The sequence below is a fragment of the Platichthys flesus genome, chromosome 24 (genome assembly GCF_949316205.1).
Source record: "Platichthys flesus chromosome 24, fPlaFle2.1, whole genome shotgun sequence".
In the NCBI taxonomy this organism is placed as follows: domain Eukaryota; kingdom Metazoa; phylum Chordata; class Actinopteri; order Pleuronectiformes; family Pleuronectidae; genus Platichthys; species Platichthys flesus.
Genome location: NC_084968.1, coordinates 2,074,838 through 2,304,013, shown reverse-complemented (window position 1 = coordinate 2,304,013; position 229,176 = coordinate 2,074,838). Strand labels below are relative to the sequence as shown.

Below are 229,176 nucleotides of genomic sequence, written 5' to 3'. Positions count from 1 at the left end.
TACCTACTTATTCTCGTTTCCCCATTTTTATTTAAGTTAATGACAGAGTAACTGGTCTCATCAGTTACCAAAGTGCCTATTCATTGTGGGAACTGTTGGGTCTGGACTTTTTATATTTACAGTTCCTTTAGGAATATAATAGTCCAGTAAGTAAAATATGTCATAGAAAAGTCAGGTATTAAATGTTATAGAATATTAAGGCATTAAAATGTTAGTTTTATAAGGCATTTAATGTCATAGTATCTATTGGCAGAAATTGAATATAAAATATTCCTAGTGATGTTTTCACTAGTGTGTTTCATCTAAATTGTTGAATTGTTTTCTTTACCCTAGAATGAGTACTTTATTATAATTATAATCTATATCAGGAGAGAGTCCTCTCTACGGAGGCCGCCATGTTTTTACAGTAGCCCAGACTGGACAGACTTAACACCTTTTGAGTTTTATGACCAATGAAGGTTTACTCAGGTTCTCTTTCATATTTGGAGGGGACGGTGAGGTGAGGGGTATTCAGCTGCAAAATGCAACTGCACCACTAGAGGTCACAAAATTATACCCACTGAAACTTTAAATGTCACAATAAAGTTAAGCATTGAATGTCACCATGGTAAGGTGTTAACTTTAATAATACACTAATGCAGGGGTCTTCAATGTTTTTCAGGCAAAGGAAACCCAGACTGATGGAGAGATGGAGCAGGGACCCCCTATTATATATATTGTATAAAATTGTGTTTTAAATTAAACTGAGCCTAGTGCCATGTATAAACATAGCCACCCTGTTATTCTGCATTCAATCCAAGCTATTCAAATAATACACAGGTTCATATATTCATGGTGTTATTTTAGACATGTGAAAGAAATAGGAGCTAATGTGTGTGCATTGCTGACTGAAAGATCTGTTATATTCAAGGTCCAGATCTTGAATGTAACAGAAACCCAACAATTTCCAAAATGAACAAGCACTATCGCGTCAGTAAAACTAAGTAAATCTACTTAAATTAAAGGTAAAATGCAGCCCATTCTCTGCTCTGTCTTCTGTATATTGTTTAACACAATGCTAGTCCACACTGTCATATATCTCTTTTAAATGCAGTCATGGACGGGGTTTATTTCACGACTGAGTCTTGGTGGTGGCCTCTTCCAAATCCATTTTACATGAATCTTCCCCCACAAGTGCTACTGCTGCAGGAGGCGTGGTCTAATCTTACCAGCCTGGTTAGATTTCTGGTTTTAAATGCGAGTCTTATTCTTTAGACATTACTCCAAAATCATTTAAAAACCTGTGGTTATTTGTTGCCCCTTTGCAAACCTGTGATTGAGAAAACAAAGAATTTGTTTGTAAAGTGTAAATAACAGTTTTTATTATGAGGGTCAGACTCTTCTACAGGAGGCATTGTTGGAGATAAAAAAAGTCTAATACTGGACCAGATGCTGAGTCTACACTTCTTTTCCAACACGTATACTTTTCTATTACTGGAGTCTCAATAGTTGGTCAAAAGAATTCACTGGAGATGGTCAGAGTTCAATGCAGTAGAGTTTATTTTTCTTTATGAGATGTAAACCTGAGCTGGTTCCAGAACCCAACTGAAGACTGAGGATCAAAACTTCTGCTTGTATGCTCATCTTTGGCTCTGCTGTCAACCGTTTACCTGAACAGGAGGTGAATCTCTCCATCTCCTGACTTTGTCTCCTCCTACAGTTAAGTCAGGGGTAGACTCTATTGGTTTATTAAAGTTGTGATTGTTGGTCCAACTTTGACACCATTATAAATCTTGGAGTTTTGGAAGCCTCTGTTTCAGGCCTTACTCGATTTAGAAGGTACTGTCTCCAGACTCCTTTAGATTTGGGCGATGTTTATCTGCATTTTTTTTATGATTACATTTCCACACACTTAATATAGGTTGAAAAAACAATCATTACAGTAAGGGCACATACATTATTACATTTCTTTATGCTGGATATATGGTGCTGTCTGGTGAAAGCGTACAGTTGCAACCTAGTTTTTCTACAACATCATTCATTGGTATGGTTTAACTGCGTACAGTGATAGTGGTGTGTATACGTGCAGACATGAAACATTAGCACATGTAATGAAAGTTGAATTCAAATATTAAAGCTTTATTTTCTTGTCAGAACCTTTTTCCTCCTTGTGGAAAACTTTCCCATCAGCCTGTTCTTTCCACTTCAAGGTGACGCCACTCAGTCCGTTCTCCTTCAATCTGTCCTGGAGCTGAAAAACAGAAATGGAGACTATTTGAAATACTTTTAACAGATTCCTTTGCTCTCTAAGACAAAGAGTTATGTGTTATTATTCAATTCAATTATATTTATTTTGATTATATATCATAATATACATCATCTCATGGAACTTTTCATAGAAGGTCATGACTTTTAAAATGTATAGTGAAATCCAACAGTTTCCACAATGAGCAGCACTTTGGAGACTATGGAGAAAAAACTCCCTCATTAACTGGAAGAATCCTCTAGAACCAGACTCAATGTGGGCAAGAAGGAGAGAGGGGTGTAAAAGAGGGAAGAGAAGAGATAGAGATATGGTGAGGAGAGAGTGGTGGAAGGACGGGATAGAAAAGAGAGATAGCAGGAGAGGGGGAGAGAGACCAGGAACAGTTGTGCACCATCAGGTTTCAGCTCTGAGTTAGTTTGTATCTCCATCTTGTTGAGATGACACTCATCTCAATTTGAAGTTGATCTGATGTAAGCCCGTGGTACAAGTACCTCAAAGTAAAAATGTGGAATATGGCCTAAATGGCCACTAAATGCAAAATGGCGGGCTTCCTGTTGCGTTTTTCCCATTGCACCACAGACTGTTTTGTTTGTCTGGTCATGATACACATGTGTATCGCTTTTTGTGAGGCAAGGTGAACCCAATTCAGCGGCCTCGGGGGGCACCATTGAACCATTTAAAATTACTCCAGAATACATAAATTTTCACCGCTTTCAAATTTTCTGCAAAATTTGGTATGAATTTGAGCATGTTAAACGGAAAAGATTTAGAATTAAAATTGTTGTTTGTCTGACTCCTGCAGCTCTGGACACATAAACAGCATCGGGTCCCAAAGTAAGATTTTCTTTTGAGGTATTTTTGGTCTTTATTGGAAAGATGATATTTACATGGACACTGCTCTTTCGTGGCAGGAGCTGTAACTGCTCAGCTACCAAGATATTTGTCTGCTGGAAGTTTGTATTTTGTGATCGTCACAAAGCAATCATGCCAAAATCAGGATTGATGTTTCCTGTTCGCAAAATAAAAAACTGCAGATCTACATTAGCAATACCTTGAAGAATATCTCATCTCATCATCTCTCATCTCATCGTCATCCGCTTATCCGGATCAAGCAGGGGGCCCCAGACTTCCCTTTCCCGGGCCACATTGACCAGCTCTGACGGGGGATCCCGAGGCGTTCCCAGGCCAGTGTTGAGATATAATCTCTCCACTTAGTCCTGGGTCTTCCCCGAGGTCTCCTCCCCACTGGACGTGCCTGAAAAACCTCCCAAGGGAGGCGCCCAGTGGACATCCTTACCAGATGCCCGAACCACCTCAGCTGACTCCTTTCTAAGTAAAGGAGCAGCGGCTCTAATCCGAGTTCCTCACGGATGACTGAGCTTCTCACCCTATCCCTAAGGGAGACGCCAGCCACCCTTCTGAGAAAACTCATCTCGGCCGCTTGAAGAATAATCTGTCATAAATCATTAAAGGAGTCAATATGATTATAACTCTTCTTTCCATTGTTGTGGCAGTTTTGCATTGTAGAACATCTGAGACTGGAGATTTTTTACATTCACTCGTCTCCTTCATGGTTATTTGATGATGTCAAACTCTGTAATACATCTGTCCAGGGTCTATGAATGACTTAATGTTTCAGGGTGGATTTTGGAGACTTGCCTGTTTCAGAATTTGTACTTTCACAGCAGGGTCATGCAGGTCCAAAGAGGAGTCCTCTAGCTTCACCCTCATCTTCACCACAGTCTTCACTGCTGCTTAGACAAAGAACGAGGAGAGAAACAAAACAAAATTTTAATGTGGTGTAGTTTTGTGAAACCTACAGTTATTGCTATAGAGATAGAACTACTCAGATCTTTAGTTTAAAGACTGCATGTTGCCCACAAGCCATTTTGATCAGGCCTGTCAGAAAACTCACAAATAAATAATAAGCAACAGTACAATAAAAAAAAGATTCTCACTTGTGATGCTGTAGCAGACAAACGGTTTTCTTTCTTCACAGGAAAATATCCTCCATTTTCCTCCCTGCTCCAGATCTGCAACACCACATACGACTTTCATCGAGCCAAGTGGGTTTCCACCCTGATACCAGGAGCTGAATGAGTAGTTACTCCCGTCAGACCAGTAAATCTCAGGATCTCTGTACAAACCGAACCATACCCATGTGGAAGCTATTATCATGAGCCGTAACTTGTTGTTGTCAGCGGCATTCGTCACAGTGGCCAGATCTGTGTAGTGTTCTCTGCAGTGCCTCTGAGCCTCGGACCAAATCTTTCCTGTATCCACTCGCACAAATTCAGAATCCTCTAATGTTCCTGCATTTAAGTTTGAGAACAAAAGAGGGATTGTTGAGATCACACAATAGTCGTATACATTATGTTTTATAGTAAAGATCAGTATAAAGCACAACATTACCATTGTAGCAAATAAATGGCTTCTTCGCATTGACAGTATCAGCCCATCCTCCATTTGGATTCGTGGTCACATAGGCCACATCGGCTGCTAAAATGTTTGGTTCACCAGTCAACCATTTCCTATATTCAGCTCCACTCTGGTTGAAACCATCTGACCACTTCCAGTCAATATGACTGTACAGGCCAATCCAAACCTCAGAGCTGTGACCAGCGGCAGATACTGTGTCGTTAAGTTTCTTAATTTCTTCAGTGTTTCCAATAGTGGCCAGGTCTGTGTACTTCTCTCTGCAGTAGCTCTGAGCTTCAGTCCAAGTCTTTGCTTCAGACAAAAAGTGGTACTGATGGAGGAGGCATTCGGAGAAGGTTAGGCACCCTGAGGATGAAACCAGTTATTTTTGTTATGTATGAGGACTCAAATTAATCTCTATATTCAGATTTCCTGTTAGACATCATTCAAACAGTTAAATTCACTGACCTGAGAGACACAAGACACCAATGAAGATCCCTTCCATCCTGATGCTGCTCTGTGGACTGTCTGTGCCAGTGTTCACCACTAACACCTAACTTAACTAGTTCTAATGCAGCTTTAGGGAAATGTAACAGCAGCTCCTCCTCTTCTACTGACAATACTCAGTGTTCTGTTGAACTCTATATGCAAAAAGGCAAAGATGCAAACAACAACATTGTTCTCATTTACCTCTGGTGGCATCTCACTATGCAGATAGTTCTGATTGTATGTGACCCAGACTGGTCTCTGCCTCCACCCCTGTGCAGCTGGTGAGTGAATGAATGTCTGTTTGTCTTGCTCACACCGTGGATCCAATGATACCTCTGTGACAGGGATGTTTGAAATGTTTATCTATTAATGTTGAGATCACCTCTAATTCCATCCAATATGTAGATAAGATGGAAATAAGGATGAAAAGAGAAGAAAAATAAATGATGATGATGAGAATTATTATTAATATACTGCTATCATCTACTTTATGATTTTTTTCAATTATAACAACCAGTCGGACAATAGTTCCTTCTCTCTCTCTCTCTCTCTCTCTCTCTCTCTCTCTCTCTCTCTCTCTCTCTCTCTCTCTCTCTCTCTCTCTCTCAAGGTCTCAACTTTATGTAAAGTGCCTTGAGATAATCAATTTTAAGATTTGGTGCTAAACGAATTAAATTGAATTAACTAATTAACCAATTTCATATCCTCAGTCTGTAACCCGACTTGATATTGAAGCCTGTCTTCAGGTATCCAGTGTTCATCTTTACAACATGGATGTGTTCATGGAGACACAATTTACACCACATGTCTCAGATCCAGTCCTTCTAGGCCTGAGCACCAACTCAGCCCCAGCATGTTGTGTGTTTCCTGATCTCAACCAAAAACAGCAGCTCTACAGCAGCAATGCCTGGAAGAATTATTAAAATAATTCAAAGGTGTCAACATGATAACTCTTCTTTCCAGTGTTCTGGCTGCTTTGCATTGTAAATCCTCTCTGGCAGCAGTTCTTTGTATTCACTCATCTCCCTCAGGGTTATTTGATGTCATCAAACTCTGTATTATATCTGTCCTGGGTCTATGAATGTTTTTCAGGCTGGAATTTGGAAACTTGCTGATTTCAGAATGTCTGCTTTCACAGCAGGGTCATTCAGGTCCAGAGGAGTCCTGCAGCTCCACTTCAAGAACGAGGAGAGAAAGGAAACACACGTTTACAGTGGTACTAGCTTTGTGAAGAAGTACTTGGATCTTTTATTCACAGCACAGTGAGGAACCTCTGGTCTCCAGGCTGCATGTTGCCCACAACACAGTTTGATCAGGCCTGTCAGACAATTCACAAAACCAAGTACTTGGAGTACTTGGAGTTACGCATTTACAACAAATTCTTTAAAACCCTGAGCTCCATTGAGATCGACCACCTCGTCGATATCTCTGCAGACTCATTACGATTAACATTAGACTCAACAGCGCCTCTAAAAAAGAAAAATGTCAAACATAGTAAATTAGCTCCGGGTTTAATTCCCAGACAAATGAGTTAAAACAATTATCAAGAAAACTAGAAAGGAAGTGGCGCTCCAGCAACAATGTTGAAAATCGAATAGACTGGAAGAATAGTGTTAAAGAATATAAAAAGGCTCTCCACAAAGCAAGAGCCGCCTACTATTCAAAACTAATAGAAGAGAATAAAAACAATCCCAGGTTTCTCTTCAGCACTGTAGCCAGGCTGACAGAGAGTCACACCTCCACCGAACCCAGTATTCCTCGATCCCTAAATAGCAATATCTGTATGACCTTTTTTAATGATAAAATTCAAACTATTAGAAATAAAATCAACCATCTCCTGCCCTCAATTGGCACTAATACCCTCCCAACAACAGAGATCTCAGAAACGGCTGAGAATCCTACCAATTACTTAGACAGCTTCTCTCTGATCACCCGTGATCAGTTTACCAAATTAATCTCAGGTTCTAAACCAACAACCTGTATCTTAGATCCCATTCCTACCAAATTACTTAAAGAAATTCTGCCCCTAATTGATAGTTCGTTACTTAACATTATCAATCTGTCATTATCATCAGCTTATGTACCACAGTCTTTTAAAATAGCTGTCATCAAACCCCTACTCAAAAAACCCACCCTAGACCCAGAGGTTTTAGCCAATTACAGGCCAATATCTAATCTCCCCTTCATTTCTAAAATCTTAGAAAAAGTTGTTGCCTATCAGCTGTGTGAGTTTCTCCGGGAAAATAATATATATGAAGACTTTCAATCGGGGTTTAGAGCCAATCACATGAGTCATCTGTGCGCACCAAAGTTAACCATGGTGTTCCACAGGGCTCTGTGCTCGGCCCAATTTTATTCTCATTATATATGCTTCCACTAGGTAACATTATCAGGACACACTCGGTAAATCTCCACTGCTATGCGGATGACACCCAGTTATATTTGTCAATAAAACCTGAACAAAGTAATCAATTAACTAAACTTCGAACATGTCTCAAGGACATAAAAACCTGGATGAATACTTGGCCCCAAACACCTTAGAGATGCATTATCTAATGATATAGCTGCGCTAGACGACATTGCCCTTGCTTCCAATGAAACAGTCAGGAACTTGGGAGTGATCTTCGATCCTGATTTATCCTTTAATAGTCACTTAAAACAAATTTCTAGGACCGCTTTTTTCCACTTGCGTAATATTTCAAAAATTAGACATGTCCTTTCACAAAAAGATTCAGAAAAACTAGTCCACGCCTTTGTTACATCGAGACTGGACTAATGTAATTCATTATTATCTGGCTCCAGCAATAAGTCGTTAAAGACTCTACAGCAGGGGTACTCAAGTAGAAATGATGAGGGGCCACAAAAAAAAATTTCAGTGACTCAAGGGGCCATTTATTGGGACCGTGTACGTCCGATAACGTATCATAACATAACGTATGTATAACATTTACAACATTTTATAACATAACATTTCCTTTTTATTAAAAAAAAAAAAATTTCCTAAAATAAAAATATAATTTTAATTTGGGCATATATTAAAAAAAATAACTAGATAAAACCAAACATAACCCTGTTCAAGATAAAAAAAACAAAAAAAACAAGCCTTCAGACAGCCCATTTTTGTGCTTTGTTTAACAAACTATTTCACATTTCTCACATGTCCCCTTTAATGGGAGAATTGGCCTCTGCTTTCTTTGGCCAATGCTTCAAACCTGGGCTGATATGGTGTGATTGCCAGGGAGACACACTGATGCACGTGCTCGTTGGTTAGGCGACTCCGGTACTGATTTTTGATGAAGTTCATTTTTGAGAATGCAGATTCACATCTGTATGTGGATCCAAACATTGTAAGGATGTGCACTGCCATCCTATTCAGCAGGGGGAAATTGGCCGCAGTTACCATTTTTGTCCAAAGGGTGATGACGTCACACTGAGTCTCCCTCAGTGTGATATTCTCCTGCAGGTCAATCAGCTCAGTTTGGAGTGCTGCAGCTTGGATCCAGGGGAATACCTGATTCGCCTCTGAAGTGAACTCACTCACATTTCTGACAAGGAATGGGTTTCCAATGCACAGGAGGATTTGGTTTCCAAGAATGAAGTCATCAAATCTTGTTCTGAAGTTCTCAATCATCTTCTCCACAAAAGTTTTGCTTTTGCACTTTTTTGTTGTGACAGAAATAGTTGTAGTTCATTCCTAATGGCCCAAAACCGCTCCAGGACCTTGCCCTTGCTCAGCCATCTGACGTTGTTGTGCAAAAGCAAGTCATCAAATTCAGCACTGACCTCAGTCAGGAATGACCGCAGCAAGCGATGCTGTAGTGCAGATGATGCTCTCAAGAAATTGACCAGCTTCATCATTGTGTTCATGACTTCGGCGTAGATTTCTCCAAGACTTGCGCAAAGGATGGACTGGTGAATTATACAGTGGTATGAAATGAGTTGAGGGTGAAGAAGCTTCAGGCGCTGAACTAGTCCCTTCTCTCTGCCCATCATAGATGGCGCCCCATCAGTAGCCACTGACACAATTTTCTTCACATCAATTCCTTTTTCATTCAGCACTGCCATTATTGCATTGTAAATGTCTTCACCCCTCGTCTGCCCAGAAAGGCTTGCCATGCCCAGCACATCTTCAATAAACTCTCTTTTTGACTCATCAAAGTATCTCACAAATATCATCAACTGAGCTTTATCATTAGTGTCAGTGGATTCATCCACAGCAAGGGAAATGCACTCTGCATTTTTTATTCCATCACACAGCTGCTTTGCAACATCATCAGCCAGCATTTCAGTACGTCTGCATGCTGTGGAGTCAGACAGTGGGATTTGTTGAATTTTTGTTTTCATTTCATCTTTTTCTTTGCCTTCAAGCAACGTGTCCATCACGTCAATCATGCATTCTTTTACTACCTCTGAATCCGTGAATGGCTTCATGTGCTTAGCCAAAACCCACGCTACTCTAAAGGAGCACTGTGATGCCTTTTGCTGCTTTGTCACAGAAGTGTGGAGGATTCGGTTGGATGATTGATATGATGCTTTAAGAGCATTTAATTTTGTTGTTCTGATCTCTGAGTTTTGCGGAAATGTCACTTCAAAATGCTTGTGTTTTGATTCGTAGTGTTGCTTCACATTGCTAAGTTGAATTGCCGCGACAGACTCTTGACATATTAAGCACAGAGGGCGAGTGCTGGACGGTGGTAGAAAGAACGCAAACCTTTCTGTCCAATCTGGTTGGAACTGGCGGTTTTCGCTGTCCAGTTTTCTTTTTGGGGCAAATTTGGAGCATGCCATTACGGCTCCGGTCGGTATACGTGTGACTGACTGCTGCTGAGATGGACTGTCTGCCTCGAGTTTGGGAGGGCTGGAGCAGTCTGTGGGCTGGAGTGCTATCTGTTTATCGTTGCAACCCCCAGCCTCGTATTGAGATTGCGGCGCACGGTTTCAAAATAAGAGCGCCCAGCACGATTATTTTTTTTTTTTAATAATTAGCTCGAGGGCCATTAATAGACACCCGCTACTTGAGTATGACTGCTCTACACCTTGTCCAAAATGCCGCAGCACGTGTCCTGACGAGAACAAAGAGAAGAGAGCACATTTCTCCTGTGTTAGCATCGCTACACTGGCTTCCAGTTAAATCTAGAATAGAATTTAAAATTCTCCTCCTCACCTTCAAGGCCCTTAATAATATAGCGCCTTTTTACCTTAAAGAGCTGTTAGTACCTTATAAACACGCTAGAGTAGCCTGACGTTGTCAGACTCACAATTCTAGTCAGAATGTGACAAGGCAGCAGTACACAAGAGGTGTAGAACAGAGTCAAAGTCACATAGATGGAAAGGAGAAGTTACGTGGACAGAATTTCAATATATTTACATCCTTCTCCCAGTTCATTTGTTGGCTGTGTTTCCCGCTCATGCAAACAACTTGATTTTCAGATGCTGAGCTTGTGCCAATTCAAATTCAATTCTGATTAAACTCAAAGGTGTACTTGAGGTTGTCTGGAAAGCTCCGATCAAGGGCATTAATGATCCCAAACAGCATGATGAACCTCATTATCACCCTTCCTAAGTTGTCCAAGACTTTGATGCCTTCAATCACGATTCCCACGTCCTCTGGCTCCACATCTCCATCTCTTCGGACAGTGTATGTCCCCATGATTGCGAGTGCATTGTCCCTCTCTGCATTCTCAGTGGAGGAGGCCTAAACAACCCAAATACAAACCACTTTTAAGTACAATGAGTACTTAATGGACTCATTGTACTTAATTGTACTTTTTAAGTACAATGAGTACTTAAAAAGTATGCATTACCCTTTACCATTACTGACAATAATCCATCATTTCATTTACTTTCCATTATGCAACAAAGAGTTTATTCTAATCAATTCTGCAAACACCTTATCTTTCTGATATTCTCCGTTAAACGTTGCATATAGTGCACTTTTGTCCATCCTGGTCCTTCACATGTGGCTCTCTCTGAGGTTTTCCCTTACTGTTGTTTAGGGTTAAGGCCAGAAGATGTCACATTTTGTTAAAGCCCTATGAGAAAATATGGGCCTAACAAAGCGGAGCAAGTTGAGCGGCCCTCACTGTTTTATTTTAGTCAAGATGGACATTGGGCCATCGGCTGTCTACAGAGAAAGATATGGGGAAACAGGCTGAGGTCACTGAGTGCACTGAAGAGGGGCAGCCAGTGACAGCTGATGAACCCCCAGCACAAGCCAGCCACTCTGAAACAGCCGGCCGTGGGGGAGTGCCAACACCGTCCCAACCACCACCAAGAAAGCATCTAGCACATCTCATATGAAAGCAATGTACGGTCTCATGTGCTATCAATGGAGTCCCTCTTGAAATGCTGCTTGACTCAGGGGCCCAAGTGACTATGGTAGAGAGAGCATGGAGAGACAAAGCACTCCCCAATGTCCGAATCCAGCCACTTGAATCCCTCCTTTCCGAGCAGCCTTTGGAGATCTCTGCAGCTAAAGGCACAGATGTTCCTTCTGATGGCTTGGTAGACATTGAACTTCAGGTCGGTAGTGAGAATTATGGAAATGTCAACATACAAGTGCCACTGTTAATCAGCAGGAACAGCCTGAGCTGTCCTCTGTTGTGCCAGGATTTCTTTAAGTAATTTTGTAGGAATGGGATCTAAGGGTTAGGGTTGTGGGTTCAGAATGTGAGATTATTTTGCTCAGCTGATCAAGGGTGATCATAGAACTGAGGGCAGGATATGGTGGATTCTTTTTTTATAGTAGTTAGAATTATTTAAATTCATGTGTGTTGAAATTACACCAGGGAGCTAATTTACTATGTTTTACACGTTTCTTTTTTAGAGGCACTATGGAGTCTAATGTAAATCGTATTGACTTAACTGAGGTAGACATCTGGAAAAGGAGTCTGTTATTAGTTGAATGTATTGTGATAATGAGAGATTGAAGGTTAGTAAATTATGGTCTGATAGAATCGGATTTTGTGGAAGTGCTATTAGATGTTTAACTTTGACACTGTAAGGTCAAGTGTGTGGTTACAACACTGACTGAAATAAGTATTGTACCTAAATAAATGATAATCTAAGGCTATCATTAACATTGTCAACATGAATATCAAAGTTAGTTAATTTACTAAATAGCCTTCGATGATAGTGATCTTATGTTTAACAATCCCCATTTAAAAGTATTTGTCTAGTGAGTTGTTGCAGAGGTTCTGCAAATTTTTATATTAGCTTTTTGTGTAGTGTAAATAATTTAATGTGACAGCCTCTATGGGATTGTGGTTGTGTGACTGATCCAGAGGGAGTGCAGAGTAGTGTTTATTACTGCAGCTCTGCGTCCTGGTCCAAACTCTGGGTTATCATTTGGGGTTTTACAAACTGAGTAATATTCCTAGATAAGAGAGCTGCTCCATCCCAGGTGGGATGAACGCCGTCTCTCCTAACAAGACCAGGTTTCCTCCAAAACGTTTACCAACTGTCTACAAAGCTCACACAGGACACCTGCTCGACAGCCAGCGGTTAAGAGACAACATGCGGCTAAACATGTCATCTGTCGTGTTAGGAAGAGGTTCAAAGACAACTACAGTGTCCGACATCGTTTTGCAAAAGCACACACCGACTCAACATTAAATATAGTGACCTCCGACATACGAAGCCGGGAGTGAATGTGATTGGTCAAACTAGAAACACAAACCAGAAGGCTTCAGTTCCCAAGATCTTCACCTAAATACAGGATTTATTATTTCACCTCCAGAATCAGGCAGTTTCTATCAGGCAGTAGAACTAAGGGCTGTCTCAAGGTTATGAGACAGCCCTTAGTTCTACATGTTGGAAATGAAAAAAGAAAACAAGGAATAGGATGAGCCATATTGGGGTTGTGGAGGCCCCAGGGTCCTAGGGGACTGACCCAACCATTTCCACTTAAGTCCTTTAACTAATGCTGTATATTTTAAGATACTTTAGTTAGCATTGTTCTTAATCATTATTATTATTCACAATCCAATTTGGTCTACAGTGCCAACTCATGGTAATGAAAACAACCACACTAGAAGTAGAAATGATAATGTTATCTGTGAGTTTAAGCTCTTTCATGACTTCTGTTTGTGTTGACACAGTTGGAGCTGAGTTCATTCCACTTTATTACTGATCTCTTCAGTTTAATAGAGTCCAGTACTTTATTCAATTCTATCCTATTTGATTTGTAAAGCGCCAAATCACAACATACATTATGTCAAGGCACTCTACGTATTAAGGTCCAGATCTGGAAAATAACAGAGAAACCCAACAATTTCCCAAAATCAACAAGCACTATGGCTTCAGTCAAACTAAGTAAATCTACCTAAAGTATTAAATATAAAGTGCAGCTCATTTATTTAACACAATGCTAGTCCACACTGTCATATATCTCTTTTAAATGAAGTCAATCAATCAATCAATCAAATTTGATTTGTATAGCCCATATTCACAAATCACAATTCGTCTCATATAGGGCTTTAACATGGTGTGACATCCTCTGTCCTTAACCCTCAGCAAGAGTAAGGAAAAACGACTAAAAACCTAGCCTGACGTTGTCATTCTCACAATTCTAGTCAGAATGTGAGTCTGATACCGCTCCATTGGGCTGTGATTATGGGGCGTGTTTCAACCGAACCAGAAAAAAAAAAGCCTCTTGTCTCAATTGGATAGACCTACAACCAACCAGGCAGCAGAACACAAGAGGTTTAGAGCAGAGTCAAAGTCACATAGATGGAAAGGGGAAGTTATGTGGACAGGATTTCCATATGCTAACGTCCTTCTCCCAGCTCATGGAAATCCAATGATTAAAAATATCAGACCGTGGGAAACAGCACTGAGGTCACAGAACTTTGTCGGCTGTGTTTCCTGCTCATGCAAACAACTTGATTTTCACCTTCTGCATCTTTGCATTGAGCTTGTGCCAATTCAAATTAATTTCTGAATAAATTAGAAAGTGTACTTGAGGTTGTCTGGAAAGCTCCGATCAAGGGCATTAATGAGCCCAGCATGATGAACCCCATTATAACCCTTCCTAAGTTGTCCTTGACTTTGATGCCTTCAATGACGATTCCAACTTCCTCTTGCTCCACATCTCCATCTCTTCGGTCCGTGTATGTCCCCATGATTGTGAGTGCAATGTCCATCTCTGCACCCTCAGTGGCGGAGGCCTAAACATCCTAAATACAAGACACTTTTTAATTACAATGCTGAACAACACAATGGAAAATTACAAGCAAAAATATAAAGTAGTATTCTTACGTGCACTGCAGTTTCATAGAAGGAAGTTCATCAGTTCAAGTCAAATCTATGGAAGCACACTCACATACACATACATACAAACACACTAACATGAGTCCCAAGGGGTAAATATGTTGTTGTTTTTTTGGTGCTGCCTTCAGGTGCTGTCAGAAAACCAAAACACTAACCGAGTCAAAGTCACTGTGTGAAAAGGTGCCCACCCCAAATTTCTTATCACGGACAAATCTGAGCTGTCTAGATCCGGGACTTTCCTCTACTCCAGTCTTTTTCAAAGTGGGAGGTGCGCACCCCTGGGGAGCCCGAACTATCTCTGGTGGGGGGGGGGGGCTATGTCACAAAAAGACGCTTCTGAGTATAAAAGTAACTACAGGCATGGTCAGCGCTCACCCTCACTGAGACGATACCCTGCAGAGTTTGTGTGATTGCTCTTGTGTCCTCTATCATTCAGATGTCCCTGTCTACATTGTATACTGATCCTTTTGTTAGGAACCATTGCCTAGCACAGCCTTATTCATTATTCGTGTGCAAGTCGCTCACAGCCACACATACAATCACACTCACAAGACCACAACGTTGAAATTACAACTTTGTTAACTTCACACACACTGCATCAGCAAACAAACACAACTATGGACAGGTTTCTGATTCGTAAAAGTCAGGCAACCGATGTGCCAGTTGCGAAGACGCCAAAGCTTCGCAAATATGATGAGATCTATTTGCAGTTTGGTTTCACCATCGCGACTGAGAAACGTCCTCATTGTGTTTTGTTTGCCGATGTGCTGGCAAATGACAGCATTTTTCTTTGCACCTGATAACTTCCACCTCCTTTTAAACTCTACTCCCTCAGTTTATATTTCAGGGTTTCAGTTATAAATGTGTGGTTTTCTAACTCAAGCCAAAGTAACCGGTTTACAGATCTTCTCACATCAACAGAATGAAAAGAGTCTTGCCTGCCTCCTGGTGGCTGACTGAAGTACAGGCCATGCACATTGCCCACTACATATATATTTAGTGACTTGGAAAAAACTAAAATGACTTGATTGACATAAAGGAACTTCAAGAGGAGATGTGTGGTCCATGTTTATTGTTCTGCCCCTCAAATATATGCTATGCTTAGTTTTGCAACAGCGCCCCCTGGGGGAATTTCAGGCAGACAATATTGCCATGGGTCAAGTTGTAAATCACCCGGATGTAATCCAATGTTAATTTATCTGCGTCACATGTTGTTTATAGACGGCAGCTCCACTCATAATTTGTGTCATCCTTCTACGGGTTAACGCATCGTCTTTTTACAAATTTCATTAAAGTTCACGAAAATACCTACCGTGGAGTTTTTTTACTGTTTAAGCTGGTTGGATAGTTAGCGCCCACGCTAGCGAGACCGACACATTTATATATATATCATGGATTTTTACAGACAGCGTAAAACTTGTTATGGTGGGTAAACTGTGTTAACTAACACTAACTATGTTAAATGTTGGAATGTCCCTTTTAAAAATCTAAAATGTTGTTAAAATAATTGAATTGCAACGCTTGCTTTCAACTTAAAGATTTCAGCCACAAATTATATCTATCTATCCAATGTGGCTTTGCTGCATTTGCACTGTCAGCCTGTCCAACACTGTTTTCTGTGGTAAAGGTAAATGTCTTCAACCTCTTCCAGGTCCATCCTGATGTCAGCTGTCACTGCTGCTAAACTGGTTTCTTTGCTGTGGAGTAGATAAATATAATTCATGTGCCACTTGGCGATCAGCTTCTTCAGTGGGTCCAATGAAAGAGCAAGGTAACTGGCTGCATTTCTGATGCCAGCTAAAGCATGTCTTGTTGTTCGACCCAAAGACCAGCAAAAATTAATTAATTGGGGTTTGAATTTGAATCTGTAGTTTGGACCTTTCGCTTTCTGTGTCAAGTCAAACTTCATAATTCAGTCGTTGGCGTGAGGCTAATAAGCGTTTACTTTGGAGAGAAGAGGATCTGTGTTTTTAACTTGGTGTATATAAATAATAACAAAATGATTTACAGTGTCAGTAGTTTTAGGAAAAGAAACTGTTTCACTTTGGGAACTACATGCAGCAGTTTGGTAAAACAGACCACGTTCTGACTCTGATGTGAAATGTTATTTCCATGCTTTGTGTCACACCTGCTGACACATGATAGCATCTTACCACAAACTTTGGACTGTTAGTATCTTCTTCTTCACTCTGTCTCTATATCAATTGACTGTTTGTTATCTCATCTCAAATCCTTCCTCTGTAACGTAACTTGTTCTATTTTCTTGAATAGGAAGCGTTTAGTCTAAAAAGGCATAGAGGTATTGATGTCTGATCTACTGAGTGGGCCACATGGTTTTCATCGTACTACCATAGAAACCAGTAGCCAGTCAGATTTACCTTGAGCCTCAGTGTTGCCTCAAGTTCGGCCTGTATCATTGTTTCATTGATTACAAGGCAAAAAAAACTGATGATGCTAAGACGCAAAGGGAATTTATGACACATGACACACAGAACTTATCTTTCCAGCTTCTCCTTCCTCTTCTCCATCCCTATCCCCCTTCCCCGGAATCCCTTTGGTTTATCGCCCGCAGATCCATGGCCTCTATGGCCGCACCATGGATTACGATTTGTGGATCGCGCATCAGAGGTCGCAATGGTGGATCCAGTATGGCGGATTCTGTATCAAGTGGGCTGATCGTAGTGGTAATGGCGGATCATCGTGGCGGATCATTATGGGACCACGACCAGCGCCGTGGAAGGCTGCTGTGTCTCGCGCTCTCCCACAGCTCTGCTATTTTTTCTCTTTTTTTCTATCTTGTAATTATTTATTCTACTGTATTTTGTATCATGCACTCGCTTTACTGTATTTTGTATCAAAGCGGTAAAGTGAGCCCTATCATCATATATGATAGAGAAGCAGTTATGTCCATCGGTTTGACGGTATAAAACACTTTTTCACCGCCACCGACAACAAACAAAGAAGACTACCCATGAATTTGACCAGAGGACGTCACCACGTGACCTTGTCATTACGCCATAGACACTCCCCTTTCTCTTTCTTACACACACACAGACAGGCAGACACACGACCACACACACACACACATAGATACCCTGTATCACATGTGTGACAATTGTGCTGCTGCTGTTGTTACCATCTGTGAAATATTGGAGTTTGTTAAATGAAGAATCATAGAAATAACATTAACTTTATTTCCCCTTTTTAATAAATACTTGTGTAATTAAAGTATTTTGTATTTCTGTGATTATTTGTGCATATGTGTTTGAATACAGCTGGATTACTATAGCCTGTGTTCGAACTTAAAACCCTTCATTGTTTATTATATAATCATTAATACTAAAATATTGAGATTATTAATATAACTTACATCATTGAGACTGATATTTAAAGATTGTATTGTTGGTCCCTGTGACCAGGGTGGTGCCCCGCGACAATAAGCAATGATTACAGATTTGTATTATTCTTAATTGATCATTTTATTGTTTTCATTAATTATTTTAACTATTATTAATGGATAACCGTTTCATTTCTAATTAAATGTGTTACTGTTCTTAATTAATAGCTTTATCATTTTTGATTATTTTTAAGAAATAATTGTTATTTTAATAATCATATTTCATGATTATTAATAATTAGCCAACGTCAATTCTACGTTTCCAGCTTGTTGTCAAGAGACGAAGTTCGTCTCTTGACAACAAGCTGGACGAACTTCGTAGCAGGATGGCGTTTCAACATGACATCAAGTTTTTACAACATGATGGTTTTCACGGAGACTTGGCTCGATCCCGGACTCCGCCATTGTTCCCGAGGGGGTCTCCATTCACCGCCAGGACTGGACAACAAACTCAGGTAAGGGCAAGGGAGGGGGTGTCTGCTTCATGGTGAATAATCTGTGGTGCTCTGATGTGAGGATTATTTCTTCAGGCTGTACTCCAAACCTGGAGCACCTCATGATCAGATGCCGACCTTATTACATCCCGAGGGAGTTTACATCGGTCGTTATAACAGCGGTGTACATTCCGCCCAGCAGCGACACTAACCAGGCACTGGACGAGCTGCATGCGGTGATCGACAGGAGGGAGACATCACGGCCCGAGGCCGGGGATTTTAACAACGCCAAGATGAGGAAAGTCCTGCCGAGATACGACTAGCACATCAGCTATCCGACGCGCGGAGCCAACACGATGGATCATGTTTACACTCCCTTTCCGGGGTGCGTATAAGGCCCTCCCCCGCCCCCCCTTCGGCAAATCAGATCACGTTTCCGTTCTGCTGCTGCCTTCATATAGGCAGAAACTCAAGAGTGACAAACCGGTGCCTCGGACCATTCAGCGGTGGACCGATCAATCAGACTCGGCTCTTCAGGACTGCTTCAGCACAACGGAGTGGTGCGTGTTCCAGGATGATGACATCAACACGTACACGGACGTGGTCATCTGGTACATCAGCAAATGCATCGATGACGTTGTACCCAGGATTACAGTAAAAAACATTTTTACTGTAATCCTGGACCCCTTTCAGTTCGCATATCGGGCTAAACGTTCCACAGAGGACGCAATCTGCTCTGTTCTCCACCCAGCCCTCACCCACCTGGAAAATGCAGACTCACATGTGAGAATGCTTTTCATAGACTTTAGTTCAGCGTTTAACACCATAATCCCACAACAACTCATCTGTAAACTGGACCAGCTGGGACTCAACACCTCCCTTCGCAATTGGATTCTGGACTTCCTCAGTGAGAGGCCGCAAGCAGTACGGGTCGGCAACAACACCTCGAGCAGCATCACACTAAGCACAGGGGCCCCACAAGGATGTGTGCTCAGTCCCCTGCTCTTCACCCTGCTGACTCACGACTGCACATCAACCTACAGCACAAACCACATGGTGAAGTTTGCGGACGACACAACTCTGGTGGGTCTCATCACCAAGAACGATGAGACCCACTACAGGAAGGAGGTCAACCTCTTGACCACCTGGTGCAGAGACCACAACCTCCTGCTGAATGTCAGCAAGACAAAGGAGATGGTGGTCGACTTCAGGAAAAGCCTCACTGAGCACCCCCCACTGACCATCGATGGTGCTGCTGTGGAGCGAGTGAGCAGCACCAAATTCCTGGGGGTGCACATCAGCGAGGACCTCTCCTGGGCCACCAACTCTGCATCACTGGTGAAGAAAGCCCAGCGACGCCTCTACTTCCTCCGCAAACTCAAGAAAGCGAGAGCTCCCACACCCATTCTGAAAACATTCTACCGGGGCACCATTGAAAGCATCCTGTCCAGCTGCATCACTGTGTGGGGCAGTAGCTGCACTGCACACAGCAGGAAGAGACTGCAACGCATAGTCAACACAGCTGGTAAGATCATTGGTGCCCCACTCCCTTCCGTGCAAGACACTTACACCACCCGCCTCACCCGGAAAGCCACCTCGATCGTGAGTGACACCAGCCACCCCGCACACGGTCTGTTCTCTTTCTTAGCATTCGTTTCGATGTCTCACTATGGGATACGCCCCTCGCGCGTATTCACAGAAGCACTTATTCCAATTCGCCAGCCCTGATAGGCTGGCAGTCGTGACGTCCGCGTCAAGGTGCCGCACCTTAAATAAGGTGGACGCGGCGTCACACGTCATTCAAACACCTCTTCTCGCTTCACGAACAAGCAATTTTCTAATCGGTGTTGATGCTAACTAGCTGCTGTCCACAGACCGGAGCTAACACCTCCATCGCCGGACGCTAGTGGAATAAACGTCGATGCGACTGCCTTCACCATAGGTAGTTGTTTCTATTTGATTAGCTAAACGGCACCGGGAGCCTGCGGTCACCACACTGCCTGCATCCGGAGCTAGCTAAAAGCGACTATCACTCCAGATAATTCGCTCCCCTTTAGCACACCAAGCTAAATGGATCAAGCTGCAAAGCTTCCTTTCACCTCGCAACCAGGCGATGCCCATCGCCTGTGCACCTGTGGAAATAAAATATCGAGCATGGACACTCACCAGGTCTGCTCCGCGTGTCTCGGGCTGGAACATGCCCGCGCCGCTGTCAGCAACGCGAGCTCGTGCGCCGACTGCGCCCGCTTCACAGCGAAGAGTCTCCGCCGACGACTGGCACGCCAAGCTAGCGTCTCTGAGAGGGACCCTATCCTTTCCAGTGCCACTACCGAGGAACCCCAACCCGGTGTGGACGAGGAGGACGTTCCCGAATCAGAGATTCGGCGCTGGGGCTCCACGCTGGATTTGCTTGACCCGCTAACGGAGCCACCCCTCATGTTGGATTATGAGGAGGAGGATGAGTCCGATGGTGGGGATTGTCTGGTGTCGGACGGTGACGACGAGGATTATGAATCCTGCTTTGTCCCACCTTCACAGGCTCTCAGCTCTCCAAGCCCTGCAAAGGGCTCGGTTGGGACGATTACGCCCCAGCCCAGTGGCGATATGCACGATGTGTGTAAACGCGCCGCAGAGAGACTGAAGATTCCATGGCCCGCGGTCGTGGCGGAGGCCCCAAGGTCCCGCTACGAGGGGAAGAAATTACCCCAAGCAAAGAGGGCTGCGAGACAACTTCTCCCGGTGTTCCCGGAACTCCTGGAGGAAGTTACCGCCTCATGGAAACATAACCCTTACTCCAGCAAAACCACCATTCAAGGTGCGTCTTCCTTGGATATTGAGGGAATGGATAAGCATGCCATGGCCCGCATGCCTCCCATGGAGCCCCTGGTGGCAGCACACCTTCATCCACGGCTGTCAGCTGCCTCATCCAGGGCCCCCACACTTCCCACGAAAGCCGATCGCTTCCAATCTGCCATGACTGAGCGAGCTTATAAAGCAGCGGCTTTGACGGTGAGGGCTCTCAACGTCACCTCCATGTTGTCAGCTTACCAAGCGGAGCTTTTTGACGACATAGCCGACATGCCCGAAAGTTCCGCGTGGGACGAGATCACCACAATCGCGGATATCTGCCTACGCGTACAGCGATGCGCTGTACAGGCGGCAGGGAAGTGCATGTCGGTGTTGGTGTTACAAGAGAGGACGAGATGGCTGAATCTGACCAATCTGTCTGATAGAGAAAAGGAGGACATCCTGGACATGCCTATTGTCCCCGAGGGTGTCTTCGGCTCCGCCCTCGCCTCAATGCAAAAGCGCTGTGAGGCGAAGAAAAAGGAGGATGAGGCGCTACAGCTCTGCCTTCCGAGGAAAGCACCTACCGCGGCGCCTCCGCCCCCCCGGCAGACTTTCGCTCAGGTTGCCTCTAGGAGCGCCGCTCCTGCTTTCCACATCCCGAAGCGCCCCAGGGCTCAACCGGGTGCGAATACCAACGGCCCCCCGGAAACGAAGCCCGCTTGGCCGAGAAAGCCCTTCTATTCCCCGTCAACCCAGGCTGCTCAACCGGGTCCGTCGACCAGTCAGCAGGCCAGGCGGAAGAAGAAGGCGACTTAGCGGTCAACCCCACCGCGAGCGTAGCTGCCACCCGTTCCCTGTTCACTGGCAGCTCAGCTATCACGTGTGTTAGGGGAGAAATTACCCAGTGCCACCCATCCCTCTCGGCGACGTGTGGGCCCAGAGCTCAGTTTGTGCGTCCCAGTAAAGAGGCGAAGAGACATATTTCAGATGCGGGATTGTTCAACGCCACATCAATGTCTCACAAGCACCACACAGGGTTTGTGTTAATAAAAAGTTTTCCACTGACGTATCCAGGCTCACAGCCGAGGGCGCAGGGTTGCAAAATCATAAAAACACAAAAACAAAACCAACGAAACACAGAGGTGCAGAGCACACTGTTGTTCCCCATAAAACCACAAGGGGGAAGCAGCGTCCCACCTGTGGTGAAACATCCCGTTCCGCTCGCTCCGAGCCTATCAGACCGCGCATGGGCAGTGATACTCGGAAGTGCGCAGCTGGTACGGGCCCCCAAAGATCGTCTGTGTCAGACAGAGCTTCACTCCCCCCTAACTTTGAGGCTAGAGAGTTGGAAAGCATGCACAGCGTCAGAATGGGTATTGAGAACACTGGCCAAAGGCTACAGGCTTCAATTCGCCACAATGCCCCCCCGTTTTCCCGGCCTCATCGCTTCCCGTGCGCAGGGAGAGTCGGCCCGGGTGTTACGGGAAGAAATATCAGCTCTATTAAACAAAAGAGCCATACAAATAGTGCCACACAGGCAGGGACTGGAGGGTTTCTATTTGAGGTATTTCCTGGTCCCAAAGAAAGGGGGGACCTCATTACGTCCCATCCTGGACCTTCGCATTTTGAACTCGTATCTCAGGAGATACAAGTTTCGCATGCTGACACACTCAACGCTGATACGTTTGATCCAACCGGGGGACTGGTTCACATCAATCGATCTGAAAGACGCGTATTTTCACATTCCCATTTATCCTGCGCACAGGAAATATCTGAGGTTCGCTTTTCAGGGCACAGTGTACGAGTATCTGGTACTCCCATTTGGCCTGTCACTGAGCCCGAGGGTGTTGAAATGTGTCGACGCCGCTATAGCTCCCCTCAGGGAGCGGGGTATACGCGTGGCCACTTATCTGGAGGACTGGCTGCTGCTGGCGCGCTCAGAGCAAGAGGCTGCGGCGCACACGAGTATTGTACTGACTCACCTGGCCGATCTCGGTTTTGTGGTTAACAGGGAAAAGAGTGTGTTAACGCCGAGACAGGAAATTGCCTTTCTGGGTCTCACGTTAAATTCACTGACCTACACGGCTCGCCTGTCAGCCGAGAGAGTGCGCACTTTCAGGTCCACTCTCTTTCATTTTGCCATAACACGTCGGGTCACGTACGGACTGTGCCTCAGGTTATTGGGACTGATGGCCTCAACAATATTGGTGGTGAGGCTGGGCAGGCTGTACATGAGAGATTTTCAGCGCTGGGTGGCTTCTCTCAGACTGGATCCTGTGCGCCACAGACGCCGCAGTGTAACGGCTTGCTCGTCCTGCGTCCTCGCGCTGCTACCATGGCAACGCCCGTCTATGTTGACAGCGGGGGTGAGCATGGGCGCAATATCTGCCAGAAAAGTGATCACAACGGACGCCAGTCTGTCAGGCTGGGGCGGTGTGTTCGAGGGCAGATCCGCGAATGGGATGTGGAGCACAGATCTCAAACATGCCCATATAAATTATCTGGAGTTGATGGCAGTGTTTCTGACGCTGAAACATTTTCTGCCGTTCCTCCAGGGACATCATGTGTTAGTGAGGACGGACAATACGACCACGGTGGCGTATATCAATCGTCAGGGGGGTCTACGTTCTCTACAGTTTCACACTCTTGCACGCAGACTGATATTTTGGAGTGTTGGGCAAGAGTCCCTACAGAACTAACCATGTGGTAGGATCCACACACAATGGGTCGTAAAAGCGTGGCCTTTGAGCCAAGATGAAGCCAGCTAAAGTCTCCCTCTAAGATCCAGCACGGAGATTGTATCTTCTGGTGTTAACTTAATCCCTGGGGTCTCCCCAGAAACCCCTGCTCTGCTCCTGGCCGCTCCCACTCTCCTTTGACCTCTGACACTCAATTGGCTAAAAGCCAGCATCATCCCATGACCAGCACCTCAAGGAGGCAGGACCACTCAGGTAGAGCAAAACCACTGAGACATCAATAATCGCTGCCATTTTTACCCTGCTCTGAAGACATCACGAGGCCCCTTCGGGGCCTCCCAGCTGTTTTAGTTGCTAAAGGGGGTAACCTTAACTTTTAGTTTATCAGCCATTTTTCCCTGCTCTGAAGACGTCAACAGACCCCTCCGGGTCTTTCCAGATGAATATGTTGCTAAAGGGGGCAACCAGAGTTATTTTCGTTCATTTCTTTCATTTTCTTTTATCTTAAGTTTGATCTTACTTTGATAGAGACTATTTTTGTTTTAACTTGAAAAGACCAAACAGGAAATTGCACGCGGAACAATCACAGACTGTTTCACTTTCCCCACGGACTTTACTTTCTTTTCCCAACGATCTACAAACGGCTTCCACAGCCGTCCCCTGAAGAAGAAGCACGACGTTCATCCCGTTGAGGAGCAAGCAGAATCCGTTCCTATTCGGCCCAGCCGACGCCGCTGCGACAGAGGAACCAGCGCAACAGAGCTTGAGCGGCCACGATTATTCACTGGACTTCGGAAATATCCGCGCGACACGCGCATGCAACACCGTGAAGGTCACAGTAAGAGGCTTTATTGTCTGGGCAGATGTTAATCTGATACGTAGCGTATTGTTTAATACTTGAATGTATTTGTTTTGTATGAGACCGCCGAGTCTCCAGTGTTTTAGCGGCGATTCGCCACTTCCGGTTTCCGGTTACGGCCTTGTGCCATAGTTTTTAAGCGCCGTGAGCAGCGTCTCCAGCTCATTGTGACCGTTTGAACAACTTTAAAGAGACTTTACCGGTCAAACCTCAGCACACAACGCCACTTGGGTGCTGAGTGGTAAAGTAAATGTAACTTGTCTCTGACGGTGCTTTTAGAGAGCTTTGCTCTCTCCTTGTATTCTCTCTCTCTCTCTCTCTCTCTCCCTATACACACATCCGATCTGTATTTAGAATACAGTTCATGTAACATAGTTAAATCTATATTCAGAGAGGCTAGACACATCTGGAAGCCATGCGGCCGAACGCCAAAGTAGAGACAAAGAATTCCCTTTGTCTGAAAATCCCTTTGTATAATTCATGTGACGACCACCAGTGTGAGCTCTGGCCACATGGTGTCATTAACATAGACTCCATTTTGAAGAACGCAAGTTAAACCACCATTTTGAGTCTATTATTGCCACGCCTCCTCTCTCACTCTCCTCCCATTCTGGCTCTAAATTCATAACGGCTCCGCCATCTTGTTTTGTAGTCAATTCGCCAGTTTGAGAGTTTTTAGGCCTTGATTCCACGAATCATGATCGGCCGCCATCTTAGATGTGACGTCACCACGTGACTGCGTCATCGCCACGCCACTCTTCTTTTTCTCTCTCGCTCTCTCACACACACACACACACACAGACACAGAGACACATTGATAGACACAGACAGATACACACACACAGATACACATAGATGAATACATGTGTTTTATAAATTGTGATAAGCGGCTGCTGTTGTTATCTTTGAAATATGGGAGTTTGTTAAAATGATGAATCATTAAATAACACTAACTGTATTTCACATGCACACACATAGACACACACACACAGAGAGACACTTTGACACAGACACACACACATACCGAGACAGACATACATAGGTAGACCGCCGGTTTTACATGTATTTTCTGAATTGTGATAAGTGCTGCTGCTGTGTTTATCTTTGAAATATCGGAGCTTGTTAAAATGATGAATCATTGAATAACATAACTTTATTTCTCCTTTTCAATAAATGCTTTTGTAATTAAAGTATCTGTAGTCTGTGATCATTTGTGCATATGTATGTGATTGCAGCTGGATTATGATTGCCTGTGCTCGAACTTAAAACCCTTCCTTGTTTATTATATAATCATTAATACTAAATGTTGAGATTATTAATATAATTTATATCATTGAGACTGATATTTTATAGATTGACTCGTTGGTCCCTGTAACCAGGGTGGTGCCCCGCGACAATAAGCAATGATTAAAGATTTGTATTATTCTTAATTGACAATTTTATTGTTTTCATTAATTATTTTAACTATTATTAATGGATAACCGTATCATTTCTAATTAAATGTGTTACTGTTCTTAATTAATAGCTTTATCATTTTTGATTATTTTTAATAAATAATTGTTATTTTAATAATCATATTTCATGATTATTAATAATTAGCCAACGTCAATTCTACTCCTACTATTGCACAACAGGAGCGAGGAGCATCTTCTCTCAGTGAGAGCGACTCACGTTCCCGGAATTCAGAGAGAGAGGGGAAATCCTCTCTACGCGGAGTGGAAACTTCACCCGGCTGTAGTAGCTCAGATTTGGTCACATTTCGGCCGCGCAACAGTGGATCTGTTTGCGTCGAGGGGGAACACACAGTGCCCACTGTTCTTCTCCCTGCACGACCAGAGCGCACCGCTGGGGCTGGATGCGTTCACTCAAGAGTGGCCGCGCGTCCCGCTTTACGCTTTTCCACCTCTGGCTCTGATTCCCCCGACACTGCTCAGGGTGCGGGAGAATCGTCTGTCAGTAATTGTGATCGCTCCATACTGGCCGTCCATCTCTAAGACTATGTCACCATCATGGGATCTAGCAGTGGTGCTTGGAGCCCTCTCTAGTCATCCTTTTGAACCATTGGATAACTTGGACATGAAAATGTTATCCTTGAAGGTGGCTCTGTTATTGGCTTTGGCTACAGCTAAACGTGTAAGTGATATTCACGCTTTGTCTGTACATCCAGCATGTATGCGGTTCACCCCGGGGAACCTTGGGGTGATGCTGAGACCGAATCCTGCATTTGTTCCAAAGGTTGTTAAACCATGCTCCCCAGTGGAACTGTCAGCTTTTCAGCCACCTCCCTATGGTTCTGCAGAACAGCAGCGGTTACACATGCTGTGCCCTGTCCGTGCCTTACACACATATGTGGAAAGGACAAGGAGCTTTAGAAAAGGGGATCAGTTGTTTGTGTCCTGGGCTAAGCCCCACTGGGGCAAACCTGTCACCAAACAAAGACTTTCTCACTGGATAGTGGAGAATATTATGTATCTTCTATTCTGCTAGAGCAGCAACCTAATTCTATTAATAGCCATTTTACTCTGTAAAGTGTGAAGCTCACACTAAAGGTGATTGTGTTTTCAACAGGTAATGCTCAAGCAGATACAGCAGCAGAGGATAGAGGTCAGACAATGTGACCTCTTGATATCATTTTGCTCTTAGACAGAGAGGCTGACCCAATGCCAAGCTATCTATTTTGATCTGGTGGTCCCAGTGTAGGCGTCGAAGTCAGTCTGTTGTAGTTGGGTAAATGCTGTGTCAGCGTCTGTCTTCCACGTCAGGTCGTCGGTTGGTGTTAGTCCTTGACCAGGCATAACATACAGGAGTGGAGCCTCCAGGGATGCATAATCACAGATCCACTGTTTACAGTAGTCCGTCATCCCTAAAAAAATGTCATTAATTGTTTTTTAGAAAGCGGTGTTGGAATCTTTAGGATGGCTTCCACTCGTTTGAGCTCAATGTTTTTACCGCTGCTAAAAATTTTGTGTCCTAGGAAAGTTACACTTTTCTGGCCAAATTGCAGCTTAGCCAGGCTGCCCTTGTGGCCCTGGTCTGCAAGATATTTTAGCATACTACTGTGTCGACTTTAAAGGCCTGCGTTGTTGGTGAACAAATCATCGAATCATCAACATTTATATCAGCGCGCTCACCGCTGGCAATGCCAAGTCCTCCAGACTCGCTTGCATAACCCGTGACATGACTGCGCGGGGTTCCCCAAAACTTTTGGACATACGTCTGAACGTATATGATTTGCCCGGAATTGTGAAAGCAAACCAATACTGAGAGTGTGGATGAACTGGGACACTGAAAAATGCATTAGCAAAATCAACAATTCAAAATCAACAAAAACTACATGCTTTCTGGTGGAACCAGAGAATCTTTTATATTATCCTCTCTTTTTTGTTTTATTTTAATTTATTTAATAGGCATTCTTACTGGTGAGTGTGCACATGGAATGATGACTCCGGTTTTCTGCCAGTTTTAAAATGCTGGTGTTATCCCTGCTGCTACTTCTGGATTGAGTGGATTTTGTGCTCGAACATTAACGTTGTGTGCTCTGTGGTGTCACATTGAGAGGTTCAGTTTAAAATAATCCCAGATCATACTTATCATTAGTCCATACATTTTGTTGCACTTTTTGTAACTCTGATGAGTCAATTGTTAAACTGCAAACCTTTTGTTTAAATTTAGCGGTTTGTTCTAAATACACATTTTCGTTTTCCCCCATAAAAGTGCTCTGAAAATGGGCATCTGTGTGTTTGCATTTAGGAAGAATATTGAATTCCTTCTCCCCTATCCTCCCATTTACAATCTTGTGAACACTCAGTGACCGTGTGTGCCAAATGTTCCCACTGCACATCATTTGCTTTAGCTAGAAATACATCTGGTGATGGGTTAAGTATATTAAAGATTTGCCTATTGTGGGGTAAACACCACAGTCAATGCTTACAATCTATTATCATAATACACCCAATCACTAGTAATACAAGTGCTTTCTTTAATCTTCCTGGAACCAGTTTTTTTTTATGTCTGGTCCTTCACTAACTGTTGCTGTGCAATGTAAATCCGATACTTGCATGACGCTGTGTGTGTGTGTGCTATTTCAAGCAGATCTGAGGTTATATACTTTGGCCCAGAGGGTAACAGGTCCCATTGGTGTAGATACAGTGGCTAACCATGATCTGGTTGTACATATTCACTATGGCAGTGGTTCTCAACCTTTTTTCAGTGAAGTACCCCCCTCGAAGAAAAAATTCTGCCGAGTACCCCCTTATCAGCGCAAAGCATTTTTGGTTGAAAGAAAGATGTAATGTGATTTATTAAGCCTTGTAACTAGACACATTCAAATTTAAAACTCCATCAATGTCCATAACATTGCTCATTTGTAGTGGTCTCTCTTGAACTATTATGAAATAAAAAGATATAAAATAACTAAAGTCTTTTATTATTATCTCAATATAAATAAAGATTTGTGCACCTCAAAATAATTATCAACTTAAAGTGACCTCTTTTGGGATCATAATAAAGATATGTTCTCAAACTGAACTCATGAACTTAATTATAGCTAAACACTTCTTCCCAAAAAATAAATCATTAACTTAGTTTTAAATAAAAGATTAGCTCAAAACATATTTTTTTAATATTCATCATCTTAAAATATCTTCTTTAAATATCATAAAGAATACTGACAGGTAGCTTGTTTCCATTTGCTTTGGGGAGGCTTTTCGCATCGTGTCTTGAGATGACCTGAATTCAGAAAGTTTCCTCTTAAAAAACTCAGGTGGCTTAGCAACATGACTTTCATGTTTTGTCTGGAGATACCGCTGAAGATGTGGTGGCTTAATGCCACTGTTGGCTAATCTCTCCCCACAGAAAAAACATAAAGTGTAAATAACCCAATCTATGTTATTGTTAATATTATTGAAGTGTCTTTCTGTTATTTTATTGTGACATATTTGCTCGCTTTAAGGTCATACAATTTAATTTCCGCTTTTGTATTACATGCTTTTATTTTGAAAGGGTACCGGTAGAGACGCGGACTTATTGTTATGAATCATTAACTTCACAATGGAAAACTTTTCCATTTTAGCGCCCCTCCAAAGAGGCACTAGCTCTCACGGTGTTGTTTAGGGAAGGCTCTCTGCTCTGGTTTCGCCATCTTTGGTACTTGTCCCTCCGTGTTTCAGCAGCATTGCTGCTGCACTTCAACTCGACTCCATTGTTGAAGTTTTCAAGGCAGGTGATGACAGGTGATGACAGGTGGCGTGTGCCAGGTTGGGTCAAACCATCGGTATGGGGGAGACTCTGTTTTTTTAGGATAATTAAATTGAAAAGCCTACTGAATATAAAATTTAGCTCATGAACTTACACTTATATTTTATTGAATATTTGTTAAATAACAATTTTTCAAGGATTTTTGAATGGATGCTAATTTTTAATATATTTAAAAAAAATCTCAAGTACCCCCTGGAGTACCTTCAAGTACCCCCAGGGGTACACGTACCCCCATTTGAGAATCACTGCACTATGGATATCTCATGTTCTGGTGACTTAACCCACTTCCTGTTTACAATGCAAAAATCAAGCCTAAGACCACATTTGGTGTCCTGCTAAAAAATTTACAAGTCAACATGTAATTCATATCCCCATCTGTTTTGGGAACAGACCGTGGTGTGTATATGATTATTTAATTTTGGTGCCTGATGCCCCAACAGTGAAAATATATATATACCACCCATTTTTGGAAGATAATGTTGTTTTGCGGCCCCAGAATCAACCAGAAATGAGATATTTTGCCTGCTACCTGTAGAGATAGTTCAGGTAAAACTTCAGATCCACTTGCTTTTTGCCATGTTAAACAATTCTTTGTAATGTTTGTACGTGTATGTGGTGTTGGGGGTGCGTTCACCTGAATCTTGAGTCTCCCCCGCCTCTGCCTCAAGCCATGCCTCATCCTCTGTGCAGTCTCTTGGATACATGAAAAAGCCTTGTCGTGTTACAGTCTCTGTACAGTCTCTCAGTGGTCGGGGTCTTCTGGTGGCAACATTCAGCGGTTTTCTTTGAAGACTTTAATCAATCTGACCACCTTTTCAGCAGGTTGTTCTCATAGAGTCTCTTCACATGTCCGCAAAATAGCATCTGTTCTCCAGTCATAGCGCATGTCTGTCTCTGGCCAGTCCCTTTGTACTTGGCCCCTTGCCATTTCAGTTTCATGCTGTGGAGCAAGAGACTTCTGGTTTCTCTCAAAGTCTGCCTTTACTGTTATACAATTTGGGACAGTACTTCAAAAATTGCAGGCCCTCCTTGGGTCGCTATGTCTGACAGTTCACTGGAAATTCAACGCATCTCCTCTGGTGTCCAGGCTTTGTAGATATTCATCACTGCATCGGCGTCTGCTCTTGTTCTTGTGGAGATGGGACTGAGTCTTTCTGGCGACATGGGGTTGGAGCGAATGCTGCGCCTGATGTGGTGCGTCCTGTAGAGACAGACCGTCCTTGGATGTCTCGGTATGAGATAGCAGGCTGTTGGTTCAGGTGGCTCTGATGAGTGGCTGAGGCAGGGAGGAGATCCAGTACTGTGTGAATGTGGGAGCTGAAAGACAGTGATTAGTTTCCCATCCCCCCCGTTGCGCCCCTGCTCACTACTTGTTATCTGTTACATTTAACAATTCTGAATCACACATTATCAATGTTATCTAATTTATTTTGTTTTACCCTTCATTTGGTCATATTTTCCCAATTTATCTTGTATTGCTGTATTTGATTTACACTAAAACTACAATTCTCAGAAAATGCAAACTTTTCTATCCACAACAGAAGCTGTTTACAGGAGTCATCACCATGTTTCGCACACATAATTTTTGCACATCCCATTAGATCACACACTTCAGTAAAAGGTTTGCTATAAAGTTTCCCCATTCAAATTTGCAGTCACTCACTTACCAGCGCACAGAGATCAGATGACATTAATTGATATTATACTTATTAATTCCTTTATCAATGGGTCATCACCCCTAAGTAATGTCACTCTACCTCACAAGTCACCCCGTGGTCTTCAATACTGTATCCTCCTTCAAAGTAAAATTTCAGATGCCGTATCGAACAATCTTCATTCCATAATCTCACAAGCAGCCTCTTCTCATCCTGGGAGTCGATTACGACTTGCCCTTCAGGAGAGGTGGACTTCTGGTTCTTGGGCAATTAAAAATCCCCTCACCGACTGCGCGCGGATTTAAACTTGGTCTTGAGAATGGTTTGAAGCGTGAATGAGTTAGGCATCCCGGACGAGCCGCCAAATTGTCGTGGCAATTAATAATAATCCCACTTTAGCAAGGAGGAAACGAGACACAATTCTCTTACAGTATTGTCACACTTTAATGCTCGAGCATGATGCATACAACAGAGTTGAGTTTGTCATATGCACCCAGACAGAAGACAGTGGTTGGTATTTATACATTTGGCTAACCCAACCCATTCGGGAAAAGCAGCACTTCAAACATCTTCAAGCTCCTCCTAAAGAGGAACAAACGTATCGATCAGCCTCTTTGATATAAAGGAAATAGGTGACCGATATCCTGTCCCCTGCTCTCAGACCCCTGGAGTGTAACATCTGTTTCCAAGATCCCTTCTTAGTGTTTACAATCACCACAAATCCCCCGTGCTGTAAGGTCTTTGTCAGGTGAATTTGTGGGTGAGAAAGTCGTTATAACATCAGTTGGTCGAGCAACACCCTGACTTCTCAGGGATACATTGGCTCACAGTTCTAGACAACAAAGTAGTTCCTTACATCAATCATAATGCCTGATTAGTTAATTACTATCACACTGTGTCCGGACTATTTCGATTACTGTGACTGGAGTAATCAGGCAAACACTCACTCAGTTCAACAGGAAACAGCAACATCAAAGTTACATTTGTTATTCAGTTGAGATTCAATGATGATCAATCAAAGTATACATAAACTTGATTATATTATTGTCACATGTTACATTTCCCTTACAGGTCCAATCAACCCCGAGACTAGAACTAAGCACAGTTTGGCCTCTTCTGCTCAAGTCTCGAACATTCTCTTTGTTACTATTGTCATATTTAGCAATTAAGCCCACTTTCTGGTTTCTGGAAAATGCAATAGTAAAACACCAGCACACCTCTCATGTCACAATCTGGTACCTCCACCAATGAGGTTCAGATTTCATCGGAATTCGTTCGTCATTAATAAACAGGATTATGCAAAGACTGCTGTGCAGGTTAATATTAAACTGGGTGATAAGATGTGGAATGTGGGTCAAAAGGAACGCATTACATTTTGGTGAGGATTTGGATCAGGGGGCAGATCAAGGAACATTTCTTTCAAACATTGACATTTGACCTAATCGGAATGGGGCATTCATTTAAAGGTTCAGTGTTTAAAATTTGGTTGAAAGGGCTCAATTGGCAGAAATGTTTATGAAATAATCCTAGTGATGTTTTCATTAGTTTGTCGCATCTAAATTGTACAAATCCCTTTACTTTAGAATGGGCCTTTATATTTAAATCAGAATCAGAATCAGAAATCTTTTTATTGCCATGTATATTTGCACATACAGGAAATTGCCTTGGTGTGGTTAGTGCACTGTACAAACAAAAATATAAAAAAGCGGTACTTTATAATTACTTCAGGAGCGGGTCCTTTCTACGGAGGCCGCCATGTTTTTTTTCACAGTCGTCCAAACTAAACTCCTTTTGAGGTTTTATGGCAACTGAGGACGGCCACAGGTTCTTTATCATGTCACTAAAAGCTACATACTGTACCTTTGAGTTATGGTGTCTACATGACAGGAGATGCTAATATAATATTCCATTCATATTCCTGTTAACCTGTTACAGAGAATGAGATTATGATGATTATAACATTAAATCCACTCTGACAAAACTTATTTTTAAAACCCCAACCTGAACTCAACTAGAATTTCAGGCTAGGTGATTTTCAACACGGTTGTTGGATCGCCACTTCCTTTCTAGGTTTGAATTAAACTTAAAATTCATGAAAAATGCATCTATGTAAAACTTGCATACAATATCCTGTGAATGGTGTTTCTCATTTGTCTTCATTTGTTCCTCTTCAGACAGAACGTCATCATTCAGATCCCAGGTCTGGAGATTCTGGATGACACAGAGGTCCTGGAAAAGGAGAGAGCCCAGGCTCGGAAAACCTACAGGCTGCAGCAGAGCAGCCGCGGCAGCAGGAAGAGGAAGGAGGACTCCTCCAGGAAACACACACACACATGCAGAAAAAGTCTCATACGATCATAAGACAATAGCATAGACTTGTAGGTTTATAATCCCTTCACTAAGAGTCACAGCTTGAGTGTAACACTGACAATCCTATCATACACTGTGAGCTCTGTAGCTGCCTGTAGTCACAGCCACACAATGTTTACACTCTATATTCAGATGTGAAAGCCATGTTTAATAAAGTTATCAAAAAAAAATTAATTATTCCACTGTCACGTGAATATTTTTATTTATATTTTTTTTTTACCATAACTCCTCCTTATATTAATTATCTAATGATATAGCTGCGCTAGACGACATTGCCCTTGCTTCCAATGAAACAGTCAGGAACTTGGGAGTGATCTTCGATCCTGATTTATCCTTTAATAGTCACTTAAAACAAATTTCTACGACCGCTTTTTTCCACTTGCGTAATATTTCAAAAATTAGACATGTCCTTTCACAAAAAGATGCAGAAAAACTAGTCCACGCCTTTGTTACATCGAGACTGGACTATTGTAATTCATTATTATCAGGCTCCAGCAGGAAGTCGTTAAAGACTCTACAGCTTGTCCAAAATGCTGCAGCACGTGTCCTGACGAGAACAAAGAGAAGAGAGCACATTTCTCCAATATTAGCATCGCTACACTGGCTTCCAGTTAAATCTAGAATAGAATTTAAAATTCTCCTCCTCACCTTCAAGGCCCTTAATAATATAGCGCCTTTATACCTTAAAGAGCTGTTAATACCTTATAAACCCACTAGAGCACTCCGCTCCCAGAATTCAAGCCTACTTGTCGTCCCTAAATTCTCTAAAAGTAGAGTAGGAGCCAGAGCTTTTAGCCATCAAGCCCCTCGGCTGTGAAATAATCTACCACTTTCAGTTCGGGAGGCAGACACCATCTGTTCGTTTAAAAGTAGGCTCAAAACCTTCCTTTTTGATAAAGCTTATAGTTAGAGCTAATTAGTGCGCCAGAACGTTACTTGTTCTATTTTATGACACATGACACACGGAGCTTCTCTTTCCAGCTTCTCCTTCCTCTTCTCCATCCCTATCCCCCTTCCCCGGAATCCCTTTGCTTTATCACCCGCAGATCCAGGGCCTCTGTGGCCGCACCATGGATTACGGTTTGTGGATCGCGCACCGGGGGTCGCGGTGTTGGATCCAGTGTGGCGGATTCTGAGTCATGTGGGCTGATCGTGGTGCTGGTGGCGGACCCTGTGTCGCGTTGGCATTGGGCACGGGCGGTGGACCAGGACCGCAATGGTGGCTTGTGATGGGTCCTCCTGGTGGGCGGCGGTGGACGGTGACTGAGGACTGAAGTGGCGTCTGGTCTGGATGGTGGATCGTGGTCTACATGGTTGCTGAGCATGGACTGTGCTTCATCAATGCTGCTAGAGACTTTGATTATTGATGATGTTCTCCTGCACGTGGCATCTATTGCACTTCTGTCCGTCCTGGGAGAGGGATCCCTCACATGTGGCTCTCTCTGAGGTTTCTACATATTTTTACCCTGTTAAAAAGGGTTTTTTGTAGTTTTTCCTTACTCTTGCTGAGGGTTAAGGACAGAGGATGTCACACCCTGTTAAAGCCCTATGAGATGAATTGTAATTTGTGAATATGGGCTATACAAATAAAATTTGATTGATTGATTGATTATATATTTAATATATGTATGCTTATTAACATTTGTGTGTGTGTGTGTGTTTGTGTGTGTGTGTGTTGTACTTGCAGTGTGCGTGTACATTCCTGTTGTTGGAATGCTGGTGTAAATGGGGCTGAAACTGCATACATTGCTACTGCAGTCTATGGTCTTACCCCTAGGGGTCAGCAGAGCCAAATAGGAAGCTGCAAGATGCTGTCTCCTAAACTGAACCTAATCAGTGTCAATTTATGGAATTTATGGGACTAATGTGATTCTAATTCTTAAGACATTATTCAGAAAAAATTTAAAAAACCTGTGGTTATTTGTTGCCCCTTTGCAGACCTGTGAGTGAGAAAACAAAGGATTTGTTTATAAAGTGTAAATAACAGTTTTATGATGAGGGTCAGACTCTTCAACAGAATGCATTGTTGGAGATACAAAAGTCTAATACTGGACCAGATTCTAAGTCTTGACTTCTTTTCCAACACGTATACTTTGCTTTTACTGGAGTCTCAATAGTTGGTCAAAATAATTCACTGGAGATGGTCAGAGTTCAATGCAGTAGAGTTTATTTTATTTTACAAGATGTAAACCTGAAATGGCTCTGGAACCCAAGTGAAGACTGAGCTTCAAACCTTCTGCTTATATGCTCATCATTGTCTCAGATTTTACCCGTTGAACAAATCAAGAGGTGAATCTCTCCATCTCCAAATTGGTTCAAAACTTCTGATTAGTCCCGAACCTAATGGTGTCATACTTTCCCAAGTTGACTTTGTCTCCCCCTACAGCTAGGTCAGGGATCGATTCTAATGGTGAATTCAAGTTGTGGTTGTTGGACTTTGACACCAATATAAATCGAGTTGTGGAGGCCTCTGTTTCAGGCCTTACTCGATTTAGAAGGTCCTGTCTCCAGACTCCATTAGATTCGGGCGATGTTTATCTGCATTTTTTGTAATGATTACATTTCCACACACTTAACATAGGTTAAAAAAACAATCATTCCAGTAAGGGGGCATACGTTATTACATTTCCTTATGCCTGATATATGGCGCTGTCTGGTGAAAGTGTACAGTTGCAACCAGAAATCTGTTTTACATGGGCTGGACCTGTGCTGTGGGTCCTTGTCATTCCCTTAGTATAAGACATAATCAGCTGTAACATTAGTAACCTGCCTGGCAACTAATTCGATTTTCCTTCCGATGGAGACTCTCCCTGTATCTGGTGTTATTGAGACATTCTTCCCAGGCTGCATACAGTTCCTAATGCTCTTTATACACAGACGCACAGTTTAAGTATATAAGCACACAAAGGCTAGTTTTTCTAGAACATCATTCATTGTTATGGTCTAACTGCGTACAGTGACAGTGGTGTGTGTACGTGCAGACATGAAACATTAGCGCATGCAATTAAGGTTGAATTCAAATATTAAAGTTCCATTTTTTTTTTCTTATCGGAACCTTTTTCCTCCTTGTGGAAAACGTTCCCATCAGCCTGTTCTTTCCACTTCAAGGTGACGCCACTCAGTCCGTTCTCCTTCAATCTGTCCTGGAGCTGAAAAACAGAAATGGAGACTGTTTGAAATACTTTTAACAGATTATTTTGCTCTCTAAGAAAAATAGTTCTTTGTTTTTAGTCAATTCATTTCTATTGATATGGCTTATATATCACAATATATCATCTCAAGGAACGTTACATAGAAAGCCAAGACTTTAAAATGTATAGAGAAACCCAACCGTTCCCACAATGAGCAGCACTTTGGAGACTGTGGAGAGAAAACTCCCTCATTAATTGGAAGAAACCTCCAGAACCAGACTCAATGTGCGGGGTGTAAAAGAGGGAAGAGAAGAGAGAGACAAACAAGACTGATAATTATGAATTTTCGTGGCAGGAGCTGTAACTGCTCAGCTACCAAGATATTTGTCTGCTGGAAGTTTGTATTTTGTGATCGTCAAATAGCATCATGCCAAAATCCAGATTTATGTATCCTGGTCTCAAATAAAAAATGCAGATCTACATTAGCAAAACCTGGAAGAATAATCTGTCAAAATCATTAAAGGATTATGAATATAACTCTTCCTTCCATTATTGTTGCTGCTTTGCATTGTAGAACATCTCTGACTGGAGTTTTTTTACATTCACTCGTCTCCTTCGTGTTTATTTGATGATGTCAAACTCTGTAATACATCTGTCCAGGGTCTATGAATGACTTAATGTTTCAGGATGGATTTTGGAGACTTGCCTCTTTCAGAATCTGTTCTTTCACAGCAGAGTCATTCAGGTCCAAAGAGGAGTCCTCTAGCTTCACCTTCACCTTCACCAACGTCTTCACTGCTGCTTAGACAAAGAACGAGGAGAGAAACAAAACAGACGTTTAATGTGGTGTATAGTTTTCTGAAACCTAAAGTTATTCCTGTGGAAATAGAACTACTCAGATCTTGAGATTAAACGAGTGAGGAACCTCTGGTCTCTGGGCTGCATGTTTGGACAGGCGTGTCAGAAAACTCACAAATAAAAAATAAGCATCACAAAAATACAAAAAAGATTCTCACTTGGGACGCTGTAGCAGACAAATGGTTTTCTTTCTTCACAGGAAAATAATCTCCAGTTTCCTCCCTGCTCCAGATCTGCAAAACCACATACGACTTTCATCGAGCCAAGTGGGTTGAAACCCTGATACCAGGAGCTGAATGAGTAGTCACTCCTGTCGGACCAGTAAATCAGTGGATCTCTGTACAAACCAATCAATGCTCTTTCGGGAGGTGTTATCAAGTCCTTTATCTTGCCGTTGTCAGTGTCGTTCCTCACAGTGGCCAGATCTGTGTAGTGTTCTCTGCAGTGCCTCTGAGCCTCAGACCAAGTCTTTGTTGTATTCACCAGCACAAAGTCAGAATCCTGTAATGTTCCTGCAGTTAAGTTTGAGAACAAAAGAGGGATTGTTGAGATCACACAATGGTTTTCAAAATCATATCTTATACATGATGTTGTATAGTAAAGATCAATATAAAGCACATCATTACCATTGTAGCAGACAAATGGATATTGTCTAGAGCATTGATTATCATACCACCTTCCAGAATTATCCTCGGTCACACAGAGCTGATTGGCTGCATAATGGTTTGGTTGATTTTTTTTCCAACTCCAATATTCAGCTCCACTCTGGTTGAACCCATCTGACCACTTCCAGTCAATATGACTGTACAGGCCAATCCAAACCTCAGAGCTGTGACCAGCGGCAGAAACTGTGTCGTTAAGTTTCTTCATTTCTTCAGTGTTTTCAATAGTGGCCAGGTCTGTGTACTTCTCTCTGCAGTAGCTCTGAGCTTCAGTCCAAGTCTTTGCATCAGACACAAAGTGGTACTGATGGAGGAGGCACGTGGAGAAGGTGAGGCCCCCTGAGGATGAAACCAGTTATTTTTGTTATGTATGAGGACTCAAATTAATCTCTATATTCAGATTTCCTGTTAGACATCATACAAACAGTTAAATTCACTGACCTGAGAGACACAAGACACCAATGAAGATCCCTTCCATCCTGATGCTGCTCTGTGGACTGTCTGTGCCAGTGTTCACCACTAACACCTAACTTAACTAGTTCTAGTGCAGCTTTAGGGAAATGTAACAGCAGCTCCTCCTCGTACTGACAATAGACAGTGTTCTGTGGAACTCTTTATGCAAAAAGGCAAAGATGCAAACAACAACATTGTTCTCATTTACCTCTGGAGGCATCTCACTATGCAGATAGTTCTGATCGTATATGACCCAGACAGGTCTCTGCCTCCACCCCTGTGCAGGTGGTGAGTGAATGAATGTCTGTTTGTCTTGCTCACACCGTGGATCCAATGATACCTCTGTGACAGGGATGTTTGAAATGTTTATCTATTAATGTTGTGATCACCTCTAATTCCATCCAATATGTAGATCAGATGAAAATAGGTATGAAAAGAGAAGAAAAATAAATGATGAGTTCCCACAACGAGTGCTGCTCGTTGTGGGAACTGTTGGGTTTCTCTATAATTTTACAAGGTCTCAACTTAACTATGTAAAGTGCCTTGAGATAATCTATACTTAGATGCTGTGCTAAACAAATTAAATTGATTTAACTCTATACCCAATTTCATATTCTCAGGCTGTAACCCCACTGGATATTGAAGCCTGCCTTCAGATATCCAGTTTTCATCTTTACAACATGGATGTGTTCATGGAGACACAATTTGCACCACATGTCTCAGATCCAGTCCTTCTAGGCCTCAGCACCAACTCAGCCCCAGCATGTTGTGTGTTTCCTGATCTCAACCAAAACTAGCAGCTCTAGAGCAGCAATGCCTGGAAGAAATATTTAAATATTCAAAGGAGTCAACATGATAACTCTTCTTCCCAGTGTTCTGGCTGCTTTGCATTGTAAATCCTCTCTGGCAGGAGTTCTTTGTATTCACTCATCTCCCTCAGGGTTATATTGAATAATCACTTTGGACTTTTCAATTCAGTTAGGATCTTTTGTTTGGACTTCGTTTTTGTATATTCATGTTTTGGGATTTGTACTCTGTACATTAATCTTCCCCTTCCTTGTGAGTCCCTCGCCTCAGTTTAGTTACGTCCATGTTGTGCCATTTCCTTTTTTTTTTGTGACTTCACTTCCTGTTCCCCCCATGTGTCATTGCTGGTCACTTCAATCTTGTGATTGTGTGCACCTGACCTCATGTGTTTCACCTGGGTTCAGTTATTCTGTCTGTGTCAGGTCGTCTCTTCACTTTGGTTCTGTTCAGTCCAGCTCCTGTGTCTCTGATTTGAGTTTCAGCTCTTGGATCACCTGAGTTCTCTTACCAGCCTTCTGAGTGTGAGCTATTTCAATTGTTGATTAAGTATTTTTCCCTGCAATTCCTGTTTTGTTTCTTTGCCATTATTTACGGTGGCCCTGAGAGCTCAACGAACAGCAACTTAAGAAAACACATGCCAGTTGACAAAACACAGGCAAAGTAAGAAAACATCTTCATCAATTTCACAACACAACACAACACATTACAGAATCGCGCAGCAAATAGTCACCCGCACTGCAAATAGACGAACGCGCAGCAAATAGACGAACGCGCAGCAAATAGAGGCGACAACACAACGGAAGTGTTTCCAGAGGACAGCTAAAAGGGATGGACACAGGAGACACTAAAACGTCCAATACACTATACAATTTCGGTTCGCACAGGGGGCGGCAACCCGCGGCTCTTCAGTCCCTCTGCAGCGGCTGTACAGTACAGTGTTGTGCATATGTTTCGCGATCGCTGAACTTAACGAATCAGTTTTTTACCTGTCCTCTGGAAACACTTCCGTTGTGTTGTCGCCTCTATTTGCTGCGCGTTCGTCTATTTGCTGCGCGTGTGTCTATTTGCAGCACGTATGACTATTTGCTGGGCGTTTCTGTAATGTGTTGTGTTGTGTTGTGAAATTGATGAAGATGTTTTCTTACTTTGCTTGTGTTTTGTCAACTTGCATGTGTTTTGTCAACTTGCATGTGTTTTCTTAAGTTGCTGTTCGTTGAGCTCTCAGGGCCACCGTAATTATTTGTGTCCAGCTACACAACAAACATGATATTATAATAACATTATATCATGTGAGAAAATAATTCAGAGGAGTCAACATGATAACTCTTTTTTCCAGTGTTCTGGCTGCTTTGCATTGTAAATCCTCTCTGGCAGCAGTTCTATGTATTCACTCATCTCCCTCAGGGTTATTTGATGTCATCAAACTCTGTATTATATCTGTCCTGGGTCTATGAATGTGTTTCCGGGTGGACCTCAGGTAATCATATCATCCTTGAAGTGAATATTTGTGTTGAATGTAACAAAATTCCCTGAAGGTGTTCGTGATGTATCACATTCACAAGAACATGAGGTCACCATGACCTTGACATTTTCCCTTCAATCACCAACATCGGTTCAGTTCCTGTCTGAGACCAAATGAGGCTTCTGTTCTCAGAAGAGAAATTTGATGAGTTAAATATTAAGGACAATCTAGCTTGGGGGGTTGTTCTCAAGAGGCTGAACTATTTTCATAAATCAGGGGCCACAATTTACACAGAGGGGCCAATGATATATCAAACACCCAGGTCCAATTCCTGATTCCATAAGATGCAGGTTTAAAGATTACAACAAGATTTGTTGTATTTGGCGACATCTCGTGGTAAAGTTGCATATTGCAGCTGAGTTCCCCTGACAGCTCGCTCCCCTTTCAAATCCGTTCCCTAGGTTCATATAAAGTATTTAAATATAAGGGGCTCATTCTATGTTAAATACCACAATTTTTTTAATGCCAGGCATAATCTCCTCTGGTCATGAGCCTCCTTTTAGGCACTTCCAGTCGGAGCTGAGTGGCTGATCTCAGCTCTCTGACTGAAGTGTGAATAGAGAGATGTTCAGCTAATTAAGGGGGTGCCCGTCCATTTTAAGATTCAATAGTTAACAATAAAAAATTTTAAATTGATCCTGTGGCGAACAGGAAGCCAGTGGAGGTGTAATATGGTCTCTCTTCATCATCGAACATCGGAGGAAATAAGCTTGTCAAATTTAAAAACCCTTTCAAAATGAACCCAATGACTCTTCACAGAGGAGAGGATATGGATATATTCATGATATAGCTCAGCAGTTCAGTATGCCCACACACATTAACCTCAGTCTTATTTTCGATTAATTTTAGGAAGTTTAGGTTCATCCATGATTTGATGTCATTCAGGCTGTCAAACAGTTACCTCTTTGTTTTAAGGTCCATGGGCAAGTCTTTTTAAATATCGTCCAATATCTCGCTGGCTGATCATGATAACAATGGTGGATTCTGTCTCTTGCTCCTACTGGCCTCTGTGTGTGGTGGTGGACCATGATCGAGGTGGCAGCTGAGGATGGATCCTGATGGCGGAGGTGTATTATGATTGTGGATAATGATGGCATCAGATCTTGCCACCATAGCAAACTCTTACATGTAGTCCCTCTAAAAAAAAGAAAAAGAAAAAAGAGAGCAGCTCTGACTCTTTTATTGCTGGAGGACATATTAAAAGACAGTATTTTGTCCTCTGCTAAACATGACCAGTCAAGTGATTGACTTGCTGCATATTTACTGTGGCTCTGACAAGTCTGTGTCCTGTTTACAGATGAAAACTAAAGCTCCTGCGCCTCAGAGAAAGAGCTTCTCACAGACATGCTAGAGAATCAGAGTTTACAATGGAGCCAGAGGTCAAAAAGGTCAACAGGAACCCAAGGGTGCTCGGATAGGTTGTTCCCTAAAGAAATTCTTGAATGAATCTTTGTGTTTTCAGGGGGTAACTTGGAAAATTATTTTTAGGATGTCCCAGTGGAAATGGAAGTCGTTCTGTGGGTCTGCAATGTAAATCTACTTACATGAACGTCCATTATATCATGTATGCATGTATACATGTGTTATGTCCATTAAATCATTACTGTCAATCATTCATTAATAAACATTTTGTGAGTCTCTCTCTCTCTGTCATTTCAAAGGTGCATTGAGGCAGTCGTTGATATTCTAAGAGATTTGTTGTGCTCTCCATACTTGGATGACGTTTGTGGTTTTCTAAGACCTTCATGACCACGATGACGACCTGAGGCAGGTGCTGTGTCGCCTGCGCGATTATGGTGATAAACTACGCCCCAAAAATTGTGAGCTGTTTAAAGGTCAGGGGTCTCCTTTATAAAACAGTGCGTAGGATTCATACTAAAAGTGTACGTACGCACAAAAGCCGGAAATGGCGTACGCAAAAGAAAATGCCGATTTATGTTAATGTTCGCTTTATAAATCACAGTCCACCTGGAAACGTTTGTACATGGATCTGCCTCATACTCCGCCCTCCACACGCCCACTTCCAACCGTAAATGGTCAATTCAAAGCACGGCATGAATATTAAATGATGCTGCTGACCAGTGGGTTTCCACTGTTTTACCATACGGAGTCACGGCATCAAGCGATGAGATGAGGAAGCGAAACTTTCTGACATCAAGGTTTTTGTTATGAGGTGGAGGTGACGAGCGATTGTATGGAACAACAGTGATGTCACTTCTAAAGAAAATACACTGATACTCTGCCGCTATAGATCGATAGAATCCATATCAGCTGATCAGACATCACTGAATCCTCGTTTCCTCCTCATCCTTCCATTCGTATGCGTACATCACGCAGAATCACAAAACACTGTCACGGCAGTATTTATTTATTTAGAGCATCGGACCGATTCCCTCATCAGTGGATCCTCACCTCCACTCTGGGATGTTATTTGGAAAGTTTCTTCATTTATTGTAAGTGATCTCCTGTGCGCTCTGTGCACCTGATGACATAGTCACGTTCACTGTATGGATTTGATGATACACGCACAGTGTTAGAATATATTATTAAAACCTATTAATGACTCCGTTCCTTAACTCTGCTGTTAAATGGAATCTAAATGTAAATTGCTGAAAGTTGCTTTATATATTTTGTAATTAAAATGTTCTTGTGGAACAGAAATGACGCGCGAGCAAAACTTAAGCTGTTGGTTTTAATGTGAATTATGAATTGGATCAATAATCTGCTTCAGTTCACCACCTCAAGTCTGCGTCGCCACTTTCCCGACTCCAAAACTTTCGTACACATGGGTCAGAGTGGCGAAAATTTTCCTGCCAAGTTTGTTTTTATAAATCGTAACGTTTGCGTGAGAAGCAGCATACGCATGTTTCAGGCCCCGTTTTGTGCGTATGCAACGGTTATAAATGAGACCCCAGGTCAGGTGTGTAGGGCGCCTGATGACCAGTGAAGCTATCGAGACAGATCCTAAAGCAGCCGTCTTCAATGTTTTTCAGGCCAAGGACCCTCAAACTCATGGAGAGATGGAGCAGGGACCCCCTACTATATATATTGTATAAAATTATGTTTTATATTAAACTGGGCCTAGAGCCATGTATAAGCATAGCGACCCTATTGTGCATTCAATACAAATAATGCACAGGTTCATATATTCATGTTTTGTGCAAGGTACAGGGTGGCTGTGCCACTGCCATTCATAAACTTACATCTTGCATACAGCACTGAGCTATTAAAATAGTTCACAGATTCATGTTAATGTATATTTACATTTTTTTTTGTCTATTCAACCAAAGATTTCGCGACCTCCCTGCAGTACAACCGTTGACCCCCTAGGGATCACGGACCCCCTACTGAAGACCTCTGTACTAATGACTTAAATGTTGTAGAATAGTGCTGCATATAAGTATCATAATAACAGTCACAGTAAAGTCAGTCTGAATAATTTGACAGTATCACGATATCCTAACCAGTATATTGATGCTTGCTGCAGACTGGTGTGATGTGGCCGAATGGGGACAGTGCAGTGAATCTCATTGGCTTCCTTGTAAATGAGCCGGTGACCTTGTGTCAGCACCATTTGGAACAAATTCCTTTCACCTCCTGAAAGAATGACATCACATCTCAGTTAACATGTACAGTTTTATTGTTCTGCCACGTACACACTGCAGCTGCTAGGCCTTGTTTAGCGTTTCAGGTTTATTTTTTTGTAATAATGTGTCACACATGCCGGAGTAGATATTTGCACTGTTAATACGTATATATTGTCATCACAATGGAAACAAGATGCTCATTTATCGAATCAATGGTCTCTTTTTGGACACCGTTCTTTTATTCTTCCAATGGATCACACTCAAATTACATGGCAACATGAGGATCGTATCTTTACACGGTTCATTTCCCGACTGTAGATCAACACCAAACATGATTTGTCAGTCTCAAAGCAACTTTCAATTCAACAAATCTGTTAATCAATGATGGGGGGTGGGCAAAGGAATCTTCATTTGTCTTTACCGTTAGCTTTAGAATACATTCAAACACAGACACACACACACACACACACACACCCCTCTCAGCTTCAACTGCTGGAGTTCTCTGTACAGTTCATAAATGGAGGGTAATAAATAAATAAAGAAGTACAGAAATGATAACGGACGGCAAAAGGAAGTCTGTGTTTCCTCGGGTTTTGGGAAGATCGGTCGATTCCTTCCAGAGCAGTGATAACAACAAAAGTCCAATCCACATCAGCAGTTAATGCAAAGCATTTATACATAAAGTGTGTTGACTAAATTCTAAAAGGACATGTATGTTGTCCGTCTATGGTTTATTAGTGTCAACAAATCTGTTCACAAAACCAAAAGCAACAATGGTACAGTCCGTTTGATCCCCCCGCTCTGACTGGGACTCTCAGCTCCCAGTTTAAAACCAACCAACCCCACACACACATATCCTTTCTGTTTGCAGCCGTTTCCTAAAAACATCTGCTAACTCAGGATTTTAATGAACGTTACACAAAAAGGAGAAATAGTGCATTTGTTGGGGTCTCAATAAATCTAAAGTTCTCAGCTCAACACAGTGAACAGACTTGACAGAATAGAAATTATACGTATATACAATGTAAATGTTACAATTGCTTAAAAAACAGATAAATAAATATATAAATAAAAAAACAAAAATGTTTTGTGTGTGTGTGTGTTGGTGTTACTGTTTTTGACTCGATGGTGACGGTTCATCAAAGAGACACTAAGATATCTTGACCTTTAGTATGGGTCATGAAAATGCTCTTGTTCCTCCAACTCTTCCCATATTGCAATCTGATTCCATCTTTCGTTAGACCCTCTTAGACTGGTTAATGCCCCCTGCAGGTCGTAACACAGACTGCTATGAATTCATAGTTTCTGAATTTGACATGTGAAATGAGGTGAAACGCAGCTGTTGAATAAAATGATTGAGAGCAAAATCAAATCTAAAGATTAGGACTAATATTACATTAAATGTTCTGTTAATTGTTGATGATAATGTGTAACACGTGCCTTTAATAGATTGATTCAACAAGGAAATAAGATTGATCAGGTTTTGATACACACACACACACACACACACACAACACTCGTTATCATTGTTATTTCGGGCTCCTTCGTGGGATTTGCTGACAGTAAGAAAAAAAACGAACCAGACTGCTCCTGGACAAGGCTTCCTAGAGGACAGCAACATGAGCACTGCTGCAGTTTGAGGTGTGGAGACGCGCTGATGGAGGGGCAAGCACAGACGACAGGAGGACATCCACTCCTCATCACTGCTCTCTCTCTCTCTCTCGATAGACACACTGTATATATACACACACAGAGGTGGCAGCTCTGCGGAAGATAGAATGTGAAATGCACGACACACGTTGGGACGGACACGTGAACAAAACAAAAAGGGGGTGCAGATGCATCATGGGAAAACAAAAGGTGTGTTCACACAGCCATTGTAAACACATCAGCCGGTGGATGTTTTGCTGTATAAAGAGTCCATGATGATACACTTTCACTCGTCCCGGTTCATTAACATTAATCTCATCTGTACAGGGGCCATTCTCCAGCTGAATCGGTGCATGTACAGCAGGTTTCGGGCGGGCTAACGATTTAAATGCTTAGGTTTGTTTTCTTTCCGGTCCAAGCACGATCTTTTCGTCTCCTCTATATACAAATGTTTTTACAAGAGTTCCTCAAGAAGAGGCCCGTGCGTGAGGCGAAACGTCCGAGGGGCCCCCGCGTTCGATATTGATCCACCTTTGGTGCATCGCACTTTGGCCACACCGCAGCAGCCGAGACGTGTAACAGAAAATAATGAGTCCAACAAAAAAACGGGAACTATCTTTGGTTACAAAAAGAGCGAAACACAATGTGAGGGGGGGGGGGGGGAGACGTTCAAGCACAAAATACTGTTCCATTGACAAAAAGAAGAGAAACAGGAAGGGGATGTGTTCCATCTTGATCAGCACCAATGGCTTCAGTGGGAGACACAGGGAGAGGATCAGTGGAAGCAGCTGCTCAGTCTAAGCTCTCCTTCTCTTCCTCCTCCTCCTCCTCCTCCCTGTTGTCCTCACAGTAGTGCTGGAGCAGTCGGTGCAGGTGCTGCTGCAGGGAGTCGGCCTGCTGGGCGTCGGGGGTGTCATCCAGCCGCTCCAGGTGCACGTGCTTCCCCCGGGCGTCCCTCACCACCGTCCTCTTCTGGGTTCTCGACTTACGCATGTGGCTTCTAGTAGAAGGAAAAAGAAAAAGCTGAAGGCTCATCCAAGCTCACAGAGACTGTTCAGAGCAGCAGACTGACCTCTAGGATCATTACTTACTACTTAGAATTACCCGGGACACAAATATATATACAGATATGAAAATCTTTTTTGGCTTTGTGCTTCATTAGATTCTCCAAATCAAGATGAAAACAGAAAAACACATAATATTATTTTTTTGGTGTTCACAAATACGGAGTTCCAAAATAAATACACGAAAACAAATGTTACAAATAATTAGTGAATAAATCCATTCAAAATATTTTAAACTTTTATGAAGCACTATTTTTATTGCTGATTAATTTCATTGTTTTAAATTAGAAACAAAATAAATTTCTGTTCATTTTGTTCCTGTGTTCCTTTTGGATAGTTGTTCATTATTTTAAATATTTTACTGTTTTGTAATTTGTGACTAATGATTATATTTATACTTTACTCAACTTCAAACAACTCATGTTATAAGATTTTAACCCTATCGTTTAAGTGTAGATTTTCCTGAATTTCATTGTTAAAGGGCAATTTTAATTTATCACCATACACAGGTTTCAGTCTTTCCATTGATTTCACAGTTTGTTTCATAGTCAATCCACACAATTTACCTGATATTAACATGAAACTATAAATCCAATGAGCAGAGTGAGCAGCCTCTGAACACACACCATGCATCACATAACCAGGAAGTGGAGCTACATTATCTGATACAACTAATTCACGTGTGAGTGAGTGAGGCTGTTAGTAATCTGAGATTTTGAAAGCCACTTTCTGAAAACTCAACCAGTGTAACACCAACAAAACACCCTGCAAAGTCAAATGTTAAACGTTAGTTGAAGGAAATCCCACCATGCTTCCATGTTAAACTGGGATAAATTCCCCTCTTAATCAACTTCAGTGTCATTTCTACACATTCCCATGCTGCAGTCCGACCTTCTAACCACAGAACCGTCATCCTGCACAGACTCCCTCTCTACAACATGAGGCAGGAGCTGTTTCCCAAAGCCTCCAGCATAACTCAAAGCCTGGGGGCGGGGGAGAATGAAGGAGGAGAGAGGGATCAGAAGGAGGACGGAGGAAAGACAAACGCTGGGAACTCAACAAGGACCTGCTAAACATTTAAAATCTTCAAACTACCTGCTCAGTGGAATCTCTCTCCTATCGGGCACACTGACCTTCTCAAAGTCCTCTCTGGCTGAGGGGAGGTCTGCAGCCAGCGAGGGGTCCCCCGTCTGCTTCTCCATCCTCTTGCCTTTCACCACCGTTGTCTTGACAACCTTGCTGACCTTTCGACCCTGCACTGGCTCCATCTCAAACTCGGATGCGGCAGCCCGGGGCTCGGAGAATGTCAGCTGGAGGCAGATGAGAAAAAAGCGGTTATTTCCTGCGAGTTTTGTACTCTGAGGTTTTTAGTTGTCGACTCTCTGCCTCTCTACGAAATGTCCGAACACCAGCAGGTGGACAAGCTTCTGTAGGTGCTGACATTTGAAATTCTCCTTGGGAGGAATCTGAACCTTCAAACTCATTCGGGCCAACACACTGAATCATGACCAAACACGAATTTCTTAGTTCAGTTAAATACATGCAAACCTATTATTATTGCATCTGATCATGATGGTGGATCATGATCGTGGTGGCTGCTGACCATGGACTATGATTACAACAAGACTGCTTGATATAAAATAAGACTAATCGGATAATCTACCATTACTGACATAATTCATTTACCTCCCATTATGCTACAAAGAGTTTCTTCTAATCAATGCTCTAAATACTCAAAAATATATGTTTCTATGGACACCGGTGGATTTTGGGGTAGTTGGATGGATGAATTCTGAAATATGTAATCTAGAAACGGCACAATAACAATAAAACAAATACTGATACAGTCATAAGTAAAGTGCTTCTGATGTGCTCTGTAGATGACACTGACCTCTTTCTGATCCCCCTCACTGTGAATGACAGTTCTCTTCACCACTCTGGACACGGTGTCTCCCTCCTCGATCTGCACCGTTTCCTGGTGAGAGCCCTCGATGGTCACTTCCTGTGACTCCATGCCGTCCGCAGACACGTACTTACGAATCACCTTCCGTGTGATCTGGTGGGGACAGAGAGAATCACATCCCTGTAAAAAAAAATGCAATCTGAAAAAGAAGATTTGAATGTGCAGCGTGTCGGACATGCTCACCTTCCTAGTCACCATGTTCCCTTGCTCGTCTGTGTACTTCTCCTCTGTGACAGTCTGTGGTGGGATGTCTGGCAAGTTGTCAGCCTGTAGAAACACAGACCACATGCTGTGAGTTCACACGTATCACAGTCTGGTACATTAGGGTGATGTCGAAGCACATGTTGTCCACATCAAAGAAAGTGTATCAAGCCACATACGCCTCCCAACATTAGTAAATAACGACCAACAATCAAATCTAAAGTCGATTCTAAAGCCCCTATGTGAAGATATGATTACAGCACATTCAAATCATCCTGGAAACTGTTGGCCTGCATCAATGTCTCCTACACTGTCCTCTTTAGACAGGGGAGACCAAAGGTGCAAGTCAAATAATTCTTTCAGTGGTGATTTACATCTTAAAAATGTCTATAATAACACAAAGAAGCATGAAAAAAGCCAAAAGAGAGAAGGAAAGACACAAACAACAAAGCAGTGTTTCACACACAAATCGTTTCCCTTCTGCAATGCGAGGAAACTGTAAAATAACGTAAGTATGTTCTGTAGTATGTGATTACCCTGATAGGCCGAGTCCATAAAACAAATGCACACTGCAGCTTCTTTACGCACTAACCCAGCATCACTCCAGTGCACTGGAGCTGCACAGCCTCGTCATGCTTGTTTACCTGAATGATAACTCTGCGTCGGACCACCCTGGTGGTCAGCACCTCCTCCTCTGAGCTATCAGAGGACAGCATCCCTAGTTCCTCGGCTATCTCCTGGGAGACAGCACACAGCCAGCACAGGTCAATATAACAGGTTCTACACCGAGTCACCATAGCACACTCGTCTGGCTTGTTCTCCTTTTCTCTTAACCTCACTCTCATGTTTGCTCGCCCCAAAAGGTTCTCGTACGAATAAGATGAAATGAGGGAAAGACAAATCGAATTGTTTGACTGTACACAAAATGAAATGTGAGATGAAGAGAAGGACCAGTAATGCTACCACTGAAATCAACATGCAAAAATGGGAATCACCAGTGCACGAAATATGAGGGATCTTGCACAGAAGATTTAAAATGCAAATTCAAATCAAAAACTTAAGGTTTATCACAATACAATCTGTTATGTGTGTTTCCTGTATATTACACTGATGTATTCAGTTGTTGTGTAGTAATAAAAAAATACATCCGTAAAGAGGATAATCATTCAGGTTTTTGTCTTGAATTATTAGTTTTTGAGGCGGCTGTGCATGAGAACTCTGCAAGTGCAAAATTAGATTTTTTCTATGATGTGTGTTTTAAGTAGACCTGATCTGCACAGAACCCAAGACTGCGTGAGAGTATTTCACACACTGATGGGAAAGAACAAGCACAACTCAAAGGATGCAGACAGGGTGAGATGGGAAATAATAATTCCATGTTATTGAATCTGTTCTTTGAAACAGCGCATACATGCCTTCAATAGTCCACCAGTGGCAGCAACAGCTTTTTCAGTCACAAATAACGCAAAACTCATCACAGTTAGGGTTTTGATCTTCTCTAAGGTTGAGGTGCCCATGCACACAAAAGCACTCATAAGCATAATATAGTTCATAAAGTGCAGATTTGTGTGTTAATTCTCCTGAGTCTTGAATGCAGCACCACAGCAACCAGGCCGAACCAGGCAGGAACCCAGCCAGTGCAGTGTCACGCTCATGCTCAACCTCTTACCCTTCCCAGGAAGTCATCATCATCGCAATACCCTGCCTGATCTCTTGAAGGAAGTTCCACACATCCCGGGAGGTCACCCTCAGTTTGAGAACCCTCAGAGTCGTAGGCAAATTCCCCAAGGCTTTCGCTGCCTGAAGAGAACCGCTTGTAATCTTCCACTCGGAGCAAAGGTTGAGAAGTGTACTGAGGGCTCCCCTTGAGGAAAGCAATATCAGGGCTACTCCCAGGCATTGGGGAAGGTGGCTCTAGGATATGATAGCCTATCTCGTGGTCCAGTTTCAAATCTTCTGATTCAGAGTCGTCAGTGAGGGCTTGTTTGCAGTCAAAGAATTCCACATCAGAGTCAGAGAGCTGTGGAGAATTAGAGCCCATTCGAGGTCTGAGGTCTGTTTGGGGTCCCTTCGGTTCTTCTGATTCCAGTTCTGATACCGTTTTCTCAAATTCTGAGAGGACTCTGTTAAAGCCCGGGGAGAACTCCAAGTCTACATCAGTGTCTGAACCTCTCTTGTTGGCAACTTCAGTCCCAACCTGAGCTGAGTCGCTGAACACTGGAGACGCTGGACTCACATCGTTCAAGGAGGCTCGGGTGCATTCAGAAACTCTCAAGGTTTGATATCCTGAGAATACTGCTTCATAATCTGGTGGCACCAGAAACTTGCTTGACATGGGTGATAAAAGCTCACTGGACTGTGCCTCGTCTGTAGACAGCTCCCAGTCTGGGTACTCATGCACTCTGTCAGACTTCACACAGAACGTCTTCTCTGATGAAGGTAGAACTGGAGTGACAGTCCTGTGGGTTGTGTTTGAGGTCTGTGCAGGGAGCTGTTGTTGGATCGATTTCTTTGGCGTCTCCTCAGTGAGCAGCACACCTATGTCCCTGGTGTCTTGTGCTGCTGATTTGCTTTGCACCTCATCGTCCGTTAGAAACTTTATGTCTTCTGCCTGTAAGTGAACGTCAATGATTGTCCGCTTTAATCAGTGTAAAGGTTGGTTTGCACCAATGAGATGACATCAACATTTCACCCAGTTACTGTCACTTCAAACAGAGGTTATTTTCTAAAAAGCCAAAACATGCAACCTTAAAAGAATTTCATCACCAGACAGACATGAGTCAGAATTGGAGGAGGAATGATTATTGGTATTAAAATTCTATATTTCACATTCCGCTCACTTACACACATTGTGGACAAAGTCTCAACATTAACACCCTCTATTTTGTTATCACTTCTTTAAGAAATGTCCTTGAGTTTCACACAGTGTTATCGCTTCATCCAACTTGCATGTTAATGAGTTTTGTCCAACTTGCTGGATGGTCATGCTCTCACTCTTACCCTCTGATTGGCCGTCTCGCTCTTTACTTCACCAGAATGAAGGTCAAGCACCTCATCTTCCTTTCTTTGAACATCTTCAGCTGGTGAGGACTTCACAGCAAAGTCCCTTCTCACATCTTCCGCACACACATTATTTTGTAAAGTTGAGATACTATCAGCCTCTGATCCGAGCTGTTTCCATTCATCGTGTGACAACGTTCTTGTGTCTGATTCTTTCCACATTTGCCCGTCAGAATTGGCAGGTTCTTCCTTCGACATAGGCTCACTAACTGGAATTACTAATGGTGACACAGCCATCTGATTTCTGTTGGCTAAGGATGAATAATGCTCGGGTAATAATGGGGATGTCACACAACTAAAAAGTTTTGGTTCAGTATCCTCACAACAGAAACCTAATTCCTCCTCTGATCCGGCAGCATGTGGACTCAGTGGCCTCGGGCAATCATCAATCCAACACTCAGTTGGTAGATCAACAAACTCTAAGTCGGATGAAAAAGACACTGGCGAGTATGATCTATTAAAATGGGTCGCATCCATAAAATATGAGGACAATATCCTCATAAACTCAGGTACTGGAGAGTCAGGCAATAGCCGTCTGAACTCATTGATAGAAGAAACAGAGTCAGGTGAGGACGGTCTCTCAGTCTCAGCCGCTGTTGAGGATGTGACCATAAGCTCACAGTATGACTCTGAACACACCGATTCAGGGGACGATGATCTGTGTGTAGCTGTGCACTCCTCCAATGCCGCAGTAAACTGAGGGATGGGGGAGTCCGGAGAGAGACACCTGTTCTCGCTGAACTCGGGCATGGATTCCGGAGATAATGCTCTTTGCTCAGCTGTTTCTGTGGCTGATTCAAGAGACATCGATGTGGATTCTGCAAACTGAGCGTCTGAATACAGAGGCATATCGTCTATATCTGATTCTATACATTCAGGTGAGGAGGATGCTGATCTCAGGAATGTTGCACTTTCTGGTAATGCTACTGTAAATTCGGGTAAGGGGGAATCTGGTGAGAGAGGTCGATTCTCATCAACTGATGTAACGGATTCGGGGGAAGATGCTCTTGGTTCTAACAACATGGTGGATTTAGCGGACATGGGTCTGAAGTCTTTCAAGGATTCTGGTAAATCACGTCGATCATTACCCTCTGTGTCAGACACTGATACAAACACCCGCTCATCATCAGAATCTGTGGTTGCCTCGAGGGGAGGTACTTCAAATGTATATTTGGACTCTCTGTATGGAGCTGCTGGTGAAGACATCATATGTTCAATCATTAGTGGAGGTGATTCTGAAACAGGTATGTCAGACTTGACTTGTGCACTTAAGGTACAAAGAAAGCCCTCATCTGCTCTGGTGGCATCTGTTGTGGTAAATGCATCTGTCTCTTCTGAATGTGGTCCTTTGGCAGTTGGATCATTTTCATCTATTATTTTATCCTGGTCATCCCCTGAAACACTACTTCCATGTTCTATTGTGCTGCCAATAAAATGCATAAACCCTGTTTTACTGCTGAAAGTTTCTCCAGCATACTGAGGATCACGTACTTGAGAAATCAGCTTCCATAACTCGGCATCACGAATAAGATTATACTCAGCTACCACAACGGCTGATTTCTTAATTGAGGTAGGCACTTTGGTTAAAACATCGCTATCAATGGATTTTTCAGTGGCAGTTGGCTCTCTTAATTCAGCTATTGATGATACGGATGCCAATCGTAAATCCTCTTTATCCCATTCTGCAGCTTCTGGTGATGCAGTCCTGTCTTCTTCATTAAACAGGTCTAAAGTTTCTGACAAATCATCCGAATCTAGAAATTCAGTGGGTGATGCGTCTCTTACAGTCATGACATCTTTTACAGCAGTCTTTGTAAAATCTGGTATTGGTGAGTCAGGTGACAGGTCTCTACATTCTACATCTGATCTCTCAGACTGAGGTGATAGTGTTCTCATATCAGTGACTTTTATGTCAAATGAAGCTGAATATGACAAATTAAATTCAGCTTCTGAAAATATTGATTCTGTGGACAAACGCTCATAGTATTTTTCTGCTGACGTGGTCTCAAGAACATATTGTGCAAATGAAGGAAAAGGTGAGTCAGTAGACATGGGATAATGGTCTGTAATAGATTCGAGTGACGGAGGCCTCACTTCTAAGCTTCCAGATTGAGGAGAATCATGTCTAGTCCCAACACAATAATCCGTGGACATCAAAAAGTCATTCAAAGCATACTCTATGTCTGATTCAATGGATTCAGGGGAGGTAGATCTATACCCGACATTCACAATAACTCGTTCAGGCATTGCTGGTCTGTAGTCAGGTATTGGCGAGTCTGGTGACAGAGCATGGTATTCATCTACAGATGCTCCTGAGCCAGGTGAAGAGGCTCTATTGTCATAAACTAGTGATCCCAGGCTATAAACAATGTATTCTACATCTGAACATGCTGACTCTGGGGATGTTGACCTGCGTCCAAAAATACTATCAGATAATTCAAACACCGGTGGCATGAAGTCAGGTACGGGTGAATCAGGAGAAAGCCTGAGTGATGCTTGAGATTCAGGAGATAGAGGTCTGCTCTCTGAGAATATTGTAAGAGGCAACTCCATTTCCAAATCTGACAACACTGATTCAGGCGAAGTGGACCTTGAGTCCATGTGACAAACAGTGGATTCATGCAGGGCCTGTGTAAACTGGGGTATAGGCGAGTCTGGAGAAAGAGGTTTAAACTCATCTAGAGATGTAGTTGAATCAGGAGATACTGCTCTATCCTCAAAAAGCCAGGGGAGACATGAATCTAATTCTAAATCCCAATCTGAATCTACCGATTCAGGGGATGTGGATCTGTATCGTACCCTTGTTAAAGTAGGTGCACTCACAGTGAACTGAGGTATCGGTGAGTCAAGAGACAAATATCTAACGTCAGATTCAAACACCTCTGACTGACAGGATTCTGCTCTGTAGTCAAAATCAAACAACTGTGTATTCACAGAATCATACTCTTTTTCTGAAGCCTCTGATTCAGGTGATGATGACCTTCTACCTTTATAACGAGGATAAGTCTCTATTGAAACCTGTCCAAAGTGAGGGACAGGTGAATCAGGGGAAAGTCGTCTGTATTTACTGAGAGACGCTAAAGACTCAGGAGATGAAGGTCGGTCTTCTATAACCATTGGGAATGATAACTCCATTTCCAAATCTGACAACACTGATTCAGGCGAAGAGGACCTTGAGTCCTTGTGGATTGTGAAAGACTCTTGCAAAGACTGTGTAAACTGGGGTATAGGCGAGTCTGGAGAAAGCGGTTTAAATTCATCTATGGATGTAGTTGAATCAGGAGATACTGCTCTATCCTCAAAATGCCAGGGGAGACACAAATCTAATTCTAAATCCCAATCTGAATCTACCGATTCAGGGGATGTGGATCTGTATCGTACCCTTGCTAAAGTAGATGCACTCACAGTGAACTGAGGTATCGGTGAGTCAAGAGACAAATATCTAACGTCAGATTCAAACACCTCTGACTGACAGGATTCTGCTCTGTAGTCAAAATCAAACAACTGTGTATTCACAGAATCAAACTCTTTTTCTGAAGCCTCTGATTCAGGTGATGATGACCTTCTACCTTTATAACGAGGATAAGTCTCTATTGAAACCTGTCCAAAGTGAGGGACAGGTGAATCAGGGGAAAGTCGTCTGTATTTACTGAGAGACACTAAAGACTCAGGAGATGAAGGTCGGTCTTCTATAACCATTGGGAATGATAACTCCAATTCCAAATCTGACAACACTGATTCAGGCGAAGAGGACCTTGAGTCATTGTGGATTGTGAAAGACTCTTGCAAAGACTGTGTAAACTGGGGTATAGGCGAGTCTGGAGAAAGCGGTTTAAATTCATCTATGGATGTAGTTGAATCAGGAGATACTCCTCTATCCTCGAAAAGCCAGGGGATACATAAATCCCTCTCTGAATCCCAATCTGAAGCTACTGATTCAGGGGATGTGGATCTGTATCGTACTCTCGCTAAAGAAGGTGCACTTACTGTGAACTGAGGTATCGGTGAGTCAAGAGACAAACATCTAACATCAGATTCAAACACCTCTGACTGACAGGATTCTGCTCTGTAGTCAAAATCAAACAACTGTGAATTTACAGAATCATACTCTTTTTCTGAAGCCTCTGATTCAGGTGATGACGACCTACCTTTAAACCAAGGATAAGTCTCTAGTGAAACCTGTCCAAAGTCAGGTACAGTTGAATCAGGGGAAAGTCTTCTGTATTTACTGAGAGAAGCTAAAGACTCAGGAGATGAAGGTCGGTCTTCTATAACCATTGGGATTGATAATTGCATTTCCAAATCTGACAACACTGATTCAGGCGAAGAGGACCTTGAGTCTGTGTGTGTTGTGAAGGACTCTTGCAAAGACTGTGTAAACTGGGGTATGGGTGAGTCTGGAGAAAGAGGTTTAAATTCATCTATTGATGTAGTTGAATCAGGAGATACTGCTCTATCCTCGACAAGCCAGGGGATACATGAATCTAATTCTAAATCCCAATCTGAATCTACCGATTCAGGGGATGTGGATCTGTATCGTACTCTTGCTAAAGAAGGTGCACTTACTGTGAACTGAGGTATTGGAGAGTCAAGAGACAAACGTCTATCGTCAGATTCAAACACCTCTGACTGACAGGATTCTGCTCTGTCATCAAAATCAAACAACTGTGAATTCACAGAATCATACTCTTTTTCTGAAGCCTCTGATTCAGGTGATGATGACCCACCTTTAAACCAAGGATAAGTCTCTAGTGAAACCTGTCCAAAGTCAGGTACAGGTGAATCAGGGGAAAGTCGCCTGTATTTACTGAGAGACACTAAAGACTCAGGAGATGAAGGTCGGTCTTCTATAACCATTGGGAATGATAACTCCATTTCCAAATCTGACAACACTGATTCAGGCGAAGAGGACCTTGAGTCTGTGTGTGTTGTGAAGGACTCTTGCAAAGACTGTGTAAACTGGGGTATGGGTGAGTCTGGAGAAAGAGGTTTAAATTCATCTATTGATGTAGTTGAATCAGGAGATACTGCTCTATCCTCGACAAGCCAGGGGATACATGAATCTAATTCTAAATCCCAATCTGAATCTACCGATTCAGGGGATGTGGATCTGTATCGTACTCTTGCTAAAGAAGGTGCACTTACTGTGAACTGAGGTATTGGAGAGTCAAGAGACAAACGTCTATCGTCAGATTCAAACACCTCTGACTGACAGGATTCTGCTCTGTCATCAAAATCAAACAACTGTGAATTCACAGAATCATACTCTTTTTCTGAAGCCTCTGATTCAGGTGATGATGACCTTCTACCTTTATAACGAGGATAAGTCTCTATTGAAACCTGTCCAAAGTGAGGGACAGGTGAATCAGGGGAAAGTCGTCTGTATTTACTGAGAGACGCTAAAGACTCAGGAGATGAAGGTCGGTCTTCTATAACCATTGGGAATGATAACTCCATTTCCAAATCTGACAACACTGATTCAGGCGAAGAGGACCTTGAGTCCTTGTGGATTGTGAAAGACTCTTGCAAAGACTGTGTAAACTGGGGTATAGGCGAGTCTGGAGAAAGCGGTTTAAATTCATCTATGGATGTAGTTGAATCAGGAGATACTGCTCTATCCTCAAAATGCCAGGGGAGACACAAATCTAATTCTAAATCCCAATCTGAATCTACCGATTCAGGGGATGTGGATCTGTATCGTACCCTTGCTAAAGTAGATGCACTCACAGTGAACTGAGGTATCGGTGAGTCAAGAGACAAACGTCTATCGTCAGATTCAAACACCTCTGACTGACAGGATTCTGCTCTGTAGTCAAAATCAAACAACTGTGTATTCACAGAATCATACTCTTTTTCTGAAGCCTCTGATTCAGGTGATGATGACCTTCTACCTTTATAACGAGGATAAGTCTCTATTGAAACCTGTCCAAAGTGAGGGACAGGTGAATCAGGGGAAAGTCGTCTGTATTTACTGAGAGACACTAAAGACTCAGGAGATGAAGGTCGGTCTTCTATAACCATTGGGAATGATAACTCCAATTCCAAATCTGACAACACTGATTCAGGCGAAGAGGACCTTGAGTCATTGTGGATTGTGAAAGACTCTTGCAAAGACTGTGTAAACTGGGGTATAGGCGAGTCTGGAGAAAGCGGTTTAAATTCATCTATGGATGTAGTTGAATCAGGAGATACTCCTCTATCCTCGAAAAGCCAGGGGATACATAAATCCCTCTCTGAATCCCAATCTGAAGCTACTGATTCAGGGGATGTGGATCTGTATCGTACTCTCGCTAAAGAAGGTGCACTTACTGTGAACTGAGGTATCGGTGAGTCAAGAGACAAACATCTAACATCAGATTCAAACACCTCTGACTGACAGGATTCTGCTCTGTAGTCAAAATCAAACAACTGTGAATTTACAGAATCATACTCTTTTTCTGAAGCCTCTGATTCAGGTGATGACGACCTACCTTTAAACCAAGGATAAGTCTCTAGTGAAACCTGTCCAAAGTCAGGTACAGGTGAATCAGGGGAAAGTCTCCTGTATTTACTGAGAGACACTAAAGACTCAGGAGATGAAGGTCGGTCTTCTATAACCATTGGGAATGATAACTCCATTTCCAAATCTGACAACACTGATTCAGGCGAAGAGGACCTTGAGTCTGTGTGTGTTGTGAAGGACTCTTGCAAAGACTGTGTAAATACAAGAATCGGTGAGTCTGGAGAAAGAGGTTTAAACTCATCTATGGATGTAGTTGAATCAGGAGATACTGCTCTTTCCTCGAAAAGCCAGGGAATACATAAATCTCGCTCTAAATTCCAATCTGAAGCCTCTGATTCAGGTGATGATGACCTTCTACCTTTAAACCCAGGATAAGTCTTGAGTGAAACCTGTCCAAAGTCAGGTACAGGAGAATCAGGAGAAAGTCTGAGTGATGCTTGAGATTCAGGAGATAGAAGTCGGTTCTCTGAGAATATTGGAAGAGGTAACTCTATTTCTGAATCTGACAACACTGAGTCCGGTGAAGTGGACCTTGAGTCCACGTGACAAACAGTGGATTCATGCAGGTCCTGTGCAAACTGAGGTATGGGTGAGTCTGGAGAGAGAGGATTAAACTCATCTTTGGATGTAGTTGAATCAGGAGATACTGCTCTATCATCGAAAAGCCAGGGATTATACATATCAGTCTCCAAATCCTCATTTGAACTAAGTGACTCAGGTGACGTAGATCGATAACTTGCTCTTAATGTGAAAGTGTGGATAAAATTAGGAATCGGAGAGTCTGGTGACAAACGCTGGTATTCAGAAAAAGACAAGACTGAATGTGGAGATTCTGGTCTCTCTTCAGCTTCAAACCGCTGCGACATCAGGGGAGCAAATTCTACGTCTGATGCAACTGTTTCAGGAGATGCTGACCTGTAACTACCGACATATGGAACTTCAAAAGCGTGTGTGAAATCAAGTATCGGAGAATCGGATGAAAGTCGTTTGTATTTACATACTGACACATAAGACTCAGGAGATGAAGGTCTGTCCGCATATAACACTGAGTAAGGCAATTCCAGTTCCATTTCAAAATCTGACAACACTGACTCAGGTGAGGAGGACCTATAGTCCGTATATGTGATTAAGGACTCCTGTCTTAAGTCTGGAATGGGGGAGTCTGGCGAAAGAGCTCTGAATTGATTTAGAGAGCCAATTGATTCAGGAGAGGATGCTCTGAAATTAGAAGTCAACGTCAGTGATGCAGGTGATAACAGTCTATATTCTGAATCAGAATCAGGTGACAGAGGTCTCTTTTCAAATGCTAATGACTCTGAAGAATCTGGTCTATGTTCTCTGTCAACGGGGGAATAAAAGAAAGGTGCACGCTCAACATCTGATTTAGCTGATTTAGTGGTTTTGGACCTAAACCCGACAAATGATGGAAAGCGCTCAACTACTCTTGTTGTGAATTGAGGTAAAGATGAATCTGGTGACAGGTCATGGCTTTCATCTCTGGATGCCACTGAATCAGGTGACTGAGGTCGATGCTCATCAGATACTGGTGGAAATGATCCATCTTCACACACTATATCTGAATAACAAACTGACCCAGGAGAAGTGGATCTGCTTTCAGCGGTTAAAACAATTGGGTTTGCTAAAGGCTGTCTGAAGTCAGGTATGGGTGAATCAGGTGAAAGTGCCCTTAGCTCATTTTCAGAATCGAATGTGGAAGATCTCCGTCGGGTCTCTATTGATGTCATGTCCTGAACATCAATTTCTGTCTCTGACATTATCGATAAAGGTGTTGATGACCTGTGGCCTGCGACCAACAGAACTGATTCCATATGTTTGTTAGAATGATGTAAAACAGAATCTGACAATAAAGTCTGGAACTTGTTACCCAATGTTGAATCAGGTGACAATGTCTCCTCTGCATCTGAATCCAGGAGAACATGTTCTTTACTGGTATAAACACATTCAAGCAATTCAGTTGTGCTGACATAAGCTTCCTCTACATACTGAGGGTCGTACAGTTGGCGTATAAGCTGGTTTGGTCTGAATGTTGCACCGGCAGTTGATCGCTTTTCATCTGAAGTTGAAAACTGACATTCGATGTCTGAATGTGCTGATTCTGGTGAACAGGACCTGTAACCAACAGAGGCTGTAACAAAGTCATGCACCGCAGGTGTGAAGTCCGGTAAAGGTGATTCAATTGGAAATGCTGAATTTTCATCTAAAGATATTGGAGAACTAGAGGACAAGGGTTGAGTTTCATTGAAAAAACAGGGGTTGCTAAGATCTGATTCATCATTGGATGCTGGTGATTCTGTTGAATATGGCAGAGACTGTGAAATGGTAGCAAATTCAACAGCAAACCGGCGAACTTGGGAGTCTGGAGAATCAGACCTGAGTGTACTTGTTAATGTCGATTCCCTATCTGATAAATGCTTGTTATCTGACTCAGAATTAGGTAACACTGACATCTCCTCCCCGTCAATCTTTGCTTGCACTGCACTCAGAACATCTGCATCAGCTGGATCTGCAATATCAAATTTCACATCGTTCTCTGACTCTCCCTTTTTGACACCAGAATCCTCTGGAACATACTCACTTCTTGTTCCAGCATACTCAAAAATCCCTGTTTTCCTGCATAATGTCTCTCCAGCATAGTGGGGATCACATATTTGAGAAATGAGCTTCCGAAGTCCAGCATCATGAACAAGTTTATAGACTGGCACCTGGATTGCCTTTAGCGTTTGACCACTACCTACCAGTACTCTCTCTGTGGTCTCTGAACGTTGGGATTCTGGTGATTCAGGTCTCTGTTGGGAGGAAACTATGTCTTCACTTGATCGTGAAAATTCAAACTTTACACGTTTAAACTGAGGAATAGGTGGGTCTGGTGATAGTGCCCTGTTTATGTTCATAGATGATACTGAATCAGGGGATGCTGGTCTGTCCTCAAAAACAGAGGCAACGTTTGAATTGGTCTCCAGTTCCAGGTCTGACGATGATGACTCTGTTGACACTGATCTGTGATAAATTTGAGAGGGTCCAGAGAAAGAGTTGAAGTACTGAGGAACAGGGGAATCTGGTATTAAAGCTCGCCAACTATCTACAGATCTCTCAGAGCGGGAGGAATCTGGTCTAAATGATTCCAGCTCCCTGAGAGATTCTGGGGACATGGGTCTATATTCGGCCTCAGAATCAGGTGAAAGTGCTCTTTGGTAATTTTCTGATCGCAAAGCAGCAGTTTCATGTTCAACTATGTCATCTGAAAGTGTCTGACTGGAGGTTTGTCCTACATATTGTGGGTCACGGATCGGAGAGATAAGCTTCCAAAGTCCTGCATTATACGATAAACTACAGACTGGAGCTGAACATTCGGTTAAAGATAAAGGCTCATGATGCTGGGCTACAGACACCGAAGACTCTCTGAGGTTTTTCTGATCTCGAGGTACAACTGTAGTAAATGCGGATGGCACTGGTAGATCATCATATGCAGTCTCCTGTGGCATAGCTTGATTGTATTCCACTGTGTCTTTCTGAGTTGTTAGGAACTCAGATGATTCATTTTGATTTTTTGTAATATCCTGCACGGCTTCATAATCAGATTTGATTGATTTCTTAGATTTTTTCTTTCTAGAAGATTTCTTCTTCACAGTCACTTCCTCCTTTGGTTTTTCTTTATCAAACAACAAAAGAGATAATTTGTCTGTAATAACATCAGTTGAAATGTCCTGAGCTGCTTTTATATCAGATTGACAAACATCAGCCACTACTGATTGTATCTTGTGAGCTTCAGTTTTACTCTGTTCCTGGGGATTTTCTTCTAAAGATGTGGACAGACATATAATAACCCAGTCGTCATCATTGTCTGATACGAATTCCACTGGTGTTGGTGGTTTGTTCGTAACATCCAACACTAATGGTTCTTGTGATTTTGGTCTATGATCAACAGATATGGAATTGTACATAATTTGGGAGGATTCAACTGTTTCAGGGGAGGGAACTTTAGGTCCAGCAACGAGTAAAACACATTCAGATTCATCTCTGGATTCTACTGAGGCAGGTGATGAAGCTCTATTGTCATGGTTAAGTGATGCTGGAGACATGGAGCAATATTCCAAATCCGAGCATACTGATTCAGGTAAACTGAATTTCTCCCCTATCCTTACAGTAGCTTTGTCAGGACAATTGGGATTGAATTGAGGTAAAGGTGAATCAGGTGACAATGCTTTGCTTTCATTTAAAGACGCTACAGATTCTGGGGATGAGGGTCTGTCTTCAAAAGCTGTTGTTAAGAAAAGTCTGCTTTCAAAGACCATATCTGATGACTCTGACTCTGACTCGGCTGATCTAGATTCAAAGGTTTTGATAGACTCAGGGACAGCATGTCTAAAGTCCGGTATTACATTCTCACAAGATGTAAAAAGCCACTGCTCAGTTTCTAAAATGACGGACTCTGGAGATGGTGTTCTGTCTTCCATGCCAAAAGTTAAAGACTGAGGTGAAATGGGTCTCTCACTGCTATAATCACTCCTCAGCGATACTGGCCTTCCAAATGGTCTTTTGTTTGAAACCATTGGTGTCAGCGGCCTCTCCTCTGCTTCTGAAAACCGGAGCATAGAAGTGCCTTCAGGTCGACTCAGTAATGAATGTTCCTGAGCAGATGCACTATCACTGGTTTCCCATAGAAAAACAGGGGGTGGAAGGGGAGACAAGGGTCTAAATTGAGGTACTGAAGGATCAGGTGCAAGGAAATTCAGCTCATTTAGCAAGAATGCTGAATCGGGTGTTGATGCCCTACTCTCTGTCAGTATTGTATCAATCACATACTCAGGGGAGCATGATCTGTAATCTGCAGAACTATGAGGTTCACCAAGGGTTTCAGGGAAGGATTCTGGGGAAGAGGATCTATATATGGATGCTTCAGTGTTCGCTGAAAACACAAGCTCGTCTCCAGGTAGATTTGATCTGAACGTTTTCTCAAAACTCGAGTCATGTGACAACTGAAAGAAGCCGACTGAGCTTATGACTTCCGCTTTTTGACATGTTAAACCAGGAAAAGCGTGATTGACATTGGAAGACCCTGCTAATTCTTGAGTGGTAGTATCCAGGTTTTGATTTATGCTGTTGCTGGATTTGACATCAAGGCCACCGGAACGTGTGGCCTCGTAAACATAAATCTCATGCTCAGAGTTTGAAACCTCTTCAATTATCTTTGTGTGTCTAGCAGCTGCCTCGCGTTCATCCTCGTTGACTGCAGGTGGAATTGCCTCTTCAACCTCAGTATCTGGATCTATCAACCCAAAATCGTATCCATACAGGACTTGATATAGCCGACGGGAAACTTCATCCATGTGTCTTGAGGCCATATGCTTGGACTGCACAGGTTGTGTCGATGCAGTGAGAGAAACAGGAAGCCCAGCAGGAGGCAGGGCAGATGGGAGCAGTTCTTGACCTTTTGGTCCTTGTGTAAAGCGTTCCTTTTCACCGACCTCACCGGGTTCCGTGAGCTCCGCAGACAGCGTCCGGAAGTCTTGCTCAGCCTGTTCACACTCAATCAAGCTATCTCCAAAATCAGTCAAAGACAATGGTCGACTCTCGCAGACACCTGTTCGAGAGCTGATGGACGACTCTCGCCAACGGGACAGTGACAAATAATCAACATGGTCTTCAGGGGAAGTTTGTAGACACTCCAAGCTCCATTCCTCTCCCCCTTCAGCCCCCTCACAGCCAGCTGCCCCCTCATCATCGCATGGATCAACGGAGGGGTAGGGAGGGAGGGCAATGTGGGGACCTAACTTGGGTGCCCCTTTGTACACAGGGTCAATCACATGGGATCGAAGGTTGTAGGGAGAGGTGCGGTACAATGTGAAGAAAGGACTTACTTGTTTAAAACCGCCTGTGTGTACAGAGTCCTTCATTTCCTCATATATTCTTTGTGACGAGCTGCAAATAAAAAACATTTTCAGTATGTAAATGTGACTAACTAAAAACTCACTCATATTTTCAGTTGTTTTGTCATAATGTATAAAACAATATATTACACATCAAAGTAGTTTAAGCTACACAAAGCTAAGCAGTAAGGAAAGTAAAGACGTTCCCTCTTTTGGTCAGAAATCAGTGTCACACTAATTGTCGATTGTATGCTTATCAAAAATCTGAAATGCTCAATTTATTTAGCTATTCAGCTACAAACAGTAGCAAACTTAAGTTAGTAGTTAACTGGATATATTTTAGCACAATGAGCAATTTTAGATGCAGAGCAACACATGAATATGATTTTTGATGATGTGGAAACAGCAAGAGAGAAAATATGTGAGTGGAGTCATTCAACTTTCAGGATAACTTACTATTTCATTTCCATTTCTTTTTGTAGTTTCTCCTTCCGGTCATTTCTAAGAAGGCCTGTTGCTGCGGAGTCTGTCTCTGAGCATCCTGTCGTCTCAGGAAGTAATGATATACTGAAGGGCAGGTCCTCTGCTGTCACCATGGGTACCTCCTGTCCTGAGCCTGGACTCCTACTGGCTGTCCCTGTGCGCCTGCCTGGCCGAGGGCTGTCAATGTCTTCATGAAGGGCAGAGAAACCTGACAAAGAGTACAGTGCAAGTATTTAGTATAGGAAGAGTAAATATACATGACTGCATTTAGCCAGTCAATAATCAATTAGAGCATTATAGATACACATAACAACAACTAAATCATCAGCTCGTTAGTATTGTTCACCTTCACTATGATCCAGTGCTATTGTCCGCTCAATTTCTGCATAGGTGTGTGAGGACATCTCCTCCTGAGTGGACTTGATAAACTTGGTTTCAATGAGGTGAACAATGTCCATTCGGTTGATCTTTGTCAGTCTTTCGATCAGTGTTGATTCTGTTGAGACAAATATCAATCCTAAAAGTTCCACCTTAAATTCTAAGAAGACCTTTTTAAGATGACACATCATTAAATCACGAACCTGTGGCATGCTTTCCCTCCCTCTCTGCCCAGAGTTTCAAGAGGGCATGGCTTTGGTCTTGTAGGGAGTTGGGGTTTTCAATCCTTATCAGATTTATCCTCTCCTCACTGAACTCCACTTCTCGTGCCAACTCTAAATGGAGAGAATAAGATATAATAATGGTTATAGTCAAAATGAACTCAAAATCTTTTGAAATTATTTTTCTTGGGAGCCAGACAAAATTAAAGTAACAATATATATTTTTAGCACAAGGGTTAGGGTTGGTTTGATGACTGTTACCAAAGTGTGACTCACCCGTCCAGCTGAAGCCCAAGTGGTCAGCTATAATGGCCAACCGTTGCTCTTTTCTCTCTGCTTCATCCTGTGGGTCTACTGCAAATACCCCCCGAGAGCCATGAGCGGACAGAGATGATATACCAGATCAAACACAATCTAACCCCCCCGAAAAATACAAGCAATATCTGAGAACACTGGCTTTCTTGTTTCTCTGCTATTGTCTCATTGGTTAATTCCTAGAAATTTGTTCCGTAGCTGTAAAAAATTTCAAAAAATACATTTCAATCCATCGGAAATTATTGACGATACATGTGATTGTTCAAGTAATTATTTACACTTTCATCTTTCAATGTTTTAGTTGCTAAATTCCATGAAGCCTTTAAGTCAATCTTGAGAGTTTCTGCACACATAGAAGGAAAGAGAGACGCTGTTACAAACACAGACACAGCTCAAAGCGAGACAGCAACATGGATTCTTCGACTATAACGGGACTTAACTACAAGAGACAGAGAGGCAGCATCTTTACAGCTAATGTGTGCTAATGAGGCAGAAGAAATAGAGAATAGCCCCTTATACTGGGGGGATACCTTGACTTTGGACTTTATCATCTGGAATTCGCTGCATCTGTGTCTCCACAGGGTCGTCCCACAGTGGTCTAATAGGAAAGACGTCGACTGAAGGAGGGAACTGCATCTCAGAGAAAGTTTCCCGTTCTATGATTGATGGATCAATGAGACTGCTCTCGTCATCCGAGATGGCAGCTGCGGCCTCTTGTTCTCTCTCTTTCTCTGCCTGTGCCAACCTTGCAACGAGTTTTGCCGCCTCATCGCTTATCTCCTCAAAGAACTCAATGGACTTTTTGCGGGGCATACTTTTCTCTTTAGTGGGTGCTGGGGAATGAGATGACTGACCAGTTTTGCCCCGGACTGGCAATTTGGACTGGAATCCTTTTGATTTTTTTGTACTGGGCCCCTTAGACTCCCCCTCACAGAAGCTCTTTGCTTTGGCAGTTGTTTTCTTGGTTTTCAAATCCACAGAGGGACCTGCGTCTGTCTCAGATTTTCTCCTGGAATCCTTTTTAACTGGGACTTTAAGCTTTTTGTCTTGGGTCGATTCTACACGTTTGACAGCAGAATCAGGCTTGATGGTGCTCGACTTAATAGGAATTTTAGATTTAGATTCAGATGTGAAGGAGGCCTCTTTTTTTAAAGAGGTTGAAGAGGAAGTTGTATTAGATTGGTTTGCGGATTTACCCCTACCTTGAGGAGCAGAGTTAGCTTGTGTTTTGCCTGTAGTCTTTTTAACACTACTGGAGGCATTTTGTTTAGGTTTGCCTGTTGCTTTAGGGGCTTCTATCACTGACTGTGGTTCCTCTGGGGAGGAGTCAGAGGACTCTTGGCCTTGCTCAGAGTAAACAGATCTTGTAACTGTAGTTTCTGCTGTTTGTATCATTTGCTCAGAGAAACTTGTGTCTACATCTAAGGATGCTTCATTTAGATGTTTGTCTGATTTAATATCTACACCTTCAGGGGATGACTGATCTTTCTTTGTAGGTTTGGCTGAAGCTGAAATGCCCATTTTAGGAATTTTAGATTTGGAGGCATCAGCCTTTGAGGCTGTCTGATCACCTTGTGGTGGGGATTGAAGCTGAGAATCAGATGTTTCTTTATATTTGTTAGCTTCCTCAGTCTTAACCTCTAGTACAAGATTGAGGCCAACTTCAGGTTCTGCTGCTGATCTACTACCTTCTTGCCTTGCCTCTTCTAAGAGAGGCTCCTCTAGAGGCGGTTCACCTATCTGGAAAAAGGCAAAGCCACCCCCCTCTTCCTCATAGCTTCTCTTAGTCATGTCAATAGCACCACTTCGGGTCATCTCAAAGAGCTTCCCTTCTTGGAACAGAAAAGGGTTGGGTTCACTGGTCGGAGTGCTCTCTTCTGTTGGTGTTCTACCAGGTGTTGTGTCTGGAGTTGCTTGACCAGACTGACGGTCCACCACTAAATTCAGTATCTTCTGTTCCTCCTCTTGGACTCGAGCTGCAAAAGTGTCATCATCCTCCCGCATGGCAGACCATGAGTCAGTGTCTGCCTTTGCAGTTACACCTTTGGACTCAGTTCTGGGAAGTTCCAATGCCTCATCCTCTTCCTCTGTGTCATCGTAGATGCAGACCTCAGGTTTGAACATTTCCTTTGTTTGATCTGGGGCAACAGTTGGACCCAGTGTAGCTTCTGGAACTGCTGTATGCTCCCCTGGATCTCCTTTGACTTCATCTGTTACATTGCTACCTGGTGTTACTGTACCAGTCTCTAGCCTGCAGGCCCCTAACTCTTGACCATTTGTGTTGTCTCCTTTGCAATCTGTTGACTTCCTTAAGCATTCTTCCTTTTGTTCATCAGTCCTGTTTTCACTGTTCAATGTTTCAGAAGACTTTTTGTCTGTGTCACATTTTACAGATGGTGAGAGACTTTGTCCCTGTGAGGTGTTCAGTTCAGTGTTTGAATGATGCTGGTCTGAGACAGGGTTAGGCCCCTCTGAAGTGACACTGGTTGTTGTTGGTGTGTCCTTGGGCTCTTTGCTGTGGGATCCATCATGCAAACCTGCTGAAAGAGGAGAGGGAGGGTTCACTTTAATATGGGGATCAACAAAAAGAGCTAACTTTGAATCTTCTGTGGGTTTATCGAGCCCACATTCACTTTGCGAAAGCTTCTCACTTTTGGGCTCTAACGTTTCATAGCTGTCATCCCCTATTTTGGCATCTGCTGAGGGAAACAAATCTTTTCTAGACTTCTTTTTGCTCTTCGCGTCTTGGTCCATTTCATCAAATGTTTTTATTTTGGCTGCCATCTTAAACATTTCCTCCTCTGGAGTGATTTTTCTTTTAGTTTCATAACTGTCTGATGTATCCTCTTCTTCTGGGTCTTCAGGGATGACAGCCGGTGTGGATGGAACAGAGAGGAACGTATGGTCAGGGGGTTTGGGGTTTACCTCATAACTTACCTCTTCAGAACTAGGAGTATCGGGGGAGAGGGGACTCTTACCGGAACTAGTCATCTGAGATGTCGGCTCACAATTGTCATCATCAGCACTAGCCTCATGGTCTCGAAGCAGCCTACCACACAAAGCATCCTGCGGGAATTCTGTGGTTTTGATGGGCTCAGGTTGGCTAGAGGATTTACTGGGTGAACCTAGTGTTGATGGGAAGGGAAGGTGGATTTTTGGCTCTACCGGGCTGCTCTCCAAGGAGTCATGAGGAGGTGATTCCTTGGTTGGGCTAGGTTCAATGGAGTCTGGGGACTTAAGCGAGGAATTTTCTTCCATAAGAGGACTACCATCAAGAGAGTCTCTGTGGCTAATTGTCAAAGAGTCATCAGCTAATGGACTGAGCGCATCTGAATCTTGTTTTAAAGGCAGCTCTAAGCTTTGTTGACGCTGAGACAAGAATCTAGAGGCTGGAGAACCGATTAAAGCCAACTCTAACGGACGATCAGGGCTCTCATCATCGCTAAGCAAGGTTTCTACTGTCTCTGAATTTCTCTTTGTAAGCTTTTGAGGTTTAGATGGCTTAGACTCACTCCTCCTAACAGATGTGGACTCACTTGTAATGTGGTCATCAGGAGCCTCGCTGGAAGAAACAGGGAGGGACAATTCAGTTGATAGTTGTTCACCAGTGGCCCCTAAACCAGAGTCTCCAGACTTGTCGCTGTCTTTACTTTGTTTTTTGACTGTTGTGGTAGCTGGTGATGAAGTTGCGTGCTGTCCAGATTTGGGAGAAAGAGACAGACTTTCAGGGCTTGTGCCTGGTGTGGCTAAACCCTCATGTTTATAGCTGTCCTCAGAGCTTGGATGAGTTCCATCTCCAGAGCTAGCACTTAGTGAATCTGCCACCCCCTCATGTTTTGAGCTGTCCGAGCTGTCATCAAGGCCACAATTTCCAAAGTCTACAGTTTCAGTCAGCTCTGAATGGGCAGGAGCAACTGACTTGTTTTCATTCTCTCTGTCTTGCTGAGTCGTGACTTTCTTGCAGGGTTTTGAATCCAAAGATAGTTCTCGCTCTTCAGAAACACGTGATGTCATTGCTTTGGTCATGGATTTTGATTGGATGGTTTCTGATTTTGAGATTTTCTCTGATCTTGATGTTGTGGATGTTTTGAGCTCAAACAGCCCAGACTTTCTCTTTGAGGGGTCTTGCCCCGTCTGGAATGCTTGCATCAGTTCTTTAACTGACATGGTCTCCTCAAGTTTCTCAGATTCAGTTTTAGGGGATTTAGGGGAACCCAATTTAGGGCTTTCTTTGGCTTTGGGAGAGGATTTGCCCTTAACAGGCAAATGTGAAGGCATGCTTCCAGTGACCTTTTTGATCTTTTGCTCTGCCTCAACTTTCTGTTGTAAAGCTTTGACTTTGTCCTTTATTGACCCTATGGGAGTTTCTTCAACCACTGGGGATACAGGCGATACTGGAGCGGGAGCTGTTGACACACTTAAGAGACCACCTGCCTCTATTGATTCCTCTGACTGGCTCTGGTCTTTCCCCTTTCTTCTTACTGTTTTTTTAACATCACCAGGAGTTGTTTTTACTTGCACTTTGGTCGTAGGAGTTGTTTTCGCACCTTTACGCAGAACAACATCAGTGAATTTTTCTGGGGTGGTTGGCTCTTTCTTTACTTTGGAGATTGGTGCATCCAGGAGGTATTCTTTAAGGTCACCACTGTCCTTTATGGCTTTAGGTCTGGGAGCCCCTCTGTTAGATCTACTTTCCCGTAAAACAGGCTCCTGAATTTCCAAAGCCGCCATATTTTTGGCCTCTTCTATCTCACTGTCCGAAAGGAGAACCCACTCGTCTGACATTCTAGCCGCTTTTGTTGCCTCCTCTGCCAACTCGCCCTCATATGTTCCACTCCTGAGTATCTCACTGACTTTTTCTAGGTCCTCTTTGACTTTTTCTAAGTCCATCTCCATTATTTCTAACGGTTCTCCAGAAATGTCCTCCGTTCCTTTCTCTAGACCACACCCCCCTAAGGAAGGGGATTTCTCTGTTGAATCTGCAGTCAAGATGGCAGTCATTTTGATCAAATCTTGTTTCATCTCTGACACGTCGGATAGGAGGTCAGGCTCTCGAATCAGCTCTGATTTCAGGACTGATGTCACCCGCTCTTCATCTTCCATTTGGAAGAATAACAAGTAAGGAGTAAAGAAAATCAAAAATTCAAATGAAAGGAGACAGACATTGGAAATGTGGTCAGGACAAGATCGGAGCACACTGCAAGGGTCATAGGACAACAGAATCACAACGGGTTCTACATCAGGGTATCAGAGGAACTGGGCTTATACTTTCATAAGTCTCTGGGGAATTGTGGTAAAGCAAAGGCTACATAAAACCGATGGGAAAGGACTTGGGCAGGAAATAACTTGCTTATACACTCAGCCGACCCACATTCACAAGACAAAACCATAAAACGGAACTGATATACATGAAAAAATACCATAAACCAACAATTAATGAAACCAGGTGACCAAGAAACCAACATGTATGATGGAAAAAGGGACAACACAGAAAACAAACAAAGAAACATCTCAAGATTGCTCGGATGTATGACAAATGTCAATGGGATGAGAGGAAAAATGGCTAAAACAATTGAAAATGTTAATTGTCTATCAAAGAAAGCCAGTGATAACGTAAACAAAGTAATATGATTTGCAATGGTTTTCATTATAGCAAAAAGCAGATCATTGATTCTCACAAACTCTTAAGAAGAAAGAGGAGCTCAGGAATACCAGAGAGCAACATCTTACAAGGAGGGAGCGAATTTTAATTCCCTTGGCCTTCCAGTTTGCTTTTTGCCTAATTCACCTTTGATATATAAATGCAATGAAAACTGAAATAACAGAAACAAAAACAGTACACAAAACCACAAAATCAAAACAAACCCACAGGGGAAGATATGAACTGTCATTAACAAGCCAATACAAATAGTCATACAGACACACAAGCACACGCATACACATGTATGTAAGGCAAGTTATTTCCATGCAAAGCAAAGGGAAGGGCTGATGGAGGGGTTGTGGTGAGGAGAGAATGGTGTCAATAAATGGTTTTATCCAATCAGTGAACACTCAGTTGGAGGATATGAGATGCTCCTGATCGAGAGCTGCCTGTTAATACAGTATGGCCAATTCAATAATGTCCAATATCTGTATCATCTAGGAATACATAAATACTGTAATGTATAAGTCTTCTCGAAACACATACATCCACTTTTAATAAATATTATCTCATTAATCCATGTACAGTGTCTCATGTTAGTGTGTATTATAAGATTAAATAAAAAGGTTTAGGCTTTGCCTTTTTTATGTAGTCATTTTAGCAATGCTACATGAAGAAGGCATAGGGTTAGGAGACTGAGAGCAGGTAGGGAAGTCGACTCATTTTGCTTTACCATTACACTAGAGGACAAGATGGGGAGGAAAACTAGTGTCGTGGCCTCTAATTTCCTTGAACTGGGTGCTAGCGCGATCATTATCATTTAGTTTCAGCAACTTAATGCAAGAGTATGTAGGAGCGAGCAACACATTTTTCTGAATTTGGTGCAGCAAGGCACAAACTGAGGAAGAGAAAGGTATCAGCAGGTGGAGTCCATGTGTGCTACCATGTACTTGTACTTTATGTTATGGCTACTGTTGTTTAACTCACTGCATGGGATTGGAACTTATACATCGCACAGGAAGTTGTGAAACACTTTCTTAGTAATTATTTCTGATTAGTATATCATCAAAAGTTTTAATTAAACCTACAAAAATGTTGGCATATTGTTCTAACTATAGTGGAGTGAGGTGATACAAATGCTTGCACTTTTATGCCTAAATAAATAGCTTAAGTAAAGCTGCATCGCCACCGCAGTGTTAATATAACTTACTTGCTTCACTTGATCAATAGCAACACAACCTAGGTCGTTTGGGGCGAGCACAAAAAAGAGATGATGAAAATGGCACGACTGTTGCCTGTCAGGCCGCCAGCATCAAATTAGAGGCTACTGTGACAATATAATCATCACCAATGAGTATAAAGCTGGTGTACATGCGTAGATGGGAGCGTTTAACTCTTTCTCCGTAAGTACGGTCTCAAATTGTGAAGGGGAAATGGTAAAATTGGAGAAATGGATGTGGATGTGAAATCAGAAAAAAAAAGAACGTAAAAAGTAAAAAATGAAGTCAAGCCTCAGAAGGAACATGACATTGACATGGGGAGGTGTGGGTTTGGCTTTTTTGTTTGTGTGACAAGACAAAAATACACAAAGCTTAAAGGACTTTGGTGATATAGACTGTCTGCAATAAAGCTATGGTGGAGCTAGGTGTGCCAGTGTATCCTATGCACTCTACTGTATGTTGAACTACATTGCTCTGCAACATTCGTGCTTCTGCTATATTAGTTAGATTAATACAAACATGCTTTATTACTACAGAGAGGTAACAATTTTAGTAATGTTATATAAAAAATTTGAAAGGAATAAAATCAATCTTACATTTCTCTTGCGTTTTGCTGGTCTGGAAACATGTGGAAATGACGATAACAGTTAGTTTTGTGTTCTTTGTTGCATGGTCCAAACATTTAAAACCTACCATAACTGTACAACTTCTACAACATTGAAAAGAAGACACAGGACATATCTAACAACACCAAATCATGGGCTACACCACTGACAAATCACAATCTAATCTACTAGAGCAAACACAACTCTGAAATTTAGTTTAAAGCTTTGGAACATGTGCTTTATTTAGTTCTGGTGGTAAGACAGTGGACAGGAAAGATAGGGAGAGCTAATTAGTGGGTGATGCAGTGGGAAGCGGTTCCTTTTACCTCTTCCTCTTGCTCTTGGTCTGAATCGGACTCCTTTTGGGAGCAAGAAGCAGCGAGAAGCAGAGAGATGTACAGATAGAGGTGGGGACATTAAAGTGGGGAAAAAGACAAGGGACAACGTGTTGGTTACGACAGCAACACAGACAACAGGTTAGCAGGGGATTGTGTGGGGAAGCCCAAGTGGTCTCAGAAGCTGTATAAGGCAAAAAGCTTGAATTCAAAAAATGTACATCCATCTTAAATCATGTTAGCCTGAATCCTACGTAGATCTTTTTGTTTCTTGCAGAGGTGGGAAAAGTACACACATTCATTCAGTCAAAGTACAGATACTTAAAGTAAAAGCATAAGTACTTATTCAAACTCTTTACTCAAGTAAAAGATTAAAAGTACAGGTTCTGAAATGCATTCAAAGGGTAAAAGTTAAACATTTTCTTCCTCCTGTATCCGTGCAGAGCAAACCAACAGTAAAGCCTGAAACATGGCGCAAGACTCGTTTTCATTCATGCTCCCCCAACCGTTGCGCGTCTAACAAAGCAATTCCGCGCCAGAACACTAGGCGGAGTAATGCTTTTTGTCGAGACGACCTTAGAGACGCCTTCTTTCTTCTTCGTCGATTGTTTATTTACATAGCCACTGCGGCTCCTCGTAGCCTTTTTCTGGCGGACAAATCCGCCAGTCAGTGACAGGTTATACAAGTGATCATACTATCGGATATCTTCTGCCAAGTGCTCTTCTATTTGGTCCATATTCGTTCTTCTAAATCTTCCGTGATTTCTGCCGGTATTATGGGGCATGAAACCGGAAATGCAGCTCCAGGAGGGATGTAGAGCAGACCAATCACAGCCTTGCGGGCTGAGTGAGCTTGCGGAGCTTTGCCGTAAATTTTAGAAAAGGGGGTCGACACCCGTCAGCACGTAAGGAGGGATACATAAGCACGTAAGGGACCCGGAAGGGCTCTTGCGCTTACGGGCCCGTGAAAACGCAGAAGCATGTTTCAGGCTTAAGAATCTCGTTTTTAAAATGTAAGGAGCAGAAAGCCAAGGTATTTGTGCAAAAATGTAGGGAGTAAAAGTACAAATCTGAAGTACTGACCCTTTGGCATAAAGCATTTGAAATCCATTATAATAATTTTTTATCTGAGCTGGTTATACACTGTGAGATGCGTACATACCCTGATGATAAATATAAAGCAATAATGTTGGCAGCTCATTTGTCTCAAATCTTTAATATGAGGTGATAGGCAGATGACAAGTATTATTACCGAGGTTGCAGTATGGTCCAGCTCACAAGCACCCAGAGCACTTCATTTCGGTGCAAAGGCCAGTTTCACTTAAAGAACTAAGATACAGAAAGGCTCCTCCTCTGTTGTAGGGTCCTCACCTTACAGTATGATGGGAGGTTGATGTTGAGGTTGCATATAGCATTCTGGGTGATTGACCTATAGTTCCTCGGTTCTTTCATAAAGGACAAACGGCCACACGGCTCCTGAGTGTTGTCTCTTATCTGTAACAGCCAAACAGTGCAGCAGGGGTCAGTCATTTGAGGCATCAGCTTGTTTCCGTGTAAAATCATCTAATAAGGAATGGCGCTCACTTTGATGAAGAGCGCTAGACGATTCTCCTTGAAGGCGAAGAAGCTGAAGAGGTGATGTTGGCCACTTTTGGTGAGGGGAACAAGGTTTCCAAAACAGTCTGCATAGATTGGTTTTCCTTCCAGGACCTTTGAAAAATCACAGGGAGTTCAGCAACAATTTATAACCAACATCAGCTGTTCCTCTTTACTTTTTGTAAGAACCCCAACATTTCCTCTTTCCAACTCCCTGCAGCACTGCAGCTATTTCTCAAGACACCCTGGCCCACCGCCTTTAAATTTGCTCGATCTCGGTTGAGGATTCTCACCTCTACGTCTCGGCTCCGGGCCACCTCAGTGAAGTTCTCCTGCTGCTCCAGGGTTTTATCGATCTTGTCGTCTGTCATGCAGAAGCAGCGCAGGCGGGCCTCAATGGGGTCGTGGGTCTTGGCAAAGATGACGAACTTGGCCATGTAAGGGACGCAGATGATCTCTCGGTACACCAGAGTGGAGAAGTTGACAGATTCCAGTACTTGCCGACAGTCTATGAGCCAGAACCTAGAAATCAAAAGTGGGTTTGAAAGGACCAGTGGGGTTAGGCGCTTGCTACATGTGAGTCACTTTACAACAGCTCTGCAGTAAATAAACAGTAAAATTGCTTTTGGGTTACCTTGCAGACACATTGGTGGTAAAGGAGACACAGTCATTGATAAATGTTAACGGTGTGGTTCCTGTTATATCCTCCCATTGGGCTGGCGTTGTTCCACCTGCACATGGACACAAATGCAAGATTGAATATTAGCATGTGAGCACGTGTCTGCGGTTAATCTATTCACATGTGATTCATGCGGTTCCTCTAACCAGTGATACTGCAGAGCAGGCGTAAGGTGGGCATGTCCCCTCCGAACCCGTTAAGGACTGGGTCGGAGTTGCTCTTGGGAACAGGGATGGTCATGGTGATGGGTTTATGGAACTTCCTCCTGCGGGGCTCCAGGGTGACAATAGGGCTGAAGGTCGCCTTGTTCCCCAGGTTCTTCCTCACTACATCTATATTCACTGGCTGGGCCTGGGAGGGCAGAAAGCATAAGCAATGACTTAACCTTGTGCTACAAATATAGAGGGTTAAATATTGGCTGCATTGAACTTTGCACCAGAGCTGTGCCAGATTGCATAGAGTCTATAAAACACAACAACCACCTACAACCAAATACATCTTGTCCACATAGATCACATTGATACACAAGGTAACAAAATGAGTAACTGTACACAGTGATTCTTTTGCTGATTACCTGCAGTCCGACCCTGATCCTCTTGGTGAGGGCCCCCTCAGGAAAAACTGCCTGTACTTGGGGCACAACTGTGCTGCTCAGGATGCCTCCCTCAGGACCAATCATATTACTGTCCTGCTTGATGCGTGACACCACAGCAAAGTATTGTGGGAAATCTCTGCTGATGATGCGGCAAAGGCGCTTCCTCTCCAGCTCCTCCGGTGTGTCCAACTCTGGAGGAGGGAAATAAAGGACGGCTGTTAGGGACATCCGAAACTGGAATGATTTTTGTCCAGATCATGGTGCAGTCTACGAATATCCCATCAGAGACTGACCCTCATCCATGCCATTGAGTATCTGGTTGAGCTCCTCCTGGGTGTGTTCACAGTGATGCTCCTTCCAGCTTTCTCCTGTCTCACTTCTCAGTATCACCAGCTCCCTCTCCTTCCCCCGCAGGGCAGCAAAGTGGGGGATCTCCACAATCACAGGACTGGAGAAGTAGAGTACATGTGAGCTTGCATTGTTTTGTTGACAATCTTTGTTTCAATTCCTCTAAATAAACAAGGTGGGGATCCAGCTTTGTAATTTTGCATGATAATACTTCAAACGCGTGCAACACAACACAACCTGTGACTAGAAGACAAGTAATGAAGAAACCTGACATTGAGGAGATGCCTGCTTCTCGTCTTCTCTAACACGTTATGTATCTAGATAGCAATAGCTTTTCACTGCCTTTGAAAGTAGGCTAAAGGGTTGCTGTTCATCTCTTTCGTGCAATGTATCTTTAAATCTGTGATGCATGATTAATCATCTTTGTATCCTTAGCTAATTTGTTGGCTAAAGTTGCTCTGCAAGATAACAGCTCCCAGTACCTGTGATCTTCAATAAAACTTGGTTGGAAAGACAATAACAGTGAAGCAAAATTACAAGCTTCTTTGTTAATTATTGCATGAGCTGAAAATACAAAGTACCACATCAACTAGCAGCACATTGAAGAAGTGATTCATATGAAGAAGTGCTCAGTTAATAATGGATTGATTAAACTAATAAGCTCTAAGCTAATTCCAATGTCTTCCATGTCAATATTGAGGCAACTTCGAGATTTGTACACTGAGCCCTTTACTTTTGATCACTCACCACATGTAAAGGTGTTGTGAGTGACAATTTTCTTTTATCAGCTCCCATGAGTTGTCCCAAAAATGTTCAGTGGATTATTTATATTAAATTATATTACTCACCTGACATGCATAATCACAACAAGCTAGGTACAACACATATCTATCAGAAACATGCTTAATTTCAGAACAATCCAACATAAGACACTTCTGAACTTTTCGTGTGATATTTAGATGGTTCTTTGGCCTAAGTACATGTTCATAATATAGTTTTTTAAAGCAAGCACTTGGCAGCTTTGTACTTGCCCCAAATGCTGTCAGGAGAAATTCCAAATTCCAATACATATAGAATTTATAGAATGTACTTTTGTAAAGCTTTGTAATGGGCTTTGATATTGTACTTATGCAGCTAAGAGCTGACATAATTTTGAGAAAACTGATTAGAATTATGAGGGGGCAAGACCATCCTGCATTCAAAAGTTGTGATTAACATCTTTAACATTTGAATTTCAGGAAATTTGTATCCGGTTAACATTTACCAGACTGTAGGGGGAAAAAAAGCGGCTAACCATCAAACCACAACATGCAATGCATTTCACCAAGTTACTCATAGGCCACTCAACCACTTAAATTTCACACAAAACCAAAAAAAGACACATCTACCAAGAAAATAGGCAGAAAAAAATAAACTCAGAATTGGAAATGGCTAAGCAGGAAAAAACAGCTGCAAAGTAAAGTTACAGCAATGTGATGTCTAGGGGGGATTAAGGATGGCATGAAGACGGGTGCAATACAATAGAACAAGCAGGTCAGCACAATAGAGTATGGACAAAATAACATTGGATGGGAGGGTTTTAACGGAAAACATTGAGACGAGCATCCATGAATTGTTTCATATGCAAACTGGTGTTTTTTTTTCTCCCTACCCGAGGAATTTTGTCCCCGGTGGACCGAGTTGGAGGATTCTGCTAACCAAACTCTCCCCCTCGTTTAGAGGTGGAGGGGCAGTGGGGAGGTGAAGTTTACTGTGTGAGCAACCAAGCGTCCATATGCAGCAGTGAGGAAGAAAGAGCACACACAATGTTTCGGCTGGGTGCAGAACAGAAACCTTGGGGTCTGATGTGCAATACTTGAGTGATATTATCACACTTAGTAGTTGTGTTTGTAAAGAGGCCCAAAGCGTTCAAAATCAAATAAAGAAATCCAATGATTGGCTTGTTTCTATTTCATTCCATTATTAAGAAACAGGAATAAATACAATTTCACAATAATGGGTACAAGTTTATTAAATGTTTCCTAATGTAATTTACGTAATTTAATCAATTTTGAACACACTGGATCTCTAGATAAGCTCAAATATTCTAAGTTGAGAAACGACATTTCTATACAGTAGGTACGGTCAATGTGTTATCACGCTCTTGCCAAAAAAGACCATTTAGATTCTTAAGAGGACCAATCATCATAAGGTAAAGTGAGCATGTTTTTATCTAACTTTTTAGTTTATGGACTGCACTGAGCAAATCCTCTGACATAACACATAAATATATATTATGTACACAATCATATCTCTAATATTATCAGCAGAGGGCAGAATTTGAGGCAACATATCAAATCAATCATGGTGCAATATAGTGGAGGTGGAGTTAATTAGAAAGGCTTTTGCATTATGGGATAAGGTTGAAACGAATTAGACTGCAGCTGTCATGAAAGAAAATAGGACATGCGGAAGAGCAAAGATTAACCGATTCCTGGCGCTGGGAGAAAGCAAGAGCAGATACAGAGACAGTTTTAGTAAGGCAGACGCAGGGGGAGGAAATTAATCTGAAAGAAAAAGGGCAGCAAATTGAAAGCTTCTTGTTTAACAGGACACAGCTCAATCAACGGCCTGAAGGTAGTAGGTAGTAGAGACTTGAACTAGTACCTTAACATCTCTCTTACACTGGACATGCATGTCCTACTGATATAAGTACTATTTGAATATTTTCATCGTTGTCAAGACATAAAAAAAGATGCATTGATATTTCCAAAAATATCAAAAAATGTATCCTGACATGATTCTACATATTTTTTATAGTTGCTTTTCTATATATAAATTGTAGATGGCCCAAATATATAAATAACACATTCTTCTAGGGCTTAAACGTATTTTTTATCCGATTTTCTGTATTATACATTTGTAAAAAAAACACATTGCAAACTGAATTAAAACATACTACAGATTCACTTCTTGTCCTGCAGAATATACAATACTAAATGTATTAAAATATGAAAAGGCTATTGATATTATCAAAGTTGTACCTGATCTGACCTAAAATATAAAACAAAAATCCAATTAAGGTAAATGCTGGTCATATCAGTGTAATATACTTAATCCTTTCCTTGTTAAAGATATATTAAATTATATCCATCCAATCATCAGCTGTAGGTATTTCTGCTTTTACCCACTTCCTAGTAATGGCTTTTCTTCCAGCTGCACTCGAAATAAATGTATGCATCAACTGTAGCCTTACCCGAGGAATTGGGCTCCGGAGGGCCCCACCTCGATGAGCCTGCTGGCCAGGCCTTCACCCTCAACCATCGGGGGCATGGTGGCCAAACGGTGCCTCTTCACCAGCCGACACGTCACCCGTGTGGGCGCGCTGCACTTCCTGGGCGGGATAACGATGCGCAGGCCGTTATGTCGGCAACCGCGCATGGCTCCACCCCTGGCATCCACCATGAAGCTGACCAGGAAGCTGCGGTGGAACAGGACGTTTTTCCACAAATTGAAAACAAATATTATAATGCCCATGAAGTGATGAGAAAGTAGACACTGAAGCTTTGTTGGTCGATTGCACTGGCAGCATCTCAAAAGGAAAAAGTCTAAGCCATAGATGTGCCTGAGGTGGTTGAGTAAAAAGTGAATGTTTAATCATCTGCTGGTACATTACAAATTTGATCTGCTATTGAGGTGCCACACAGTTGAACGCCCAGTAAAAAGCAAATGGATGGACTTTAAAACTCTCCTGACAACAACAGGTTTATAGGTTTTTAAAAAAACATTTTGGTGTCTGTTTTCTCAACACTGAACATAAAGACAATCGATCTGCATCCCATTTGTTCAAATCATAGCTCGAGACTCCACTCTCCATGCAAAGAGGCAAATACTGTATGCACATGGATCTGAGTGGAGGGAGTGTGGGTGTGATGAGGATTGCATTCCAGTGTGATACCAAACTGTGTCTTCAATTCAATGGCCAATTGGCTTCAATCAAGCAAACATAACAATGATTAAAAATACAAAAGTGACATGAAACACACAAATAAGTGACAAACGTGTTATTGAATTTAGCAACTCAACCAGTAAAAGTGTTAGGAGACAAAGACAGTTGTCCTCCTCTGCTGTGCTTTCATTGATTATCTTGGTCATGGTGAGGAAATAAGACAATAAAACGAACTTGTCAAGCCAGGCTCCGTTTAATGAGGTGATGTCCGGTTTTTGGCACACTATGCTGAATATCACTCAACGCCTGGTTGTGCAGTAAACAAGTTTGTCTCTACATTTAAAGATTTATATTTAACAAGTGTAAAATAAAATTAAAAAATTTACTGTGGGATTTTCCACTGGCTTATGTTGCTGTTGCACGACAATCCTGCCACAATTATGTCATTATTGTTCACAGAGTAGTGTACGAAAGTGTTTTTTATTTTCCTGATATATATAGTTTTTTATTTTCCTGATATATATAGTCCTCTATATAGTTCTCTCTATTTAATGAAGTAGTGAATGAGTGGGTGATTCCGGACACAGCATGGCTCTAGAAAGTGGGCACTCAGGGTATTAAGTACTTTGAAAGTTCACCAATAGATGTCGCTAATTCCTACAGTTGGACTTTTAACTTGCCATATGCCATAAAATTATATATGTTTGGCTGGCTGAACCCAATTGAGAGACATACAAGGCAGGATCGGTTAAGGACAGTAACACACATAAACACCTCTCCACCAGGAGAGCACGCTGTGAGGGAAGGAAGAGAATGATGAAGATGAGGAGGAGGACAATGATAGAACCAAGGTGCAGAAGGTCACCTGCTGTGGTCTCCATGATGGCACGGAGAGGAGCGGCTAAAAACAACAACCAGATCAGACAGAGAGGAATAAAAAGTTAGCCAGAAAGAAGAAGAAGAGAGAGAGAGGACCTCTGAGAGGAAAAACAGAGCAGACATAACCCAGTCAGAATAAAAAAAAGAGGAAATTTGACTTCTACAAGGTTTGTTTAGCAAGAAACACAAAAACATTATGTAAAATTGTGTCTTGATGTGTTATTTTTGTAAACATTGACACTGTATCATGTTTCACTTGGTTACATAATCAATAGATTGATATCCAATAGTTTGGATGTGATTAGCCAAGCTTATCATAATGACGATACACGGGAAACCTTAAGCCTGGCTCTGTCAAAAGGTAAAAAAATACACTCGAAGCTCATTGATTAATATAAAGTACTATTTAGAACGTTTTCGTTGACTCAACATGATCAGTAATACAAAATCAACTTGTGTTTTCAGGGGGAGCAACATCCTGAAAAATAGTTTGTCCACCCTGTACTTTGGTTAAGCAGTTTTCAATCTATAGCGCAGGCTGCTTTATGCCATGTGCTACACTATGTGCAGACTCCAGATTGCGCCTGACTCATTCATCTCTTGTGTATACTTTTGGGTTAAATAATAGGAATTTTAGAAGAGATAAACATTTTTCAAATTCAGTTCAAATATGGAAAAAGTCTTTCTTGTCATCTCCTCACTGATCTTTACAGAATTATAAAAACCAGAACATAATCAAAAGATTTTAGGCGGATTAAAGATAAATTTATCTTTAATCGAAGTGATTTCCCTAATTGAGAAAATTACTGTAATCAACTGCGGTAAAATACTTGAAACATACCAGCAGCTCTTCTATCAGGACTCATGGATTTATTGCTTATTCCTATTCATGAATGTTTCAGGATCCTAATTGGCCTCACTTGACACTTTTCATCCCCTGACCACATACTTCAATATGTTAGAAGATCAGATTTGTATTATTTGGTTTCTCCAGTCTGACTCTACCTACCCAGAGTGGATGGGGCTGGAGGATAACGCCACATTATCCAGGTTCTCTGTTCCCCAGCTCAGTCTGTATGAATCCCTGTCATTCTCCCTGGCAAGTGATGTAACCTGGAATCCAACAAATAAATATTAGAAATATTGTTGAAATATTAACCGAGAACAACAACCTTATATAGTTTGGCCTTATAAGGGGGGGTATTCCACAGCTTAATTCTAATCAAGTAAAGTATAACAAATCAGGTAATATAATCAAGTAAGTGTTTTAATATCGCGATATAAAAATACTCAATGATAAGAAATCTTAGGTGCAGAATTGTTAACAAAATATAAAAAAGTATCAAAGTAGCAGTATATTCTTATACATGTAAGCAGTAGGTAGTTTTATCTAAAACAGAATATTGTATTTTATAAACCAGTCATATGTTTTGTAATAAAAAGTATAATATTTCCCTCTGAACTGTAATAAAGTAATGCAAGACACAAGTGTAAAGTGGTAAGATTTAAGCATTGTACTTGATTAAATATACATTCCATCACTGATTCCAACAGTATTATATCAAAGACCTGATATGTCACGATGGTCACACTGTACCTGGTGGCTGGTGAGCATATCCTCCATCATGCCTTCATGTTTAGGGGAGTAGTAGCTTTGGTGGGTGGGGGTGAAGGACCTGTCTGAACTGCAGCAGAGAAGAAGAAGAAGAAGAAGAAAGCAGTGAAGCCACTGACGCTCGGTGGTTGTGACATTAACAGAGATCACAGCAGGGCAGGAAAGTAATCTGGCATCTATTGCACTTTGAGGTTTCTATGTTTCTTTCCTCTGTTCTATGTGTTTATTTCGGTCGCTTTTCCTGACTCTCATGAGGGTTAAGGGCAGAGGATGCCACTCTATGAGATAAATTGTTATTTGTGAATAAGGACTACACAAATAAAATTTGATTGATTGATTGATGAGCTTCATACTACACTCTGAAACTCATTTACAGTTTCAGAAATAATAATACATGTCCATAGGGGGAACAACCCGACCAACAAACAAGTTACTTTCCTCCCATGGGTCTCATTACATGAATGAGTGTCACTTTAGGAAAAACAAAGTGAAATAATTGAGAGGATTCATTACAAACTAATTGGTTCAGGGCTGGGTATTGTTCAAGAAATGGAAAATTTAAATGCTAAAACAACAGCTAGGTTGAGCAATTGTGTTCTCCTAACACAAGCAGCCTCGCAGGAACGATACAGAAATGAAGGAGGCTAGGGGAGACATTTAAATATTAAGATTAATGAGGAAATATGACTTAAAGAGAATAAACAAGAAACTAGAAAATCCCTCTGAGGTCAATACCCAGCCCTGGAAAGATGGTTAAACTGGTTACTACCCTAGTGCTGAGGATTTCTAAAGGCCACATGTGAGGCCAGTGTCAGCACATACCTTTGAATTCGACTATGGAGGCATGACAGGGGACACCAACGATGAAGTATGAGCAGGAGAGGTTGCATATCACACACACAGACACACACATACACATACAGACAGTTAGTTGTTAGGTTCAGTACACTATGATACACACACACTGATTCCTGATCAAGTTAGAAACAGCATCCACAGTAATTAGACAGGAACAGATATGTTATTCATATGTTGGGAAAAAGTGAACAACCAACAACAGCCGGTATGGAAAAACACGACACAATTAATTGTTACACGGAGCAGAGGAAAATCAAACTGGATTATTACGCTGGATTGAATCAGCCTAGTTAAAGGTGCTGGTGTCATATGGTACCTGTCAGTGCGTCCTCCCTCCAGGCTGAAGCGGAGGTAGTTCATTCCATCCAGGTACTGACCGGGAAGGGAGTCGTCTCCCAGCTCCCTGAGGTCCTCGGCCCTCAGGTACTCCCCTCCATCGCCTGTCATCGTGTCGTCGCCTTTGGACAGAGGGGGACAAGCTCATTAGGGGAACATATGAATACAATTTAGCTTAGAAAGAGTTGAGAACAAATAGGAAACTAGCGATAACTAAAATATTGGGAGCTTGTCAGAACTGCAGCTAAATGTCATCTCTTAAATGAGAGAGTACTTTTTATTTATATACACATTTCAACCCTTACTTAAAACAGTTGCGTGTTAAAGTTCATTCTTAAACTTACAATCTGAAAAACTAACTTAAATCAACATCAGATTACGAGCTTTATTTTCACGCATTGCAACACATGGGGTTTGCTAAATTGAGCAAACTAAGTTTCTCCGTTTCCTCACACTAATCATACTCCAATGAGTAATCAAGACTGAAAAACAATTGAAAACCACTCCCCAAAAAGCAAGTAAACCTCGAGTTAAGATTATTCCGGAGTAAGAACTCAGAACACTATCAATCATTTGTATCATCCTTTGTTTTATGTCAGTTTAACATCACTGCTGAGTGAACCTTTGAGGCTATCATTTTAGATAATCCTGCAGCCAGGATTACTATGATTTACTATTGTCAGAAGTTTTCAATCTTGTCTGTGACTAGTAACTGCATAATTTTCTTTGTTTTCCTTCTGTCGTCTCAAACCAAACAGATGCATGTTAGGGAAACATCCTCTATAGCCTTGTATCCTAGTGATACTGTGAAAGCTCTACTGCTCTACTGCTGTTCCACTACTGTACAGCAGGAGGCAGCATCACTATAGGCTGCAGGTTTGCCTGGGCCAAAACACTGAAGTTGCATCACCATGTGGGCATATATGGCAAGTGAAGACTTCCACTATCAGATCACGTGCTACAAAAATGTTTTGGTATTCAAACATTTATAGTGTGTTTTAAAATTTAAAGTGATATACTACTATATTTAAATTAAAGTAATATACAATATGTATTTCAATGTTCAGTATTTACTTTTCACCAATTTTACAGTTTCAATAAAATCCAAAACACAATGAGGTTAATAATCAAACACACTTTTAGTTCTTGATTCATTCATGTCTAAAAAGTCCATGAATTTCATATAATAATTTGTAACTACCTGTAGTAAATGATCAAAAATTATAGGATAATGACTTGATGAATCTTGATTTCATTAATGTTGATGGTGGCGTGGCGTTAAAGGCCTGAGAGGGTCGTGTTCAAAATGGAAGCCATGTGATACTAAAGAAAATGCAGGGGTTGTTGCTGACTTCGGTCTTTTGTTCTGATGCCCCCCCCCCCCCCCCCCCAAAAGTAGATCACTGTTGTATTCTAAATTCAAGAAAAGCATAGTCTGCCATTAAAACACCCCAATTACAATTTCACCAGATTTGTTGACATACACATCTGCGGGCATTAAATGAATCGTGCAACGCTAATGCAAACACCCACTTGATTCAGCTTTCAAGGGCAGAACCTTAGCTGAGTCAAGGTGGTAATTTTCTAGAGAATCAGCATTTGAACACTTGCACTACACTGTTACTTTTTTTTACAACTGTATTATCCTGCCTATAGTATATTCATATTTATATATTTATCTTGCTTAAAGTTATTCTATCATACAATACCTGTTAATACTGTACTACTTCAGATACATTACTTACTGCTCATAGTTCTATATCATACAAAAGCTATTAATACTGTACCATTTCCGTTATTACTGCTCATAGTTCTTATATCATACAATACCTGTTAATACTGTATTATTCCATATAAATTTGCTACTGTACATATCTTATTTATTTACATTTCAAATACGCACAATACTCTGCACTTTAACTCCTTTTTTTTCACTTCTGGTTAGACGCTTAACTGCATTTCGTTGTATAAGTACTTGTACTGTGCAATGACAATAAAGTTGAATCTAATCTAATCTAATCTAATGTAATTTCCTCCCAGATGTATTCTTGCGGGGTGAGAAATACATTTTGAAGTGACACTGCCGGTAAAGCCTATCAGGGATTAGTTACATTACATTACATTACATTTCATTTAGCTGACGCTTTTATCCAAAGCATCTTACAATAAGTGCATTCAAACCCGAGGGTACATACCAAGGACGACAAGAATCAAGATTGTTAGTTACTATGGTTTTTGCTGGTTTTGCTCCGGTTAACCATGTTTTCTCTTTTGATTTCTCCTAAAGATCGAAGCTAGTAAGTATAGCAAAACCTTTACAAGGGTAGTTTTCAAGTCTAGTAGAGAAGAGTAGCTTTTGTTTAGGTCTCACTAGCCCGGGCTGTCTCCACATGACCTCTCCAAAAACAATCAATCTTCTCTTGTCGCTCCCGTTAGAAACAGCAAATACGTGTGATTCTCCTAAATGTTGAATGTTTTAAATAAATATCAGGAAACTATAGACACTCAAAGTCAAAACTCAATACCATGGTATATGAGCAGTTAGTATTGTTGCATCCAGACAAACAGCAGTAACTACGGGCTCATTCTTCATGCAAAACACACTACACCCACTCCTCAGTGAAATCGCCACAGCAAGTCCTCACACAAAGCACCGTGCTGAATACCTTCAGAATCCATGGGGTCGTCTGACATATCATCATCAATGGTTTTCAAAGCTGAAGGTGGACAGCACAGTCACTCACTACCTTCGGAAATCTTAACCTTACACATCTGTATTTTCAAACGTGTTGCATAAAGACATCACCCAATGAGAATTTTCACTCTCTCCTTGCTCTTTCCTGATATATACCTGCTGCAAATTCTCCTTGTTACCTTAACTTCATGTGTGTGTATGTTTCCCACGGGGCAAAGTAATGTCGAGTGTTAGTAACGTGTGCTACAGGACTCACCCTCTTCATCGGAGACGTCCAGCACTTCAGTCATGGTCTCTGGCACGTTCAGCTTGTGTTTCTCTGTCACTGTCTGGCATCCGGAAAACAGGTCCCATTAGCCACAGCTCATACCATCTCCCTCAATTTATCGTTATTCACAGATTTACAGTTTCAAAGTATACACAGTGAGTGATCTGTCCATCGTTGAAAGAGGACGGAGAGATCAAATCTAACTAATTTATGGTCAGTTTATTATTGTGGAAGTTTGCAACGTACCGTGGTGGTGGTGATGATCTCCTCTGTGACGACCCTCAGCGTGTCCACTACAGAGATGTAGCCCAGCCTCCGAGCAATACCCAGAGCGGTGTTACCATTCTAGAACAAAACAAAAACAAATGAGATGTGGTGACCTGTAGTAACTGTGTGTGTGTGCCCGTGTGTTTGCATGGACGAGTGTTTACCACAGTTATAGCGTTGGGCTTGGCGCCGTGCTGCAGCAAAACGTTTATTATGTGTGTGTTGCCTTGCTGGGCCGCCTGGTGAAGGGGAGTGTATCCATTCTGGGAGGGAATGAAAAAGAAAGAAGACATTAAAAATTACAATATTTCCATTATTTAAGCACAACTGAAGTTATGTCCCTAACATCCGCTGGTGGCACTGACAACTGCTAACATCTACTGGTACCATCTTGTTAAATAAAAGGCTGTAGTAAAAAGTGGTGATACACGTTCCTGACGCATATAAAACAGAAATTGAGTGAGGAAATGTAATCTTTTTTTCAATATGAGTGAACCAACCCTTTAATGAAATAAGTGAGTATACCTAATTCCACCAAAAGTTATTGTATTAGACCAATACGCGGATCCTGTTTCCCGTAAATCCCAGTAAATCCACTGACATCTTCCCTTCTGTGGCTTCAATTAGATTTAGTTATGAATGGTAAACTGCCACATATAAAGCTGCCCCGTTTACAACCATGTTATTCAGGTTCTCAGTACCTTGGTCTTGGCGTTGACGCCGGCTCCATTCTGCAGCAGGAAGTTGACCATCTTGACGTTACCATAGTGACACGCTACAATCAGCGGAGTGTATCCCAACTGCAAAACAACAGCAAATCTGATTAAAGCACATCAGCCAGCGATGACTCAAAATACAACACTGTTAGTGAAGGGGATGATCACGTGCAGAAAAATGAATAACAGTGTGACTGTTCATACTTTGGTCTGCTGGTCGAGGTTGGCGCTGTTTTTGGCGAGGATCTCGGCAACAGCCACTTTGTCTTCCTGGGCTGCCAGATGGAGGGCAGTCAGGCCACTCTGCATGAGGAACACACAGACACACACACACACACACACACACACACACACACACACACACACACACACACACAAACAAACACACACACACAAACACAACCGTTAATATTCGCAGCACTTTGTTATTCTATGGGTGGCCATTCAGGGTTCAGCATTTTGCCCAAGGATCCTTTGGCATGCAGACGGATTAGACCTGGGATCGAACCGCCGACCCTCAGCCACAGCCGCCCACATACAATCCTGTTAGTTTTCGTTTCACATTGTACTTCAGGGAGCGCATTAAAAAAATCTCCTGTCATCACCTATGTGCGCTGCGTCTACCTATACTTGACATTGCTTTGTTTTTAGATGGGTGCGCGTCACACTCCACCATGTCCTCTCCATCCTTTCTTGTCCATGTAGTATATTTGACATTTAAAACGACAGGTTAGGTTAATAATGTGTTGAAGCTGTGAGTGTATTAAAAGTGCAGTAATGTATAGTATGTGAATGTTATGATTCTGTAGTATTCATATTAAAGCAACTTCCTCCAAAACAATTGCTTGGCATAGTTGGTTATTTCTGCAATTTTGACTCATTATTGACATATTATTATTCTAAACCAACCCAGGTTGCTACACTACCTTGGTGGGAACGTTGACCGGGGCTCCGTTGCTCATGAGCAAGGCGGCCATGCCGGCGTGGCCCTCCTGGGAGGCCAGATGGAGCGGGGTGACGCCCTGCTTGGTCAGGATGTTGGTCTCGGCTCCGTACTGCAGCAGCACTGTTGCGATTTCCATCTGGTTCTTCTTGGCAGCGATGTGGAGAGGAGTGTAGCCGTTCTGAATCAGGAGGACAAGAGATAGGAAGTGGTGTCACGGCTAAAAGTCTAACAGGACTGCTTGTTGTTAAAGCAGCCTTTGTTTTACTTTAGGTTCTCCAATGACTTTATTAAACTAATCTTATAATCTCCAAATGTGGCTCTATTTTCATTGTGAGCAAATCCTGCGTGTAGACCCAAAACCAGCACAGAATGTTTGCTGTTAACAAGTGGTGTGTCTCTGAGCCATAGACCTCAACCATAGTGTGAAAACCATTGAAGCACATCACTGAGCCGCACCATTGTACTGGGTGAAATGTTCTATTATTAGATGTTTAAATTCCTTTGGTTTTATCCATTCCCATCAGGGAACAAAAGATGGATTCATCTGCCACTGCAGTCCCCAACAAAGACGTTTCATGAAAAAAGTTAATTCTTAACATTGAATACAGTCAAATAAACTAAAAATAAACCAAAACACGACATTTTATGGAGCTTTCAACACCATGTCAAATTTGACCTCTGCAATCTCAGTTGTCGACTTGAGCTAAATCAAGTTTTGGCAGAGTTTAAAATTCAGTAATTTATAATTCCATGTACTGTAAATACAATTTATAATATTGAATCAGATCACATCAAAAGATAAAGATTATAACAGCTTTGTGTTTGAAGCCCTTGTTTAGAAAAAGAAGAGCAGGAAGAGTCAGATAAATTTCTCTCTGGTCCAGGTGGGAATTAATAATGGAAATAGAACAGAAGGATTTTACACAAAGGAAAAAACAAATGGTCAGAATATCTCAATGGGACGTATTTGATTATTATATTCAAAGTTGTTGTTAGTGTGTATATCAAACTTTACAAAATCTGTTTGATCACATTTAAAAAAATCTCTTTGCAATAAAGAGGCTGGGGGAATGTGAAGCTCACACTAGAAGGAACATTTAAGATCTATAAGGAAGGGACATTTTGCAGCACATTTTCCCATCTGGACTTTCACTCCACACACTAGCTCTGAGATCACAGCGCTGTTTACAGTGGGCTCTCACCTTGGCCATTGTAAGGGGGGACGCTCCTTTGTCCAAAAGCAGGAGTGCAACCTTTTGGTTATCATAATGTGCGGCGACGTGGAGGGGGGTGAGGCCATTCTGTGAGGGATGAGGAATTAAACAGCAATCAGCACTGCATGAAGACATTATCACCATACACACAAACAAAGAGTTAATAGTATGTGTTAAAGGGGATAAGACTGCAGGTTGGGATGAATTAAGAGTTATGTCAAACAGCAAAAGCTGGAAGGATCACTTGGTGGTTTCTTAATATGACACGAACAAGGCTTCTGTTATCTTTATTTTAACTGGGATAGTAATCGTTGTTAATCCAAACAAAGGAAACAGCTAATCTAAGTACTCTTGTAGCCAACTTAACCTCAATGCAGAAAAACAGTAACACCCCACTTAAATGAACAGGTTCTCCACATTTACAGTAGATGCAGGAAGGCACATTAACACATTCGGCACACAATAAATAAAAGGAGCACTTGATTCAACAGTAAAAACGATATGAATAAATACTAATGGTTTAATGGCGCCTACCTTTCCAGCAGAATCAGGTGGAGCATTACGCTGGAGCAGAAGTTTGGTCACATCCAGGCTTCCGTACTTGGAGGCCACATGCAGGGGGGTAAAACCTTTCTGTGGAGGGAAACAACCAGAGCCGGGGGATTAGGAGAGGCCTTCAAAGACAGTGAAAGGATGGTATCTACACAGAAGTTTCAGCTTCAGGAGAGTCTTTAAATGTTAATGAAAAAAATATTTTCTGTCTACAGATATAGAAGAGGGATTATGCCCTGAGCAGAGGATGAAGTCACATTGTTTTTGTGGTGAAGTAGATCACATTCTCATATTTGTGGATCACTGATGCATCATGGTGTGAAAATGACTGTTATCACCTTCCAGAAATCCTTGATTCAACCGGAGAATTCCTTTAAAATATAATTTTCTCTTGATGCTCAAAGAACAAAAAGTCATCAGACGAGAATCTGGGAAGTCTGACAGTCAGTGGCAAAAAAACTAATAATTAAGAACACCCACCTTTCTGACAAGCTGATGCAATTGTAGGTAACCTTAAACCACAAAATATGAAATACAGTTATTTAAGTGTCCATTTCACCAAGATGCCAGCAGGGGGAGCGCTTTGCCTGTCTTTAGTCACTGAACCACTATAAATCTGACAGAAACCACATGACCAGTTTATGGCCCAGCCCTGCCCATGGAGGCAGCAGTCCTTTGTTTGTCATGCTGGATTATAGCTGATGTAATGGGTGTTTGGACAAAACGGGAATATAGACGGGGGAGAGAGTAAGAAAGGGAGGAGGGGGTGGGGGGTTCTGATGGATGGATTTAAAAAAAAAAAAATCAAAACAAAACATCTGTTATGAACGTGTTTGTGTGGACAGACGGTGGTACTCTTGCGTGACAACAACTTTCCCTGATTTGGTTTCTGTAGCAACAGCCACACCCTTCCTCCCCTGAGAGTAACCAGAGAGAGAGAGAGAGAGAGAGACATCAAGTGGAGGAGAGAACAGGAGCATTCGACCCTGACGTGCACTGCATCACACTGTGCTCCGTCTCCCCACTCGCACTGTATGAATAAATTAAAGGACTGATGCTAAGGAGCGTGGCTGCCTCCCCTGGTAAACACCTCCACAGTGGTGACGATAAATCAGCTGAATCGTGCTCGCGCACGATTCAGAGGCCAAGCAGCAGCTTTAGCATTTCATCAGCCATTTATGAAAACTGGGTCGAACAGCCAGAGACCTCCTGTTACAGTCACACTGTTGCCTCTTTATGTCTGGCTTCAAGAGCGGTCACCATAGGGCAATGACATACACCGTGAATAAACTTATAGGCATATTTTTAAGGAGCTGCTCGACTGGTTTTCAGTTTACTCATCAAGAATCCTGTGGCGTGCAGATTGAAATAATTGCACAACAAACGGGTAGATTGTATTTTGGGACAAGTGTACTCTGTCCTTTCTGAGGTTTGAAGAGGACTAAAATATTTATTTGAACATTTTAGATACATTAGGCTTTTAATTGACCTTTCTTTCTCTCTCAAGCTAAATATGTAAAATGTTCTTGGTGTAGCAAAACACAATCAACTGAAGGCAAACACATGAAGGGCCTTCTTAAAAGGTTTTTTTTTTAAATTGAATTCACCTCTTTCTCAATTTGGTGAAAAACACATAGAGGAGAACATCAGCTCCAATTGTTATAAATAACCGGCCCTTACAGTAGCACTGCAGTTTCCCACCTGCTAGTCCAGACCATGTTACGAACTATGGTTTAAGTCTTATGATCTTGTTTACATATGCTAAATGGTTTTGTATTTATTTAGCGCTTTTCTAGTCTTGATGACCACTCAAAGCGCTTTACAGTAAAGTTTTACATTCACGCATTCACACACACATTCATACAGTGCATCTATTCGCAGCACTTTGTTATTCTATGGGTGGCCATTCAGGGTTCAGCATTTTGCCCAAGGATCCTTTGGCATGCAGACGGATTAGACCTGGGATCGAACCGCCGACCCTCAGCCACAGCCGCCCACATACAATCCTGTTAGTTTTCGTTTCACATTGTACTTCAGGGAGCGCATTAAAAAAATCTCCTGTCATCACCTATGTGCGCTGCGTCTACCTATACTTGACATTGCTTTGTTTTTAGATGGGTGCGCGTCAGACATTGGCGTGTTGTCAGTTTGGCAAACTTAGTTTTGCATAGTGCGTTGGAAAAAGGTGGCTTTCCGTTTGAACAGAGCAAATTAATAAACCACTTCACTTAGTCATTATGACACTGTAATCATTACAGTATTTATTACCAGCAGAGTTCATTTCAAACCTATCATCGGAGGAAAGCAATCCTGTGAAACTGGTTCCTATTATTATTATTATTCTATTGATTAATGATGTCTCAGCTTCCACGATTGGTCCAAATTATCCCCAAAAACGGCTTTCACACTGCAACAAACCATGAACGTTTGATTGGGACACAATGTTAGCTTTGTAGCAATACCAAAACGTACAGGAAAAACCTTTAAAGTGCATATGAGAGGGTTGAGTAAGAAAATAAATTTCTGTCCACCGATCATCAAAACATCAACCTCTGAACACTGACTTAGGAGTTAGTGGGTGTCGAAATAGTCAAATGTAAAGATGAAGCAGAACGTTGAGAAAAATACACGGCTCATCCACCCACCTTGGTGGCCAGGGAATGAGAAGCCCCAGCCTCCAGCAGCACAGAGGCCGTCTCCACCTGCCCCTCCCTGGCGGAGATGTGGAGGGGGGTGTAGCCGTTGTTTGTGGCAGCATCAGGATGGGCCATGTGCTGGAGCAGCAACTGGACAATCTCAGTTTTTCCCAGACGGGATGCAATATGTAGGGGAGTCTGGTCCTCCTACACACGATGAAGTGAAAAGACAATGAACTCTTTGTATGTTTATCCTGGATTGTAGAAAGAAAAAGTTAAAACAAGGATTCCTAGTGTGTGCATCAGTATGTAGTCTTACCCGAGCCCTGGCGTCCACGATTGCTCCGTTCCTCAGCAAACATCGAACCACCTCCACCTGACCTGCCCTGGCTGCCATGTGTAACGCTGTTTCTCCACGCTGTACACACAAAATGCATCATCGTATCGGTCAGAAACAGTTCTATACATCTCACCTATGACATCTAAAATGAACTAAAGTGGTGGGGAGTTAATTATAGCCATATGCACTCAGGGTCGGTTGTTTCTCATCACTCACAATGTTGCTGACGTCCGGCGAAGCTCCGTTCTGCAGCAGCAGCAGAACGATGTTCAGGTGACCCATGAAGGCCGCAACGTGGATGGGAGTCAAACCAGACTACACCAAACGGAAGGTAGAAGAGAGAGCACAGGACAAAATCTGTCATTTCCAACTCTTATGAGCTCATTAACTCTAGCCAATCAATAACATGAAACAAAGTACATGATGTTCTCATTTACACTCCTACATCAAAACAACTCTAACTCATTTACCACGTACAAATCATTACTTTAACCTTTATACCAATAGTCCTATAGTTAGGCGACTTCTGATCTCGACCTACATTACTCTGTGGTAACACAAGTCCAAAGATGACTAAACATTTCTGTCAATTTAGTTCTATTCTTGTGTGTGAAGTACCTCCGTGATGGCCTGGATAGAGGCTCCATACTTGACCAGCAGCTCCATCACCTTTACGCGGTTCTTCTTACAGGCTATGTGCAGTGGAGTGAAGCCATTCTGTACAGGGAACATGGCACAAACCAACAGTAAAGGATGTAGTTTACGTAGGCTAAACAAAGGTAGATTTCAGTTACAAAATGCAATGACATTTTCTTATAAATTGTTGTTAAACTTTTGTTTTGTTTTTCGTCCAATTTCCACGAGGAGATGATTGCATGGGAACTGGAACATACCAGAGCCCTGGCGTTGGGGTTGGCCCTCTTGTCCAGCAGAAGTTTGGTGACTTTGTAATGACCACAGTGCGCCGCCACATGGAGCGCTGTCAGGTAGTCCAATGTGACATCATCAACAGGCGCTGTGTGCTGCAGAAGATGTTTGACGCAGTCGACGTGATCCCCTTGCGCTGCCATGTGGAGAGGAGACAGTCCGTTCTAAAAGTGAAAGAAGTAAGAAGATTGTTTTAATGTTTACAACACAATGTAGAACCCTCCCAGGGTTAAATGTTTTTTTTTGGGACCTATTAAAACTGCCTAATCCATGCTTTAACATGGTCCTTAAACACCTAGTTACCAACTAACTGGTGAAGAACACTGCTGGTGGAGACCAAAACAGAGCTAAAATGAAAGTCGGAGATTTTTTTGGCTTTGTGACTTCAATTGACTACTTTTGTGGATCTTTGTCGTGTGGAACAGGCAAGTCTTTGTAAATCCATTAAATAAAATGTTAATGTTATGTGTCAATTGTTGAAAATATGTGAATACAGCCTAAAATGCATGATTTCATATTTACCTAAATTTCTACTGTATATGGCCATGTGTTGTTTGTCTAATAATCTTGACATCATTGTCAGTAACGAGGACAAAATTGCCAACAAATGTATTTCCCAAAATGGCAGATTCTAGATGGAACAGAATCCTCTCTCAGGTGATTGGACATGTAACTCACCTTTGTCCTGGCCAATAAGGGGGCTCCTCTCTCCAGCAGCACCTCGACAGCTGGATCATGTCCACTCCGAGCCGCACAGTGGAGCGGCGTGAGACCATCCTACAGAGCACATCCACACTTAAGTCCAAAAATAACACTCTTCTACATTTTAACCAACCAATCACATCCACCCACTCACTAGCACTCACTAATACCCAGCATATATTAGCAACCATCAACCTCCAGCCCCCAACAGGTGCTGTTACATGTGCATATATTGACATGCAGATGCCACCAGACTAATCCAGGCCGGACCTTGTTTACATGGATCTGATAACACATGTTCTTTTAGCCGCGGCACACCAACATAACACCAAGCAGATGTCAGGGAAATCCAGTGCGGTACAACTGCATTTAATTCACTGAGCCACTGAAGTCCAGCTGAACTGCAAAGAGCAGTTAGCTCCTCTGTTGGAGGTGATGGCAATGAGATGGCCATTGTGTTCCTTCATGAATAAGTGTGGCGAAATGGGCCCTGACCAAGTGAGGTGGAGGGAGGAGAAGATGCATTAAGGGTTTAAATAAGATTTCCTTTCATATGACGTCAAGTTCAGTCCCGAGAAACGTTATCTTTATCTTAACTCTGTTCTTCTTGGTACTTACCCTCGTTTTAGCATCAATCTGTGAACCACGGTCCGATAACAGACGAACCATGTTAGTGTTGCCACGCTTGGAGGCCACGTGTAGCGGAGTAATCCCATTCTGCAGACAGGACGAAAACACATGCATGAAACATTATGCATTTTAAGGTTACAGATTAATAAATAAATAAAAATGATATTAATTCGATAAAAAATTCAAAATTTTCAAATTTTGAAAAATATATTCAATGATGTGTTTCTCATTGCTATATGGCCAACAGCAAGGATGACCTTACTGAATGATTCACTTGGCATGGACTTTGGACAAACGCATGCTGTGAGATTGGGTGACTTGTTTGATACACAGACAGAGAGAAAACACATTGTCTTGCCATAACACTTAGCATTTTGGACTTGGGATGAGGGGTAGGTGGTGGTGTCTACAGTTAGTGTCTGTCATTATCTAAGACCCTCGCCTCAGTCAAAAGCACTGTGCCTCTGCTGTGTCTTGAGAACCCCTACTGAAGAGGCCTTTCTTTGTGTGTGTGTGAGTGTTTGTAGAGCTTGAGCCAAGGCTCAGGAGAAGAAGATGACGAGAGGGCAGGGGGGTGAGCTGAGGGGGTCAAGAACTGAGAAAGTCTGACCGTGCAATTTAGCACGGTATAGTACATGTAGCAGAACTGTTCAGATGACAGCGAGAGCTTGACACTGTCGCCAGAGTAACAAAACATGGACATACATAAAAACCAGGCAAAATATATAAATTGCCTCAAGTTGTACACAACCTAAGCGAAGTTGTCAGAAATATTGAACAGTTGTAGTGCTTATATATGCTTCCTCAAACTAGTAGTGCATTCCTCAGTCTACCAGTGTTTTACTTATTTTGATGGTCAAGGTGAGGAGGGACTGAGAGCCGCAAGTCAACACATAATTTGTTCTAGATATAGATTATGGACTGTGTGCGTGTGTGTGTGTGTGTGTGTGTGTGTGTGTGTGTGTGTGTGTAGTGTCTGTGTAGTGTCCTACCCTCGCAGTGAAGTCGACTGCTGCCCCTCGGTTCAGCAGGAGCGTGGCCACATTGACGTTCCCATAGTGGGCGGCGATATGCAGGGGGGTGAATCCACTCTGAAAGACAGACAGGAAAGAGACAGACACACAAAAAAGGTCAGAGATTTACTTTATGTCCTCGAATTCAGACCTCAGCCTCTTGATTGAGTCTTCCCAGCATGCAGCAGTTGCACCAAGCATCACAGGTGAACAAAATAATCAGAAAACTAGAAGATTTAAAAAGAAACAAGGGTAAAGAAAAAACAAAAATCTGAAAAATGTCAAGTCATTGTTTACAAAACCTAAACCCACAACCCCAAAAACACGCTCAGACTTCCATGCAGGAAAAAAATAAAACAGAAAAAAAGGAAACTTTTCTTTGGGTTCAAGAACCAGTTTGAAATGAAGAAGACGAAAAAAACTAAGCAGAACAGAGACACACAGATCACATAGACTGTCATTTAGATTGACATGAAGATGGACAAACAACAGTATCTACTGAAAATCAAATTATAGTGAAATCATAACGAGTGGGGGAACATTTCCCACCACCAAAGTGCACTATGTTTACTGTGTAAGTGTTAGAGTGAGCAATGAGAAATACACGAAAGAAGTTAGAGATCAGAGCATTTTGGATTAGATGTGAAATTCTTGCCTTACCTTGCCATTCTGTAAGTGTGGTCCGATTTAACGTGAAAAAGTTGTTTACAAAAGTGTGAAGAACACAGTGACTAACGTGATGGTTTAAAAATTTACACAGTCCAAAGCTTAGAATGGTGCAAATTAAAGTAGTGTGGATGCAACATGCTATTCAATGCCAGGTCTTTGGCCAAGTAGGTATTAATTCAAAAGCATTATGAGCCTCCCATGCCTTTACTGATTAGCATTGATTGTAGTATTACAAGATTACGTGTCGGTATGTTAAATACCTTCCATAAAAATTCATGCGTTTGAAATACTCGACTAGGAAGCTGTTAAGTGTGGAAAGCCAGCAATGCCAAAATGTATATAAAACCATTTGATTAATTGAAAGTTCCCTCTAGTGCATATTATGTATGGCAGAAAAGTATTGGAATCGCCATAAAGATTATAATTTTTTGTGTTCATTTAAATTTTTCAAAATTGGTAAACAGTGTTTAATCAAAACATGAAAAAGGGATTGAATTGTGTTAATTTAAGCTAACACAGGTCTTATGAAACTTAAATTGTTTGTTGGTTTTAATAACCATTATACAAAATAATCTTCCTCCCAGGGCAACCATCTACACCTTTTGGAGAAATGTAAAAAACCAGGTCACCATTTCAGTTATTTCAACTATGTAGGTTTTACACTGTACATTGCTGCCTTAAAAAGAAAAAATACAAATGTTGTTATCATTATGCCAGTTTTTTACTTTGGAGAACGATGAAAATTGTATGACAACAATCAGAAATAATTGATTTTCACTCATATAAATTAAAGTCAAACATTTCATTTGAAACTTTCAATGGGATTAAATGTTTTAATTTTTCTCTCAGCATTACTGGGCTTCCACCAATGACAAACAGCATTGTGTCCTATTCACGGTCATTTAAACAATGTTTATACCATGTAGTTCATAGTGTGTCTCTAGAAATCATGCAGCACAACATGAACAGACAGAAGTACGAGACACACTGATAGACAACACACATTCACAGCTGTCCCAAAAAATGCATCGGCACAGTATCCATCAAATCAAAACGTAGGAGGAGAGAAATGTCTTGCTTAAAATAAATCTTAATAATGATTGAGTTTGAAAGATATTTTTAAACATGAAAAAAGGGGGCGCTCATTGAGCTTTTCATGTAAACCGAAAAAAAGGAAATGAAATACACACAAACATAGATATGCACATAAATATTATGAATAAAAGCAGACTGTGTGCGGTGCTTGAGTGCAGGACAAATGGGCAGTCGCCTGGCGATCCCTTTCAGCCGTGCACGGTGGAATCTTAGTCTACCAAACACAAACTGTGAGAAATTAAAAATGATGCCAAATTGACACCATGCAGTGCTGCGGAAGTGACAGAAATAAACGGTGGAGGGAAAAAAAGGAAAAGTGGAAAAAACAAAGGGATGAGGGTGTACAGTGAATCTGTGGAGAGTTGAAGGCGCACGTGTATACCTCAGTAGTCCTATTGACCATCATCTGGAGCAGGAGGAAGGAGGAAGGGAAAGATCAGTTCAGTTAGGCTGAAAATTAATCGCAGTCGGATAAACAGCAGGGACGTGGCTGGGGTGGGTCACTCCTGTGCAAGGTGCATTGCCGAGGCAGCGATCTCAAATTCACAAAGTGCTAAGAATCAGGTTTTAGGTCTAGTTATGTTTTTTTACTTTGAATTCATCTTTTTTTTGTTTTCGCAATTAATTATCTTGCAATGGGGAAAAAATACATATTACTGTTTCCCAGAATCCAATAAGATTTTCCAACCATCAATACTCAAAAAAATGTATTAAGATCATCGACAAATTACGTCATGTAGCGTCAAGGAATTAGGAGCATACTTGAAAGGTTAAAAGTATAGATAAATCTCTGAAAGAACAATCTGCTCAGTCAAAGCTGTTTTGGTAAGAATGTTACGTAACTCTTAATTTGTTAAGTTAAATTTATTCCGGAGTTTTGCTGCTTTTTTTGATCCGGTATGATCAGTTTGTGACCACTAGTAGCATGCTAGTGATAAAGTTTCATTTGGAAAATCAACCTGCCATTATCCTGAAATTGTCACCTGTTACGCAAAATCTTATAGAGAGTTTGATTTGAAAGGCAAATTCTGTTTTTATCACAATTTGGGACTCATTATGCTGCTTTGGTCATCAGTTTTTAATAGATACTACATCGAGTACATCCAAGTTTTAAGGTTATAATTAAATTATTCAAATTATTTTCTCTTCCAAATATAAATTAGGGGGTTTGTTTACAACTTCTCTATGTGTATGAGATTTATAATGTGTTGTTTGTGTTATGTTACCTATTATAAACAAGAAAAATAGGACCCTGGCTGTAATATTTTATCGCAATAAAGTTTGTTTAACAGTGTCTCAATTGACCACAGGGTATCCCTCTGACAGCTGCAGCCTTCAATAAGAACCTTGGTTTGGTGAACTGATGTGTGAGCGGACAACTTTAGATGTCACTGGACCTTTGTCTCATAGTATTTGATAAGAACAGTGCCCGTGTGTGAGAACACTTGTATTTTTATCTATATATGTGTGTGAATGGGACTGAACATGCTGCCATTTTGAGCAACTCTCCCATGGGGCCTTCCTTGTGACTCATAAAGAGGAGGGCTGCATCTCAACAGCTGAACAAATACGGCATTATATTCTATATTCATGCATATACCCTGTGTTTTGTTACACAACAACATAATTGCAGCTACTGTATCCTTAACATTCAGGACTGCGTAGGGCAGTAAATACTATATTTTAGCACCTTCACTCCAGCCACGTCACTTTAATATGGTATCAGAGAAACAGTCATGACGGAAATATTTTACTCCAATATTGTCCATTAACTGTTTGTTCTAACCAACACCGGATCGTCAAACAATATTAGAAACAACCCCCACCCCACTGGTTGACATGCAGCCTCAGATATCGCCACCATACAACCTGCAGACAGTGGCACACTCCATGCAGTGGACAGTGCTACACTTAGACACCGGTGCGGCAATGTGGGAAGGGGTGATGGGGGGAAGTGTGTGAGTGGTAGTTGCATTTTTGAGAGAGAAAGGACAAGAGAGGGAGAAACGCAGTTAGTGGCAGGACCAGGAGTGACGTGGCAGGCACACACACAACGGATGAGACCTGCTGTAATCGGTCTGCTTGGTATCTGGATATTTTATACGGAGAAAAAAACTTGATCTGGATAAGAAAACAAGTTTCTATCATGATATCCATCATAGCGCAATCACAATAGCTTTTCGAAGGATGAAGAGAAGAGGCAACTTCCATTCCCTTATGGCTGATGCCTTTGGTTTTTCTTCATCTTTCCCAGACCCAACAAAACATTTGCAGCCATGATTAAAGCTTTTAACGCTCTGTCTGTTAACTTTCTATCACTAAGTCAATTGCTTTGTCACAACTGAGCTGCCAATACCTTCTATCAGCAGTTAAGGGAGCTGTATGGGTTAATGCAACAGTTTCCATCAGTTCTTTTTTCAGATCTACATTTAGCTCAGTTAGCTCAGGTTGAATATTCCGATTCAGCCTTAAAGATTTATGCAAACACATACTAAATGTCCTCTTCCTCTAAGACATTTTGCAGCACTCTAACAATATCCCACTACTTATTTCTCTGACCCCTGTCTTTATTTGCTGCTAGGCCACAAGAAGCTGCTTTCCAAGAAACTCAAAACTTAATAAATCTTGATCCTTCGATTGGCAGTGCTACACTGCTTCCATCTTGAACTCCTTGTGGGTATAAATAAACATATCAAATGTTTTTAAAAGCAACATTGAGCGAAGCTGTGCTAATCTGGATATGACATGTCAAAAAATGACACAAAATAAAGGGTGGCATATGGCACATAGATTGTTAAATTCCTTTAACAGTCTTATTCTACGAGCTGGTATTTCTGTTCCATCCAGATCCCGATGACACACTATGACCCAGGAGATTACCAGTCAGATGTTAAGTATCAAATGTGGGCAAAAAGTGTATCTCTTTGTGTACACATATCGTCATCTATGGCTTAAGAGTCTAGGTACCAGCAATAGTGACCTTAGCAGTTTCAGATAGAAAGATACAAAGAAATGTCCCCAATGTGGTCAGCACTATCTTTCTGCTATCGGTAGAAATTTTAGTTGTGAACATAAACATCAAGACCATGGGAAGGAAGGATCATCATCTTTTTGAGCTGAGGGATCATCATGGTCGGTACAAACTTATATTACTAGCAGTAGTTTGGTTATTACAACTTTTGTCTATTGTCCACCAGCTCACCTACTTTGCATGGTGAAATAAAAATGAGACCCTGCTACAGTTAAAGATAGATTTGAATGGGAAAAAACATAAACAGATTGCAGATCAAGAGGATAATGTATTCAGATACAAATCAGATTTTAACAGCAGATGTAAACAAGGTGTTTCCATTAAAAGTATCGTATAAGACAATTGGGTGAACCCCAGTGCTTTCAAGCCAAAGCCATGGAACCAACGAAGCCCGACTGGTTTTCCAGACTTGTCAATTCTGTACCTAAAATTTCACAAGAGGGAAACTCCTTCAGTATGGACACACCGGCACAAACATGTAGCATCACATTAGCTGGTCTCCCACAAGTACGAGCTATTTTGAGTCAAACAGGGATACAGACATACCTTGGACTGGACATCGGCGTTGTGGTCGTTCTGGAGGAGCAGGGCCGCCGACTTGGTATCATCCTTGCGAGCGGCAATATGCAAGGCAGGCAGGCGGACCTTGCCCTTAGTATCGTTCTCCAGTAAGACAGAAACCACCTGGTTGTGGCCCTGCTGGAGGGCGATTGCCAGAGGGGTGAAGCCGTCCTGGATGAGGGAGGACAGGGCAGAAAGGAACAAAAAAGAGGATTACCAAGAATCCATATTCTTTAAACGACCTAATTTGGGAATCTTGAGTAAACATACAATTTATTTTGCTCACTAATGAGCCAACTTGAATGAAACTGCATGTTTGCCAGAGTACAGTTTCTTCTTAGTTTATGGTCAAAACAATGCTTTTTAGCCATGCTAGCAGTGGGGCTCTGCTAATATTAGAGTTTGTCAGCATATCAATCACCTCACTCAAATGTCTTGACAAAACCCTGGATGGATCGCCGTGACACTTTGTTTAGACATATGAAAATAACTTTTCATTGACCATGATTCACAATATTATTAAAATAACATCAGCCTATTTACACCACTCTCTGCTTAGTGTGTAACTATTTGGCAATGATGCAGTTCACTGTAGGGGGATGAGATCATCAAAACACACACACTCACCTCTGTAGCAGTGCTCTGGTTGCCTCCATTTTCCAGAAGGTATCGCACCACATCCATGTGATTCTCCTGAGCGGCCATGTACAAGGGAGTGAATCCATTCTACAGCACAGAGACAAGTACGTCAGGTTAACAAATATACTAGTAGTTATGGAAAATAAATCTCACCAACATTTTATCATCAACAAAACACGTCCCAAGATAAAACCATGGTTCTTCAACATGATACCAATGATACCATGACTGCAGAGGCTCACCTGAGACTGAGAGTTGATGTCCGCTCCTCGTTTGATCAGGATCTTCACTACTTCAACCTGACCAGCGAGAGAGGCTATGTGAAGTGCTGTGTTTCCCTTCTGGATAAACAGAAAACACAAAAGAACAGTTACTACAGGCACTGCATGTCATATCCACATTTCTTCAGTATAACCTTATTAAAAGATTATTATTAGTGTAAACGTTTCCTTATTAAGGGTAAAAGGAAAGAGCTGAACTCCAAGGGCAATATTCCCCAAAACTGCTGTTTTCTAACCAAGTGACACAAACATATCTTTTTAATAACTAATGTAATGTAATATTTTTTGTCTCCTGAACATATTCAAAGCCCTACTGAAAACCTCATACCTCTCCACTTGCTTAACTGCAGCGTGGTACATGTTGCATTTTGGAGCAACACCAACATTCCCAGCACTGGAACCCCTTCTAGTAATGATCCGACCTTCTCTAATTGCAGGTGTCGCAATGACTGGCATCTTTTAAACATCAATCCTCTATGTTTACAACTTCAGTCTACATATCACCTTCCTTCACTGCTCAACTTTCTCAATCCCTTCGATCTAAATCATCTAGAAGCATGTTTGACTCAATGATTGATGTCAGTTCTAAACTAGGACCTGATCTGCACAAAAAGGTCATACTGCCTTCAGCCTGTACAATTATTTCCGAATATGTTTGATGATGATTATATTTTCAATATCTCCCAGTCTAATTCTGTAACACTTATTCTTTTGGTGGCCAAAGAAACAGTTGAATGATTCGCTTTACCCTTTGCAGTCACCATAAATAACACAATATAAATCTTGGCAATTATTATACAAAACACAGAACACCCACATTGAGTTGGATCTCAGAAAGTCCAAATGATTTCCTTTCCTAATCACTATTCCTTGACCCAAATGAGTTACATTACGAGAAGCAGCAAGGAGCTAGGAAAGGAGAACCACGGTGCAGTGAAGAACAAGATTTTTTTCTATATGCACAAAATATACAGTACTCTGTGTTGTAGGCTGTGCGCTGACAGTTATAATATAGTTTCTTGACCAAAACAGAAAAGATAATTTTATTTCATACAAAGGAAACATTTACTCATCCGTATCTCACAGAAATGACAACATAGATTTAATGGAAAATTAAAATAACACAAAATAAGATAATGAGAGGGGCATACGTTTCTGTACAGTGACACAGGATCTAGATGCAGCTTCCATGTGTACATACAGTCATTGGCTGTGTCCATTCACTATTCTCAAAAAACCAGACACACAGTAGCTTCTCTTGTAAAAAGACACTGGGATTATCAACACTTTGTGTCACCTGACATGACTTTTAGTGACATGGACCTGTTATTGTTGTTATCCTTTCCTCATTAATGTGAAGATCAATAACAAGTCCGGCCTTTTTCTTTATCAATCATCTAAATACATTTATTTTTCATCAGCTATGCTTAAGTTTGTAGCTAACGCCTACATTCAAAAAGGTTGATTGACACTAGAAGTAGCTCTATATGGAGCAATTGCTTTACGGTTGCTAAAGTTTCCTCAGTGGGAAGCTGAAATACTGTATCTTACCTTAGTGGCTGAATCGACCGCTGCACCTCTGTCCAGCAGTTCCTGGACCAGATCCACATGGCCCTCCTTGGCTGCCAGATGCAGTGCATTAAGACCATTCTGGAAAAAGAGGAGAGACAAAAGGTTAATCCTAAAAAGAAAGGTCCTGAACGACAGAGTACAAAGACAGATCCGAGTGGAAAGAGCTGGGTTTACCTCCCCCTCTAGATCCATAACTATCTGAGCCTGCCTTTATTTCTGATTTATTTCAATCATTTCAATCTTTTGACTATGTGAGCTGCTGTCCTCCTCTCTTAGTGAAGGGACGGACTGTAATATCAAAGCTGGATATCAAAGTTGGGTGAGATGTTGTGCCATGTTATGTTGTTATGGAGCAGAGCCGGTCCTGGGTATGAAGTTATAAATAGATGTGTGTGTGCGCGCGCTTGTGTGTGTTGTCAAGTCAAACAAACATCCACCTGTTTACCCCCCAGGGTGCTGTGCTCTGAGCTCAAACATCACTGTCTTGATGTTGATCATTTATTTAGGGCTGAACCAATAAATAAATATGGAGGACATGATCTAAAATGGCACAAGAACCAGACAAATATAGTGAAAAATATTTGTTAGGTTTTTGGACTAATTAACACAATACACTACCTGACACGATAAAGGTTTCATAGTGGTATATATATTTTTTGAAGTTTCAGGCTTTAAAACACTTATTGACTCTATTAATATCTGTATTAGGCTCTTGATTTTCATGTACTGATACGTTGGCAGGGCGTACGGAGGGTGGGGGCTACCCTGATAAGAGACAACGAGCTAGAAAACTGAGCGAATGCAAACACAACTGCAAATGGTCTGTCTTTATATAGACCTTTTCTAGTAATGATGAAAAACAGTCTTCAAGGTAAGTGTTTGTGAAGATTAGGCAACACAAGCATTTCCAGGTGCCTGTTTATGGGAAGGGTGTGATAAAGTTCACTTTAACAAACGATGTAAGCAGTAGCAATATTGTTAATGCATAGTTTTTATCTTGATCTTATTGAGTTCTGAAAGCCAAACAAAGTCCCTTTCAGCCCCCTGCCTTTATGAGGAGTTGGATGGAGCTGCAAACTGCTAATGCCAAGTGACCAAATAACCTTACAGTAGTCAAAAGCATTAGGGAGCAGTTTAAAATGAGCTGCTGAACTGATATGTAATGTCCTCCTGGACTGACAGAATAACAATCATCACCCACCCCCCTGGGGCTGTGATCCCAAAGGACTCCCACGGTCCCGACAGAGGCACCCTGTGGGATCCCAGAGGAACTAAATATCATCAGACTGCGCTTGAGTTTTCACAGCCTTGAAGTATTCCACAGCTGGCAGGAGGCATCTGTCCAGCAGCAGAGCAGAATATATGTTCCAGCTAAGTCCTGCTGTTTTTGGATCAGTTGACATGCTCCCCAACTCTTTGCTTTCAGCTGTCCTCATATAACACTTAGCTACTGGGCTGGCACAACTACTGGACTTAAATATTAGTTATAAGAACAGAAGAAGAAATAAATGAGAACATTGTGCCTACTGAACATGCCATGTGATTTATTTCCAGTAGGGAATTGGAAAAGGGGAAAAGCATGGATTTACAGTCTATTTTGTATGAAAAACTTCTATCCTAGATGTATCACAGTTTTTACGGGGTTCCAAGGTTTTCCCTTTCATTTGTCACCAATCTGGAGTGTTTAACATATTTAGACACTTCTGAACACACATAACGCTAAGGGTCCTATTAATCTTTGTTCAACCGCTCTGCTGAGACCTCCATTCCCTATCAGGAAGCCACTAGCCCCTTTATCATGCACCCTGCCCCTGTCCCCCCACTCCTCCATCCAATATATCTGTTACCTCATTCTGTCAGCCCTCATATGAGCACAATCACTCAGGAGACGTTTCCCAATTATCTGCCACATCCAACCCAACAGTAATTTTTGTGAAATTGCTAATGTGATGAGGTGAAAATTGACTTAAGCGGCGGTAGAGTTGTGTTAGGGAGTGACGCGGTTATAGTGAGCATCTATAAAAGGGCCTGAGCCGGCTTTACTTCCTGAGGAGGCTCAGGTCCTTCAATGTCTGCAACAAGATGCTGCAGATGTTCTATAAGTCTGTTGTGGCGAGCACCATCTTCTTTGCTGTGGTGTCCTGGGGTGCGGGCATCAAGGCTAAGGACGCCAAAAGACTGAGAAAACTCATCAGGAAGGCAGAGTCTGTGGTTGGCTCTCAGCTTGTCACCCTGGAGGAGGTGGTGGAGGACAGGATGCTGGCAAAACTGCTGGCAATCATGGACAATCCCTCTCACCCCCTCCACAAAACACTGGACAAGCTAAGGAGCAGCTTCAGCCACAGACTCATTCAACCCCGCTGCTCTAAGGAACGATACAGGAAATCGTTCCTCCCAACCGCAATAAGACTGTACAAGTCATCTACCTCTGTCAGAGCCACCATCACAAAACTGCACTAAACAAACCTTTCTCCTTGCACTGTGTACCCTGTACAACACTCCGCTCCATATACTGGAACACTTACTTCACATATCTCATATATTATATCATACTCTTTGTATATTCTTTGTATATATAAGTCTCTATATACACATATTTATACATGTGTACATGTTATTATTATTATTATTATATCTGCTATTATTATTATATATACTGTTGCTGCCATTATTACTGTATAATGCTATTATATTGGTATAATTACTATCATATATAAATATATATTATGTTATATTATATACTATATATACTATACTATTTTGTATATACTGTCTAACAATAACATTACCATCATATCATCAGTACTATTACCATCCTCTGCCACTGCACCTTATCTACCTATTTATCTTGTTTTTCTGTTTTTATTCTTTCTACTTCAATATTTTTTTTTTTATTCTATTGTATTTTATTGTATTCAAATGTACCGGCTGCTATGACGACTTAATTTCCTTTCGGGGATGAATAAAGTAAGTTATCTATCTATCTATCTATCTATTTATCTATCTATCTATCTACCTGCTCATTGGCTCAATAACACATTCATACACATTACACATGCGGGAAAAGTTCAGAATCTCTTTCTGAGATCTAAAAAGGAAGTTTTGGCTGCCTTTTTTTATATACGGGAGACTACGTTAAATGGCTACTTTCCTTGATCCTACCCAGCTAAGATCAGCATGGAAATAATAATGGCATATGTTGGTAAGCATCTAAGTGGAGAGACATTTTTGTCCTCTTTAAGCTTAAGTCTTAAAGACACTCGTCTCTGAACTCAGCTTTGACCTTCACCATGGTCTACTACGAGCTAGTTGATAGCTGTGCCTGTCTGTTTAAGGGTGCTAGATAGCTAGAGGTCCTTATGTTTATCAGAGATTTATTTTTTTAATGAGAACAGCGCCGCACTGCTGGGGACAATGTTGTAAAGAATAAAATTTGTGGTCCAGTAAACCAAAAATATTCAAAATATATGTATAAAACACTCAATAGGACTGGGGGGATCTTTAGAGTTGAGTTACATATACATCATGGTCAGTGAAAAAATGAATTAGAAGAGCTTTAAGTTAGAGTTTACCCTGGAGGATTATTTAACTCTGCACAAACTAAATGGTACGGTGTGAGTCCAAAATACAATAGCTTATCGCTTGCTGGATATATTACAGCAGGCAACAGGAGTGTTCCCTGGGTATCAAAAAGCATTTACTAGTCAGACAAGTACTTCATCACTGTAATGGAGTCATTTAGGTCCCTTGGGGGTCAACCTGCATGCTAGGCATCCTGTAAGTTTTGACTGATGTTACATGGTCTTTTTTGTCATATATGTTCATGTATATGTGTTTAGGTGAGACGAGAATCTCAAGGTGTTCTCATGGTCGAACATCAGTGACTCTGTAACCACCAGTCTGATATTGCTCTGTTCAGAAGGGGCTTTTGAGTATTTATAAAAACTAAATTTCTCATCTTGATGGATGGCCTGCCCAACTTTGAATATGCCCACAACAACATTGGCTATCATCACTGATCACTGAAGTCCACAAGGAAATCCTGTACATGCCAGTGTTTCATTTAAAAAACATGTGATTTATGCAAATGCCATTTTTCTACCTGCATATTTTCCAGAGACTTATCATAAGGAATGGGGAAGAGTTGCTTTGAATACTCCCGTGATGATTGTATTTCCGATGAATCCTTGTTCAATAACATTATATGCAAAAATATTCTGCCTGTAGTGATCTCGACAAATTAAAAGCATCCAAAGGACGTGTTCATACCTCAGGACTCAATGAGGTCAGACTGTACATGAATGTGGAGTAACACCTTCTTCTCCACTGTGTACGCTGTCATTCACATTCTCATATAGCACAATTTGACCTCATCAATGACATTGGAAGAGTCCCGTAGAGATCATCTTGGGGATATGTGTTGCCTCGGAGATGGTGAGAGATAGACCCAGGCTGTATAGTTTTGATTTCTTATCAGCCAAACAGGAAGTGCTTTGCAGCCGCGCCCCAGTTAGACACAACACACTTTAGGTCATTTCGAACAGTAATGTGCTGGCGAGGGGACAGGTGATGACAAGTGGTCACTGGTAATGTCAGGTATGAACTGGGCCCTAGTGCAGACATTCTCTTGCAGTTTAAAAGGAGATGTCAATCACAAACACCATCACTCATCTGAAATTATATTGCATAACTGGAAGGTCAAACTTTGTGATAGGCATTTGAGTAAATTCTTAAAGAAGATTTTTGGAGATAGTTATTGCGTTTTTTCACTTTCAATAAGTAGCACCACATAGTAATGGTTCAGACTTTCAAAACTTTGACTAAAATGTTCTTGTCAGTGGGACAGAGATGTAGCCGGAGAGAAATACATAAACACTGGTGCCCAAAATATCTTCAAGGGCACAAGCAATCAGCGCACATCAAGGGACAACAAAAACGTCTCCACGCAACACAGGGCCACGAGCAAATGTCAGATTTCCACCCCATGTGAATTTCGTTTACGGGGCTATTCACTGTGACTGTTGCCAGCACAGGACTGCTAACATCCTATCAGCTTTCAATGGCCGGAATGTTAATGGGCTCAGAGGAGACAAGATAATGACTAGAACTAAATAAAGAAACTCACAGTGATCAGACAATTCCCTACAGGAATAGAGCCAGTTTTTTAATAAAACTATTAAAATAATATGTGTTTCCATGTAAATTCGAAGCGGGCAACACACACACGTTAGCAATAATACATTCTGTGATGTGCTAGGGAATATAGTGAAATTATCTGTTTTCGAATAAAGCATTCATTTTTTTCAGTTATGTATATAACGTTTTTCTATATGAAGCACTATTCTCTATAATAAGAGACAATTTGGGGGTCAGTATCTAGCCCAAGAACACTTTGCAGTTTGCGAACTTAAACATAGGTAATATGTCAAACGTTGTGTTTCTAGCTGACTCATCTTGCCATTCTTGGCCAAAGAGTCAGTATGTGCACTTCTAAGAACGTCACATCAATCAACACTGTGCTAGTAACTGAAGAAGTTAATGTGTGCACCTTAAGCTTTCTCTCCACTCGCCCCTTTTCCCAAAACTGAAAAAATCATCACATTCTTATTCATGGATTTTGATTCTATTCAAGTGAGGCAGGGGGACAAATATTGTAGGCTTTCTTTTTAAGTCAATTTTCATAGAATAGTGTGCTGACATAAGGATGCCTTATAGCAAGTACCATTTCCTTAAAAGATGCTACTGTTTTTTCTTCATATTGAAATCATAACTTTGTGATATGTTAGTGTAAGTTGTGTTGTACTGTTGTCTCCTACCTGATTGGACGTACTGATGTCCACTCCTCCTTTCAGGTATTCCAAAACTTTGTCGATGTTCCCTGCTCTTGCTGCTCGCAGGAAACTGGTGTTACTGTCCGACTGGAAGAGAGAAAGAGATCAATTATATATTTATCTTTTCAATACAGGAAGTACATTTATATGTTCTCATTGGTTGTCATTTAGAGACAACAGAATGGTAAACCGCACTGTACCTAAATAAGTCACTGTCTCCCCCCCACTGGTAAACCCTGATTTAATTGGTTTTATATGAAAAGTGTAATTTTCTTGACTTTGTAGTGGAAACCATTAACATCAAATCAAATCGAGGAAGGCAAAATCTTATTTAAACAATACAAAACCTCAACAAGAGGGGGGTGTTTTGTGAACAGTGATAATGATCTGCTCTAATAAAGTGAGTTATCTCTCTGAAAGACACAACTGGATCCTCAAACTTGTCAAATAAGTAATTATTATAGGCTCCTGGTATTCTCGATGCAGGAGTTTACAGTTTTTTCTGGTGATTTAACCTCAAGCAAATGCCGACTATTTCCCACAAGGATCCATTTCCGGGCCTTTTCAGTTTCATATGTTTCATGTATGTTCGATCACAAACCACACAGCATTTCAGATGACACCCAATCGTACCATATTCGACTTAGTAGTTCCTCCCAATGGCACAAGTACTGAATTCTACACTGTTCACTGTTCAATCTCAAATTCAAAAGATCACAAATTGCGTGTCTTGCAATGAAAATCGGTTGACAGACAATTTCATACTTATTCATTTTATTGTGATACAACAAAATATAAAGAATAGATCTAGAGTGCAGTATGTACAGTTATGCAACCAAATGTTATAACTTAACTATAAAGAGGACTGTTTTAGAATATTATCAGCAGAAATTGTGCATTGATGATTAAATATAGCTCTTTCTAAGTGCACAATAATGTGTTTGTCCCTCAGTGGGGAAGGACGTGTGCCCTGTCTGTGTTTGGAAGCTGAGTGAGCTGGAGTTGGAACCAGACCAGGACTGCAAGGAGGTGGAATGATTCAGCATTTTCCTCTTGGTGCCTTCACTAAAGCTAAATCCTGGCTCACACACAGCCTGTTCAAAGCTCCCAGCTCTGTGCTCCTGCTGTGGAAAAACCCTGTGTGATGCTTATTTTTACTTCAGTCAGACTGCGCTATGCAGAAGTCAGAGGTCAGACACAGACATACTGCAGCACCACACTGGAACTAATGGGGACTCACTGTCTTGCTCATGGACACTTCAGCAAAGTCAGTTTTTTAGCTTTTCAGAAATGACATTTTATCTTTGGTCTGTCTTTATGTTCATCACCAGTAAACCTGCACCCATTTTGTCTGAGATCAGAGAAGAAGATGCAGTACTGATGATGTACAAAACAAGCTCTAACACTGTGGCACTGACGTCTTTTCAGAATAATACTTGTCCGATGTCTGTGGTCGCAGTCAAGGCTGCCCTCTGATTGCTGCAGAGAACTGCACTGCATCACTCACAGTCACACTTTCTTGCAGCACTTACACAATCACCTCAAATGCCCATGCTGCTTTTGGATTATTTCAGTCCAAGAGTGTTTAGGTTTAAACTAAGAAAGTGCCTCATCAGCATGGCAGTTTAGTTTCGATGAAGCTAGGCTACTTTTATTTATGTGCTAAGCTTAGCTCAATGCACATGCCTAGTGCGTTGTTGCAAAAGGACAAATCTGACATCTATGGTGGCCTTGAGAGCTCAATACACTGAAACGCATGCAAGCGGACAAAACACAAGCAAATTAAGAAAACCTCTTGATCAATTTCCCAACACAACACAACACGCACAACACATTACAGAAACATGCTGCAATTACAGAAAACAACAACGGAAGTGTTTCCAGGGGACAACTAAAAGTGAAGGACATGTCCGGCTGTTTGCTTTGATGTATTTCGTTGTATTTCATATTTTTGAATAGGCAAGCTAATAGTAAACAAAGCGTTAATGCTCGGTTAACATTAGACATCTGCAGTTATATCTTAATCATGCAATCACTATGTTAAAATAAACCACTTAACATCTCCAAACAGCGGCAGCAACAACAACCGGACATGTCCGTCACTTTTAGGTGTCCCCTGGAAACACTTCCGTTGTTGTTTTCTGTAATTGCAGCGCGTTTCTATAAAGTGTAGTCTTGTGCGTAATGTGTTGTGTCGTGTTGTGAAGACGTTTTCTTACTTTGCTTGTGTTTTGTCTACTCGCATGTGTTTTCTCAAGTTGCAGTGCGTTGAGCCCTCAGGGACACCTCAGTCTGTCTATCTGACGGGTGGGTTACACCATAGATATATATATAAAGGCTAGATGTCTCATCCACGTTTCCGGTAAATGGAGTCGAACGTCCGCACATGGCGGCCATCTTGCCACAGGCAGCTCGCCCACCCATTACATTGTGTTGGTAGTGGTACATGTACTTTTCAAATAAAAAAAAAAAAAATCTTGATGTATATATGTAAAGGGAAATCTTGTAACTATATTGCACATTATTCTATTTTTTTTTTTAAATAACATAATTATTCATAAGTATGCAGTGTCATAACTACATCTCTGACGTTTGTAACAAACCGAACCATTTGAAAATGTTATGGGTGGGCGAGCTGCCTGTGGCAAGATGGCCGCCATGTGCGGACGTTCGACTCCATTGGCCGAGACATCTAGACTTTATATATATCTATGGGTTACACAGGAAACAAAATACTATTTCCAAAATATCAGAGTGCTATTTTAATGCAGTGATAACACTAAAAGGTCCAATCACTTGAACTGAAAGAACGTGAGTCACAACTCTAAAGGCCAATGAACACTATCAGCGTCGACCACAGTTGTGGTGGGACTGAAAAGCTCTACAGAAAAAGCCACGTGTGCTGTTCTGTGTCAGAGGAGCCGTCAGCTGAATGGCTGAATCGATTTTCAATATTCCCTGAACTGATATTCAGTACTGTTCATTTTATGATGTTGTCACAGTACAGTTAAAAAATTGTGAAAGGTATAGTGTTAAAGATTGTCCAATAGTTTTCACATCTTAAATAGCAATAGAAATAATTCCAAACAACTTAATCTGGTGCTAGATACATTTAAAAAGTAGCAGTAGAAGTATAAGAAGAACATTATTTCATTTTGCATTGCATTATATTTCTTACATCATTATAAAATGATAATATAAGAATTATTATAAATTCAACCAAACACTCTATGGTATGGTTCAAGCTTATGGGGTGGCACGTCTTTTCTCTCAAGCTCGGGTCCTCTACCAGGGGTCTGGGAGTTTGAGGGTTCTACATATCTATATTTTTTACAATTTAGAATTACTTTTGAATGCATGTTTTCCTAATATACTGCAAATATGTTTAACAAACTAAAATTAATTTGTAAACATTACTCACACATCTACCTTTATTCAAAATATAGTGCACATGGCTGGTGGAGTTCTGCAGTCTTTTATAGAGTATGTATTTTATTTTGCTTTTAAGGCTGTATTCAGCAGCTAATTTTAATTGTTATTTACTTCATTCAATTTGTCCCTGACTGTGGTCCTCCCTCCCAGCTTGCCCTCTTTGTTTCTGCAACTTGTAAGTTACCCCTCATGGTAGTTTGTCAAGGCCAAAATAGAGAAAGAAACCAGCCATCTCCCGCTCAATTAAAAGGAAAATTTAAAACGCTGTGAAGTCCTGGAGAGACTTGCTCATGCCGCCACGCACTGTTTCTCATAGAGTTGGCATTGTCCTACATCAGCACTGCACAAAGCAGCCATTACCACGATCAAGCTTTCTGACGATATCCTCACATTGCCCCCAGAGCTGCCGAGTCACATTATGCAAGACCTTGCCTTAATCATCCTTCAGCAACTGGTTGCTATAGTGACACTTGGACCAGCAGGACTCTCAGACAAGTGGAGCTTTTGAAAGGGCAGAGAAGAAGTTAACATCGGAGAGAAAGGGAGGATTGAGGCGGCGAGCTTCCTACAGAAATAGTTTCATAACTCCTGGTTTATAAGCAGCTTAGTTTGTTGGTCTCTTCTTGATGAATGGGTACTGCACATGAAGGTCGTGTTCGAGTGAGTTGGCGAGAAACGGAGGAAGAAAAAAATAAATAAAATGAAAATAAATGAATGAGGATGAAGGTTATTGCGTTTTTGCCTCACAATTAAAAAGGACGGTTTCAGAAGGCGGTCGGGAATCAATGAAACGAAAAATGGGGCTGATAAAATGGACTGTTAAATATCAACCACGTATAACGGCATCATATGAGCCCCTTCTATTACGATCGGTTCCTGCTGGTGTCTAGACTTCAAGACTTGATCAAACCTGCCAGGCGTGACAAAGCACCGCCCTAAAGCACCCCCGCCAAAACATTTACATCAAACATTAATTTACTACGTCATTGTCTTCATCTGTGGAGTGAGAGGAGTGGTATCAATAATGCACAACCCGTCCCCAAAATCCTCCCCTAACACACACACACACACACACACACACACACACACACACACACACACACACACACACGCACACACACACACACACACACACATACTCTGTAAGGGACAGGTGCCTGTGCAGACTTAGAGCATCCTCGCCCCTCCCAGTTACCACGGAGACAAGCACTGCCCTCTCTGGAGGTAGTCATGACAACATGCTCTTCTGTCTTGCGAAGTAGGCGCAGAAAATACAATGGGTTCGGACTCATGAAGCAGTGCCTGTAAGGGATATGATCAGCGTGGACCTCATGTTTAAGATACACACTAGTGTTTTGCTTCTTTTTAAAAATATGAAAGTTTAAGTTCGTTCTTGACCATGTAAACAGTTGTTATAAAAAAATCGGAATGGTCAACGAAGGCAATGAGATGCATTTAGCTGATAGAAGCCTTATATACTGCTTGTCCTTTATGGGTAGTGGTACCCTTCCCCACAATTATATGAATCTTTTACTTACAGACATTTCACACTGTGTATATAGAGCTTGTATCTTACACGGACATATCTGGAACTACAGTTCAGTGAATCTTGACACATTCGCCTGCACTCCCCTTCCCTGTGATTCCATCACCTTCATTAACATTACAATCAATGTCAGCTGACCTGCATGCAGCAGCACCAGTCCTTGGAGGACAACTTAGGGAAATGGTCTGTTTCAAGCCAATCAGAGCTCTCCTTGAGGACCTATCAGCAGAGGGTCCATCAGTGCAAGATGTGGAGGATTATTTCATTCAACTATATTTAGACGATAAAGTACGACGGGGAAACATATAAGCTTTTATAAACCTTTCTCTATAGCGGCACCATATGCTGTATGTGGGCTGTGAAATGTTCAGTACATATACATTATGTAAGGATTGTTATGTAAGAAACAAACTCCTTTTCATACTCAGTAAACTGTTTTTTTTTTTTTACAGTATCCTGCTCGGACATATGACAATGCTTAAAAAAAAAGAATCCACTTAATAACTGATTAAAGCTTTTATTACTCGATTTGAAGTATTAACTCGATCAGGATTAGGGTAAAATCAAAATAAGTTGTATTTATCACTTTGAAGTAGGATATGGGAAGCTGCATGTGACCATCTCAGTGAGAGAAGGGGTCAAAGGTCACAGGTCAGGACGTGGAGCTCTTCAAAATAGGCCATGTCTAAAAACGGAAGGCGTGTGGGAAGAGTCTTAGAGAAGGAAGATTTTCACAAGTAAAATAATCACTAACAGGGGAAAGTACACTGTCCTAACTAAATTCACGGTGAATTTCTGGCCCCGCCATGGTTTTTGTCCCTCTTCAGCGAGGCTCATCAATAAACAGCAGTTTATTAATGTAATAATCCATCAGTGCAGGAGATAGGATAATGATAATAACTGCGTTAAAAAAATCATAGTCTGACCATAATACACACACTCGGAAACAATATCGCTCTTTGCAGGCCTCAGCCCCTTTTCTCACTACGTTTGTCGTTTTACCGATTTTTCTCTATTTCTGCTCAAATCCCCCTTTCAGATAACAGATGTTTCGATGGAGCAGGAGAATACCACAGAGGGACAGGTCCCTGCCTCCTCCTCCTTTACGATGAGAGCCGCCTGGACCCACATGCAAAAGTCACAGGCTTACACCTGGTGAAATATACGCTGTAACCTTCTCAGTTCTTAATGTTGAAAGAGCGACATATGAAAACTTTCAGGTAAATATGAAGGTGGCAGTAAGTTTATATAAATTTTTTTTTATTTAATCAGATTTATTTTGAGTTGACCTTTACTTGTTTCAAATTTGACCTAACCCTGGGTCATATAGCTGTACACGTATAACAAATTATCGTGAGTCTGTATATTTTCTATCACAGTTGACAGTTTCTATCACAGTTGATGATTAGCCTGAGAGTAGAATTTAAAGTTAAATGATCATAAGATGTCAAAAACTTGAGTTGACTGATAAGATCTCTAGAGTAGAAATAATACCTCCTGAACTTGTATAGGACCAGCGGAGCACCGGAGTGATAGGTAACATCTGAGAAAGTGGCTGCTCCTCTTCTTCATGGATATCGTTAACTATGCAGCTATAATAGCAACAAGGAGAGGGATCATCATGGAGTCACCAAGTCAGCAGTACACACACCCCCGTCATTAAACTGGCAGTTGATGGAGGTGTAGAGCTTGGACGTAGGAGGTGTTAGAAAGATGTAAGGCGGGACACTGCAACCCAACCTGGACATATTGGCGCCCATGTACCCTCCAGGGTTATTTGTGTCTGTGTGTGTCTAGAACGTGTTAACTTTACTTTAACACCAATCTGTTGAGGTGATTTGAAACTTCAATGAATGTTAAACCTTTATGTTCATTGATCCCTAATATAACTGCTGCTTTAAATGAGAACTACAAAACCGACAGTATGTGTGCAGCGGCTCAATTGCAATTGAAAGCTATGAAGAAGCTCCAGGACAGGCAGACACTAAATATTGTCGGCCCACTGACATAGATTTTTATAATGTAGTAAAAGACATTAAGACTCAGCAGCAGACTTACTGAGGGATATTTTTCCCCTTGTATTCCCAGTAGAAGTACAGCAGCAGCATCCTGCTAAAGTCATTACATTGCTTTCAAATTAGACACAAGAGTGCACACGCTGCTGTGCACAGATACTTTAGGAACAAAAATGTCACACTGGCCTTTAAAGGGAGAGAAGAGTGAGCCACATGTGACCCCATGACACAAATTTACACACCAATACACTCACACTCAGCTGATGAAGAGAAGAAACCCTAAACACCTTAGAAATGTGTCAGATTAACACGTGCTGCAAAGTAGACTGAGTCAGAAGTTAAACAATTCAGAAGTTCAATGTAGTGCCGTCTGCTCTGAGAGCAGAAACATGTATCATCTCCATGCGAAGGCGGTTACTATGAAAAGGAACAGAATACGCTCCAGTTGAGCAGCTTGTTAGTGACAGCTACACAGAACCCTGTCATTGAGGCTGTGACCAAAATAAAAATAACTCAAGATTTGAAAGCGATACCTGACACTGTCTTCCGAGTGCATCGAGCTTCCAGCTGAAAAAAAAGTCACTCAAACTTGTCTCATCTGTACAAATCTCCTAAAATACCCCAAATAGAGCAAAGTCAGGAGCGTCCCAGTTGCCTGAGATTACACCATCTGCTCTGCACCTGCCAGTACTGGTTCTTACCCCCGTCAGTGGAGGCTGCTCAGGGTAATGCTCCACACAGTAGTATTCTGGGGCAGGATTCTGGTCCAGGTTGGATTGGCTCCCTGTCGTCCTCAGGCCCTTGTCCGAGCCGCACACCTTACACATGGCCGTGTTTCCCATGATGCAAGGTATTCAGGTCTATCCCATCAGAGCGTAAGGAATCTAAGTGAGCATTTAATGAGTCTGATAATCCACTTCCCCAACCCTCCCCCTCAGGACCTTCCACGCTACCGTGCGCGGTGGGGGGGGGGGTCCCCTCAGTCCCATCCAAACCTCACTCTTCCCTTAACCCTCAGCACAGCTCAGGTCCCTCTTTGCCAACTCCCTGACCATTGACTAACATCTCCCCCCCACTCCAACAGCCCCTATCCCAGCTATTTTTACACCCACCCGCCTAGCAATGCATGCAGGGAGAGAGGAGAGAGGGTGGGCGGCATAGGGGTGGCATGCCAAAACAGGAAGGGGGAGGGGCCATCGTGGACACTACAAGCACGGACTGATATTAGAACAATCTTTTCCAGCTCATATGCAAGGTCACAAATTAGACCTGTGCTCCGAAAGATTCCTTTAAGTGACACTTAAACTATTCACTGAAATCAAAGATTGAAATAAAAACCCTGCGCAGAAGAAGAAAGACACTTTTGAGGTCTCTGCTAATGACCAGATATGCATCATGAAAACCCAGTGAAGACAGGTTTATTTAAATTATTTCTTAAGCAAATCATTGTGTATTTGAGTATCTTCTAGTTGTGCTTGTTTTTGTCTATGTTGCAAATATATTAATTGTTCCTTGTTTGTTTCAAGATAGACATGCACCAGGGCACATCACATTGGTTATTACCTGCGTTTGAATTAGGCCCAGTTGTCATTGCGACGCTCCTGTTAGCACAAACCCACTTTTATAACTTTACATCCGTTTTCGTTCAACGATTTACCGTTTCCAGTCATCACTCCTAAAGCTTGATGAAGACGGTGTGATGTTGTTTAAAAGCTGGGGCAGTGGGAGTGACTCCTTTCAGGTGACGTATTCAGCAAGTGTAACCTGCCTCCACGTGACCTTTTCCTAAATGTCTCCCCCCCCACCACTGAAAACCAAGCCCTGATTTTTGGTGCATGCTTGCTTAACACGTGCTAAGGAGCTGCGAGAACACTACAACTATACTATAACGTCTTCGATATTGCCACAGCAGAGGCTATAGAATACTTTAATCTACAAATATAACTAAAGCTGCAGGTTGCTATCATTTGATGTGACCCCTTTCTGGTGACAGGCATATAATGGTATCAGCACACCAAGTTTTTCAAGCTAATCCATCTCCCAAGGTGACTTTTCTTGTTATCACTTCACCTCATGTCATGGACTGTTTAATGGAAGCAGGCATTGTTCTTTGCTAATGCAGATCTGTGTCAGACTGTAGCCCAGAGCAGGGCTGTATTGATTCCGCTGGACTGAATGCAAATTGAAGTCACAGAGACCTTTTCACTGCAATTGATCGGCCCTCCGAATTAATGGAATGCTGAGGAACACCAGCTTTCGACATCAGGATCTTCACTTCTACCACTCATCTAAGTGTCTGTCCATCTGTTTATGTTTGCTCTGCATAATCACGTGAGTTTCAATGCCTGTTGACATCAGGGAGGTTAATGTCCCCTCATTGCAGTCTGCTCTAGGTCAAAACTTACACAATGCTCGTACTGTCGGAAATATCACCGAACAATTCTCATTCAGTGAGCATGGCAGCGTAGGGAGAAAGAATCCTCATTATTGAGATTATCACAGAAACCACGTGACAAAGCAGCGAATTCCTAATTCCTAATTAGGAATGCTGTAGACTTGGAATTTAAAAGGAATTAAATTATAATATGTTTTAGAATACATGACCCATGGGCTAGACAGATACAGCAACAAACTGATACAATATAATTGGTTAGGTTTTCTGTTGCAGATGTAAGCGGAGAAAAATTACCTGCTTCTCCAGCTCATGTTTCAAAACAGGATCACATCCATGTTCACACACACACACACACACACACAAATGGTGTTCGTTGAGTTTCAAAATAGGTAACATATCATTCTACATACAGAATGTGACATTTAAACTGCAAATAACCGTGAACATGTTTTGGGGGGAGGGGGGGTCCCATATGTGACCTCACCAAAGGTGGTTACTAACAAGGGGCTGAATGAGAGTACCAAGGTTATCAGGAACAAAAATCATCACACCGAACATGAAAACCCATCTCCTCAGCAGTGTGCCTTTAAGGCCTTGTTGTGTTTAACTTGTGTTTTAGCTAGGAAGCGATAAATCAAATTACAAGTTGGAAGCTCACGGTGGTGACACGCATGTCATAACCCTGTGTTTGTCACAGCTTAGTTCAGGCAGCCATTGAAAAGTGTGCTTTCTTTTAAGGAAACCAGTGCGATGCTACTTTTCATGTTGGTCTACAGAAAATATGACATCATGCCCGCAGCCCTACACTGCCCAAGGGACACATATTGTGTAATGTCTCCTTTCAAGTTTGAATACTCTGTTTTTAGAAAAGAAGAAGAAGAAGTTGTTTTACCTCTTCAGTTCACTTAAGCTCCTTTTCCACCAAAACACTCACAATGAGACCTGGCTTTCCACTGCTCTGTCACCTTATGGGCTAGTTTCATTAACCTTCTCCTGGGTGTAATTTACTTAACGTCTTGTCCAATCCCCTCACTCAAGAGCCGTCATCTGTCAACAAACTTGTCTAATTAGGGTAGCCAATAGATTAGGGCATGGCTGTGTATGTAAAGATGGAAAAATGTCAGACCTGGCCCTGTGCAAGCAGACCACACAATTACCCTAAAATGATCAAGCATAGAAGTCACTTTTGTTTTTTATCTGCAACGGCGACAAAAATCTCCAACCTCACATCCGGTCCTACACAAACACGCCTCCCCCCGCTCTGCACTCCCTCTGTGGGGTAGTAATCCACCGGGCGGGGCAGGCGTTGACAACAAATGCTTTTAATCTGTGCTCGACCATATGGCTCGCTGGCTGCGGGAGGGAGGGGGTTGTTAGGTAAAGCCACTTGTTTATGTTCCTGCTGTTTGGGATGGGGGGGGGGGGGGGGGGCTGTGCAGATGAAGAGTGATGTTTTAATTTTAGCGGTTGAGCAGCTACATTCCAGTGGGGGCAGTCAGTCATCCAGGCAAACACAAATCTGGGATTTAATATTTAACATATACTCCATCAATGCTACATGTAGGCATTACTCAGTATCAAACATATAAAGCCATATCAGAGATTTGTCTATAAATAAGGAACCGATTCACTATAACACCACCGCCATGGGAGAGGAAACATGAATTATAGAAGTTGGAGGCTAGCCGTTGCTATGGAAACACAGATTTGGAAAAGGTTTATGCATGAATTTTTGCAGAGAGTGGCATCTTCTGCCTCCAGGTGGGTCTTGATTTCTTATCCTCTCTGTCTGGCACTGTGAAATAGTTCAGAAACTTGGATGAGATAATGCCTATCAGGAGCATCCCTGTAAAACATCCAGATTTCTCCAAACCGAGAGACTCCGAAACCCGGATCGTAACCAGCCAATGTGCAAGCAAACACCCTTATGTTAACACTTACTTCCTTCATTAGGGAAAAACACAGGTCAGGAGGGACACCACATAATACAGCACTACACTAAGTTGTTGGTACTGGATAGAACTATGGAACCATATGTTAGAGATTTAAGCAACAGTTGTCGTCCTGCAGCCTCTGTAAAGCCTGTGTCCAGTCAGAGATGATTGCTGGGGACTCCCTGCTGACAAACAACTGCACAGCTGCCCATCTAGCACATAGGCCTGTACCCACTGTACATACTGCATGTTGCACAGACAGTCAAAGAGTTACATCCCTCTCACGCATGACACAGATTCACGGTGCCTAACTCTTTTATTTATTTATATTCATATATGTAATAATAGAATGCATACTGTATTTTTAATTAAACATGTTCCCAGCCTGCTCTCACCTTCTTTTTGAAGATGCAACATTACATTAAATTAAATGTCAACTGAGGACAAACGATGAGTTATAATAACAATAAGAATAACACAAATTGGTTGAAATAATTATTAAAAATGTATTTTGTCCTTTTTTGTTATGAATTTATTTGACAGTCGGCAGAAGAAAGAGGAAGTGCAACACAAGTCAATAACAAATGTTATGGTTATTTTAAGTTTATTCATAAAATATCTTTAAATAAATATATCTATAAAATATAACCACAAATTTTGCAGAGTGTCAGCTGCATGAACCTTTTTGACCCTTTTTCCTCAATAAATGATTTACAAATAATGCAGCTCAATGCTAGTGTAACACTAAATTGCTGGAGGTTTATAATATTTTGGAAAAAAAATTAACATTTAAATGAACTTCTTTGTTGCTCATTCAAGCAGACGTGTGAAGAGCGTGAAGGTGAAATATATACTGCTTCAATGGAATTGCTGCAGTAGAGGTTTTTGTCTTCGCTCACTTCAAGTGAGCAAATGTTTGTCATGGAGCAAAGTATAGGGGAAAACAGAAATGAAGGACAAACTGTGAGTAATCAGAAAACAAAAAACACACACTAGGTAACAACGTTGGTGCCTGGCCTGGATCCAGAGGAGCAAATTAATCTCAGTGAGCCTCTACCCCAGCTCTGTTTAATTGCGTTGGTGTCACTACAACAATGTTTTGAGCCCGACAATGTTAGCACGACATCCCAAAAAAGCCACACACACATAGTGAAGAAGCGAGTGTGTGGAGGGATGATGAACCTGCCGAAAATAGGTGGCCGATCAACCACAGAGCTGCATGGGAGATGAAAAGAGGAAGAGGAAGAAGGAACATCCACATATCGGAAGAATGAAGGATTGAGATAAATGTGTTTAAACTCACACACCCCACCAACACACACACACACAGTCTCCAGGTAGTAGCAGTAATATCACACCTCTTGGCACCACCTTGCCTGGTCAGGAGTTACATGAGTTTAGTGCTTTTATGGCTCGACGTTAAATTCAAATTATCGCCTTTCACACCCTCATAATTGCCTCACTCCATCTTTGCTGATTTCCCCCCATCTCGAAATTCTTTGCCATCAAATTTCCAGAAGTCTTTGGTCTTTATATACTTTGTGTCTTGGCTGCAGTAAGCAATGATTACATTTACCTCTGAGGTTTTGTTATTTGTCGGTTTGTTTGCTCCAATAGTGAAGGGATGGGACATGGCTCAGGGACAAACCCACTAAAGTAAGGTCTGGTTAAGATTACATGGGCGGATTGAAGTTTTCTTTTCTGACTATCCATAACACTGAGACAGTGGGTCAAAGACAACTTGTACTAATATCGAACTTGAAGAGACGGATCCACACCTCTATGAAGTGTTTAGCAGGACGGACACATTTAACAACTAGCTGGTAAATAAAACCCAGGAGATGGTGGAGACCACCCTAGAGTTAAAATGAGAGTGTATTTTGGACACACATTAGATTAATGCAATGTTGCTCTGTGCTAGTTCATAGGGTAAATATGGGTATGTGTGCATACTTGGCACATCAACTGTAAGAGACACTTTACTAATTTATTGTAGTTAGTAGCAAATACGTTGTCTAGTATTTTCTGTTTATGTAAACAAATTCCAGGAGAAGTCCATTAACCTAAAGTAGTTTAATATTGGCTTCTGTGAAAAGATGAGACTTTTCCCATGAGTTCTCTCTTGGACTAAGCTCCTTTGGATGATCTTCCCCCCTTGCATAACTAAGCCACACAATCTTCCGCCATACTGCCCTAGACGTCCAACTTTCAACCGTATCAGTGTGACAACAGTGTAAAATGCATGTCGAGCATTCATTTGTCGAGATACTTATGCTGATGGATTATTAACAGTGTGTTCACAAATGCAACACTTTCATGAGTAATGCAACTCTCCTCTCTACAACTATGACTAACACTAATACGGTACTATTAACCACTCTGTCTCCACACTTCCAGGGTGGATCCTGCCGCTCTACTCCCGGTAGTGGATTCTCCCTCGCTCGGTTGCCATGGCGATAGGATTGGTATCCCCCCTGAGCTGCAGTATAACATAGTGCCACAGCAACCAGATTATGAACGCTCTAATCCAGGATTTTGCCAATCCCAGTTCAGCATCAAACGGTGGCGCCTGGTCAACGTCCAAGTACCATCAGCAGGGTATGTGTGTATGTGTGTGTGTGTTTGTATGTGTGTGTGTGTGTGTGTGTGGTTGGGTGGGGATATTGAAGTGGGGGCATCATGGAGCCACAGTGAGAACAATTTTCAGTTTAGAATAAACAACTTTTATTTTGGCTGCACCGTACCATGAGTAGACCTCTATAGGTCGCTCACATACATTATTAGTTTTATCTCTTCTATACAAATAAATTTATAATTTATTTCTATGACTCAGTGTACTTCCAGAATATCTGACAACCAGGAAAACGTTGCAGGAATAGATTAAATCATATGCACTTGTGAAGTTTATCCCAACAGTACAGTAACACACTGTGAAGACGATGTACAGACATTCATACAACATAATCCAGCACATCAGAAGAGAGAAGGTGAAAGGGGGGTGGAGGCAGGGATTAACATCTCCGCCACAAACATTTCCACCCAATTGCATCAGCTGAGCATCCAGCTGTGGCCTGAGATTAGATGCAAAAACAAACGGGGAGATGGCTCTGCCAGCAGGGCAGCTAAATAATGTAATGCTCCGGGGCTTGCACTGAGGCTTGGTGGCAAAAGGAAAGCCTTCTTTTTGCCCAAAATGTTATACTAGTCATAATATAATGAAACTAGCAGTATATGAAACATTGGCTTTCCATCATGCGGGCTTTGTAAAAAATAAGTAAAGCTTTAAAAGAAAAGAGAAGACAGGAAGTGACACTTCTAAGTGCTGTAGAAGCTAAAATCTGTGGTCTGGAGCTCAGTGCTTTGAGTTTGTGTCCAAATCCACTTTAGCTGGTTTAATGGCTTCTCACACCTTGCAATGAAAGCAATGCATGTTTTGAAACCTGCATCCAATATTGGAAGCTCCTTCATGGTCAGGCAAACCACAATGATCTAATGAATCAGCAGCGTTTTCAGTCCACAATGGAGTTGCGGAGGTGGGCAGTTGTCAAAACTGAGGTGTGTTGGAATTTGGAGATGTGGCTGCTGATTCAGGCGTCTGCAACATTTATTAAAAGGTTTTGAAATCGAATTTGCTACTTTGGGTTAATGGTCCCAACAGAGCTCATCGACCTATAGAGTTTACAGAAAGTAGGACAACCTTTTCTTTCCGACCTTGATGCTGTTAAAAAGGTTTTGATATGTGCTGTTGTATAATGGTTTCCACTTTTGGACACTCAGTTTCCTCTGACATAATATGTCAGTACAGAGCCCCATGCAGCGCCCCAGGCGATGGGAAGTGATTAATTACAGTGATACTAAAAAGGACAACATTTGCATGAAATGCTCGCGGCTGGCAGAGTTTCCGATCTGTATGTTCCTCTCAGGCAGTGCTGCCCACATACCTGAAAGAGCTAAAAAAAGGTGTGGAGAGACAGAGTACCCACTTGGACCATCACAGCTGTTCCTATGAGTCACACACACACACAGAGTCAGTCGGTTTTATGTACAGTATGATTCTGCACCTGGTTTTAACTGAGTGATTAAAATGTCCTTGGAGTGAATATTGTCTACAAACACTCTTATATTTCAGGTTGCATCACCTACTGTATATTTGGCCGACACAGCTCTAAACGATGTCCCTGCTGAGCTCCATGTGCTCAGAACCCAGCAACTAATGAAAGGTTAAGACTGAAACGCACAGTGTCAAACGGCCACGGCCGCCAAAACAACCCCAACAGAAATGGCAGATGGATTGCTACTGCATCTGAGCCCTGCAGGGGATTATTATTAACAGACCATCAGTCTGTTATATGTCAAAGATAGAGACAAGAAGAAAAAGAAAGATCCAGAGCCAGAGAAGAGAAAGAGCGCAGGGACGATTAAGAATACAATGATGTAATTCATGTCAATTAAGCCCTGGTAGGAACTTTATGACAACTCTGGGTGAGTCGATCAAATAATTAAGTTTAAAATGTGAGAGCCAAACAAGTTTGCGAGATACATTTCCAGTACAACTGCTGGCACTGTAGTCAAGGCAACTGCCTCTGGGAGAGAAGTCCTCTCTAGTCATTTATACTGTCTTTTCAAACACAAAGAGAAGCAGCAATTCTGGACTGCAGAAGGTGGAATACCTGCTTCACTCTGCTGCACATAAACACAAATATGTTTTTTTAGTTTTCTACAGTAAAAGCCCACCTCTTAACCAGGATACACAGAAAACTAGGTATATAACCTGTATCTAGGGATACCTCTGGATCAACTTCACAAGTAAGGGGAGGATGGAAGGGGCATAGATAGGTGGATCAGTGCAGCTGATACCTCATACAACCTTAAGGATGGCAACATGTTGCATTTGTCTTTCTTTCCAAAGCTTGTCCTGACTCAGTTACTTTAAAGTTGTTTACTTTACTTTACTTGTTTTCATTTAACAGGGAAATCATCGGAATGCCAATGTCGTGACATTCCGAACGAGACACTTGGGTCCCATTTGCTTTGGTCCCTTTCAGGACGGATAAAAGGTGAGTGTGCATTTCACTCTAATGCAGACGTAGACAGAGCAGGAAGAGAGAGGACAGGAGGAGACAGGGAGAAAGAGGAGGGGCATATGGAAGGAAGGGAGGTCTGTCAGAGAAACCGTCTGAGAGAAGGAGATAACAATCCAGGTGAGACGAAGACTGTGAAGGGTTGACTTCTCGCAGCCTCTCTGATCGTATTATACCTGCAAGGGAGATGGGTGCACTTGTCAGGATTGCACTGCAGTGCCTGAGCAAGTACATGGGAGGACAAAGCAGAGAGATAGAGAGAGAGACAGAAAACAAATAATCTCAAGGAGAGCCCTGACTCCTCATTGGAATGCATGAATCAGAGCCTGTTAGATAACAAGCAGCTTGTGAGGTGAGTTATAATAAAAGGAGACGGACATGGTTTGGGCGATAGGGGAATCAAAGTAGGGCTACAAAGATCAAACCCTCATGTAAAAAAGGTATCACACCTCTGCAGGGACACAACACAGCAAAGTATCAGCTGTTTAAAGCTGTCCAGTGATCTTACAGGTTGGCCTCTGCACAAAAGACTGAGACAGGAACTAATCCAGTGAGACTTTTTCTCCGAAGACTCTCATGGACGGGCTACCATTTACATCTTTTGAACTCTAGGTTGGAGAGAGACTACTTGTGTCCATATGTTACAACTGGATTGCAAACACGCCTCTCGGGATAAAGTGCTTTGGCTCAAAGAAACAAACAATCAAAGGGGAAAACTACATTGAACTAAATCGTGTTCTGTAACAAGCTAAAAATAAAAGCTTGATTCGAATTTGAATTGTAACACAGTGAGCTTGACTAAAGCATCTACAACAAAATCACCCTAAACTTGAGCTTGAGAAGTTAGTAAGGTCAAGATTAACCAATAGTGTTAAACATTGTAAAAAACCAGCATGCTAATTTAACAAGGATGCTCAGTTATTCAACTAGCTGGAACAATAACTTGCAAAACTGACAATTTTGAGTTATTAAATGATATAAATGAGCCATAATATCATGCTCGCAATAGTGTTTATTCTTTCAAAAGGCTTTCCCCAGTACCCTGAAAACGATTCCGTACATACAAGTGACTTTTAAAAGTTACTGTATATCCCACATTTTCTTTTGGCGGGGTATTCTAAACACAGTCAATACATCTGTCAACAGAAGAAGTACTGGTATCCTGTCTAGCTCTGACACAAGTTCTGAATTTTTTTTAATCTGCTGCTTTGTTCTTCGCTTCTATAACATATAAATTGTTCCAGTCTCTTCTGCTTGGTCATTTTTTTGGAGCAAATGAATGAAGCGCAACACTTCCTGCATGTGTGTTGGAATAAAGGAGTGCCAGGAACAGGAGGGATTAAGCGATTCATTAAGGGTTAGCTTAACTGCAATCAAACAAAAAAAGGAAAAGTCACAGCAGCAGAGTTATGAGGATATTGTTGTTCTTATATTGCTATGGAAAATGTACATCCCAGTAATTTTATCGACACATAAACATCGTAGTGATGAGTTTGCATGAAAAGATGTAATATCTGTGAGACATTAGAAGGGGTGCAAGCTGGAAACATTGATAAACTACGATAAAGACACAACATTAAGATAAGCCTGACTCAATACACTTCTATTGAGGCAACAGAGGCCCTGCGGTTGATTCTGCCTCAGTCATAAAACAGCTTGGGACCAGACATCACTGTGCAGCAGCACTGAAGTGAAAATCCTCCTCTACTGCAGACGAAGGAGTTAAAGTCTAATCTTGGGTCACCAGCTGATCCCCTCCGCATGTAATGGACGTCTGTTGTATTCAAAGTGATGCACCGTGTTTAGATTAATTAGATTAAGATATGTTTATTTATACCAAACACATGCACAGTGGTAGGTAAATTTAACCTCTGCATTTAACCCATCTGTGTGCAGGACACACAGAGCAGTGAGCGACCATGTACGGCGCTCGGGGAGCAGATGTTGGGGGAGTAAGGTGCCTTGCTCAGGGGCACTAGACAGGGTAGGGAGACTCTTGGATTTTTGGACAGATCATTCCAGGTTGGTCTTTTGTTGTCTCTCCGTGGAGTCGAACCCGAGACGAACCAGAGACCTTCTCTGCCCATAGTCCAAGTTTCTACCACTAGACCACAGCCTCTCCAGGATGAGGTTTAGGAATGCATTTCCCCCTTGCTCTGTTATATAATTGGTGATGCTTGAACAATTGTGAATCCAGGCTGACGCATTTCACAGCTAAATCCAATAGTACATCCAGGAGGAGTTGCAGCATTTCATGTCAACATGCTTTTACACATGCACTGTCCAGACCAGGCCCTCTGATGCCCACTAAGTACTGTTTACACAGGGTTAATTGTTTTCCAGCGGGAGCAGCGATTTGACGGCAATCTGCCTCTGTGTCTGATGTTAGTGCCCCCCCACTTGGTGGACAATCTACCAAATTGAATCTATTAATCACTTTTAGGTGTGTGTGCGTGTGTGTGTGTGTGCGCGTACGTTTGCATCAATAATCCGAATTGATAATCTGCCTTGCAGTTTTGCCAATAATGACAACAGTGAGAGATGAACGGGGCAGAGAAAACACAGCAGTTCCTCGTTCTCAGGGACACAAAGGTCACGACTGGGCCTCTGCTTCCAAAGATGCTATTTTGATGCCGACCGACGGTTCTGTATCAGAACGTTACCGTGACTCGGGGGAACAGAGAATGAACAGAGAGTGAAAGGTCAGCTTGACACTTAAGATGCAACATTACAGAATTTAAATAATGATCCCACTTTATGTCATTCTCTCTTTGCCTTTTGTACAATACTCACAGGAATCAAGCTGGAACTGTGTCTCCTCCAAATTATTTTCCATTTTTAATATCACCAGTTGCAATGTGACATTCCAATCCATTTGCTCAATACAGAAATTTAAATGCCCCAGTCAGCCTTTCTTATGTCACCCTCGATTTCTCTTTCAAAATTTCCTGGAGAATACTCCATCAAGCTGACACGCCTCTGCAATTAATGTAAAAGGATGTTTTTTTTATTTCTGCTTCACGCCATGCCCACTGAGACGTCTGGATTCTGATTGGCAGTTTAACAGTTGGTAACCAGATAGTTAAACCAACACCCCTTGACACACAGTTACTGTTTACCAACTGTTTTATGCTGGGATATTCATTTAAATCCGCAAACAACCCTTTTACTACCCAACTCCAGACTCCTCGTATGTTATGTATCATCCAGTGATTCAATCCAACACCTCCAAATGGTTAATTATCAAGTTTAAATGTAGTTTTTCTTTAAATATCACAAGTTTCCCAATTTGACGTCCCCAATCAAACTGTCATGTCATTGTCATTGATTAGTCATGTCAGTTGTTTTTTGCTTTACTCGCATCAGGATGAATCATGATCAGTGAGACATAACGTTCCTTCCAGTGCAAATCAAATCCTGTGTATCCAGTGTCGACAACAGTATGAACAGTAACCCTGACCCTGAGTAGACCCTTTATAAGAAAACCACTGACCACAAAGACAGCATATCTCAGCGGTACACATCAAAGGAGCCTCGGCCAGAGCCTTTTGTGTGTGATGAGAGAATGCAGACACTGTCCAGGAGCAAACACTGTGAACACACAGCGCAGCGATCTGCGTAGTTATGTCTGCCGGGAGACAGCAGGAGTAATTTCACTGTACACAGAGTGTGTTGGTGTGATGCTGCCCACCCAAGGTACGGCTGGAGGCGTGAGACAGCTACAGCAATTTAGACTGCTTGATGATTCGTGCTGTCTTCATATTGCTGTGGTGGGTACATGATGACAGACAGTGGAGTGGAATGAAAGTTGGGTGGATCAAGCGGGGACAGCGGCGGGGATCACGCAGAGTGCAACCACGATGTTCTGTTGGAATCCTAGACTACTGTGATTGGTTCTTCCTGTAGTTTTGTGGGTGACAATGGACTGATGACACTGATATGGATCTTGGGTTAGATGCAAAAGAGCAATTAATGGTGATGAGGGTTTAGGTAATGAAGTCATGGGTGGATGATTCCTGTCCTCTAAACTCTTCCGCAGTCCAATTACAGATTGACAAAGTCTTATTCAGTAAAGGTATTGCGACACTTAGATGATGATGGTGTGAAGGGATGACTGGAAGTGGGATGAAGTAGCCAAAACACTGATTGGTCACATAAAGGGATGAAGAGGTGCATGATTTCCATTGAGTCTGCCCGGTACCTTGCGCTTGCGTTCAGCCCGTTCCCGGGAGCGCCTCCTCCTCTCTTTGGCTTTCTCCAGAGCCTTCAGGTCCGGAGGTTGGTCCATCTCGGACCTGGCCTTTTTAATGTGTGCCGCGGCATGAGCCATGGCTGCCCTCTCACTGTTCCCACACAAAGAAAACTAAAAAGATCTCAGGTCACTTTCAGAAGTCCTGTCCGGAAGCTTGCCTCACTGGCGCAGAACCCGTTCATCCAAGAAAATTAGCCCACCAGCTCACCAGGTAACTCTCCTTTCAAGCCCAAGGGCAAATTGTCACTAGATGATGAATACGGGGAGAGGATAGAGGTAGTTCTAGTGTCCTCTAGTCGTCTAACCCACCAGCTCTCTTCACCCATGCAGAGAGTGTGAGTGTCTGTTGCAAGCCTCCCACCCTGCCGCCTGGATAACTGCATCTGAGACAGGGATAGAAAAAGACGAGGGGAGGGCCGGTGCATGCCACCAAGAAGTAAGCTAGAAGACCAATGGAGAAGCAGAGATGCCAGAAAGAGGCAGGGAGGTAGGAAGAGAGCTCCACCCCTCCCTTTACTGCTCTGGCTGCGGTAGGAGCGGCAGATGCTCTGGGAGCACGGGAACCCTCTGGTATGGACTTTCCATGTACATGACGTCACCCGCTCATCGGGCATCGAAGGGGGTGGCAGGGGTAGTGGGGATTATAGAAAACGATTTGAGGGAGGAGTTAAAGGAGAAAATATGTGGGAGGGGACACATGACACGGAAGCATCAGTCTGTGTCCTTTTGGGAAAAAAAGATCAAGGAAGGTACCACCTCTACTGAGTCTGGAGGGGTATACTAACTTTGACTGTAGTATCTTCACACCTCCCCCTATTACCAAGATTGATATGGTACAGTCCGCCTCTGTGATTGGGAGATTTCAAGGCAAACACACACATAAATTCACACCTAAAAACCCAAATCTGTTTATTTTCTTAACACATTTTTAACTTGTAGAAATACAAATGGTAAAACTGCGTACACTGGACATGTGTGGGAGGGTTGCCTCATCATATTGTTGCAGCCGACTGCAGCAGCAAACACATGACACCTCCACACGCTAACACATCGCTTTTGTACAGTACGATCTAGCATTTATACATCAGCTACACAATATCTGGATTCCATTGCACAGGCAGTGCGCGGCAGCTACAGCACGGCCTGTAACCAAATGTACACAACCTCCTACACTTCTCTTATCAAGAAGTGGTGAGGAAGAGACACAAGAAGTGAGTGGCATCGAAAGCTCACTACACGACAAAAACACAGCCTGCAGTGGAAGTGATTGGACTGTGCGTCGTTTCACACAACCCCTGTCCATGGTGCTGAAATCCCAACGCATGTGTTGTAAGAGCCACTGAAGGGAAGCAAAGGTACAAATCTGTCCAGTACTATCATCCAGTTTATATAAATATATAAAGAGGTGAATATTCTCGGTTAAGAAGCACTATAGAGACATGCAGTTTTAATATATACAGTGGCATTATTTGCACCAATGTCTTGGTAAATAACGTCTTTAAGAAAGTCAGCTCACATTAAATAAGAACACCTTTATATGCACCAAATAGTGAATTTTTATCTAAGATATCCAGGTCCTAGCTTAACACTCCATGAACACATCGACTGCATCTTTTCTAAGGCCTCACCCATGTTGCTTTTTTATGCCATGGCACCACCCCATGGCCGGACCCGGAACTACAACTGAGAAAAGCTGAGTAGTGAGAGTGTTCAGCCCTCAAAGAGTTCACAAACAAGCTCCCAGCTGATTAGGTGATGTAAAAAAGAAGGAATATAGAAAAATGACAGCTACATTTGACATTCTGGGATGATAAAACAAGCTCTCAGCATTTCAATCAGGCTGAACATATGATCAGGTGACAGACTATGATTTCCCTTTTGATGCCATAAAAAGTGGAACTTATTTGGTGATTTTTCCATGGATTGCTTTGGTTATGTTCATGTTTCTGCTTTTTCTTCCCAAAGGAAGACAAAAACCTTTAAAGGAGAATTGGAAAGGTGGAAAAAATACATTTCAATATGTGGACTACCTCTCCTCGACATTACTTTATTACCACAAAGTATTTTTAATTAACAATAATACAAGGCTTATCAATACAACTATTTCAATTGTCCTGGGGCCATATGACACAGATAAGATAAATCTTTGTCACTTGAAATCACGCAAGATGTCCTTCCTTCCTCTTGAGAATAACAAATTTAGGTATCAATGAATTAAAAAAAACATAAATTCCAGAACTTTTAGGGGTTCTATACAATCATCTGTGGACTTCTATAAATAGGTTCCTTATACAAGAAGGCTTCTGTTATATTTATAATATATTGTCTTATATATTGAATGTATACAAACCTCTATTTCTCTCAGTTGAAAGCAAAGAGTCACAAGCAAATCTTTAGTTGTGTGTTTTGTGCTTTGTTCTAGTTTAATCTACAGTAGGATAACTAGAGAAGGGGTGGCTGTGGTAAGTCTGCCCAGTTACTAATCTTGTCCAGATCTTCACTAACAGAGAGGGACTGTATTATATCAGTAATCTGCTGAGGGTCTCAGAGATTAGACAACCTCCAGCTGATCCTGCCTTCCCTGCAATCCTCAATAATGTGCCTTTACTACCTGCACGAAATGCAAACTCTTCTTCCTCAACCTGATGACCCTGACAGATCTCTGAGCCTGGTGAGCTCAGGAGTAGTTAGGTCAGGTAATTGGTTCAGAGAAGGCGGCTGCTGTGAGGTTGATAGTCAAGACAATCAGAAGGGACAATGTGGCATTGTGTTATCAGGTCAAAGCGATCGGAGCAATTACCCACACTGCAAACTTTGAACTATACAACTTGAACTATAGAGCGTGGCTCAGCATTACTGTATACAAGCGTTGGTCAATGCTAACATGAGAAGAAACACATCGGCAGGTACATGTGTATGATGAAGACTGTAATGGATTAACAACTAAACAGGAGCCATCTGGCTGCAAGAACTGTGCAGACCCCAACTACAGACACACACAGGTTAGACCACTCAGCTGAAGACGTGCTTATCCAAGCAGATACAACATGAGGGAGCAGGAGTGTCCTGCAGTCTGAAGGGATGGCTCGACTGTGGCCACAGCACAACAAGGCTTTGATTTCAGAGTCAATCCAAGTCCTTGTCAACTTACCTAGGAAAAAAAACACAAAGAGGACTGGGTTAGTATCAGTTGCATTGCTTCGTTACTGTGCAAGCACAACACACACATATCAGTGTGAAACAAAAAAAATAACGCTAAACAAGAACAAGTGTTATTTCTGATGTCATCGTGAAAAAAGTATTTCATTGGGGTAAAGCACAGCTAACAACCCAAATATGTCACGGTTCAATAAATAATTAAATTCTGAAACCACCACGCACCATCAACAAACCACAAAACCTTAATATCTACGCCAGTATTCCCTAAAGACCGGAAATCCCATGGGATTTGTGTATGACTTAATCGTGACATCGAGTGTGACAGCTAAGTTAGTGAGACAAGAGTGACAGAACCTGTAGAAGTCAGTGAACGACCGGTTGCCATATCCACGTGTACAAAATTTCCTGTCACCAAATCAGGTGACATCTAAACAATCTCAATGACAACTGAGTAACTCTGTTTGTTCGTTAATGGCTTATTTCTACGATTACATGTTGCGATGGAGCAATGTTGAAGAAAGACATTCTGAGATTTCAAGACTAAAGTCGAAAAAGTACAATAATAAAGTTAGAAGTTAGAAGAAATCTGTAATATAATGATAATAAAATCGTAACATTATGAGAAACTAATTCTGAATTCTGCGAGAAGAAAGCGGAATTCATTTAACTTCAACGTGGGCCTAATACTGGCATAATTCCTCCATGAACAGGAGAAAATAATCAGCTTGAATAATTACACAAAAATGAATTCACTTTAATTCATATTTATCTCCATGCTTGGTTAAAACATAAACTACACTGATCTTCTGCCTAAGTCCTGCATCCGTGCTTCAAAGATACAATGGAGATTGTTGACATGTTGAGATGTTTACTCATCTTCACACCTTAGAGGAATTCATGTGCCAGACAGGGAGGCACCAAATGCGACACAAACATCTCTCCAAGCATCGGTGCTGGCTCTCCACGACACGGTATCTTTTTAGGGGAGGGTGTCCCTCGAGTGCAGGGCAGACAAAGAGGCACTTCTAACCAGGCCACGCCTTAGTCTCGCCGACCTTAACACCACACCATTAACAACATGCTCTCCATCACAGAACTGAGCCTGTCTCGGTCAAAATCTGCATTTTAAAGTGATGGCAAACATATGTGACACGTGGAGTGTTATCTGTTCTGATCTGTGGGATGTATTGTTCCTCAAAACCATTTAGGCACAATCCCTCACTTCATGCTAGCACCAGGGAATCCAGAGCAGTGGGGGTTGGAGACAGTGTGTGTGTGTGTATGTGTGTCTATATATTTTGTATGCAGTGGCCCTGGGGGAGGGTCTTTAATTTATTACATCTGCCAAAACACCCAAATGACTGTGCTGCTGCTCAGATTGAGCTGTAACGTGTGTCAGAGTGCCGCTACAGTATGGTTAACGCAGATAATGTTAGCACAAAACAATGGAGCGGTTTAGCTCTTTACCAGCTCAAGCCTCTCTCGGTGGGCCGATGGCACTCGAGGGACAAATGGAGCTCAGAGTATCAAGCATCACCTTTAAGCTCTGACTGCAAACAGATGTAATATCACTAATCATGTGTCTGTGATTAGATGACAAAATAATTTCCAATTTTTTTGGTTTATGATGATAACGTAGCTGTTGGGTTAAGCTTTTCCACACCTTGTAAGATTGATATTGCGCTCTAAAATAATTAGTTTGATTTTAGTAAAAAACGTCTAAAAAGTAAATCCAGATGTAAAAAGAGTTAACTTGACCAACTCCATCACGGCAGCCTTAAAATGATCATTACACTCTCAGAGCTGCACAGTAAACAGACAAGGAGATAATCTTGTACTCCAGAGTTTTGTGCCTCGGGCAAAACCACTTTGAATACAAGAGCTGGAGGAAAATATATCCTATACATGCTTGCTTGCAGTAACACTTGCTTCAGAATCAAGCAAGGCCGTAGACCTTCTCACAGAAGCGCTCAAAACACAGCGGCTGCTCTCCATTGCCCATCACCTAGCAACAAGGGTGTGGGGCGTTGTCAACAGCAGCCGCTGAGCAAGGTAAGGTACAGACTCCCATGGTGTGTGTGTGTGTTAGTGTGTGTGTGTTTGTGTGTGTGTTGGATAACCCAGTCTCTTGGGTTTCATTAGCACAACCTTACTGACCTAATGAGCTCACACACTGACACAGATACTGAAAGATGTGAGCCTGTTTCTCTCTCTATCTGTGTGTGTGTGTGTGTGTGTGTGTGTGTGTGTGTGTGTGTGTGTGTGTGTGTGCGTGTGCGTGCGTGTGTGTGTGTTTGTGTCGTACAGAAGGCTCAGATACATCCTAACTGTCTTTATCTGAATGTCACGAATGGAGCAATCAGGTGTCCTCATCTCCCCCGACAGTGTGTGTGTGTGTGTGTGTGTGTGTGTGTGTGTGTGTGTGAGAGCGGACACGGTAAGAGGCAGTCGATTCATCAGCGCCCCACCCGGCTGAGTCAAATGAGCCATCCCAGAATTCCCCCGAGAGCTTGATGACATCATCCATCGCTGCTGCCCTTGCTGCTTCACGCATTATTCATTTTTTATACGCATCTTTAACATGTCCCAGTTTCTGTTCTGATGTGACATTAGAGGGCTGTGAGTGAATGTTGAACTAACTGGGAAACACCCCTCTTCACACCGATTATACACAGCTACCCAAATCTGCCTTATGTGGAGTGTTCATTCAAAACAAAGTCACAACCAGTCGCCTGAATGGCAAAATAAACTCTGGAAATACTTCATAACCTGGACATACACACGTCTTTAACATAGGATGTTAATCAGGTCGCATTATCAGTCAGTTCAGCAAGTAAAACATGTCTGACAAAAAAATAGAGACAAATTTTATTACATGAGTTATGTCAAAGAGTACTCCGAGGCCCTGATTTCCTATACTTAGTAGGAAACAATTCACTGGTTTTGACCGTTTTAAGCTATAAACTAATATATATTAGCTATATAAGCCAAATTAGCTGATAGCTAGAAGCAGTGTCTATAACGGGAAACATGAAACCAATGCTGATGTTAGTTAAGAATTGTATAAAAGTTGATCAGACATTGATTTTAAATGGTTTTAGCTTCCAGTTATAAGACTGAACTTAAAGTGATGTGGTTGCTGTACTTGAAATATCTTCAAATGCTGACAATTGTGTGGAAAAATAAAATGTATAATGGCTTCTCACGGTCAGCCATGTTTGTTTACATTTGACGTCGTGCCATCAGCCTGCATTGGAACTCGGACATTTTAGGTCACAATATCCGACATCCGAGTTTTCTGGAAAGCAGCGTTAAGTTGGCTAGCACCACCGATAATGTTATGTACTGGAAAGCAGAGCAAAGAAGACAAGTGGAAGCAGGCATACTGCCGTCACTTAACATGTTATGTTTTAAAGGGCAAACATTGGGGCTCCAACTCGTATCAGTTTCCTAAATGTCATTTGTCAAAGGCTCTGCAGTTTGCTTTCCAGTAACATGGTATTTACCACTACACACTTGTCCTTTGAAGTTCTCCACCCTCCATTATTCTACAAATGTCTGAAGAGATTAAAATAATCTGCAGTCAAATTGGGTTGAGGATTCCTTTGAACACGACTGGGAGTCAAGTGTTGGATTCCGATGCAAAGACCCGCTTAACTAGCCTTATAGCTTTTGTCAGGCTAATGAGTGTCTCCGATTTTAATCCAGGGAGAAAAGATGGAGCAGGGAATCCTGGTTATGGAGGATTAGGGGGAATAAACCCAGGAGGAGCAGGGTGGGTTATCTCTAAGAGGGAAATGAGTGAAACCCCAACAACAGGTAGTCGTCACAATACCAACGAACAAAACTTTAATTAGAGGAAACTATTTAAGTGTTAATGCAAATTCTACAAGAGTAAAATTGAGTTTCACTTATCGATTTCTGAACAATTTACAAAAAATTAAAAAGTCTTTTTATTGAAGGCCCATTATTGCACATAATTACACAAATGTGTAATTATGTGCAATAACTTCTCCTACAGAGAATTGACACCAGATATTCTGCATTGAATACAGTGTCATTGTCTTTAAACGAAGTGTCTATCTCATCTGTATCTTCCTCGCCATTGAATCCATAATTTATGTTCTAAAACACTGAACACTTTAGTTCCAGTGACATTTACATGACGTGGCAACAACACACGTAGCTCACAGACTGAAAATAAATTCACCTGACGCCCACATCTTACCTGTCCTGTTGCTCCCACCACCATGCCTGCGCTGATCGGTGCTCGCGAGGGGGCTCTCAACACCCCGGGGGGGAAATATATCCAATGTGTATATGACTTTGGGTTCACGCCAAGACGGAAGTGTGCATGATGGATGTATGTCTGTGTATGTGTGTATGTGAGCGAGATGGGGAAAGGGGAGAAGAGGCGCAAGTGTGGGACAGTCTTGCCGACAGTGGGTGGATTAGTGTGTAACGTGCTGAAGGTATTAACACACTGTGGCTGACACAGACACACGCACGCAGACTCATACAGGCACACACATACACACACATACACACACACAGACGCATGCACACTAAGGGGTGTGTGCATTCTTAAAGGGGATTATGTGGACCAAAATAGAGGAGTCTTTTCTACTGACCTAGAATCCGAATCTTGTGATAAAGAGACAATGGAGGGAGGACAAGTCAGGGTGCACACATCCAAGCACACACAGACACACGCACACGCACATGCACACACACACACACACACACACACACTATACATGCTCTCACACATACACACACACACAGTTAAGGTGTTACAAGCCCTGGCTCGTAACAAGGCTCCTGCCTGAATAGTTTACCTTATCAAACATGTTTTCATCAACGTGAAAATATCCATCAAGCAAGACAGATTTTAGTGTTGTTCCACCCTTGGGTAAGCGGCCTGTCCTCCTCAAACACCTCAAACCATGTGCCTGTTGATCAACACGTGAAACTCCCTTTGAATCTGTCACTTTTCCTGAACATTCCAACACAGACAATTCAAAAAATAGGGCAACTCTCCCTCAGGTAACTGAGAATGTCAGTGTGTCTCACCAGCTGTTTAAAAAGGTCACTGGGGCTCTGCGAGTCCACTGCAAGTTCAAGCTCCCAGTCAGAGTTGAGTGTGGAGCGCAAATACACTTCCATATCTGAGGAACAGATTAATGTTGAGCAAACCTGTTTATCAAAAACCACTCGTCCTGCCTCAGAGGATTTATCTGCTTTATAAGGATTGTTGCATCATCTGCTTATGGCTACATCTGGGGTCATGCCGCTGTACTGGGGCCAGTAAAAAGCCTTTACTCTCAGTTAGAGATCCTTAAGTGGACCTAATAGATTCTTTCAAGTTCATGGACACGAGGGAGTTTAATGAATTACAGTTCAGTGCTGTACAGAAAAAAGAGACAATGTTTCAAGTGTGAAATGCAAAGTGTAAAAGCTTTTCTGAATGCAAGGCAGGAAAGTTATATTAGTTCAGTTTAATTCCAGTGACTTTCTCTTGTAAAACTGAACAGAAAATCTGACCACAATCTGCCACTTTGATTTCAGTACTTCTTCTGTCAGGACAACATTTTAAGTCTGTCAATAAAGCAAAGAAAGAACTATTTCCCATAAGCCTGAGCAACGAGTAAATAGATCTTCACCTCAGGCTAAATCAGAAAACTAGCCTGATCAGTAATAGTCGGGAAAAAAAATTGTTCAGGTCACTTGAGCCTCACTTAATTAAGTCTGCTTTCCCAAATAATCCTGATTCACTGAACTAAGTCTGACATTACCGGTCATTTTTCTTTATGAAAAACACATCATAGACCAAAGCGACAAGTAAGTAAACTGATTTTCAGACACGTTCACTGGAGGAAGAAATAAATCCATACAAAAGAGTGCGCATCCGGTTAACTCTCAACCATCGCCTCCTATAACATATATCAGATATGAGGTCAAGGCATAGGGACGTATGGGTCAGCAGTGTGTGTATCCATGTGTGTTTGTGTGTGAGTGCGCCACATGCTAAGCTTGCAGCTGCTGTTTATTATCCAGATTCATGGTCAGATTGATTATGTCATCACTCAGTTTGTAAAATACACACACTGTGATCAGCAGGGGTCATAAGCTCCTGGTAACCAGTTTTGTAACAGAGGTTTGTCACACTGCAACGGTTGTATCCACAGACACACAACTGAAATGTGCTAATATCCATCACACTAACCGTCAAATCCAAAAGACAGGTTCATAGTTTTTAAGACTTTTCAATCGGCTTTGACAGGTTTTGTTTGTAAATGTTATACACTACACTACCAACCCATTACCCTGGAGACTGAGCTGTACTGGACCACTCCCCTTGTGTCTGCTCTATAGGATTGATGTAGTAAGGAGCCTCCGTCAGCAGGGGCCGCCACAACTGAGGCGACTTCACATTAAATATTTACCAGCCTCAGGTACTCAACCTTATGTTCTCGGTGATTGAGGGATTTTCAAATCAGCAAATCAGCAAACAGTTAAAGTCACTGTTTTAAACATTCAAATCCCTGCACTGCACAGAAAACACATTCGTCTTTATCGGGATGACAGAAACGAGAGAATCTACGTAACTCGCTTGTGATGACCACACAGAGAGGAAGACATTTGGCCCTTCCAACCAACTATAGCCTGTGGCTGCAGCATAAACAAATGTCCGACACACAACTGAGAAAACAGACAATAAAAAAACACAAATCGTGATGCTCAGGTACATTTATACCCACACATGCACACGTATCCTCCATGGGGTATTGAATAATGGATGTAGGCTAAGGGAAGAGGCGGGGAAGGGGATGAGGGGGGGTGTGGGATGATAATTATTCACCATAGCCTTAGGACACTCGAGGTGGGGGTGGGGTCTTGCAAAGGGGATGTGGAGCGGAGACATGTGAACATCATGAGAACACATTTCCACATGCTGCATCTAGGGCTTGGAATCATTTCTCGTGACACACCCAGACACACACACACACACACAAACACACACACACACACCATCCTCTACCTTTCGCCCAACCTTGTGATGTGTCGAAGCTCCCTGCTCGTGTCAGTCAGTGGCAGGTGAAGGATGCATAAGAGACGCACGGCAAGAGCGTGTGTGCATTTGTGTGTGTGTGAGACCAAGGTAAGAATCGGGCTTCTGATGGGAAGCGGGGGTCAAAGGTGACTTGATGGAGATTCAGGCACAGGCAAAGGAACCCAGGGCTGACAAATAACAACAAGATTACATTTGCATTCAATTCCCGCTGGATACGAACCCGGTCACCATTCGTGAATTACTACATCCCTGCGGAATGAAGCTGTTGTTGTTGGGGATGGAGGTTTGTATGGATATTTGTATCTGTTGTCTTTGGCAGTGTTGTTGCGACCACTCGTGCATGAGAAAAGAGAAACATGTGCTCTTGTTAAAAAGAGACGAGACAGAATACTTGCTCAAATTAACCTATGCGTTGAATTGTGGTCAAAATAACACTTAAAAAAAATGGGGTACAAATATATCTCCATATGATGCTCCCACATTTATGAGGAAACTCCAAATGTGGAGTTCAACTAAATCAGTTAAGTCTCAATCTAGGAAAGACAATTGGATTGGAAGTTATAACCCCAACTGGTGTATTATACACTACTGAAAAGGCACTGAGGAGGCAAGCTGGGAATATAAATCAGGTAGTTAATGTGGAAAATAAGCTGGGCCTTCAATTGACCGTCTCATTCCGACCAATTAGACTGTCTGCGACCCCGGGCTATGGAACAGACCCCATACCAGATCATCTACCCTCTGAACCCTGAATTGGATTTGATCAAATTCTAATCTGATTGCTTCATGTGAACACTGGCACTGACCAAAACATCAACAAACATCTCCGTGATACGGAGGACAGCGTCGCCTTGTCTGTCTTTCCTCTGTGTCACTTCTCAGAAGGAAGGGGCGGAAGAAGGCTGAGGTGCAGGGGAGGGTCTTGCGTAACAAGGCAATCTTTCTGTGCCGATGAATAGGCTGGCCTTTCTGCCTTTTTGCTCTTTCTGTTCAGTCAGCTGTCACGTCTCCAGTGCTGCTCTCACATGTATGATGAGCCGTGTCACTAGAAACTGGGCCTTGATTCATCCTAGGCCATGCACTTCCTATGAATGTAACCCTGTGACACGCAGAAACTCTGGAATTTGAATCCAGTGACCAGTAACGCTACTTGCGATGCAGCCCAGCTGAGACACTATTTTGCTAACTGGATGAACACTTGTTTCACTATTGCATGGCAGTTGAAAAAAGGATTCAGAGAATTATTGATGAATCATGATCGATAACCTTTGGCAACAGTGTTGGCAATCACTTCGGTGAGCACAGTGTTATCTGATAGACCTGAACACACCACTGAGAAGTTGCATCTCACTTTTTAAAGCCACCCTCACGCTCCCAGTTTGTCCTTCGCTCAATCATGTAATCTTGTCTCTATCTTAGACCAGTGGCCTTAAATAAGTCCTCACTGGGATGTAAAATACATACAAGAAAAGCATTGTGGTGTTCCCTAAGGCTGAAAGCGAGGTCCTCATCGCTTTCATTGAGTGTAAAAGCTTGTTCAACCAATAAACTATCTGGGTCATTGCGCCCGCAGATTAATATTTTAATATGAATATATTATCTTTATTAATAATAGGTGTATGTCCACAGAGCATTCAATTAACCAATCACAGTAGTACTCTATCTCAACACTGGCCTGGGAACGCCTCAGGATCCCCCCGTCAGAGTTGGTCAATGTGGCCCGGGAAAGGGAAGTCTGGGGCCCCCTGCTTGAGCTGCTCCCCCCGCGATCCGACCCCGGATAAGCGGACGAAAATGAGATGAGATGATGAGATGAGTAGTAATCTAGGGTAGTAAGGTATTAAGAGAACACCTCTTTTTAGAGTATGCATCGTCTTTTATTTTTTACACAAGCAGACCACCTGTGTATGTGTGAAATTGGACAGGAAAATATTCACTGTGTTGGACTGAAGTTGACACTTTTGTCACGTTTGGCATAACTTTGGAGACACTTCGTGGTGAGTGTAAAAACGAGGTCATAGATCAGATTAGCTGCTCAAAGTATCATAAATTCTTGCTGTGACTTGGCCATGCAACATGACGGATCACATAATAAAAGTCAAGTTACCATAGTTTGCTGTCTTTCACACCTCTGATGAGAACAGTGGTAATCAGTAAGACGATAAAAGAAGAAATAAGGTGGATTGGTCAATCGGACATCACCAACAACATCACAGAGCATGTCAATGAGGTTGTCATGCTAGGGAAAAGAAAAAAATCTGGCCTCCCAGATGTTGGTCATCTGCTACAAGAAGCTATACCGAAAAAAGAAGCAATATTCACTCCTAGCACTTAATAAAAGTATTCTCAAAGCCCAACCCTAGATCAAACAATCCTCTTTTGCTTCCCTGTGAAGGCCTTGAAATCATCACAGAGTTCCTCTTTTTTTATTTCAGACCAAACCAGAGGCCGATCTCAAGTCCAGACAATGGGAGGCTTTCTCTTAGCGCCCACGTGACGATATCAAAAACAAATTTGCCATTGACAACACGCCGAGGACACCGGCAACATTCCCTGACGGTTGACTGACAGGGTGTGTTGAAAAAGATAAGCAAATCAAACAGGAACTGGGCCTTTGAATGTAACTCGCCCTGTCACGCTGCTGCTTTGTCATGTTACACAGCAAGAGGTGTCACTCAAGCATTCTTAATCCACATGGGGGGAATTCAGTTTTATTGAGAAGGTGCAGATTGAGCAGGATGTCCTGTCTCTCCCTGAGCGACCGTTCGTGTGGATGTGAAGGGGCGATAATATTGTTGAGGTGCATCTGTGTGTGAGTGTGTGTGGCGTGTGGCGAGGCTCTGCCAATGGGATTAGCGGAAACAAAAGGTGATGTAGGTAGTGAGGCACCGTGAATGGCCCTGCTACAGAGATGAGCTAACTGGATTAGGCCAACCACTGTGGGCTAGACTGTCATTAGGGCCTTGTGGCTTCATGCCTCCAAACACACAGATGGACTGCGAGGGGGAGGAGGGAGGGGAAAAGGGAAAGCGTAGAGAGGGATATTGAAGAAAAAAAAACACACAGTAAGATGGAGATGAGGCGCTGTCAGATGGGAGAGTGAGGCTGGCAGACTTACCCGAAGATTTAGGAAAAGAAAGATGAGGCCAAAGAAAGCGAGTAAATACACTGTTGATAAAAACTCTGCCACCACTTCTAGACCCAAACCATTCACAAATACAGGACTTGTTGTCATCTTTCTTTACCATATTCATCAATACAAAACTGTATTTCTCCCTGAATACGCATGGTTGGCTATTAATTGACTGTTATAGTTCTAGATTATAGGCAACTATAGAACTAAGGTAAGGGGTTGGTTGAGGTTGAGGTCCTCAAATGACATCCCGAATTCACTTGTGATTGTGGGGCAAGGGGATGTTGACAGTGAATATAATACAAGTGGGTATATTTTCCTTCTAACAGGATTTCCCCATGGAAACTGATGCAAACACAATACTTATATACAGCACCAAAGATCCTGCAAATATATTTTTCTGAGCTTAGACACAGGTCAAAAGCAACAAAAGAAAAAGAGCTTGAGAAGCCCGAGGATTCAGAATCAGCTCAAAGCACTGGAAACATAAAGGCGAACAACCGGGACCAGGTTAACAGGGTAAACGGAACAAAGCATACCATGGCAGCCCAGAGTCCTCAAGTCCAATAAAAAAAAAAGAAGAAAAACACAGAATCCCACACCGCAGCAAATCTCACCAAATCCTGAGCAAACCCCATCGGCCTCCACACAGAAAGGTCAATCTTCAATCAGGAAGTCAGAGGGTGGTGAGCTGCTGCAGGGGGCAGAGCCACAAAATGAAAGTCTTTCGATGCAGGGTGGGGATGGCGGCGGTGGGGGGTGTGTGTGTGGTCTCCACGCCTGCCGTCTGTAGTGAGGTTGAGGTCAAACACAAGCGTTCACTGTGCTCAGAGGCTGATTAGGTGTGAGTGTGTTAGCTGTAGCTGCACAGCACAAAGAGCTGCTGGGTAACGGCCTCACAACTCCTGTGTATTCTCTGTTCCCAAGTGTCTGTGCTCTTTTGTGTCGCCTGTATCCTAGCAATCTAGATACAGTGGGCTTAAAGGACCACACCAATATTTTTCAAACTTCCTCAAAATCTTTATGTTCATTGCCTTCTAAACCGGATGATTTGTCAGGGGCTCTATTGAACTGTTTTAGCCTCATTAAAAAGACAAACAAACAATAGTGACAAAATGACGACTAGAAAAAAAATCTAGTAAATAGTAACATATGTCACTTTACAGTTGCCTCACAATACAGTGTAAGGTCTTTGAAAAGCTGGCAATAACCTCGAAAAAATTCTGGACTGCAATTGTTTGATTTTTTCATGATTTGTTTGTTGGAAACAAGGATGCCTTCCATCACCCCCTGTCTTCCTATAACTTTTGTGTCTATAGAAATCACACGGAACTGTTTTCTCCATCCTGTCGCCCCTTGCAATAAATGTCAAATCTTTAATGCAGGAATAAATCATGGTCGTGTCCCGAATATAACATCCTTCAAAAACTGTCTGCAGTAACTCCAAAACTCATTTGAGTCAAATAGGAGAATTGAGTCTTTGCAGGACAGATGGTTGGATGGCTGGTTAGCAGCCGGCCATATGTACAGACTGAGGCATTGAAGGAAATGATTCTGATTGGCTACATTGAACCTGACAGCCCTCATTAATGTCAAGGCTCTTGACCTCACTGGGTTGACAGAGTGGTAAGAACTCGGTGTACTTTGCGTCCTCGTCTGCTGTAGGTGGTCTTGTGTGACAACAGTGCAGGAGGTGAAGTGACTGATGGGTTCTCTCCACAGCGCTGAGGATTGTGTGTCAGATGTGTTACATGAAACTGCACAGAGCTGCTGAACAGCATCAGTGTCTGTCACTATCATTAGGATCATCTAAGTGTCAAGGTAAACTGAGATGCTCTCGGTTGTTTCTAAAACACTGCGAACGTTAACCACAGTGTAGAAATGTCATACAAATTAAATAACTGCAGAAAAGACAAGAGCTTTCCCTACTTAGGCTTCTCACTGCTATTTTACCTTCTCTGTGGCAAAGACATAGTGCAGTTCTGTCCATCAGCAGTGTTAATTGACTTAGACAAAGGAAAATCACACAATATACTCAAGAATGAAACAATGTCGTCCAATCTTGTTCCCATGATGTCCCGTTGTAAGAGGGCGAGGAGAGCAAGTCAAAAAATGTTTGTACTTTTGTGACTTCTACAAATTTAAATGGCTTAAGTTGGTTGAGTCAGTAGAGGCCCGAGCGAAGATTAATTAACAAAGGCTGAAGTCGTTCAATACAGGCCCAAGTCCAGGCTGAAGGTTAAGACTAGAGGTCAACTGAAGTCTCAGTGCTTTCAAGATGAGTCCAGGTCTCACGTCAGATAGTCAGAGTCAGGGCCCATTCTAGGGTGAAGAAAACAACAATTCATACAATTATGATGAAATACACATGGTGAAAACATCATTAGGATTATTCTATATTCAATTTCTTCCCTTACCCCTTATTCTTACACACTGGACCTCTAAAGGATAAGTAGAGAAAGAAATTTGTCAGCGCAAAGTAGGAGGTCATTCAAGTCAAATCAAAAGGGAAGTCGGAAATCATTCACGTCTGTCAGAGCAAGTCTCAGTCAAGTCTCAATCAAGTCTCAAATATGAGACTCATGTAACGTCCTAAATCATATGAGAGGAATCCAAGTCACAAGTCTTTCAGAACAGGGCTTGAGTCAAGTCATATGTTTGCTTATGTTTTGGGGCCATTCCAATTTCACAGCTTTTTCCTCATCTGCCATCTAGGCAGCATGTGTGAGCGCATACTCCCCAGGGGAAGAACACACACTGCTGTGGTGAGTCAAACACCAACATCAAGTCTACCCGTCCCCTCCTCCTTCTCTTCCCTCTGCCTTCTTCGTCACACTTGGCTGAACTGAGAGCCTACCCCCAATCTCCAACTCCCCCTCCATCAACACCTCCACCCTTCTTTCTATTGTTCCAGCAGCTATATCAAAACAGAAGTACCTCCAATAATGCCAGGGCAGGCAACAGACCACACCCTTACTTATTCAAATTTAATTTTTTGTTTGCCTCTATCACCTGTCATATTGATTGGTGTGTGGGTTTTATTTTACCATGTACCATTCAAACCAAATGCCAAAGTCGTCTCTATACACATCTCTTTATTATTTTTATGTTTTTTCCAGGCTACACGGCCACCAGGAGATGACTATTGGTTTGCTTGAGCTTGGATGTTTCTATCTGACACAACACAGAAAAAAAAAGGCAATAAAACACTGTACAAATCACTTTAATGCAAATTAAACATCTGGATTAGAAGATAAAGATGGAGTGCAGTGGCTGTCGAGTCTGTCACAGGATTCTCTTCATAGCTGCTGCCTATAATAGACTATAAAAAAAATGTGATTCATTGAAACCACACTGCGTTTAAAGAATAATAACAAATGATCTTATGTCCTCACATCCTTCCTCAGCCTTCCATTTGAAAATGACAAAGTGGACTGGAACAAAAAGTGTTTTAGTAGACAGCCTTCCATCTGTGCACAAACAGTATGTATTATAAGAAACACAAGGTTGGATCAGGCTGTACCCGATCCATTTCCTACTGACCTAGCAGAATTCTGATTAATTGAAAATGCCCTGATCGAGTATTGTCCTGATCAGTTTACAATGTCCCTATTGTCTTGCCCTTCTACACACACACACCCCTGAATCAACTTCCAAACCCTGCGATCCGCTCGACCACTGCACCTTTTAATTCAATCTTTTAACGGAATGCTGGAGCTAATCCAGTAATTCTTTCCATTTTGTAGCAAATACGAGATTAGAGAAAGATTTGGAGTGACACAGAGAGCGGTGATATTGAGAAAAACAACAGGATTTGGGGATTTCTACTCTCTTCTTTTAATGCTTTCATGTCACCTTGTATATTGATTGCTTTGATTCCTATAAACTCTATGGTGTTTTGTTTTTATCCTTGGAATCAGGGGGAAATGAGGACGAATTTATGGGAAAACGGCTTTTTGAAACGCCACACAGAGATTGCACGGCCTCTGATGGATTCCTGGCCCTGAGATTTTATTGGACGGAAATGAGTTAATCCCGTAAATCTAATAAGTTCTGCTGTATTTGTGGGACACGTTGGCAGGAGTGGGAGATTAATAAACACCACACATAGGCACACACAAACACACACATACACACACCTGTGTACAGGCAAAGGTTACAGTGTGCTGTTTAATCAAGCTGGATCAAGGCCATTTCCGACAGTGTTAGTTGAAATCTTTCCACCCGGTAAAGACCCGCACACAATCGCACACAAACACACGTGCGCACACACACGTGCACACACACACACACAGACACACACACACACACACACACACACACACAAACACACTCCCACACACACACTCTCCCTTTCTCTCTTTCCAAACTGGCCTGTTGTTGCCCCTCAGCTGATAAGGACTGGAGAATAATAGGTGAAGCTCCTTAGAAGACAAAAAAAAAAAATGTAATATTAATTTTAGTTTTTTCTGCTTTCTATTAAATTCTACTCAGCTTTTATACAAAGACTGAATGATAGTTGAAATAACAAGAAAAATACCAATACCAAACACTTGCCTCTGGGCCAATAGCTCCGTAGTTCCACCTCATACCAGATCGGAGGCTAAAACATCATCCTCTCTGATTAACACTCCAGGCTTTCAGACTTAAAATGCTCTATTGACTTTTGCATTTTCCCATCAAGCTGGAATTACACCTTCAAACTGTAAGATCAACACCCAAAAGAGTGTATACTTGGCTCAGCGTTGATTCCCTGATACAAGGAAGGCAAAGAAAGCAAACCTAATTTGTTGCGTTACAGTGTCAGTTTATGCACTTCAATGCACAGAGGGCACAGTTAATCATTGTCTCCGACCTCACCAGTTTAAATTTCGCTGAAGGGCGGTGGTGGGGAACCAAGCACAGGGAACAATATCACGTTCCAGTGGACCTCTGATTTCTGTGGCTGAGTGCTGGGTTTGCTGAATGTGATTCTCCCACCACCGCAGCTAAGGTTGAAGTTTTACATTCAATATCAGATATCAGCCAGTGGCCATGTCTTAGAAAGTTTGATTGCCCTCTTCACTCTGCAGTTTTTATATCAAGACTCCCTTTAAGTGGGAACTACAAACTTTCAGCCCAGAGAAACATGTCCAAGCACTGGTCCCCATCCCTATGGTTCCTTACAGAGAACATATCCACTGGAGGACAATTGGACTGGGATTATATTTGCATTCCGAGGTAATTGCCAAATTACTGCAATTCTACTGTGTTCTAAAAACGTATATATTAATTCAAAAATGTGTTATCTTGCTTAAGCTGCTTTCAGACAAACACAGAACTCCCGGAAATCTCCTGACATTACTGTAGAGAACATAAATGTCAATGTTGTCCCAATTAGCACCGCAAAAATATTTTTGTCTCTCCCATCAACAATCTCTACATTGTTGATAGGATCAGTCTGACATGATGCTGTCAGTTGAAACAAGTCATTCAAATATCTTAATGTCTTTGTGGTGTCAATGGAATTTAAGTGTCTGTCTATCAGCCACAAAACACATGAATTTGCACAATCTACCCCCAATGGCCACTGTTACGACATACATTTTTCTCTATTGTCAAATGTTAAGGAAAGTGTCTGTGTGTGTGTGTGTGTGTGTGTGTGTGTGTGTGTGTGTGTGTGTGTGTGTGTGTGTGCGCAGGTGTGTGTGCGCAGGTGTGTGAAGACAGGAAATAGGCCACAGGTGCCATGGAAACAAGCCAGAGGGAATAGAAACAGACAGAAGCTGACAAGGAAATCTGGAAGTGAGAAGAGAGGAGGGTGAGATGTGGATATATCGCTGGCAAGGAGAAAGATATAAAAGAAATGCCAACTGTCAGGCCAAATTTGTAGCTGCAGCATGATGAGGTGGAAGAGATGCTCTAAGTTCCCCTTTGGGAAAGCGGGAAATTATAAGGCCTCGGAGAGATTTAACCTTTTCTGGTTAGGTTTAAAAGATGCGTTTAGGGTTCAATCATTCAGAAAGATTGATTCTCAATGACCCCCGAACTACAGACGACTAGAGAATCAAGTTCAAGATTCACTCTGCAGGGGTCGTTCTCCTCCCGGGATCTGTCTGGAAAATGAAACCTAACAAAACAGCTTCATGGTCCCCCAGCACTGCGGCCAGACCAAACCCCAAACCCTCTGGCTTGCACTGAACCCCTTGCATCATCTGAACCAGAGAAGTCCCATTGATCCAAACCCCCTGGTATTACTAATGCTATAGATCCTCTCATCAATAAATAATTCCCGGTGATGGGAGACGCCTGGTTAGTGTCAGACTGAGCTCTCCCACTTACATACATTGTTGGTATTAGATCCATTATCACGGTAAATGAGAATGCTAGAATCTAATTAAAAAACATCTGTACAGATAAATGTTTGAAGCTGAAATATGTAATGGAAAATACAGTATGAGCTCCTTGGTTGCAAATGTTTCACTTCATCTATAAATCCTTTTTATATGAATGTTCTTTTTTGTATATTATATTCTTGATATGGGTCACCATTTATTTAACTGTATGAGACCAGTAATTCATAGTAGCCCATATAATTCTTTGTATTTTTACTGACCAGTAATAACTCTCATCACTAATTGATGTGCACATAGTTATTTCCCCCAGCTCTATTGTGTAGTGATTCGTGCAGCAAATCGTCATCTATTTTTCTGATGGAACATTGAAATTGTCTGGAAACAGCACTCGGGCTAGGGAGGCACTTAATGCTGGCCCTGTAAGAGCGCCCGCATCCATTTCTTCCGTTATCATCTGCTCTGGCAGCAGGAGTCTGAGCTGAGCGAGATTGATTTCCTGAGACAAGCGCACATCCAGCACATCAACCTCCGCACCATATTGAGATTAAAAGCTCATTAAACTCATTTTATCTTTCTTGAGCCCCCCCCCCCCCCCCTTCTCCAGTATCGTGTTGTATTTCTTGGAACAACAGAGGACGACAGGAAGCCATCCTGGTTCACAAAGCCATCCTGGGTCACGTAGCAACACAACAACAGAATCTATGGCTATCCAGGGAATAGCCACGCCCTGACCTCCTATATACCGAGGGAGTGCTGATGTGTCTATGTCAGGAGTGGGTTAATTAAAGACGTATGATATATTGTTGTTGTAATCACACTACCCCTCCTTTTTGTCAGATATTGGGGCAGAATCAACTAATTGTCAATGTTCAGACATGAAAGACCAGAGGTAGAGATGTGAGGATGTTCTGACATGTCACTTCAGATGTTTGCAAGTTAAGGTTTTCCTTTTTGGCGCTGAGGCTCTCGGTCGCCATGGTGACATCCGGGCATCACTCTCACAGACCATCTGTGTTGTCGTTTGCTGTCCAAAAAAAAAACACGAGGCAGCATGGAAGGGTCAATCACGCACACACCCTCACACTGACACACACTACTCAAAGCACACTTGTAAACACATAACAAATACACAGATTAAGCACAAAAATGGAGATTAATGGTTATATGTCTTTTTATTTTGTTGTGATGCACAGATGTTTGCTGGCAGACAAACACGGTGGATACACATGTGAGGCCTCTTCACAAGCACACGCACAGAACACGCATCTACAGTAAAGCTAAATGGTTAAAGAAATCGCTCTCCCGTCAAAATGATGGCCAACAGCGTCTCAGTGAACACACACATACACACACACAGTCACACAAAACTGCACATAGAAACTGGAAGCATACTTCAGTGGTTCAAAACAGCTGAATGTGGGACATTGGTCTTTTTGGCATTTTCAGCACACACACACACATACACACACACATACATACACAAGTCATGCTGCATCCCAATCTTGACTGTGACACATTCCTAACTGTCCCTACAACCCCTCAATTATTAACAGGGTCTACATGAACATCAAAAACATATTTTTGAACTCTGATTATTGTAGTCAAAGTGTGAACAGCCACTGGATCGATGGACACACCGGGCCTCTTTATCCTTCAAGGTTATTTCCAGACAAATCAGAGCAGACGACAGAGAAGCAACATGGTGAGTGTGTCACACAGGTCGATAGCAGTCCTCCTATTACAATTGACTTTGTCTCGGACTTTCCTGACTCAGATCTCTTCATTTAGAAACAAAATTGATGGAGGGTCTGGCCTGCTGTGCACTTTCTTTTGTTATGAGGTTCTTACACCTCAGTTTCATGGGCATATGAGTCAGAGTAGGACATTGTGATTTAAAAAACACTTTCATCTCTTTCGATATTGTGGTTCTGCAAAGATTAACTCAAGCTGCTAGCATTTGGGACATGGGATAGAGGAGATATTGAATTTCATTTAAATTTATGTTTTGCAACTTCTTGCTAGGCTGACGGCCCCATTAAGATCAAACTGCAGGCAGCTATAGAAATTACAGGAACAAAGAGGGAAGTCAGGTGACGTAATGCCTAATTCTTAAAAGCCTGCATTAGGAAGAGGCTGGAGTTGTCGAGAAAACACTTTTTCAGAAACCTTGGTTGGACAGTTGAATAAGGGACCCACAGACGATTATACATCTTTAAGTATTTCCTTTATGCTGTTTTTTTTATGGTATTTGGTAGATATGGCAGATCCCAATGGAAACAAGCCTTTAGGACTATAATAAATTATCAAATAGATTCATTCATTCATATCTTGAAAGTAACAAGGCTAAATCCCAGGCTCTGAAAGGCCTGATGGTTCGTTTCAAAAGTTGTTAGTTGAACTAAGAACCTACTGATCTGAGTCTGTTATTCATAATGCTTTACTGGTTGTGGTGATATACACATTCAAGGTCCATTTGTTAGCTGTATCCTAAATTTATGAGCTGCAGACGACTTTTGAAGAGCAAGTAAAACGTGTACAAAAACACTTAAACTTTGACTCAAGATATGAGTGATGAAATGTTGCCCATCCTGGTGGGTGGATGGTCTATTGTAGAGATGCCACAGGAAATTAGCTTTAACCATCGGACAGATTGGATATGAGTCAGGAGCCATTTACAGGCCTGCGTCTGGGAGTGGGTCCACTCTGAACAGATTCCAAGATAAAACCTGGCAGACAGAATCAGCATGAATTAGCAACGCTGTAAACATGGCTTAAGTTTTTCTATGGCCTGACAGTTGGATTTATTGAGTGCCTGAACACTCTAACAGCTAATGGTCACCCATCAGATTGTCAATCCTGACACTGGGAGAAGCCGGGATATATGGCGCCTTGGTATCAAGGCAAATTGGTCTTATGTTGAAAACTGTCAAGAACCAAAATCTGAATTGGGTGTATACTGATTTAAATCCAAATGCTGCAAATTTTTGACCATTTGGCAGTTTTTAAGTTCTTGTGTCGCTTCATGTGTTTAGACAAGTTTTTAACATTTAAGAAGTGTTTCTTTTCGAAGCATATTCATTTAAAATGGGTTTACAGAATAGCATGGTAGCATGGTTACCATGGTTATAGTTCTGTCCCCATTTTGTTCACGTATATTGCTGATTTTACTTCTATTCAATGACAATGTCTTTAGCCCCCTGTGCAAACATTTTAACTTAGTATTGAAAACAAACATTGTATGCATTAAAGGCCATTAAATGTATAACTGCATGCAGTAATTGCAGCTTTGTGGCACGACGTGTACTCTCATCTTCTGCATGAAGGTCTGATGTATGACATGTCCGTCAAATGACTGTAAACCAACTGGTTACAGAAAATGCCTCAGTATTTCCCACAGAGGCTAAATAAAACCAAAAAGAAAAACCTTAACATATTTATATATGACATAGGCATTTAATCATATTGATTACACTTTAAAAACATTACCCTACAGAAATCTGACTCTTATTTGGCTGAAGATGTTTGTGTTCCTCCAACAGAAAAAAGCTGAGTCACAGAAATAAATCCCTCCTCTGAAACAAAACACCAATCTGTTTTTGCCCAACTGTCCTCTGCCCCCCAGCACAGAAAGACACAAACCTGAAACCAATCTGCGCTCACCAGAAAATTAAACCTGCACCTTCATCATGACCAGAGTCTGCCTCACCTTGACCGAATGTATAGTTTGACTGGGTACGGCAGGGCTGTGTTTCACCCCCTCCTTTAGGTCAGTAGGGGGGGGGGTTTAATTGAGGCAGCGGCAGATTAAAGTGCTTAGCGATTTCATGAAAGAGCCAAGAACACACTGTATTAAACCCGGGCAGGGAAACGTCAAGTCAAGTGAGTGTTTTTTGTCCAAAGATGCAGGAGTGCAGCAGCAGACGCAAGCAAAACACCTCACTACGAGTCAATTGGGGTGCGGGTGTGTGTGAGTGTGCTCCAGTGTGCCTATCTAAGCATGGGGGGAGGGAGCAGATCAATAATTCATGCATTGATCCTGAAAGGACCCCTGCTGCCAAATGCTTCGCCTCCGCTTCCACCGACCAATTTACTTAGATTCAGCATCACTAACGTCAACACCTGCTTTCTTCTTCTGACCCTTTACCCTCTTCTTTTCAAGAGGCTAGACATTTCCACTGCGGAGATCACATGTTTTTGTCAACTCCGGCATCAGCCTTAATAATCCAGAAATCTCGAAACTCGTTGTCTTTCCAAGCTGAGTGATCAACACTCCTACTTTCTTGCAATGAATGCTCCGGATAATCTCCTGCTGTGTTCTTACATGGACACACCCGGGTATTGTCCAGAGTCGGACATTTGTGTTCTCACTTACGGCCCCTCTGGATAATTTCAGGAGAATAAACAGAGTTCCATGCATGTCTGAGAGCAGTTTTATGTTGATATTTTTGACGGCCTAACAAATCACAGCAGAGGAAGCAGCTGGTTTGTGTACTATAAATCACCAGAGCATGGAGCTGGGGTATGTTAACCCAATTTTCCATTTCTCTAAAGATTACCATAGGAGAACAACCTTGAGTTATTCCGTTTTTGCAGACTTGGTCCAAAATGGACTGAAACACTGTAAATTAATGATTGCACATAGCACAGCCCTCTGGATGTGATCTCACCTATAGCTGCAGCTTTGTCTCAATGAACTAGATCTTCTTCAATACACATATCCTTACACACATCCCGATGTGTGTGTCTAAGAACTGGAAATCATCGAAGAGCCTGTCACCTATCACAGTCCATATCAGCCCCTTTAAACATGCCAGCCAATGAGGCTCGCTTAATATCCTATTATCATACTGTATTACTCGTTTTGGCCGGAGAAGAAACTAGCTAGCATCAGCATATTCAACACCAGAACGCTCCTCAGGGCTTTATGAAGCACTATCCGTGCCCATTAAGGAAGCTCGGCAGACACGCCCTGAGGCAGCAGGCTCTCTGGTCCATGAATGGAGGTGTGGCTACATACTAATCGCTATGGTGTGTTTTTGTTTTGCCAATTTTAGCTTTTTTTCTTGGAGGGGGGTCTTGAGTGTCTGCTCATGAAAGGAGGCTTAGTGTTTATCAGAGTGGGCTAATTACAGTATTTGGACCTGAAATGGTGGAAGTGGCCACGCCCCTTGCTATCATTTAAAACCTTTTTTCAGGAACGCTAATCAACGTGCTCGACAGCACCGGATGTAAACCGTCTACCAAGAAATAGCAAGTTGATTCACACATCAATTTTCATGTAGGTTTGACCAAGCTGTCATTTATGGTGGAGGGAGAAAAACAGAATCCGACAGCTGGACAGAAACAAGACGCACAGAAATATAAAGACAGGCTGAGGACAGGGGGGCGTGATCTGATGATTTTTATATTCTGATCAATATCGAAGATGTCCCAGATATACTTATGTTTGATAAACTTTACAAACAGGGTCTACCCTCATGACATGGATCAACACCGCCTTCAAAAACCAGCTAAATGATTGCCTACTAGATGTCTGAGCTGATTGATTATGTCACATGTCTCTGTCACAGGGTGCAAGCATGATGATAGCAAACCAATTCAATGTGAGCCTGCAGCATGGTGGATGAAGAGCTGGGGCCATTGGTGTGTCAGTAGCTCCGAACACACAAATAACTTTAAACGTTATTGATCAGACAAAATCTTTCAATCCCCGAAACGGGAAGCAAGTGAGGTGAGAGTGTTTCACTCAGGTTGTTACAGCCCCACTCATCTGTTTCTCAAAAGGTTCTGAAACTTTCTAACTACTTTCTGTTCCATAAACAGATCAGGCGCAAAAAGTCCTAGTTGGTTTGTGACCATGACTATGATCTCATCCAAAGTTCAACCATGTAGTGGCAGTAACCCCTAACAATACTGCTGACAGATCAGATATCATACGTACTGATGAAATTGAGACTTAACGAAAAAGTGATTTTGTTGCGCAGGTCAAAGTGATTATTACTTATTTATGTCAACTTGATTATTTCTATGACTCTTTATCTTAAATGTGCTATAAAAATGTAAATGAATAAAATTACTGACTAAATTATCCAATTTTTTTTTTTAAATCGATGCACAAACATTTTTTTAAGAAAGCCAAACATAAACAACCCTGTGTAAGAATTATAAACATAAACAAAATACAATGAATGATGACAGCAACAGTTATTCTTCATACCTTTAAAATGTAAGTAATTGGCTAAAATATATTAGCTTTACTATATGACATATTACGATACTAGAACTGAAACAAATGGTTGATTAATGGACAATTTATTAAAGTGATTTTCCAGAAAAAGCAGCAGCCTGTATTATTGTTATGTATATAATCCAGTTCAAGAAATTATATTGTAATCAAAATTGTAATCAAAATACAAATTATTAAAAGCTCAAAATATTCCTTAATTGCAATGCCCAACGGGACACAATGATCTGTGTGAGCGTTGACACAGAGGGAGATGGGTGTGTGCGCTCGTGGCAGAAAACAAAACAAACCAATAACCAGCAAAGTATGACATGTTCTCTGAGGATAACAGGATTAGATCATATCTACTGATAGCTGATATCTGAGCGTCCACAACAACACGCACACAAAGAGCGAGTGGAGCGCAGCCCGGACCCACCCAGTCAGCATGTGAGAGGAGCCTCCTCCTACTACACACCACCTCGATCACTTCACAACAACAACACCACAGTGACACACAGAAAACAAGAGAGGGGGAACACAGGGAGCAGGCGGAATAAGAGAGCGCCGTGGAGGCGGAGGAATCCGTCAAGGGAAAGAAAAGGTGGGAATCAGCAGAGCTGGAGAGCTCCCACTGGAGAACAGCTTTTCCCCAGGGGTGAGGGGGAGATGGGGAGAAAAGAATCAAGTCAGCATTTAGGGGAAATAAGCTTTATCTCAACCTGGCACTTAAAGAAAAACACTTTAAACCAAAAGAGAATTATAATGATAATCTCTTCTACCACTGTTGTCCACCTGCTCCAGCTCCCCTGCCCCCCAGCTCCCTCACACTCGTTGTACCATGTGCCTCTCCATCTCTTCATTTACCTTTTTGGGTCTCTTCCTCCTCTGTCCCAGCCCATTGAGGCGATCGTTGGGGTCCAGCCGGTAGTGGGAGTGGTTGTCCTCACTCATTCTGTCCCCCCTCTCAAAAAACAACCACTTTTCACTCCTGTTTATTCCTCTTGTTTTCTGTCCTTCCTCTACTTTTTCTTCTCTCTGTCCCCCTCTCCTCAGCGAAAAGAAGCGAGACGACCTCTCTCCTCTCTGGTCCTCACTCTCTGACTGTGAGGAGCGGCGAGCCAGGCGGCGGGGGGGTGGTCGGGGAGGGAGAGTCGAGGAGGAGAGGGGAGGGCAAGGGAGGGGAGGGGAGGGGAGGAGGGAGCACAATGGTGTTGCTATGGCAGCAGCTGCCACCAGTGTTTATCTGGAAACCTCGCCGGCGAACCAAAATAGTCTCCGCACGCGCACACACACACACACATAGGTACACACGCACACAGGCACACAGGCACACTCGCATACACGCACACATACACACACACTAAGTAGCCTTATGTGTGTGTTTCTCTCAGATTTCTTAAATAGTAGGTAGACACAAGAGCAGGAAGGTGAAACAGCTCCGATGTGAAATAAACATACGGAATTTTAAAAGCGATACAAATGATGAATGAAAAAATTGTGAATGAAGGTCAGTTTGTAAGTGGTCAAGAAACAATAAATTGAAAATTGATACGGCAATGTGATTGGTTGATTGTCGTAACCAAGCATTTGAATGGGATTTTTTGAAGAGATACTTAATGTGCACTGATTTATACCATAATGCTCCTTAATTATTTGTACATCATATTGTGTTTTTGTAACATTACACATGGAATATTTTTGAGTGTTGGTCGGTTAAAATCACTGGGATATTGTTTTTTTCTTTTCTTTTCAGTGTGTTTTATTTGTTTCTTTCTCAGTTTGCAGTGTTTATTCAGTTTATATACAAAATATGACTGAGAAAAGATGAGTAAGCTTTAGCTATTATTGGTTTTACTACTTTATACACAGTACTGTATATAGTAATTAATATATACATACATACTGCCAAAACGCTATATAATTAATTATTATAAGTAATTCCCGCTTTTCCACTTTTAACAATCCATTTATAGTTATGATCCAAATATCCCTGTATATTGTCTGATTAAGTTGCATCGTGCATCATCTCAGTGTTTATTTTGATGTGAATTCACATTTCAGAATAAAACTGTCTTTTCACGTGTGTCTCCTTACTGATTGTAGGTGTGGTGCTAGCTCTGGTCACACGTGCACAGTTTACAGTGCACGCTGAAAGTTCACACTTATTGACTCTCCTTTGTGGCTTCAGCCAGTCGCCCCTGACCACTGCTTGAAGTGAAGGATGGATGCTACAAAAATCAATTTTTATAGATTACACAGTTTTATGTCAAAGAGTTCAATTTAAAATCACTACAGAGACAAGACATTTAGAGATAGGAACAGAAGTCGGGATGATATCTGCTTGACTGGCTGGTGAGATGCGAGATGACAAAGCTGCAGAGGCACAGCCTCATGTTACATGTTCCACTACACAACTATGAAACAGAACCCAGTGTGTGTGGGTTTCTCCTCCATAGGTTCAGTCGATGAACTTCCAGCCAGTGAGGATTAAACACCCAGACACACACAGCAAATCCACAGCACCTTGTCAGTCTTTGTTGTCTGAAGGCAGCCAGGTCTTAAATCCATGTGTACCCACAAACCCCTCCCTCCCTCACACACAAACACACATGCACACGCACAAACGCAGACACACGCGCACACACACAAACGCTTTATGAGTTCCTTTGAAACAAACATTGATTGGCTGTATCTTAATGATGGCCCCTGGCTATGGGCTCCTAGTCACAGCAGGTTGGAGCAGAATCTCATTAACGGATGAAAAATGGAATCTTCTGTTTTCATATCCTCCGTGGTCACCTCCTCTTCTGCTCATTCGCACAACCACTTAAGATCCGTTAAAAAAACGAGACAGAGCCTGTGGATATTTTGGCTCATATATTTTTGTGTCTCCATCATGGACCCTCTGTTTTGCTTTGGGTCACTCACTATATACACATTCAAACTAACTTTATCTTAACTTGTTCCTAAATGGAGCTTCAGTCACACACAAGTGGTAACACCTGCTGTTGACAGCCAGTCTATAGTGGGAATCAGAGCAGGGCCGTAGCCAATGGTTTAGGTGTGTTAAGGGTCAAAGTCCCCCAATGCACACTACCCACCACAGAAGAATGACTAGACACACGGAATTAAGGGAATTAATTTACATTATTTTCTTAGGAACATCATATTTCATTCATTCAGTTAACAGCTTCTTTGTATTATAGAATTTAGTAAATCAAAATTCTGGTGGGCGAAAATCAGATTTATTCTTTTTGTTGATTCAAAACTAATCATATTCCAAATAATGAGTTTAAAAATGCTAGATTGTGACTGTAAAACGAGTATTGTGTTTTTGCTGTACTGCATTACTTTTTATTGAACAATGCAAAGTCCCTTGGTTGCTAAAATTACAGAGAAGGCCGTGACTATTTAATGAGTTCCAATTCAAGCCATTTGGCGGTATGATCAGTTCATCTAACAAACTTAGACTGTCAGCAAAACAAACGTGAGGACGTTGGCTTCTGGGAGTTTGACAGCTGTTATTCCACTATTTTACCGTGTTTTACAGACAAAATGATTCGTGGGTTTAGAAGATAACTTTTTCAATCGTGCCTCCTTTCAATTGCAAATGTGCTGCCATCATATGTGTGCCTGTTTCAACCTGTTACTGGCATCAGCCTTGCAAATGCCAGGGGACACACCTGGCACCTGCCAGCAGTGGCAAGGGAAGGAAGGAGACATGAGCAGATGGAGGAGAGGAAGAGGAGGAAAAGGAGAAAATGTGATGCATGCATGTCGGTGGTTCGGTCACGTCAAATATCCAGACCAGGCCAGACTGGACCAGAGCAGATGTAACAAGCTAGAAATACCATCATTACCATTAAACACAGGCAGATATGTTTATCTTACACCTTATTAGCCCCACAGCATCTGTTGCAAAACTGTGCAGCAGACTTCAAATTTACATCTTGATCTTCCTCAGGTCTCCCAGAGGGAAACATTGAGTTGTCTGTCACACCACATTATACTGGAGGAAAAGTATTTTCTCCAGATCAAGTCTCCTCCTTCTTTGGGAGGTTAGAGACTTCAAGGACCCCATGACATGGACACTTTCTGGAAAGCCGATTCTTCCTGGGAACCACTGTGTCGTCACTGGTCACTTCATGCTGCACTTGAGTGTGTAACCAAAAGGTTCAACTGATGAGGTCATCAATATTTCAAAACTCCTGCTTTTCTGTCCTTTGTTCACTCGGGCGTTCACTTATTGATCCCTCACTGTCAAACTAACTTTCAAGAATTCCACAATATGAATCAACTAATGATACCATCAGGACCCTTTTTCATGCAACGCATATACTAGAAAATAACTATTCATCTTCTATTTTCTGCAAAACAGGAACATGAATTCTAGTCATGCACTTCAAAATAAATCATGTATGAGAATAGTTTATTAAAGTAGCTTTGATTTGATCATCCTATTTTGTTATTAGCCCGTGTTTCTTGGGGTTGTCCTGAAGATACACACAAAGAACTTTAATTTGATTACATTTTTTTCCTGAGAGATACATTATGCCCAATTAGGGGATCAAAGATTTTCCTAAATAAGTCAAGACAAGAAGAGATGTCTTGTTTTGAAGAGACCAACTATGTCTGAAAGCAAGTAAGTGCTATGATGGTCTGAAGTCCAAAGGGTAATCATCATGGATGCAAGCCACCTAAGTAAGCTTCTTTGTTCCTTCCCTTGTTCCATGATGACAAGCCCTTGACTTTTGGAAGAAACGCAAGAGTTCCACTGCTGGCACTTCACATTGAAAAGAGTCAGTTGAAGTTATTTCAGGTCTTCAGTTTTGGCCTGGCAGTGATGCTTGACCTCAGGTACAAGGAGTTACTAAATACAGACTAAAGAAGCGCCACGCATAGGTACAATCCTCTGTGGACGTTGCGTATCTAACCTACATTGGCAGAGGATGCTGAGATCATCTGCTACAGACTTGTTGAAGGTACAGAAAGTCAATAACTGCCATTCCACGAATATTAACTGAGCAATCATGTCTGATCAGGGCCTCCAATGGCATGTATTCATTGATAAACACTTTTCATTGAAACACATTTGCTAAGTCTTTTGTAGCTAATGGAACAAGACACAGCCTGTTCTTATGATGTAACGCGGACACGATGGGCTTGACGCAACCACAACCTCATGCAGTGCCCTTCTGGGTTTGATTCAATAGAAATGCCACATTTTGTCTCAAACAATGCACTCTTTATCTACGTGAGCACTTGAGCAGGCTGTGATGTAAGTAGGAAAACATTGCTACTGCAAGAAGGCAAAACACTCCGGCAGCCAAGTGTTCTCTGTCGATGAAAAGATCGATTGTGGGAACAGTTGGCTTTCTCTAAAATGTTAAAAGGGTCTGTAAAGGGCCTTGAGATAATGACTATCGTGATTTGATGCTATACAAATCAAATTGAACTGATAAGGACAGTTTTGGAGCATTTCGCTAGTAGGTAGAAGATTATGTTCTCCTACTGCATACAAGCCAAAATCAAGCACTAACATAAAAAATAAAAACTTGTGGATCACCACTTTCTTATCAACAAAAACTCAGGTCATCAAGACAAATGGCCAACTATACACAGTGTGCATTCAGTTCTTGGAACTTTATGTGCAATTCCGAAGAACGATTTACCAGAATGTTATTGCAAACACACAGCTTAGGAGCACTCATTAAAATTTAACAACATTTACAATGTGTTTGTGCACGCAAAGCAATTATTTTCTAATGAGACACTGTCAGCAATTTGAATTCCCCTCTGGCTAATGTTTTCCAGCAGAACAAGACATTTCAAGTATGTACAACACACACACACACACACACACACACACCCACGCACACAGTGAGTCAAATGACACTTTTCTATCATGTAAGATAACATTGTCTGACTTAGCAATAGTTAAATATCCATTCATATACAGGTGTTGTATTAATTACCACTGACCTTTTTCCTGTTGTTACATCTGTAAATTGCTTCCCCTACATTTTATAATCATGTCAGCAAATGTTTTTGGTTTACCCGACAGGCAAACAACGTGTGGCCATGAGAAACAAAGATGAGAGTGGGGTGATGTTAAGGCCTCTGTATGCATCAAACTAGTTTGTACCATGCAGCCTGTTTTCTGACCACGTCTAGAGGCCAATTCTCTTTATGCTTGTTCTAAATGGCAACACACACAAGGTGGGCTAAAAAGCCTGCTGCCACAGCCTCCTCCTGACTGCATCCCACTGCCACAGCCATGATTACAAACTATTGAACCAATCATTAAAAAGCACACAATTGCCAGCCCACAGAATTTCAAATTTAAATAGGTACACATTGGGTTATCGGGAAGCATATATGTGTTTCAGTAATGTCCGATTTGAGCCTATATGTGAATAGAACAGGTCACCGTCGACAGCAGTCTCGACAACTGATTCTCCAGTGCAGGGTTCTGTATACTTTAAGGAGCAGGCGGAGAGCTCTTTGTGCAGCAGCGGAGGTCGCTTCAGGGTTGTGTGGACTGAGTCCAGCAGCAGGTCAGGCATTTGCTGCAACCAGCATTATCACAGGCCCCAAATAACAGCCCATTCCAAAAGAGCAGGTTTAGATCAGACCCTGCTATTGTCAGACAAATTCAAGGAATTAAAGTTTCAAGGAATTTACTTTAATTCAAGGAATTAAAGTAAATATGGATGTGGTGAACCTATGTACCGATGTCCACAGGCTTTACTATATAATAATGCTTCTAGGAATTGGACTGGGAACCAAACAGGTTTTCAAAAGTTACCTAATAAAGTTCTCTACAGTGTCACGCTGAGACCAAGCTTAACCAAGCAAGTGCACATCAGCTGGATAGTGTGTGTGTGTTCGCATGGGAACAGTGTTCTGAAGCCAAAACAAGGGATTTATCTGTCCTCCGCCTATTAAATTAAAACACAAAGAAGAATCCAAGATTCTTCACTTTATGACCCAAAGAAGAAAAAGTCCTTTCAAACTGTTTGAGAGAGAGAGAAGGAGTGAGAGAGAGAGTCAGGCCTCAGTGACACTGACCTGGCCTGACACCACTTCCATTAAAATGCCTGGCTGTGATGGGCTGGAAGGAAATGGCCTTGCACACACATACAAACCAAGACAAAAGGAACTCCTACATTCCACAATGTCACCGAATGCCCCCCCCCCCCCCACACACACACACACACACACACAGAAACACATGCATAAAGGTTTCCCAGTGCAATCAAAGTGATTTAGCCGCACATGGCTGAGAGACCAAAGCAGTGACTTTGAGATGCTATTGTGGACACGTATGTCTCAATAAACCAAAGGCCTGGGAAGAGAGAAAACATGAGAGATAGATAGATCGAAGCATCAAGTCAAGTCAAACAGAAAAGCTGAAAAGCAAAATAAAGCAAATTGTAAAAAGATAATTTTTATTCTTAACATCATCCGCAAAATAGGATTTAGTTATATTTTAATCTGTATCTCAACACCAGAACAAAGAGTTTCAGTGTTAGATTAAACCTGTTTCATGTCTAAACTTGTGTTCCTCCCTTTCTGTAGCACTCGAAGTGTTCTTAAGGATCACAAGGATTAGCTTTCAGGAAAAGACCTTGATTATGCACAAATGTGGATTACCCAAAGGGCAAGTGGGCCAAATGCCTTTGGGCCTCAAACCATGAAGGACCCTGATAATCCGCTCATTCAACCGACCAGTCTCATTTTATACTTACTGTATACTGGACACTTCTTCAGATTTAAGTCAGATGCAAAGTTCGGAGCCAATGTAGGACATACTGTAGCCTGCTGTTTATGTAGGATGGGAAACTCAGTATTTTTTATTATGTGTACTGTATGTCTACCATGGAGTAAAAAGAAATTTTACACTAATTTCTGTACATGCACTGACTCTGGATATTGTCCTGAAAATCTCCTAAATACATGAAAACAAATGTCTGAGTTAGTTGATGCAGACATTTTTTGTCCTGCCTTGTCCAGTAAAAACTCCAGATAAGGTCTGCATGAACCCTTTAGAATACAGCAGAAGTATATCCGGAGGATTAACTTCGTGGGAGGCAGCGTGTGGATGACATTTCTAACTCGCAGCAATCTAAAAAAAGAATACAAATATCTGAGAATAAAAAAGAGGAACCACACCTGTGAAGGACACGGACAAAATTTAAAAAGACAACAAGAGTTGAGAGCTTTTGGTGATGAGGGCTGATGCCAGTGTCAATGTGTTATCTGCCTCCTGTCTGCTGCACCACCGCTCACCTACTCGCTCCAGAGACCTCTGATTTATAGTGAACATGTCATGAGAATCTCTTTCGGCGCTCTTCATATCTGAAAGGCAATTATGATATTTTACAGAGTTCATGTCTGTGAAGCACTCATGTCTGTTTCCACGTGTTGGGAAGTAGTAGTGCATATGTGAAAGCAGTTTTGTGTAGTGTAGTGTCTGCAGGGGGAGCTGTATGTACTCCTCAAGTAATGTCCCTTGAGTCAGCGTGTGATGAGTCTTAAGACTGCAAGTTTGAAAAGTAAAGAAATCTGGTGTGTGTGGGGGGACGGGTGGTGGTGTGGGGGGATGGGGGGGGCTAGCATGAAAGTTTTGATCTGTGGGATGTCGAGATACAGATGAAGATGCACTGCATTGCAGCAAGGTTATAATGCTGGTCATCACAGGAAAAAAATTGAATGGAATCATACTGGATGTTTCCACCCCAGGCCGTGATTCTGCATGTTAACAAAAGGATTTGTATTTCATTTGAAGCTTTGTGACGTCAAAGAGAGACACTTGGGAAAGAGTTCAAGGTTCTATTTTGTAATCCACCGCGATCAAAGCTGGAATGAGGAGACCTTCTGGGTGAGGCTGTTGGACGCACTGTCTGCCCATTGGCGACAGCACAATGACTGGGATCATTATAAGCAGTCGAACATCATGAAAACCTCCCAGTTCTGCATTTTAAAAGGCCGACCTGCTCTTTGTATCCCCGCCTTTTGTGCCACTCGGTGAGCCGCGTGCCCCGTCAGAGAGGGAGGAGGGCGTCTGGCTGAGCACCAAGCTCTCTGAATATTTTATGAGGGTTGTGGGGGGGGTGGGGGGGTGGAAAGGGGGTATCAAAGTAGGGGTAAATGAGCTGAGAAACGAAACGGACATTGTATATCAGGTCTGCAGTGCTAGGATGTGATGCACTTCATGAAGCTTTCCGTCTCAACCCCAGATCAACTGTCTTTCTCCCATATCCCATCATCGTGGATTATGAGGCGTCTGATCCTCCACAGGTTTTAAAACCCATTGAGACAAACTGCTCTAAAGATTGAATGGAGCCATTTTAATAACACAGGTCCATATGTGAGCACCAGCCTCCGTGCAACAACAGTGTCTCCCATCAAAATCCTCTTCACTCCTCTTGTAAAACCCTCTCCACTAGAACCCTTCTATATGAATTTAGCAGCAGCAGTGCATAAACCCAAAGAAAGTGAATAAATGCTCTAGATCCTGTATATTTGTTGTTGTGTTGTATATCGTAGCATAACCAGGTTCACTGTAAATAAATCCTTTTATACAGTCACTTAAATGTAATGGAGAACCTTTTTTAATTCAAAGCTGTACAAATTGATTTTAAGCCAAACCAGCAGCAGGGCTTGGGGGATAGAAGGTCATGTTGGTGCCAATGTTGGCAGAACGTCAACGTTGCGTGAAACAGGGGGAACCATAGACTAAGATTATATAAAGATGGACAACATGACTGTGGCTGAGGGGTAGAGCGGTCGTCCTCTAACCAGAATGTCGACAGCTTGATCCCAAGTCTTCCCCATCTGCTTGCCGAAGTGCCCTTGGCTAAGAAACTGAACCCCAAATTACCCCTCATAGAAAAAAAAATTGTGAATGGCAAAAAATGTACTGTAGAGTGATTTGTGAGGTCATCAAGATTAAAAAAGTGCTTCATGATTACAGATCATTAACCATTTATTAATGTTATAAACTCCATCTTTTCCATGTTATCATGGAAAGATGACCAAAAAGTCAGAGTATGCATCAAATACATTTTTACAAAGATGCTTTCTGTCCTTTTAGCTTATTTCTAAACATTTCCTGATTCTTATCACATCCATGTTTGTTTGCTGTTGGATGCTATAAAACAGGATCAGACGTCACAATTGGCTCCTGATTGGTCGAGCATGTGTTTTGGTGGTATACAATAAAGTGTTTTGGCGGCTCCACTCCACCTGCACTCTGGCTCCAAATGATGTCCCCAGCGAAAGATGGGAGCACCCGTGTCAGAGATATTTTGGCTTCACGCTATTAGTAGGAGGAAATGGAGAAATGTCCATTCTGCATATACAGTTTATGGGGATGTTTTTTGGACACAGTTCAACACAGAATGTAAAAACTCAACAAGTTACTCACTTTAACTATGTGTAAGTTTACTACACACTCTATGCAAAAGCATTAGCTGCGGGGTCTAATGAGGCTATCGGCAGCTGCTGATGACCTGGACAGTCAGTGGCTAAAAAAGCAGTGATGAGGAATTGATCAGGCTAACAGGCTGATCCATAGCGTGACGATGTTAACTCAAATCCAGTGGACACTGCTGATCAGAAAGCAGCAACAAGCCTGCATCTACTGATCCATCTCACAGAAATTGAAGGAGACAGTAATAAAACAAATCAATAACTCAATCTATCAAACTTCAATTTGTCTGGCAACTGCAATTCAAAGTGCTTTACAGATGACTGACATGCTCCAAAAACGAATGATACAGCAAAGAAAATCAAACCAGAATGCAGTACAATAATACACTTAATTAAAGTAAAGAAAACCTAATCCAATCACGTTCTATTCCATACAGAGTGTTATGAGGGCCATTCTGTGTGTGTGTGTGTGTGTGTGTGTGTGTCTGTGTGTGTGTGTGAGTGTGTGTTTGTCTCCAGCTGGACTCCCGCTGAACCACTCCCTCCCCGGCTCTCGGAAACAGCGTTGCTATAGTTATTGTATCTAAGTGAATAACCATAGCAACCACTGAGATGCTCTTGATGGCACAGTGGTAGCTTCTGGTTTTCAGCGCTGGAGATCAAACAGGCCTGGTGTTGTTGGAGGAGGGCGAGGGAAAGGAGGAAGAAGAAAGCAGTGGAGAGGTAAAACAAAAGGACAAAAGCAGGAGAGGGCGATGGAGAGGGAGAGGAAAGGGAGGGAGAAAATGAATTGGAAGAAATGAGATGGAAAAGGAGATGGGGAAAAGACCAACAAAATAAGATATTCCCTGAAGGCAGCGCAACCCCTTTGAAATCCCTCTGGTCTAATAATTACCTGTCAGGGCACTGCGTAAGTAGAGCAGCTTCTGTTTCCAGTTTGGAATCGGAGGTAGTGAGAACCAAATGTTTCACCCTCTTTAATTAGGGTTAGAGCCAATGACTTCCAAGGGAGAAAATTATCTTTCAAATAGCTTTGATTCAGCACGAGAGCCACGAGTCCAGCCACAGAGTTCAGGACGATGACTCCTTTGATTTAAAACGCCAAATCATCTTCATGAACGCCTCTAAGACTGTTTTCAGACCTGCACTATATATACAAGCCCTCCAGAACATTTCAGGAGATTATTCGGAGGGGGTTTTACGTACGAATGCAAACATCAGAGTCACTTGGTGCGGATATTCTCAGGACATACTCCTGCCAGCCCCTCACTGCTAAAGTGGGCGTGTTGATGGCGTTTCTGACACGCCACAGATGTAGACTCAACTCTCAGCTTCTGGCAAAACAGCAGGCGATTATTTTCAAATCCTCACAGCCCCCCCCACTATCCTCCAAACAACCATGTGTCAACCATGTGTCACTGCACTGAGAACATTATTCATGAGCAGGGCGACATAGAAAAAATCAGCTTGGACCTTGAGCCAAAGCTCCACAGAGGGTACACCTCAAACCGGTTCATCGAAACGAAAAGGAGAAACTATATTTATCTGTGTTTTTCATACTTAATCACATTTTAACTCACAGGTGTCAAACCAGAGGAGAAGGCGGGGGAACCCTCATCTGTCCTGTCTCTAAGGAAACCCTCGCCTAGGTGTCTGTCTGTTGTCAGGGCAACAGGGCAAGAGGTAATGCTGGAGGAAAATACCAATGCAGACGAGGGGGAGGCCAGACTAGGGCGGCTGATGTGGCGATGACAAAGACACACACATGAAGTCAGCTGAAACCTTCACGCTTCATGGCTTCATTGTTGGGAAAAATGTACAGACTAAATATGAATGAGCAGCTGTGTAGGAGTGCATAATGTATATGAATAAAATATTGCATACAAAATGGGCTCTAATGTCTCAGCTGCATTCTCCTGAAACTGCATCATGGAGTTCATCACTGGAAACCCAGTTCCCTAAAATGGATGATTCCCACTTAAATATGATTAAATAGCTTTCTTATGCTGTGCTTGTCCATCTTGTCCCATCGTTAGCCGCCTCCCATCCCGCCGAACCTCCGTCCCCAGACGTGTGGTAAATAATTTCAGGAGCAGTCCTGGGGAAAGAATGAGCCTGAAGTGGACTATAAGAGCTTAGGGGGGCACAGAGTAAAGAAAAGAAAAAAGAGAAGAAAGAAAAAAGACAATTCTGTGTCAATTGATTCTGTTATCTGATACTATGAGGCCAGCGTCTGGAAATGAATTCTACCAATCACACTAAACCTGCTTTTGTGTCACACTCAAAATAACCCCTGATGGTCGGAAAAACAACAAGTTGGCTTTAAAGTTATAATCCCTCAAATCGGGATCTTCATATTAACAATGGATGAAATTACAACATGCAAAGGGAAAGCTGTTGCTCAGAGCGACAAATCCAAAGAGAGTTATTACTCACTCTGGGAGGGAAGCTAACATACAAACTTGGGAGGGAAGCTAACATGGGAAAATTTTGTTGGATGCAATCCACACCCTCACCAATAGAGGTCAGTAACTCTTGCAGGCTGATTCTCCCTTCCTTCGATTGGTTAATTTAAACACTCCAGTCCCCAGTTTCTCTAACCAACTTCTTGGTGGTAAAATCATCCCAAAAATTGGCGAAATGTCGGCGTTTGAGTAAAGAGAGGCAAATTGAGCAAGTTAACGTTAACAAAAGTAAACAGTGCATAAACAACATGTAGCATAGGCTGTTTGTGTCGATAACAGTGGTACATATGATCCACAAAGTTTATAATTGATACAGAAAAAATCAATGGAATGCGGTTTGAAGATTCGACATGGAGACTGGAGTGTTCAAAGTGACCAATTAAAAGAGGGCAGCTTCAGCGACTGACCCCGCCTCCAAAGTAGCAAAATAAAAAACTACAAATAGTGGTTTTAAGGTTAGAGAATCATTTCATTACCTTTAGCCTAAGCTTTTTTCCAGAGCAACTTACAATAAGTGCTTTCAACCATGAGGGTACAAACCCAGAAAAACAAAAATCAAGAAGAGTGTCAAAGCAGAATGACTGAGAGGACACATGCACTCCTCTGTAGCATTTAAAGAAAAATCTACATACGAGCAGGTGCAAACTTTGGTTGGAATAAAAGCTGACGTACTGAGCTGTTGACTCATCGGCTGAAGCTGTCAGGTTTACTGAAAATCTGAAAGAGATTTGCTCCTTAAAATGTCAGATGTGAAGGGAAATTGATGCAATGTACTCCATGCAATCACTTGAATGTTTAATTTCCTTTTTATATGACCAGTATCTGACCCAATTAAGCACATATGTTTAAACCTTTAAACTAACATTACTCTACAATACAATTAATAATTATCTTTGATTTGTATCTTTATCGTTTTTTGAGAGATTTAGTGGAACCGTTAAACATCTCAAAAAAGAGAGATGAATGTTGACAATGCCATGTTTACCTTCCAAATCTTTGTATTTTCGTTGGTGAGTGGCGCCCTCTCTTGGAAACTTACTAAAACTACATATTTTACAATCATCAGAATCAAACCCTACATGAATGATCGATTACGTGTGATCTGAATGACTAATGATGAGTAAACAGGGATGCAGGAGACGGCAGCTTTCACAGAGTTCACTGAGAAAACTGGTTCACGTGTTCATTGTGGCCTCTTCCTCTCCTGACCTTCTCCACAACACTCACACCTTGTGAATGTGCTCTGCTATTCTTGGCAGCAGCTCACATGCGCACACACTGTGTTGAAGTTTTTCTATCACACACACACACACACTCACACACACACACACACACACACACACACACACACACACACACACACAGAGTGAGAGAGAGAGAGGGCAGACAGAGACATTTAATGTCCATGTCAAAAATAACTCAGCTGACAGTTTGCCATAAAAAAAAGTGTGCATCAGAGAGGAGGTGTGGGTTTGTAGTGGCAGCATGTGACTGGCATCAGCTGGCACTGACCTGGTGTCAGGTTACTGCAGCACAGTGTGACTGCTCACACAGACACAGCCACAGTCACAGTAAAAACACCTTTAGTTACACGGGAGGCCAAGTGCACACATACGAGTTGACAGAAGCTGTTGTTTCTATTAAAGGGGCCCCCCCATAGACTTTTAGATGATGGGCTGTTTGATCAAGAGCATTTAAGGCATGTCCAAAATCAACTTTGCATATTTAATGGTGGCACCTTGGCACATGGATGATTTGTAATGGAAACACAACACTCACTGGGTCTGTGTTAAAAAAACGTGAATGATGTTTTCAGGGTTACCCAAACTTAGGCACCACATTCTACATACTCTTATATATCAGCCCATTAAATATGCCTGAAGATCCATGCAGATAAATATCTGTTTGATACGGGGGCATTTTTTAAATGTTCGTCAATTTTTCCGACCTATGTTGAAAAAAGTGATAAAGAAAAAATCCTTTATTTGGCCCTAAATCACACTGTTACTTTTAAAAAACAAACTATATTTTCTGTTATCCTGCTACAAAATAAACCCACAGAAAAACGAACAACTGAACCAGCAGGCGAATAAATAACCCTCTTTCTAACCGACACCACCGCAATTTGACGAGAGAAAAAACACAGACTTAAGATAAAAGAATATTCAAGCCATTTCAACAACTTGCCCACAGTGCCCACACACAGAGCGAATTCATGCTGCCCAGAACATGAACATTTTGTACAGCATGTAAATATAGTTATAAACCTTTCTGAACATAACGATGTGCATTATATTGACCCATTGACCTTCCCAAAGAAGTAGCTTTACATTTCATCAGTCGTGTGGAATATGGGGCGTAAAGTCTCACAATGAGATCAACTCTTATAGGGCACTGGATAGTTTGACTTAGTCTAGTTCATAAAGGTCAATATTATATTCTTATATATCACATACACATTCAAAACTGAATCAAAATATGGAAAGGACTTAGTGAACTATGTATGACACCATGGGGAGCAGCAGACACATCTCAGTAAAATGACTATTTAACAGGCCAAGGATATCAATGAACGAGGTAAATGCAACATGTATGACAGTTAAGTACAGTGTGGCTGAGCTAAGGTACCAAATAACAGCCTCAACAGGAAATGTGGAGTATAGTGTGTCAGCAGTGCCCCCTGCTGTTTTCATATCAGTAGGGTACGTACATTTTTTACAAATTAATTATGACTACTTACAATAGGGCACAAACATACACATATATACGACGATGGTTCTCTGAGGGCATCTTCATAAAATATGCATACCTGCTTAACAGCTTCAGTCAAGGGGAAGAGAGCGCACACACACCTGTGTGGTGTGTGTGTGTGTGTGTGTGTGTGTGTGTGTGTGTGTGTGCGTGTTTGTGTGTGTGTGTGTGTGCGAGTGCTATCAGGAACCACTCGTAGATTTTCTTCTAACATAAGACAGACAGTGCTGAGTCACAACTGATTTTCATTAGAAAGAAGGAGGTTCTCCATTGACTTGACATTTAGCTCTGTCACAGCTCCCTGTTACATGACACCATTAGCTCGACTGCTCTGTGACAGCTCCCCATTAGCTTCCAAATTCAGCTCAAACTGTGAAAATAAGAAAACTCGACGGATCTCAATGAGTAGCTGTTGTTATCTTTTGCTTTGTGTCATATCACTGTCCCAGCTGTTGGATGACTGCCCGCCGTGTTCATGAAACCACCATGCAAGATGCATTCATGGGGACTCCCCCACGCAGATATACAATGTGTTGTGGCGAACCACAGGCAGCCTGGAGCTGAAGCAGTGTAGTAAATGATCACTGACTGAACTGTGTCTGTAGCTTCTCCCACTGCAGCGTCTGTGGCTGCCGACTGACTCCTGGGATCAGGTCACATGTGACGCACACTGCTGTTTGTCTTTTCCTGGTTCAAAGCCGGACCGACAAAGCTACAGGCCGACTAACAAGGTCGACGCAGCATATCAGCTGTTGGCAGATAAGTACCAGGACATTGTGGGACCAAAATAGCAAAAGGTTATTTATAAACAGTGACATTGCATAGCTTGTCCACCAGGGAGCACTGATGGGCTTATTTGGACAGTGCATAAAAAAAAAAATCTCAACATAATCGCAGCTACGTACAGCATAACAGCAATGACAATTATCAATTCACCAATAAACGTCAAAGTCTACCTACTCTGTTCTCTTTTCATCTCTGTAATCTTCTGTTGTGCTATATGACACTCTAAAACACCAGCTCAGTTTGCTCAGTTGTCTCCAGACACGCTAACTCGAGATAGCACAAACTGTGCTTCTGATCATGAAAAACAAGGATGCATCAAGATAGCCACTTGGCACAAAACAGCACATTTTCATTTGATTGGAATCTATTACATGAAAACAAGTATCAACAACAACTCTACAGCCACAAAAGAATAATTAAGTAACTTCTCCTCTGTGACTTTCACATAAAGGAAAATACCGAAGTAATATCATTATATCCGTGGTTTAGATCAAAGTAAGATTCCTCAATGCTGGACTAGTTCTGTCATCTGTCTCCTTCAGAACACCACACAACACTGCTGCTGTATGATGCTCACCCAATCGCAAGTTATCACTAGATCTCCAAGGCGAGGCTGTAGTCTGCCATTGGACTTGATCAATTGGTCGGTTGCTATGCTCTCGTCCAACCAAATGCTGATAGGTCGGACAATTATCCCTGTTTAGGGATTTCACAACAGTTGCTCAGACTGATAGAGCCGACTACTTGTATAACGTTTTATCCACATTAACTTGGTGTCATCTCCTTAGAATTCATGGTGGTTTTAAGTTTAGGTTGAAAACAAGCTGATGTTTAAAAAGATATAATAATAATTATAATTCTATGCTAAAGAAAACAATAATTTGTACAATTGAGATCATTACACACTAGTGAAAGGGATCGTTTTATATTTGGATTTCTGCAAATAGATCCCTTTCACCCAAATCTTATACACTGAACCTTTAAAGCAATAATCGGCTTCCAGACAATTCAGCCAGTGTGGACTGCGAGTTAGTGTAAGTTAGTCAGCGCTAAGCTAATGGAGCTCCACTGCTTCATAGGAAATTATGATATTGGAGAATTAAATTATACAGGAGACAAGAAGGAAACATGATAACCGCCCAGTGCCAGAAAATGCATCATATCAAATCATCGCTGGTGTACGAGGAAATGTTCTCTCACATGAAATTGCAGGTGAGTCAAATGACCTTATGTTAGGGAAGTTTACAAGATTGAATTTGCATTTTTGAGACAGAGAGAAAGGTTATGATGAGTTTATCTTGTCAGATTTAAATATGCTCTTTTTGTTCATGGAGGAAAAATGACTCCCTCAGATCTTTGTTAGAGTTCTGTGTTCAGTTCTGTTGAATATTTATAATATATAATCCACATATATTATATTATTTGAATATCAAATAGTGTCTATTTTCCGTTCACCGACATAGACTATTTGTCAGTATCAAGCAACACAAATTGTCTATTATAAACTGCTCCCCTCCTATCTGTATGAATCACGTTGAAACATGTCCTCTCCTTACTAACCGCATTTCAATGATTCATCTCTGATGTCACTATCTGTCTCAATTTGCTTCAGTCTGCTATACTTCATGGGGAGAAGCTATGTTTTTAATTTCATTTAAGAGGGGCAAGAGGCTCAGCTCACATATTAATGATATTACCTCCCTTTTCATTTCCATATGTCATCATTCTACCCCATCAACATGCTTTACAGTGAAAAAAGCCTTTGATCACGTGACCTGCTTCTATCTTTTCAATTTTTGCCATAAAAATCTTGATCAAAATTCAACTTTGAAACAGTCGTTTTCCAGGTTGTACACTACTACAACATTCAAACCTTGATTTTAAACCTGAGAAGTCGGTTTCTAGACAAATTTAAGCGGATCAATTCTACTAAGATTCAGATTCAATTCTAGACAGCATCAGAATAAAGAATGCGACAGAGGGTTGGTGAGAAATCATCAAAAATCGAAACAAGCATACAAACACTTGCAGGTAGTGATCCGCCATCTGCCTCCTATTGTCCACCTCCATCGCATTATGTTTATAATGCCCTCTGATATGAACTTTATTTGTATAGAACTTATCTTAACAATGTTACAGAACTGGCTACTGGCTTGTATGGCAGTAGTATGAAAGCTATTAGATCAGACGTCATTACCTCGATGCCTTTTCAAACACCTAATGTCACAGGCAACATAGTCAAAACCTCTCCCATTTAGAACACTACATATAATGTACTTGCAATAAAATTAAGATAAAAAGGGATATAAGGTATTCAAATGTTGTAAATAATAATAAGTAAATGTCTAACGTGAACAGACTTGCTTTTAATGACAAATCTCTCAGCATACTGAACTGTTTTCAGTGAACCAGCTCTCATAAGTCCCTGTGCAGACACACAGTGACCACAGTGGAGCCTTTAGCAGATAAAGAGAAATACATGAAATGTAAAAGTCAGTTGCTACAGCAAATTAACAGATATAAAGCAAACCAGTTTGATTAACTGCATGTTTTTACAATAATGATACAATGATAAATTGTATAGTAAATAAATGCTTTGTTGCATTTAAATTATGGCCCGCACATTAATGATCACATGACTAAACATTTCAAGTAAGATGCTTCGTTTTACATTTTTGATTGGGAGGAACAATATAATATACTGTACGTGGCTATGGCTACTGGGTAAGCAGGCAATGCATGTTGTCACAACATAAAGTACACAAAGTCACACGCATATAACACAACATACAGAACAAAAGGAAGTTCCACTTGCGCCCCTTTTATCACACACCTTTCTCCGAAATCCCATTTTTCCTTACACCACCACCGCCCCCGAGAGACGACTACAGTGGCATCAACACACGGGTCAAAGGTCAGAGGGGTTCTTTCTCTCCTCTGTCTCTCTCTCAGCTTTTATTCCCTGATGTGATAGATGGTCTCCTGCTTAAGAGAGTTCACACACTATTGAGAGAGACTGCGAGGGGGAAAAAAATGTGTGAAACAAAACGTTATTTAGTTGAGCTGAGGGAGAGAAACCCTGATTCCTTTGAGAGGTTTCACTGAAAGAAAAGGGTAAACATTAATGGTGGGAGCTGTCCCACACATCCTCCCTTGTTATTGGAATGTAACAACCGAGTTAAACTTGTAGCTTTCTACATTGAATAGACTTTGCAAATAAGGGTTAGGATTGATAGGATCCAGAGCTATTTCAGAATAATTCCTTCTTACTCCTGTCATTTGTGTGCAGGACTTTGTGTGGAGATTAGCCGATGGTTCAGAGTAAACTTAGAAAACTTTGTGTTCATTCTACCTGGTTTATCTGATTTTAGAGTAGATGTTATGGTGAATGTTTTTCATAAAATAAAACTGAATTTGCTTTACTAATGTTCATGCGTGTGGTTTGTATATAAGTTTGACTGATTTACTGAACTGATGCTATATTTTTCAAAAATGTCAGCAAAGGGACATATAGACCCTTATTTGCATGAAAATAACTGTGTCCATGAATAATCAGACTAATGTTAAGAAAATCTAGGGTTTGGTCAACTTCCAGTATTTTATCTGTGAATTGATGAACACTTGATATTTAAATAGACTGAGCCCTTAATAAGCCTGAAAACAGTGATGCCTGAAGTGTGACGTGAAGAGACAACGTAAAGAATAAAGGAAGAACTCAGAGGACTGGAGAAAGAGAAGAGGAAGATGTTAAAGAGGCTGAGTGGAAAGACAGCTTAGTGACAGTACAGCTGAAACCAAAAAGTCAGAGGATAGTTGTTGTTTTCCGTCCCGGACGTTCCTGTCTTGAATAGTTACCACTGCCACTGCCTCATGCTGAGAGGACACAAACACCAAGGACAGCGTGACATCCTAGGAATTAGGCCACAAGCTTCTCAGGACTCATGTGGCTTTAACCAGTTTGACTGAGCAAGTGTGTTTGAGCTGAAGACTGAAATAATAAAGAGGGTCTAGGGAAAACCAGATTAGTGAAAGTGTGCATGCCTAACCCAGCTCAGGTAGGACCCTCACCCGTGCACCATGTCAGCCCCACGTCCCCCATCCCAGTCAGAGAGGAAGCTGACAGTCACAGAGGTGTTGCATCGTGCATGACTTAAGTGAAGGGGTCATTCCTTGTAAATTAGTGGTGTTATTCTCATAGTAATATTTGCAGACAGTATCAGTTGCAAATCGGCTGTTCCGAGTGACAGCTAATAAGATAATTGACATTACTGATTCAAAATCTATAGTAAAACCATCCAATAACTAAGTGACATTGTGCAAATACTATTGGCCCATTTATGGTTAAAATAAACACACAAGAGTAAAGTCTTACATGGCACTGCTATAACACACAACTTGTGGCATAAATTAAGAGTATACCACTTCTCCAGGCACGATTACACCACTGCTGGGGGGGGCTGTGGCTGAGGGGTCATCCTCCAACCAGAAGGTTGGCAGCTCATTACCAGTCTTCCCCATCTGCATGCCGAAGTGTCCTTGGGCAAGATACTGAATGGCCCAAGATATTGAATGGCCCCCTCATAGAAAAAAGGGCTACCAATAGATTGCGTGTTTGAATGGGTGAATGGGTGAATTTGCAAAACTGTACTGCAAAGTGCTTTGAGTGGTCATCATGATTAGAAAAGCTGAATACAGTCCATTTAGAATCAGAATCAGAAAGGATTTACCATTCAATGTTCTTCACAGCACAGTATCATATTTAGTTCACACCTCAAAAAACACATTTAAGTGCAGTATCTCTTTAAAGAATGAAAAAACTTATGATATAATTTATTCTGGAACCTGAGCTAAATGACTCATCTTTTACTCTTCAATTTGGGTCAGTCCTGCACAGACTGCATTTACTTGTTTATTTTCTCCACTATCAGTGAAACCTCCTCCTTTTTATGAATTCAAGCTGAGAAAAAGAAAAAGAAAGACAGTCTTTCTGTTGTCCAATATCTGATGTGATGTGGCCTTGGCAAATAGACGAGGGCTTCATCGTTCCTTTAGTCATCATGGAAACCATGGGAGCGTTGCATGACTAAAAATAAAGCTGTGCAGCAAACAGAAACCACTATTTCTATGACAGGAAAGGATCAGAGAAAAGGGAAGAAAGAAGCTGCAGTGAGCGAATAACATGAACCCCTTTACAGCAGAACGTTATCCAGCACTACAGCACCTCAGCAGGGAAATCTAAATAGAAACCACTGACAACTTTTGGCTATAATCGTGTCATGGCTGCAGGATGGCAATGTAAGGCTACATCCACACTGGTATTTTAGCTCCATTTGAGAATACAATCTAGGCCTTTACCGATCCACCTGAAAACACATATCATCATATGTCGATTCACATACACTACGCATGTGCCTGCTAGTGAGGACAGGGAGAAGATAGTCTACTCTGCAGATGATTGCACGAAAAGAGAAACGGAGTATTATGGTGGTCAGTACGTAACATATACTTTTGGCTGCAGAATTGTTTTTTGTGAATATATAGCAATTAGAATGTAGCCTCCTCAAGGTCCTTTCTGAGGGTATGTTATATAATTATGTTCATTAAAGGGCGGAGGTGATTATTTTTTTATTAGAGGTGAGGACAGGGCAGAGGACTGTTACATGAAGTTTATTACCTTTTACCGTTTATTTCTTTCAACTCTTCAACTGCACCACACGGACGCTGCCAATACATTTACGCACAGCAACAACAGCAACTTGTATGCGCGACCCGCGGTCAAAGCATAGGGTCAATGCGTAAAACTTCTTTCCCGTATCAGAGGGTAAATACATGTTTAGAAGGAGGACAGCTTTATTATTATGAAGACAGGTTTAAATCATAAAACAAAATTCTACAGCAAGGAAGAAATTGAATATCTACGCCATTCTTGGGCCTCGAGCTTGTTTCCAAAGGAGATTTATAGGTGTTGGACATGGGCCACACTAAAGCTGCTCCAAATGACTTGACATGACATCTTACAACTTATTTGAAACAACACCTATACTATACTCAGCACACAGCACCACCATATGGACACACTATTGTAGTTCTCCAGCAGCCAGTGGTAAATATGATGTTCCATTCCTCTGCCTTGAGCATTCCTTGAAGGGTCACCCAGTCCGCCAGGTCTGGAGCGTTAATGGCTTCCTTCAAACTGTACCACCGTGGCAACACTTCACCAGTCATTCCATCATCATCGTTTCCATCTTCACAATCCTGGAAAAGTGCACTCTATCCTTTTCCACATGGAAAGTACCTCAGCAGCAAAACCATGAGAATGATGGTGGAAGTAGCTGCGCATGTTGACACAAGATGCTCCGGTCAGCAACGACATATCGTCTACGAGAGTGGTTTGGTTGGTTTTGGTTTCTGTATTAATATATATCTAGTCTTGATGTCCACTCAAAGCGCTTTACATTAAAGTTTGCCATACACCTATTCACACACACATTCTTACAGTGTAAGTCTATTAGCAGCACTTTATGAGGGGAAAGTCGGGGGTTCAGCATCAAGGACACTGCGGCATGCAGATGGGGAACTGTGGCGGCCAGTCATATTCTAATTGGTCCCTTCGATTTCATAATGATCCGAGACATGTTTACACTTGACAGAGTTGAAAGGAATTTCCCTATTTGCAGTCTTGACTTTTGGCTACAAACATTAAGTGAATATTTGAGCCAAATGTAAAAAGGATTCCCTCGAAGTGTTATGGTATCGCAAACACAAGGTGAGGTCACAATGACATTTTACCAACAAACTCTATTCAATTTGAGTCCAAGTAAATGTTTGTGCTCATGTTAGGAAATTCCCTTTGGGCGTTCCTAATAAATTGCGCTCAAAACAACGCAACGTCATGTGACCTTGACCTTTGACCACCAGCATCAAATCAGTTAATCCTTGAGTCCGAGAAAATGTGGCAAATGTGAAAGGATTACTTAACAGCCTTCCTGAGATATCACATTGACAAGGCTACAAATCTGCTTTGTGAGGTCACCGTAACCTTGACCTTTGGCCACTAGAATCCAATCAAACCATCTTTGAGTCAGAGTGAATGTTTTTTTACAAATTTAGTAAAAGTAAAATGGCATGGACGGACAGACGGACAACCTGAAAGAATGACTCGTATGTTTTCCTCATTTGCCATCTGTGCCAGGTTTAGTCAGAAAAATAATTTGGTTAGATAATGGTTTTAGAGAAAAATAACCACTTGTTTTATTTAGGGTACCTTCATTGCCAAACATAGAAGACTCCAAAGCCCCCCCCCCCAAAAGAACACGTGAAAGCCATTATGATGATTTAACCCACACTGTGACCCAGCCTGCAGCACAGCTCTGAGCATGACGGTGGCTGCGTTGTGACGTGTCTGCATTAGAGCAGACTAAAGCTCTGTCTCCCCTTCAGCATCACACCCAAACAGAACCTGTCTACCATTAAATCACTAAGGTAAACCAAACAGCTACACCTAGACATCCATTACAGAGGAGCAGCAGCCTCCTTACTCGTCCTGCCCTTGCGAGATTGCTACATGATTGCTACACAGCGGCACCTCGCAGTGTATCACAGCACAAGACTCAGGTGTGAGCTGTTCTGTAATGTGCATGATGATTGCTGAGTATATAACAGACGTTAGAAGCAGACGTAAGCAACAATACAAATGATTACTTTGCTTGTAGTGACGAATCTACACAGAATTATATGCAAACCCTTCAGTTTCCCCTGTAGCCATACAGAGCTTTTTGAGCATCTTTCGGATCACTGTTTTGCTGTCATGGCCTAGATTTTTACTGCTGTAATTAAATTGCTGTTGTAATAAAAAAGAGGAAGTACAGCTATTTTTCTCAGGACTTGGTGGAGACCAGAACAGAGCAAAGGGAGAGTAATTATTTGGATTGACATTTGTTGGGTAACCAGAGACAGGACTTTCTCTGCTGAAAATTGTAACACAGACAGCTTTTCCAACAAATAAGCTATAACCATAAAAGTAAGAGTTGCTCAGACCTGCAGTCGACTCGGATCATTTCACATAACTTTCAGTGCTGTCAGAAACCCACAGATTTGTTGACTCACTGATAATCAGGCTTGTAAAACCAGGAATACCACGATATAGACACACACAAACAAACCGCACGCACACACACACACACACACACACACACACACAAACACAGAAACTTTCCAACAAGGCCAAGATCTATGCAGCTGCATTAAAATTCCATGTAATGGAATTAATCCATTCTGGTTCCACATGATTCCCAGTTTCCTAAATCTCTCTTGCTGTTGTGTGCGACAGGCCGCTTGTCCCACAGTCACATTCTTGGCAGATGAGGCTCTGCAGTATCAGATACTGCAGCTGCATTCATTTAAAACCAGAGAAGATGAAGGTTTGAGGTGTTACTACAGCAAGAAAATGCTCTGCAGGAAAGTCATATCTCATTCCGCTGAATTATTTAGATTCTTTAATTTGGAAATCTACAAAGAGCCATTTGAAAACCTGTCAACAAGTTATTGCTTCTAGGGATGATTGTCATTGTTGACTCTCTCTCTGTCTTTCTCGAAACACAGCATTTATGACAGGGGATTAGTTGCGGTATCTTAATGCTCTTGTTAAGTCATGACCCCTCACTTCCACAATCTGTACTGCAACCTCTACAAAGATCTATAAATTAAAGAGTTAGATGCATAATGATGTGATGATAACAGCTTGAAAAGTAACAATAGCGAATGAGAAAGTCTAGAGTCAGTTGTTGTAAGATTGATGGTGTCTCCCCTTCCTCGTAACACCCCAAAAATAAGCCATTACATCCTGGATACAGATAAAATAAAGATAAAATCATATTTACAGAATTGAAAAATACAGGAGTCTTGTTTATTCAGTCTCTTGTTTAAACAACACAAAAGTGCAACACAAGACATGCGTCAATGTTTCTAGAAGAGGACATTACTTAAAAAGGTGATGCCCCTGTGAGCCAGCACCTCTATAACTACTTAATGCAAATACAGTGTCAAATGAAACGCATTGTTTGGCTGTATGAATAGAGCACTGCACACTCAACCTTGTACTGTGTACGCAGCGACTGAAAGCACAGGAAACATCCAATGTTCTATTAGGACACATCTATTGGACCTAGAATCAACTTGAGCACATCTCTGATTTCTCCCTCTCCAGCAGGGTCAATTTTTGTCGAGACCTCGGACGTGTCGGCCATACTAAAACGGAGCATTACTGTTGCTGTCAGGACTAAGTGCATGTGCTGAGATATACAGAGATACAGAGCTGAGGACAACGCTGGTGCACTGATCAGTGAACAGTGGACAGACGCTTCTTCTCCAATATCCCCTTGACCTTGTAAATGGAGGTTGACTGATTTTCAATGATGATACTGAGATTTGGGCAAGATGCTGATTGGCCCCTCATAGACGTTGAATGCACTACTGTTTTGGACAAAAGCGGCAGCTAAAAGACATGTGCGTAATGTCATTTTAAAACATCATATTGTTCCAGCTGTACAGAAAATAATTCATGTCCCAATGGTGGCCAGGTAAAAAGCCAAACACAACTGGTTTAATATAGAAGAAGAGAGCATGTTTCGTCTGATGCAATAAGTCAGTGTTGACGTTTGTATCATTGAACGAAGACCATGGTCTTTTTTTAACCCTAAACATAAGACTGCTTTGTCATTTTTTATAAAACACAAAAATTATTGTGCTTCAAAATGTATTAATACGAGTAAAATATTTCGTAGCAAATCCAGTTTAGTTCAACCTGGGTCACATTGTCATAGTTTCGGTAAGAATAGCATTGTACTCCATGTTTAATGGCTAAAATCTGAGAAGTCGTTGACATCACCAAAGGGGTCAAGAAACATGAGCAGTCAGATGCTCAAACAAACTTCCTCCAACTGTTTGTTGTAAACATAACCATTGGCAGACCTGCTCCACATTCAATGGAGACCGACTCATTGCGTCAAGTCTTGGCTACAAAGTCCTGAATTGAGTCCAAAATCAAGAGAGGCAACTCCCAAGTCAAGTCTAAATCCTCGTGTTTCAAGCTGTAAACAAGCTGCAATTTGTCTGATTCTTGTTATTTCACCTCTACCACTCAACATTATCAAATGCATCAACAGAATCCTTAGCTCCAGGCTCCTATAGTGTTTTGTTTTTATGTTTGTCTTGCACACCGGAGCAACGTCTGAGGGTTAGACGCAGCATGTTCGCAGCCTGAGAGTGGCAACAAAGAAAAAGACCAAAGACAAAGAGAGACAAAGTGACAAAACATATGGTTGTAATTTCTGACTTTCTGAGAAGTAAAAACATTACAAGGGATAGAAATACTTTCACCCCATTTATTTGTAATGTCATCACATTCAAACCATCCAAACCATAGAATCAAGAGAAAGGAGCGGGAGAAGAGAAACAAACAGTGATGGCAGTGACCAACATTTGGCCATCATGTCCCTCAGCAATCTGTCTCTCTGGGCAAAGATCCAATCTAAGACCAAAATCAAAGATCAGGCCTGGAACCTAATAAAACAAATGGGAGCTCAGTCAAAATGACAAATCCTAAACAAAAGCCAGACAAGTTAATGGCATCGTACTGCTGGGTGGCGTCCGGGCTGTTCACAGGCTGCAGAGCGGGAGACAGACTCGGCTGCCAGGATTCCCACAGGTGAGGAAGCATGGTGGTTTGCACACGACAGTCTGTGCTAAGTGAGCGGGATGAGTGGATTAGAGCCCCCTGGTGTAGTAATGTTGTGGTGGCCAGCACGCCTACAGTTTACTACTGAGGACAGATTGTGTCCCGATTCGATGCACAAACAAGATTCCTTAGGTGTTTTGTAGAGGTGGCGCGAAGGCCATAGAAAGGTGCGAGTGGAAAAACAGGTGATTTCTCACCGTCTGTGGTGCATGACGTCCAGATGATGTCATCGACAATATTTAATCAGAAACGCCTAAATTTAATTAAAAGCTCTGTGCTCATTTCAAAGCTTTCGGGTGAAAGTAAATACACAAGAAGCGGAGAGAGGAGATTCTCACACATATGTACACTCACAGTTGGTTTACGTGGCTAACGTGCTAAAGCTAACCTCTACACAGTCAGTATTTTAACTGAATAAAAGACGATTTAACACAACACAAGGCAAAAGTCTAATGCAAACATACATCCAAAAAAAAAACATGATATATTCAACAAACATATATACAAGAAATTACGATTTTTTTTTTTTTTTTCTCTTTTCTCCCACATGGCATTGTATTGACACAACATGTGCACATATTCACACGTATGCATATGTATTACCAGGCTCCTTTCATCATAACTGTGATGAAAGGGGTTGAAAACCTTTTGCACCCACACTCTTTGTGTTAAGTGTATTGAGTGCTAAGTTGCTGGAGAGACATCCCAACAATTAAATCAGTATGACCACACACACACACACATACACACAAAACCGAGTCTCCAGAAACCTCTTCAAATCAGCATGACAGTCAGTGAAGAGGGAGGGAATGAAAGAGAGAGGGGGGGGGGGGGCACAGACCAATGGAATAAGAGATGAGCTGATGTTCTCTACAGCGATGGTATGGTGTAATGGAGCAAATCAATGGAACAACATTCAGTGGCGGTTTAACACACGTGTAGGTCTCGTATAACTTCAGCGGCATCAGTTCACCGCAGATTAAAACAAGCACGTTGGGGTGTGAAGCTGGCAGTGAGTCAGCACTCTGTCAGCACGTAGCTGCAGAACAACGGCACCAATAGATCACCACTGACATGACCTGAGGACATCAAGCTTTGTGAATCAGCTGCATACAGCACTTCACTGATTTGTTAAGTCAATTACTATTGTGGAATTGTTTTGCGTGAATGAGCTTCCAGAGAAAACCCACCCTTAAGCTGTCACAGTTTTTTCTTCTATTATGTCTTGTTTGCTTTCTGAATACTGTCGTTATAAGGGTTGGAAAAAATTTTGTTGTAAGCAAAGGACTTGTGAAAAGTGAAAATCTGTCATTAAAAGTGAATGCAGAGTAACACACTTGTTTAATGATGTTGAATTATACACCCTAATCAGCCAATCATATAAAACCTATCCATATCGATGCATAACACTGCAGGAGACAGCCAGTTAAAAAACTTATTATACTGTGAACTACAGAGAGATTTATCCAGCACTGGAAGGATTACTCAATGTTTTGAGAACTTGCCTGCATGGCGAGGGCCCATATGTAAAAATTGTACACTCCAGCTGAGCCACAAAGTCTCCTGGAAGTTTAAAGTTGTGTCCTGACAACACACTGCACTACGTCCTGCACCCTGACACTCGCCCGAGATGTAAGGATAAAACGGAAAAAAAAAGAAAACCTCTTAGCTGTGATTTGGGTGTTTTAGTTATAGATTATGTAGCATGATAATAGATGTAGTATTTAGTAATACGTATCTGCAGTTTGTTTTGCAATGAAATAGACCTTGGTAACCTGTTGATAAAGGTTTAAAGCTCAAATACAAAACCTCAGTAGAGTTAGATTTGACAGGCAGAGGAGGCACATTGCTTCCTCCTCCTGCCTGTTTGCTTTTCAAGGAAATGTGTTTGACCAAGAGCAGTTTAGAGATTGTATTTTAAGTTAACAATAGTTAGTATTTTCAAGTCTTGGTCTTGGTGGCCACTCAAGGTACCTACATTATGCACAGATTCACACACAAATTCAAGTGAGTGCCACGAACAGTTAACATTCTGGTCAGTGGACGCCCCTCTCTACCTCCTGAGCCGCAGGCACCCATAAACACTTAAACACATCCAAAACAGTGGAGGAAGAAAACAGCCAGTACAGGCCTGATAACTTTCCCCAAAAGACAATCTGACTCATCTATTTAGCATTTCAAGCATTTTGGCCTCAGCCCAAGTGTTAGTGATTGAGCGTTTGAGAGTGAGTCATCTGCATCAGAACCATATCACACATCCAGCAGTACAGCTGCCTCCAGCTAAGACCCGGCCTGGCTTAGTGCTCCTAAAATACTAAACTAATTTCCTCTCCATCATGGGATTTGAGCACCCTGCAGCAGGGAGTGAGGGAGGGCCGAGCCTGAGCCACTTTATCATTTTATCAAGCTGCAACAGCAGTGGTCAACCCCCCTCCCCAAACACACACAAACCCCACCACCCTTCAAGGCGGTATTGGTGAATTCAACCATAGATAATTGATTTCACTCAAAGTGCATGCTCAATCTGGCATAACATGTAAGGTGGTGTAATGGAAGAATGAAAGTGGATTTAAGTTTCTTCAACAGTCCCTGGTCAGTCCATCCAAGGGGAAGGCTCGCCCAGCCTCACCCAAATCCAGCCACTCTCTCTAGGTTAAGATCTCACATTTCACCCCTTAGCTGACATCATGGAAATGCATTCAAACATATTGCTGTAAAAAAAAAGTGTTAAAAATGGTCCAAGTGAGCTCTGACATTTAAACTCTGTCAGCTCCAGAAAGGAGTCTGGATTCAGAGATTAAACAACTTAGGTCTTAATATTTTGGGTGAGAAACAGCGATCCTTTACAGACCACCTCCCTAAAACAATTTTCACACAGTCCCTTACATTTCCAGAGATATCCACTAGATTTATTTGTTGAGTCTCAAATAGCTTTTATAAATGAAATAATGCTGAGGCGAAACGCATGAAATCCTCACAGAAATTATTTTGTGCATTCACTGGGCAGAAATTTCCAACATTTCCTGCCAAGTTATACTGCCTGCACAGACACACACACACTCACACACACACATACACTTGCCAATGTCCACATAAAATTACAAATGCCTACGATGAATCAACATTAGAATAGAAGAAGCTAATGAAACCAACTGTCACTGTGCTTACGCAGCATCCTGCAGACAGGCGCCACATCAGGGCAATATATCCACTGTGTGTCGCACAGCATGGTAAGGGAGGGGGCTTTTAACCCTAGTGAGTGTGAGGCCATAATAACCTTCACCTGAAGGCCTGCTGAACAGCAATCCTCTTTCACTGACAGCAGAGAGGTAGAGGGGAGGGAACAGCTCTGATTGAAAGGAGAAAGGGATGAATGTGATGGGTCAGTGGGGAGGGGATTATGTGGGATGGTAGTGGGCAAGAAAAACCGTACAACGCAACATGATGTGCAGCATCTACAGTGATAATTTACAACCACAGACACAGAAAAGACTATTGCAAGCCTGTAACAAGAGGGTGTATGTCAGAAAACTGCCCTGGGGTTACATAGTACCTCAGAAAAAGGTTGCAGGTTCTTTGGCAGGTTTGGCAATTTAGTTTTAACAATTAATATAACTAATGGTTAACGGGCTGTTCTCTACTTTTTAGTGCTTCAGAAATCAATGGCCTCATCAGAATCAGAATCAGAATTCTTTTTATTGCCATGTATATTTGCACATACAGGAAATTGCCTTGGTGTGGTTGAATCTTCTTTCACATAAAATCATCCAAGTGAATTCTATGCGGGGGGGTGAACAGAATCTGAGAAAGGGAGAGCACTAGATCAGTAATAGTACTTCAGACTCCCTAACTCTGTGTACAGACAGAACACAAACTCGAAGTTTAGAGGTGGTTGATTAAATAGAAAGTCAACGAAAAGATGCAAATGGATGTTGGGTGCGAATTTGCCCTACTATGGATTTAGGAGATAAAATGTTTCAATCTTAACAAACCATTTGTTTATCCCAGTGCATTATGAATATACTTATATAAATAGAAAAATAGAGAGATTAATAGACTGTGTTCGGCCACTTTATATTCACATGCTGAGGCTATAAGGTCCTGTCCCAATTCACCCCTTAGCCCTCAAGTCTTTTCTGTAGCCATTCTTTAATATATGTCGCTAACCATTACTGTCAGTAGCAGATCCACTTTGTCGTCAGCCCAAGATTTTTTTTTAAGTACAATTGACCAAAGACCTTCTTTGAAACTCATCATTAACCTGGAGCTTCTGAATCAAATCTTACCACAAAACAGCATTGTTTTGTTACTATGCAGCACAAATCAGAGGTGCATTATAATGACTGGACATATAATTGTGAAAAAACATATTTAAAAACATGTTGAACAATTCCAGTTTAGACAAAATACATAAAACTAGATATGTGGGTTTAAATATAACTACTGCTGAACGCATATCACGTGTGTATCTGCGGTTTCCTGAACTCATGCGTCAGATAAAGGAAGTGGAGCTGGATGGCCACTTCCACTCACTGCTCAGATAGCTGCAGGCCAGAAGATAAAACAGCCATCATTTAGATACTGTTTTAAAATAGACCTGTTTTTATCCGGGCAGCGAGCATGATGAATATGTAGGATGACTGTTTATTTCAAGACCTAATTCCATTACATTCCAATGAGAATCCAAAACCAGAACCATCATTAAAGAATGACAAAATGGTGATTAGAAATACCTCACACGTTTGAAAAGTTCTGTAAGTTCAGTGTTATTATGAGGAGCTTGTACACTCATCTGAGGAAACCTATGCTGCCACTATAATGTGCTGCTTGTGTTGGCTATCTGGGAATTACAATAAGTAAAAAATCTTGATGGGCATGTAAAAGTACAACTTAAGTTCCAGGGTCAAAGGATGATCATTGAGAGATGAGAATAGCTGGAGAAGGTGCAACTGAAATGAATTGTAGCAATGATTCATAAACTTTGCTAATGTTGTCAGTCTGCTACTACTTATGTTTTTAATGCCAAAGGAACTTCCCCAACAAATCCATCAAAGCCCTATTACATGCCATAAACTAATTTACAGCCCAAGGTGATTGCATCATACCCTGAGAGGCGCTTCAGGGCCTGTGTTGTGTTAAATGGTGTTGGTTACAGTCACCATGCGTGTGCACTTCCTGGACAATGCAGTTCAGTTTGGATGTCGGAAAGATGTGTAATGGCAACAAAGTCAAGTATCTGACACCTAAAATAACCTCACATTATGGCTATGAGTGACATACAGGGCTTGGGATAGGGTAACATACAACTAAGTGCCTATAAATCATTACAAACAGCTACAAAACAATACTACATTTAATGAAGGCTAATCCAATTTGCATTTTTGTCGTAGCCACCTCGTAAGATCTAAGATTCTTCGATACGAAGTGAAGGGGACACCCATTGATTAACATTATGTTACAAAAAAGCATGTGAATTAATTTTGACTTCTTTGATTATGTAATGCTTTAAAAGTCTATTGGACAAACATTGTTGTATTTCCAAAATATAGGATGGACCCTATTTCCAAGGCCAGAGCCACACAAGATTCTGGAAGATGTAAACGAGAGCTGATCAAATGGACAATTGTGTTTTTTTGGGGAAAATGGACAGAAACCAAAGTCCACCTCCTTCTGTGAAGAAAACAAGTGCTGGCTTTGTACCCTGGAGACTGCTGGCCCTCCCTGGACACACAGACTGCTATTCACACTGCTTATACACAAAACAAGAAGAGCCTCCAGTTTGCACTTGAACCTATCAATGTGGTGCACCGCGTTGCACTTCACACGTCCTGCTTGTCCTCATGCACATGACAGACAAACACAGTGACTTTAGATACAAGCTCAGAGGCACTTGGAGGCATGTGATACATGCCCACAGCATAGTGCCTAGAAGGCTGTCTAAATAGTGTCTATGAACCCACACCAGTACAAATATGCTACCAGCACCTACACATTCAGATCAGAGTGAGTGAGCGGCTGAGGAGAGTAGGAGGTGTTCAAGCCAACAAGATCCACAACCTCAGACACAAGTTCAAAGCTCATCACTCTTACCCAGAAATGTTGTTTAGGGTTGTATCCATGAACTAAACGCTCATGTACTTATCACCCAGATCCACAGCAATGATACTAGTTTGCTTTGCAGTGGGATCATGGCCCAGTGTGCTGCATCTCCCGTTTTTTTGGTTCGTCTCTGGTTCGACTCCACGGAGAGACACAAAAGACGAACCTGGATTGATCTGTCCAAAAATCCAAATCTCCCTACCCTGTCTAGTGCCCCAGTATGAAAGGAAGTAAAGCATGAAACTAAATTGAAAAGGAAAGTTTCGTGTCAACTCCGATTACGTACATACACAAAAATTGCCATGGTTTGCATTCTGTCTCCTCCCAACAGGCAGCACAAGTTTTGTAAACCATGAGCATGATCTGTCCATAACCTATTCAACCCTAGAAGTTGAGCTATGGATGCCAATGTCTTACAGAATGACTCATAACCTTCAAGACTTAAATATCTCGGTTGTCAACAGCTGATGTGTCCGTAGTAATGGGATTTGTGGGGATAAACATAGACAGAGTCATAACGCTAGCTAAAGAAAGGACTCTGTGAACAGAGCGAGAGATCAAAGTAGAAAAACAACACAGCGATTGTGTGTGGCGAGGAATAGAGAGGGAGATAAAATGAGATAATGAGATAACTCAGAGGAAAATGAGTCACATCTGTGAGTGTGGTCTGGGCGAACAGACAGCTTTTGATTGACTGAACACCCGCATGACTCTGCAAACTGAGCTGGGTACATCTGCCTGCAGCCAGCTGAGCCACACATCTGTGTGTAGAGTGATACCTGCCAGATCACCAATGACCCATAACCCCCCCCCCCCTTTCCCAAGCCATCCACAGCCCACTGCAGCAGAGAGAGGGACTGTCCTCCTATTGCTGAGTCATTAAAGATAAATCCAGAAGGGAAACAGACTGTTTAGAAGGGTTTCCATAATCATTTCAGGTACTGAGTCCCATATGTTTCTATGTACGATATGTGTTTTTAATCTGTTTGCAGCATTTCATTTTATTTGTGTAACAACGTGTACCTGTAATTTGTCCCAACTTGTCGGAATTTGAAATGTTGTTATTATTTTTTCACGTGCAATGAAATCTGAGGTTAGTTGCTACCACCCATTTGATCCTTTGTAAATTACGCTGAACAGATTCTACATGTGAATATGCAGAATCTCTTTGTAGGCCAGGGACAACATTTTCGGAGCAGAAGCCTTTTATTTCCATTGGTTTCTAATTTGACCAATTACTTCTGAGCAGGCGTTGGTCCCCTGAAGGTAAACGGTTCATGGGTAGAGCACAAGAGGTGGAAAACATTTACCAAAATACTGTACATCGGCTATCAGCTTTTTAATTCAGGTGAAGGTGTTAATTGAAATTAGCCAAAATGTTGTCTTGACCTAAAACAACAAAAATCATTGTGTTTTGTGTGCAGAAACGTTTGACTCCTGTGATAAAATAAACCAATTAGACTGTAAACAGGGTACAGTGAACGGAAGATGGAGTCTTGGCCTGGATATCTGCTGTCTACGCAGGAAGCCCCATAAGCTAATTCGTCATCAGACAACAACAAATGGGCTCCAAGATTAGATTAAGGAGGCATTTCTCAGTCACGTTCAGCTTAAGAATATTACTAACATAATTAATCTACATTCAACAATATGCAAGATCATGGCCCAGTGTGCTGCATCTCACGTTGTCTTCATTTCTGTTCTGCTGAGAAAATCCTGAGTCATGTCCTGCAAGGTGGCGACTGAGAGAGAAACTCTGTACCCTCCAACACAACTGTCACCCTGCTACTGTTTATGAGCCCAACAAGCTCTGACCTCCCATACTTTGTCATGCCATCCATCCAGCCTGACCTCCTCCAAGACAATCATTCTTTATATTACATGCTCCCATAATAATCACTATGGCTGCTAGAGGTCACCGAAACTATAAAATGTAACTGTGGATCGTGACAAACTGCTTCATGGATGTATCTCTCTCTCTCTCTCTCTCTCTCTCTCTCTCTCTCTCAACACTTTCTCTACATTGATCTATGATGGTGGCAGTATCATGATATGGAGGGACCTCGCAGCAGGAGGGACAGGGAGAATGGTTGAACTGGAAGCCTACTTGACAGTGTACGTGGTCTGAGACTCAGAAAAAAAGAAGCATGAGGTAAAGAGCCCAAACCAGGTGTGCATGCGAGAGAGAGAGAGCAGCGCACAACTGCATCTACAACTATGAGGTCTGCATGGATGGTAAAAACGTTATGGACGATAGGGATATGCACCAAGACTGAGCATGCAGTGAGAGTAACCATGAGTTTTACTACAGATACCGGTACAAAAGTTAAAATAGACTGTTGTCACTATTCAAAATTACTATTTAAATAGCAGGGTGAGAAGTGAAAAGGTTATCTGAAGCTGGTTGGTAAATAATTGATAGCAGTTATGTTGACAATTGAAAATGGGTTCAAGGCTCATAACATTCACAAAGACATTCTCATGGCAGCACATCTTGCAAAGTTGCCATCAATAACTGCTACTGGAAACATCCACCCAGGGACATGAAGTGCAAAAATGTGTCCACATTACAGAATAAAATATGTTTTATAAAAGATTGCTGTACTACGTTAATTATTACTAGGGCTGTGAAATGATAAAAAATTGTTATCAAATTAATCACAGGTTTCTATGGATTAATCATGATTAATCACCTTACCGATTTTCTCGGTATATTTTTGTGAGAACAAAAAGATTTATGACAAAAGACAGATATAAACATTTAACATTCTTTCTATTTTTATTCATAAATAAACAATAAAATGGTCCTGCAACTCGGCAGTTCTTTAGCAGTTCTCTTTGCTATTCCATATGGAACATTCATCCTAAACAGAATTCGGGCTTCTTAGCCATTGTATGGTTGAATAAAACCTTTTTCTTTTCTTTTTAAATCAAACTGAAATTATTTGGGCTTCTTAGCCATTCTTTTTATAGTATGGTTGAACATTTTTATATTTTTTGTCCAACAACCATTAACCATGACACAATCTAATGCCTCTAAAGGTCATCTTAGCTAGTTGTTCTTTAGCCAGTTGGTGAGGCAAACTAACTTGTTCACATTCTCTGACAGTAAAGCTGACCTCTTCTTTTGCCCAATGTGTCCTGCGAGTGAGTTTGGTTTGGCGCATTGAACTTGAACGCCCGTCGCCAACCAACGCATGCTGTACGTTGAGGTGGTACTTTAAGCGGCTTTGCTACGATGAAACAATAACAGCTTCCCGCAGAGTGTACATATCATCTTTGTTTTTTTGGAGCACGATCTTCCTGTCCAGAAGGTGATGTTTGTTTGTTGAATAGCAGCTGCCGTCTGACTGCATTAGAGCGGCGACCAGTGCAGAATGGGCGGAAATGTGGGTATATTGGAAGGTCCTTCTGCGCATGCGTTAAATGCGTTAAAAAAAATTGACGAATTAATCCTGTAAATTAATCATAACACGTTATTTTTCACAGCTCTAATTATTACATAAAAGAACTGAGTCTGTGCGAATGTTGCTCATGCCATGCGAGATACAGAAGGGAAGATGAATTTGGTCTTTAAACAACAAGGTAGGAGGATTGCAAGAATTGCGTCACATGGTGATTGTGGCGGATGCAGTATATCACCTGTGCACTGTTCAGTTGTGAATGAATGAAGGAATGAAGGGGGTATGGAGGAAGCCATATTTTTGGTTTCAGATTATCATGTTTGTCGCTGTTGATCGCTCTTTGCTTTGAAAGCCTTGGATGTATTGGATTATGTAAGCTACCAGTTTTATGTCAAGAAACATATTGGATGCCTTTTCTGATTGACTAACCCGCCAGCATGTCAAGCAGGCTAGTCTTATTCTTCCATCTCTGTCACACTGCCAGCACTACCAGAGTCTGATTCCGATGTCGGACGTCACTATCTGACCTTGGTTGAGGCAGAAAAAAAGAGAGTGGCAGATGTCCTGCCCTACAGGAGCAGGCCTGGTGGCAAACCAACCCCTCCTCTACCTGCTCCGTCCAAAATCGCAGCCTCACACTCCTCTTAGTAATGTTAATCTCGCCATTCCCACTCACCCAGAAATGGATCCCATGAGCATCATCGGCTACAAATGTGAATTTTAATTCTGAGGTAAAAAGAAGGGAAGAAGCTCATTTGTCCTTCATGGCAGCCTAGAGGAAGCCACAGGCTTCTTGAGTGGCTTGCGAGTGTTCTCAGATTATTCGGACACGCACTTCACAATCGTTCACTGGGAGAAACCCCAGACTGGTCCCCAAACTACGATTAATCACAAAATCACACACAAGAATGACCCATCAGGCTGGAGGAGGTGAAACGCTTCAGTGGACATCACTTGTAAAGTATAAAGAAGCAGTTAATAAATGCTGCAATGCATTTGCTTTACCCTGTCCCTCACACACATTGCTATCCCTTGTTGTTGTGTCTCCAAACCCCTGATTACAGACATGTGCAGTGTTAAATAAATCAGGGGGTACTTCATCACTCTATGGATTTGTATAGCGCTTTTCTAGTCTTGATGACCACTCAAACCGCTTTACATTACAGTTTCACATTCACCCATTCACACACACATTCATACAGTGCATCTATTTGCAGCACTTAGTTATTCTATGGGGGAGCATTCGGGGTTCAGCATCTTGCCCAAGGACACTTAGGCATGCAGATGGTTCAGACTGGGGATCGAACCGCCAACCTTCAGGTTGGAGGACGACCACTCTACCCCTCAGCCACAGCCGCCCCATCTATGTACTTTCACCGCATGGTTGCCTGATCAAACTAGCTGTGATGTCCAGTGATGGGCAACTGCTGATCGAGCGCCAAACTGGGGCTTTTGTCAGCGAATTGCAAAACACATTTGGGACTGGGAAATTATGGTGGAAAGCATGTAGTGTGAACTAGGATTAAAATTTGCAGACTTTACCGGCCAACACTGGACAAACTAAACACCTTTTGAGTTTTTATGGCAACTGATGGCTACAATAGGTTATATTTCCTGTTTGGAAGGGGAGGGCAGGTTGAGGGGTATTCAGCTGCAACATGCAACTTCTCCACTAGATGTCACTAAATTTGACACACTGAACTTTTAACTTGATTGAGAATATAGTCTAAATAAGAACCGGCTATGTACACAGCATTATTTGATTATCCTGGGATGAATAAGGTCTTACCTGGACAAATCAAATCAAATCAAGACATGAGTAGGGATGCTGGGATTAACCGTTTTTCACATAACCACAGTTTCATAACCCCTGCCCTGAGAATTATAAAAACGACCTTATCTAACTATGGTGTCCTGCATCTCGCCAGTCAGTTAATTTGTGTGTGCCGTGAAATATGTCGCGACTCACGTTGTTTGTGTGTGCACTGTCCTGTTAAATCTCCTTTTGTGTCAATCATAATCAATGCTTGTTTTACATGTTACAAATCACTGTCTTTATAAGCAACTCGTGTAAACACCATGATCGGAGTAATGTCTCATCTCATCATCTAATTTTTCATCTCATTTTCGTCCGCTTATCCGGGGTCGGGTCGCGGGGGGAGCAGCTCAAGCAGGGGGCCCCAGACTTCCCTTTCCCGGGCCACATTGACCAACTCTGACGGGGGGATCCCGAGGCGTTCCCAGGCCAGTGTTGAGATATAATCTGTCTCACTCTTAATAAGGTCACCCAAAAGTGAGTGATCGTGTAAACATAGTCAGTGACTTAGTTTGTCATTTATAACTGGGTATTCTATATAGCAGATAACAGACTTAGGGCATAAACATGACGATAGGAAAGGGTTTGTCATTGTCAGACACATAACAGAGTGATATCCTAAATAATGCTGGGTGCAGTTGGAAGCCATTACCCTACAGAATCTCGGAAAACGGAAATTCTGACAAATCAAATTGCAACTTCTAATCACCCAACGCCCTCATATCAAGCTCTCACATGATATCCCCTCTGCTAATGTGAGAGACCGAGCAGTGGAAGGCGCCATTCTCTTTACTGTCACTTCAACCTTATGCTCTCACAAGGACACCGGCACCGGCACAATGCACCTGTTTGTGAAGGCGTCTATTTAGGTTCAGGGCAGGCCGTAAACACAGTCACCTTTACAAAAGAGACGTGCTGGCTGAATGTGCACGTGACTACTATCTATGTGAAGCACTATCTTACAGAAATATATGGTGGTTCTCCCTTCTATTACTCAGCCCCTGTGAACCAGCCATTACCAGCAGTTTGACAAGTTGAGTATAGGATACAGCATTCTAGAATCACACAAATAAGACAATTAAGCCATCTGAAGAGAACACCATCACTGGCCCATGATAAACACTGTTGGATGATCAGCAGGGAGAAGTTCATGCGGTGATCGTGCCAGTGTCACACTCGGGGATCCGCCTGCACCGTCACAGCCTGCTCTCTCTTCATGGGACCCACTGGGATCCAGCACTCCAATCAGCAGCATTGACAGCACGTCACACCTGAATCCGTTCAAAATCGATCCGATTCTAGGGTTCCACACCACCAGCAATAACAATCATGACAGTGGAAGACCCGGGGTCATTCTCAAGTCTATGATTAGCCTGTTAAATTCGGTGTCATTTTAGCATGAACTTTTATGTCGGGTCACACTGATTCCTTATTCCATCACGGATTACGATGACACTGAAAGATTAAACCGTCTGAAATGTGAATTACATTTAAACACGCGCACTGTTTCACGTGGTAAATATATGCCGAATTAAACTGCAAATTCTGTCGAGTCCGACACCATCGAAAACCAAGCTCCCGCACGCATGTGTGTCTTCAGGTGTCCGGATAAGTCCTACATCGGTGTGTTTTCAAACGAAGTTAGGCGTGGGTGAATTGAGAGGGGGGCACAGACGTGTACCTGTCGGGTGGTGGAGAGCTCCTCGTTCCCAGTGGGCGAAGGTGTCCCTCCTTCGAGCGATGCTGGGGTGACGGGAGAAGAAGCCATGTTCCGTCACTCACTCACTGACAGCTGCTCCCCGTGTCCTCCTGCATTCAGCCCCGCCGCTGCCGCCGCTGCCGCCGCTGCTCCAGAGGACCGGGAACGGTTATGGTTTCCTAGTCCGAGCACAGTGCCGCTCTGTCCGGCTACACAGAGGAGCCACTGTCCCTGCTCCGGACGGTGCTAGTCTGCTTAAAGTCCGGTGGTCCAGTCCAGGCAGATGACGTTCTCCCCGGGTCTCTCTCTCTCACTCACTCACTCTATCACACACACACACACACACACACACACACACACACAGACACACACACAGTGATACGCTCTGCTTCGGTCAAACAGGCCAAGTAGCAAGAAGATTCTTATTTTGCTGGACATTTGTTTCTACTGCTTTGTGTGTGTGTGTGTGTGTGTGTGTGTGTGTGTGTGTGTGTGTGTGTGTGTGCATGTGTCTTGTCTATGTTTATGTTGGCCCATTTTGGGACAATTGGACCAGTTCTCAACACTTCATACGACTTATTGGGGTTTAAGACTTGGCCTAGCGTTGTTGGTTTAGGTTAGATTAGATTCGATGAGGTTGAGTAACATTACGTTGCGTTTCATTGGGTAAGGTTAAATTAGGTACGATTATGTTATGTTACATTACATAACGTTACATTACGTTGCGTTACATTACTTTGCATATATATTACATTGCGTTACAAAACTTTGCGTAACACTATGTTTGGTCAAATTAGGTGATAAGGATAGGTTACACTACTTTGGGCTAGGATACGTTAAGTTTGGTTAGTAGGTTTTGTTAAGTTAGGTTAGGTTAGGTAAGGTTACATTACATAATTTTATGTTTCGTGGCGCTAGTTTACATTACACCAAATCAGGTTAGGTTAGATTGCAGGAGGGTTAGGGCTTATATCAATGAGTGCCTTCACAACTGTAGAAAGAGAAGTGTGTGCGGTGTATGTGTGTGAGTGTGTGAATCTGGCTTGTTGCACTTCCTCCACCAAAGACGGTTGTATCCATTCCCATTTAATTTCAGCTCAGTGCAACATCTCATTGGCATGACAGGAATGTCGCCCTGTTGCCAACACAATAATGTGACCACCGATAATAACACAAGGTGTATAACTGCAGGAGTTTAATGCACTGCAGATGTCTTGTTGAGTTCATGAGCTGCGCACTTATGAAGAACACAAGGGTGTAAGTACATTAGTGTACTGTGTCAGTTGACAGCGAAATTCCTGCCTCCCACCCACACACACACACACACACACACAACTTTGTGTCCTCGCAATTCCAGATCTCACTTATCTCTAGTTTTAAAAAAAGGTGTCATGACATTGCACTTCTGCTGTGAAATTCATCTCAGCATCATCAGCCCCCTTCTTGTCATATTACCACAAATTGATGTTCTACTCTTTGTCTGCTCACTGGTGCATGGTAAACAAGGGGTGGGGAGATGGGGCTGGTGAAGATCAAAATAAAATCCATATCATATCTTGCACACCTGCTGGTTTTGCATTTGTGTTATGGGGGATGGTAGCTGGTCTTATGGGGGTTGGGGTACCAAAAGGGAGAGGGGACCCTCAGCCGTCTGATTTGTCACACAGGACTGGGGAGGGGGTGTATGGTGCTGAGATGGAAAAGAGAAAGGGGGGGGGGGGGTGTCCAACAGGGTTCTGATTGGTTAAACTGGTTAAGGGCAGTGACATCGACTGCCCCTCTGGGTGACCCCAGAAACAGAGGCAGAGCAGAAGGAGAGGAGGGGGCCGCTTGGTCACCCCCAACATCCAGGGGAAGAGAGGGAGTGTGTGTCTGTGTTAGAGTATATAAACCGCCGGATGTCAAACTTTTACAATATGAGCATCTCGATTATTATCATCAGAGACGACATGACCCACAATTCTAATAAAAAGGAATTCAGTACAAATTTTCTGTATTTTCACAATTGTCTTCACAAAGACAAATGGATACTGGGTGATGTTACCCAGGCTTGGGAAATAATAACATGATTATCCTCAGAACTCAGCAACTTGGTAACTTAATCAATTGTTTTCAACATGACAGGAAAGGTGGACAAAATTAAGAAGGCACACGTTATCTATCATTTCTGGATTTCATCTGGATTGTGAGAAGAGAATTCTGCCTGAATCAATTAAGATAGTTCATTTGCTGGAATTGCAACAAATGTACCTTTTGAGTTGAACTGGAACTGAATTCAAACATTAGCTGCAACTCCTCTGGTAACTGGTGTTTCCTCATTCCCTCCTCCCTCTCTGTACCCCCCCCCCCCCCCCCTCCCCCCTGCCCTCCACTGCATCTCAGATACAAATATTGCACCTTTTTATCAGACTACATGTTTTTTTAAATTTCAATTACTTTTTATTTTTATAGCCCATATTCCCAAATCACACTTCACGTGTCATAGAAAGTCATAAAAGCCTTGATGACAGAACATTCCGACCTCAGAGAGTGCCACATGTAAGAGATCCCTCTACCAGCATGGAAAGAAGTAACCACACGTAGCTCAACACGTCAACCAAAGTAAAATATCTACAATAATTATTTAGAAAAGACACTGTCTAACATCAATCAAGAGGTGCATCAATGTTTAACAGCTTTTATTCAAAGGAAAGAGATGAAGGGAGTAGTTGTGACAATTGTATTGGTACAGGTATTGCCAATAATTGTTGTATACAAGACATGATATTGTAAATCAAAGCAATGTAGTTATAATCATAAACTGCAACCACTATAGTGATTGTGATAAACTATCCACCATCACGATCAACAATCCACCATCACAGTCACAGAACGTATTCTATGAATGTTGCTGCTATGACCCGGGACACCTGTGAATGTCTGTTTCAGTCTGATAGGGGGAAATAAAAATGGTCCAATTATCCAAACGATCCGGAAAGACAGATATTATTGCTGACTGCCAGGTTTTGGGCCATTAACAAGATTCAAGATTCAAGAGATTCAAGAGTTTTTATTGCCAAATTCACAACAATAACATTAAGCAGTCGCTGGCAGTGAAATGCTTGAGTCTCAGGCTCCCTTCTAACAATGCTCAAGTAATTACAACCTATACAATAAAATAAAATAGAAATAGTATCAAATAGAATAAAATAGAATATCAAAATTTAAAATAGAAAATAATGTATATATATATATATATATATATATATAGACAGCTGAGGAGAAAATAAACAACAAAAGTGCAAATATGCAGATATGTCACGGAAGCAGATAAGATGAACGGTTCTCGAGACATGTGAGACACAGACAAACCGATTTCTTGAATCAATGGAACGGACAATAGATTGTGCATTAATGCCACAGAACAAATGATCCATATATGACAGGGATGCTCTCCGTCCTGATTCTCTGTGTTGTAATACAGCACCATCTGTAGGTGAAAAAGGTAGAAAAGCAACCACTGCTCTGCATCTGATGCATGCTGACATGACCTTGACGTCAGTTTTAAACTTAGACTCCGAAATTGTTGCATTGAGAGGCAATAAAGTGATTTAAATAAAAAAAGAATTTAACTTTGTGCTTCAGAAAAATCAATTTGCAACATGAATCCTCTCACTTCAAGCAAATAAACAGATGCAACTACTGTGGTTGTATACATGAGAAGATAAACTGGATCTAAAACACCTACAAAAAGTATGGCTGTTTGTCTTTTGTTTGGAGAAATGTATGATTTGTGTGACTAAAGAAACGTGTCAGACTATAAACAGAAGATGGAGTCTTGACCCACATAGCTGCTGTCTATACCTATAACTACAATATATTGTCCGTTGCCCCCAGTGGCAAATTCATTATAAGACGATTGTAAATTGTGTTGATGTGGGTGGGTTTGATGGCTACTGATGCAGATTTTAATATTAGTTTCATCCTTTCAACAATTGCAATAGCTGTTGCCCCACAGCAAGAATGTTGCCGGTTTGAATCTTCATTCGGCTGGGGTCTTTCTGTGGTGGACGAGTATGTCTGTGTCTTTAAACACTATGTAGACAGACAGAGCAACAGCAGCAGAGCAGTCCAGATGCACTGATGCTGCTCATCCACATCCCCAGGAACACACAGGGATGATGGTGCAATGGACACAGTGTGTGACAGTCGAGCTTTCCTTTCAAAATGAAGTTCACCTGAATTCCAAAATAAAAGGATCAACATCTGTTATACAATATACATCTGTCCCTCAGATTGTTCTTGTACTGGTGCAGACAGTTGAAATTCTTTTGACTATCTGTATTATCTCCCCTTCAAATATTGTGAATAACAGAGATGTACTTTAATTTTATGAATGACTATTGACTACTCCAGAATACTTCATATAACAGTCTGTGGTGGGAATAGGATTTATTGTGTATTACACTGTAAAAGATCAATACTAAACAAGATCAACAAGACCATTAGAGCTCTCAAGTAAATTGGACCCTGGACCAGGTTAGAGCACCTTTCATCCCTGTATGTATATAAACACATATTGGTGTGTGGGGTCATTTACTGACCTATAGTGAGCAACAGTATACAGGAGGCAGCTGTTTGTGGTAAGTGAAACAAAGATGGATGACGTATTATCATGAGTGAAGGAGGCGCTGGGAGCAAAAAGGTCACACATTTTGATAATCAGAGACAGATGGACGGCATCAAAACGTCTTCTGGACAGCTCCGTAAAAAAACCATGCAATCCATCATGGATATCTGTGTGTCTGGCAGGGTTCTCTGTTTTATATGCATGAGGCTGAGAATAGGCAGAGAGGTTGTTTTAGCATTGTGCAGGCATGACTCAGCTCACCTGGCAAACAATATCACGGCTGGGTGAAAATCCCCAGTGTTAGTAAACACAGACTGCAGTGGTCGTGAGGCAGAAACGAGAGTTCACTGCTGTGTTTATGTGTATTAGCATGTTATGGAGAGACCTGTGTGTGCATGTGTGTGTTTGTGTGTGTGTATTTGTGTGTTTGTGTGACAGACCACAAACATATATTGTTAATATAGTCTGTTGGATTCATCTGGACATATTGTGGCAGTCGCCTAATTTCCACTGGCCGCAATAAGCCAGAGAAGCCAAAGACAGATTTCCACTGAGGTCAACAATAAAGTCGATCTAATCAAATCAGAAATCATTTGTATTCCTTAAACCACTCCCTCCATCCTCAGTTAGCCAATGACAACCTGATGTCAAAGCCGAGCCTCCTCAGAAGGCAAGGCCCCGTGTGTGCATGTGTGTGTGTGTGTGTGTATACTTGGCAGTCGATGCTGCCTTTCTGAATGGAAAAATTTGAACAGACTGAGCTGTCAATCACAACCACCTTCCTGTCTAAAGTGGCTCTGACAATGACAAAAAGGACAACTGACACACACACCCACCCACCCAAACACACACACACACACACACACACACACACACAAACACACACACACACACACACGCACACACACACAGACACAAATACCCTTTTATGTGCAGTAATATATTTTTGTATTGATTTTTCAATGATGCTGCATTAAATATTAACATTCATTCTGATGAAACGTGTGTAAGTCGTATTCATTGCTTACAATGACGAGACAATATAACTAAATATCATTCAGTTGAACACCATCATGTTAGCGGTAAAGTTGAAAGACATATATCTGATTCCATTTCATGCAATGTCTGGTCACCGGTGATGATCCAAAGCCTATGGTGTAAGGCAGAGGAACACTCGGGAGGTTTGCACCACAAACAACAGTAACAGCTGTAGCCATGCAACGGCAGCACCACCTAGTGGGACTTGCAATGAACAGCATGATGCTTTCAATGCAATTAAAGCAACAGTACAAACAGAAACAACATTAACCGGATATAAACTCCTACTTTCAACAAAGCCCAACAGGCCCCTTAAATACAATCAAGCTGCACCAGATTCCGTACACTCATACATATCAGTCTTCTAATTATGCCCTAACTTTTTACATCAAGGTCCTTGAATGATTCCCTAGGCAAATTGGTGAAAATGTTGATCAATCTGTTAAATGAAATGTTAGATAAATAATTTCTGGATCTGCTCCCTGATCTGGATCCAAACCAAAATGTAATGAGATCTTCCCTGACCCATACTGAATCCTTCCACCAAGTTTACTGGAAATCCATCAAAAACTTTTTTGTGGAATCTTGCTTACAAAAAAATACACAAACATACAAACTGATCCACAAAGTAACAGATATAGGTGAAAACAGGTAATACATTTCTGTCCTAAATGTTTTATATGGAGTTTACGCAATGTTGTTTTGTGAGTCCTGGCTCAAAGCCTGTAGGTCGAGGTCATAGTTGTAGCAGTTCTACATTATTGAAATGTATAGATAAGAAGAAAATCTGGATCTCGAACGGTCCCCGGCTATTTGAATTTATTTAAAAATCACCAGTGTCTGCAATGCAAGCTTAAATGAGGGGAAATTATCCTGAGGAATAGAAGGGTTGAGTTAACGTTGACATATTGCAAGAGCAGAGTAATTCACTCCGTCCAATTAGATTTTTTACCATATCCTGTTCTTAAAGCTTGTGGAAAGGGAATGAATGCAAAGGCTCAAAATGAGGGAAGGTATGCAAAAATTCCATCTTTAAAGCTCAGGTTAGTAATCCTAGAACAGGCTACACTTTGAAAATATGCAACTTAGACATCCCACCCCCTCCCATTGGCACTCTCATCAAAGCTACGCCCCAAAAAAAACATATCTTGGAGTCAGTCAAATGATTGGTTGTGTTTATTATTTTCCTGCAAAGGCAACAGGGCATTTGTTTCATTTTCTCCCCCAGATTACTTTATTTATTGTTGCTATCGGGACATGAATGGTATTTTTTATTTAATGTGATTTGAATTGCTTTTGAAATTTTTGCACATTTTTGGGCATTGAAAACAATATACTAACCCACATTCCAGATAATAAACACAAAAAGGATGTTTAAATGATTAATCTTGCTTGTATATTTCTGTATGTCATTGTATACAACCCTATGAATATTTTTTTCTTGTTCTGTTTAAAATAAAATACTGTAAAATAATATAATTATATATATATATGTATGTATTATGTTAAACACCCCGGTCCATTGTGTAGCGCTAAAACAAGTGTAAACTGGTTATAAAACGACCGTGAAGAAGAAGAAGAAAATGAAGAAGAAGAAGGAAGCAACAGTATTATTTTGTCCCACCCGACGTGGAAGAAGACCCGCCCACATCCTGCCTCTGATTGGCTTAGCTTTATGAATGAAACCTGGTCAATGGCTCGGAGTAGGAAGCAGTAGCATGATAGACCAATCAGAGTCAGGATATCGATGGCTCCTCTTCCACCTCGGGTTGGAGTCACACAACGCACAGCAGCAGCCATATACAGTCTATACACGGTGGTTCTCTGTAGTGTCCCTGGAGCTGCACACACACACAAGTAAGTTATTAAATCTGACCTGAGTTCATTCCTTCATTTACGGTCTCCTACAGTCTTACGCAGGTAACGTAGGAGCATCCGGCTTGTGCTGTCATGCAGATTAATTGAGCTGTAAGCTAGCTAACTGTCACTGTGGCATTTTAAACATGTATACATCTATTCAAATTAATGTGAATATACTGTACGGGAGGTAAACGCTTACACACGCTTAGGACGGGTCGTTTCTCCATTGCCCGAGCGGTCCTTCAAAACCAGTGCGTTGTTAGCTGTAAAACTCTGCCAAAGCAGCTAATGCTAGCCTACGTCAAAATGACCGAGGGAGGAGAAACTGGGATCAGGGAGGCATGAAGAAAACCTGATGGGAGCTTGAGGATGAACAGCAGTTGGCTTTCTCCACACAAGTTGTTTATGTGACAGTAGTTACGATTCCCATTCAAATGTTCCACATGTGCTGGGTCAAAGGTGTTTCTGTAATAGTCTCGCAACTGTTTGATACTTAACTTATAGGAATGCAATAAAAAATAAATTAAGGCTCCGATCACAGTCAGTCATACAATCGAATAAATGTCCCTTTTATATCAGGAGACATCTGGCCAGTGACTTCATGAACATGTCTACAAGTCTCACGTGACATTATAATAGCTTTTAATATTCAGTACTATAGACACTTTTGGGCCATTATCAGTACACCTACTTATACTTCATAGTTACTACAACATTGTTATTGCTATTGAACTCATGTCCTCATGGTAAAACAGGGATGGTTGTTGCCGCGGCCACATTATATCACACAGTTAACGTCAGTATCATAACTAGACCTTGCACTCTGCAGCACAGCAACAATAGCCTGTATTCCGAGATAACCTGTAAACTATGTGGACTTTCAGGAAATCCAGGGCCATACTGCTGACAGTTAAGGTCTCTCTTTCTCGCTCTTTCACCGGCAGTACAACCAGATTTATGAGGCTCAGCTTCTTCGACAAGCCGCCGCACGTTTCGCCGCATAAGGTTTCGTCAGACCGCAAAAGGGGGATTTAGTTATGTAAGCTTCGAGAGCCAAGGACAAAAAGTTCACTGACCCTCAGCTCCACCTTCCTGCGTGGACTCCACTGTTACGAGGCTAATCCATTTCCACACTGAATATGAAGGATTCTAGATTGAACCTTGTGACAAACCCTCTATATAATCTGTAAAAGAAAATACTCTACAACCCTGCTTGTGTTTATTTTGTGTTACGCTGGTGTATTTATTGTACAGTGTTAAAAACAGGCCTGTATTTCTTCTTTCAGATTCATACTGAGACATAGAGAAGGATGGCTACGACTGCGAATAATCCTTTTCAACATATTGTTGAGCCCCTGGACCCAGACGACCCAAAGCAGCAGTTTTTCAATCTCTCCAAACTTCAAGACAGCCGATATGGTAACAACATCCAAACTTCTTGTCATTGTAGTTGTATAGTTATAACAGCAGGTATTTCATAGAGGTTCACTGTCCCTCTATTGCTCAGAACGTCTGCCGTTCTCCATCCGGGTACTCTTGGAGTCAGCCGTCCGCAACTGTGATGGGTTTCTGGTGAAGACCTCCGATGTGGAAAGTATCCTCAACTGGAAGCAGACCCAGACTCAAACTGTGGAGGTTCCATTCAGACCGGCCCGTGTCATCCTCCAGGACTTCACGTATGTCCACGCTCCTCCTCTGTATCAGGATGTCAGTGAGTTGTCTGTGAAAGTACTGTTGTGTGTTTTGTGAACACACACAACTTTGATAGGGAACTCCCAATAGTTTCATATGTAAGGGGCGGTTTAAGAGGAGCTTTGTCAAGCGTTGTCATGCTGCCCATGTCAAAGTTATATCACCATACTGTTATGTGAATGAATGTATGAATGTGTGGCCTCTGTAAAGATGGGGTCTTTTATTAAGCACAAAGGATCTCCAGAGGATATGTAGATGTATTATGGGAAATGTAGGATCCAGTGCTCTTACGGACGCCGCTTTAACTGAAACCAACAATGAACTGATCTGTCTACCAAGTATGTGCATGTGTATCTCTGGGCTATAGAGCTCTGTGGTTGTCCAAAAATCACCCCTCTGTTGTACTGGGTGACATGCTACTCTCTCTAACCACACACTGCCCTGCTGACAGAAGTACTCACTGCAACAAATTAATCCACTGCTATAAATAGTCCCCAATTTAACTCCTATTTGAGTAATGTTTGTTAAAAATTCTGTGATCAGCTCAAAAAGTTTCTAATTAAGCTATTGTATGGGACCTAATTATAAAAACTTTGATCATCTGTAGGATCCAGTGAATTTAGGGCTTTCACCCACAGACGAGGATACTGAGAGGTGTATTGTTAACTTTCACACGGTTTGTTGACAGTGACGAAATAAAGATTGTTTATATTTAAAAGTTGGTACTCCTTAAAGATGTGTAGAAAATGGTGCAGCCGTGAAGATACGGTTTGTCATCTACAGGTTACTCATACACAAGAAGGCAAGAATTGCTTTGGTGTAATAAAAAACGATAAAGCTCCATTTATCATTATTTGTGAGATTATGTGACATTTGTCCATGATGATCCTGATGTCAGGTGATATCACCCAGCCCTGACACGCTTGTTACATTATCCTTAGTTGACTGATGATGAAATATATCTGAATGATGAAAATGGAGACTCACTCTGACCTGCCTTCACCCTCCTCACAGTGGTGTTCCTGCTGTGGTGGACTTTGCTGCCATGCGTGATGCGGTGATGAAGCTTGGCGGTGACCCAGAGAAGATAAATCCAGTTTGCCCCGCTGACCTCGTCATCGATCATTCCATCCAAGTGGACTTCAACAGGAAGTAAGGCCAGGCTCATCAGACTCTTTCTACCATCAGATCATAGAAGCTGGGTTATTCTGCAGGTAGCTAAGCAGTGATCATCTCCTCTCTTTTTCTCCCTAAGGTCTGACAGCGTTCAGAAAAACCAGGATTTGGAGTTTGACCGCAACAGAGAAAGATTTCAGTTTCTGAAGGTATAAAGAATTAAACAACCCTATACAAGGCATTCATATCTCTTTTGGCTTTTCCTTGAGCACCTAAAATATATTCCCTGTTCTTCCCAGTGGGGCTCTAAAGCTTTCAGGAACATGCGAATCATACCTCCTGGTTCAGGGATCGTTCACCAAGTCAACCTGGAGTACCTGGCCCGAGTGGTCTTTAAGTACGATGGGTTCTTCTACCCCGACAGCCTGGTGGGCACAGACTCCCACACCACCATGATTGATGGCCTGGGTGTCCTCGGCTGGGGTGAGACAATCGGGTTCAACAATAATTTGTCATGAACTGCTCTTCTATTACCTTTTCCACATGTCATACTCAGCTTTGGGTTATATAGATAAATAGTGTAAGATGTGATGGTCAGTAGTGTTTTCCAGTCAAGAGAAATTATAAGGGATATCGTCTTAATATCCAAGCTTCCTGGTATTTACACTTGGGATGGCTGTGACTGAGGAGTAGAGTGGTCGTCCTCCAACCTGAAGGTCGGCACTTCGATCCCCAGTCTGACCCATGTGCATGCCGAAGTGTCCTTGTGCAAGATGCTGAACCCTGAATGGCCCCCCCATAGAATAACAAAGTGATGCAAATAGATGCACCGTATGAATGTACTGAATGGGTGAATGTAAAACTGTACTGTAAAGCGCTTTGAGAGGTCATCAAGACTAGAAAGGCGCTATATAAATACAAAATCATTTACCATTTAATTGATTTTAATGACCCACAGAGCTGGCTACTATCTATTACTATCTATCTTTAAGCAGATATAGGTGGTTATTTGGTTTATTTTGACAACACAGGACTTCAAAGAATTTAAAACTGTAACTCATTAAGACCCAATGCTAAGACTAAAAACCACCACACAAAACCTGAGGGGTTTCTGTAAAGCTGAGTGAATCACAAACATTACAAAAGCTTCCATATCTTCACTTCTGAAGTTGATAAACATGAATAAATAATTTAATTTTCCTAAGCATACATTTTTTTGAATAACCTATAAACACAACAAAAACGAGATTGTCTTCCTCCTCAAACATGTCACTTGTTGTCGGAGCCTTGGTCAGCAGGTCAAAAGGAACCTTCTCTGATCTCCAACATCATAATCTTCTTTGTTATTTTCCAACTATAGTTGTTTGCCAGCAGCATAATTTTTTCTACAAAGTTGCACTCTGCAACACCTTTCATTTAATGATACAGTGCAATGGATAAGCTGTTGGCTAATGATAATGTGACAGTTGCTAGAATTGCGGTGTGATTATTAAATCTTCATTTTCAAACCTTCAGGTGTGGGTGGAATTGAGGCGGAGGCTGTGATGCTGGGTCAGCCAATAAGCATGGTTCTGCCTGAAGTGGTGGGATACAAGTTGCACGGGACCCCGGAAAAACTCATCACCTCCACAGACATAGTCCTCACGGTTACAAAGGTAATTACAGTCAGTTTTCACGCAGCCCCGGCAATGCAACACGTGTAGTCTCGCTCTCACCGTAAACTTCCTCACCCCTGTGCCCTCAGCACCTCCGCCAGGTGGGCGTAGTGGGGAAGTTTGTGGAGTTTTTCGGCCCGGGTGTGGCTCAGCTGTCCATCGCTGACAGAGCCACCATCGCCAACATGTGTCCAGAGTACGGAGCCACCGCAGCTTTCTTCCCCGTGGACCACGTCAGCATTCAGTACCTTGCACAGACAGGTGAGAATTGAAGTCGTCCTGAATACTTGGTTCACTCAGGACTCAGTTTTGATTATATTTGGGATCTGTGTGTACATGGAACATTGAGAAATCTCGTTATACATATTTCTGTATAAATGATAGATACAAGGGTCCCAGTTATAATTCTCTGGTGCTTGTGATGTTTAACTTAACCATGGTTACAGCAACACACCATACTGTCAATTTGGATTCCTTTATTGTGGCAAATGAAAATGAAGCCTTTTTGGCTTTTAGCAAGTTTAGCTCTATTAAATACCCACATCGTGTTGTGGATATGTTTTTGGGAAATTTGTATCATCAGCTTCGTTTGATAATTTCAGTGTTTGAGCAAAACTGAATGACATTTCTTCACACATTGCTTCTCCTCTATTGAATATACAAATATTAGATATTTTAAGACCCTTCTTTGGTTTATCACCGGTGATTATGTTAATTATTTTGTCTCTCTTGACTTGATTCAGGGCGAGATGCCGAAAAGCTGGACTACATTACAAGGTACCTGAAGGCTGTGGGCATGTTCAGGGACTACACTGATGTCGCTCAGGATCCAGATTTCACTCAGGTCTGTGTCAAAGTCAGCTTTATTGTCAACTCTTCAATGTGTACAGGACATAGACAGCACTGAAATATCGTTATGGTAATAACATATTAAGTTTTCAACATCATGATGAAGTTTTGTTCAGCCAGTAAGCACACTGGAAAGGTAGCTTATTTTTTTGACTTGTGTTTATCTGACATACTGACAAAGTTATTTATAAAACAGTGCGTAGGATTCAGACTAAAAGTGTATATGTGCACAAAAGCCATAAATGGCTTCCGCTAGAAAAGATTATTAATTTATTACATTTTGCACACCTGAAGTCAATGTTTCCTTTTTAAATCACATTACCCCTGGAAATGTGAATCTGCCTCATATTCCATGATGGTGAATCATGGTATCAAACGATGAGAAGAAGAAGAAAAGCAACAAATGGCATGTGTAACTGAGAACATCAGCAAAATAACTGTATTTACAATATTTGCGAGAGACGTGGTTAATGCACAAAATGGCCTCTGAAAGATGGGTACGCAACTGTTATGGATCAGGCCCCAGATCACTGGAGGCAGATGTCGATACCAGGTGTGAAGTGGGTCTCTTTCTCTAACAGGTGGTGGAGTTGGATCTGAGTACAGTGGTCCCATGCTGCAGTGGTCCCAAAAGACCCCAAGACAGAATTGCTGTTTCTGACATGAAAACAGACTTTGAATCGTGTCTGGGAGCAAAGGTAGATATACCTGTACAGTTTTTAATGTTTACAGTACATCAACACTAATCTGCCTATATACACACAAGCTTTTCTCCATTTTGGCCTGAAAACTTAACTAAATTTTTCCCACCTATTCCTTGATGTCTGTGGCTGAAGTGCTGCTACTTTCAGTACTTCAAAAAGATTTCTACTTTGTGTTTTTTAATGTGTGTAGCAAGGTTTCAAGGGTTTCCAAGTGGCCCCTGAGCATCATAACACTGCAGTGCCCTTCCAGTTCAATGGCAACGAGTACACGCTTAGCCACGGCTCAGTGGTTATCGCTGCCATCACCAGCTGCACCAACACCAGCAACCCCTCTGTCATGCTGGGAGCCGGTGGGTAGATTGCTCTTCGTGGAATTTATTACGTTTTGTTTTTTTAACTTGTTACTTTTCACTTGAGAGAGTTAATGAGTATTAATACGTTTTTTGTTTTCAGGACTTCTTGCTAAAAAGGCGATAGAGTGTGGTCTGAGTGTGAAGCCGTACATTAAGACCAGCCTGTCACCTGGCAGTGGAGTGGTCACCTACTACCTGAAGGAGAGCGGTGTTATGGACTACCTCTCTCAGCTGGGGTAGGCGGCTCTCACTCCCTCTGCTCCTTTTGTTGTTACAGTGATCCCAGATCATTTTTTTGTGTGTCTTCCAAATAAATAATTGTGTTGTTTGAATGTAATGACACTGTATCTTTAGAATATTGCAGTTAACATAAGTGCACATTAGGGATTGTCAGTATGGATCAATTATCTCAACACTACTCGTATGTAAGTGTTAAATCAGACATCTATATTTGATTGAATGAGGTGCACTTGTTGGTATTTGCTGCTCATTTCATTGATGCTACAGACGGTCTGTTTTAATTATTAATAACTTAGATTCAATAAACAATTTGGATTTCAATAGGTGGATTCAAACCTTTATGATTTTGCTATTAGAGCCCCTGCTAAATGTACACAGACTAAGTCATAAACCTTACTATTTTGTCGTGATAGTCAATTGAACTTGAAATTCAAAAAATAGTCCCAAAGAAATTTAGTGTGTACGTCAGGAAGAAATTTTTTTTTCAACAGAGACGGATTTTGCTTTTTTCAGTAGAGTAAAATCACTGTAGTGACACTGTAGTGTATCACCACACTGCAGGCAGGTGAACATGAAACTCATTCATTCCCTTGTCTTTCCTCACAGCTTTGAGGTTGTTGGCTATGGTTGCATGACGTGTATAGGCAACAGTGGGCCGCTCCCAGAGCCAGTGGTGGAAGCCATCACACAGGTACCTTTGGTTTACATCTCTACAGTTTCACGTCACCTCTGCAGAGTCTGTAGCTCTTTCTAGTGTGCCTTACTGTTTCTCCTTATGGTAATAGGAAAACTGCTGCCTGTAAATAAAGAGATAAACATTCGAACTCATGAATACATAGAATATTTTATAGAACACTCTTATTACACACACCTTTGTGTTTCAGGGAGATCTGGTTGCTGCAGGTATCCTGTCAGGAAACAGAAACTTTGAAGGGCGAGTCCACCCCAACACCAGAGCGAACTACCTGGCTTCTCCACCACTCGTCCTCGCTTATGCTATCGCAGGCACCGTGAGGATCGACTTTGATAAGGAGCCCATTGGTGAGTTCTTAGACAGCCAACATAACCCCCTCCTTTGTTCTCACTTGTTAACTTAATAGTGAATCATTTCAGGAGGGTATCCAGAGTACAGTGTATGTCCGTAAGCGGCATTGTAACCATCTAAAAAACAAAAACACAGCCAGCTTCTGTGCTTTTCCATTAGCCACTCGAAGAACCCATCAGTAGCTGCTCATGGTTGGTTAGTTGTGACTAACAACCTCCTCAGGCATACACGTCACTGTGCATGCTAGTTACACAGATTGGTCATGGCCTATCAGTGAATCATACACACTACAGGGACTCATCGGAAAACCAAGGATGTATTTTTAGACAATAAAGTCTTTTGAAGGCTGATACAGCAGCTCAGAGCCAGTTCAGTGGTGATGCACAGTTTGGGAGGGAGGCAGTCTGAGCCACAGAGTTTGGTGCATTATGAGAAAAAATCCAGTGAAACTTTTGGCCTTTTACAGATATTATCAATTTTTAGAGTCCCATGTAGAATCTAAAGACTAAGTTGTTTCTCACAAGCAGTGCTATTAGATTGTGTTTGGATTGTTTGAGTTTTTACATTATTTCTTTTAAATAACAGTGTTAGCAGCAGATCTTTCCATTTGATCGCACTATTTTAAACACTTTTTATAAACCGATTCTCCACGTGAGTATACAGAATCTGTTAGTGAGAAACAAGTTGTTTGGGCAGGAAGCCCTCTGGTTTCAGTTTCTAGTTTGACCAGGCTCTGGTTGCCTGCAGGTAAACGGTCTGTGTGGAGAGTAAAACCAAAAACACTCACTTTGTCTGTTTTGTGTGGAGAAACATTTGATAAAAAGAAATTAGTCGGATTGTACACGAGCAGTAGATGGGGTCCTGGTCCTGCTGTCTACACTGGAAGCACCAAACAGGCTAATTTGTCTGAATATGGTTTATCTGAATAGTCTGTATTTACTGTTAATCTTTTAATTATCAGTTAAATGTCATCAGATAAGCCACTGTGACAGAATTTACATTTTAATTGAACTTTTCAGGTGAAACCAGTTACTGTGCTTGAACCACCAGTCTCTTTAAACGTTGTTCTCTTGTCGTATGCAGCCACAAACTCTGAAGGGAAGGAGATCTTCCTGAGGGACATCTGGCCCACACGAGAGGAGATCCAGGCTGTGGAGAGAGTTTACGTCATTCCATCAATGTTTAAAGAAATCTATGAGAAGATTGAGGTAGTTTTATCCTGAGTTTTTTAAGGGACAGCATGCATGCAACTTGATAAAGACATTACTGACATGACTTTTACTGATTGTGTTGTTACAGAAAGTGAATGAACGCTGGAACGCCCTGGTTGCTCCCTCCGACAAGCTGTATACCTGGGATCCCGAGTCGACTTACATTAAGCCACCACCGTTCTTCGATGGTCTGGTAAATAATACAAATCTTCCCTAAGTTATGAAACAAATTTTCAGTTCCCACCTCTGTTAAATACGGGAAAGTTCATGGCTGCCAAGTGTCTCATTAAATGTCATTTTTTGCCAGTAATTTAGCTTAGAGATTAGACCTAGCAGCACTAACCAGATGTAGAGAAACGGTTATACAGCTGCCATTTTTGTTGTTTTAGGTTCATGCTCATTCCACGAAAAAAACGTGGGCATATGTGATAAACTGTGACATCATCATTTCCCCAATGTTTTTCAGTGACACACTCTTAAAAGCAAAGCAGAGTTTGAAAATGCACTTTGCACTGGAATCAAGCTCCAAATGCTTAAATGCTCAATCCAATGCTAAAGTGCTTGAGACAAACTTGTGTGGATGTTTTTAATTGTGTGAACATTACACACAAATATGTTCCAGCGAGTAGAATAACAGTACAGAATATTTCTGAGGTGAAAACACATCTAATGTTAGTTTGCGAGCTTGATTTCATCCATTTTTTTTTACTTTGTCTCAAATAAATGAGTCCAAGATATGATTTAAAAAAAAACATCTCATGGCAGGTTGATGTTAACATTATCTGTTGTCTAATAGTGTCTGTATTACAACATGATTCTGTTGAAGCAGTCGAGCTTCACCACCTGACTGGTGGCCGTATGAATATGTTCTTACTGGTGTTGATGATCACATTAATGAAGCTTCTTTTCTGTTCATTAGTCTGAGGAGTATCACCTCTGTTCATCTACAGTTTCATGTTCATGTTCTATGTCTATTTATCCTTTCTGTTGTTCAGACCATGACGCTGCCTTCTCCTGGATCCATAATTGATGCCTGCGTGCTGCTGAACCTGGGAGACTCAGTCACCACAGACCACATCTCTCCTGCAGGGAACATTGCCAGGAACAGCTCTGCAGCACGCTACCTGACCAGCAGAGGGTGAGAGATCTCACTGTTTCAGGCTGTGGCAGCAGTCTGTGCAGGTTACCTTGCTTTGCTCAATGAGTCCCACGAACATGTCAAACTAAGAGGCAACAACAATGAGACAAATCTCTGTCTTAAGATCCATAAACTGTGATTTCATCAAGAAACCTTGACTTATGATGCACTGCACAGGGAACATTGGAACAACTAGCGTGTCGTTGTCCTTCATCTCCTACCTGATATCAGAGTTATGTTGTGGTACATCCAGAAAAGCAGTGAAAAATAGCAGCTTGTGTTCAGCATTCAAACTTAGCACGATCAACCATTAGACTAGGCTGAATGTAAACCTTGCATCTGAACTGCGTGTAAACACCTTGGGCTCCACTCTGTTGTGTTGTGACCAGTCTGACTCCCCGTGACTACAACTCGTACGGCTCCCGTCGAGGGAATGACGCGGTGATGGCCAGAGGGACGTTCGCAAACATCCGCCTCTTCAACAAGTTCCTCAACAAGCAGGCGCCTCAAACCATTCACCTGCCCACAGGAGAAACGGTCAGCATATAACACCTCATTCTCTGAACTCTCCAGAGAGTTGCTTTCCTCTCTGCTGTCGGCCTCTTTTCAGAATAATGAGTTTGTAACCCATGGGATTTTGTAAAAGCCCCAATACACAGGGTGACTTGGAGACAAACACAATGAAATCTTCATCTCCTGGATCACATTGTGAGATTCATAGTTCACTGCTTTGGAGAACAAAGAAGGCCTGCGTCCATATTCTGTCCATTTCAGAAATAAGTGAAAGGAAGTGTGTGGGCCATCTTGTCCCAAAATGAGGGACTTGAATAAACTTAAGGGTAAAAATGGACAAACTTAAGAAAGACCGTGATCCTTTTACTTTGCAAAAATCTCCATTACAAATGCAACTAGGATGGAATCAATTCACTAGATCCAGATTTTTAACTGGATTCACACCAAAAAGTTACCAACCGTCACTGTGAATGAGGAGGTACAGCTCCTGTGGTGGAACCAGGCGGCATGACTTGGCACATAATAACACATGATACATAATATTTCACCAAAAGCCGAACGGCAGGATCACGGACATTACACAGTGTAGAGGGGCATTAGATTGACACTTGTGTGTTAGCTCAGAGCTAAGACCTCATTAATGCTTCACATGGATACACTGAGTTTCATTTGTCTTCCTCTCTATGCAGCTGGATGTGTTTGATGCTGCAGAGAGGTACCAGCAGTCCGGTGTCCCCCTGCTCATTCTGGCCGGGAAGGAGTACGGCTCCGGCAGCTCCAGAGACTGGGCAGCTAAAGGACCCTTCCTACTGGTGAGGATCACACGTTCACAATTTGTAGCTGACACTGGACTCTTAAACCAGTTTTCAATGATTTGGATAAAAAAAATTGAAATAATAAAAAAACAACTTAGATCAAGACTGAACTTGTTGACAATGGTGTTTCAGTCTCTTGTACATAGTTGATAAAATAATTGAATTGGTTCTAAAGAAATTATCATATTTATTCACAAATGTAATCAGCTGTCCCCCCCCCCCCTCCCCTTTATGGCTTGCTCTCCTTCCTATCAAATTAAAAGCCCCAAAAATATACTTAAATAATGATTGTTTCTGTCATTTTAGTTGGCCAGATTTATGTTTTACAGTGGCTGAGACCGGGATTTAACCGAAAAATTGAGAAACGCTTGTAAAGTGTTTAAAAGAATGAATCTCCTCATTGTTCTTTTAGGGTATTAAGGCCGTTATAGCCGAGAGCTATGAACGGATCCACCGCAGCAACCTGGTGGGGATGGGAGTGATTCCCCTGGAGTATCTACCGGGAGTCACAGCTGACAGTCTGGGGCTCACCGGCAGAGAGCGCTACACCATCACCATGCCCAAGCAGCTCACTCCCAGGATGCTCGTCGACGTCCAGGTTAGTCGAGGACAGTTCGTCGGGGATCAGGGTCAGATTCAATTTTCCTGTGTCACGTGACGCTTCATGTCTCTTTCCGCCCTCACAGCTCGACAACGGGAAAACATTCCAAGTGCGGATGAGATTTGACACCGACGTGGAGCTGGCGTATTTCCACCACGGAGGAATCCTCAACTACATGATCCGCAAGATGTCTGAGAACTAACCTGCAGCAATCTGTTGCAACTCTGAGCTCAAGTCCAACATGGTAATAATCTAATACAAAAAACATACCGTCCAGGAATAGTTCAATGAGTCAGAACGTTCAGTGCAATGAGCCATTCACAGAAACACTATCTTCTCATTGTTGAGAACGCTGCTACGAGTCATGTCTGAATCACACAGGAGGAAGGAATTAACTGCAGGTGAAATGTGAATTGTTAGTAGAGATATGCAAGGTAGGGTGATGCTTGATTTAAAAAAAGCCATGAGTAAAATGTCGCCTAATATCCTCCTGTATTTCACTGTCATAAGAACGATATTCCAACCTGCACCTTCAGAGACAGCAGTTCTTCTGCTTCCACGATTATTACAGCTCGGCTCTTATTTTGTTTCCTGTAATAATTTGGATTTGTACGTCTATGGTACGAAGGTCAAGCTTCGGGGCCACGTCACCACAGACTTCTGTTCTGTGGGCGTTGCAGTCCCACCAAGGACTGCTAACCTTTTACAAGTGGGTCCCTGTTTCGTTAGCTGCTCTCTATTCGAACATGCATAAGTGTAGGCAGGTGATGTGATATACATTCCAGCTGATGGTTTCAGACCATTCCTCTGACCTAGAGGAAGGGGCGACGATGATGATGATGATGATGATGATGATGATGATGATGATGATGATGATGATGATGATGATGATCTCAGGCTATGTTTCCGATAAAAAAAACTAGAGTAGCGAATGAGTCAAATAAGAGCCAAGTTGTAATAAGCAGAAATATTCTTTAACACACAGAGATTTAAATTTAATGCTTCCTCATAATAAGAATTTATCTTTATATAGATTTTAGTTTCTTAGGGTTAGGGGGGTAATCAGGGTTGGGGATTTGAGGTCTGTGTTGCAGACAGTACTGTTTAGTGGTGATGGACCTGTAAAGTCACAGGGGGAGGATTCAGGCACAGCTCGTGTGTGAGAGCACGTTATTCTTCTGGTTACTCCTCCAGCTAAAGACACTGTGGCGACGTGGTACAGTAAAGGTTCTTATTTAATTGTTGTTTAAGCCCATGCAAGCTGTTTTCATTGGATCTTCCCCTGTGGTGATCTGGTTTTTATTAACTTTCCTCTTCTCGTTGTCTTTGATGTAGTAAGTGAAAACATGCCTGTTTGTTCTCCAGACATTCCAGCGCAAAGCTGCTTTTTGTCAACGTATTAACTGCCTTAATAACTTAATATGTCCGATCATGTTCTTTGATCACTTTAATTTTAATCGACTGACAAACCTTTATTTTGCTAACTGTTCCATGTGCTCTACAATGTAAAAGCATGGAAGCACAGGACACTGATGAACAGAATAAAAGACTTGTTTTGCAACCATTTTCCTGTCATTGTTGTTGAACTTTGTCTATTTTTAAGAAATGTAATTTTAGAAGGGGCCAGAATAAGTAGTTATAGTGATCAGCTTGAAGCTCATGTCATCTGCAGTCCCTAAACTTCAAACTATAACACACTGATGAGGCTATATTGGAATTATTTTCTTCCTTTTTTTAAATACACTGGAGAGTAAGAGCCTTAAACAGTCCCTGAAAGCCCCTTGGTTCCATAAATAGTCGATTGACACTGCTCTCACTGATCATGGATTTCTGTTTAAAGATTGCCAGTCATTGTCTTTCACTATCCACTGAACTATTTTAAAAGCTTGACTTGAGAAGGGGAAGGGAGAGCTCTCTGATCAGCTGATGTGTCTCAGATTAAACTTCCTACCAAGAGTGTGCACAGTTTCTGTGTAGTCCAAGTGGTCATTATAGGCCACTGGAGGGCGCTGTGAGCAGGATTCATGCCACACATTTGACAAATGAAAAATCTGATGAAATGCTGTCAACTTGGCCACTATTTAGATATTTCAGTCATACACAACTCCTAAAGAGTTTACATATGCAGCTTTGAAATGAAGCAACAGAGCTGTGAGCGCCATCAGGTGCTGAAGTCGTGCATAGACACAACCCGTTGTAGATTTACAATATGTGTAACTGGAGGAAGCCTGGACATCCTGGTTTGCCTTAACCTTTCCCTGTAGGTTGTTACAGATAATAAAAGTCTATGTGACATATCTCATCTCACACGTTTTGCATTGATTTCCCTGAAACTGCAGTGTTTTCTCCGACAATGTTCGAGAAGTGCATTATTAAATCTAGAACCACTATTCTTCCACTCTGCCACAAATACAATTCTAGAGGCAAATTTCATACTGTGAAGCCCCACCGGAATATACTGAGGATAAAATGTAAAAATTATAATATCAATGTTATTTTTTTTTTTTGTAAAAGGCTTTTGTCAGCAGCTTAATAAAAAATTCCAGATCAAGGAAATCACCTATAAAACAAAGCCTGGGTGATCCCTTGAGTATTTCTCTGTTTTGCTTATTTGAATGGAAACAATGCAGATGTATCGGGTGTCACGCTGTACACTTTCCTGACACAGTATGCAGCTCAGAATCCGATGGAACAGCCGGAGAGCAGAGTAAACACAGAAAGTGATCCTGGTGAATGGGGGCAGGATGAACTCTGCCTGGCTGCCACAGTGAAAACCGAGATGGAGGCCGTTGAATTCTGAGCACACATTGTAGGATGAGTTCTTCGTGTTTGTTCTTCATACTTATGTAAAGGTTTCCCTCTGTTTGCCGTCGTTCATCAGCTTCTGCTCTTTGAGAAGTGACTCATCTGTTTGAGGCCTCCACTGAGTTAGCAGTTAGACGTCAGAGTAAAAAGAGAGAGGGGGAGAAGTGGGCGTCTGGGGGGAGATGGAGTTGGGACAGAAAAAGCCAGCTGCATGTGTCACATGTGGCCGTGCCAACATCCAGTAAAACTACGACACGACTCACATCCAACATGTTCTTGTTGAATGCAGGTAGATGCATGTACAACAAGCTGAGGGAGCGCTTGACATGCAAATCAGCTCCTGGAGTAAAGGTCATTTGAATTGGTTAACAAATTTCTTCTTGTTTTTTTTCTTTAAGAACTCAATGTGCTTGAACAAGGAACAGTTCTCAAAATATATGCAACAATGTGTGAATGTTCTCAAAGCTCTGGTCCAACAATAAAAAAAAAAAAAGTTCCCCTTCATTGAACCATGAAGTGTACACGGATGTTGGGAATATAAATTGGCCCCTCGGTGTGAATTGTGGCCCCCTTTGGCCCCTGATGTAAAACAAATCCTAGATCCACCCCTGTGAGCGGTGCTGCTCATTACACACCAGGAAACAAAACATGTGGGTTATGTAAAATGGCTGAATTAACTTCAATTGCCTGAACTGAACTGATTAATGTTAGCAGGTTAGGTATTCAGAGTTAAATGCTTAGTCTGTTAATGGTGTTTTGTATTTGCATTTTTTTAACCAATCCCAGTCAACCTGGGCAGAGCTAAACCCAGGATGCTGCGACTGTGCCACTGCTGGTTCGGGGGCTTGTGATGGTGCAACCAATAAACTTCCACACAATGAAATGAATAACGAGCCCCAAGGACAACAGTTCTCTGCATAATTTATTCAATAGAGCTCTAATAATCCATATATTAGTGAGATTTACATTTATTAAGCTAATAGAGGAGGGTTTTCTCTTTTTTTCTGAATGAACAGACACAGTACGTATACCTCCACCTCTAGTAATTCATAATTCCAGTGCATGTAAATAATGTGTAAGTGTCTTTCTTCAGTCACATCTGAGTGCTTCCCTTGGAAAGATACAACAGTCTGTAAGTCTAACAGTCACATACTCTCACTCACACTCTTCAGCAACAACAGTTCAAGTCTGGCAGCCACAGTCTGTTTCAATGATGGTTCTTCTCAGTGACAAAACAAATGTGTTGAGGTAGAAACATCGCGTTCACACCGGATGCGTCTTTATCTGGTGAACCTCTGAAATAATACAGTACTCCCTTAAAAGGAACATGTTGAGGACATAGAAGAATCTTTAAAGTGCATCATAACAGCATGATTATTACAACCGCTTGATATGGTCCCTGTGTTCTCATTCCAGTATCGTGCATACCACACAACTCAGCTTCCACTTCTCACCATTGTCTCTTGTGCAAGTGTACGTGTACGAAGCACGAGTGGGTGTGCAGATATGAGCAGAACGAACAATCGTGACGTTTCTGAAATTAGACGAACATGACTTATCGACAACAGTTAAAGTTAAAGTGTGACGTAAAAGTAATTCTTTACAATGTCGGGGCCAAATATAGTCAGGAAATGTCCCGGAATAAACCATTTAAGCAGAGTCACAACAACGTGACTGTCTCCGGAGTTCATGTCTGAAAACAGCTTAAATGTGACAAAGCAGAAATGAAAATGCCAAAAAAGTGGTAGTGAGCACAAACTGTTATATCAAACTACAGTAAATGAATCAGTGAATGCTGGGGACCTCATAATGCCCATAACTCACATAAGTCTGCGCTACATACATAATATATCTTGTTTTCTTCTCATCAGGGAAACAACTGACCAATTAGTCTACTTGGCAAACATGACACATTTGCCCTTCTTTCATAAAATCACAAATCTACTTAAAACACAAATATTGACTCAGACAATTGGAGCAGTCACAGAGAGTAAAAGAGAACATCTCAATAAATTGGATTTATAGCTAGCCACCCAAATAATGGTCCTGCACAGTTTAGGTCAAGCAGCAGAATTGAAGGATCAAAGAGGAAGGAAAAGAAAAGCAGACGTCAGCACGGGTGTTTCAGCAAGTGTTGGTATCTAACCTTGGTGCAAGCAGGGTGTGAGCCTGCAGCCCCGAGGTGCCTGGGACAGTATTTTCTATTTTCTTTTTTAAACTGATGCTGATACACAAGAGGTACAAACTGCGAAGTGAGCCGTCAGCCTGGTTTATCTGTAGAGCGCAAAAATCTCTATCCAGAGAAGTTCCTGGTGACATTATACAACTACAATATTGCCATTATTTTAACTCTCATTATTCTAAAGTATGGCTTATGCTCTGAGAGGCTGCTGTACGTGTAACATGACATGAAAAGTCCCTATGTCATGTACACAATAAAGGCATTCATCCTGGAACTGCTGCTTCAAACTATTTTTCAATGATTGATATCACCTACATGTGCTCCAGTGAAGTCAACAGGCTTCTTCTTCTGTTTAGGAAAACAGCAGATTCATATCACATTCAATCTGAACAGCAGGTCGGACATGTCAGCACAACATCCCCCTACGCTTGAGCAAGTTGAATGCATCCCTTAAGGGCAGAAACTGAGCATGGCTTCTTAATGACAGGGCAGAACCCTGAAAAGTGCTTAACTCTACCGCTGATACAAGCTCTTGGCTATTTCTGTTACGTCTGCAAGTCCGACCGCACTTCCTGCTGTGAGGGTCACAAGGGGAAAAGGGGGAGGAAGTGAGACTGCGTGAGTAGATCGGAGGAAGGGAAGGTTCTGTTTAACAATGCTCTTACAAAATTATTCATTCAATGGGAAACAATGGGCTCGGAGGATTTTCAAAAAGATACCATTTTAGGTCAGAGGGAGGGGGGAAGTGCAAGAGGAGGAAGGACGTGACAGCAGGACACTCAAGGAGAACTTCCGCGAAATGCACGTGCCGAATTTGACGCAATATTACCCAAATGTTATGTGGGACCTCCTCCTGGGTACCACCTCCTTTCCTCTGTCCTCGAGTATGCAACCCTGAGAGGAAGTTATTATATCCACTGATTAGGCATCCTGTTGGAACATGCTGGAACAGCTCAGGGGAGAGAGCTGGTAACTTCCTTCAATATCCACTCAACCAGACAGCCTCCCTTGTGATGGGCTCAGAATATAATCCTCTCATCTCCCGGTGTCCCCAGTTTCCCGTCATGACAGCTCAAAACATTCTCAAGAGAGGGGGAAATTGTTTGACTTGTGCGTATCTGCTAGTAGCATGGCTCTGTATTCATGTGCAAATATTCTCTCTCATCCGACATGATTTAAAAGACGTCTGTGAGATCAGTGGCATTTCAGGCGTTTCTTGACCTGCTCCTTAGCTAGCTGGTCCCTCTCAGGTCCGTAGATGCTGTTGGCGCACCAGGAGAACCACACGATGATGGAGATGATGGTGGTCTGCAGGAGGAGCATCACCCCGTAAGTGCTGGCTATGGTCGGGCCAGGTAGGGGGGAGAGGGTGGCAGGGGGCAGCAGCAGAGTGGGGCTGAGCAGGATGGCCCTCACCTCCGTCTTGATCATGTGCAGCTCGTCCAGGATGGACAGGAACGTGCAGCAGTGGAACCACTGGTGGCTGTGCCCCCAGATGTCAAAGCAACCCGGGGCCAGCCGCTCCGGGAACTTGCTAATGTTGAAGATTGCCGACACCAGCAGCCAGAGGCAGTGGCGGTAGAATAAGCTGGGCATGGAAGTGGAAGCGGCAAACGAGGAGGAGGCGGCGGAATAAGGCGAGTGGGTGAGGAGGCGATAGAAGATCGGTGTAGAAGAGACGAGGAATGGGAGGAGGAAGACAAAGGTCCGGATGACATATCGATGCTTTCGCCACCTATGGCGAGTGTTGCAGCACGACAAGACACAAAAGATTGCCACGACACATGCGCATGGGATGTAGAGGATGTCAAAGAAGACACTGAAATCTGGGATCACATAGGAGGAAAAAAAGGTCCCTGCAGGTTTGTGACTCAGGTCCATGTGGGAACTATTATGGCCTACCGTCTCCACTATCCCCGCCCGAGGGTGTATGTAGTAGTAGTACGCCAGCGATGAGCCAACTGTGTATGCACTGATTGTGCCGTAATCCACAAAGAAGCAGACTTCTCTGACCACCAGAGACATCGAGTTGAGCAGGTGGGCCATGCTGCTAGCGATCAGGAGACAGAGCACGCCGATAAAGTAGTTCCACAGTGGATAGAAGAACGGAGCATCGGGGGGTGGTGCGCCTTCCCAGCCAAAAACATCCACAAAATAGTAAGAAAAGACAAAGACTGGCAGGAAGTGGGTCCAGAAGTTGCCCGTCTCATTAGTCGGCCTGAATGCTGAGAGTAGGCAATCCCTCAGGCTGTAGTTTGGGAAGCGGTAGCCAGTCAGGATGAAGTTCTCGATGACCCGAGGCGGCACATCGGTGTGCCTCAGGAGAGGTAATGGCTGACCACAGTTCAGAAGCATGATTGCTAGCGTTTGTGTTGTTAACAGCCCCCGAAGAAAAAAAATCCAAAATCAGCTTCTGAGTTTCTGGCAAAGTATTTCAGTGTTTATTGCTTGGCTCTCGACTTTATTGACGACCACAGTTCACAGCATGTTTGGAAGTCTCTGGAGGAATTTACCTTCCTCCCTGTCAGCCCTGCTCTTCTCTGGACCTTTGCTCCTGGCACACGTGCCGACCTCGTCAGTTGTAGGCCAAAGGTTAAAGAGCTGAGCTGCTAGAATTGGAGACGGGTGTCCAGAAGCCTCGGGCCACCTGCATTATTGATTTACCGTATAGTTTCCTCTTTGACCCAAGAGTGACACGGAAGATGAAAAAAAAAAAAAAAAAAAAAACACGCGAAAAGCTTATTGCCTCTGTCTCCGCATATATTAGGACATGGCACCTATTTTTACTTATGACATGTCCCGCACGGATGATTCAGTCTGTCCGGTCTGATACATATTCACTTATCTTGTGCATAGTTCTGCGTCCGTCACACGCAAGTCAAGGTCACTTCTCACTGTGGTGCAAAGGGCGCGCAGCGCACCAGCAGCTCGGTTCCTGGAGACGGGTCTCTTAAGCTCTGTGGTATGTAGGTCATGCTGGCCCCCGAGTCCCGCATCAGGCTCCGGTCCCTCCTGTCGTCCCTTCTCCCTTAAGGATGGATCCGGCTTCCACCTCATCCGATTCCCATTCCGTTGCACTGCATGGCGATGCGGAGATCGAGTCAAATCCACCGGGTGGGGGGGTGGGACGTCGGGAAACGTTGAGTGAGCCGGTCTCTTAACGCAGGGTCATTCATAAAAAAAAACTGCATTACGTAACCGGGGTCTTCAGCATGCGTGAGGCGAGCGCCCAGCAGCGCAGAGTCCAGGGAGCCGCATTTCACTGAGGACACGGACAGGTTCCAGCGTCAAGTTACACGAGCATTAATACGCAGCTTCCGCTCCTGGGTTTCAAAATAAAACGCAGAGGCCTCGCTATGAATCCTTTTCTAGAGGTCATTTGCAGATTGGTTTTTATTTTCCATGAGAAAGCTGTTGTAGATCTAGCACAATACATTTTGTAGTAGGTCAATCAATCAATCACATAATATTTTGTAGAGCCCATATTCACAAATCACAATTTGTCTCACAGGGCTTTAACAAGGTGCGACATCCTCTGACATACCCAAACAAAACTATTAACCGGGGGAAGTAAGTATTTTCTGGCATCCATTAACATCAGTTACTAAACCCGGACACTTGATCACATTTTATTCCATGAGAGCAGTGCAAGTTCAAAACCTGCGTGTTTGAAATGTTCTGTTCTCTTATCTTGTGTTAACGTGCCGGATTCAGAATTCTTCCTTGTCATTAGTGCCACATCAGTTTGACAAACTGTGCTTTGACCCGTGGTTTGACTCAGTAGACAACAATTGTTGTAGTTTAAACAAGGATGTAGTGGAAAATTCAATTGGGGCTGCGGACTACAGAAAGCTAGTCACTTGTTTAATCACTTTTTGTTCATGCTGAACGTATCGCACCACACTCAGCATTGTATTTCCCATGACCACTAGTAATACACAAGCCAAGTGTGAAAACAATTAGATGAAGGGGTTACACATACACACACACATTTGAGGAATTAGCGGGTAGATACATTCAGGTAATCTCCCCACAGTGAACCCAATGCTGATCAATCCACAACAATTAATCAGACATGATTGTGCCATGTCAAATTTAAATTTGCCGAATTGACATTGTCATTACATAAATATTGTCCAAGCAGATCATGTTTAAGTTTAAAATATTTGGAATGTAAGGGGGAACATTTTTATTACAACATAATATATTACTTTGAAAAGTAAATGAAAAGGAAAAACAAATGTTGCCAACCAATATTTGTAAATGTAAGAATACAAATAAATATAATCAGATAGGATATGAGTTGAACTATTCATTGTAATAATGGTAGGAACTAATAGCATTACAAGAAATGTTATCAATGTTATCAATGTATTTGTGACTCTTATGTCACAGCAGAGGTCTTTAGTAGGCTAATAAATGAATATACCATAAATAATCTTGATTTAACAATGTCCCTTTAGATCTATATACATGGACCAATACAAATATATCTGTATGGTAATTTTTCGATATGAAAGAGTTAATTCAAGGATCTATAAACAAGGTCATGGAACTGAACAGATTGAGAAACACTACTCTTGTTGTACATATGATCTGAAAAACAAAAGTAGGGTTTAATAATAAAGTTTGCAGCAAGTTTTTGTTGTTGTCGTTTATTGTACAGTTGTAACAGCAGCCCAAAAAATGACTAGAAAACTGATGAGCTTCTTAAAATCAACCTTTCCTATTCGATCATTTGATCACATTAGATATCTCATCTTAAAATGTGAACCTTCTGCATAATGAATTTCTTGTATAATATGCTCACATGTATATATAGCATTACGCTGTAGGAACTACACTTTGGGGCAACTCTGTGCTCATGAGTTTGATCCTTTTATTCTGAAGGCAAATGCCCTCAGTTCCGGTCCGGCTGCGGCTCACTGCGTGCCTTGAGGCTCTTTAACAGTAAAACTGAAGACTCAGATCTGAGCCTCTGATCGATCTCGGTTTTAACCTCATAAACTTTCTGAGACTCGGGACGCGATACAGACACAAGCAGGACAGATACAAGTGAAGAAGGACAGGAGTGAACCCGAGCCGTGCCGCGCTAACGTCTTTCCCCGTTGACCGACTTTATACACAGTCTGTCCCTGTTGAGTAATCCTGTTAGAGTACCAGTGTGTGTGTGTGTAAATACTTTGTTTACCAGAAGGATTAATCTAAGTCAAGCAATCATCAGGAATGTTTATTTTCATCTTTTGCAGTATTATACATTTTATTATTATTATTACTAGGCTACTACTACTTTTTTCCTGGTTATAAACTGGCTCCTCAAAATGTCTGTGAACGTCCCTGCGCAATAGTAACCTCTGTTTATTATAAAGTGCTTTGGCTCCATGTATTATGAGGCAGTGTTTAGGAATGTATTTAGCAAGCTTTAGTTCAATAAATATTCACTACATTTAATGTACTGTAAAATATATTGCGGCTTTTTTCTTACCCATCTTATAATTTGTTTTGGTAATATAACACATTTCCAATGAACAGGTTTTTCTTCTGAATGGTCTTAAAGACTTTAAAATTAAAAACCTCAACCATTGGCATCATTTTATGCCTTAAACAACTCTTTGAATATCCTAAAATAATATATTGTTTTGTCTTTTAACTTGTGTTGTCCTCTTCTTTAGCTTAGTCTAAGGTTTTGTTTTGTTGATTTGGGTTTTATATATTGAGATAAAAACAGAAACTATGGGACTCCTTAATATCTGTTGTACACTAATTCAATATGTTCTTAAAAGGTCTTAAATTGAACTACAGAACTATTGCCAACGTAGAAATGACATATTCAAGTCAGAAAGACAGCTTGTTTTGAAAGGCTCAGTTTATCCTGAAGAATTAGAAGCAGGCCACACTTCAGAGCACAGCAGACAGAGAGAGAGAGAGAGAGAGAGAGAGAGAGAGAGAGAGAGACCCACAGCATGTCTTTATTATTAATTACTGATTGACGGTAATGATTTTAATGAGTCTCCCTACCCTGTCCAGTGCCCCTGAGCAAGGCACCTTACTCCCGCAACATCTGCTCCCCGAACGTCGTACATGGTCGCTCACTGCTCTGTGTGTCCTGCACCAGATGGGTAAAAAGCAGA

The 229,176-nt window shown here is 41.9% G+C and overlaps 4 protein-coding genes across 4 annotated transcripts; 1 reads left to right on the top strand and 3 right to left on the bottom strand.

Annotated features, from left to right (window-relative positions):
• Nucleotides 1–3,880: 3,880 nt before the first annotated feature.
• On the bottom strand, nucleotides 3,881–5,168 carry LOC133950256 (C-type mannose receptor 2-like). The gene is made up of 4 exons (XM_062384513.1): nucleotides 5,132–5,168; nucleotides 4,658–5,029; nucleotides 4,204–4,557; nucleotides 3,881–3,996 (listed from the first exon to the last, which is right to left on the bottom strand). The coding sequence occupies exons 1-4, from the start codon at nucleotides 5,166–5,168 to the stop codon at nucleotides 3,881–3,883; spliced, it is 879 nt and encodes a 292-aa protein (XP_062240497.1).
• Nucleotides 5,169–44,934: 39,766 nt separating this feature from the next.
• Nucleotides 44,935–198,898, bottom strand: ank2b (ankyrin 2b, neuronal). The gene is made up of 50 exons (XM_062383984.1): nucleotides 198,602–198,898; nucleotides 111,830–111,931; nucleotides 105,993–106,091; nucleotides 104,403–104,501; nucleotides 104,149–104,247; nucleotides 103,507–103,692; nucleotides 100,312–100,335; nucleotides 98,145–98,243; nucleotides 97,141–97,239; nucleotides 96,499–96,597; nucleotides 95,787–95,984; nucleotides 95,512–95,610; nucleotides 95,110–95,208; nucleotides 94,873–94,971; nucleotides 94,563–94,760; nucleotides 91,900–91,998; nucleotides 91,354–91,452; nucleotides 90,132–90,329; nucleotides 89,410–89,508; nucleotides 89,191–89,289; nucleotides 88,654–88,752; nucleotides 88,469–88,567; nucleotides 88,211–88,283; nucleotides 87,926–87,976; nucleotides 85,240–85,381; nucleotides 84,048–84,135; nucleotides 83,460–83,563; nucleotides 82,437–82,472; nucleotides 80,879–81,103; nucleotides 79,295–79,393; nucleotides 77,589–77,743; nucleotides 77,275–77,486; nucleotides 76,847–77,051; nucleotides 76,656–76,752; nucleotides 76,315–76,543; nucleotides 76,010–76,135; nucleotides 75,797–75,919; nucleotides 74,417–74,449; nucleotides 74,082–74,103; nucleotides 67,155–71,720; nucleotides 66,586–66,663; nucleotides 66,292–66,423; nucleotides 66,057–66,206; nucleotides 65,684–65,918; nucleotides 65,219–65,279; nucleotides 49,760–49,843; nucleotides 49,505–49,669; nucleotides 48,747–48,923; nucleotides 48,505–48,596; nucleotides 44,935–47,549 (listed from the first exon to the last, which is right to left on the bottom strand). Exons 1-50 carry the CDS (start codon nucleotides 198,686–198,688, stop codon nucleotides 47,342–47,344), a joined length of 10,446 nt encoding a protein of 3,481 aa, XP_062239968.1. The 5' UTR covers nucleotides 198,689–198,898; the 3' UTR covers nucleotides 44,935–47,341.
• A 7,138-nt stretch (nucleotides 198,899–206,036) lies between these two features.
• aco1 (aconitase 1, soluble) lies at nucleotides 206,037–219,622 on the top strand. Its single transcript, XM_062383983.1, has 21 exons — nucleotides 206,037–206,123; nucleotides 207,413–207,545; nucleotides 207,634–207,802; nucleotides 208,833–208,970; nucleotides 209,074–209,143; nucleotides 209,234–209,417; nucleotides 210,450–210,589; nucleotides 210,679–210,850; nucleotides 211,333–211,433; nucleotides 212,020–212,136; nucleotides 212,333–212,492; nucleotides 212,596–212,731; nucleotides 213,342–213,426; nucleotides 213,620–213,776; nucleotides 214,864–214,988; nucleotides 215,080–215,184; nucleotides 215,987–216,129; nucleotides 216,519–216,666; nucleotides 217,332–217,454; nucleotides 217,870–218,055; nucleotides 218,144–219,622. Exons 2-21 carry the CDS (start codon nucleotides 207,437–207,439, stop codon nucleotides 218,258–218,260), a joined length of 2,685 nt encoding a protein of 894 aa, XP_062239967.1. The 5' UTR covers nucleotides 206,037–206,123; nucleotides 207,413–207,436; the 3' UTR covers nucleotides 218,261–219,622.
• Nucleotides 219,623–221,767: 2,145 nt separating this feature from the next.
• On the bottom strand, nucleotides 221,768–226,287 carry paqr9 (progestin and adipoQ receptor family member 9). The gene has a single exon (XM_062384451.1). The coding sequence runs from the start codon at nucleotides 225,398–225,400 to the stop codon at nucleotides 224,240–224,242; it is 1,161 nt and encodes a 386-aa protein (XP_062240435.1). The 5' UTR covers nucleotides 225,401–226,287; the 3' UTR covers nucleotides 221,768–224,239.
• Between the last annotated feature and the right edge of the window lie 2,889 nt (nucleotides 226,288–229,176).

Coding starts and splice junctions, on each gene's coding strand:
- LOC133950256 (XM_062384513.1), bottom strand. CDS start 5,168: ATGGAAGGGATCTTCATTGGTGTCTTGTGTCTCTCAG. Junction 5,030..5,131: donor TGGTGTCTTGTGTCTCTCAG/GTCAGTGAATTT, acceptor TTTCATCCTCAG/GGTGCCTAACCTTCTCCGAA. Junction 4,558..4,657: donor GCCATTTATTTGCTACAATG/GTAATGTTGTGC, acceptor ACTTAAATGCAG/GAACATTAGAGGATTCTGAA.
- ank2b (XM_062383984.1), bottom strand. CDS start 198,688: ATGGCTTCTTCTCCCGTCACCCCAGCATCGCTCGAAGGAGGGACACCT. Junction 96,598..97,140: donor AGATTGATGCTAAAACGAGG/GTAAGTACCAAG, acceptor TGTGCTCTGTAG/GATGGTCTCACGCCGCTCCA. Junction 66,424..66,585: donor CTTGGGCTTCAGCTGGACGG/GTGAGTCACACT, acceptor CTCTCCATTTAG/AGTTGGCACGAGAAGTGGAG.
- aco1 (XM_062383983.1), top strand. CDS start 207,437: ATGGCTACGACTGCGAATAATCCTTTTCAACATATTGTTGAGCCCCTG. Junction 210,851..211,332: donor TCAGTACCTTGCACAGACAG/GTGAGAATTGAA, acceptor GACTTGATTCAG/GGCGAGATGCCGAAAAGCTG. Junction 218,056..218,143: donor GGATGCTCGTCGACGTCCAG/GTTAGTCGAGGA, acceptor CCGCCCTCACAG/CTCGACAACGGGAAAACATT.
- paqr9 (XM_062384451.1), bottom strand. CDS start 225,400: ATGCTTCTGAACTGTGGTCAGCCATTACCTCTCCTGAGGCACACCGAT.